General features: G+C 40.6%; 21 protein-coding genes across 46 annotated transcripts; 9 read left to right on the top strand and 12 right to left on the bottom strand.

Moving 5' to 3' along the window:
• Positions 1 to 2664: 2664 nt before the first annotated feature.
• On the bottom strand, positions 2665 to 17096 carry LOC139631586 (neuroplastin-like). Of its 3 annotated transcripts, none has more exons than XM_071495888.1 (8): positions 16746 to 17096; positions 8697 to 8865; positions 8490 to 8584; positions 7759 to 7892; positions 6705 to 6978; positions 5056 to 5065; positions 3782 to 3858; positions 2665 to 3618 (listed from the first exon to the last, which is right to left on the bottom strand). In XM_071495888.1, exons 1-7 carry the CDS (start codon positions 16834 to 16836, stop codon positions 3798 to 3800), a joined length of 834 nt encoding a protein of 277 aa, XP_071351989.1. In that variant the 5' UTR covers positions 16837 to 17096; the 3' UTR covers positions 2665 to 3618; positions 3782 to 3797. The 3 variants fall into 3 exon arrangements, with proteins under 3 accessions (XP_071351989.1, XP_071351981.1, XP_071351998.1); XM_071495880.1 differs by having other exon boundaries at positions 5056 to 5077; positions 16746 to 17095; XM_071495897.1 differs by lacking the exon at positions 16746 to 17096 and adding an exon at positions 10646 to 11150 and having other exon boundaries at positions 5056 to 5077.
• A 5775-nt stretch (positions 17097 to 22871) lies between these two features.
• Positions 22872 to 26582, bottom strand: LOC139631603 (UDP-glucuronosyltransferase 2C1-like). The gene is made up of 2 exons (XM_071495907.1): positions 26288 to 26582; positions 22872 to 25438 (listed from the first exon to the last, which is right to left on the bottom strand). Exons 1-2 carry the CDS (start codon positions 26295 to 26297, stop codon positions 23820 to 23822), a joined length of 1629 nt encoding a protein of 542 aa, XP_071352008.1. The 5' UTR covers positions 26298 to 26582; the 3' UTR covers positions 22872 to 23819.
• A 4275-nt stretch (positions 26583 to 30857) lies between these two features.
• LOC139631610 (ubiquitin-conjugating enzyme E2 Q2-like) lies at positions 30858 to 40939 on the top strand. Of its 2 annotated transcripts, none has more exons than XM_071495921.1 (13): positions 30858 to 31119; positions 33412 to 33516; positions 34566 to 34688; positions 34784 to 34840; positions 34948 to 35100; positions 36401 to 36485; positions 36584 to 36644; positions 36736 to 36826; positions 36912 to 36970; positions 37633 to 37681; positions 37788 to 37883; positions 38332 to 38398; positions 38483 to 40939. In XM_071495921.1, the coding sequence occupies exons 1-13, from the start codon at positions 30961 to 30963 to the stop codon at positions 38512 to 38514; spliced, it is 1137 nt and encodes a 378-aa protein (XP_071352022.1). In that variant the 5' UTR covers positions 30858 to 30960; the 3' UTR covers positions 38515 to 40939. The 2 variants fall into 2 exon arrangements, with proteins under 2 accessions (XP_071352022.1, XP_071352031.1); XM_071495930.1 differs by having other exon boundaries at positions 30862 to 31119; positions 34951 to 35100.
• A 1246-nt stretch (positions 40940 to 42185) lies between these two features.
• Positions 42186 to 53467, bottom strand: scamp5a (secretory carrier membrane protein 5a). Of its 3 annotated transcripts, none has more exons than XM_071495988.1 (7): positions 53409 to 53467; positions 49043 to 49127; positions 48730 to 48849; positions 47596 to 47752; positions 47409 to 47510; positions 45982 to 46099; positions 42186 to 45541 (listed from the first exon to the last, which is right to left on the bottom strand). In XM_071495988.1, exons 2-7 carry the CDS (start codon positions 49047 to 49049, stop codon positions 45353 to 45355), a joined length of 693 nt encoding a protein of 230 aa, XP_071352089.1. In that variant the 5' UTR covers positions 49050 to 49127; positions 53409 to 53467; the 3' UTR covers positions 42186 to 45352. The 3 variants fall into 3 exon arrangements, with proteins under 3 accessions (XP_071352089.1, XP_071352080.1, XP_071352070.1); XM_071495979.1 differs by lacking the exon at positions 53409 to 53467 and adding an exon at positions 49922 to 50172 and having other exon boundaries at positions 49043 to 49128; XM_071495969.1 differs by lacking the exon at positions 53409 to 53467 and adding an exon at positions 49911 to 50172.
• Positions 52577 to 58585, top strand: parp16 (poly (ADP-ribose) polymerase family, member 16). Its single transcript, XM_071495942.1, has 7 exons — positions 52577 to 52716; positions 53846 to 54042; positions 55359 to 55496; positions 55586 to 55792; positions 55903 to 56074; positions 56172 to 56316; positions 57693 to 58585. Exons 2-7 carry the CDS (start codon positions 53854 to 53856, stop codon positions 57826 to 57828), a joined length of 987 nt encoding a protein of 328 aa, XP_071352043.1. The 5' UTR covers positions 52577 to 52716; positions 53846 to 53853; the 3' UTR covers positions 57829 to 58585.
• A 2137-nt stretch (positions 58586 to 60722) lies between these two features.
• LOC139631627 (cysteine-rich motor neuron 1 protein) lies at positions 60723 to 62779 on the bottom strand. The gene is made up of 4 exons (XM_071495955.1): positions 62154 to 62779; positions 61357 to 61444; positions 61063 to 61258; positions 60723 to 60962 (listed from the first exon to the last, which is right to left on the bottom strand). The coding sequence occupies exons 1-4, from the start codon at positions 62560 to 62562 to the stop codon at positions 60903 to 60905; spliced, it is 753 nt and encodes a 250-aa protein (XP_071352056.1). The 5' UTR covers positions 62563 to 62779; the 3' UTR covers positions 60723 to 60902.
• Positions 62780 to 66806: 4027 nt separating this feature from the next.
• ctdspl2a (CTD (carboxy-terminal domain, RNA polymerase II, polypeptide A) small phosphatase like 2a) lies at positions 66807 to 78563 on the bottom strand. 2 transcript variants are annotated; one of them, XM_071496050.1, is made up of 13 exons: positions 78284 to 78563; positions 74868 to 75083; positions 73338 to 73473; positions 73075 to 73221; positions 72721 to 72948; positions 71849 to 71942; positions 71129 to 71240; positions 70931 to 71017; positions 70770 to 70832; positions 70592 to 70671; positions 69071 to 69197; positions 68892 to 68987; positions 66807 to 68039 (listed from the first exon to the last, which is right to left on the bottom strand). In XM_071496050.1, the coding sequence occupies exons 2-13, from the start codon at positions 75054 to 75056 to the stop codon at positions 67974 to 67976; spliced, it is 1425 nt and encodes a 474-aa protein (XP_071352151.1). In that variant the 5' UTR covers positions 75057 to 75083; positions 78284 to 78563; the 3' UTR covers positions 66807 to 67973. The 2 variants fall into 2 exon arrangements, with proteins under 2 accessions (XP_071352151.1, XP_071352141.1); XM_071496040.1 differs by having other exon boundaries at positions 74868 to 75079; positions 78284 to 78560.
• Positions 78564 to 79448: 885 nt separating this feature from the next.
• Positions 79449 to 87471, bottom strand: LOC139631681 (sulfide:quinone oxidoreductase, mitochondrial-like). Its single transcript, XM_071496099.1, has 10 exons — positions 86536 to 87471; positions 83832 to 84036; positions 83537 to 83707; positions 83371 to 83424; positions 83063 to 83257; positions 82759 to 82968; positions 82318 to 82501; positions 81146 to 81213; positions 80845 to 81023; positions 79449 to 80749 (listed from the first exon to the last, which is right to left on the bottom strand). Exons 2-10 carry the CDS (start codon positions 84027 to 84029, stop codon positions 80692 to 80694), a joined length of 1317 nt encoding a protein of 438 aa, XP_071352200.1. The 5' UTR covers positions 84030 to 84036; positions 86536 to 87471; the 3' UTR covers positions 79449 to 80691.
• A 175-nt stretch (positions 87472 to 87646) lies between these two features.
• On the bottom strand, positions 87647 to 94524 carry LOC139631688 (sulfide:quinone oxidoreductase, mitochondrial-like). Its single transcript, XM_071496112.1, has 10 exons — positions 93710 to 94524; positions 91007 to 91211; positions 90712 to 90882; positions 90546 to 90599; positions 90238 to 90432; positions 89934 to 90143; positions 89491 to 89674; positions 88371 to 88438; positions 88070 to 88248; positions 87647 to 87974 (listed from the first exon to the last, which is right to left on the bottom strand). The coding sequence occupies exons 2-10, from the start codon at positions 91202 to 91204 to the stop codon at positions 87917 to 87919; spliced, it is 1317 nt and encodes a 438-aa protein (XP_071352213.1). The 5' UTR covers positions 91205 to 91211; positions 93710 to 94524; the 3' UTR covers positions 87647 to 87916.
• A 296-nt stretch (positions 94525 to 94820) lies between these two features.
• On the bottom strand, positions 94821 to 99452 carry LOC139631675 (sulfide:quinone oxidoreductase, mitochondrial-like). Its single transcript, XM_071496086.1, has 10 exons — positions 99032 to 99452; positions 98188 to 98392; positions 97893 to 98063; positions 97727 to 97780; positions 97419 to 97613; positions 97108 to 97317; positions 96665 to 96848; positions 95545 to 95612; positions 95244 to 95422; positions 94821 to 95148 (listed from the first exon to the last, which is right to left on the bottom strand). Exons 2-10 carry the CDS (start codon positions 98383 to 98385, stop codon positions 95091 to 95093), a joined length of 1317 nt encoding a protein of 438 aa, XP_071352187.1. The 5' UTR covers positions 98386 to 98392; positions 99032 to 99452; the 3' UTR covers positions 94821 to 95090.
• Positions 99453 to 102065: 2613 nt separating this feature from the next.
• atp8b4 (ATPase phospholipid transporting 8B4) lies at positions 102066 to 118185 on the top strand. Of its 5 annotated transcripts, XM_071496009.1 has the most exons (28): positions 102066 to 102388; positions 102795 to 102853; positions 105612 to 105670; positions 105758 to 105871; positions 105963 to 106061; positions 106166 to 106227; positions 106349 to 106421; positions 106670 to 106740; positions 106929 to 107008; positions 107170 to 107328; positions 107420 to 107508; positions 107865 to 108061; positions 108282 to 108490; positions 109052 to 109095; positions 109194 to 109359; positions 109478 to 109666; positions 110427 to 110542; positions 110941 to 111105; positions 111190 to 111301; positions 111391 to 111496; positions 111747 to 111888; positions 112311 to 112494; positions 113748 to 113971; positions 114076 to 114159; positions 114666 to 114911; positions 115013 to 115151; positions 115241 to 115371; positions 116302 to 118185. In XM_071496009.1, the coding sequence occupies exons 2-28, from the start codon at positions 102823 to 102825 to the stop codon at positions 116620 to 116622; spliced, it is 3612 nt and encodes a 1203-aa protein (XP_071352110.1). In that variant the 5' UTR covers positions 102066 to 102388; positions 102795 to 102822; the 3' UTR covers positions 116623 to 118185. The 5 variants fall into 5 exon arrangements, 3 of the variants coding, with proteins under 3 accessions (XP_071352110.1, XP_071352102.1, XP_071352118.1); XM_071496001.1 differs by lacking the exon at positions 102066 to 102388 and having other exon boundaries at positions 102412 to 102853; XR_011693426.1 differs by lacking the exons at positions 102066 to 102388; positions 115013 to 115151; positions 115241 to 115371; positions 116302 to 118185 and adding an exon at positions 114287 to 114363 and having other exon boundaries at positions 102412 to 102853; positions 114666 to 114794.
• galk2 (galactokinase 2) lies at positions 118017 to 122921 on the bottom strand. Of its 2 annotated transcripts, XM_071496063.1 has the most exons (10): positions 122656 to 122921; positions 122461 to 122549; positions 122009 to 122132; positions 121799 to 121892; positions 121502 to 121648; positions 120649 to 120747; positions 120287 to 120439; positions 119937 to 120147; positions 119177 to 119378; positions 118017 to 118715 (listed from the first exon to the last, which is right to left on the bottom strand). In XM_071496063.1, the coding sequence occupies exons 1-10, from the start codon at positions 122703 to 122705 to the stop codon at positions 118508 to 118510; spliced, it is 1377 nt and encodes a 458-aa protein (XP_071352164.1). In that variant the 5' UTR covers positions 122706 to 122921; the 3' UTR covers positions 118017 to 118507. The 2 variants fall into 2 exon arrangements, with proteins under 2 accessions (XP_071352164.1, XP_071352175.1); XM_071496074.1 differs by lacking the exon at positions 122461 to 122549 and having other exon boundaries at positions 122656 to 122920.
• A 258-nt stretch (positions 122922 to 123179) lies between these two features.
• On the top strand, positions 123180 to 138399 carry cep152 (centrosomal protein 152). Of its 3 annotated transcripts, XM_071496225.1 has the most exons (28): positions 123180 to 123826; positions 124066 to 124182; positions 125903 to 126012; positions 126136 to 126196; positions 126279 to 126593; positions 127076 to 127226; positions 127917 to 128057; positions 128602 to 128741; positions 129034 to 129234; positions 129394 to 129541; positions 129651 to 129742; positions 129840 to 130003; positions 130167 to 130368; positions 130687 to 130791; positions 130873 to 131003; positions 131098 to 131226; positions 131313 to 131448; positions 131705 to 131890; positions 131980 to 132240; positions 132843 to 132974; positions 133053 to 133706; positions 133912 to 133987; positions 134162 to 134329; positions 134441 to 134525; positions 135430 to 135512; positions 135678 to 135834; positions 135922 to 136022; positions 136112 to 138399. In XM_071496225.1, the coding sequence occupies exons 2-28, from the start codon at positions 124096 to 124098 to the stop codon at positions 136954 to 136956; spliced, it is 5061 nt and encodes a 1686-aa protein (XP_071352326.1). In that variant the 5' UTR covers positions 123180 to 123826; positions 124066 to 124095; the 3' UTR covers positions 136957 to 138399. The 3 variants fall into 3 exon arrangements, with proteins under 3 accessions (XP_071352326.1, XP_071352341.1, XP_071352332.1); XM_071496240.1 differs by lacking the exon at positions 131705 to 131890; XM_071496231.1 differs by lacking the exons at positions 123180 to 123826; positions 124066 to 124182 and adding an exon at positions 124198 to 125274.
• A 246-nt stretch (positions 138400 to 138645) lies between these two features.
• Positions 138646 to 146413, top strand: LOC139631754 (long-chain fatty acid transport protein 2-like). The gene is made up of 10 exons (XM_071496267.1): positions 138646 to 139299; positions 140494 to 140703; positions 140796 to 140951; positions 141738 to 141862; positions 141989 to 142183; positions 142273 to 142363; positions 142953 to 143151; positions 143239 to 143336; positions 144954 to 145084; positions 145171 to 146413. Exons 1-10 carry the CDS (start codon positions 138840 to 138842, stop codon positions 145345 to 145347), a joined length of 1842 nt encoding a protein of 613 aa, XP_071352368.1. The 5' UTR covers positions 138646 to 138839; the 3' UTR covers positions 145348 to 146413.
• A 901-nt stretch (positions 146414 to 147314) lies between these two features.
• On the top strand, positions 147315 to 158548 carry LOC139631748 (long-chain fatty acid transport protein 2-like). Its single transcript, XM_071496253.1, has 10 exons — positions 147315 to 148196; positions 150190 to 150399; positions 151540 to 151698; positions 151835 to 151959; positions 152063 to 152257; positions 152775 to 152865; positions 153189 to 153387; positions 157103 to 157200; positions 157311 to 157441; positions 158029 to 158548. Exons 1-10 carry the CDS (start codon positions 147719 to 147721, stop codon positions 158203 to 158205), a joined length of 1863 nt encoding a protein of 620 aa, XP_071352354.1. The 5' UTR covers positions 147315 to 147718; the 3' UTR covers positions 158206 to 158548.
• Positions 158549 to 161206: 2658 nt separating this feature from the next.
• On the bottom strand, positions 161207 to 215779 carry tjp1b (tight junction protein 1b). 11 transcript variants are annotated; one of them, XM_071496133.1, is made up of 29 exons: positions 215073 to 215779; positions 206937 to 207078; positions 180526 to 180582; positions 179775 to 179899; positions 179555 to 179657; positions 179020 to 179335; positions 178545 to 178648; positions 178001 to 178169; positions 177741 to 177885; positions 175221 to 175354; positions 174261 to 174366; positions 173516 to 173666; positions 171136 to 171244; positions 170824 to 171043; positions 170393 to 170577; positions 170206 to 170301; positions 170015 to 170097; positions 169696 to 169906; positions 169502 to 169602; positions 169037 to 169387; positions 168468 to 168698; positions 166535 to 167395; positions 165859 to 165950; positions 165210 to 165425; positions 164952 to 165088; positions 164095 to 164566; positions 163712 to 163929; positions 163079 to 163222; positions 161207 to 161479 (listed from the first exon to the last, which is right to left on the bottom strand). In XM_071496133.1, the coding sequence occupies exons 1-29, from the start codon at positions 215222 to 215224 to the stop codon at positions 161385 to 161387; spliced, it is 5526 nt and encodes a 1841-aa protein (XP_071352234.1). In that variant the 5' UTR covers positions 215225 to 215779; the 3' UTR covers positions 161207 to 161384. The 11 variants fall into 11 exon arrangements, with proteins under 11 accessions (XP_071352234.1, XP_071352313.1, XP_071352227.1 ...); XM_071496212.1 differs by having other exon boundaries at positions 163139 to 163222; positions 215073 to 215778; XM_071496126.1 differs by having other exon boundaries at positions 178545 to 178651; positions 215073 to 215778.
• A 14793-nt stretch (positions 215780 to 230572) lies between these two features.
• On the bottom strand, positions 230573 to 244106 carry duox (dual oxidase). Of its 2 annotated transcripts, XM_071496290.1 has the most exons (34): positions 243953 to 244105; positions 243539 to 243666; positions 243366 to 243449; positions 243080 to 243244; positions 242412 to 242599; positions 242095 to 242296; positions 240866 to 241032; positions 240405 to 240468; positions 239910 to 240006; positions 239689 to 239779; positions 238977 to 239079; positions 238694 to 238866; positions 238419 to 238594; positions 237709 to 237827; positions 237478 to 237615; positions 237265 to 237378; positions 236621 to 236823; positions 236131 to 236316; positions 235665 to 235890; positions 234921 to 235014; positions 234652 to 234827; positions 234489 to 234558; positions 234290 to 234328; positions 233766 to 233944; positions 233432 to 233662; positions 233209 to 233308; positions 233076 to 233125; positions 232840 to 232967; positions 232571 to 232724; positions 232248 to 232480; positions 231992 to 232150; positions 231710 to 231865; positions 231290 to 231418; positions 230574 to 231172 (listed from the first exon to the last, which is right to left on the bottom strand). In XM_071496290.1, exons 2-34 carry the CDS (start codon positions 243603 to 243605, stop codon positions 231050 to 231052), a joined length of 4584 nt encoding a protein of 1527 aa, XP_071352391.1. In that variant the 5' UTR covers positions 243606 to 243666; positions 243953 to 244105; the 3' UTR covers positions 230574 to 231049. The 2 variants fall into 2 exon arrangements, with proteins under 2 accessions (XP_071352381.1, XP_071352391.1); XM_071496280.1 differs by having other exon boundaries at positions 230573 to 231172; positions 234489 to 234827; positions 243953 to 244106.
• A 549-nt stretch (positions 244107 to 244655) lies between these two features.
• Positions 244656 to 247168, top strand: duox2 (dual oxidase 2). Its single transcript, XM_071496350.1, has 7 exons — positions 244656 to 244802; positions 245005 to 245062; positions 245156 to 245290; positions 245479 to 245686; positions 245797 to 246011; positions 246097 to 246287; positions 246646 to 247168. The coding sequence occupies exons 1-7, from the start codon at positions 244656 to 244658 to the stop codon at positions 246655 to 246657; spliced, it is 966 nt and encodes a 321-aa protein (XP_071352451.1). The 3' UTR covers positions 246658 to 247168.
• apba2a (amyloid beta (A4) precursor protein-binding, family A, member 2a) lies at positions 247126 to 258970 on the bottom strand. Its single transcript, XM_071496315.1, has 14 exons — positions 258850 to 258970; positions 258565 to 258754; positions 256066 to 256177; positions 252369 to 253617; positions 252026 to 252130; positions 251760 to 251799; positions 251523 to 251668; positions 250812 to 250898; positions 250538 to 250726; positions 250179 to 250358; positions 249801 to 250013; positions 249220 to 249339; positions 248979 to 249119; positions 247126 to 247994 (listed from the first exon to the last, which is right to left on the bottom strand). The coding sequence occupies exons 4-14, from the start codon at positions 253584 to 253586 to the stop codon at positions 247923 to 247925; spliced, it is 2511 nt and encodes an 836-aa protein (XP_071352416.1). The 5' UTR covers positions 253587 to 253617; positions 256066 to 256177; positions 258565 to 258754; positions 258850 to 258970; the 3' UTR covers positions 247126 to 247922.
• fan1 (FANCD2 and FANCI associated nuclease 1) lies at positions 256525 to 264175 on the top strand. Its single transcript, XM_071496302.1, has 13 exons — positions 256525 to 258070; positions 258170 to 258310; positions 258590 to 258791; positions 258873 to 259106; positions 259189 to 259320; positions 259409 to 259517; positions 259606 to 259725; positions 259842 to 260006; positions 260089 to 260251; positions 260342 to 260445; positions 260525 to 260719; positions 262876 to 263004; positions 263148 to 264175. The coding sequence occupies exons 1-13, from the start codon at positions 256876 to 256878 to the stop codon at positions 263283 to 263285; spliced, it is 3027 nt and encodes a 1008-aa protein (XP_071352403.1). The 5' UTR covers positions 256525 to 256875; the 3' UTR covers positions 263286 to 264175.
• A 762-nt stretch (positions 264176 to 264937) lies between these two features.
• Positions 264938 to 279763, top strand: LOC139631787 (disintegrin and metalloproteinase domain-containing protein 10-like). 2 transcript variants are annotated; one of them, XM_071496327.1, is made up of 16 exons: positions 264938 to 265119; positions 267283 to 267433; positions 269098 to 269216; positions 269376 to 269534; positions 270065 to 270165; positions 271718 to 271867; positions 272755 to 272847; positions 272939 to 273122; positions 273427 to 273590; positions 273708 to 273891; positions 274658 to 274808; positions 274913 to 275096; positions 275204 to 275312; positions 275435 to 275655; positions 275755 to 275881; positions 276719 to 279763. In XM_071496327.1, the coding sequence occupies exons 1-16, from the start codon at positions 265053 to 265055 to the stop codon at positions 276937 to 276939; spliced, it is 2385 nt and encodes a 794-aa protein (XP_071352428.1). In that variant the 5' UTR covers positions 264938 to 265052; the 3' UTR covers positions 276940 to 279763. The 2 variants fall into 2 exon arrangements, with proteins under 2 accessions (XP_071352428.1, XP_071352438.1); XM_071496337.1 differs by having other exon boundaries at positions 264944 to 265119; positions 271721 to 271867.
• Positions 279764 to 282933: the final 3170 nt, after the last annotated feature.

The following is a 282933-nucleotide window of genomic DNA, read 5'->3' on the forward strand; positions in this document are numbered from 1 at the left end:
ATCTCCACCTGTCTGTAACTGTAACAATGAAAATGTGCACTTCAGCCAAGTAGCCTCTTTTGAAATGATTCTGGTGATATACGCATTTCATGCTACGATATACAAAACATGTGTAGTTAAAATCATTCTTCGGAAACTGTTACATATGCTACAGTCAGTTTATCACATGGGGCAACACATGTGAAATTGTGTTGCTGACTTGATGTTTAGTTAGGATTTTAACACCGTCATGGGATAACTACAGACAGCGATGTGAAACATACTGCAAACTTTCATTCACAAAGTCCAACAATTTGCAAATTTAGCCATGCACCCCACAACATATAACTTGACATAGATCACTGTATTCACAGTATAACATTTATATGTTATTAGTCATAGGCATCACTGATTTTGTTTCACTTCAAATCAAAACCAGATTTTTTATTATCTAATTTAGTTTCATTTGTGACTCAGGAGTATTCAGTTGACCAGATGAACCAGCGGAGGAAGGCTGTGCTGTGCAGATCTTTAAAACCACAAAAAGACTAAACAAAAACACCATAAATATTTTCATGGAAGTTGGAGAAGCCAGTAGACTTGTTATAAAACACAACCCACTGGCCTGTTTAAGAACTAGTCCATCAGACTGATTTAAACTTCACCCGACATCTTACCACCTGAATGAGGGATTAGTCCATACAGACAGAACTACAAATCATTTTCATCAGATGTTGTGTTCCCTCTTATCTGGCAGTTTGCTTTTTTTTTTTTTTTTAGGGTTCACAAAGTCACAGATGTCTCTTCGCTCTGGAACGGACTGCTCTTATTTCTATCTGAATGCCACTGACATATTAATCCAGGACACAGCATTGCATCTTCAGAGACAACTACCAGAGCAGTTTAAAAGGTAAGAAAACACATTATACTTTTCTATTATTCTCCAGCTGGCAGCAGTTATGGAAATATTGTCCATCAGTAAGATGTGACACTGGTAATAAAAATAGCGCACCCCTTTGCTGTCCTGCTGCAATTTCCACTACAATGTGTTGAATTTGCTGCCAACTGCTGTTCAAAAATAACACTGGGGAAGCATCTGAAAATACACTCAGTGGTTAAAATCTAATGTGATGCAATACAACAGCTCAACCACAAATTCATCTTTCAAAGATAATAATGTTCAGTTTTTGATTTGTGACTGACACTGAGGCCTTCATTTAACTATATGTTTACTATTAAGGTTGCAGTTTGCAGCGGCGTTGAATTGGATGTCATTATTCTGAGAGGTGTTTTTAATGTTTTGCCCACCACTTTTATAAATATGACAGGGGAAGAATATTACAAAAATCAAATGCAGTCCAGTGCAACACCACTGATTAAATGTTGTATCTGTGCAAAAAACTGCACACAGTAAGAAGCAATACTGTAAATACAATACTGGTAAACATTTAAAAATATTCTAACTTACAAATGGAGATGGTTCGGTTGCCATGAATAAACTGAGATTCATATGCAGATGATATCCGGACTATAATCAGCCATGGTAGCTACTAATTGTGTTGTTGATTAGTAGGTTTGTTCATCACTCCAGGGCAATAATCCAGTGCAAAGCCATCGCCTCTAGTGAAGCTTTTAACTAGAGCCACAGAAATAAAAATGAAATTTCCTTTGTCTGCAGTTTATATATTATTTTGAAACATTTAATTCAGAATGCATACTCTTTAAATATTATGTCCTTACACAATTGTCCAAATGCTACTTGAAAGCCTCCCCCACAATACCAAGAACATTGTTTTGATGAGGAAATATGAAATGTATTTATTTTAATTCATGAGAGAAATTAGACTCTTAGTTAGACTTAAAAACTCACCATATGTAATTTGTCTGTAAATATAGATTGTACACTCTTCCTCTGGTTGGTTACACCTAAAAAGGACATGACTAAATTGTCCTAAATGGTAACCTTTCCATCTCGGCTTATCAATAACCCTAACTACTTTCTACATTTTTTCTCATCCAATCTGGGGCTTTGAACATCACAAATATTGAATATCACTCATATGACTGTAGTGCCCAATACAAGAAGGTTGCAGGAGGTGTCTGCATGACATACTCTACCTGTCTTCATCATAGTTTGCACAGTCTTACCTTTGCCCAGGAAGAAGAGACACCTGACACCTCAGAGACATAGTCACAGAAAGACGTACGGCAGCCTCCATTGTGGGATTTTTTTCACATTAGAAAAATTGGAGGATTTGGGGGGAATTTTAACCACAATGCAATGCATGTTGTGGCATATATGTGAATAAACTAACAATTTTTCAAAATAACTTCAACCAATTAGTTAGAAATTTAACCATTTGAACTTGAATCCAACGAAGCAGAACTTTCTCTATTGGAAATGAATAACAGATTAAAATTCTGAGTTTTCAGAACTCACTCACTTTTGTTAAAATAAGAGACCATAGCTTCATTTGTTGGCACAATTTCAACATCTAAACAAATTTAAATATGTTTCAAGTTTCTAGCTTCACCATGTTCAACGTGTCTGCTGTGAGTCGCTCAAAATCCCACTAGATGGTGCTGTGCCCTGCATGCTTTTATTTTTCTGCAGCCCGTGTGAGTCATTAATGGTGCAACTGAATGACTGGTGTGTTTTAGACAGAAACCAACTCATCAGACACGTTTTCTTTTTCCAGATATTTATTCTTAAAAATGACTCGGGATCTTGGAATTGCTTCACATGACGTGGGCCTTCTTTCACCACCTCCCACGTCAGCCGTTGAGAATTCATGCAGCTGTGTAGTATGCCATCAACGCTCTATGGTGATCCTACTAGTTTAAAGCTTTGTCACAGAGAAATCAAAAGCTGCAATGATTTTCAATATATTGATATGGATAATAATTGCATAGGATAATAGCCATGCTGTACAATACACATAATTATAAAACAATATGTTAGAATGATTAGTACAGACTTCCTAAAGTAGGTTTATACAGTTTTTCATTATTCTCAACATTTAAGTGCATCATATAGTATGAATACTCTTTATATTAACTGTGATCTGATACATAGTTATAGTGATTTAATACATACAGTACATACAGTAAAGTAAACCTTAACCAAATTTAGAGGGACATTGCAAAGCCCTTAAAATGTAATAGAAATTGTCTGATAAAATGATCAAACTTAGAAAATGGTATGCAGTGGAATGATTAAACTGTACAGAACTGTCATACCAGATTATGGTGGTAGTTTCTTTTACATCATTTTTCCTCTAGAACACACAGAACCGATTATCTACATGAAGCCACTCTCAGAGAAAAGAACAAAAAAAGCCATTTCTGTATCAAACAGAAGGTCAGCATCTTGCATGCATTACTTTAGAAGTAGTAAAAACGTAAAATTAGTGGATAAGAAGGAAAAATCATAAACGTCAACAACTGCATGCAGCAACAATGGTTATAATGTTAGCTTTGAGTACCTCCTGACGTCGCACCCTCACACAACAAAATCATAAGGCATGCCTCATTGAACTCCTCCACAACCATACTTTCTATGGCAGATACATCCTATTACAACTGGTATGGATTCCCTTCCTGTTTACCTTCAAATGGTCAATACTTGTGTAATGAAACCTGCAAATAAAAAGAAAATTCAACTCATTAGCCAGTCTAACATTAGTCTTATTTTGATTAACAAGAGCTTGCTGTGGTAATTGCATATGGTGGATCATCTTGAGATTTTTGGCCATGGGCTGGTAATACATATTTATCTTCCTCTTAATAATTGAATACTTACTCAGCAGACAGGCTGCTCAGTTTGTATTCCTCTGGCGGAGGTTCTTGTCTTTGTGGTTGTTGGTTGAATTAGTTTTCCTTTAGCCGAAAGGAAATGACACAGTCAGTTCACATCTCAAATCAGGATGCGTACACCAGAGCTGAAACAGTGACTGTAAAACCAGTTTGAATCCAGATGTAATAACTGTTCAGTCTTACAGCACAAAGAGTTTGCTTTTCTCTGTTTCACCTCAATATAAATTAGATACTCTTGGTTGTGGATCAAATTTTTGGGCTCTGCCAGTTTGTGATGGGAATTTTGCATAATGCATAAAATTGTATAGACCAAAGACTTAATTCAGTTTAGATTAAAGGTGCACTCCACTGATTTTACACACAGTCCCACTCAGCCTGTGAAAACACTTGTAGAGTGTCTTTTGTGGCAGACTTTAAAGGAAAATAACCCTGATCACATTATTAGAGTTATCAGTGGAATAACGCTGTTGATAACCCTCAGTGATGAAAATAATACTTAACCACACCTATAGTTTAATGTTTTCATGTAATGGCTGATTACATGAAAACAAATTCTACTTTTTACAGTGGTGCAGGATACCAGAGCTGGGTCGAGTTATATATTTAATTTCTTATCAATATTTCTGCCCTGCAAGGGAAACACTTTTGCTTTAAAGCAGTACACAAACACATTACAATGTAGTTATATTCAGATAAATTTTTTAGTGTTTTCATCTATCAACAATTTTATCTTCTCCGTGAAGATGTGTTTTAGCCAATATTAATACAATGTTTTTTTTATTACACTGTTATTCATTATCTGTTTATATTCAAACCTCCTTACAGGTGCCCACAGGAGGAGTTCAAATTGTTGACACATAAATGAGCACTTATGTCCTTACAACTTCATTTGTAGTACCATACCATTTAATAAATGTGTATATACTGCTTATAAATGCTAAATAGGGGGACTTGCCTTTTTAAGTGTTAGAGCATCATGCTTTTCCTATAAGCAGGACAATTCAAATGATAACTTGTCAGTGACAGTGAAAGTGTCTTTGACTGACTTCAAAAATATTCCCCCATGTTTTATTTGAATGCAGCAAAGCTGCATCACATGATGCTCCAAGTTATCTGTGACCCAGATTTGGGCTGTACTGTGCTGTACTGAGATCTGCAGACAGTCAAGAGGAGATACATGATGGTAAACTACACCGAAACACACATTGCTGTACCAGGCTAAAGAGATAAATGTAGTAAAGGTAAAAGGTTTATACTTACACTGGTCCAGCTGGGTCATCATCTGAGGGAACAAGGGGAAATATGGAGAAATTAAGACCAAAATATAATAAGGAAGTGTTTTTTTGTTTTTGTTTTTTTTTAACAGATGCAACACACTAATGCATATTGCATTTGGTCCTGAGCCTTTTAAGGATTTCTATGTTTCAGCTGTACTGTATGTGCAGACTGTATTATGGAATGAAAAAACAGCCGAGATGAAGTATCAATATAGTAAACAATACACTGTCATGCTGCAGGAAAATGAGGTCATTCACAAACACACAGAATGCTGTTTAAATCCAGCACAACAATACACTCAAAATGCATGTGCAAGTGAGAACAATTGCATACAGGCAAATTCAAATATATTTTTAAAAAAAACAAAAAAAAACTGTTGTCATGCACAGACAAGCAGCGCCCACAGAGAACATCTGTTCACTCAGAGAGATTAGTGAAAAGCAGCGCCGTCAATATCAGTTGTCTACTGCAGCTGATAAGTCACTGACTTGCATGCCATTTCACTTCTGTAGTAATTATGAGTTTGATGCAAAAATATGGAGTTGCTGTCAAATATCTAAAACCGAAAATTTCAAACTGCACTTAACACTAGTGGTGAAGGTAGAAGAAGCTAAACAGGACTGTGTGCTGTGCTGCGAACTGGAAATGATGGACGTGATGCTGAATGCTTATTGACATTCACGAGGCATGCAAAGTCTCACACTTACCACAAACACAGTTTAGGTTATGCAATTTGAGAAAAGTGGAGGATGGGAGATATTACAACATTTTGTTAAAGTATTCAGCAGCCAATGCAAACCCCAATTTTTTAAAAACGCAAAAAAAATGAATTATTAATATTTCAAGAAGAATTCAGATGCATGATTCATGTAACCTACATCCATTTTGTGAGGCTACGATTCTCAAAGCGACTTTAACACTAGGAATTCTGCAGCAGTCCATTTCGATGAGCCATAACCATATATATTCCTGTACAGTGACTGTACGAGAGTCATCGAGAGCTTTCAGTTATTCACTGCACGTTGCGTCTAATCAGCAAGTGACAACATCAAAATTCTGTTTGAGAGGAAAAGGTCACCCAAATACCATTAATGCATAATTTATGATATAGCCTGGCTCTTGAAAATGAAGTACTCAGTAGTATTAGAAAATTCCAGGATGGCACACGCAGGCTGTGTAGTTAAAGGACGTCTTGCTTGCAGCAGCTTGGGGACAGCACAAGGTCCCTAGAAAGCTGTTAATAATTGAAACTGTCCACCTCTGCAACACTGCAGTATCATATTTCTCATGAATATTAAATGGATGAAATTGTCCTGACAAGGTGCGACCTCCTACAACAGTGTCTCCCTATCGGGTCAACCTTGCCAGACTGAATTATTGAATGCAGGCACAGCGCGCAGAGTCCGGTGACTGCCGGTGTCTCTGGCGAAGGAAAGACTTAAGCAGGCCCCAAAAGGAAAGTGTGCCTCATTGCACCACATTCACTCTGTGATGGATGCAGTTTTTGGATGCAGGAAGAATTCACAGGAGAGATCTATGTCAAAACTGCACAATAAAATCTGCTTCTGCTCAGATATATTAAAAACAGTGGACTAATAAGACAATCCGAAGCACCATCGCTGGTGACTCACCGTCTTGTAAATCCTCTGGCTTCTTACGCTTCTCATAAACAACGATGATGACGACCAGGATGATGATCTCGGCCAAAACCCCCAGGAGAGGCCATAAGGGGGCCAAATGGCTGCGAACCCTCAGCACAGACTTCTCGTCGCGGCTGCTGATCATGTTGGTGGCGTTGCAGTGGTACTCGCCTGGATCTAAAGTAATGTCCAGGTTGATAATGTGGAGCTCAGTGTAGTTGTCTTTGCTGCTGATGAAGAAGCGTCCAGTTGAGTTGTCAATTTCCTAGGAAGGAAGAGGGACACAGTTGCTTTTACTGTTTTAGTTTAGCGCATGAAGTTTTAAATCATAATCAACATTTCATGCTGCTCCTCTACAAGCATCAGATCATTAAGTTTTATTTTTCCAGTTATGTCCAATACGTTTTATGTTCTGTTTTAATCTTTCATTTTATTGAGTGTATTCTATTTTTATTCTCTCTGCCTCTATGTTAATATATTGATTTGTTTTGAGTCTTATTTTTCTCCATGTAAATCACTCTGTAACTGTCGTCATCATTACTGTTATGAAATGATGTTACAATATAACTTACTGTACTCACAACGGGCAGCCATAAAAAAGAATTTGTTTTGTGGGCATATTAATATTTACAGTAACTCAGAATAAGTATGGTATTGCACAGAGTGTGTTAGAACATGTTACAATGTTATGCACTTGAAGAAAAAGTAGGATTTTAACCTTTCAACCTGCAGAGCACTCAATGTTTCCTTTCGTTAACAGATGAGTACTGGACTTCTTCTAATTCAGGTTTGTGCAGATACAAGAAAAGTAGACTTGGCTGAAGTTTACATGCCATAATAACCAGTCACATACCAACTTTTGTCACCTTTTTATATTGTTTCTTATAAGTAAAGTATCATCTCAACACAATTATGTTTATATTTGTCAACACAAAGCAGAATGATGGTAAATGTGCACCCAATAGAACAAACTATAGCACTTGTGGATTTCACAAATCAACATTTATAGAAATCTATTAATATAATGTATATTCATGTCACGTACCCTGAAAACACCGTTCTCATACTTCCGCCAGGTCCAGACAGGATGAGGATAGCCCACAGACTTACAGTAGAGTATAGCACGCTGGCCCTCGTTCTTATTCTCACTACGCTTGTGGCCTGTAATCTCAGGAGCAGCTAAAACAAAGAAAACATCACAGATTCTTTGTTTTAATGATCCAGGAAATTCACAGAAGTGAAGTGTTCCAGGTCTGTGAGTGCAGTTATTAAGAAATGTAGGTATAGTCATGAGAGCTGCATGAAACAATAAATGAGTTGATAATCTGTGCTTTTTATTTACTGCATCTTTTTTTTATCACATACATCTGCATATTCTGTATTTTATAAATCTGCCTGGCTGCAATTCTTTTTTCTGCCTGGATGAGGAGAAATTCTCCACAAAATAAAAGCAAACCGTCCTAAAATCCAATTTGCCTCTATAGCGATGCATGTGTGACAGCGGAAAAGGCTGACCAGATTTTACTGTTGAGACATAATCCCTCGCCATCAGACAAACAAGGGACCATCTGCTGCCACTGAGCCGGGCATTGCTTAGATGGAGGTGTCAAGGGCACCGGCTGCCCCTGAGCAGCCAGTAGAGCCGCTTGAAATCACAGGTCCTCACATGACAGGGCTGCTAGGGCTCAAGGCCACTCTGGCCATTTTTACTGGTGACATCTCTAACGTGGCCTTGAAACTAACAAAGACGCTTGTAGCTCACAAATCAACACCTACATTTAACTTCGATGGTGGCGTTGGCTGGAGGAGCCACCTCAAAGGTGTAGACACACATGTACACTCCAGCGTCTTCTCCCCTTGGTCTGTTCAGCCTGCGGAGCAGAAACACACCTCACATGAACCCACACCAGGCTGCTAAACTCTGTGGTTAGCGCACACAGACACACACACACACACACAAACACAAACACACAAGCTGCGAACCTGTACTCAGTGTTCCTATCTATGCTGCGTGTTTCTGGGATCTCCTCCCCATTCTTCATCCAGTAGCTCTCCTGGTGGAGGCTGTGGGCTGTGGTCAGGTTGCACTGCAGTGTGAGAGCATCGCCTTCCACAGGAAGTGTGGTGTGTTCAGAGGCAGCGATTGATGGCTCTGTAAAAAAGACTCACATCAGCTACGACAGAGGCGATTGCTTGCTAGGACTCGTGGGTGAGGCTGTGTTGGAAGATGTAAACAACTATGCACAAAGGGTTCAGACAGACACCAAAGCCAACCACGCTTTAAACTACATAGAACAGGAATAGTGTGGCGAAGTGGGAGGAATCAGGGGTTCCTGAAATAGAAATCCATTCATTTTCTGCACCGTTTTCAGAGCCTCAGATGGTCGTGACACTCTCTCAGCTGAATTATCAGCACAACAGATAGCCGACTGCATCAGCAAATATCTCATTCTTTGATAAAACTTAACAAGGTCCCAAGGTGCATTTCAGTAAGAGGTATCCAATCACTGTGCTTACATTTATTTTATGAGCAGAGGCTAAAGATTACGCTTTTCACAAAAATGTTTCAATTAATTTTATCCCTCAGTTTTGGATGAATTTTTTAACTATGTGGTCTCAGCTACAAGAAGAAAGCTGAAGTTATAAGGAACTGAGGGAATTTCATTGTGGAGCTAACTCTACCAGAAGTGACTCAGCTTTAATGAAAGAGGTGCTCATGTGAGGAGACACTAAAGCTGAATCTAGGTCAAGGTCCATCCAACGGTTCTCTTGTTATCTGGAGCTAAGTTTAAGCAGCTCTGCAGGAATCCCTTAAAGAGAAGAGAAATCACATGTATTTGTATCTGGCTGAAATAAAACCTGAGAAAAATCCTTGCTCGGATTTGCTTTCAACAAGATGATCTTAATTGGAAACTTTGTATTCTGCTTATTCCTGATTATGTACATCTTGTTTGGACATGTAGACACTGGTGATCCTCTCAGTCTGACCCTTCACAACCTGAAACACTAATTGCGGCTGGCCCTTTAAAGTCCCTTTAAAGATGTCAAACCTCACAGCTGGTAAATGTTGTCTAAAGCTAAACACCTTTAGCTGTACAGCTACTCTGACTACATAAAATCATCATCTAAAATTGAGTACAAATCTGGTACTTTGTGATCTGATATTTTCTCCAGAGCTAGAAGGAAAAAGGATATTTATACAGGTAAACACGATTGCCAAGCATTTGATGGTAGCTTCTGGTACTTTTTGATACCAGCTGATACATAACCACTTTGATCAGGAACAAAAAGATTTGTGGTGGAGGATAATTTGTGGGGAAAGATGCGCCCGGATTATAAAAAGTGTACTTTGGAGAAAAGAATAACACACTCATTATTTGCTCCAAGTGAGCCAGCAGCAAACAAATGTTCTTACTCATAACAGTCAGAAATAAGATGGGCTGTTTAAATGACACTTGTGATTATGATCAAGGTCTAGGCAAATATTTGACAGCTTTGTGTGTGTAAGTGTTGTCAAGTCTGCACAATTCAACATATTAAAAACACATGGATCAAACAACACAACACTCACAACAAAAATAATAATCATGACAAAAATTGAAATTGTGAAGTGGAAATTAAATGATGAGGGCTGAAGGGAGAGAAAAGTGAAGTAGAGGGGAAATGAAGGGAACTGGGACCTAGAGGCTGAAGTGGAACTGAACTGAGGGATGAGCAAAATGCAAAATACTACTCAACTCTGCTTGTAAAAGATAACATGAGGACGAGTTGATGGTGTTTTTCTTCATTTTCCAGGTCTGTAGGGGAGGATGGCACCTACGGAGGAAGCTAGCAGTCCTCTGGGGAGGTTTGAGGGAGGCTGAATCACACAGGAACTGTTACATTTGGCTGCTAACTAGGGAGGGGATGTTTCCTCTACACTGACCACTCACTCTGCAGCACCGTTATAGTGGCCTGAGCACGGATCCAGGTGGTGGCTGGATTTTGGTGCAGGTCATTACGTCGGGGGTCATTGCTGGCTCTGCACTCGTAGGTCCCAGCATCGTCCAGCGTGAGATGAGAGACGCCCAACACGCTCACGGCGTTGGTGCCGTAGGCCGTGCTGATGGACACTCGCCGCTTACGGGCGCCGTCCCACAGTTGCCTGAAGGAATCTGCTCGGTTGATCTCAGAATACCACCACTGGATCTCTGGGGTGGGGTTTCCCACCACATCACAGTACAGCTCAAAGGTGTCACCTGTGAGTTTAGTCTCAGAAAGAGGTGATTTCACAAAGCCCGCTGGTAGAGGTGGTGGAGGTTTACGGAGGCAACATGTCAAGAGATACGCCAACAAAAAAGGAAAACGGGTGTAGGATGGACAGGCAAGAAAACCACAGGGTAAAGAAAAAGAGGAACCAGAAAAGGAAAGAAAAAAAATCATGTGAAATAATCAAAAACACACAGACAGACAAAACAAATTCAATTCAAAAACAGAAAAATGAAAACAAATATTTAACAAAGAAGTTTATTTATTTATCTATTAAAGGCTGCAACTAACAATCATTTTCAATCAGTCAATCAGTGAGTTAGCCTGCCAATCATTTCTCTGTCAGTCCATGACATGAGCCCATGGTGATGTCATCCGTTTGCTTGTTTTGTCCTTAAGATTTTTAATTCAGTGTCACATTTGACAAAAAGCAGCAAATCCTCATATTTAAGAAAAATAAATGATCAAATTATAGTTGCTGATTAATTTTCTGTCGATCAACTAATCGATACATTGACTAATCGATACAGCTCTAATTCAAACTGACCAGGAGACCTATCAGAGAGGACTAAAAAAAGATGGTGGGAGCAAAAACATTTAGGTAGGTATTTTGGCTTAAAAAAATAATCACATAAACCATGAATCAATCATCAATTGGTGTTGCAGATTAATTAAACAATTGATCTACTGATGGTTTCAGTTGGAATTCACTAAATCAGACATCAAACTGTCAACAGGGGTTACATCAATATTTTGGGTCACAAAGAGAGGGAGGGAGAGACGACCTCAGATCTGCCTGAGCCATTATCACTGCTATTCCTGGGAAACTTTAATTCAGTTCTGCTGGGACGTCCCTGCAAGGCTGCTCTCACTTGGTTTTTTCCAATTAATGACATCATATAGTTTTGTGCCTGGCCTGCACAGCGTTCACATCCAAAAGTCCTCCAAGTGACCTTGTCATTCATTTCAGTACATCTTGTCCGTATAATGATCATTAACACTCAGGAAAGCTTCTTTACATCATTATTCAATAACAGGGACAGAGACACCAGGCAAACTGCACTCTTCATTTTACTTATGATATGTCTCCCCCTCAGAGGCAAACACAATAACAGTGAAAAAATTGATCATGGCTGGTCAAAGAGGAGGAGGAGGATGGGGGCTGTAGTCATAATCATGTGCTATAGGCGCCGTGGAAAGAACACATGAGATTAAGAGGAGATTTATAGAAGCTGCGGTTCTGGGTCTCTGGGGAGCGTGTGGGCGCATTGTGATAGACCTCCTCCGTTTCCATAGAAGCACTCTACGGCAACAAAGTAGGAAGAGGGAGAGACAGCCAACCAGACCAGGCAGATCATCACAAGACAGAAGATCACTTTTTTTTTCCCAGCTGAAATCATAACCTCGCTGTACAGCCCTCGACTGGTTCATCAAGCCCTGTATAGATTCCTGCCTATGTCGCAGTAAATAACAAGACTGGGGCTGAAAACCAGCACCTCCACTCTTAACGAGGAACTGCTGAGACACAAATCCTGCCACCTCGGATAGTCTAGATGTGTCAAGAGCACTGAACCAGTAACACTGTCCCTGCTCGCCACTGCATTGTGGCTACGTGCCTGAATGATGTCACTCATGTCAGGGTGAAGTAAGTGTAGTTCTGGCCTGTGGTTATATGTGTCTCATGAGTGCGTGACTTTAAAACTAGGGCAGCAACTAACGGTTATTTTCACTGGTGATTAATCTGCCTATTATTTTCTTGATTAATTTTTTGGTTTCTAAAATATGAAAATTCCCGTCACAGTGTCCTGGAGCACAAGTTGACTTCATTAGAGGCTTTAAAATATTCAATTTATTATAATGTAAGACTAAGAAAAACAGCAAAGTCTCACATTTGAGAGGCTGGCACCATCAAAATAGTTAGAGAAGAATTTTCTAATCAATAATGAACAAATCATCACTGCTCTACTTAGAACTATAAGGCTGCATTTCACTTTTTCATTTTCATTTCATGATCACTTGAGATTATCCTGATCCATTTTAAATTTTCTACACATTCTTACTCATTGAAAGTGACTGGAGCTGCAAATAACAACTATTTTCTTGATCAAGTCATCTAATCTTTTTTTTTTATATAATTATTAGTACAATGTCAGAATAATGAGTAACGTTCATCAAATCTGTTATTTTCATTATCAATCAATTCCTCAATTTGTTGTTCCATGAATGCCCCAAAGCTGACCACCTTTAAAAGCAGTCATAAAACCTGCTTTTTTTTTTACCACCTTCTAATGTTATTTATCATTTTTTTTCTCTGTCCCTTTCATTTATTCAGTCTTTTTGTTTCCAGTTTATTTCCAATTGCTTTCAAAGCTTAAATTTCTATAGACATTATTTGATTTGTCTATATCCACATTTTAATTTAGATTGAATTTCTGAGCATTTGTTTGTTTGTTTGTTTGTTTGTTGGTGGATATGTGTAACAGTGTGTTATATGTATGCTGTCTCAATAAGAATTGAACTGCCCTTTTGTTTGTAATCTATCAATTGTTTGATGTATAAAATATGAGAAAATAATAAAAAATGCCCATCACAATTTCTCAGAGCCCACAGATGACATCTTCAAATGTCTTGGTTTGCCCGACCAACAGTCAATAACCATAAAAATATTCTGTTTACACTGATATGGGAACAGACAAAAGCATCAAATCCTCAGACTGGAGAAGCTGACACCAGGGAATGGCTGGAGATTGAGCTTGATAAAAAACTTTGATGATTAACAATTATCAAAATAGCTGATGATTTATTTTCAGCCGATCAACTAATTGACTAATCGACTAATCATTTCAGCTCTAGGGCCTTTGAGAGTCACACAGTATTTAGCAAAGTAGAAAGCGCTAGAGAAAATGGCTGCATCAGTGTATCATTATGTATGGAGATGTACTACTTCTCTCCAATCAGACACTTGGATGTTTCAGAGAGAACCAATTAAAACCTGCCTTTCAGCCATTCCTGTCAGTGCCTAGCGACTGAAAACTGAGAATGAGGTTAATGTGGTGCTTAAATCAGAAAATAAAACTCTATGTTATTAACCTTACCACTCCACTTTTTAATAGAAGAACTTGAAGTCTTGGGGTTTAGATGGATGCTCATTTCTGGGTCATTAGTCAAACATAACCTGCACAACCTGACAAAAGATGGCTTTGAACAGTCAGGAGTCTTTCCTTGCAGATGTTTCCTCTGTATCTTAAAGAATCCATTTAGCCAGTGTAAGATGAAGTAATTCTTGCCACGGTCCCAGTTAATGTGCCAAGACTGCAACTCATAATGAGTAGCTAATGGATGTTTAGTGAATATTCTATTCGAAAAAAGTGAGTCCTGATGGATAACTGGAGATCAGAGCAGAAAGGGGACAGAAACAATACACCTGTATATGTACATACTTCGATGCAGTTTAGTCTTTATGTGCTTTAAAAGGTTGTTTCTAATTGACCTGAGCTGAGACATTAAGAGAGTCACTACTTTTATTACAGCAGGAATGTAATTGGTTTTAATGTGGCAGAGCTGTAAATTACAGCAGAAACAATTAGTCAATTAATCTACTAGTCAGTCGTCTATTTTGAGAATCAATTCAATATTTTATTTTTGAGGCAGAGCAGCAGCATTCAGTAGTTCCAGCCTCACACTAGTAAAGATTTCATGCTTTTCTTGGTCCTGTGTGTGGCTGAACTGAATATCTTTGGGTTTTTATCATTCAATTAAAAAAACATAAGCAATATGAAGATGTCACCTTGGGTTAGGGGATTGTAATCGGCTTTTTTTAAAAGCTATTTTTTGAAACACTTAATTGGCAAACTAATTAACTAATCATCAGATTAATCAATAATCATTATAATTGATATTTGCAGCCCTAATGCAAATTGCACAGATAGAGCCAAACCTTCACTGCACTCTCTTCATTATTAAAGCAACAAAATTCAGTGTTTGAGTTCATTATTTGAGACTTCAGTTATTTGCAGTTTTTGTGGCTTGTGTGTGAGAAATTACAGATAAATGTTTATACTTTAGATGAAACTAGGGCTGAATCAAATCGAAATATTATCAAAATCATAATATGCCCAAATTGCAAAGGTAAAATGTGTCACAACATATCATTATAAATGAGGCATTGTGGCAGTACAGAGATTCCTCGCCTTATAAATCCTGTTCTCCAGACGTAAAGGAACATGGCACAGATCTAATCATCATAATTTTTATATTTTTTCAATGAAAATTAAATGCAAAAATGTTTCATCCCCACTAAAATCGTGACTCATCACCATATCTGACAAATTGCAAATTGCAAGAATACAGCCACATCCTTTGAGGAAACCTTAGCTGGAATAGCCTCAAATATGCCATCAGCAGATACAAGTGGTTTCTATGATGTGGTTGGCAACTGCAAACAATAATAATTGCCACTGAATTACGTACAAAAAGATATACAGTAATGGTATGGTATATACTAATAATATCTATAGTATACCATGACATTCTCTGAACCATTGAGCATCTCTGGACTTAAGAGATGATCACACTTTCCAGGTTTCTGTCGGGTAAAAAGCCTTTAGATTGAAAAGGGCTTTCTGAGCTTTATCCGCTGACTGATGAAGAGACGTTAGGAGTGGGTGTGCAGTAGAGGAGAAGAGGTGTGATGCATTCCTACACATGGTCAGCTCCAGAGCTGAATACATTTTCACTCATTCTCAACACAGCGTTTGCACAGAGACACAAGCTACACTGCACACGTACAGTACACACCTACAGACACTCAGCCTGAGAAGGGGTTGCACTGCCCTGATCTGTTTGGTGGGGATGAGATTTATGAGCAATGGGTCATTTGGACAAGTAGGAGCGCGCTGAGAAATCAATGCTACTCTGCAGTGCAGTACATCTCCGCGAAGAGTTAACAGATTCACTGTTGCAAGAGGACATTAAAGCCATGGTTCCCAGTGCAGCATCTTGGCTCTAAAAATAGAAGCATGCAGCAAAATGGACTGATGCTATTTACAGAGCTGCACTTCCAAGGTCTTCCTTCTAATTTCATTTGTGTTTTTTCTCTTTTAGGAGGACCTGGACTGATGCAGAGAAATTATCTCATCCTGCAGGAGAGGAGTTACTGATCCACTCAGCTGTATCCTCGCATATCTGAAAACCCAAGCGTGACAGCATGTTGATTGTGTGTGCGGGCATGTGTGTGTGTGTGTGTGTGTGTGTGCTCATCTCTAAGGGAAGCATAACAGATTTTGAACTTCAGAGTGACAGTATTTCCCCATCCTCTTTTTCTTATCCCCCCTATCTCATGAGAGGAACTTGTCCTTGCTGACTGATCGGCTCAGGTCTCGACTCTGTATTCAGCCCCACACTTCAAAGGACATTTTAGGGACATCGCACAGGCCTCCGTGTGGCCCACTTCATCCTGACGAGCACAGATTGTGGCCCATTAATGATTTATTGACTCTTCATTTCAAAGGCTCGGAAAGCAGAGCGGAAAATAGAGCGCTTCACTCGACTGGTATCTGTGTCTTTTAGTGTAGCGTTAAGAGATTATCTGGTGAGACTTGGCTGCAGGACAGACATCCGTGCTGGACAGCCGTCTTAATGGTAAAGACGTCCTGGAATCAATTTTTTTTTTTTTTTAAATACCCCAATGTCAGAAATGCAGGCGACATCCCTCCTGAAAACCGCATTTCGCCATAATGTAGGATCACCGTGGTGTGTTTTCTCTAAGGAGAGCTCGTTTCCTACCGTTCTGGGAAGAGACGGACTGCAGCATCAGCGCTCCAAGTATCGCCACCGACAGAGACATGACTGCAGCTCTTCGTTTGCCAGGGATCATCCTCGGAGACGGGAGATGGGAAAATGCAGGTGACCGGAGCGGGATCTGATGGTGATGCCCGGTGGGTTCGTCCGAGGCTCGCACCTCCACACAGTCCGGCCGTGTCGAGCACAGAGAGAGAGAGAGAGAGAGAGAGGGAGAGAGAGAGGGGGGGGGGGTGAGGGAGGGACCTGTCGCTAGGTAGACTAGCGGGATCTTACAGTACTGCCGGTGGCTACCTGAGCAGCGCCGTGCCGTGAGCCCGGTGCGCCGGGGGAACCACCTTCGTGTTAACCACCCGTTTAATCCCAAATCCCGCGAGATCTTGGAGGACCGCGGAGACAGACAGACAGACAGACAGACAGACGCTTCACAAGACGTCCAATCATAAAGTAGAGCAGAAATCAATTATGGCCTATTAAAATAATGGACAAATGGATAGTATCATTGAAATTCATGAAAATCGCCTGTAGCACATTAAACCATGGTTAAATTAGTTTATCTGAAGTTATAGAGTTAATGTAAATACTGTTGCTTTGGTTACCTGCTGATTGAATAGCACATTGATTTCTTTAACTGTAAACCTGCCAACCAATCAGAGACGGGTGTTTCTCAGGAGCTGCTAAAGTGTGCAGTGCATTCAGTGGCGAAACAAACCCTACCAGGCCTTCAACTGTGCCATGGGTCAAAGCAGTTTCACAGGCCGACTAAGCCCTGATCTAAGCAGCACCTGCGTGGACTTTAAGCAGACTTTTAATCCTATTTCTCTCTGAACTAACATAGGGTAAGGGCTCACACACAGGCTCGCACACACCTCCAACACAGTGGCCCATTTCATTTGCTTATCTGCCACATGTCCATGTTCTGTTTAACAGCCATATACTTTGGCATGACTGCCAGGCCTTAATGTGTCCAGTCTTTATGTCTTTGTTGTGCATTTTCAGTGTAACATCTGCTGAGTCAAAGCCGGAGGAAAAGGAAATTTGAGCAAGTTATGGTCACAAGAAGTTCTCTCAATAAAGGGGGGACGTAGATTTTCTATCGCACAGAACTGAGCAGCTGAGAATGAGCGTCACTGAGGACGTCAAGTCTTTGAGTTGGAACAGATTTTATGAGAGAGAATAAAAAGCAGGTTGGTGTAACTTAGAAGCAGCAGTATCCTACTGAGAGACAGTTATGGCTGATTGATTCTACATGAAAACAAATGTCATGAAATAACCGTGAAAACCAAATCATAAAGTTCTTCCTCAAAACAAAGTGTCTGCTGAGTCCACTTTGTGGTCAGTTCACACTGTCACAGTGGTAGGCAGTGTGGACCCAAATGCAGCCACACAAAGTGAAGAAGCTTTTGATAAATAGAAACAGGCTTACTGGCAGACAGGTGGATGACAGGTGAGTTGAACAAGATAGGGAACAGGGACATCCTATGGGCAGAAAGAGAATGGCAGGTCTGATGGGGTGCATTGGCCAAAATGAACAGGACTGGGGAAGAAGTCATGACAGACCTGTAATAATGTTAAAGGATGAAACTGATGCAAAAATGCAAACAAACATTAAACATTAATCAAACATTTAAAATACCACTGTTTCAAATATTACTGAGTTACCTTCGGCCACTATCTCCAACTGGCTCTTGTCCCTGCCATTATCTCCAGCTTGTTATCAGTTCATCTGTTCATGTTCCTGTGTTTTTACCTATGTTCCCTTTAACATGAGTTTAGTGGCCTGTTGCCTGTATCTGCCTGCTTGTCCACCTGTCTGCAAGAAAGCCTGTTCTCTTCCATTAAAGGCAATTTCACTGCATCAGCCTGTCTTGTGTGTCTGTGTTTGGGTCCTTCCTGCCTGTGCTGTTGTCAGCAGCTGATAACAGCACAGGCAGGAAGGACCCAGTCATCAGCAACTGTTTTCATCTTTTTTTTTCACTTTATGCAGAATTAAATATGTCAGCAAAAAAGACATATAAATCTATGCTGAGGAGTGACATCGAAAAGAGCCCTCTTGCATCAAATACAGTTTTTGGTTTCATCCTCATTTGGTTGGAGAAGGTACTGAAGATGGAGTTTGCGTGTCCTTGGGAGTGCACATCGAATGTTCGACTTGTGTGTCTATTTTTCATTTGTCCTGCCCTCCTGGCCTTTGTGCTGAAGATAAACATTCAGAGATGCAAAAGCAAGAAGAAGAGCAGGAAGACGTCTTCTGAAGAAAAAGAAGAAAACACCGTTATTTCCAGCTTAGTTCCCTCTTTAATGTGGGTCACCCTGCTGCTTTTGGATGGCCAGTACATTGCCTGTGCAATGTCATACCAATCAGGCAGGTTTGCACTGATTGACAATGATTCTGAACAGAAATGGTGCAGACCAGACAACCACAACTCACCACAAGAGTTAATCTACACCCAGAAATTGTACTCCTATTCTCAGGTAAGCACCAACCTGATGCCTCTAAAACAGTTTGTTTTGCATTTGTCACTCATCTGTGAAAAATAACACCTTTCTTCAAAATTTTGTCAGTTAACGTTTCCTGATAGAAACTTAATTTCCCTTGTCTTTTTCTTTGTTAATTCTTTGTCCTGTGGTTTAGGAAGCTGGAATGTGGCTTATTTTAGTGATTGCCTTTATAGGATTATACACTAAAGGCAGACCCGGGAGATCACTTATCCACTCAAGTCAAGGAACATCAGAGTCCAGAGCCTTTGATGTCATCAAATAAGAAGGACAAGGACGTTTCTACGGTTGAGGACCCATTCTGATCATATATATGTATGTATATATATAAAAAGAAATGTCTCACTGAGCATGTCCAATTCCAACTTATTCATATGTCGAGCTACACAAATAACTTAGAAGTGGAGAGTGGTAGTTTAAATTATTGTGTAAATAAACAAGTTCTGAAATAAGAGAGTTACATAACGTGGCTGTTCATTAAGAAGAAAAGTTTTATTTTGAGCGTTTCAGGATTCAGAATCAAGTTCAACTCTTTAAATCCACTTAAAAGCACAGCACACTAGAAATCCTAATTACGGCAAAAAACTATAAACATAGAATTTGTAAAGGTAATGCTTATTGTAACTGTCTCATTTTGTAAATTACTTAACTCTGTCAATATAAAGTTATCCTGTCAACAGCCTCAGTAAATGTTTTGTGTGACATTGTTTTATCAGCCAGTTGCATGTTGACATTTTTTGTCATATTTCTATGTCTTTCTCTTATATGTTATTTTAAGCTCTGCAATAAAGATTAATCATTTTCCTAAACAGGACAGTTTTAAGCCTGATCTTAAAGGTAGAGAGGGGGTCTGCCTCCCGAACCCACACTGGGAGCTGGTTCCACAGGAGAGGAGCCTGATAGCTGAAGGCTCTGCCCCCCATTCTGCTCTTACAAACTCTGGGAACCACAAGTTGACCTGCATTTAGAGAGCGAAGTGTCCTATTGGGAAAATAGGGAACTATAAGCTCTCCAAGGTACGATGGTGCCTGACCATGAATGGCTTTGTAGGTGAGGAGGAGGATTTTAAATTCTATCCTGGATTTTACAGGGAGCCAATGCAGAGAAGCTAACACAGGAGAGATGTGATCTCGTTTCCTAGTTCCTGTCAGTACTCGTGCTGCCGCATTTTGGATCAATTGGAGGCTTTTTACTGAATTTTTGGGACATCCTGACAATAAAGAGTTACAGTAGTCCAGTCTTGAGGTAACAAATGCATGAACTAGTTTTTCAGCATCCTTTAGACATAGAATGGGTCTGATTTTTGCAATATTGCGCAGGTGGAAGAAGGCTGTCCTAGAGACGTGCTTTATATATGAAGTAAAGGACAAGTCCTGGTCCAAAATGACACCAAGGTTTCTGACTGTAGCACTGGAGGCCAAGGTAATGTCATTCAGAGTCAGTATATTATCACATAGTGTATCTCTGAGGTGTTTTGGGCCAATTACAATAACTTCAGTTTTGTCTGAATTTAAGAGTAAGAAATTACTGGTCATCCAGGTTTTTATGTCTTTAAGACACGCCTGAAGCTTGGCTACCTGGTTAGTCTCACCTGGCTTCATGGATAAGTACAGCTGGGTGTCATCTGCTATGTGATGGTTATGTGACAAATGACAGGAAAAAGGACAGAAGAATGTTGCAGATACTGTAGCAAAATACTGTTGTGAATGTCCATGACTGACTGACAGTATGAATAATCTTTTTTCCACCACTGGTCAGCCCAATACAATGTGACTGAGTTGGAGTTTCCCCACTGGCCTTAGCTCTTTCAAAATGAATTCTCTGGGTAATTCTTGCTAGATTTAGAGGTGAAATCACAGGTCAGTCTTTGTCCTTAATTCATGGTGATTTTGCCAGAAAATTTCATGGTTATAAAATCAGGATTTTAGCAGCAGAGAGCAGCAGCAGCTTGGAAATAGCTGAGAAGTTACCATGTAGTCCTAATGGGCTGCATTTCAGTCACTATTTCAAACTTGTTCGGTTGTCTGTCAACAGAAACTTAAAAACATGTCAATGGAAACAGCTTTATTAGGAATTCATCTCCAAAAAAACCTCTGACACTAGGCAGAGTGCAAATACAACTCTGTGATGTCAGTTGTTTACAATGGTTTCACAACACTTTTCAACGGCATTCACACACAAACAAGACACCTAGTCTTGTTTCAGTATTAAAGTGTATCAAAAGCATCTACACATGAAACTCTAAGCAGAGCACTTATTACTGCAGTCATAAAGAAGCTGCAAGAACACTGCTGCAATAATTTCTTTAACTTTGATCTATAACTGAACTCACTAGCATCTTTTCTGGAGTAGGTAAGGTGCCTGTACGGACTCAGTTTCCCACAGTCCTAGGCCTTAAATTGCGTTGTGGTTCAAGCAGTTTCTCAGGCTGATTGAGCCCTGACCTCAACAGCTGAGGCTTTAAGCAGACTAAATCCTATTTCTCTTTGAACTGACACAGGGTAAGTGCAACCTCACACCTACAACACAGTGTGACCTTGTCCCTAAACTGCTGCTCTCCAATGGCCTACACTGGCCAGACAGGTTTGGCACCTGACTGTTTTAGGTGAAGAACAATCTCTAAAACTTACTTATTTGGCAGGAATTGATATTTGGGGAAAAAACCACGAGCTTCCCACAAAGTTTAGCTTTTTTTATGACAGTGCTGTGAGTAGCTTGGTTGCACATCTTTGCTGCAATCAGAGGAACAATTATAGAATTAGACGAAACCAATGTGTCGCTCTTGAAAGTACTATATCTCATTCAGCTTTACAGGGGTACTGCAGTGATTTAGTGCCACACTGCCATTTTGCTAGGGACTCACAAGGGACAGAATAAAGAAAGAATGATGAATAATCCAACTCAATAGAATCTTCTTCCACAATTTGGAAAGAGCTGCAGAAGATTTTACAAAAATGCTTTGATGTGTTCCAAGTTTTAGAAAATGATCAGGGTTTATGTTACATTCTGCACTTTTTCTCTCTTGAGTTGAGTGTTTCATTGCTTTCAGATTGTATCTGTAGAAATTTAAAATCTTAAAATTACATTAAATTTTTAACCTGAATTTATTCTTAAATCATATAGTTAAAGTTTATATTCTTCTAAATCTTTGTCTTTTTTCTTTTGGTGAATTAAATGGTGAAAATTAATCATATTTTTAACAGCAATGAAAAATTTTTTATTTTTAATTAGTTTGATCTATGTTTTGCTGTGTGCAAAATAATCCTATCCTATTTTTGGTATCAGTAATATCAAGGTGTTTTTGCATTGTTTGTTTTCATAATATTTCTGTAATTTCCTCAATCACCTGACAGAGCATTATGCTGCCACCTACTGTACAAACCATAATCTGTAAAAAAAAAAAAAAAAAAAAATATATATATATATATATATATATATATATATATATATATAATAGTAATAATTTACATTTACATTTACAATTACATTTATATTTACACATTTGCATTTGCAGTTTCAACATCTGACCATTGTGAACATCTGATGTTTGGTCCTTTTGTATGGAAGACTTAAAATGTCCAAATAATAAAATAGAGATAAAGTGAAAAACAATAGAGTAATATGAGATTTATTTTCTTTTTATGCATGTAAATATTGTTTTACAGTTAATTATAATTAAGGTCCTTAAGGAACCCACACAGCAGAATTTTCAGAAAAGATTTTAATCATCATATTCAAATCATGTTTACATTCATATCCACATCCATAAATCATATATTAGCACATACATTCCTAATTTATAATCTGTTAAGAAAATTCAGACCTATTTTCCATTAGTAATACCATATATTGTGGGCAGCTGTGGATCTCTCACTGAAGAATAAACATGTAGAGCCACAGTTAAAAACATTCAGGTATTGCTTTTGAATAGTATTCTGACCTTTATGGTAAATGCACTGAAATTGTGCAAAGCAGACAGTGACTGTTCTTTCCAAACTAGATGTTGCAGTAGTGTAGTGTGAATGTCTTTCACACAAAAAAACTACTGATGGGTGATCTCATTTAGTAGGTCTCAAAAAATATGAAATCAAAAAAGTTAGAAAAAAAGGCAATATTCCAACTGTATTTTGAATCACTGTCACGCAGTATTTTATGTTTGTTTTGGGGGAACACATACACATTAAGGTGTAATTATTTGCACTTGCTGAGATGGGAGCTCCAAATTTTGTTTAGGTTTCCATTATCTGATCTCACAAGACTCATCTTTGAGTCTTTGAATATTGTACTGAATAGAGGTATGATTGATTGTACAGAGCACAGAACACTCATTCTTTAGGGGTTTTTTTAACTGTCCATTATGAGTGTAATGGTATTATAAAGGGCAATGCTTAATAAGTAAAGCGTTCATGTCAGAGGGCATGATGTTTGTTCAAATTTTGTGAATAAAAAATGTCACAGTGTACAGTATTTTCCTGACTTCACACGCAGAGACATATTGCATTAATGTCTGATAGTGTTTGGATTTCACACACAAAACCAACCAACCAGTTATTTTTCATGTCATTCATGTTTAACCCTTTTCCCAACAAAAATCTTTCTCCACAGTAATCTTACAATGGAAATGCAGATGAAAGATACAAGTAAAACAACTGTCAACAAAGCAGCAATGACATCAACAGAGTTGTAAACAAACCAGGACATTTTGATTGACTGTGTCTGCAGATGACGGGCTCCTTTATGCCTTATAACATATTCTATCCAAAAAACTGCCCGGTCCAGTGGTTTCATGGGCTGATCTCTGTGCAGCCTTGAGAGTCTCTGCATGTTTTCCCTGTAAGAGGAATTGTGAAGAACTGTCATCAGTGAATCTGCAAAGATGTGCCTATCAAGCATGGCAATATCCACAATCACTGCTCCTCCCTTTGCTTTGATTCTGGAGAGATTGTCAGGCTGATCAAAAAATAAGGGAAGTCCAACTATAGGAACCCCATGGTAAATTGCTTCCTGAACCCCATTGGTGCCTCCATGGGTCACAAAGACTCTAGTTTTGGGATGTCCTAAGAGGTCGTTCTGTGGCAACCAGTTGACCAGTAACGTGTTGTTGCCCAGGTTGGCTGGCCTTTGTCCCTTGTATCGCCATACAACCTTCTGAGGCAGCTGAGCAAAGGCAGCAGCAATCTCCTCAGCGACATCTTGAGGAAGCTTGCTGACTAAGGTTCCTAAGGTCATCATAATGACCCCATGATCTCCAGAACTCTGAACAAACTCCTCCAGGTCCGCAGGCAGCAGCTTTGGGGGCTTGCACTGAAATCCGCCCATATAGACTATATTTGGCATCGTAGGACGTGGAAATTCAAAGACAAAATCATTCCTCATGAGCCATATATCAGCGTCTAGGAAGAATGTTGAGTAATCCACATCAGGACCAAAGTACTGCTTAACCACAGGTTTGTAGTGAGGTTCTGTGATGGATGATAAAGTGTACATCCCAAGTATATAACGCAAAACATTTTTGATTCTTTGAGGGAAAGTCATCCTATCTGTTAGCTCTGTTGCAGTGAAAGGAATGTATGCTAGAGGTGAAGGAGCAATAAGAAAATGAGCCTCTCCTTGAATGGTCCATCTGACATTGAAAACCAGAGGAACTTGGAGTCGACGTGCCAGTATGGCCCCTCCGCCAATGCCAGGGTCAGTCAAAACTACATCATATTTGGCATCATGTAGGGAACGCATCAGGTTTTCATCTTCAAATATCTGAATGATCATTTCACTCATTTTCTTATGGAAGTGATAGAACTGGTTCACAACCATTCGCTGTATCTGAATATGAGTCCAGATGTAAGACCAAAAAAATGTAGGCTTAGCCTGCAGCCGGATCTCCAGCTGTGGTGACAAAAAAGTTTCAAAGTGTTCCTCAAAGCCACCTGTGCTGGGAATGGTGACAGAGGTGTAGAGGGGAGACTTTTCACTGATGTACCAGCTATCTGATGCCCGGATGACAGTGATCTCATGACCTTTGGCATGCAGTTCTTCTATGAGTACGTTCATGTTTACCCAGTGACTTCCATCCAATGGGAACACCAGGATTTTGCCCCCAGATGCACTGGATAGTTGAACCAACAGTAGAGTAAAGGTGAGCAGAGATGAATGAAGCACCTTCATGCTGATGTCCTTCACACCTTAAAAACAAAAACAAGTCAGTAAGAGAGTAACCTACTGAATGTCTGGTTTGCACATTTTGGTGTTTACAGACATATTACAACATAAGATACAGTGGTGGAAAATAACTAAGTGCATTTTCTCAAGCACTGTACTTAAGTACAATTTTGAGGTACTTGCACTTTACCTGAGTATTTTCATTTGAATCTACTTTACACTTCTACTCCACTTAATTCCTGAGGCAAATACTCCACTACATTATTTGGCAGTAATAGTTACTACTTTACTAAATAATTTTTACATAAAAAATTAAAAGTTATAAAATACATTGCATTGTTGAAGATTAAACCAGTGGTTGGGCCACCTTGTCACATTTAAGATGTCTATGAGTTGTTAGGGGACAGCTAACTGGAGAATTAATACTACTGTACTTTTACTTCAAAGGGAGTTAGGATTTTTATTTGTAAAGGAGTATTTTTACATTGTCTTATTGACACTTTTACATAAGGATCTTAATACTACTGCTTCTGAAATGGCACTGGACCTTAAACCTTAGGCACAATCAGTAATCCTGCCAAACACCAAAATTCAAAAGATAGTTATTTGTTTAGCCATAAAAACCCTGTAACCACACTATAAACTTGGAGTTTAAAAGGTTTTAAAACTGTGCATAATACAGGAAACACGCAACACAACAGCTAATGAACTATTTTAAAGCTTAAGTTGATTGCAGTGACTGCTGACAAGCATTACCAGCTGTTAAACTATAAACTTACACTCAGTGCAAAGTTTTTTGGACCATGTTTTGACATAACCCATCATAACAGAGATTTTCATTTTCTTAAGTCTTGAGTAATATTAACACTTACCCAAATCCATGGGTACAAGAAAGGTAATCCAACTTCAAAGTGCCATTTCAACTACAGTGCGAGTTATGCAATAAGGAAGCAGGTTTTGTGCATAGTTGGAAAGAAAGAGCACTGAATGTACGTCCTGCCCTTCAAAGTCATGTGCACATAACATGCACTTACACGTCATGTAATCTTTCTGGGTTCAATGACACACAGCTATATTGTAAAAGACTGTGTTCAATGCCGCAGATAAGGGTCCTGTTGTAAAGTGTGTGTACTGGTCATGGCACTGCTACAAAAACAGCTCTTATTTAGTTTAACAGATTTATCTGTTGCGCCATCTAGTGTGAAGGAACTGCATACAACTTTTAATAGGTCATGATTGTTTACCTGAACAGAGCAGTGATATTAAGCAGTACAACTGCTGCATGCAGAAATAATTATCCATACACCCATTAAAACCACACGACTCTGGAAAAACATTGTTTTATTTTTTTTTTTACATAAAATGACACTGAAAATAATTATCCAATTTCTTCGCATACATAACCTGCCAAATACTGAAACACAAAAACGAAACAAAAAAATATATATACAGTAAAGGCTGTTGATTAATCAGTGCCTATCATCTTTTTCACAGAAACCCATACAACATATATGATCTTTTCACGTAATACTCTAATCTGGTATCTACATATAACATTACTAATAATATTAAGGTAAACAGAGATCTTGTTGATACTGTTCCATATGGGAGAGGAAGAAGGCTGCTAATGTACATGCTCGCATAGATTTTTTTCCTTTGTTTTTTTTTTGCTTGTTTGATATTGTAAAACAAATGAGACTGGATAACAAACAACTACAAAAGATGCCAAGAATGACACAATTAAGTCCAAGACTTATTTCTATTGTTACCCATGATGTAAAGATATATGAGTTCAAGGTCACTAGGCAGCATTACTACCAACAAGCCAACACAATAAATACCTATATCAGTAATACGTAAGTAATATGAATATAGAAATGGTTTTGATCTTGCATACTTTTTCTACATGGCTGTATAAATTAACCTGCCAACAGGTGAAATATTTTCCACTGGGTCCGTGTTACCTTCAAGGTCCAAACGAGTAAAGACTGCACACCGTAGATGGCAGCTTTAACCTGTTTAGCACAGAGACCTAGAAACCAATCAATACTCCTATTAGTAGTATAGTAGTATTACCTGGAGGGTTTTTTTGTACATCAATTAGTTTGTGGTCATTTGATGATACACTCCTAGTCATAAAACCCCTGTGACCACACGATAAACTTGAAGTTTAAGAGTCTTAAAACTATACTTTTGCACAGGGCAACAAGATTATGTAACTAGAAACTGAAATTTCTGAAGACATTGTGGTGGGATGGCTGCTTCTGCACAAGCTAGAGCTGAACTGCATTGCTGGCTTGACTTTGTATGAAGAAACAGCTGAAGTAGGACTTAGAGTTGGAAAAATGGGATCGGGTGTGTGTGTGCAAGTCTAATCAGCTGATCTGAATTAGCTGTGTGTGCCCAGCTGCAGCTAATGGTTTCCATAGTGATGGTAACTGCTCAGTTACACCTAGTAAAAATAGGGATTATGGTGAGACACACCTCTAAACTCTGGTTTGTCAGTCAAAGAACATTAACCTAGCACCTTAAACTTCATATTTCCCCAAGAGAGGGGACTCTGCTGAATACAGGGATGTAAAATATTTGTGGCGTGAAAAATGTGGCATGTACAGCGACTTGAAAAATGTCCCTCTTCCTGTCTTACTCATGATTTTCTGGTGTCATTTCACATTGGACTGGATGGGGCGGTTGGACGGTGCTCCTGCCACTTTGAAGCTCATAGATCGATTTCTGTGAGTCACTGTGCTTTTGTTGTCACACTGAGTGAATGAGGACAGATTTGCCCACAATTTGGGAGAAAATGATGTGTGTAGAGTGACGTTTGTGGCCGTGAGGATGAACAGTCTGCTTCATACACACTAATGTAATAGTGTGGAAAGGTCCAGAAACATTCATGAAACTTAAACTGTCACTGTGTAAAAACTATAAGTAGGATTTAAAAATGTGATACAACCAAGACTGAACCTGAGAAGAACATATAGTATTGCCAGCCATCCCACCTAAATATCAGCAGTGATGTGGGGGCCAAGCAGCCAAGCAGGCCAGAGTTGCCATGGAAACATGGTGTCGGGGCATGGTTGTAAGCACTCACAGCTAGTTTCACTTCAGTTGATTAAAACTGGCAGAGATATCAATTGTTTTCTTATTTGGCGCTTCGACCGCCAATTTCGATTGGCTCCTGAGGCTGAATGCTTTCGCAAGTCAAGAATCTGATATCCATGTGATACCAAGTTTGGTAAAGACTGAGACAGAGACAGAGGTTGTCCAAGGAATAGCAAAAAAAATGCTTTCTGATAAAAACCAAAATGGCAGATACATCAATTATAATTACATGACAAATTGCCATGTCTTGACCTTTTTTCTGTCATGCAGGAAGGTTTAAAGGATATGCAGACTCAGAGGCTGGACTGGTACAGTTTGAATACGTGAATGAAGTAATATTGCATAGTGCCAGATGAGTTGATAACCAGGTGAGTTAAGGAGAAGGCAGGCAAGCAAACAGGAACAAATAAGGCTTCTTCAAACAAGGTGCACAAGGGTACATTTCCAGGGACGAAAACAAAACAAGAATCACTAAGAAAACACTCAGGAAACTCAACAGATGAACTGACAAAGACAACTAGGATTATAGAAACTAAATACACAAGGGAGGCTGGGATAATTGGACAGGTGAAACACAATGTGGGGCAGACAAAAGAAAACAAAGACAGAAGGTAAAACACCCATGAGACACACAAGGTAAGTGATTTTAAAGTGAAACAGGAAACCATAACCAAGAGTCCAAACAGAGAGTCATCCAAGGGGCAGAACATGACAGTGACAGTATTACCAGAAACAAGACAAACACGTCAATGGTTCTTAGCCAAAATGTGTTTTTACACATTTTGCCCCAAAAGGCAGTTGATGCCAATGATTTTGGGATTCCCCAAAAAAGGTTCCCAAGACCATGTAGCAAGTTAGGTCTGGATATGTACAAGCTGTTGCTGAGATAGGACCCTACAACCTGTTTGGCAGCTTTGCCACCCTTTGTAACGGATGAATGCTTTCGAAAATCAAAAACCCATGTGAAAATTTTTGTGAGGCTTAGCCTCACATTTTAGTAAAGAATGAACAAAGTTTGTGTGAGGAGTTCCAAAAAACACTTTTACACAAAATCCAATATGGCAGAAAATTCAATATACTCAGTTTGATCCAAGAATCCAACTGTACTTCATTTTGGAAAATTGGGCATACAGTTCAAAAGTTACATGCTTGAAGGCATCTTCAAATTTGGATTGTTGGAACTGCTAGAGCATTTGATGCACAGACACAACTTGGTAAAAGGCATCACGGGAGTGTCCCCGAATCACTGTGCCACATTTCAAAACTTTTTACTATGTGGTTCTTGGGGCTGCCATGGACTCCCAAGATAGAGGAAGAAAAAGATGAAGAAGACAATGGGTGCCCACAAGAGTTGTTCCGATTCCAATACTAATATCAGAAAAGCCTCCAGTATTGTATACTGCAAGTCTGGAATCTGCGAGTAGCCTATGCCCTGATCCGGTACAACATAATGTACTGACAAACTCCACAGTTTCACACTCAGATAAAACGGCAGTTGCCCTCAAATTCAATTATTTCTTGCCACAGTAGCCCAGACTGGAAGTTGCGCTGTGCAGCCACTGGCAACTACAGCTATAGAGCAACAAAGTTGGCCAAGTCACTGATTGGTCCAGGTCCAAGCGCTGATGGTGTCCTTTCTGGACCTGGACCTGTAACCTATAAATGATCGAGAATTACGACATTATGCCAAAGTGTTTTAACAGGTGAAGTTTTTCTAGCCTTTCTGGCACTAGTCATGTGATTCTACTCAGCCAATCATTGCGACTGGAGTCAGTAGGCTACTTGGTGGAAACACAGCAGTGAAGAGAGAAGATTGTGTGGGCTGGGTGCTCAATATCAGCTGATAGACATGTTCAGGTATCAGAATCATATCATATCAGTAAGGAGGAATATTATTGGAGCATCTCAAGGCAGTTTCGCTGCTTGGCCAACAACAATGCAGGACCCAGGTGATCCTATACTATTGTGGTGCAAATTCTCCCAGAAAAATCTGCAATCAATCAAATCTCTTTGGGGGCCCCTGGAGGTATGAGGCCCCGGGTCAGCCTTTCTTTTTTACACTTTTTCAAATTTGTGTTTGCCAGTATATTATATAGTGTATATTTATTACACTGCATATATTTATAATGTTTTCATCTTGTTTTTAGGGGTTCCTTTAAGCAAGGCTGTGTGCACTAGTATGAGATCATGAATAAAACACGCCATGTATCAATAACATACAACAAAAATGAAATAAAGTTGAGTTAAATAAAGCTGAAGTTGCGTAGTGTCATGACTGTAAAAATGCGAATGACAGTGTGCACCATTCACCAAACCCTGCAGCCCTTTGTTGTTGTTCTCACGCTAACATGCGAGATCCGTGGACCGACTCAACTGCGCGGTCGCATTCCGCCCCGACTTCCCCTCTGCCAGCGGCCTGGTGGTTTGAGATGAGCAGAAGATGTCGGTGTCGGGGCTGAAGGCCGAATTAAAGTTTTTGGAGTCAATTTTTGACCCAAACCACGAACGATTCCGAATAATAGACTGGAAACCAGATGAACTCAGTTGCCAATTCAACGTAACAGGAGAGAAGCTGCTGATCATTCACTGCAACATCACGGTGAGTCCAGGCCAGCTAACGCAGCCACTGACTATCGACTGAAACCCAATCATTCCGCGGAAGGTTCCGTGTTTACAAACCAGCTACGAATATAGAGTTCGCGTTTATTTTCCACATAGCGACCAGTCATCAGGATTTAAATTAGCCTCTGGATTAAAGAAAACAACACAGCCCCCCGTGTTACATCCACTTTGAAAATAATACAATTAAACATCGATTAGTAGTACGACGATGCGGTAGCTTTTGCTAGCCTCTTGACTGAAAGTAACGCTAGCTTGCCGAGTTAGCCGAAATAACTGCGTTACAGTTTGCGGTAGCACGGCTTCTAACTTTCTAACTACTGAACCATAGCTAGTTTAATCTTGACGTTATTTAGCGTGGACACAGGGGAACTCTCGCAACATTACAGCTTTAACTTGCTGTATTTCAGAGAACACAGACACACCGCTAAATGTCCGGTTCACATCTTTAACCTCAGATTTAGAGGAATGTTGTGCCACTGGGTTTTCTGCCTTTTCAGTAAATAGACGGATCCCTCCGGCGAATTCACTGGCACATATTACAGCTGCGACGCTTGTGTCTCCTTAATCTGGACACCAAAACAAGTAGAAAACGACACAATGTAGACGTGGACGAGACAACACTGTGCTTAAGTTGGTGTTATTTTAACCAACTTAGAGTGTGAGGGTTGGGGTTAGTAGATGTGTATTTTGTCAGCGTTGGTAACCTCAGATGGGCCTGATTTTTCTTTTATGGTCTCAACTTAAAACGGTTTCTGTGCATTATTATTGTCTGAAAACTTCTTTAAACATACATAACACATGTGTAGGTATTGTCACTAACAATTGGGGTTCACTCTTACCATGGCACTTAGATTTCAGGTAGCACAGACCTTCTCAGCACCCTGACCACATCCCGTCTCTCTCTCTATGAAGAAACACCCACATACGCACTTCCACTTGTGCTCATTTTGGGGGGGGACACACGGGCTCCTGAAAATGTTTTGATGGCTATGTCATATCGAGACTCAGGCTGAGTCAGTCTGCACCCCATTTGAGTCAGCCTCAGTCATGTGAGTTTCTTTAAATTTGGCATTGTGTTGATTAGTCTTAGATCCCCAAAAAGTGTGGATTAAAGCTGCAACTAACAAATGTTTTCATTGTTGGTTAATCTGCTGACTACTTTCTCAATTATTTGTTTGGTCTGTGAGGTGTCAGAAAATCATTTATATTATTTGTTTTTTTTTTTTTATTTCATCAAAGATTCCCACTGCCAGAGACGTCTCCAAATGCCTTGTATTGTCCAATCACACGGTCTAGATCCCTGAGATATTCACAAAGGATTCATTGCCTTAATAGTTTCAGCTCAAGTATGTAGAGAAGTAAAATGTTGAGTGGCCGTTCTTTGAGTGCAAATTTCAATAGTTGATGCTATAATTCCATGATGTTGGCCTTAACATAATTACTACTTTCTGACTTGTAAAAAAAGGTCGACATGCAAGTTGCAGTAATGATTAGGGAAGTCCAATTTTTATTAAAGGTTTGATACAGATAAACTGTGAAAAAACTGTATATTTTAACCCTCACATGACTAACACTTACAGCATACAACCATATTGAGCTGCCATTGTCTTTGTTTGTTTACAAGTCTTAAACGTGGGACTCTCTCCCTTCTAACACATTGAACCCATCCCATGTAACATGAACGCAGCATTTTTCTTGTCTCGGACATGGGAACCCTTGCTGTGGAAATGGTTATCAATACATTACACACAGCTGTACCAAACACAACTGATTTTCACCATTTGAGCTTGCATGCTAGACTACACAACATTTCAGATATAGTTTTTAACCCCACTACACTATAATCTGCTGGATGAAGGGCTGGCCCCTTTCTGATTCAGAGTTGTCTCTTGAATCTTCAGTCATGTAAACTGAAGTCCACACATGATTTAACAGCTGTATTAAGGTCTAGTTGAAGGTTTAGAGCATCACCCAGCCACTTGTTTGCCAGTGCTGGGGATACTCTTTCAGCTCTGCAGCTAGCAATAGACAAATCATTTTGTTCAGTAGGTGGCTGTGTGGGCTATAACATTTGGTTTGAAGTCATTTATATCTTTGGAACAAACTTTAACATTTTATGCAGAGGAGATTTCCCTGGGCAACGTTTTGGCTTCATAAAAAAAGTGGTGTTCTCTGTTAAGTACTAATAAACAATCTGTAGACAATAAAGCCACCAACACACAAGCATGACTGGCTAAATTTCCCCATCCTATTGTTGCCTCTGTTGCAGGAATCCTATCCCTCAACACCCCCAATATGGTTTGTTGACTCTGATGATCCTAGTCTGGCTGAAGTGTTGGAGCGCTTAGAGGATGTGAGAAAAGGCAGCACATTGGTAAGTTGGCTGATGTGGCTTCAGTTTCACAGAGGCTTGCACAAAATGGTATTGTCACATACACTAAGCAGCGCCTTTATCGGGTACAATTGTATGAATGCGGTCAAATGCAACAGCCCTGCCGTATTGTCTGCAGTTGCATGCAAAAGTGTGGGCACCCCTGGAAAAATGACAAAAAGAAACAGGCTCCCTACAAAGTCAATGCACAGTAACGACCCCTTTGGCACATATCACAGCTTGCAAATACTTTTGTAGCACCTAAAAGTCTTTCTGTTTTTGATTTATGAATCATCACCCACACACCCTGCAGATCACTTCACGTTCTCTCTCTTTTGACTTTCTGTTCTTTGACTGACTGCAGGAAATTTGCATCTACAATTTGCTGATATTTAGTGGAATTCACTCCACCCTCTATCTGTGCAGTGTTTCCTGTGCCGCTGGCTGCCACATAACCTCAAAGAATAACTTTTGCAGCACCATGCTTAATAGTTGGCAAGTCAGGATTTCTAATTATTGGTGCAGCACATGCCACAATTGCGTTTCGATTTATTTATGTTCATGAAATAAAAAGTAACCTTTGCATACAACTGTATTTTTAAGAAGCTCTTAGTGCTCGGTTCTTGGAGATATTTTCGGAAATGAGTGAATTCAGTTGCATTTTTATTACTGAAGTCATAGTTATTGGTGGTGTTGTACTGAACTACATTATATTGAGAGGTATTTATATTATTTTTTTTGTGTCCTCACTGTTTTCATACATAATGGGGCAGATTATTAGAAACATCTCTGAATGTAAAGCAGACAAGCTCAGCACCATCACTACAGTGACCTCAATGATAAATCATATCATTAAATGAACACCTCTATGATAGTGTCAACAAAAACTGTATTTTATAGCAGAACAGTTGAATTGGATTGCATATGACTGAACAGGTGTACCTACTAAAATGCACAAGTGAGTGTTTGTTTATTGCTAGAACTTGGAAGCATTGTTTAATGGCAGGTTGGTTTTCATTAAAGACTTTTTGTCTTGCTGATCTCACCCACAGCTTCTTCAGCAGCTGAAGCGGCTCATTTGTGATCTCTGTCGACTTTACAACCTGCCACAACATCCAGATGTAGAAATGCTCGACCAGCCTCTACCAGCTGGTCCAATTACCCAAGAGCGAAAGGTACACATTGAAAACATGAATAAAGTTAAAAGCTGCTTTGTAATATTCGAAAACTCTACAGTTTGCTAACTTGAATTGTTTTCTCCTCACTACAGCATGGCCCATCAGATGAGGTGACATCTGAAGAGGAAGAGGAGGAAGAGATGGGAGAGGTGCCTATATATATTCCTGACAGTTCAGAGGACTAATATTATTTGTAGCTTAGTGATTGAACTAGTTTTACATCCTGTTTCTAAACATAATTATTACACTGTGTCAGCAGGACATTGACCTGGACCAAGACCTGGACCATTATGACATGAAAGAAGAGGAGCCAGTAGATGGAAAAAAATCGGAAGATGACGGGATAGAAAAAGAAAATCTGGCCATTTTGGAGAAGATTCGTAAAAACCAGAGACAGGATCACTTGAATGTAAGTGCTCATTCAGTTCATGTTGTTCTTTAGTGACTTTGATGACTGTAACAGAGAGGAGCAGAGGAAGAGCTGCTTTACCCTGTAAGTTGTCACTTGAGTGTTCACTTTTGGCAGCAGCCTCCATGTAACTCATCATTTTATTGAATGTGAATCCAATATTGAATCCTCTTATTGAGTCTAAATCCTTTCAGATACCTTTTCAAACTTAAGTAGATTTAACATTTTCAGGTAACTGAAGTTATAAATAACAAAAACTCAAAAAGTCAGTTTAGCTCTATAATCATCTTTTGTTTGCTGTGACATTACTTTTTAGTGGCAGCCCAAATAATATTTACAACTTGAAATTCAGATAAGCAGCATTAGATATGAAATTTTGATTTAATTTCTGCTTCATGCGTCAGTGAAATATTAAGGTTCACTAAGAGATTTGTTAGTGTTTGAGTTTTTCCGACCAGGAAATTTGTGACTGAGCCCTACACCCACTATAGGATAAATATATAACCACTGGACATAATTTTTTACTTTTAGTCTGTCTGACAAACATTTATGGAGTCAGATTGTCATGTTCAGACCAACAGTAGCACTATGTCAAATCACAGACTCATTGTTCATTTAACACAGTGTGGCTGCTGCTGCTGCTGCAGAGGGTACCCACAGAAAAAAAATGCTAGGCTTCCCAACAAAAAGTTTAGCCGGCTCTCAGCTTTTGCAGCAGCACAGTCCAACATCAACTGGCAGCTCGGTGGTAGTTTGAGTCTGGCTACAGCCTCGCTGGTTATGGAGAAGATGCCAGCTGCAATAATAAAATCTTCTGTTCTGAGCATGTTGTATTTGCAGTCAGTAACACACCACCAGACTGTAGATCAGTAGCTGAAATTATCCAAACTTAATGTTATGCTTAGAAATCACTGGTGTCATCACCATTTGGTCAACAACATTTCAAAAAAGAAGTCTCTCTTATTTTATCATAATAGACTTATCTAATCCACCTTTCTTCGCTCAGTAAGAGTTGGTTGTCCTTTCAAGTGTTGAAAATGTTCAAATATACTTTGTTTATGGACAGAAATGAATAAGACATTCACCTTAGAATCACTGGTTGTCCTGATGTAGGCCCATCCACTTCAATTCAATTCAATTCAATTCAATTTTATTTGTGTAGCGCCAAATCATAATATACATTATCTCGAGGCACTTTACAGGGTAAGGTCAAGACCTTACTTTGTTGCGGTTGTTCTCCACTTTTGCAGAATGCAGTATCGTTCATCTGTGAAATGCACCTTTGTGATTTATGTTGCAGGGTGCAGTCTCTGGCTCAGTGCAAGCCTCAGACCGCTTAATGAAGGAACTCAGGGAGATCTACAGATCACAGAGTTACAAGACAGGTGACTATTGGGACAAATTTCTTTATAGTCTTTAATTGTTTTAACCTCTCATCAGCAGATGGGAGTAAAGTTATGTGTTTTTGTCATTCACTTCACAGGTATTTATTCAGTCGAACTAGTCAATGACAGCCTTTATGAGTGGCATGTCAAGTTAAGGACGTAAGTTTTCACATTCAGCTGCTTTTAACGATTTTCAGCTTGCCAGATATTGTGTGTTCTGTTAGATTTGACCTGTTGCTCTTCGTTACAGGGTAGACCCAGATAGTCCATTACATAGTGACTTGCAGGTCTTAAAAGAAAAGGAAGGAGTGGACTACATTCTGCTCAATTTCTCTTATAAAGTGAGTCCGGTGATAATAATTGTCAAATGTTTTGTGGGGAAAAGAGTTTTCACGAGACTCAATTTTTTTTTCCTTCATATGACAGGATAATTTTCCTTTTGACCCACCTTTTGTACGGGTTGTCTCACCTGTGCTCTCCGGAGGGTGAGTGTGTAGTGATCTCCCTGTGCCCAGTTTGCACATGAAATCCTCTGAAGAAAGTATTCACTCACTGGCACTTGGTCCACATTTGTTGTGCTGAGAATTTTTAAATGGATTTTGGACTTGCTGGGAGAGACTTGCTCATAATATGAATTAGTCCCATTGTGGTTGTGAATTGAAACTCCCTCTAACTCCCTTTGCTTTAGCCAGGAGGATGTTTCTGCTCCACAAGTGTTGATACTGTGCTTTGCTTGCCTACAAAGCTCATTTCAGATCCTTTGATGAATTGCTGTATGCTTTGAGGCGCAGGTTGGACTTAATTATGTAATGTGAAGTTGTGTTACCTACAGCATAGTTGAGGTTTGTGGTTTGCTCATGACTGGCTGCAAATTATCATCTCTGACACTTAAAATAAATAGAAGTGTCACATCAGCACAATTAACATAAAATAAAATTATTAAAAATAAAATTTTTATAAAATATTCAAAGTGCCTCAAAATCAAAAACCTTCTCTCCCACAAGGCAAATCAAGACATTGTGAAATAAATTTGAAGCACAACAAATTTGCAAAAAGTCAAGTGAACACTTTCTTGGTAAAATGTAGATATCTACTTAAAAATGTGTACTGCTCATTCCTAATGCTGTTATGTTTTTTTCAATTTCAGTTACGTTCTAGGAGGAGGGGCCTTGTGCATGGAACTTCTCACAAAACAGGTGTGTAAATGAGTTTCGTACATCTTATGACATAATTTTCTTTAACTCAAAACAACAGAGGAAGTGGATTTATCGGGGGTTTCTTGTGTGGTTTTGTGTTTTTCAGGGCTGGAGCAGTGCCTATTCCATAGAATCTGTCATTATGCAGATAAATGCAACTCTGGTGAAAGGAAAAGCCAGGGTGCAGTTTGGAGCCAATAAGGTAACTGATGTCATTCATTAGGTCTCAAGTGTGCTTCAAACATGTGGTTTGACCACGTCTAAAGACGAAAGTGTTTTTGGCTGTTCTGAATGACCACATATGAAGTCGGATCAACTTTGGCAATGAGAGCTTCTGTGTGTCTTCTTTGTAACTTCAGCTGCGGTTAAGGTTGTTTTCACAGACCACTTACTGACATAGCCGCACTTTGGAAGAGTAAAAATTATATTTGCAGATTGAAGAGACTGGTGCATTTATATTGGTGATTTTATGCCCTTATGGGACAGGCGACAGTAGAAAGAAGACAGAAAGAAGAAATTAGTGGACAGAGACATAGAATGACATGTAGAAAAAGTCCCCATCAAGACATGAACCATCGATAGCAGTAGTAATTGTTTATATAGTTCCTATTGCATAGCAAGCAATTTACAGAGCATTGTTTGTGTTTCAGAACCAGTACAATCTTGCCAGAGCACAACAGTCATACAAATCCCTTGTGCAGATTCATGAAAAGAACGGTAAGTAAATATTTCTGAAGGATTGTGGCTCAATAGATACACCGTGGATCCACTGGCAAACCGTTTCTCTTTCTGTTCTCCCAGGCTGGTACACACCACCTAAAGAGGACGGATAAGGAGCTACTACCACTATGCACAGGGAACATGTCTATGGGTCAAAGTATCTTGTTTTCTTTGGAATATTTTCCCCCCTCTGACTTAATGGGAATATATCATCTTTCTCGCGGAAACCATCTCGTTGGCTCATCTGACAAGTATTCCTTCGCCCCGCTCCGGGAAAAAGACTTTATTCTGGTGTCACTTTGCTTCTCCCCTCAGTGTTTTAGTGAGGAGGATGATGTGAGAGTATCACTAGTCCTGTTTTCTAAATATGCTCATTTGTCTTTAAAAAAAACTTTTCTCCCTTTTAAATGTGGGGAAATGCTTTTTCTTTCGCTGCTTTGACAAACTGGGCTTCACAGTCAGTTACACCTCTTTAAATGGGAATTTTAAAAGAAGATTGATACTGAAGCTCTTGAAGTGGCACCTCACCGCACCTGTTTTTTTTTTTGTTTTGTTTTGTTTTGTTTTTTTTGTTTTTTTTGGAAGTTAAGTGGTACATAAATGCAAATATTGTTTTAGAAATATTATTTGGCAATTGTTTTTATTATTTGAGCATCCTAGACAATAAATGAGCCGATTTTCATATTTTAGGAATGTATCTTTAAATTGAGATGACCTATCATTCGGTATCTTTTAGCTCTTACTTTATAAAATGTATGAAGAATACTGGGCTAAGCAGAACCAAAATGCTGCAGTCTAGTCAGCCGTTGTCATTAAACAAATCCACCAGTGGTTAATATGACGACACGGCCAGTGGATTTGAAATATCTCAGAATCTGCATATTATATATCTTGGAAGGAGGATACATAGATATATTTTCAGCAGATGATGGTAATATCACTTTAGAAGTTCTAACAGACCTAATGTTGAAGCTGAGGAGCTCTCTTTGCCTTATATCTGTTAACACAGCGGCCCCGCAAGTGCTCAGTTTGGCTATTGGCCTTTCTCTCGGTTATTGTTGTAGAGGTTGTTGGGTAGTTTGATGCTGAAAATGACACTCTGTGTGTTGCACAGGGGCCTCATTTCAACCACTGTTGTAGAAGATCCTTGGGTTTGATATGGCTTAAAGGAGGGAAAGAAATGAAGGGTGTTTGGATGTGGGATTTTTCAGCATTCTGCCTAGTTTGCAGCAAATTTGTCGTATTTTCCTGACGTAGATTGATTGTAATAGTTTGCCCCTGCCCAGTTTAGATTTGAAACTGCCACCATGTTGCGTGACATTACTTGCAGCTGGATTCATCCACTCTCTGCTGCCTCAGTTTTCTCAGTCAGCAAGCTAAACTTCCACCAGGGCTTCCTTTGCCACCACAATATACCATGGTTGTGTTTTGGATGTCTCTTTTGGTGTTTAACAAAAAGCATCATTTATAGTGCGACAAGAACTGACCTGAAACTCTGTATGAAACTTTGACCTTGCAATATACTGTAGTACACCATCAGTACTGCTGTTCCCCATACTACAGGACACACACTGTATCTATCAATCTGTTTGCGCTTTTGCAGTTTATTTGTTAACACTGTCTGCAAAAGTATGTTTGAATGGCAACTCAGGTAACAAACTATCCTTAGGAGGGGAATCTGTACATGTTGAGTTTTGGGTTATTTTCTTGGATTAATTAACGCTGTGTTCCGGTGATGTTTAGGCTCACTCACAAACTGATCTGATGTCGAAAACAGAAAATGTAATCAGCTTTACAATAATATGGGTCACTTGTTCTTTTAATTCAAGCGGCGTTAGAGAGGAACGACTGCAGGAGCGTGGTGACCTCCCCAATTAATGGCTCATCAATACCCACCAAAGTTTTCTTTAGCTTTTCTTTCCTCCAATGTACCAAAATAGATTTGACTTCAGTGTGTAATCTAGGACAACAGTGTGGCTGGAGAGGTTAGTTATAACAACAAGGCCGTTCTGAGCTCAATGTGTTAATATCAGGAAAAAGTTTGGGGGTTTTTTCTCAGCACACTATTCCACTTCCTGTTGTTACATGTCTGATTATATCTGAGGGATGAGGATTTATCAGGTATCATCAACGAGAAGTGTCCTCAATACTACAGGGCCCGTGTTGTCTGGAGGCACAGTAAAGTTGTTTTTTAAAGTACAACCTTCCCCAATACAAAGCCTTTATCCACCTGTTTGATTTCCGCCCTAACAAAATGCCAAACCTCTGGTCAGAGGGAATATTGAGAGCTGATTGAAGTTTGACAGTCATGCCGGGATGAATAGACCTGCACGCTTCTCTAACTGGACTGTGTTGTTAAAATTCATTTATCTCAATTGTCGATTACTTTTCTGGCACCAACAAACAGATGACAGAGTCTGGCACCATTGGCTCGCTTTGGTTTTGTTTTATTTCTCATTTTCCATTTGAAGAAATTTTGACCATGTACAGTAATTTGTAAACTTGCATCAAGTTTATGAATAAAGAATTTTAAGATTATTGCTGTTGTATGGGCTTATGTGTCATGATTTTGAATTGCTGTTGCTCAGTGGATCTCGGATATATTGGAGCTGATATTGATACATAATTGAATAACAAATATTAGCCATAGTCACTTTGTTTGCTGCTGATACTGTTTTCATTCAGATTTGATTATGTATAAAAGCATTTTTAGTTGAGTAATGTGTCACAGTTTCACCTACAGCTGAGTAAGTGTTGTTTTCTGTCTTTCAGCCCTGCACATGTACATCGAAGATTTATCAGTCTGGTTTTCAGTGCAGTTCTGGTTAATGTTTTATTTTGTGTAATTTCCCGACAAAAAAGTAATTTTGTACTCATCAAGGAATTTCCTTGACAGAAAAGTTCCATATAGACCTCAGCTGATATCCATTTATCGTTGTAAATCTTATTCTCCATATATGTTGAATCGTACAGTTGCCTGCAGATAGATTTGACATTTTTTTGCATTAACAGTTTTCTATCACACAGCTTTCTGTATAAGTTGTAGCAAATTACATAGTTATTTCCAGGGAACAGCTTCAGCATCATCTGCAAAATTTACTTAATGTGACGAAAGTAAAAGTACTCATTATGATGAATGGCCCCTTTCCTAGCATTTATAGTATTATTAACAACAGTGTGAGCAGTGTCTTTTGTTGTAGTTGTACTTGTCAAAGAGCTCATTCATATAAAGACATTTCTGAACTGAATCCTAAAAATCTTTTTCATCCTGCTTTGTGTGTGTAATTTGTGTCTGTATCTTGAAAGTACATGGCAGCTTATGTGGTATTTATGCGTACACATATGTGGAACAAACTCCCACAAAACTTTACATCTGGTTCAACTCTCAGTTCTTTTAAATCGGGGGCTTAAAACTCCTGTTTGCCACGGCCTTTTGTTGCATTTAGAATTTCTGTTTATTCCTAACTTGCACTTGCACAAAATAATTTAGAGACCATAAAATTTGTTGTTGAAGAAACTCAACATTTTAAAATGCATTCATCAAGAGCAGGAGCCACTCTGTTCAGAGTAGTTTACACTAAATGTGATTTTCAGTCAGTTTTAACCAAGGGCACTTAATTCAAATGTGGTTGGAGGGCAGCTGAAGGTAAGAAAGATTTTTTTCTTTGAGCGTTTAACTGTCAGCTCTGGGCTAAAAATGTCATCTTAAGGTTTGTGGCAGTTGTTTTTTAGTAGTTTACTCAATGTTTTTCATTCCATTAAGGAGATAAATAACAAAACAAGATGCAACAAGAACTGTTTAATATCTATTAGGGTAAGACCAAATAATACAAAAGTAATACACAAAAATGTATTCCTCATTTACTTCACTCATGGAGACACAGCCTCCTCAAACGTTTCATTCACCTAATTAGAGCATGTTCCTATTGAATGTGTTTATCCATGGCAAATATTTACCTCACCTCAATTAATTATATATTTATATCTACTTATGATATAGTACATGATAATACATATCAAACAACTTACAGCACATGTGGGAACATGGGGGAGTTCATGGGAAATGGCTTTCAGAAGCTTAGATACAGCGAAATGAAATATTGTTAGCTGTCCAGTGCATTGAAGTTCCTGCTACACCATAACTATACAGCTGTAAGTTCCATAAACACATTAACTGTGCTGTATGTACATATGGCAGAGAGTTTGGACTGACCTCAAACTCACCATGATGATTTACGACTGCCACAGAGCAGAGCAGCGTCTGTGTTCATCTTTGTGCACAACTCTATCAGATCAGCTGAACCTTGTGCATTTACAACAACAGATGAGCACGTGAATAGATACAGTTTGCAGGGTTATACTTCATAACTACTGTACGTGCATCTGCTGGTGAAAAAATTATGCAGTTGTAAAATTACACTGGTGATGTCCCAATTAAAAACAGGCTAATTTTTCAGTTCATAACACTTTATGTTATGGATGTTAATATTTCTGTCAGTATTCGAAGCCTGCCCAACAGGACCCCACGTGATTCTAATAATTCTACTGTTTATTTGATATATTTATGTTAGTATTGCTCCACTGTGATTCACTGTGAATTATATTTGCACTGAAGTCAACAGGTAAACCAGTGCAAATATTACTTAAGAATGAATTAAAATTAAAAAAAAATTCCCCACAGCCATGGAAAGACACAATGAACATGTGCTTCATACTCACCCACACATCATCCAAAATACACAGGAAAAAAATAAGGTTGGTACAAAAAGAAAACAACTAAAAAGGAAAACAACAAACAGCCTATTGAATACCACATCATCACAATCAGACAAGACAACTCACAGGTTTTGAAATAACGAGCATTCAGGTACATATCTTCACATTTGTTTCAAGTCTAATACTGTATTACTGTAATAACCATCTACTGAATCTGAAGAGTCCAAAAATCTTTTCACTGAAATCAACATGACACTGTCTCTGAGTGAATACATCAGGCCTCATGACGGCCACAGACAAAGTTTCTCTTCTCTTTCAATTTCACTTCATAGAGAAATAATTGCCTTGAATTGTATATTCTATTTTCTTTTATATAAATATCATATTACACCTACTCATGGAATAACACCAACAGCCACAAAATGACACACTAAGGCCTGAAATCCAGAGCTTCAGAAACAAGTAGCCATTTAAGCATTTACATGTAGGGGTTAGTGGAAGAATTTGCCAAAGGGAGAAACATCCATCACTTCATACAATGCTGTGACCACCTACAACAATGATTATTCATATTTATTGTATGTCCTTCCTTCAAGTGTTTTGGTTTTCTGTCACTTTTAACCTGTACAATGTTGATTTGGAATGTTTTATCCAAAGAACTGCAATCCTAAATACTGCATGTGCTTCACTTTAACATGTAATAAGAATTTACTGAACTTATATCAACCAGCTCAACACATAAGCAGGATGGGACGACAAAACCAAACACCGCAAATGGTTAAATAGAGGTGATAAAAGGAGACAAAAGCCCGATATGGTGACACTTAAAGGGCTTTACAGGTACAATTTAAAACAAGGTATTACAACTTTCCTGAGAATGTAAAAGATGTTGACTTAAACTGAATCATCATCAGTAAAGAAAAAATAAAGCAGGTCACCAAAACGTGAACTGTAAAAGGGAGTTAAAAGCTTCAACTTGCAGAAATGCAGTTGGGAAAATACCTGCCTTATCAATTTTGGGCTAAATCCTATGTCCAGGAAATGGTGTCTGATTTGATTTATGTTACAGACAAATCATTTGATATCGTTCGTTTATCTTCCTGTCAAGTTTTTCTTCCTGAATATTTTCAAATTCTGATTATATTGTCGAGGTTTTGTCCAAGTTAAACTTCTCAATTTTCAACAAAAAAAGTACAGTTTACATACAGTGAGAAAAAGATGAGGAATTTCCTTGCCGATGTTAAAAGGATAATATGCTCATAAATAAATGTCTTGAGGTTTAATTGTGCCCTAAATTTAAAGGAATAGTTTGGCTTTCTTCACTTTCTTGCTCAGAGTTAGGTGAGAAGATCAATGCCACTACTGTTGGTAAATTAGGAGCTGCTGCCAGCAGCCTGCAAGCTTAGCTGAGCACAAAGACTGGAGCCAGTGGGAAACAGCTGGCCTGGCTCTGTCCAAGTGCAACAAAATCCATCTATCAGCTCCTCTAAACATCACAGCTTGACATGTTCTATCTTATTAGTTTCAGCCGTACATTTGGTTATCTTTGGACAGAGTGTTTATGCTAATGCAAGCTAGACAGCTGCTGGCGGTAGCTTCATATTCATCACACACAGGAGAGTGATATTAATTATTCTCGTCTAATTTCCCAAAATGTTAATGCATTCCTTTAATGGGAAACAGTTCCTTAAAGTTTTCTTGATATACATCAACTGAGGGGCACATTTTTTTAAGCATTTGGTGACCTTATAACTTCAAGGCTAAAGAAAAGTAAACACGAAACAATACAGCTGTTACAGTACCTTAAAAACACATCAAAGGTCAGTAAAACACGCGTTAACAGAGTGACACGGGCAGAGGCAGAGAAGTCACCCTGTGCTGACCACAGATTAACCAACCTGAATAAACCGATGACGCTCAGGGGATTGGTTTTAGCTATGTTATGTGTCTCCGCTGAAAAGCAACACACGCACTGACCAGCTAAAATCGAGCAGCATAAGAGATTTTTAAAAACTGGCTGTTGATTTAAATGTGAACTCACTACAATGATTAACTCCCATGTGTGTCAAAATTCAATAAAAGTACATTTCCACCCAAAACGTGACTTTTCTCTACATTGTTCTGTTCAAATTCAGCTTGTACAGTATTATAATGAAGGGCACCTAATTTTGAATTGTGTTCTCAATTGATCCCTTTTTTATCTCCCCGCTCGGCAGCCTGGCCCCCGCCTCTGTCCTACATTGGGTCGTCGTAGTTGTAGGTGGGAGCTGCTGAGTACTGGTTCTGCTGCATGGCTCCCTGCGCAGCTCCCATGGCCGCCTGCTGAGCTGCCTGCTGGACGTGAGGGTTCTTCCAGGCCCCGGTGGCCCACTCCTCCTGGGCCTTGCCCAGGCTGCCACCACTACCACGATAGAAGTTATGAACCTATAGAGAACAGAGCCAGAGAGTTGTAAATGACAAATTTAAATTAACTTTGGCTCCGAAATCAGCGTCAGTATATACAGTATATCTCTATCTAATTGTATATTTGTTTTCCTGCAGTAGTAGTGCATACAGGCGGTTAACCAGCCAGCTGACTGATGTCGTTAGCCATTACTTCTGCTGCGTTCATGTCAGGTGGGATAGTTGGTAGAGACTGGGTTGGTTGTATGAGGATGAACATACGTGTGTGTGCATTGACAATATGACACCATATCCATTTGATTTGGGTTTAATAACGTTACAGCTACATAGCTACACACCAGAGCATTTTTACCAAATGAAAACTACAAAATGCTCATTTATGTTTCTGGGAAAGAAGCTTAACCTTTCCAGAATTTGTTTGTTTTTTTTTTTTTTCAGAGAAGCAGGCATGTATAAGTCACCTTTGTGAGGGCGATGAAGGAGAGTACAGCCACTGCGGTAAACATGATGGTGGGAATCAGCATGACCACAGCTGAGCCAATGTTGGTGCTGAAGAAGGTGATGGTTGCCAGCCAGCCACTGGGGGAACAACAAAAGAGGTAGCACCATCACACACTTATGACAAAGCATGAATACAGAATGCATTCGTGGTCATTTTAGCCTGGCTCCATATCTGAAACACTGTGTATGTAATCATTGAACTTGTAACTTGTAACAAAACTTTTTACACACTTGGAGCAGGGGAAGCAAAATGTAAACAAAACACTGACATATCCTCACCTTTCACAATATTACAGCGATATAGTTAGCAAACTTACATCATTAGTATTTGTTTGTTAGTCGCATTAATGTGCGATGAATATTCTGCCTCCTTTTAGCTTTTAGTTTCTTGGTCGACACTTAAGCTTCTAAATGTTCAGCTTTCCTTCGCTGCTTCTTGCTAACTTTGTCATGTGGTGCTGAGGATGTAGCGTACAATAGTTTATTTTCTTTTTTTTTTTTTTTTAGCTTTCTCACTGAAAACAGCTGCCTGTTGTGGCTGAAAGCAGCACTGATGAGAGCAATGACAGTGACCCAAAACAGTAGAGGTGCAGGCCATAAAACCAGAGTAATGTGTTAAAAGATGCTCTGTAGTACTGATGGGGACTACGGATTTGGTGATACTTCTCTGTGTGTCTTTCACTAATCACAGCAGTGATTTAATCTATTGTTAATATGAGAATTCTGATTGTAGCAGCTTTAAATGAATATGGAACAGTTTTTAAGGCTTTTTCTACAACCTGGTCTGGAGACTTCGTCTTTATATCTATGATTTCTCTCCAGTATGTAGACTTTTTTGTTCCATGCAGTTATGTAGAAGACTGACCTGACACATAAAAGCAATGCTTCCGGTTGACCTTTTCACACCTTTTCACACTCCAAATTGTGCTGTGGATAAATTCTAAAATAAAGCCTCCTGTATAGTGCTGGTTGTGGTACAGTTTAAGTACTGGTGACAAATTAAAGGTAAAATCTGTGTAAATTGGAGGATAAACCCAACAAATGGAGATGCTTGCACATGTAAATCATATACTACGGCCTTTACGGTCACCAGGTTGCAACCCAACTGAACATCTATGCAGAACATTGGACCAACGTGTAACACAGCGCTCTTCACCGCCATCAAAACATCAAATGGATGAATGGGGTTCGTCCCTCCAGTGGAGCTACAGAGACTTTGGAAATCTATGCCAAGCAGCACTGAAGCTGGTCTGGAGGGTTGGGTTGACCCAACACCCTTCTAAGACACTTTGTGTTGGTTTTTCTTTTAATTTATCCCCCATCTACATTTGCTCCTCATAAAATTAAGTATCTGTATTAGTTCTAATAATCCACTGAAAGCTCTTACCACACTCCCCAACCTGGAATCCCAACAGTCTGGATTATACTAATCACCACCTGGGCCATGAAGACGAAGAAGAAAGCCATAAAGTTGAAGGAGCTGTCGGTCCTGCACAGAGAGAATAGTTCACGTCATAAATGATGTGATACAGCAGAGCCAGATGTTGTGTGTGCTCAGAAGTGAATCAGCTTACTTGAAGGCTTTGTAGATGGGCCTGAACCAGCACACGTAGGAGCAGGGAGTGAAGAGGATGAGCCACAGGATGGCCATGCCGAAGTTAGTAGCTCCACCACCTCCACACATCCACGCCAGACAGCCAATCAGATTAACAGCCAGTGTGGCGGTGTTCACTGTCAGCATCCAAGAGGAGGAGCAAAGACGACCAAAGCATGAGTGACAAAACCCTCTACTGCAAATAGCCCACGTGCTGCATTACCATAATTCAGCAGGACTGGATCACTGTGAATCCCAACTATTCAACACTAAAACTATCACTCCTATATCAGGCTACAATAATTTAACATTAACTGGAGCTGCAACCTATTTAGCACAAACAGCACACAGCTCCTAGTTGACAAATACCAAACGTTATGTGAAAACTAATCTACTTTTACAACAGACTTACATTCTCGGATTCAAATGGCAGAACCTATGTGATAATGAAAAAGATGCCATCATGCTCAAGTGAATATTACAATTTGACACATTACTATTATCAACGGCTATCACTAGGGCTGCAACTAAAGATTATTTCCACAACTGATTAATTTGCAGATTATTTTCATGATTCATTCATAGATTAGTCATTTTATCTATGTAATGACACAAAATAGTTCTGTAAATATGTAATTTTTTCCTGACCAACGCACCAAAACCCAAAGATATTTGGGTTAATTGGATAATTTTCAGTGATATACACCAAGGAAAAGCAGCAAATCTTCACATGTGAGAGGTTGGAACTAGAGGATATGTGGCATTTTGTTTGAAAAAATGTGAAACAATTAGTCAATTTTAGACTTGTGTGGGTTTTATTACCCAGATCACAGAGCAAATAGCAAACATGTCACAATAGTTGAGACTCCACATATAAATGCATATGAAAATGGAAAAAGAGATTAATCTGACCCTGTGCCGTGCTGTGAGACCAGTCAGTCTGGTCTCACTGCTTTACTGGAGTGTTTTCTGTTTGACTCTCATAATATTTATGGTAAAACAAAGTGAGACAGCATAAGAGAGCAGAAGCAGTGCACAGGTTAAACGTAAAGGATCTTGTACATGTAATACTGCCAGCAGTCAACACACAGACTTTTTCTGCAGATACACTCACAGATCCATAGGTAGTAGAGCCTCTTGCACATGGTGCGACGCTGGTCTGGGATCTCATTGAAGTCTTGGTAAAAACATGGCTTGAGGGGGATGAATCGAGGCAGGGGAGGGAAGTTGTTTTCTAGGATACAAAGACGCAGTTCAGCACAGCTGCCCACACACCAAATTCATAAAGAAATTATGTCAAGACAGCTGCATGCGGGATTAAAAAGTTGCCTCATAAATGGCCCGATTATGCCATTTTGCATCGAAATTTTCAAAAAGGACTCTACATCACATGTAGGCAGCGTAGCCGAATGGAAAGGAAAGCTTACCTGCCATGATCACTGTTCAGGATTTTCCTCCACTTGCAAACAGGCACACGGACTTCAGTATGAGCTTCAGCTGCTGAAAACCAAACTGCAAACGACAGAGCTGTTTTATTAAGTGCAAACTCACTCACATTGCTTTCCTTGTAGGCAACAGGCCACAGTCCTCCATAGGCCTTCGTGTGGATCAGCATGCACACACTCCATTGCAATAAGAGACTCTGAATCCCTACATGATTACATTAGAGGTGGTGCCCGGGCCTTCCAGGGCACCCACCCATCATGGAGCATCATTCATTATGATAAACATGTTTTCCTCAGCACATATTACAGCTGTGTGATGCGCGCTGTGGGAAACAGTGTGGCCTGGTCGCTGTATTCACAACCTATGGGCGCAAAATAGGCGTGTTACAGGCCCACAGAGTTTACAGACTGGACTGTAGTCGAGCTGCTTGTCTAGCCCTAGCAGTGGGCTATAATCAACCACTTTCCACATTATGTGTTTGCAAACCACATTTCAGTGCTTATGACGGTGGATGTGGGGTATAGCTATGAAGGGCATCTTCCTGCCACAGAATAAAGCAACCTCTGCCACAGAAAAAACAGACGGATCTCGGCGGATTTCGTTCATTGTAATCCTAACAACGTCTTAAACGTGTATTTCTGTCGGCGGATGGCAGTGATGCTGCAGTGGGACACAGTGCTTCGTGATCTCAGACGATGGAGAGGCGTCCTTCAGGCTGTGCGACACGGTGGTGCATCGGTGCCTCTTACTCATCCGGACGCCAGACTTCGAGCCAGATAACACATTTTAACGCACCGCTTTCCCGGACGGAGGGTAATGAATGAAAATGCACTGATTAAAACATCTTACCTCCCGCTCAGTCCGACAATGTCGCTAAAATCCCTCCGCTCGTTTCAATAGCATCCTATGTATCGATCTGCGTCGGGCGCACTGGAGGGAACACACGGATCTGGCCTTGGTGAGGCAAATATGTATCGTTATTCCTCAAACGATGGCTCTGGGAGTAAGAGGCGGTCACCTGACGTAAGCGCTTTTCTTTACGCACATACCCCCGCGTTAGTTGTACCCGCCCGGGTAAGACCAGGGCCCAGAGAAAGGGGGGGGGAAATGGGATTTGTTGCTGGTCTGAACCGACAAATCAAAAAGCAAAAGTGTTTCGACAAGCCCCGCCCCTCGGTGATGCTGTCCACAGTGCTGAAAATCAGAGGAGGCATGACACAGTCTGATCTGATTGGCTGCCTGATATGCTACTGTAATACAAAATATCACGGCAGGAATTAAAAAGATGTACGACAATCCTGCTCTGAGGAAAAGGAATATCTCAGTCATACAGGAACCTAATTAACAGGGTGTCTACCTCAGTGAGGTGCATCAGGGTTTCTGCAGTATGTACCACATACAGTGAACTTTGGTTCATGATCATACTGGTATGATGGTATAAAAGATATCAATAAAAACCAGCAAGGACGATAAGGCCTTGAATCATTTGCCAAGTGCATGATTAATATACTGTATAATAACAATAACAAGTAACAACTTTAAGGCAAAGCAAGCTTATTTGTATAGTAGCCTACATGTCATATACAGGGCAAATCCAAAAACCTTTCATGCATTTAAAGAATTTACAGAACCAAAAACAGAAAATCCGGTATTTTAACAGTGAAACAGAAATTTAAAGGATATAAACAATTTTAAATCAAAAAGATAAATCAATTAAATATGCAAAATGTATAAAGATGTAATTGCAAGGTGGATAATGAGTAGTGCTCAGGTTTAGTCAAAGGCAATCAAGAATATAAAAGTGTTTCATACCACTCTTATAATTCACCCTTAAAAAGGGTGTTTATGTTGTGACTGGTGGCTTTTGGTGGCCAACGACAGCTTTCTGGTGGCTAACAATTAATGAATTATTTGCCAAAGCATTATTAATCAGTTCAAGCCACTGTTGAAAACAACCTTTGTGAGAACTTAAAGTGAGAAATCAAAGATATTCATTAATTACTTGACTACTAATGACTTACCAGCAACAGAAATTTCTCACAACCTGGTAACCCATTAGTTGTTTATCAATTGTTTTCATCTGATCTATAAAGTATTATCAAATCATTCATTAACCATATGAGGCCATTAATTACAACTTAAAAACTTTATGGGTGCTTTATGAGAAAGTGGTACTAAGTTTTAAAATGAGGAGTTAGTTTGCAATCTGGGAATAATTAACAGATCACAGATGATCTGAGAAGCAGATTTATTTATAGACAAGCAACAGTAGTTTTTACTCTATATATTTTGCAACACAATGGAAGCAATGTTTTCTTTGTCTATGTTAGGACTGTAGTACAAGAATTATGAAAGAGCTTAGGTTGTCCGAGAGGTTTTTTGGGAGATCCAGACCCAAACAGTCTATGACTCATGAAACGACCATAGTACCATACCATATAGTCTGTCCTGAGAGAAATGAAAGCATGGACAAGTTTTTCTAACTCATGCCTGGACGTGAATCCTCTGATTCTTAAATTACTTTGAACTAATTCAAAACCAAAGTTTGGGCAAACCACTGAGGACAGTTTCAGTTGCTTTGTCTCCGCAGGTATATGACATAATTTTGGTTTATCTAGGCTCTTTCATGACAAAAGTCTTCAGGTAGGTAGGTGTCAATGTTAAGGTAAGCATTGGTTGATGGCTTGTATAGACTTCAAAACATCAGATTTTGCTGCCAAAGACTATGACTTATTGTAACAGAGCAATTTAAAACCAGGTCTAATGTGAAAATAAAAATTTTCAGCAGTTTGCTCGTAGCATGTCAATGACAAATTTCATTTTGACTATGGCAGAAGATATATTGCATGCCCTCTAGGTGCAGCCAGGAGTTGAGCGAGAGGATTGATCTTCACTGCCCTTTTCTGTTTCAGATGCTTGGTATCTTAAAAGGTAAATTAAAAATGTATTTCCCCTCACACACTTCTTGTATCTACAACGTGCAAACAACACCTATGCTACAGATTTTGCCAGAAAAACAGATTATACTTCAGTACGTTGACCAGTACCCTGACTAGCAAGATGGTAGGTTTATGCATATTTGTACCTTCTCTCACAGTTTACCATTCAGGGGTTTTGCTTTTCAGCAGGACATTTCAAAAGGACCACAAACTACATCCTCCATAATTATCATAAAGTTGAATCAACTTCTCTGACACAATTTCAACAAAAATGGAACAATATAATCTTCATGAAGGAAGGATTTGTTGTAGGACTTTTGTATTAGACTACATTAGCTCTAGCTAGGTGTACCTAATAAACTGGAAACTCAGTGTAAATGGCTCTGTGGACTTTGACCTGTATGGTGGATGCTGCTTTCAAGTATCCTCGTTAATTCCAAATTATTGTTTTGTTTTTTTTTAGTGCACAGGGTAGAATGAGGATGACGAAAATGCGTACCAAGCATCTCTTGACGGTTTTGGCACGTTATTTTAGTTTCATTATCTTTCTTTGTATTCATGTATTGACACGGCTTCCACTCTTTTCCATTCGCTAATTTATCTCGACCGCCGGAAAAACCAAATACTTCCGGCATTTTTCCGGTTCTTTGAACGCAGCACTGCCTTAAGCTAACGTTAGCTCTTCCTGCGGTGTCATGAGTTGAGCAAGACTGAAGGTAATGGCAAATAATGATATAAAATAAGTGTCTGCCAGGTGAAACAAGCCTAGGATGTATTTATAATAACTTTAGCATCCCACGGTGGCCCAGCAATGCTGTATTTGTCATCAGTAACGTTACTCGGCGAGAGATATGTCAGCTCTGCATTTAAATAGCTCAGCTAATGTTGGCTAACCCTCCTATGCTAACTAGTTAATAGGGACATTACTAGCGGTGGCCAACGTTGCACCTGTGGTAGAGTCCAACTCAGTACATTTAGCTACTCAAATACTGTACATTTGACGTACTTTTGTGTTCATGCCTCTTAATACCTCAACTGCATTTCAGAAAAAGTACTGTACTTTCTACTTCACTCACAGCTGTGAGCTTAGTTGTTGGAAACTTATTAAGAGATTATGAATTGTGATGTGATCTAACATCATGCAAAGTTACAGCTGAAACAGTTGGTTGATGGCAACTAGTTTGATGATAATTTAATTAATTTTTCATGCAAAAATGCCATACATCTCCTTATTCCAGGTTCTCAGATGCAACAATTTGCTGTCAGTATGACAGCATTTTTCACTATTTTCAGATTTTTACAAACCAAACAATCAATCAATTAATCAAGAAAATAATCAGCAGATTCATCCCTAATAAAAATAATCAGTGATTGCTGTATAATGTAAAATGGATAAAATGAACTCCACCTTGAGTAGATAGATGGTCTGGCCCCAACAGAGCCCTGATCTCAACATCGTAGAGCCAGTCTGGGATCACATGAAGAGACAGAACACACCGACAACAGACTAAATCCACAGAACAACGGTGGCAAGTTTATTGAAAAACAGTGGACAACTGTGCCAAGGAGAAATGTTGCTGTTATAAAGTCAAAGGGTGGTCACATCAAATATTGATTTGATTTAGGTTTTATGTTTACTGCACTTTACATGACGTTAACTGATAAATAAAGACTATTTATGGCATTATTTAAAAAAAAAAAAAAAAAAAAAAGTTTCTCCACTTCATTTATTGCTGAAAAGTTTTGCACAGTATTTTGGCATGAGTGTCTATTTTGCTGTTAACACTTAACTTAATTTTTGGCTGTTCTCACTTTCATGTGTTATCTTATCACATCTGTCTGCAGAGCTGGGAATGCAGCCACCGCTCCCACCTGCGGCAGTCAGAGAGCTGGTGTGCTCCTGTCTGCACAGAGACCCAGTAGCAGCTGACCTCCGCTGCAGCCTGTTTGTTGCTGCTGCTCAGAACTACAAAAGAGACTCTTTGCTCAGACCCTTCCCTCCGAGATACATAAGTGGTGACAACAAGGATTTTGAGGAGCTGGTAAGAGTTACCTAGACAGTTAAAAGCTTTTGAACAACCTATATTCCTGCTTAACTTTTAAGAACATGTATAATTTTAAACACCCAAACTTTAGATATTACAAGAAAGAAATAACTACTACAATTTTACTTTCTTACTAAGGCTGCACATGCATACCATGAGAATGGTAGTTGAATGATACACATACACTTGATGGCAGTAATGTGCTGTTAAAGGTGACATTGAGTCAGTAAATAAAATGAAGGAAAAGACTCCAAGCAAATGTAAAAAGACAGATTCAAAATGTTGAAAAGGCTTTGTAAATGGTTTAAGAGGTAGTTAGAGGTAGGCAGGTACATGTTTCAAAAACATAAACAATGCATATCGGTGAGAAATGTTGAAAATACACTAAACAAAACTGTGTTTATTTACAAAAAAACCCAAAAAACTCTACACACACTTAAATAAAGATTATTATTAAAGATAGAGATTGTTATTATAAAAGACAGATTAGAAGTGATATAAAGACTTGAGATCTTTTCAGTTAGCAGACACTTAAAAACAAAGATTTATGTCTTTTATATGACACTTTTAAGTGACTCATCAGTTGTCATTTGGTGCAAGTGTTTCCTTCTCTCTGCCATGACTCTTCGTTGTTGTTTCCAGCAGCATAGATGCATTCGTTTGGCATTGGCGCAGCTGCAAGTTTTGCAATGTGCAGCTGTCAGAAAAACCTGCCAGCATGGATGGAAGGAATTGATAAGGTCAAAGGTGTGCGATTCCGATGGTTCAGAATTGGTTCTTAACTGAAACTGGTTCTTGATTGCTATCCCTACTCACAATATAATGTAGTCCAGTACAACGCCACCTTTAACTATTAACTTAATAATAAACATGTAATTGAATTTACACATTTGGGAGAATGTCACCCAAAACCGAACTTTATGGGCTTTGTAAGGATGGATGTTGTGGCAGGGCTGTTAAACTGCACTAGATTGTACAGGTGTACCTAATTAAGTGCACACTGAGTGTTTGCAGTGAGCATTACAAATATTTTATCAAAAATACTAAAATTTAAGGTGTTCAAAACATTTAATTTATTAGAGTACACATAATTTATACTAACCACAGACTGGCATATGGTTTCTGTGGGCACAGTCAGGATAATACAGGAATCCGTGATGGTGACGTCAATGCAGAGATGAAATCTGAGTTTCAGACAGATGGTACAAAGACAGCACGGCTGAACATACACTGAGAAGGAAGAGAAACTGCAGACAGGTCTGCTGCCTGCTGTCATGGTGTTGTAATAAAACAGAGTTTATTTTGTTCTCTAGTTGGCAGATGTGAAGTCTTTGCCTGGTGTGAGAGAGTTGGTGAGACTACGACCTGGAGATGGAGACCATCATCTGGCTCTCACACACTGGATTCTCTCTTCAAACAGCTTTGCTGTGAAGACGCTACAGAAAGATGAGGTATATCATTGCATGTATAAATACATAAATAACAGTTACTTAAAGGGTCTACTGTTTTGGCTGCATTGTGCTTCTTTGATCTCCACCAGTATGCAAAACTTTGTAACTTGACGGAAAATGAAGGGATTTCTGCTCCTGTGCCGGACTTCCTCTTTGAGCTGGAGTACTGTGACCAGATGAACGCCAGGTTTGAGAAGACAAGGGCAGGACGAGACGTCTTCTATGCATTCCACGGGAGCCGCCTGGAGAACTTTCACTCAATTATTCATAACGGGCTACACTGTCACCTCAACAAGGTCAGTGCAGCCGTATTCATCTGTACGCTGAGTGGGTCGAGACGTCTGGTTGTTTCTGACTGGCATGGAAACTTACACCTATTAAATCTGGTTTCTTTTTGTTTGTGCAGAACTCAGTGTTTGGAGAGGGGACCTACCTCACCAGTGACCTCAGCATGGCTGTCCTGTACAGTCCCCACAGCAGCGGCTGGAGAGAAAGTCTCCTGGGTCCACTGCTCAGCTGTGTTGCCTTGTGTGAAGTCATTGATCACCCAGATGTTAAATGCCAGGTCAAGAAAAAAGGTGTGTACCACATGTGATATACTGGTTAGACAGAATGTGAAGCCTATATGTTTTAATTTGCTGCATGTTAAAACCACCCTCTCATTTCCCACGTCAGATTCTGAAATCATTGACCGTCAGCGCTCAAGGGCAAAGAACAGTGAAGGAGGGGACGTACCACAGAAGTACTTTGTAGTCACCAACAATCAGCTTTTGCGAGTCAAGTACCTGCTAGTTTACTCTCAGAGGAGGCACCTGTCCAGGTAAGACAGATCAGATGTAGTTCAGTGGGTCAATTGTGGCAAAGGACGTAAACACAAAAAGCATAAGCTACTTAACACAAAAAATCCTAATTTATATTAAAAAAGATTGCACTGTGCACTTTTCATGCCTCTGGGCTGCTAACAGCCAGGGCCACAGAGTTGTCTGTTCCATTCTTGTGAATGTGATATCTCAGTATGTGATGTGTGAATGTGATATCCTCGAGGGAAGTTCACTTAGACTCAAAGATGAACTGATCAGAATTTGGTTTTCAAAGGTCAAGGTCACTATGACCTCACTCACAAATCAATTTATTTAACACAAATGTCTATTATTATAAAATGATGAAGTGATCACAATTTAAGTCCAAATGGTCAAAGGTCAACTTCACAAAAACACTTCTGGCCATTGAATAATATTTCCAGCAACGTGACTGGTTGGTGGAGGCATTCAACTGTGAGGTGGTAATTCTAGTTGCAGATATATGTGACGATGCAAACATGTTTACATGTATGTACAGTATGTAATTTAAAGATTGTGCTGTGTGAATGTTTGGTGTGGTAGGTCTGCATAACAATAGTTGTTGACACTAGAGACTCTACTCAAGGTCCACTTACTTGGTTGTGCTTTAGCTTTCAACCATATCACACGGTCAAAGCTCATTGGTATTTTATGGTTCCTTTTTTGTAAATTGTTTGGGCTGTTTTGATTGCATTTGCACTGCAAATTACTTCATGTTATAAATGCTGTGGTATGTGGCAAATGGTTAATGCTATGTACTTGTCCCTATACAAATAAACAATAAATAAAATAAATATATATATATATAAATATATTCTCAGATCCTAACAGAAGTAGATGGAAAACTAAAAATTATTTTTTATCTATTATAATTAATGATATTTCACACACATTCTGAAATACAGGGCTACAAGTAACAATAACAGTCTGCTGATTATTTTTGTGATTTAAAAAATAGTGAAAATGCCTTTCCAAATTTCCCACATCCCATAGTGACATTTTCAGGTGTTTTTTCTGATCAATAATCCAAAACCACAAAATATTCAGTTTAGTATCAAATATGACAAAGAAAAGTATCAAATTATCACATTTCAGAAGCTGGAACCATCAACTCTTTGGCGTTTTTGCCATTTATGCATGTGCAGATTTAAACAATTATTTGATCACCAAAATAGTTTCCAAATAATTTCCTGTTAATCGACTCAATGAATATATGAATAAACATTGCAGTTGTACAGAAAGATAGGCCTGACGTTTTCTTGTCGACTGTTTCATAAAGTAAGTAAGTGTATTGGTTTGATCATCATTTTGTTCTGCAGTTGTCAAACCAGGCTCTTTTTGTGTTTTCCTTCTTCAGACATTCCCGCAGCACCTCCTGGTTCCTCCGACACCATTTTGCCGTGATGATGAGTCTCTACCTTCTGCTGCTCATATTCATTGGTGCCTTTAACTCCACCACCTTCGTATCCTTTTGGAACAGACTATTCAGGTGATGGGACAACGGGACAGACAGCCTGGATGTTCATTATCCACTGTGCCTTCCTGATCAGAGACTGACTGGAGGCCTGAGCAAAGATGCACCTTTATACTGTTTTCTCTTTACAATCATTCTTTTATTTTTATAATGTAGTTCAAATTACTGTTAGTTCAAGATAACATATCTTTTCTTTGTGTATTAATTCTGTTGAAAGGTGTCTGCTCTGCTTTTTACGAATGTTATGCAATGTTTCATCTGTAATTTATATTGTTTAGTAAAGATTCAGTTTTATAGATAAGCTCTGTGGCTGTGTGGTTTTAGTCATCTGGGGACAGTTTTATTAACCGAAGATGAGAAAAGAAAAAAATGCAGATTCAGAAGTTATTTCAATATTTGGACATCTTTTTTTCTTTTTTCTTTTTTTTTTTCTTTTTTGTGAGGCACTGAAGTACTGAAGATTTCCAGCACGTTGAGTACTGACTCATTAATATCCCTGATGCCTGATAGGCAGTCTGTTGATCAAGCAGTAACAACATTGTTTCACTGTACATGCTTATTTTTAATATGACTCTGTATTACTCAAGTACGGAGCATTTATAGCTCATGAGTAAAGTGTAAACACACTGGTTGCTTTTTAATGAAGGAAAAACAAAAGGTGGCTATTTTGGTTGTGCTGACATTTATAATGATGGCTCACAGTAAGGCCACTGATAACCATATGTGTAAGAATTTCAGATATGCTTTTTTAAAGGAGTAAAGGGTCATTAAAATTTTGGACAGTAATAAAATTATACTTTTTATAGAAAATTTTAAGGGAGGTTAGTCTGTTCTAAAAAGTCTTTAAAGTGTAGCGGTCGACTTGAAATGCTTGTCAAGTTTGTTTTAGATTTCGAATGTCACAAACTGTGCTGTTTGTTTGAGGTATTGAGAATAATCCTGTGGAAGTCTTTGCAGCTGCTTCCTGTACATCAAAATCTACTTGAAGGTCACGCTTTCATAATAATCTCTTGTGCTTTCCAATTGTTCCAGGGTTTTGTGTTGTATTCAGACTTTAACATGGGCTGGCTGTCTCAGACAGGAGCATATTTATTACAGCTGGCACGCAGACAGTCCTTTGTTATCCATCGTTTTTATCAGTAAAAAAAGTTAGACGGGTATATGGGATTGATAACGGAGGCGGCCTGCTTTGGTGACAGATCCTGTCGTTCTAATACATACCTGATATGCTGATGTGTAGCCACAGTTCGAAGCACAAGAAATGCACAAAAGGAAAAATATGCGGGAAATGTTATGAACTGAAATGATGGAGTATTGTTGTTGAATTTCACACACAAGGAAAATTTAGCATCAAAGTTTGAGCATTAAATAGAAATTTCCTGGTGCGTATTACCACAGTGCATATTTTAGACAGATTTGAAAACAATTTGTTAAACATTTCACATTTCACTTATTTTTTTAGTTAACTGTGCTGAAAGCATTGCACAAGCAGTCAGCTTCTTATTTATTCGCTCCCCTCCTGGAGCTGCACAGTCCTCTTTACATACTGACTAAACACCAGATATTATTTTGATATCACAGTAGGTCACTGATGCAACAGACTCACAGGTAAAGAACGGAGATGAAAGAAAACGGCCTTTGTTTTGGTATAAAAACCAATTCCATCTTGCGAAATCCCTCAGATAAACGGCCTCTCTTGTTCAGAAATGTCTGACATTTGAAGGACACAGAACAAACTGCCCATTGTTGGTCCACACTTTATTCCCTTTCTGTACACACTTCATTATTGCTGCCTCATAAACTGTCTGTTATTCAATAACCATCAACCGTCAGGGGGGCAGTGATGGCAGAGGGGACTCAAAGACGTTTTACTCCTCCTGTGACCCAGAAAACCTCTTAAAATGGGAGCAGTTCAGCCGGTAGGGACAGTGGTGACAGTTTCAGTCATTATATTGTTGTTACCCACAGTATTGCACTTCATTTGGCTGCCTCAAGGTTAGTTTTAAAATCTGTCTACATTGTTTCTACTTATTTATTTCAATATCCAGACTAGTTGATTAGTTCACTCAATCATGGTTCTACACTATAGAGTTTTTGTACGTTTGTAAGAACATGTACAAAAACATGCGAGTGGCTCGATGACGCCGTGCTGAGGCACGTCTGATGGGTATGTCATAGGTTTTGCTGCTGCCGTATTTGGTCATAAATGGATTTACCCTAAAGGGGGCATGAATGTCTGAATTTCATGACAATCCATCCAAGGTGTTGAGATATTTCAGTCTATGATGGACAGACAGACCAACATTGCCTCTGTAAAGCTGCACGGCTAGCATGGCTAGCAACTGTATATGACACTATGCATATCATGTGCAAAGCAAAGTCTTAGTCTCTTTATTTACCAATATTTACCATCACCTGTTAACTACTGAGATTAATTCAGTCCCAGTACAGAGTGTAATATTTTACAGTAATGGATTCATACATATCATTCGTTTCAGGTGTAGTCTGACTTTTTTTTATTAATTTATCCTCAAATTAACGAAGGAAGAGAAACATTTACTGTTTTTCAAAAAAGGTGCTTCTTGTTACTGTGTGGATCTCATGGATCTGAACTTTAACTTCACTGTTCCTGAGGTGAAATCTGTCTTGCAGCCAGTTAATACATGGAACACACACACAGGTGCACAAAGATGCACAAAACCTGTAATAATATAAAAAAAAAGAATGGTAAAACCCAACACACAAGCTCACATAAAACAATGTGCAGGATGTGGCATCATAACATTAAACCTGGAATAAATCCATCCTCCCTTCATCCATCCATCCATCCATCCATCCATCCATCCATGTCCCACCCAGCCATCAATGATTTTAACTATATCACCATCGCCCCACCAAACAAATAAAATCAAGTACAATGGGACACAGAATTTTATTTGTCATTATTTAAAATACATTTAATTCCACAGGATTATATTGAGGGTTACATGACATATAAAATGTGATACACAAAGTTTAGAAATAGCTGCCTCTTTCCATTTTGCTACATAAGCTTGAAGACTTCCTCTGGATTTCTTCTCTGTGCACAAGGAATTACTTCTGTGTGTTTTGACAGGCTGGGACCAAACACACAAAATGCCCTCCAGCATTATCCTACAGAGAAAAACGACACCATGCGCAGTGCATTATAATAAAGAAATACAAGTTCTCACTTTGCTGTTGATGTGGCTTCTGGTGCTTTTCTCCCACCTACCTGCAGGTTGTTGTGGCAAACGGGGCTATGAGCTGCTGTCAGGTGGTTGTGCACACACTTCCCAAAGCGGACTAGACAGGAGGAATCAGAGGGGGCGCAGGTCTGAGGACATGATGGGGGTTTTAGCAGCAGACAGCTTGAACAGGAGGTGTGTTGGCAGGAGCCCTGGCATGCCTTTTTCTCCACAGACACAAACCTACAGAGCAGGTGAGTCAGGTTTCTGTTAGAAATGCAACATTGGGATATTAAGAAAAAGAAAGGCAGGGTTTGCTGAGTGAAGTCTCCTTCAGTCACCTGGCAGAGCAGATTTCAGAGGGGTTGGCCTGACAGTATTCCTGGGTGCACTCTGGGTGGCAGGTCTCTGCATCCAGTGGTTCAATCACTGCACAAAAAAAAACATTTTAAACACTGAGTGAGAAACAGGAGAGGTGGGACTTACAATTCATGAAACTGCATTTAAAAAGTAGTATTTACATCTTGCATCCCGAGCTGCAACAAAGTGTGAGAGCCTCTCTTTTCACCATGAGGAGATAAGAGGCGTAATTATGGCTTAACTGTTAGCAGAAACCTTTGATTCAAAGGAAGCCTTGACCACACTATCAGTCTTCACGGCTCATAAACAAGACTTACCACACTGGCACCATTCCCACTGTAACTAAGTACATTTACTCGAGTACTGTAAGTTTGAATATTTCCATTTTCTGCCACTTTATACTTCAACTCAATGGAATATTGTACCTGCTACTCTACTACACTTATTTGCTAAATGTGCTGCACTGCTGTAGGTTAGATTACACAGGAGTAGATAAAAATATAAAATTATTGAAATAAGCGTCCCCTCAATCAGCTACAAAAAAGCAATTATGATACAATATTATAGTAAAAATGAATGTAACCTTGACAAAAGGATCAAGGATGTATTTTGCTTCTGTATTATTGAATTTTTTGTGATGTAACATTCAGACATTGCTCCATCTTTTTTTTTTTTAAATTGATGATTAAATTATCAGAACATTTGCCTCACTGTGGGAGATTATGTTAATGATGTAAAGCTACCTGCTTGTTACTGAGGTTATAATTCACAATCTCACCTGCTTTACAGATCCCTTTGCGCTCTTCGTCTGGTTTGTCAGCTGCTGCGTCCTGGTAAGCACACACCAGTCCCTCGCCACACTTGCCCAGATAGTCCCATGTTCCTCCACAGCTCTCCCCCTCTGTCCTGGCGCAAACAGGGCAGCAGCCGCAGACACCCGTTGTGACACCACCTTTACACTGGAGCTTCAGCGCCCGCCGGGAGGAGCAGTGTATCCTCTCGCAGGGCGGGCAGTGAAGGGCCTGAAGCTGCTGAGCAGCTCCAGAGGGCGTTTCCTCTGACCCCAGTGCCCCCAACAAGGCACTGAAAAAGAAGAGCGTCCACATCCTTGATAGAACTAATGTTATCCTGAGGTGAGCACACTTGTCCACACCTTTTATATAAGTCAGCTCCTGCGATAGCTTCATAGTTTATGAGCCACAACCTCCACCCCCCATCAGCAGCCAATAGAGGAGGGCAGGGGGGTTTTCACTGGGTGCATTTAGTCTAAATACACAATACACAGTTAATTATCCCCATGTCTTATCTTCACACTATCACTAACTGTGATTTTGTTTTGAAATAATTCTTCCTTCCAAACACCACTAGATAAGTCTGATGAAGACTGGCCCCCATTGTATTTAGAGTCACATGACCTGTGGAAGGGGCAATTCAGTGCGCCCTTACAATCAGATAATGACCTATTTCTCGAAAGAACAAAAGGATTAAGTCATCAACAGGTTATCTGATCAGGACATCTCGTAAGTTTCATATCTCTGAATAAAAACTGTCTGGTTGTTTACATAACAATAAAAGATGGCTGCTGTTACTGTATGTCTGTTAAGTTACAGTGGAGGTTTCTATAAAAGTGGAGGCTTTCTTTATCGGGTTTTCTTTTGATAGACATTTTAGACAAAGCATTATTTTATTAATGGAAGTAGTCGTATCCTATCAATTCAATTCAATTCAATTCAATTTTATTTGTATAGCGCCAAATCATAATATACATTATCTCAAGGCACTTTACAGGGTAAGGTCAAGACCTTACTTTGTTACAGAATAAACCCAACAGTTCCCACAAAGAGCAAGCGCTTGGCGACAGGGGGGAGGAAAAACTCCCTTTTAACAGGAAGAAACCTCCAACAGAACCGGGCTCGGGGTGGGCGGCCGTCTGCCTCGACCGGTTGGGTTTAGGAGAAGATAGAAAGAGGGGGAGGGGGAGGAGAGGGGAGAGAAGAGAGAGAGAGAGAGAGACCAGGAACAGCTGTGTCGGTAATGGTGTTATCAATAATAATGACAGGTAACAGTGGTTAATAGTAAAGATGAGTAGTGGTGGATCTGGGTCCTGCTGCTCCCGGGGCAGAGATACCTGCAGAATGAGGACAGAGAGAGGGAGAGAGAGGAGAAGCACAAACTACAGGAGAGAAAAAATACAAAGTTAATGGCATGAAGTTATCGAGAGAGAGAGGGGGAGAGAGACAGAAATAGAGAGAGAGCGCCCAGTGAATCATGGGAATCCCCCAGCAGTCTAGCTCTATAGCAGCATAACTAAGGGATGGGTCAGGACATACCCGAGCCAGCCCTAACTATAAGCTTTACTAAACAAGACAGTTTTAAGCCTGATCTTAAAGGTAGAGAGGGGGTCTGCCTCCCGAACCCACACTGGGAGCTGGTTCCACAGGAGAGGAGCCTGATAGCTGAAGGCTCTGCCCCCCATTCTACTCTTACAAACTCTGGGAACCACAAGTTGACCTGCATTTAGAGAGCGAAGTGTCCTATTGGGAAAATAGGGAACTATAAGCTCTCCAAGGTACGATGGTGCCTGACCATGAATGGCTTTGTAGGTGAGGAGGAGGATTTTAAATTCGATTCTGGATTTTACAGGGAGCCAACGCAGAGAGGCTAGCACAGGAGAGATGTGATCTCGTTTCCTAGTTCCTGTCAGTACTCGTGCTGCCGCATTCTGGATCAGTTGGAGGCTTTTTACTGAATTTTTGGGACATCCTGACAATAAAGAGTTACAGTAGTCCAGTCTTGAGGTAACAAATGCATGAACTAGCTTTTCAGCATCCTTTAGACATAGAATGGGTCTGATTTTTGCAATATTGCGCAGGTGGAAGAAGGCTGTCCTAGAGACTTGCTTTATATGTGAAGTAAAGGACAAGTCCTGGTCAAAAATGACACCAAGGTTTCTGACTGTAGCACTGGAGGCCAAGGTGATGTCATCCAGAGTCAGTATATTATCACACAGTGTATCTCTGAGGTGTTTTGGGCCAATTACAATAACTTCAGTTTTGTCTGAATTTAAGAGTAAGAAATTAGTGGTCATCCAGGTTTTTATGTCTTTAAGACACGCCTGAAGCTTGGCTACCTGGTTAGTCTCACCTGGCTTCATGGATAAGTACAGCTGGGTGTCATCTGCGTAACAATGGAAATTCATCTGGCGCCTCCTAATAATGTTTCCCAGAGGGAGCATATATAGACTGAAGAGCATTGGTCCTAGCACAGAACCTTGTGGAACTCCATGACTAACTTCTGTGATGATAGAGGAGTCATTATTAACATGAACAAACTGGAGTCTATCCGACAGATATGACTTAAACCAGCTTAGTGTGGTTCCTTTGATGCCGACCATATGTTCTAGTCTCTGTAATAAAATCTTATGATCAATGGTGTCAAATGCGGCACTAAGATCTAGTAGGACAAGTACTTAGTATCACTAAGTAACAGCAGGTTAACACAGTTTGAATATTCACTGACAAATGGTGTACTCTGTCAGTGGTTCTCAAACTGAGGTCCAGAGACCCCCAGGGGTCCTTGAGGGGGTCCTTGAGGGGGTTCTTGGGGGTCCCTGGACCTCACTTTCTGTAATAAAACATCTAAAAGCAAAGAGCTTATCAGATGCCAGTCCGTGGTCCAATATATGTCAGCTCAGGGGTCCTTGACATGAAAAAGTTTGAGAACCACTGCTCTATGTGATGGGATTTGTTGCCCCTTTGGTGAAAGTAAATAGTAGTTATTTTCATACGTACGTTATCCTCTTCAAAGTCTATATCTGAGATTGCAGAACTGTGCGATCTGCAATGCGATGAAAGTCAAATTCAAAAACAGTTCAATTGGACTGACCTTTAAATTCATTTGTGGTGGCTCAACAGATGACCGTTACAGACACATTGATTGATTTGATTTGGCATGATTTCCAGTAGAAACCGTCGATGGATTTTTTGAAACAGCTTCTACACGGCTCAGCATGTTATTGTAAAATTGTTCAAACAGCAGCTGTTACCAACACAGGAGAGTGACGCAGTAATACCACAGACACTGTAGAGGAACCACCACATTGCCTAACCTTTTCTTACACCATACTTCATGTTTTAACTGAGGAGACCTGTATAATCTATATTTATTTATTTATTAATAAATTAAATGTTTGCTAAATTGATACTCATCTCCAATTGAATATGTTGACTTAAGAAAGAAAAATATTCAGATACGGGATTCTATGATCTGTTTAGCCCTTTTATTTTACATCATCTTGAAGGTTTTGATGGCGCCTTCATCAAAAGACTCAGTGTAGCTGTAGATGTTCAGTGATACAAAAAGTTAAAATTAAGAATTTTGTTTTTAACCAGCAGCAGATACTATTCACCTCAGCTTTTCAGACCTTTAGAGACAAGTAGAGAAAAGTCAGCTACAGAAACTGATACACTGTGGAAAGCAGGGTGGTGAAACAGTGTCAGAGTGGCAAAGGACTTCTGCTCTCTATGATAATATATTGAAAAATATATATATAACTCCATCTCAGGGCTCTGCAGGGTTCACCAAGTTAAATCTAAGAGATTGTAACACCACAGAGAATCTAATTCAATACTTTTTTCACTGTCATAACAGCAAAAATGTATTAAGTATGACTGAAAAGCAGTACACATGATGCAGCCTCAAGTTATTTATTATTACATCACATTTTTTCAGAACTTCCCAACAGTATATAACAATACTGCCTAATGATGAAATTAATTTAGTGAATGTGTCCAGGACCCAGATAAGCATCATAAAATAGATGGATGGATTAACCAATTAAAAATAAGATGATGAAACCAGCGGTGTTTGCTGAAGTCTGCGCTTACTCAAACTCATTCAGCACATTTGCTGTTGCGACAGTTCCACTTTTATTTTGTTGGTGTGTAATGTTTCCCACCAGTCATGAGAAATTATTCTTGTTAATAATGTCCAAGGCCTTTTACTAAGCCAAACTAATTCAGGGCTTTTTAAGATTTTTCAAGACTAAAAGACACTGAATCATCTGCTTCATTACTTCAGTAGATCTGTTAAATCCTCAAAGATGTTTCACCTGTATGTTGACAAAGCAATTTGACTTAAGGTCCACTTTGTTTTGAAGATATCAACCAAATCACATGGTGCTCACCAGCAATGAACGTTTAAATATCTACAGTTCCATAGCAACTGGGCAAATTCAGTCTGCTGATGAAGCTCAATTCTCTTGTATACATGAGTGTATATAGCTTTGTTATACTAGAGTAACTACTACAAACTACTACTACTAGTAGTCAAAATGACCATGTACTTTAATTACTAAAAATTTTAAAATAACCGGTGTTCATAAATATATACTCAGGGTTATGTATTGTAAGTATTAGCAGGAAGCTCTGAGTCGTATAAAAATGTATTTATTTTCAAGGAAACCATTGAGTAACACTGAATACAACAGGAGTGATCATTCAATAGTCAATAAAACTTGTGACTCCTACATCATAAAGATCCCACATACAAGACATCTTGGAAAACAAGATTTGAAAGCAAACATGTTGGCAATTTGCTGGTGCTACAATTTCATTTTTTTTCCTCCCCACATAACAAATTGAGGTGATACACACCTGTGTAGAAAAGTGACAAGATTTTACATCAACTTACAAAGGGCTGGATGTCAAAGTGCAAGATGCCTGAACCCCCCCTCCCACTCACCCCACCTCCCCATCACCCGTCATCAAAGAGGACGATCAAGGTATCGAAATCAGAAATGGACTTTCAAATACAAATCTCCAAAATTATTGTTCCGCCATTATGGCTTTGTATTCAGTTGAGACCCTATTCTAGCTTACGTTACATAGCTTTAAAATATTATTTCAGAAACATTTTCCTCCCAAAGATACATTTTTAAAACTGCACCTTATTACAGACAACTGCATGTAATGGAGTAAAGCATCACAGGAATAATGCAGGCATACAACAGAAAAGCAGCAGTTATCAACAACTTCAAACAAAACACACTAACATTTTGTTGGTTTATAAAAGAAACCGAATCAAAGAATACATACTAAAATCTGAAGTGAAAATAAAATGACTTAAAAACCTTGAAGAAAAAAAATATGTACATATATTTACAAGTAAATAGAGTGAATATTATACAGGTTTTACTGGCCGTTCAAGGTCAGACTGAAGCCAACAAGGTCCATATAATCCAACACTGCATGACATTCAGTTTTGTCAATCCAAAATGGTTCCTAAGAGACAAAATACCTTCCAGGAGGCCGTTTTCATGGTCGCACTAAAAAGAAGCGAGCAAAAAAGTAAAGAATCTGCTGCAGTGAGCAGGTCCGTTTATTCTGAGGCGGGTTCAAGTGCGTATGTATAAAAACATCCAGGGCTTTTTGACTCAAACATAGCTTTCAATTTTTTGCATGATTTAAAAAAATAATAATGATGATAATAATGGCAATGTTTTGTTTGCAAACAAAAATCCACCAAAAAGATCCTTCTAGGAGTCAGTTTTTTCCCCATCGTTGATACCATCTTGAACTGAGAGACGAACGAGAGGTCCTCAGTCTGGAGGAAGGAGGTCGTGCAAACGAAACCGTTCTCGGATGTGTGGTCTGACATCTTCATTCTGTGATAGAGAGGTAAGTAGGTCATTTTATTTCAAAGCATCATACACGAAACGGCGCCCAGTCTGCGTGGGCTTACAAGACACTATGAACATAACAAGCAAGAGCAATAACATGAAGAAAGTGAAAGAACAAATATAATACATCTCCCTGTATGTCACTCGATGTAAAGACAAATATGAACACAACCCTGCTCTTTCCAGCTCTAAAAACGTAACATAGGCATATCTGAGGCACGAACTGTGGTTTTATAAAAACATCCTCAAACGCTGCTGGAAAGCATCAACACAAATTGAGCTATGTCAGCGCTGCAGTGTGAACGTCTTATTTTCACTCCTGTATAACATTTTTGTGAATGAAACTTTCCCACAAGTGAAGCAGAACAGGCAGCCTTATAGTCTTGATTATGCTAATGATCAAATCATGATCATTTACAGTCATCAATTTACAACAGGTTTGTTCAGTTAAGAGAATCTGGTGAATCCACAGAAAAATCTGAGATTTGTTTAAGAATATGAAAACAGTCTTATGCGTGGCTCAATGTCTTATAGCAGCATTCATCAGCAGGGCTACATATGAAAATTAAAGCACGCAGTTAGGAAATAGTGAACCTTAAAAAGTTAAAAATAAAACAATCTGAAGCATTAGTTGACTTACTTCATGATTTCACTGTGTGACTTTATCCATATTAATATTTTTATAACCGAGTACAGCTGCTTAACACTGATAATGTTTTTGTCTTGTATCAGCTGGACTATCTGTGTAATATTATAGTAGGTGCAATATTCATAACACACCACAGGCTGTCGCTGCTAATCTAACTAGACAAAACCCAAAATGTTTAAGATACATACCAGCTCCACGAGCTTCTCGAGGAAAGGAACAAGCTTTAGAAGCTCATTGTCATTTCTATCCACGAACCAGCTCTCTATAGGGATTCCATTGGAAAGCTGAAAAAGACAATATCACTGTGACAAAGAAACATTGGTTTATAAAAAACACTTTCGAACCTGGTTTCCTTGGCGGTGTTTACCTGATAAGCAAAGGCTTGGGGTGAGTTGTCGATTATTATTGTCTTGGAAAGATCCCGTCCGAGAATGTTTAGGTCTTTAATGTAATTTCCTTGAACACACACACAGTGCTCACGAAATAGCCTATGTCTGAAAAATACAAGACAAGAGAATATTCCTCAGTTAAAACATGCAATAATAATAATAATAATAATACATTTTTAAGTTACTAAGATATACCTCTAACTAACAATAACAAAGGAACCAAAAATACAACCTCTTTGGTTCCTTTGGTACCCCTAGTGGGCTGTGGGATTTCAATGTGACATATTCAATAAACAAACAATACTTAGTGAAAACAGTCAAGCACAAGACAGCATTCATAAGTCAAGTGAACAGTAAACTTGAGTAAATGCAGAATAGGTTTGTCCCTTCATTTGTTCTTTTCACAGCAGGAGGAGGAAGCTAACTCTGCATCCACCCAAACTATTTTACATTATATATTTGTAGCTAAAAGTCGCAACAACATACATGTCAGAAGTGCAGAGGACCAGATCAGAAAGCAGAGGTGTGTATGAAGGATTAACAGAAACATCGATACATACTGCATGTTGATGCTTGTTTAACCGCTGCTTTAACTGTTTTTAACCAGCTTGGATCCATTACAGAGCACACCCACGAGGGAGTAGTTTTTGGTGTCAGGTATTTTTGGTGCGGAGACACTCACCATTTATCTGTGATGCTTTTTAAGGGTTGGAAAAGAAAACAGGAAAGCTACATCCTTCTCATCTGTCGATCTGACAAGCTTCATATATTTATCCTCTACCTGCCAAGGCTGAGTGCAGAATCTATCTAGTCGACTTTCATGGTTGAATCATAGATCAAAAACAATTTCCTCTGCTTTAACGTAGCTGCACATCCTGTTAAATCTATACTGACCTTTAAATTTCATCCTTATCACCACAGCTAACTCGGAACACACAGAGAGCAATTTGATACCCGTTTCACGGCCATACAGACCCACGTATGAAAGATAATGAAACCAGTGTGGACAACAGACTTATTTAACAAGTGGATTAATCTGTGGATATTTATATTTATACATTTTTGTAATACCTCCCAGCAGTATATAACTATAATTTAAAATATTATCATTAATTAATCATTTAATTCAGTCTATACCTGGAAAAGCAGCAGATAATGATGGGATGATGGAGAGAAGGATAAATCAATCACAAAAAAGCATATTTAATGAATACTGAATGACAATACTGCAGATTTTCCAGACAGTTTTTGCTAAAATCACATAAAAACTTTATAAGTAACATTTCTATCTATGGCACGATAGAAATGTAATAAATATCTTATGACCCCTTAAATAATCTTAACAGTCTTGCCTTTTTTTTTTTTTTTTTTTTTTTAAGGAAACTGAAATAAATAAGACATTTCTTTTTAAGCCCTGCACACATATTACAAAGCAGGCAGAGTGTACATCAAAATCATTTGTTAACCAAGCTGCTCCAGAGTCTTGTGTGTTCACTGACCTGACCAACTGTTTTTTCGGATCCAGGATGTTGAGCAACTTGTCGGCGTAAACTTTCTTTGAAGCCGTGAACAGAATAATCTGAAATTTTAAAGGATAGCAATAGTAAATGAGTAATAGATAAAGTCAAATTAAACAAATACTGTCTGGAATGTCTTGTTAATGAAGAGACATCTCACCTCATACATTTGAGACATACGCTCAAGAAATTCGCGGAAAAAGGGCCTCAACCGTACATACACCTTCAGATTAAAAAAAAAAGAACACACAAAGAAATTTAATCAGAGCAACAAGAAAATGGAAACCCTTCAACTCGAGAGTGACCTTCAGCTGTTAGTACCTGGTATATTACATCTTGAAAGAGCACAGGGAATGTCAGGGCTGCGTCTTCTAGCTCATTCAAACTACAGTGAACCAGAGTTTCATCCTGACAGCAGAAAAAGAGAAGAACATCAGTATGATAAACACACTGAGGTCAAATTACTTTTAATATGAGAACAACAACAACAACAACAACAACAAACCCTCCACTGCTTACCAGATCTAAGACAAGAGAAAACTCTGGTGTGCTGCGCGTTTTCAAAGGTAACGCTGGTTTGCGTGTTAACTGCTCTTCTGTCAGCGGAGGCACATGCTTGATGAAGAAGTACCTTGAGGAAGAGAAAACAGAAACAGACTCCTCATTTAACTACACTTTCAAGGACTGTCCCAACAAAGAGGAACACTTTCAGAACAGGGGTGGTGTTGGTTGTCTGGCTCAAGTGTCAACAAGAACAACTGATTTATGTGTCTTTTCGTCACTTAATGAGACATTAAATTTCAGCGCTACAGGGGCTGAAAAGATCTAAAGAATTAATATTAACTTCTCACATAAGTCAATAAACTGAGCAGTGAACAAAAATCTTGAGTCCAATGAAGTACAGCAGTGGTATAAACATGGTGGCACAGAGTGATCAAAGGCTGAAAGTAAAGTTGTTGCTGCCATCTAGTGGTTGAAAGTTTCACATGACACCAGATTCTGTACGCGGACACTCAATGTCACCTTGGATGTGATTTCAAGTGGAATCAGACAACACTCCTGATCACAGCGTTTGTTGTCAGAGTCACAGAGTTAAAACTTTAAACCTAAGATCAAGGACATCAACTAAGTCTTTATTCAGAGCTTGTTATTTCTACTGAATGGCTCATTTTTATTTTTATTTTTTTCATCAATATATGGCTATGATTGTTATCAGCAAATTAATGATGCTCTACTTACGGATCAAAAACTTCCCAGTCCTCATCGTATGAGGTTTCTGCAGGAGCTGAGGGTAACGCATGTGGGTATACGCCGTCTGGCATACAACCAGGAGCTGATGAGGACAGAAAGATGGGAAATTTGTTAAAATGTTGCATTCTTGAACAAAAAAGAGCCAAAGTCACAAGGACACGCCCGGGCTAGCCTCTGGCACACTAGCTTCTGTATCTCAATGCAATCTCTCATTCAGCTTTTGTTTCTGCTCTTTCTGAAAACATGAAGGGTTTCCCTCAGTCTTAATTTCTATATTGTCAGACAAATCATCTACCACAGCAGGTGCTACTAAAAGTTGGAACCTTCATTTTCACCTTCATTTACCAGCACAGCAATGCAGGTATTTGGATCATCCATATTCATTAGGGCTGCACAATTAATTGAAATATAATCGAAATCCCAATAGGGCAATATGGCATGTGCAATATCCAAATCACAGGACCTACAATTTTTTTGATAAAGGTAAAACAGGAAAGGAACCCTGAAGTTCCACTTTTACCTCAGCTCTCTATCATTTGTTATAAAGTAGATATTGATTGTCATAGAGACTTGACTGTTCCTAATAAACTGGCAGCTGAGTGTAAGTTATGACAACTGTCTGCGGTCAGTGTTTGACCCTGCTGACACTGAAAATAAAATGGTCAGTTAACTTACTAACTAACTAAAAGCATATCGTGATGATGGTGCCCAAATGATGCTGTTTAAATTTATTTATTTTTTGTTGGTGTCCACAGCAGTGACACATAAATTACCTGTCGCATAACCTTCCCTGGTTTATGCTCATGTCAAGACAGTTTCCCAATTTACAAGAACGAGGCTTAATGCGAGAGCAGCCGTACCTGTTAATGGGGGCATGTCGGTTTCAGTGACAATCTCTCCTTCTTCTATGCTTGTATCAGAGGTAATCTGAAGCCTCGGTGGCAACATTGGGTCAGTGTGACATGGAGTGATGCCCTCTGTGGATGTGAGAGTGCTGCTTGGCATTTCCTCTGCTTGCTCAATGTCCAGCTGTTTCATGATTTCCTCTGCCTCCACCGCTTGGCCAGGAGAGTCTGAGCCAGGAGTGGCTTCAAAGAGGGAATAGAAAAGACAAGACTGGTCAGTACAGTTTGGTCTCTGGCGAACTTTCTAAAGGTCATTGCCAAAGGTTAGATGTTTTCAGACAAAAATATCTAAGGATTCTTTTGTTTTACCTGTTTTAGTTGCTGGTGAGAAAAAGTTGAAGACTGGAGAGAAGATGGTTCCAAGCAGGGTGGTGCGTGGTGGGCTGCTTGCTGCCTCGACAGGGGCATCTAGTTTACCATTTGGTTTCATGGGTTTACTGTTGCAGGTCATTGTGTCTAAAGAAAGACAACAACTCATTACAAACAGCCCCTAAAACAAAATGTCTGTATAATTTTCTGTATATGGTGTCTTTTTTATAAATGTGCATCTTGTAATACTTGGACTGAAGTACCTTTATTTGGACTTTTCCGGCAAACTCTGGAGACTGATTTGTTGGAAAGGCCTCTAGTCTGTGGTGTTGAAGTAATTAGATCGCTTTCAGAATTACAATCAATACGACTCCTCTTGGCGGGGATGTCCTGCTCCACCTAAGGAGGGAAAAAAAGGATAGAGGAACAAGTCAAGGCTACAACTCTTCCACACAACGTCAACTTTTAAGTGGATTTTTACTCTTACACTACTCATAATTACAAATAGTTTTATTAGCATTTAGAGGTGAAACATTGAGTCGATAATTAGATTAGTTGATCACCAGAAAAATAATCAATAACTATTTTGATAATCAGTAAGTCATTTAAGATTAAAAATGGTGAACATTTGCTGGTTCCAGCTTCTCAAATGTGTGGATTTAATCCTTTTCAATCATTGTAAACTGAACATTTTGGACTGTTGGTTGGATAAAACAACATCTACAGATGACATTGTGAGCTCTGGGGACCCATGAAAGGCAAATTTCATTATCTAATTTCATTACTACATTTCTTTTGGACTACATCAATCAATAACTACTGCAGATTAATCAATCAATCAACAGTATTCAATCATCAGTAATTGGTAGTTGCAGCCCTAATGGCATTGTAAAGTGAGTCGAATTATTATGGTGGCATAATTTCATAACAGGAATTATATCATGGTGCCGCTATGTCTCAATCCACATCTAAAAATTTGTTTTGGTCATTTTGTGAAGATACATTTATGGTTGTAATGTGAGCACTTGTTTCAGAGTATTCCAAAGTAGACAAACTAGGACTGTATAAAAGCCACATCATTTTTGATAAGTAAATAATGTTTCAGACTTTGCTGCAACTGTTGGATATTTACATTTAGTCTAATCTAATGTATGTTCACAAATGAAGTTGTGCAGCACTGTTTGCTATGTTTGATACTTTGGATTTTGTCTGGCCAATTGTTGAACAGTGATGGGAGTGGAAGCTCAAAATGTTTAAATGAAGGGATTATTTTGTATTTTGATTTGAAAGCATCATGAAAATGTTACTAGGTGCAACCTGGTAAGACTGTTTATGTAAAAGTGACCTGTTCAGACATGGGGCACTTAAATTGCCGATAAGTAATGACGTGCATGTCTGAAATGGGCTATAGACAAAGGAGAGCAATTCCTTTAGTGGGGAAAAGTTCGGCTTGCTGTTGATAAAATAAGCATACAGTCTGTGGTTTCACAGTTCGCTGGCCATCTATCATTACCATGTGCAACAGCTGCCAGACTGAATATAGAGGAAGTTAATACAGAGGTAAAAAAGGCTAGAGGGGAACAATGTTGGTTGTGTTGAGACGTTCTGTTAAGGGTCTATAAGCACGACTCACTATTATGTGAGTCATGGGTTCACCTCAGCACAAAATGCAGCTGAGGCATTGCTCTTTTTGTACAAAACATATGTGTGTGCGTTCCTACAGTGTTCTATCGAGTTACAGCAACACAAACAAACTTGTACAAGAGCGACTGTGAATGCTGATCTACACCCACCTTGACAGCATTTCCACGGATGAATTTCTTTATCGTGGAAAACAGGCCTGTTTCATTCTTCTGCATCTTGCCTCGACCTCTCACCGAGGATGGCTCCACTTCACAATATTTCCGTTTGGCCTGGGACGGGTGGGTTCGACGGCCTAAGTTTGGCTGCTGAGGAGCTTTACGCACTCTCAGCCTCATCATGCGCCACCGTCACATAGAAGAATCTGACTAGGAAAAAAAAAAAACAAGAGAAATTTGGTTTCAATAATGAAAACAATACTTTGTATAAAAAAAAAAAATAAAAAAAATAAAAAAATATATATATATATATATATATTATATACATATACATATACATATACATACATACACACACACAATATATATACACATTCAATGATTTGTGACAGTTTTGATGCTCTGCGCTATGGACACATTTTGATAACAAAAAGCAGTGACAGTCAATACACAGCCAGAACCAGTTCTGTACCTTGCATTATTACAAGCTACTTGTATACAATAAAATTTAATGGAGAAAATGAAGTCGGTGGCCACTTTATTAGGTACAACTGTACAATCTAATGTAATTCATTCCATTACATAACATTTACTCATTTGGCAGACGCTTTTATCCAAAACGACTTACAAATCAAGGACAAAAGTAAAGCTACAGTGCAGTGGGAAACCTTGGTCTAAGTATTAGGTACAACATCTATTTAATAAGTGCTGGGAGATTGCATTAGGAAGTGCATCAAAAAGTGCATAGTAAGTGCTAGTTAGACAAGTTAAGGTTTTAGGAAAGGAGGTGCTCTCAGAGGAGATGAATTTTGAAGTGATTCTTTGAAGTAGAGAGGGACGTCCCTGCTCTGATAGAACTTGGTAGCTCATTCCACCATCAGGGAACCACAGATGAGAATAGTCTGGACTGAAACTACCTTGTGTGCAGGGATGGCAATGCCAGATGACATTCCCTGGAGGAAAGCAGTGGCCGAGAAGGAGCATAAGGCTGGGTAACCAGTGTAGGTCGATTAGTAGCTGAGTGACATGTGCCCTTTTGGGCTGATTGAAGATCCGGCAGGCTGCTGTGTTCTGGATCATCTGTAAGGGTTTCACTGAGCACAGAGGAAGACCTGCCAGAAGAGCACTGCAGTAGTCGAGGCAAGAGATAACCATAGCCTGGACTAAGAGCTGGGCGGCGAAATCGGGTAAATCCTGATTTTCTTTAAGGCCTGATTTTCTTAATGTTGTATAGAGCAAAGCAGCATGATCAAGAGACATGAATTCAATACAAGAATTCTGAACATTATGACTAGAATGATAAATATATAATTGAATTTACATATTTCCAACAATGTCAACAAAACTGAACATTATAAACTTTGTGAGGTAGAATTTACAGCAGAGTTGTTGTTGTTTTGAACTGCAAGATTGTACATGTGTACCTAATAAAATGGCCACTGAGTGTATGTTTTTTGTACAGTATTACCAGCGACTTACAAATATGTTTTTGTTAGATATCAAGGGAAATTTGACAAAGGACAGGTAAGTTGTCAGCAAGTTCAAGTCCAATTCACTAGAAAACTATGAAAAAAAGTGAAGCTAATAAATATGACTATTTTCCCACATTTTACTAGTTACAGACAGGTACAAGGAGTTCAAAACTGAAAGCTACTGCACAGCTGGATAGAAACTGTCATTTTACTTGTTTGACACCAAGCATTGCTCAACCAAGTGCTCAGTGCTTATGCTGAAATGTGAGCCTCTTTGTTGGACTCGCTGGGTAAACTCTTATAAAGGCTATTATTTGAATCTTTAATTTCTTTCGCAATCTTTGGTGCAAAACAATTTTGTTCAAGGGCTCACACAAACACTCAGAAAATACAGATATAGATGCATTTATGACACTTTGATAACAACACATTGGCCGATAACAATATATTTTTTTTTTACCATAAACATTTTTATAGTGATCCCTTTCATTTGGTAACTAAAATTTGTGACCAAGATATGTACTGAGGGTATTTTAGAATTTAAAAATGGACTTGATCTCTGGTAGGCAAACATTGTAAGGGGAATTTGTTTCTAATTACCTCAAACATTGCAGTTTCTTGTTACTTGTGAGACAGCATATACAGTGCAAGTGAAAAGCATGTCAGTGAGTGTGTATTGTGGGCTCTACTCTTGAGCTAGAATACACAAAGATAGTTTAATAGATAGAATGTCATGTTAAAACTAAACTATCGTGTTTGTCTACTGATGTCTGCAAATTTTCAGTTTCTGTTTGTGCCACTCTTGACAAAAACTTTAGATGTCAGCCACTTTAAAGGCCATGAACAGTGGTTTACAAAGTACATTTGTGGACTTAATTCTTTTGTGTACTGGCACCATTTAGGATTTTTTAAAATTGGTGTAATGCACCAAATATTAATGAAATTGATTACAACAATCGCTCCATACATGTGATTACAGTGATAGCTACAAATGTGCTTCAATAAATTCAGTCACCTTAGTGAAGTGAGACAGTTTGAACACGATGGTCAACAAAATCAGGTAACATCAACTCATGTTAACCCTCTGGTTGTCACAGTCATTTAACAGCATGATAACAAACTTTGCAGCACAAGTTATCATCGAAATTAAATGACTGTCAGACAGTCAGTGGAGTGGGCGGTGTAACCTACGTGATAAACATTAATGGCAATCGGGGATGGGATTGCGAAGCTTTCAATGTGTACAAATTAAGCTGCTATTCAGTACAAATGCTTCCTGTATCCATGTTTGGTCAACAATGCTGCAAATTTATTTTCCAACTGTGGTTAATTTGGATGTGATAGCCTCACTGACTCACTCGCTGACTATCGTTATATAACATCGGACAGGCTGCATTAACGCTAACGACGTCAGCTAGCGCTAGCATTAGCCAGCTGCTTCAATTTAGCATCAAAAACCCAGCGTACACCTGCAGCTGGTCTGACGCTGCCGTCCCACATTTATATGGACAAAACTACGAGTTTGTCTGGCTACAACTGACGCTTATATCTGCTGTCAATTTGAATTACTCGTATCGCAAACCAGATACTGCCAGTGGTTCCGGGGCTAAAGTTAGCACAAGTGGCTACAGTTTGCTTACATGCTAACAAAAACGCCAATGGCAGCAAAAGCAAAGCTGTGACATTATTCACTTCAACTCCCATAGCATGGCTTATGTGTGTCCCCGTTAAATTACACGTGTCTAACACCCAAACTATCCAAAAATTGCTCGGTAAAATAAAGCAACACAGCTAGCAGCGCTCTGGCTATTTTGTTCGCTCCCATAACTATTTTCAGCCATTAGACTACGCCCCCTTCGCTGGCTAACGTTAGCCGCTAGCTATCTGGAAGGGGACAAACCTTTTTTTTTTTGTTTACATGTTGTCGTTGTTTCTTACCGATGATCTGGGGAGCTCTTCAAAACCTGCCGCAGCGTTGTCAGCCCTCGGCCGCGACCGTGGCGGCCACCGATGAAGGTCGGGCCGTGGTTGTTGCTGCCAGCGGTGTCTGTTGCTCGGTGGCTAATCACAGAACAACCATGTCTGCGGACGCCATTTCCCGCCTCAGCACAAACATCACGTTGGTGGTGCGCAGGAGAATGCGACACACACGTAAGGGAACCAACGTGGCGGAGAGCGGAGTCAACAGGAAAATGGCTATGGTGTGTGTGTGTGTGTGTGTGTGTGTGTGTATGCATGCTGCTGGACTAAGGCACACTGTACATAAAAACTATGGGAGATGCAGACTGGTGCACCTGTAATCACAGAAATAGTTTTTAATTGTGTGCATGGTTTGTTATATCTTGTTACATTTCATTTAATCTTTCTGCCAACCTTTATGTGAGTACTTTTTATTTTTCATTTATTTTTAAAATTTAAATACGTCATTTCAACCTTTTAAATTACATTGCATCACAATAAACTTTAGGTCAGCTCAGTTTCCAGTCAGAGGCACCGGAAAGAGATTTGAGTCAGCTGAGCAACACTGATTATAAACTATATGGTTGGAAAATCGAGAAGCAAAAACACAGTGTGACATGAACAAGCTGAACTTTGTCACTTCATGCTGTAAAAAGTTTGAGTTCATTTCTCTGCTGTCATAGCTTCGCAGCAGCATGGGCACAGCTATCAGCTGCACTGTCTTGCAACAAAACATGACTAACAATTATTAAATAAAACAAAATATCAAATAGGTTTTAAGCTCTGCAAGGTGACTTTCATAAACAATGAAATGAACTGGCTGCCTAGATGGTACTATTATTATAATGAATCACCTCTCATGTATGCACCATGCTGAATCCTCTAAATCAAAAATCAAAGTCATCAGTAGTGCAACACTCCACTTTTTTTTCCGCACGCAACATGCAAAAACTGCTGCCAGTTTGCATGAACTGATCAGTTAATTTGAACCTTGTTTTACTGATGACTTTTGATACCTCCAAGACAGAACAAACGCTGAAAAAAGAACCGTATTGTTAATGGCCTAAAACCCTTAAGTGACAATATTAACTTGGGACCTCAAGTCAGTAAATAATATCACACACAAATCACAGCAAAACAAAGCCATATGTCAACAGTCAGTACTGTTGTTGTAATATTGGATGTAAATATCATAAAGTCCAACAAGGTTGAAACTATACTGAGTATATATTCATGATTTTTCAAGTTTCAGTTTTTACTTCAGTACCATCATCATAGTAGTTTACACAGCCATTTTCATGATTAAAGTATAATGAATCTTTTTTTCATTAGCTCTATGAAGTAAGCACTAACTGTGTAAGCACCGAGATGTTTATAATTCTGTTCAGCACTGATAGAAAAATAATATTCAAAAAAACACTTTTGACATTGATGTTTACAAGCAAGAAAAAGCACATGTGCTTGTTTTCATGTTAAATGTCGAGCTTTCCCAAACACATCTCTTCAAAATGTTTGGTAGCACAAACAATCATTTTAAAAACAATTACAGATTTGATTATTTATTTTTTAAGATAGAAAGAGACTTGAAGACTATTAAAACCCTAAAATGATTATCTGTATACATTAAGACTTCTGTCTACACAGCATTCTTAGCGACTGGACGACAATGATTACAGCTGTGGAGTTGGTCTTCCCTCCAATATTCTGCTAATATCAACGTCAACAGTTTGCCTTATTACAATATGCACATAAAATGCAAAGAGACTATGAATGTAATGAAGGCATTTCAGGTCAGTTCATTGGACGAACCTGGGCCATGTGGAGTACGTACTAGAGAGAGGTTAAGTAAAGCACGACTCCATCTAACTTCAGTTTGGCTGTGGGGGTCTGGTGAAACCTACTGGCTTCTAAAGTGCACTGGTACGTACACCTAAGGTTGTGTATCAATGTGGAATACAAATATTCTTGAAACCTTTGTTTGGCTCCTATAAAATTATAATTTCTGGTTTGATAAGGGGTTGATCAAAGCAGTAAGAGCTTACATTCAGTATGCCACCAAAATAACCAATAAATGACCTAAGGTAGCTAAAAGCATTAACTCTCAGCGCTCACTGCACTACAAGCAACTCCCTACAAGGAGTCATTTTATTCCAATGTAATATCAAAAGCAACACTTCATGCAGCTTTAAATTGATCTTGATATTCAAATATAAACTATAAATTGATCCAAATTGCTGCAATTTAATTATGATGTCCAAGCCACAAATATTACTGCACTACCCACGTGTGATCACCCTTTTAGGAATTATGACTGATGAATTACACGTGCTTTTTCCCTCAAAAGTTCAGGAAATGCAACTGTTTACATTCAAACTGATCGTGGACTTTCATTTCATCCCAAGATGAAGGAGTTTCCTGTATGGTCCTGGTCCACCCCACAGGCCCCTGATGTAAGAGAAATAAAGAGAAATGTAGTCAATGCCATAGAATAATTCATTACTACAAACGATTAACATGTTGTTAATGAACTATGTACATACCTTAGAAGCCCATGCCAGTAGAGGTGAGGCATTACATCAGCTTTCATGTGGTACATTAATCGTCTTTCTTTGGCTTGGTTGATGGGGAATGTTTCCAGTGGCTGTCCATTGTAGTCAAACTCTGCCAGCACGACTGTGTTGTAGCTTGTAACCAACGGACATGAAGTGTAGCCATCATACTGTAAACAAGCATTTCACTGATTATGTATTTGTACATTTTTGCGACAGAGATACTGCCAACAGTGAAATGATAACATTGTAATAAGTCAAAAGATGAATCAATGTTTATGTGACACTTAACCTTCTTATCTGGCTTCTCATTTTTCAGTACTTTGCTGATGGTTCTGTTCAAGATAGCAGTCTGTGCAGCTACAAAACAAGAAAACAAATGCTAAGTTTTTATTTCTATAAATGTTTGCAGTCACTTTTAAGGAATGGACACATAGTAAAGGCAGCAGACATGGTAGCATCGAGCTGTAATGTTAATCCACAATAGAATCAAAAACAAAAATTATTCATATCGTATCACTAGTGGGGCAAATGCTGTAAAGTGTGATGTTCCCTGGTGGAGCCTGAAAAAAGTAAGGGTAGGGTAAGGGCATCTGTCCAATTTACTGATGCACATAAGAAATCACAGCTCTAGGAGGCTCACCTTAGAAGTACAGCAGGGGAAGATAAAACCAAATTCACCGCTGGATAAACACGATCTGTCTGATGCTGTACCTCTGCTCATTGCTAACAAGACAATGTTTGTCTTAATGAGCATCTTAACTAGCTTACACCAACATGTTAACGTGTATACAGTTATTATGTAAACACACTAACATGATAAACCACTGTGTTAGCTTTAGGCTCAAAGTATAGTTGAGACCGACAGGAATTCAGTTATCACTGTACACTCACTAATGTGGTTAAAAGCATCAACAGAAAACAGCAATCACTATTAGTCAGCATCATGTTCACACACACACACACTGAAGGTAAATGTGATGAGCACGATAAGGCTAAATGCTTTACTGCAGTCAGATTGCAGTTGGGCAGGGAGTGATAAGCACTGCTTTACAACCCCTAGTCATCATCACTGGTGCCAAGTTGGCAGGAACTTCCGAATCGTTTACTCCAAAGTAAATGATGGGAAAATTAGCCAAAGAGTTAAACTTTTTTGGGGTTAAACTTTTTTGAAAAACATTTAAAATGTTCAATCAAACTCAAAAAACAAAGATACACTAAGGTGAAGGTGGAACCTGTCAAATACTACTGGGATGTGTCTCTACATTACTAGATTTATAGGGTGTGGCGTATCATTTTATATTCTTGTGTAAGTAGGTTATTGTGCAACACACCTACTAAAGAAAGTGCATTTTACAAGAAGAACAAGCAGTTAACAGTAGATAAAACTGCATGAATAGTATGTTGCAACAGCATGCTTTCCACTATTGCGTTGATGCAATGAGCGACACAATGATCACTTACCGACCGCAGCTCCAGTTTTGGCTGTGGGCAGGTTGGTGCAGTCTCCAATCCCAAACACATTTGGATACCTCTTATGCTGGAGATTGTCTTTGTCGACGTCCAACCAGCCAGCCTCGTCGGCCAGTGGACTGCCTTTGATCACCAAATTAGGTCCCATCGGTGGTGTGACATGAAGCATTTCATACTGAGGGAGAAAAACAGGGAAGTTGACGTTATTCACTCGGATCTCACTTTTCCTAATTTGTAATATATTTAGATGCAAAGGGAAACAAAAATGTGTAGATATATGAGGTTGTTCAAATCATACAGCCACTACAGACAAAAAACCCCCAACATTATTTCAGGATTTGAATAGGAAGGAAATTACAAAGCACAGGTTGGCAAGCAGTCAATGCTATACTATATGTAAAAGATACTGCTGAGGTACAGTAATACACTTACCTCAAACACTTTGGTTTCGCCTGGTTTGTCAAGGTTCTCAAACACAGCTTCTTGCTTGTCAGCCCGCACTTCAATCAGGTTCTGCCTCAGGTTCACTTGTAGGTCACGGGAGTTCACAATGTCCCACAGTGTGTCAGCATATTTCTTGACCCAAAACAGCACAGGCAGCGATGTGTTGTATATTAAATTGGCCTTTTCCCTTTTTCCTGTCTTGGATGTAAACACAAAATATATATTCATTAAATATGGAAAACTACTTTTGATAGTTTCAGAATGTACAACATTATCATTACACCCCAAGTACCTTTCTGAGAAAAGCATCGGATAGGTACATGATCTTCTGTGGAGCTCCAGGACATTTTACAGGAGTGTTTGGGAAGGTGAACACAGCGTTGCCCTCTTTGAAGTCCTGTAGCGCTTTCCATGTCTTCTCCACAGTTTCGACTGAGTAGTTTGACCCAATCTTTGGATGTTCAAACCCCTCAGGCAGTCCTTTGATCTACGTTTCAGAAGACTGTAAGTTTCCTGAGATGGAACTGCAGGTCAAATTATATACAACTGCAGAAGTGTAGTAGATAGAGGCAGAGCCAAGAGAACAAAGCATTAATTCACCTTCTCATAATGGAGTTGTAGTCCAAGAGCCACAATCAAATACTCATAGGAGATCTGTGATGTGAAAGAAAGGAAAAGGTGAACTGCAAACTACCTAAAACAGTAGATTATCATTATAACTTCAATATACACACTGTCAGATAACAGTTTCCTAAAGCAAACATACTTCCTTCCCATCAACTGTGTGAACAGTATTTGTGTCTGGGTTTATTTCCTGAACTTTAGATTTCACCCACTTGACTCCTGAGGGCATAACACTTGCAGTGGGGCGACCTGATGAGGCTACAGTTTTTGCACCAGCACCAACCAGTGTCCATATTGGCTGATAGTAGTGCATCTGAAAAAAACGAAAAGACACTTCTAAAAAGAAGTCTTGTATGACTTGTATTTTGGTCTCAGTCACCACTGGGAACATAAAAGGAGGTACTGCAAACAATGGTCAAAACCTAGTGGATCCTTGCCTCACTGGGCTCCACAACAGCAACGTTCTCAGCTCCTAGCATCCTCTTCATTCGTGAACTCATTGAGATGCCCCCACTTCCTCCTCCAAGTACCAGCATTTTGTAATGCTGTTTGGCAGAGGCACAGCCGCTTGTGTGAAGATTAAAGATAGCAATGCCCCTGGGGTGGAACTGCCTCAGACGACGCAGTGCAGCCATTCTGTGTCTGAATAAGGTCAAGTTAACATTTTGGTTAACAACAAATCACCTATATTGTCTAAGATTTAAACTGTCAACTAACCAGTACTTCCCATTTTGCTGCTCCACATACACACTTTGGCCTTCAGACGTAGAGTAACTAGTTTTACTTTTAGTGAGAATTAGACATTGAATTTTGCTTTCCCCTAAATATTTACTTATTTTTCATTCGCTACTGAGAACAATGAGATCATGAGTTTCACTGTGGCTTTGCCAGCCACAGCTATTGTAACAAGGGACCACCCCAGATAATATGACCTGACAAAAACACCACAGAATATTAGCAGGGGAACAACAATAAGTCAACAGTTCTGTAGGTTAATTGTTGTTTAACCCTGCTTGCCTTAATTAGTGTAATCAACATATAATATGAAAATGGTTCATCTCACATATTTGCAACCACCCCCTGCATGTTTATATCACATAGATACTGTTCAGGTCAATTTGACCCGGCAGTCAAACTGGAGGTAAAAGGGTGTCAGAAATGTCAGACTATTTTTTTCTTTGCAACTATGAGACATATTTCATCCCAATCACTCTCTCTCTCTCTCACACACACACACACACACACACACACACACACACACACACAGAGCACACGCACACACGCACACACACACACACACACACACACACACAGAGCACACAGAGCACACGCACACACACGCACACGCACACACAGAGCACACAGAGCACACAGAGCACACACACACACAGAGCACACAGAGCACACGCACACAGAGCACACGCACACACACGGGTGCAGGTGTTATGATATTTGCCGAGAACCATTTATGTTCTCGCGGGAAAACTCCACCCACATTCAGTGGACACTCAACAGGGGAGGGGCAAAACATATAAAAGATTCTCTGCATGGGAGTCCTACCAACATTACACTCTGTCAGGCAAACCTTTACAAAATGAGCAGCAGAAGCAAAAGGATGACAGTCCAGGAGGCTCTGGAAGTCATCATTGATCATGACAGTGAAATGGAGGAGGATGTGTCTGAAGATGAAGACCATCTTGAGCTAAATTCTGATTCTAATGATTCTGATTTTGAACCAGATGAGGGAATTGCTATTCCTATTCCTCCAAGCAGGACATTCATGTCACAAAATGGTAAAATACAGTGGTCTTCATGCCCAAATATGCGTCAGTCAAAACTGTCTGCAGAAAACATAATCAAGACAGTGCCAGGGCCCACTAGGATGGCAGTGACTCGTGTGACTGACATCAAGTCAACTTTTGAGCTGGTCATGCCAGATTCAATACAGAAAATCATTCTGGAAATGACTAATCTGGAAGGGAGGCATGTTTTTGGGGAGGTCTGCAGGCCATCTGACGATGTCAAGACAAGCATGACCTGTGTGAAATGTGCAAAATTCATTTGCACAAAGCACAGTGTGGTGACATGTCACTCGTGTGCTGTGTAGATGCACACACACACACACACACACACACACACCTAGACACACACCTCAACATTTCTCTTTTCATGTGCTTATAGCTGAGCTCTTTTTAAGAACTTAAAACTCTATCTATTTTCTTCTATTTTACTTTTTTGCCCCTGCTTTTAACTCTGTGTTTTCTTTTGTTTTTATGCTGTTTTATACTGTTCTTTTTTGTCTTTATGTAAAGCACATTGAGTTGCCTTGGTATGAAATGCGCGATATAAATAAAGATGCCTTGCCTTGCCTAGACAAACACACACACACACACATGTTCATATTACGATTGCTTGTTTGTTGTATTGTATTGCGATTTTGTTCATTTCTGGTTCACAAACAGTGCATGTATGTAAAACAACATTTAAATGTTATGTTTCAATGTTATGTAAAACGATTGTGTTTCATATGTTGGTCTTTCAAAAGCAATAAAGTGGTGAAACATTTAAAAAAAAGTTTGAACATGCATTTTTTTTATGAAAAATGAGTGAATTATCCTAATTGAACCATTACCTGTTAGAGGTAAGGAACACCATTGCACTAAATATTGATAGAATAGTTAGTAATGGAGTTAGTAATGAAATATTCACAGTGCTTGTTAGGATTTTTTTGGTTTCAGACATCTTTTGGATAATTAAACATGCACTGGGTCAAATTGACCCGGGAACACCATTGCTGTTCCTGACAAATGAACATAACAGGAGGGTTAATAAAGCTTTATCACAAATGCTTTGAACTGCTGTAACTTGACGGAGAGACAGTGACTTTATATTTTTTCAGTCGATATGCAGGTTTAACAGAAGCGTCATAGCCGCAGTACAAATAAACAAAATGTAATGACACTAGTTACTTTGATGTGGGTTGTTTACATCTCCTCTTGTGAAGCCTGTTGGAGCTGCTGCATGCTGCGTAACGCACTGACTGCGGCTACATTTCTCCTCAGGCGCAGACCTGGCAACATGATATCCAGGAGCAGTTTTGCACCGTAACGTCGGAAAGAGACAGACTTGCATAATACTTACCTCGACAAGCACCACTCTCGACCGTCTGATTTAATCTGAATTTAGACAGAATCCACAGATGACCCGGGATAATAAGTCCACCCTGCTTTTTCTCTGCAGTGAAGGCAGGACTGACACAGCCTGCGAGAAATGTTCACCCTGCGTGAACTTCCGGTCATCGCCCACCGGAGGACGAACGTGTGTCGGTCCAGCTTCGGCTTGAAGTCTGAAAATTTAGCCCCGCCCCCTCCGTCGTTCGACCAATCACAAGCCTTCATCATTCAATAACAGTTTAAACATTTTTGGGGTGTCGGAAAGTTGACAGTTCACTCTTCAGGAGTAAGTTTTGATATGCCCCGTCGCACTTTAGCGGGTGTGTTTGGATGTAAGTCCGTCCCTTCTGCTGTGCACATAGTCGTCCTGAAATGACCTCACTGTCAAAGCCGGTAGTGAAACCAATCTAGACTGTAGTGACAATCATGATTTTCTGATTGCCCAGTGTACATGAATGCCGCACTTTCATTAAACAATGTAAATGTGACGTCTAACAGGAAAAGGTTGCTCCTTGGATTATTTATTTTTTAAGATAGAAAGAGACTTGAAGACTATTAAAACCCTAAAATGATTATCTGTATACATACAGACTTCTGTCTACACAACATTTTTAGCGACTGGACGACAATGATTACAGCTGTGGAGTTGGTCTTCCCTCCAATATTCTGCTAATATCAACGTCAACAGTTTGCCTTATTACAATATGCACATAAAATGCAAAGAGACTATGAATGTAATGAAGGCATTTCAGGTCAGTTCATTGGACGAACCTGGGCCATGTGGAGTACGTACTAGAGAGAGGTTAAGTAAAGCACGACTCCATCTAACTTCAGTTTGGCTGTGGGGGTCTGGTGAAACCTACTGGCTTCTAAAGTGCACTGGTACGTACACCTAAGGTTGTGTATCAATGTGGAATACAAATATTCTTGAAGCTTTTGTTTGACTCCTATAAAATTATAATTTCTGGTTTAATAAGGGGTTGATCAAAGCAGTAAGAGCTTACATTCAGTATGCCACCAAAATAACCAATAAATGACCTAAGGTAGCTAAAAGCATTAACTCTCAGCGCTCACTGCACTACAAGCAACTCCCTACAAGGAGTCATTTTATTCCAATGTAATATCAAAAGCAACACTTCATGCAGCTTTAAATTGATCTTGATATTCAAATATAAACTATAAATTGATCCAAATTGCTGCAATTTAATTATGATGTCCAAGCCACAAATATTACTGCACTACCCACGTGTGATCACCCTTTTAGGAATTATGACTGATGAATTACACGTGCTTTTCCCCTCAAAAGTTCAGGAAATGCAACTGTTTACATTCAAACTGATTGTGGACTTTCATTTCATCCCAAGATGAAGGAGTTTCCTGTATGGTCCTGGTCCACCCCACAGGCCCCTGATGTAAGAGAAATAAAGAGAAATGTAGTCAATGCCATTGAATAATTCATTACTACAAACGATTAACATGTTGTTAATGAACTATGTACATACCTTAGAAGCCCATGCCAGTAGAGGTGAGGCATTACATCAGCTTTCATGTGGTACATTAATCGTCTTTCTTTGGCTTGGTTGATGGGGAATGTTTCCAGTGGCTGTCCATTGTAGTCAAACTCTGCCAGCACGACTGTGTTGTAGCTTGTAACCAACGGACATGAAGTGTAGCCATCATACTGTAAACAAGCATTTCACTGATTATGTATTTGTACATTTTTGCGACAGAGATACTGCCAACAGTGAAATGATAACATTGTAATAAGTCAAAAGATGAATCAATGTTTATGTGACACTTAACCTTCTTATCTGGCTTCTCATTTTTCAGTACTTTGCTGATGGTTCTGTTCAAGATAGCAGTCTGTGCAGCTACAAAACAAGAAAACAAATGCTAAGTTTTTATTTCTATAAATGTTTGCAGTCACTTTTAAGGAATGGACACATAGTAAAGGCAGCAGACATGGTAGTGGGGCAAATACTGTAAAGTGTGATGTTCCCTGGTGGAGCCTGAAAAAAGTAAGGGTAGGGTAAGGGCATCTGTCCTAGTTAACTTCACAATTTACTGATGCACATAAGAAATCACAGCTCTAGGAGGCTCACCTTAGAAGTACAGCAGGGGAAGATAAAACCAAATTCACCGCTGGATAAACATGATCTGTCTGATGCTGTACCTCTGCTCATTGCTAACAAGACAATGTTTGTCTTAATGAGCATCTTAACTAGCTTACACCAACATGTTAACGTGTATACAGTTATTATGTAAACACACTAACATGATAAACCACTGTGTTAGCTTTAGGCTCAAAGTATAGTTGAGACCGACAGGAATTCAGTTATCACTGTACACTCACTAATGTGGTTAAAAGCATCAACAGAAAACAGCAATCACTATTAGTCAGCATCATGTTCACACACACACACACTGAAGGTAAATGTGATGAGCACGATAAGGCTAAATGCTTTACTGCAGTCAGATTGCAGTTGGGCAGGGAGTGATAAGCACTGCTTTACAACCCCTAGTCATCATCACTGGTGCCAAGTTGGCAGGAACTTCCGAATCGTTTACTCCAAAGTAAATGATGGGAAAATTAGCCAAAGAGTTAAACTTTTTTGGAGTTAAACTTTTTTGAAAAACATTTAAAATGTTCAATCAAACTCAAAAAACAAAGATACACTAAGGTGAAGGTGGAACCTGTCAAATACTACTGGGATGTGTCTCTACATTACTAGATTTATAGGGTGTGGCGTATCATTTTATATTCTTGTGTAAGTAGGTTATTGTGCAACACACCTACTAAAGAAAGTGCATTTTACAAGAAGAACAAGCAGTTAACAGTAGATAAAACTGCATGAATAGTATGTTGCAACAGCATGCTTTCCACTATTGCGTTGATGCAATGAGCGACACAATGATCACTTACCGACCGCAGCTCCAGTTTTGGCTGTGGGCAGGTTGGTGCAGTCTCCAATCCCAAACACATTTGGATACCTCTTATGCTGGAGATTGTCTTTGTCGACGTCCAACCAGCCAGCCTCGTCGGCCAGTGGACTGCCTTTGATCACCAAATTAGGTCCCATCGGTGGTGTGACATGAAGCATTTCATACTGAGGGAGAAAAACAGGGAAGTTGAAGAGTTATTCACTTGGATCTCACTTTTCCTAATTTGTAATATATTTAGATGCAAAGGGAAACAAAAATGTGTAGATATATGAGGTTGTTCAAATTATACAGCCACTACAGACAAAAAACCCCCAACATTATTTCAGGATTTGAATAGGAAGGAAATTACAAAGCACAGGTTGGCAAGCAGTCAATGCTATACTATATGTAAAAGATACTGCTGAGGTACAGTAATACACTTACCTCAAACACTTTGGTTTCGCCTGGTTTGTCAAGGTTCTCAAACACAGCTTCTTGCTTGTCAGCCCGCACTTCAATCAGGTTCTGCCTCAGGTTCACTTGTAGGTCACGGGAGTTCACAATGTCCCACAGTGTGTCAGCATATTTCTTGATCCCAAACAGCACAGGCAGCGATGTGTTGTATATTAAATTGGCCTTTTCCCTTTTTCCTGTCTTGGATGTAAACACAAAATATATATTCATTAAATATGGAAAACTACTTTTGATAGTTTCAGAATGTACAACATTATCATTACACCCCAAGTACCTTTCTGAGAAAAGCATCGGATAGGTACATGATCTTCTGTGGAGCTCCAGGACATTTTACAGGAGTGTTTGGGAAGGTGAACACAGCGTTGCCCTCTTTGAAGTCCTGTAGCGCTTTCCATGTCTTCTCCACAGTTTCGACTGAGTAGTTTGACCCAATCTTTGGATGTTCAAACCCCTCAGGCAGTCCTTTGATCTACGTTTCAGAAGACTGTAAGTTTCCTGAGATGGAACTGCAGGTCAAATTATATACAACTGCAGAAGTGTAGTAGATAGAGGCAGAGCCAAGAGAACAAAGCATTAATTCACCTTCTCATAATGGAGTTGTAGTCCAAGAGCCACAATCAAATACTCATAGGAGATCTGTGATGTGAAAGAAAGGAAAAGGTGAACTGCAAACTACCTAAAACAGTAGATTATCATTATAACTTCAATATACACACTGTCAGATAACAGTTTCCTAAAGCAAACATACTTCCTTCCCATCAACTGTGTGAACAGTATTTGTGTCTGGGTTTATTTCCTGAACTTTAGATTTCACCCACTTGACTCCTGAGGGCATAACACTTGCAGTGGGGCGACCTGATGAGGCTACAGTTTTTGCACCAGCACCAACCAGTGTCCATATTGGCTGATAGTAGTGCATCTGAAAAAAACGAAAAGACACTTCTAAAAAGAAGTCTTGTATGACTTGTATTTTGGTCTCAGTCACCACTGGGAACATAAAAGGAGGTACTGCAAACAATGGTCAAAACCTAGTGGATCCTTGCCTCACTGGGCTCCACAACAGCAACGTTCTCAGCTCCTAGCATCCTCTTCATTCGTGAACTCATTGAGATGCCCCCACTTCCTCCTCCAAGTACCAGCATTTTGTAATGCTGTTTGGCAGAGGCACAGCCGCTTGTGTGAAGATTAAAGATAGCAATGCCCCTGGGGTGGAACTGCCTCAGACGACGCAGTGCAGCCATTCTGTGTCTGAATAAGGTCAAGTTAACATTTTGGTTAACAACAAATCACCTATATTGTCTAAGATTTAAACTGTCAACTAACCAGTACTTCCCATTTTGCTGCTCCACATACACACTTTGGCCTTCAGACGTAGAGTAACTAGTTTTACTTTTAGTGAGAATTAGACATTGAATTTTGCTTTCCCCTAAATATTTACTTATTTTTCATTCGCTACTGAGAACAATGAGATCATGAGTTTCACTGTGGCTTTGCCAGCCACAGCTATTGTAACAAGGGACCACCCCAGATAATATGACCTGACAAAAACACCACAGAATATTAGCAGGGGAACAACAATAAGTCAACAGTTCTGTAGGTTAATTGTTGTTTAACCCTGCTTGCCTTAATTAGTGTAATCAACATATAATATGAAAATGGTTCATCTCACATATTTGCAACCACCCCCTGCATGTTTATATCACATAGATACTGTTCAGGTCAATTTGACCCGGCAGTCAAACTGGAGGTAAAAGGGTGTCAGAAATGTCAGACTATTTTTTTCTTTGCAACTATGAGACATATTTCATCCCAATCACTCTCTCTCTCTCTCACACACACACACACACACACACACACACACACACACACACACACAGAGCACACGCACACACGCACACACACACACACACACACACAGAGCACACAGAGCACACGCACACACACGCACACGCACACACAGAGCACACAGAGCACACGCACACACACACACACACAGAGCACACAGAGCACACGCACACAGAGCACACGCACACACACGGGTGCAGGTGTTATGATATTTGCCGAGAACCATTTATGTTCTCGCGGGAAAACTCCACCCACATTCAGTGGACACTCAACAGGGGAGGGGCAAAACATATAAAAGATTCTCTGCATGGGAGTCCTACCAACATTACACTCTGTCAGGCAAACCTTTACAAAATGAGCAGCAGAAGCAAAAGGATGACAGTCCAGGAGGCTCTGGAAGTCATCATTGATCATGACAGTGAAATGGAGGAGGATGTGTCTGAAGATGAAGACCATCTTGAGCTAAATTCTGATTCTAATGATTCTGATTTTGAACCAGATGAGGGAATTGCTATTCCTATTCCTCCAAGCAGGACATTCATGTCACAAAATGGTAAAATACAGTGGTCTTCATGCCCAAATATGCGTCAGTCAAAACTGTCTGCAGAAAACATAATCAAGACAGTGCCAGGGCCCACTAGGATGGCAGTGACTCGTGTGACTGACATCAAGTCAACTTTTGAGCTGGTCATGCCAGATTCAATACAGAAAATCATTCTGGAAATGACTAATCTGGAAGGGAGGCATGTTTTTGGGGAGGTCTGCAGGCCATCTGACGATGTCAAGACAAGCATGACCTGTGTGAAATGTGCAAAATTCATTTGCACAAAGCACAGTGTGGTGACATGTCACTCGTGTGCTGTGTAGATGCACACACACACACACACACACACACACACCTAGACACACACCTCAACATTTCTCTTTTCATGTGCTTATAGCTGAGCTCTTTTTAAGAACTTAAAACTCTATCTATTTTCTTCTATTTTACTTTTTTGCCCCTGCTTTTAACTCTGTGTTTTCTTTTGTTTTTATGCTGTTTTATACTGTTCTTTTTTGTCTTTATGTAAAGCACATTGAGTTGCCTTGGTATGAAATGCGCGATATAAATAAAGATGCCTTGCCTTGCCTAGACAAACACACACACACACACATGTTCATATTACGATTGCTTGTTTGTTGTATTGTATTGCGATTTTGTTCATTTCTGGTTCACAAACAGTGCATGTATGTAAAACAACATTTAAATGTTATGTTTCAATGTTATGTAAAACGATTGTGTTTCATATGTTGGTCTTTCAAAAGCAATAAAGTGGTGAAACATTTAAAAAAAAGTTTGAACATGCATTTTTTTTATGAAAAATGAGTGAATTATCCTAATTGAACCATTACCTGTTAGAGGTAAGGAACACCATTGCACTAAATATTGATAGAATAGTTAGTAATGGAGTTAGTAATGAAATATTCACAGTGCTTGTTAGGATTTTTTTGGTTTCAGACATCTTTTGGATAATTAAACATGCACTGGGTCAAATTGACCCGGGAACACCATTGCTGTTCCTGACAAATGAACATAACAGGAGGGTTAATAAAGCTTTATCACAAATGCTTTGAACTGCTGTAACTTGACGGAGAGACAGTGACTTTATATTTTTTCAGTCGATATGCAGGTTTAACAGAAGCGTCATAGCCGCAGTACAAATAAACAAAATGTAATGACACTAGTTACTTTGATGTGGGTTGTTTACATCTCCTCTTGTGAAGCCTGTTGGAGCTGCTGCATGCTGCGTAACGCACTGACTGCGGCTACATTTCTCCTCAGGCGCAGACCTGGCAACATGATATCCAGGAGCAGTTTTGCACCGTAACGTCGGAAAGAGACAGACTTGCATAATACTTACCTCGACAAGCACCACTCTCGACCGTCTGATTTAATCTGAATTTAGACAGAATCCACAGATGACCCGGGATAATAAGTCCACCCTGCTTTTTCTCTGCAGTGAAGGCAGGACTGACACAGCCTGCGAGAAATGTTCACCCTGCGTGAACTTCCGGTCATCGCCCACCGGAGGACGAACGTGTGTCGGTCCAGCTTCGGCTTGAAGTCTGAAAATTTAGCCCCGCCCCCTCCGTCGTTCGACCAATCACAAGCCTTCATCATTCAATAACAGTTTAAACATTTTTGGGGTGTCGGAAAGTTGACAGTTCACTCTTCAGGAGTAAGTTTTGATATGCCCCGTCGCACTTTAGCGGGTGTGTTTGGATGTAAGTCCGTCCCTTCTGCTGTGCACATAGTCGTCCTGAAATGACCTCACTGTCAAAGCCGGTAGTGAAACCAATCTAGACTGTAGTGACAATCATGATTTTCTGATTGCCCAGTGTACATGAATGCCGCACTTTCATTAAACAATGTAAATGTGACGTCTAACAGGAAAAGGTTGCTCCTTGGATTATTTATTTTTTAAGATAGAAAGAGACTTGAAGACTATTAAAACCCTAAAATGATTATCTGTATACATTAAGACTTCTGTCTACACAGCATTTTTAGCGACTGGACGACAATGATTACAGCTGTGGAGTTGGTCTTCCCTCCAATATTCTGCTAATATCAACGTCAACAGTTTGCCTTATTACAATATGCACATAAAATGCAAAGAGACTATGAATGTAATGAAGGCATTTCAGGTCAGTTCATTGGACGAACCTGGGCCATGTGGAGTACGTACTAGAGAGAGGTTAAGTAAAGCACGACTCCATCTAACTTCAGTTTGGCTGTGGGGGTCTGGTGAAACCTACTGGCATCTAAAGTGCACTGGTACGTACACCTAAGGTTGTGTATCAATGTGGAATACAAATATTCTTGAAGCTTTTGTTTGGCTCCTATAAAATTATAATTTCTGGTTTAATAAGGGGTTGATCAAAGCAGTAAGAGCTTACATTCAGTATGCCACCAAAATAACCAATAAATGACCTAAGGTAGCTAAAAGCATTAACTCTCAGCGCTCACTGCACTACAAGCAACTCCCTACAAGGAGTCATTTTATTCCAATGTAATATCAAAAGCAACACTTCATGCAGCTTTAAATTGATCTTGATATTCAAATATAAACTATAAATTGATCCAAATTGCTGCAATTTAATTATGATGTCCAAGCCACAAATATTACTGCACTACCCACGTGTGATCACCCTTTTAGGAATTATGACTGATGAATTACACGTGCTTTTCCCCTCAAAAGTTCAGGAAATGCAACTGTTTACATTCAAACTGATTGTAGACTTTCATTTCATCCCAAGATGAAGGAGTTTCCTGTATGGTCCTGGTCCACCCCACAGGCCCCTGATGTAAGAGAAATAAAGAGAAATGTAGTCAATGCCATTGAATAATTCATTACTACAAACGATTAACATGTTGTTAATGAACTATGTACATACCTGAGAAGCCCATGCCAGTAGAGGTGAGGCATTACATCAGCTTTCATGTGGTACATTAATCGTCTTTCTTTGGCTTGGTTGATGGGGAATGTTTCCAGTGGCTGTCCATTGTAGTCAAACTCTGCCAGCACGACTGTGTTGTAGCTTGTAACCAACGGACATGAAGTGTAGCCATCATACTGTAAACAAGCATTTCACTGATTATGTATTTGTACATTTTTGCGACAGAGATACTGCCAACAGTGAAATGATAACATTGTAATAAGTCAAAAGATGAATCAATGTTTATGTGACACTTAACCTTCTTATCTGGCTTCTCATTTTTCAGTACTTTGCTGATGGTTCTGTTCAAGATAGCAGTCTGTGCAGCTACAAAACAAGAAAACAAATGCTAAGTTTTTATTTCTATAAATGTTTGCAGTCACTTTTAAGGAATGGACACATAGTAAAGGCAGCAGACATGGTAGTGGGGCAAATACTGTAAAGTGTGATGTTCCCTGGTGGAGCCTGAAAAAAGTAAGGGTAGGGTAAGGGCATCTGTCCTAGTTAACTTCACAATTTACTGATGCACATAAGAAATCACAGCTCTAGGAGGCTCACCTTAGAAGTACAGCAGGGGAAGATAAAACCAAATTCACCGCTGGATAAACACGATCTGTCTGATGCTGTACCTCTGCTCATTGCTAACAAGACAATGTTTGTCTTAATGAGCATCTTAACTAGCTTACACCAACATGTTAACGTGTATACAGTTATTATGTAAACACACTAACATGATAAACCACTGTGTTAGCTTTAGGCTCAAAGTATAGTTGAGACCGACAGGAATTCAGTTATCACTGTACACTCACTAATGTGGTTAAAAGCATCAACAGAAAACAGCAATCACTATTAGTCAGCATCATGTTCACACACACACACACTGAAGGTAAATGTGATGAGCACGATAAGGCTAAATGCTTTACTGCAGTCAGATTGCAGTTGGGCAGGGAGTGATAAGCACTGCTTTACAACCCCTAGTCATCATCACTGGTGCCAAGTTGGCAGGAACTTCCGAATCGTTTACTCCAAAGTAAATGATGGGAAAATTAGCCAAAGAGTTAAACTTTTTTGGAGTTAAACTTTTTTGAAAAACATTTAAAATGTTCAATCAAACTCAAAAAACAAAGATACACTAAGGTGAAGGTGGAACCTGTCAAATACTACTGGGATGTGTCTCTACATTACTAGATTTATAGGGTGTGGCGTATCATTTTATATTCTTGTGTAAGTAGGTTATTGTGCAACACACCTACTAAAGAAAGTGCATTTTACAAGAAGAACAAGCAGTTAACAGTAGATAAAACTGCATGAATAGTATGTTGCAACAGCATGCTTTCCACTATTGCGTTGATGCAATGAGCGACACAATGATCACTTACCGACCGCAGCTCCAGTTTTGGCTGTGGGCAGGTTGGTGCAGTCTCCAATCCCAAACACATTTGGATACCTCTTATGCTGGAGATTGTCTTTGTCGACGTCCAACCAGCCAGCCTCGTCGGCCAGTGGACTGCCTTTGATCACCAAATTAGGTCCCATCGGTGGTGTGACATGAAGCATTTCATACTGAGGGAGAAAAACAGGGAAGTTGAAGAGTTATTCACTTGGATCTCACTTTTCCTAATTTGTAATATATTTAGATGCAAAGGGAAACAAAAATGTGTAGATATATGAGGTTGTTCAAATCATACAGCCACTACAGACAAAAAACCCCCAACATTATTTCAGGATTTGAATAGGAAGGAAATTACAAAGCACAGGTTGGCAAGCAGTCAATGCTATACTATATGTAAAAGATACTGCTGAGGTACAGTAATACACTTACCTCAAACACTTTGGTTTCGCCTGGTTTGTCAAGGTTCTCAAACACAGCTTCTTGCTTGTCAGCCCGCACTTCAATCAGGTTCTGCCTCAGGTTCACTTGTAGGTCACGGGAGTTCACAATGTCCCACAGTGTGTCAGCATATTTCTTGATCCCAAACAGCACAGGCAGCGATGTGTTGTATATTACATTGGCCTTTTCCCTTTTTCCTGTCTTGGATGTAAACACAAAATATATATTCATTAAATATGGAAAACTGCTTTTGATAGTTTAAGAATGTACAACATTATCATTACACCCCAAAGTTTCAGTACCTTTCTGAGAAAAGCATCGGATAGGTACATGATCTTCTGTGGAGCTCCAGCACATTTTACAGGAGTGTTTGGGAAGGTGAACACAGCGTTGCCCTCTTTGAAGTCCTGTAGCGCTTTCCATGTCTTCTCCACAGTTTCGACTGAGTAGTTTGACCCAATCTTTGGATGTTCAAACCCCTCAGGCAGTCCTTTGATCTACGTTTCAGAAGACTGTAAGTTTCCTGAGATGGAACTGCAGGTCAAATTATATACAACTGCAGAAGTGTAGTAGATAGAGGCAGAGCCAAGAGAACAAAGCATTAATTCACCTTCTCATAATGGAGTTGTAGTCCAAGAGCCACAATCAAATACTCATAGGAGATCTGTGATGTGAAAGAAAGGAAAAGGTGAACTGCAAACTACCTAAAACAGTAGATTATCATTATAACTTCAATATACACACTGTCAGATAACAGTTTCCTAAAGCAAACATACTTCCTTCCCATCAACTGTGTGAACAGTATTTGTGTCTGGGTTTATTTCCTGAACTTTAGATTTCACCCACTTGACTCCTGAGGGCATAACACTTGCAGTGGGGCGACCTGATGAGGCTACAGTTTTTGCACCAGCACCAACCAGTGTCCATATTGGCTGATAGTAGTGCATCTGAAAAAAACGAAAAGACACTTCTAAAAAGAAGTCTTGTATGACTTGTATTTTGGTCTCAGTCACCACTGGGAACATAAAAGGAGGTACTGCAAACAATGGTCAAAACCTAGTGGATCCTTGCCTCACTGGGCTCCACAACAGCGACGTTCTCAGCTCCTAGCATCCTCTTCATTCGTGAACTCATTGAGATGCCCCCACTTCCTCCTCCAAGTACCAGCATTTTGTAATGCTGTTTGGCAGAGGCACAGCCGCTTGTGTGAAGATTAAAGATAGCAATGCCCCTGGGGTGGAACTGCCTCAGACGACGCAGTGCAGCCATTCTGTGTCTGAATAAGGTCAAGTTAACATTTTGGTTAACAACAAATCACCTATATTGTCTAAGATTTAAACTGTCAACTAACAGTACTTCCCATTTTGCTGCTCCACATACACACTTTGGCCTTCAGACGTAGAGTAACTAGTTTTACTTTTAGTGAGAATTAGACATTGAATTTTGCTTTCCCCTAAATATTTACTTATTTTTCATGGCTTTGCCAGCCACAGCTATTGTAACAAGGGACCACCCCAGATAATATGACCTGACAAAAACACCACAGAATATTAGCAGGGGAACAACAATAAGTCAACAGTTCTGTAGGTGAATTGTTGTTTAATAAAGCTTTATCACAAATGCTTTGAACTGCTGTAACTTGACAGAGAGACAGTGACTTTATATTTCCATAGTCGATATGCAGGTATAACAGAAGCGTCATAGCCGCAGTACAAATAAACAAAATGTAATGACACTAGTTACTTTGATGTGGGTTGTTTACATCTCCTCTTGTGAAGCCTGTTGGAGCTGCTGCATGCTGCGTAACGCACTGACTGCGGCTACATTTCTCCTCAGGCGCAGACCTGGCAACATGATATCCAGGAGCAGTTTTGCACCGTAACGTCGGAAAGAGACAGACTTGCATAATACTTACCTCGACAAGCACCACTCTCGACCGTCTGATTTAATCTGAATTTAGACAGAATCCACAGATGACCCGGGATAATAAGTCCACCCTGCTTTTTCTCTGCAGTGAAGGCAGGACTGACACAGCCTGCGAGAAATGTTCACCCTGCGTGAACCTCCAGTCGTCGCCCACCGGGTGTGTCGGTATGGTCGGTCCAGCTTCGGCTTGAAGTCTGGGGCGTTAGCCCCGCCCCCTTCGTCGTTCGACCAATCACAAGCCTTCATCATTCAATAACAGTTTAAACATTTTTGGGGTGTCGGAAAGTTGACAGTTCACTCTTCAGGAGTAAGTTTTGATATGCCCCGTCGCACTTTAGCGGGTGTGTTTGGATGTAAGTCCGTCCCTTCTGCTGTGCACATAGTCGTCCTGAAATGACCTCACTGTCAAAGCCGGTAGTGAAACCAATCTAGACTGTAGTGACAATTGTGATTTTCTGATTGCCCAGTGTACATGAATGCCGCACTTTCATTAAACAGTGTAAATGTGACGTCTAACAGGAACTACAGTTTCAGTGTGTGCCTGTGACATCCCTGTTTCCTGTACAGGCTCAGACAGACTTAGATCACAGAGGGGGTGGCTTCATAAACTGGAAATGCCCATCAACCCATCCCACATAGAAAACGTTACATAAACTACAAAATAAATATGTTTTCATCATCATGACTTTGCAGGACAGTTGAAACTCATCAAACTGGTTTAACTGGTTCAGACATGTTTTTTGTATATAGCCTTGTTACATATATTCTTTCTTAACTTTAATGTAAAACAGAAGTATTCATTTGTGTACAGTTTTCCAACACATAATACAATGTTGTTAGAGAATGAGCCATTGTGCCATAAAGAGAATAAACACTCATGGTCTTTGGAACCACTTTAATCTCTTTGTAATGAGAACATCGGGTGGGTCTCTGTTTCCTATAGGCTCAGTTTCATGGCTTACACACTGAAGAAACACTGGTCTATGTTTTGAGCAGGTCTGAGCAAGTTTAAAGTGGCACTTCAGCCAAGGCATGGCATTTTTTTCCCTTTGAAGATGGGACTCTGGATAAACAAGCCAGGATGTAATTTATGTTGTTTTTTTTTTTTGTTTTTGTTTGTTTTTGTTTTTTGTGTGTTTTTTTCTTACAAATAATGTTTGGATCACATTGGCCTTCACTGTTTTGGTGAAGTCTAACAGTGGAAACTGAGCAACTGTAAAAAATGAAAAAACTATTGGGCAAAGAGCCCAATGCCAATATGGCAGTGCAGTTTACAGCTTTTGAAAGTATAATCTGGCTCTTCATCCTTGTTTTATTGAGGAATCAAAACAATAGCGCTGATAATGGTGTGGCGAGAGAAACCATAAACCGCCCAGTCCTGTCTCCTATTTATATTATTTAAGGCTCGATGAAGGAAATTAACAGAGGCTGCTAGTTATGACTGTGTTTTATAGAATACATTCATCTAATATATTAAATTGTACCTGTGTGAATTTCTGCGTAAATTATATATTCAGCACATTTTCTTCTGATGCAGGAGCAGAACATTTACCATGCTGTCCCCTTTTTGAATATGTTGGTACATTATTTTCTCATTACAGAGCTGTTCATCATTATGCAATACTGATAAGATAACCCAAAGAGAGTATATATGAAGATATGAAGATATGTCTATTGTTTTATTACTCAACAGTATCTTCAGTATTTTTTTCCTCTCTAAAGTGTCTAATAAACTAGCAATTGTTGTTTGCCCCTTTGTGTTCTGTGTTTAGTCCCATTGCAGCGATGAATATGTTATTGTTGTTAGTTCCATTATAACAACTGAGACACTGCTTTAAAGTGGCTTCCAAGTTGATACCTATTATTACTCAAAAATATTGATAATTAATTTACCTAATCATTGACAAGTGCATTATGTGAATTTATTTGATCTCAAAAGCTGCGTGTCTTCTGTAACATTCGTATTTGCTTCTGTAAGAAGACGTTTATATTTTCAGCACTAGGCTAATCTGTGAAGCTTTGCGCTTTCCTTCATTTTACCCTCATATAACAGCTATGGTGACAATGCAAATCTAGTCTACATTATCAGATAAGTAAGCATGACCTTACCCCTTCAAGAAACGATGACAGAGCCATTATTATGCCAGTTGTATCGCTGACTACCTGATCCACAAGATGTTTATGATCTGAATAGTAATACAGGTATAAATAGGAATACTTCAGTCAACTGTTTATTTATCATGGGTTGGTTAGATTAGGGTCAGCTTGAAGGCACTGCAGCCCGTCCCGGCTTTTAAAAGGATTTAAAAAGCCATTTGAGGGCGCTACAGTTACAGATTCGACTCAAAGGTAAAATAATGAGAGAAACTGTAATTTGTAAATAAAATATGTAAAATTAAAAAAATAATAAATTATATAATATTATTATAATAAATAATAATCCGTTTTAGGCTTTAGGCAGGTCATTTTTTCCACGGGCTCTTGTGGCTGGAATGAGAAGGCTATAACAAAACAAACACTGAATCCTGAAAAAAATCACTTGCCTCTCGGGTCTTTGGCAGGTGAAAAGAAAATCTCTTCCTCCTCCTCTTGTGGCCGAAATGAGTATTTTCACTTCTCTCAGGGAATCCACACCTCTTCAGACAGTAGCTCTTGAAATGCACTTACAATATCTATAAATGTCCTAAAAAAAAATGTGTATCTTTTTGTTTTGTTTTGTTTTTTCCCAAAATGACTACAAATAACTGAATGCCTAACCCTAACCCTGGACTAAACTTAATTCCAGCCCTAACCCTAAAACCAAGTCTTGACCCTGAAACAGCCTTTTAAAGGCATGCCAATGTCCTGACTTTCCCAAAATGTCCTCACTCTGTTGGGAAAATACTTTTTTTGGTCCTCACTATATAGTATTTACAAGTACACCCACTCACCCTCCCACACACACACACACACACACACCCACTCACCCTCCCACACACACACACACACACACACACACACAGAGACATCTCCCAGATGAAGGCTCCAGCTTCATGTCACCGGTTAGTTCATTCCTGTCCAGTCTCGCTGTCTCTCCTCAGAACAGCGGGGCTGGGGGCCGGTGGCTGTTGCCTTCCTGCACCATTTTCGTAGCAGCCCACACCGTCTGCAGCCACTTCTTCACATCCACACTCACCGCAGCTGATACGGGCTTTGCCGATCACATACATGACTCCATCCACGCCTTGGGATTTTCATCCAGGGGGGCAGACGGTGTTTTCTGCGGTGCTTGATATAAATGGTCGACACTGAATGACAGGATACATGGAGGCAACACACGCCTGCGCCTGTGACAAACGCGTGCAAGGTAGGGGGAAAGGTTACCCTCAGAAATGTGTGCACCTTTCCCTATGCATAAACATGAAGGGAGCTGCATCAACTGTATTCCTTTTGGAAATGGAGGAACTATGCATCTTATTTAGGGGTTACACTCCCATCTTTGAATTGCTCACCTGAGACCTTTTGCTAAGGAGACAGTTCACCGGGGATTTACCTGCTGCTCTTGAGTTTAATGAAAGCTGGTCTGAACAGAAAAGAAACAAGACACCGCTTTGCTTTGTGTGTTGCCTCAGATGTAGCTCCAAGGTGCATTTATTGCAGACTCTGACTCATTCCTCCACCACATCCACTCCACTAGTGTCCCTCTGGAAAATGCTCAGCTCCACACTTTTCAGTGGAGTTGGTTGAATGTGGGCTCTCCATGTGTCTTTTAGGGAAACACTGGGGAGGTCCCAGGAGAAGATGGCATTCTGGAGGAGAAATACTTACGTCGGTGAGACAAATTTTCCTTTTTTCTGTATCCATTTTCATGTCTTTTATTTAACCAGGTGAAAATCTTTTTTTTCCAAGAAGGACTTGGCCAAGAGGGCACCTCTATGATTTTTCAAAAATATCTAAAATAAATTAAGAACAATAAATCTTAAATCATGTAACCGGTTGCAGGCTTGAGGTGTGTTAATTGTATAACACTGTCAAAATTGACTTTAAGAGACAGACCTTGTTTCTTCCTCTCTGAAGCAGATATACTCCCCAGCCTGTCCTGGTGCATTGCACTGCTTCAGAGAGATAAAATAAAACTGTATACAGCAACCTCTCTCTGTCTCCCTCTATATGTGGGTGTATGTCTATGTAGTCTGTCTTTTTCTTTGTCTTTGTGCTTTACAGGGGCAAACTAAAATATTTATGTATTTTTTTTAATGTAATTCAGCTAAATTTCAATTCCGCAACTATTTGTGTTGTCATCCTTTTGGGAAGAAAGATGTCTCGCAGCTACTGAAAGTGCTCCTCTAAAAGCTGTATCGGTGTTAGGCTCAGGAGGAATATGGTCTGAATTATTTCCCGAAGCATGTTAATGTGAATAATACACTGCATGAGCTCACTGTTAGATGTTCAGACTTGCAGGCTTACAAAAGAGTCTGCTGAGGTTTCCAGTAAAAAAAGCTTCTTGAGAAATCAGAAAACTCAGCGAACTTTGTGCTGTATTAGAAAAACAATATTGCATTTTTAGATCTTCTAATTAAATGTTTAAGCAAACCGAAGCCTTTGGACAACAAAAGCCTTTGTTAATAATTAATTGTCATAGTAATTGATAGCAGGATGAGAACAGTCTGTTGTGCGAGAAGGTATATCCCGTTGCAGCTCTCTGCATGTGTATTGTGCATAATTCAACAGTGATTTAACCTCGTTTGGAAACAACAGATCCAGCTCTGTGCTCCCTCAAGCTTTGCTCTGAGTGGGAAGTTAGTGCGCTTTTATAAACAGTTTCAGGTGACTGATATTTATTGTACTGTATTGTTCGTGAGTTTATACGTTTCCTGTTTAAAAAGCATGGCCAAGGATGACAATGATGCTTAAAGCATCACTTTGACGTTTGAGCCATTAGATGAATCCCAGAGTTGTAACTGCAGATGAAGTCTTCTGTTCTTGGGTAGAAAGGACAGGCTCAGACAGCTCCCACATGCCACAGCCATTCATTACAGCTGTGTTTTATCAAAGCCACGAAGACGTGTTATTTGAAGCTTAACTTGCCTTTAGAGGGTCGATCAACCATATTCAGATGCCACGGTGAATTCATACCCATGGATTTTTATGCCCATCATAACAATGTTGTATGATACGTTATGATATGATGAGTGATACTGTGTGAAAGAACCATAACAGTAGGCCTGTACCAAATGCCATAATAGTAAACAAGAGAAATAACTTCCACATCCACAGAGAAGTGGAGCCAAAATGTGACAACAGAATGTTGTAGGAAGTGTGTAATTATGACGTGTTACTGAATTCCAATAAGTGATGAGTTATTGATGAGTTTTCAGATTAAGAGGGTTTACACTTCTTTTTTTGTCCATATTAAACAAAGACGACATATTATAACATGTTAATTATTGAGCTTTGATAGTGCCAGGCGAGCTGTTTCCCTCTGTGTCCACTCTTTATGGTAAGCTAAGCTAACTGGCTGCTGGCTGTAGCTTAATTTTTACTGTTCAAACATGAGAGTGAGAATGAAAGCAAGAAAGCACAATATTATTCCAAAATTGCGAGCTATTGCTTTAAAGGGGCACTGCAACATTTTTACATATGAAGCTCAGTGGCATTTCACAGAAGGATTATTCATTTAGGAGGCAGAGAGGGTCTAATGAGAGACACTATCAAGTAGCGTTATGGGAAATGTAAACTCCAGTGTTTCTGGAGTGTGACTAAAGCCTGAAAATTTGGATATCTTGGCCTATGCTGCTCCAGTTTTGATGATCCCTTTGCTTTAGGAAAGTGCAGTGAAAGATTGACCCTCCAATAAAAATGTAGTGAGTGAATCTCTGTCTGACACATTAAAATATCTTTTGTGAAAAAGGCTGATGGCAGGTGTAATGACAAGTGCAGACCTAATTTCATTGTATGGTCCTGCCCATTTATTAAAAGATACTAGAAGAATATACAAAATGCATTCCCTATGGAAATTAAAATCTGCATTGTTTCAAAGCCTCTACAGCTGCTGGGACGTTGCATTCTGCTTCAGTGGATTAAAGAAAAGCTCCTGACTACATTAATGTGGTACAGAGACACTTATAAGGTTCCCCTGTGGAAAGTCTCACTGCTAGGAAGATGAAAATTCATTTTATAAGACCTTACTAGTAGTATTACATGTACAAGTATTTTAGTGGGATCTCACCTCGCAAAACTAAACAAAATGAAATGTTTAACTGAGACCTGGAATGGGGTTGTGTAAATCTCTTTCAGACTGTCGGATGTTTTGTTATGTGTCTGTAAGTGAAGAAGTCATAAATAATGTGATTTATAATGTGTGACTGTGTATCAGTCATGTTTTTTAAACTCATGAGTTGTAGTCAAAGGGTGAAGATAATAGCAAGTCAAAAGAGCAGGTGACGAGAACACACGAGGAATTTAGCTTTCTCTTCCAGTCTATATATGAAAATCAATAAATAAACAGAAAAGAAACTAAGTCTGAAGTGTTATGTTTATTTTGTTCATGTGTAATTTTATCAACTTGAGAGTGTGTTCTCTGTGTCTAGAGAAGGAACGCCATGTGAAAGCCAACGCGCCGGACTACAATGACAAGTTCTCTTATGCTGTAAGTAGACCTTTAAATTGCTTTAGGTTTGGCATCAGCCACAAGTTTGGGCTCATCAGTGTCATTTCTACATGTGTCATTATTCAGGACAATCACATCAAAACGTCAAAGTACAACATCTTCACCTTCCTGCCCATCAACTTGTTTGAACAGCTCCAGAGAGTGGCCAATGCTTACTTCATAGTGCTGTTGATACTGCAGGTAAGAGGAACTGTGTTTGTGAGGAAAATCAGCCGTCACACATAGTTTTCATGAATGAGTGAGACTAACCTGGACTTTTTTTTTCACATAGTTAATTCCGGAAATATCTTCTCTGTCCTGGTTCACAACCATTGTGCCTTTGGTGTTGGTGCTGTTAATCACGGCTGTCAAGGATGCCACAGACGACTATGTTAGTTCATCTGTTTTGTTAGTGCAGTTCTTCTGAATTCTTCTCTTTTATCTCCCACGGTAAAATTGTTACCCCACCTTTTTTTTTTTTTTTTTTAATCTCAGTTCCGGCATAAGAGCGACCAGCAAGTCAACAACCGTCAGTCTCAGGTTCTCATCCGGGGAAGGTATTTAAATTCTTTGTGTAGTTGTTGCTGAAATCAATTCACGTGTACAAATGATTATACATATATGTTCCAGGAAATTTATCCAGTTTGATCATCAGCTTTTGTGTCTCTTGTTTCCAAGTTTGCAGAATGAGAAATGGATGAATGTGCGAGTGGGGGATATCATCAAACTAGAGAATAATCAGTTTGTTGCTGTGAGTAAACCGCACTATTATGTTGTGCGCCATGCTGATTCATTTAGAGAGGAATGTCTTTTTCATTTTGTTGCCTCATGTATTAGAGAGATGTTTATAATAGAGGAACTAGGTAGAGAAGGTTGACAATTAAAGGTTCCTTTTGGGAGATTCAGAGGCCGCTGAGTGATCTGGTGGGTTCAGTGGTGCAGAGGTTGATTTATTGCCTTTTCTCACAACTGAGTGTTTCATACTGGTTTTACACACAGGCAGACATCCTCCTTCTCTGTAGTAGTGAGCCCTATGGACTGTGCTATATTGAGACTGCAGAGCTTGATGGGTAAGTGCTGCACTAGTAAAAAGTGGAAATGTCCAAACCACAACCAAACAAGGCACAGTATCAATTGTGTTATGAGGCACTGAGAAATTTAATAATGTGACCTTTCTTTACAAAAACTGGTTTATTGTTAAATGTCTACATTTCTATATCACCACATAAGAATTTTCTATTTCCGTTTGTCCTTTCAGAGAGACAAATCTGAAAGTTCGTCAGGCCTTGACCATCACCTCAGATTTGGGAGATCTTTCTAAACTGATGGACTTTGATGGTGAGATGATGCTTGAAATATTCATTTTGACATTTGTTCCACCAATAATGTGTGGACCCCTCAGTCGTGGACATGTGATTTTTGTTGTATGAATGTCTATAATTTTTCCTTTGCAGTCATGACTGTTGTTGTGTGTCTCCCTTGTTACTGTATTTTTTCAGGAGAAGTAATTTGTGAGCCGCCAAACAACAAGCTGGATAAATTTACAGGAACATTAAACTGGAGAGACAATAAATACCCTCTAGATAATGATAAAATGCTGCTGCGAGGTTGTGTACTCAGAAACACTGAGTGGTGCTTTGGAATGGTCATATTTGCTGGTATGATATTTTTATTTTGATGCTTTCCATCACCACATCCATTAGCGCCCCCCCCCCCCAATTGTTCATGTTCTTCCTGTTTGTCCAACAGGGCTGCAAACTAAACTGATGCAGAACTGTGGAAGAACAACATTTAAAAGGACAAGTATTGACAAACTGATGAACACTTTGGTTTTATGGGTAAGCCCTACACTGTCTCTTCTTGGTAACTTACACAGTGCAGCAATGAAAGGTGCTGCCAACCTGCACATGTTTTCACTTCACTTATTCTGGTCAGTTAGACCTCTGCTCAGGAGTTATGTCAGGTCATTTGTACCAACATAAATGCAAAGAAAGTTGTCTCTCCCTAATGGGTCTAACAGAACTAACAGAGCATGAGGGACATGTCAATCAAACATAGTCTGAAACAGGACTGAGAGGAAGAGGTCTAATCAGACACGGTAAGTGAAAACAACTGTGTACTGTTGTACTACCAGCTAATTGATATGATAGTGTCCTCTTTTAGACACATCTTTCAAAATGATTCTGTATTTCAGATCTTTGCCTTCCTCATATGTATGGGTGTTATTTTGGCCATTGGAAACACTATTTGGGAGAGTCGGATTGGCCAAAAATTCCAGGTGTTTTTGCCGTGGAACCAGTTTCAGAGCAGTGCGGGTTTCTCTGGCTTCCTCACCTTCTGGTCCTACATCATCATCCTCAACACTGTTGTGCCCATCTCACTGTATGTCAGGTGAGGTCAAAGAACATACAGTTGTCTGCCAAGGTCTAAAATTTCCTTAAGTCATTTTATAAACAAAACAAAAACAAAAAAATATTTATTTATTATTTATAAACATACTTTGTTCAAGCAGTGGTCATTTTATTTTGAAAGTGGTTCATTCAGTTTTGCAAATGATTTCCTGTTGTCCCGTTGTTATATTGTACACTAAAATGTATGAACCTTCCTTCAGTGTGGAGGTTCTGCGGCTCGGACACAGTTACTTCATTAACTGGGACCGGAGGATGTACTACAGTCAGACGGACATTGCAGCTGTAGCTCGCACCACCACCCTGAACGAGGAGCTCGGCCAGGTGGAGTTCATCTTCTCTGACAAGACCGGCACCCTCACCCAGAACATCATGGTGTTCAGCAAGTGCTCCATTAATGGACAGACATATGGTATGCGGCTTTTTCAAACTCTTTAATGCTCAAATATTACTTTTCTGAAATCAGAGGAATTTCCCATTTTATCCACAGCTTTCAAGTGGCTGTAATAAGGGAGACACCTGCATCACGCCACTGAAAGACCACACTGACTGGCCGATATCCAAAAATTTATCCTACGACCTACCAAAGAATAACTGTTGTGAGACACCTCATTCTAAGTCCTGCCAAACCCTAACTAAAACAGTTACATCCTATTAGTTTTAGTGGACAGTTTAGAAGATAGTTGGCTATTTTTCTCATGGCTAAAATGTTTTTAGAAGTCTGCCAATCCTAGCATGGCACCCCCTAATTAACACTTGATTGCTATAATTATATTTGCCATAAAAATGGCCATAATGTGTTTGAATTCGGGGCAAAACATTTAACATCACTATAAAAAAATCTAATTAGTTTAAATTTCAAAATGCCCATATTGACTCCCAGGATAGAGCAAATAACCAAGCACAGTGGCACAGCTGTATTTCTGTAATTTTAGATATTCAATTCATGTCATCATGAATTGTTTTCTCTTAGGTGACGTCTATGATGAATTTAACGAGAAGGTGGAAATTACAGAAGTGAGTAAAACTAAACAACACTAAATCTATGATGCTATTAAATATAATTCTTTCATATAATTTTCTTATGACTGTGTTGATGGTCAATGTCCCTTCAGAAAACAGACTGTGTGGACTTCTCCTTCAACCCTCTCTGTGACAGAAGGTTTAAGTTTTATGACGGCAGCCTGGTTGAAGCCATCAAGCTGGAGGATCCTGCAGTGCAGGAGTTCTTCAGACTGCTGGCTTTGTGCCACACTGTGATGCCAGAGGAGAAGAGCGAAGGTAGAGCACTCACACACACACACACAAACACACACATAGTCCAGTAATTGTAGCAGCAATAACAGCAATTACAGAGTTTGTTAAGTGTTGTCTGCCCGATGTTTCTGTCAACATGAAGGACATTTGGTGTACCAGGCCCAGTCACCTGACGAGGGAGCACTGGTCACCGCAGCACGAAACTTTGGGTTTGTCTTCCGGGCTCGAACCCCTGAGACCATCACGCTGTGTGAGATGGGACAATCTGTCACCTACCAGCTGCTGGCCATACTGGACTTCAACAACGTGCGCAAGAGAATGAGTGTCATTGGTTAGGTCTTCACTTATAATGGCAATGCTCAAATTCACTCTTGAGTTCTATCTTACGAATTGTCAACACGACTTTTCATGCACATTAATAATCTAATAATCCATCTAGCATGACACTTTTGTCCCTTTTAACTATTTAATCCATTAGGGAGACTTCTCCAGTGGACTGTCTGACCAATGAACTTCTAGAAAAGAGCTGCAGGACATCTGGACCAAAACCATTATTAACATTTACAACTGCAGACTTGATACATGTTGATTTATTAACATTTATAGGTGATTGACAAATTCTTCACCAATAGATTACAATCTGAGAAAGCCATTACTTTTTATTCAGGACTTACTAACATTTATAAGTGAAGACTTGATGACTTGTAGGGGTTTCCTTCATGAATTTATGTGCCAACAAAGTGTCATGCTGAAGGAGGAGTTTTCACAACCTGGCAACCCAAAAGCTGTTGTTATTGATGCCTTACAACTGATCTATAAACATTAGTATGGGATTAATTTAGCATTAATAAAGAAATTAATTACAGTTTATGAAGCCTCTATAATGTTTCATTTTATTTTATTTAATGTTTCATTTTAATTGAATAATGTTTGTGGCTACGACTAAGGAATCTTTATTTTCAAATGGGATGAAATATCAGTCTCTATTTACATGCATCTTTTTGCAGTCTGTAACCCTTCTATGTTGTTTGTTTGCTAATATTATTTGATCATAAAAGTTATATTGTTTGTTCTGTTTCTGTGTTTTACAGTAAGAAATCCACAAGGACAGATTAAACTTTACTCCAAAGGAGCTGACACTATTATCTTTGACCATCTGGATCCATCCAGTGAAGACCTCATGTACACTACCTCTGAGCATCTCAATGTAAGTGTTACTTGATTAGATAACATGACTCAGTGACTGCATTTTGAAATAAGTGTAAAATGCACTCATCATCCTTATTTATAGTCTCATAAAAATCCAAGAATCAATACATCAGACAAGGTCAAACATCGATGTTAAGATTAAAATAGCCTTTATTAGTCCCAGAGTGGGGAAATTTGCTATGTGCTGAGTATGTTGATAGTTTTGTCAACATTTCAGAAATGGCTGGATTCAGATTGTATTAGTGTCTCTACTGAAAACGTACTGTTTGAATATTGAATTTCATCTTTCAATGTCATCTGTCACAGCTGTCACTGTAGATGCTATTATTATTACACAATTTATACAGCTTTATATTGCTGCACACCAGAAATTGAGATTTTTTTATCTCCCTGCAGGAATTTGCTGGAGAAGGGCTTCGAACATTAGCTCTGGCTTACAAAGATATTGATGAAAATTATTTTGAAGTTTGGATGAAGAAGTTTCTATTTGCCAGCACTGTAACTGAGAACCGCGAGGACCAGCTGGCTCTTCTCTACGAGGAGATTGAGCAGGGCTTGATGGTACAATTGACATTCTTTTGTTTGCATCCTTGAAGCTGTCAAACTCATTTGGCCCCTGCAGACTGACTGCTGTTCTGATTGAAGCTTCTAGGAGCCACAGCAATAGAGGACAAACTACAGGAAGGAGTCCCAGAGACAATCGCCTGTCTAAATCTGGCTGACATCAAGATCTGGGTCCTCACGGGAGACAAACTAGGTAACATAATTCACCTAAATTATCTTATTTACCAGAAAAATTGGTGCTGTGAAACCCTACGGAGCTGTGAACTCTGTGTGACATTTCAGAGACCGCCATGAACATCGGCTACTCCTGCAACATGCTGCGAGACGACATGAATGAGGTGTTTGTTATCTCTGGCCACACACTGCTGGAGGTGCAGCAACAACTCAGGTGACACATTATACATTTATCCTTTCACCTCTCCTCACACAACAGGCCGATCATTTTACGACTGCAGGCAAGTCACAGAAGAAATCTGCTGTGCCACTGTGTTTATGGCACCTTTAGTGGAAAATATGGGTGCCTGAAATATTAGAAATTCTGTACTTTGGGTTATATTTTATCGACTGAGAGCTTTCTGTGCAATGAATTTTAGAAACAGATTAAAGATGTATGTTTACTTGTTTTTCTCTCCTGTCAGGAGTGCTAAAGAGCACATCCTCAGCCTGAGTCGAGTTAGCAGTGCAGCAGATGTCGAGAAGACAGATGTGTTTGCAGATGACTCCATGTTTGAAGAAACCATCATTGCAGAGTATGCATTAGTCATCAATGGACACAGTTTGGTAAGATACTTTAATATGTTACAATGTATGAAATGATAACTCCATCTTCTGTTATGTTTGGCTTTTTTTCCATGCTTGTTTTTATTTTGGTACAAATGCCTGGAGGTTTGACTAAATGGTGGTCGTGTTGCTGTCTGCCGAGTCTTGCATCTCTGTGGCTGCGGCTGACTGTGCAGAGTCTGTAAAGAGCAGGGGGCTGCTGTGCTGCTGAGGGCCCTCAGCTCTATTACAGGTTTATTAACATCCATTTCCTCACAGGGGAGTTACTCCCTCACTGTGCCTTGAGCAGTGTGCATGATGCACAAACAGCTCAATGGAAATGTGACATTGAGCTGCTGCTTGGTTTTGCCTCAGCAGGGGGTTGATGTTATAGGATGGTGATGATAGGCTGAACAGGTGTGATCTCTGTGTTCTCCCTGCAGGCTCATGCTCTGGAGCCACAGCTGGAGCACGTCTTGCTGGACTTGGCCTGTTTGTGTAAAACAGTCATCTGCTGCCGGGTCACTCCAATGCAGAAAGCTCAGGTGGTGGAGCTGGTGAAGAAGCACAAGAGGGTGGTCACCCTGGCTGTAGGAGATGGAGCCAATGATGTCAGCATGATCAAGAGTAAGTCTCTCAGGATTGTCCTAAAACCAAGAGGTTGATGAGTGTCAAGAGTTTGACACACTGAAACGGACTTGTCAGGAGCAGCCTCAGTTTGTGCCTCTCATATATTTGCCACGGAGCTTCTTCCTTGAAATGATTCCATGATGATGTTCATTTAACAACCAGAACAATCCCCAAAGACTGCTTTATCTGCGTGGAAAAACATTCTGTCTACTGTGCCGTAAAAAAAACTTTGTCAAAACTTTTCTCAAGTTGTGACCCTAAACCAAACAAAGGTGGTAGCTAAAAATCTTGTTTTTAAATTTGCACAACCCAAACTGAACTTAAAAATGTTGTTACACCAGACTTTTTCTTTCCAGTATCTTATATTTTCATTTTCATTTCAATTCACTTGCGTTTACAAAAAGAGCAAGGATATTTTTGTGCATTTCCCTTTAACTGGAACAGAGTCTCATCTTGAGAAGCAGGTCAAAAATATATATATATATTTTTTTTATTGTGCAGGAGACAGAGTATTTTTTATTCAGATGGTTCGAAGGAGTCTTAGATGATTGTCTATATACCTTCAGAACAGCAGTAAGTGGTTCTAAATTACTTACTTATCTTTAGATACATGTTTAGGAAAATTTAGATCTCTAACTCAAGTGTGCACTGGTGCAAACTGAAAGTACATGAAACATTACAGCAGTGAAATGAGCTGAAGCTGCCCTGTGTCATCAGACTGTTGTGTCCTTTAGCAAGACACTAAAACCGTGATGAAAATCTTCCACAGGTCAATAACTGGAGGTCAGTAAGTGTCACACAGTAGACAGAAGTGTTTATTTTTCTTCGGAAACTAATTCTGTTGTAGTCAGCAGCTTTCTGTCTTTTTCATAGAGGCTATGTCAGCTTCAGGTAGCTCTGTTGTCACTGAACCTGGCCTTCCAGGACAGTAAATAAGACAATTTTTCAAGTTTTTTTTGACCACATAAATCTAATATATATTCATGTACATATCTGAAGTTTCAGTTACATATGGAAAATCTTTTTGTGTGTTTTATGTGTGTCCCTCAACTCATTAGAAAATGAAATAAAGATCTGTTTAATTTATAAAAAGTTATCCCTTGTATTACAAGATCTATCGGCCAATTATTAAGTGACATTAGGATCACAGGTCGTGCCTTTTTAATACGGTAAATATTTTAATAATGTTTCAGTGATATTTAATATTTTGGTTCAAGTGCCAGTGATCCATATGTGTATTTCTTCCTCAGCTGCTCACATCGGTGTTGGCATCAGTGGTCAGGAGGGGATGCAGGCTGTTCTGGCATCAGATTACTCCTTCGCTCAGTTTCGGTACCTGCAGCGGCTCTTGCTGGTACACGGGCGCTGGTCCTACTTCCGCATGTGTAATTTCCTGCGTTACTTTTTCTACAAGAACTTTGCCTTCACGCTGGTCCACTTCTGGTACGGCTTCTTCTGTGGTTTCTCAGCTCAGGTAGGAACGCGGTGACATACCATGAGGCATGTGTACTCTTTCAGAGTTCCTCGTTTTTGTGTTGAGTGAATGATGTGTAGGCTGTGACTCTGCTCTTTCCACAGACTGTTTATGACCAGTGGTTCATTACCCTCTTCAATATAGTCTATACATCTTTACCAGTACTAGCAATGGGACTTTTCGATCAGGTAATAATGTGAAATATGTGGTGACAATACAGCACTGAATTATATATAGTCATTGTCAAATTATCCAAATCTTTTTAAAGAAAATCTTTATTTCTAAATTTGGACTAAAGTCCATTTACTTTTTCAGCAGTTTCCAATGGCAAGCTCCTGAGCCAGCTTATGTTTTTCTTGTTTTTCTTTTCAAGATACTGTCAAGTCACACAGGTGAATATTTTATTACTGTACACCTCTTTTACTGTGTTATGATTAATAAACATCCCAGAGGTACCTTATTATCTAACACTACAGTTGGTACTGCGCTAAATTCAACTTATGTGTCACTAGAATCACAAACATAATCAACCCTAACCCATATCAATATACAACATTGTATATTGTTCATACGTCATCTTCAGCTGCTGTTTCCACCAAGAACTAACTAACCTCAATGTGGCACTTTTTCCCTAACTATTACATAAAATATTTCTAAATTAAAATGCGTAACACTCTGTCTCTGTTTTCTAAAGGACGTCAATGACCAGAACAGCCTTCGCTACCCGAGCCTGTACAAACTCGGCCAACAAAACCTTCTCTTCAACAAGCGCCAGTTTTTCCTGTGCACGCTGCAGGGGATGGCCACATCATTCCTGCTCTTCTTCATTCCCTATGGAGCCTTCTCTGTCCTGGTGAAAGAGGACGGCTCCCACTTTTCTGACCAACAAGCATTTGCTGTTACCATAGCAACGTCCTTGGTTATTGTTGTAAGCGTTCAGGTACGAGCGTAGAGAGAAAAACAAAACAGACAAGAAATAGCCCCGTTGATTAGAACAATTAACACTATAATTCTGTTCATGATGCACGTATCTGTTTCTAGATTGGACGTGACACACACTACTGGACAGCTGTCAATCACCTCTTCATATGGGGAAGCCTGACTGTGTACTTCGTCATTTTATTTGCAATGCAAAGCAATGGCATGTTTGGCATCTTTCCAAATAATTTCCCATTTGTAGGTACGTTTGGCTCAGTGTCATATGTGCAAGGAATTACTGTTGATGCATGGAAACTGAGTACAAATTCATTTAGATTTGTGTTTCCTCAGGCATGGCCCGTAACTGTCTACAGGAGAAGAGTGTATGGCTGGTCATTCTGCTCACCACTGTGGTGTGTGTTATGCCCGGCTTAGCAGTCAGCTTCCTGAGGGTAGACCTCTTCCCAACCCTAACAGACAAGGTACAATATCAAACAATGTCATATCAGTTGTGGAAAGTAAAAATAGTCAAGTTAAAGTCAAAATAATGAATACACATCTGTGAGACAAAACTTTTCTTCTTTCCTAAGCCATTGATCAACTCATGACGCTCCAGATTTATCTTGACACCTTGGTAATGGCCTGTACTTACTGAACTGCATAGAGAAAAACTAGCTCCACCCTGACCAGCCATAACAGTAAAATGCTACTTACACATTGATGTGTCAGTATTAACAATCTTACAATGTTGTATGTAATAATACGTCAGTCACGGGAGACATTTTTGTGCAGAATAAGTATGAATTTTACTTTTACTTAAAGGTCCCATATTGTATAAAGTAAAATTTACAAGTCATTTTTGATTATAAAGCAGGTCTACGTTCTATATTAATACTGTGAAAGTATCAAAGTGCTCAGTCCACAGAAAAATACACACAGCCTGTATTCAGAAACTGAGCCTTAAAATCGACCGTCAGGACTTCTGTAACTTTGTGATGTCACAACAAAGCAGTCACTGCCCAACCCACGCCCAGCCTATCCAGACCCACCATCCATCCTTGTGGGATTTGGTTTCTTTGGAGTGTAAACCTGAAATCTGCTTTATTTTTATTCGATCACTGAGAAAACAGTCAGCCAATCAGAAGAAAGGCTCAGAGTCACCAACCCATTGTTGCTAGAGCTCCAGAGAGAAACCTGAGAGAGGAGACTGGAACTTAGAACACAAATATATCTTTTTATGGATATCAAAACTTCAAATAAAACAACACAAAAATGTAAAATATGGGAACTTAATGTCACATTTTAAATGTAAAACTTGCAACTTACTTAATGGAATATTCTTAAATTGTGGTATTTGAACTTTTGCCTAAGTAAAGGATCTTAGTAATTACACCACTGCTGTATTTCAACAGGTTTGTCACCTACAACAGTCCAGAAAGAGGCACGGGCCTCAGGAGCGGAGCCTGAGGCGAGTACGCCGGACGAGCTCCCGTCGCTCTGCCTATGCCTTCTCCCACCAACAGGGCTACGGCGAGCTGATCACCTCTGGCAAAAACATGAGGACGAGCACAGCGTCTTCGGCTCGCTCCCCTGAAAGAGCACTGCACAGCTCCAAGTGGATAGAAAATATGTTAAAGAGAAAGAACGAAGTCTCCTGCATCTCTGAAAGTACTGGAGCACCAGAAAGCAGCAACAGAGCAATACCGACTCCAAAGCAACAGCAGGAAGACTGAGCTCAACCTCGAACAGATACTATAAACACTGTAGGATACTATATGCATGGAACCCAGAGACCAAGCACAAGGTATGAATGTCTTTCATTTGGGTGAATTTATACTCAAATCCAACTACACAATCGTACCTCATTTTTTATTAACGTGATTCATGTGGACACTGTTGAGTGTTTGAAGCCTATTAAAACATGATCATGTAGAGGCGCCATTTCCAAAAAAGCATTAAACAATTTTTAAATCTGTATCATGCAAAACTTCAATTTGCAAACTCTTAATCTGACAGCAGGTACATTTAAGAACATTATTATGCATGTGTTGCCAAAGTTGAAGAAATATTTGTCGTCCTTCATTAACTGATCTAATTTGGTCTTAAAGCAGTTTATGCACATTATTTGAAACATATTAATAGCATGTCCTTAATTCAATTAATAAAAATGGTTTGCAGATTTCGGCACCTTGAGAGAAACCTTGCTATGATACAGAAATGACAAAAGCAAAGGTAAAGGAAACCACAAGCACCAGTAAGAAAGTTTATTAAGACACAAGTCTGTAAAGCCTATGCATTAAAGCTTTCATCTCAACCTACATCCAAAGTGCTAAAATGCAAGTATTTGTGTAAATACCAAAGTGAAGCTACTGAATATGATGATAAGCACAACTTAATTATTGATTTAAATCTCTGATTACATTTTACTCTTCATAGTTTGCCAGTATGCCATTAAACAAACTGGAACCTCAATTATGGGATCTGTAATGCTTAGAGCATTTGTGGACAAGGATGTACAAGAATCACTCCGTGGTCTGTTTTCTCTGTGCTGTGCCTTGCAGGGTTAAAAATAATCCATCTTTTTGTATTTGATGTTTGATGGTTCTTTGAGTTGAGTAAATTCAAAGAAATATGTAAAATTGGAATGCATGACTTAAATCTGACACCCTCTCAAAAATCCTCATTTGTACATTGTACAAACATTGAGCATAAAAAAACCTAAGGTATTTGAACCAACAACAGTTATATCTCTTTTATCAGGTTGTGAGTAGATATGTGACCAGAGAGAGTTAGAGAGGAATCCTGGGTAAGTTGAAGGTCCCTGAACAGATTTAAATGCAGAATGCTGCAGTCACATTCGGTCCAGTACAGTAGCATGTGCCTTAGACCTCCGAGCCTTCACCATCACTGCTGTCTAATGAAGTGAAGACTGATCCTGTGCAGAGGCTCAAGGTGTGTGTGAAAATCTATTTTGATTTCCCAGTGGTACACACACACACACACACACACACACACACACACACACACACACAAACAAACACGCTTAACACAACACAAACCTGACACACTGTAACAGCCAGAAGAAACATGTGATGCTGTTCCAGTGATGCACATGTAAAAATATTCATCATATTTGCTCTCCATGTTTATTATCTTTGTTAATTACATGTTGATCTCAAAAATGTTAATAAAAGATGGATGAATGGATTTTATAAAGCACCAATTAAACGTGATTGTGATGTTATTTGCGATCTTGTTTTGTTTATAAGAAAAACAGTCTGACGTGAACATTGAGACAGTGAGTTAGCGGTACAAAATCATTACAAAACTAACATTTTAACACAGAAAACATATTCCCTTTGGAAGAAATAATGCACCATTGAAAAACTTTTTTGGCCCTTGAATTCCAGAATAATCTATCAAGCAGTAAAATTAAACACCAAATTAAGTTTACATTTTGTATTAGCTTGTCATTTGTAAATGCTTCCTGCCTCAAGTAAAAGAAAATGTAAAAAAACAAAAAACAAAAAAACTAAAACCTATTTATTTCCCCGCAGCAGTGTATTTGAACCTGAATCATATGTTTGTATAAACAGCTTAGCATTTGTGTGATCCATTTCACTCCTCAAGGAAAACCGCAGCTCCCCCACCCGGCTTCGATACAAACAGACTTTGTTTTTCCATCGCTGCTCTGCGTGGATCAGGGAGGTAGTAGGCTTCTCTCACAGCTTGTAGGAAAGTCTCCACTTTCTCACTGGGAACCATGGAGACAGCACAGCCGCCCCAACCTGCTCCCGTCAGCCGGGATCCCACAGCCCCCGACTTCCTGTAACCAAGAGAAACAAAGAACAAGCTCCATGTTTCAGTTCACTATGTGAACCTCAGTGTATCCAGCCATCAATACCTTTAACGATGCAGTCACAAATTTAGGAAAAAGGTGCATGGTACAGAAAGCAAGGTAAAAAAAAAAAATGTGATCTTGCAGTACAGAAATTATTTCTGAATCCACTGTCCACAGTGCGCAGGGCAATATTTAACACTGACCTACCAGCACTAAATATATAGAGGATAAGAGGTCCACACAACATTTACTTCCACTGCTTGTTAGCATGCTAGCATTTGCATATTCACGCTAAACACAAAGTAGAGCTGGGGCTGACGGGAATCTTTTTATTTGTTAAAGCTATAAAACTACATTGGCTGATATCTCATCAATATCTCTCATCATTCTGTCCTTAATGCAAATCTGTAACAGCAGTGAGTGAAGTGAGATTTTTCTGTACTCACCGACAGATGTCCACCAGTTGGTCCAGTTCCGGGCAGCTGCACTCATACAGGTCTCTGCAGCTTGCATGGCTCTGGTTCATCAGGTCTCCCAGCAGCTGTATGGACTCGGCAGGTTCGGAGTCGCACACGCTCTTAAACTGCAGCACCCGTGCAGCCTCGCCATAGACATGCTTGGCTCGCTGGTGCAGCTTAAAATGCATCACTGAAAGAGTTTGTTAATTTTATCTGTTATTCATAGGGAGACAGGTCCAGCCGAACTTTCTGCTTGGTTAATTTCGTGTGAACGTAAGGCTGGAAATGACTTAAGATGCAAAAGTGAGGGTATATTTTGCTAAACCTCAATATCAGTAGAATGTAATGATATCTTAAGGGTTAGTTTGTGCTTTTTAGAGTTTATTTACAAGAAATTTGTGAGAAAGAAAAAAACATTAGGAATGGCTCGCAGGAAAACACATCACAGTACTGATGTATTGATGTCACTCAGTTCTATGGTGACATAATGAAGGTAACAACTACCTATCATTTTAATTATCAGTTATGATCATTATCATTTTCGTTCACTATTACAAGTCACCAGAGGCCAAAAACACAAAGATTAAGACCAGATAAATTTGGGGGATTTTTCTTAGATAACTTAAATAAATAAATATATAAAAATTGTCATTGATTATCCTTCTTTGAATCTACTAATTAACTAACTGTAATAATATAGTTCTGAGACATTAAAAATACACAGATGTCACTGTGTGCTGTTGCTCACCATGCTGAGTGTTAGCGCTCAGCAGCTCTGTAGAAAACTGCTCGGAGGTGATGCCCAGCACCTTGCAGATCTCCTCTCGGCCGTATGGCTCAGGATGCAACACCTCGTTCACCAGAGCCAACATCTCTTCCAGGGAGGCTTTCAGCGCCGTCTGAACCTCAGCCAGCTTCAGCAACCTGCCCGAGTCCAGACCCCTCGCCTGGGCCAACATCTGGGTTCACACAGGCCAGGACATTTTATACCCAGGTTGATGGATTATTTAACACTTTCTAGTGACATACAAGCTTGTGGGACTGTTAACCCCTCTCTCCACTTCAACCGTGTTGATTTTTACACGTATTTCACCGTACCTTTGTGGCGATTCGACACTCCACCACACGGATATTGAAGTGAGAAGAAGCAGCTTTGTTCATCTCTACGCAGCAGTTGGAGATCACAAACACGGCGCCATCTGGGAGCTTGACATCAGTGGCCCGCAGAGGCTGGAACTCTATCAGCTTTGCCTGACAGACAATCCCAAAGGTTTTTAAACAAATTAATCGTATGTAGTCTACATATGAAATTTAAATAAACAACTTCACTACTTACATGGTAGCAACTATGCACCTAAAACATATATTTGCACCACAACACACAATGATTGGATGAAAAAAAAAATTCTCTGATCAACTATTATCACTTGTTTGGCCTCATGTACAGGAAGGCTACATACAGTTCCCCTTTCTGCCAGGAATGAGATGGACTGGTCCATGCCGCCTCCCTCTGTGCCAATGTAGCGCTCACATTTGGCACAAATCTCAGCAAGAGCCACCTTTAATAATGACAGATATCAACGTCAGCATTAGTTGTCTTGACGGTTCTTTGATAAAATGGTTAATGTACATATAATGTTTTTTTCTGTTATGTTCGTTTCTGCAAATAGATAGTGTGGTTCAAAAGAGGCACAATTGTGAGAAAGGAAGGAGAAAGGAAGAGCCTGAAAAATGCCGCGTTCAGGAGTGATACAGTGAGAGAGTGTAGTCAAAACAATAAAATTCAGTTAACTTAATTACATTCAATTAGATTAAATTATATAAATTAAATATGTATACTCAATTTAAATTACATTGAAATAAACTAATTAAATTACACTAACTGAATTAAAATATTACTAGATATACTGCCTCGTGGTTGTATGCCTCTGTCCACCAATCAAGTTTCAGTTTGCATCCATGTCTGTCCAGACCCTAGACTGTATATAAAAGGGTCCAGACTCATATATCTAGTGAAGTATGAATTCTTGAGTTCTGGCCAAAAACGTCTTTTGTGATGTCACAATGACCTTGATTTTGACCACCAAAGTCTAATCAGTTCATCCTTGAGTCCAAATGAAAGTTTGTGTTAAATTTGAAGAAAAAGTTGTTCCTGAGATATCGCATTCAAAAGACCAGGACAGATGGATGGACAACTCAAAAACATGACGCATTATTGGTTAGTTTTGTAGTTGTGAATCACATTTGTTCAGAATTTTAGATATAATTTTTTTCCAATACAAATATATAGTATTTTAAAAAGCTATGCTTTACCTTGGATAGGGACTTCTGATTTGCCTCCGTTGTTACGAGGCCGGCACAACAAACTAAGGCACTAGAACTGGACAGACCAGAGCTCGGAGGAATGGTTCCATCAACAACACACAACATCCCTGATAAACGAGCAATCCCAAACTCCTCCTGGTAATACAAAACACAACAGGAAGGCTGTTATATAAACAGAAATAATATTATTTTGATAAATTATCATTTTTTAATACTATTACATACTAAAGTCCGCATTCTGCCCTTGTCATGAATAAAGAATAAGAAGAACACAATATTTCTTACCTGAATACCTTTAACTCCACAGAGAAAATAATAATGCCACCTTGGATTGTCTCTGTCTATGGCAATGTCCTCCGAACAGGACACTGTGAAATCCCTGCAAAATGAGAAAAAACAGGTGTTCAGAGAACAGATAATGATACTCTACGAGCATTTTAAGCCCCAAATTAATTACAAAAGGTTCAGCCAGGAACACGAGTGTTTAAGTCTTACTTGTAATGAGGATTTGTGTTGGCCAACTGGATCGTCCCTGAATTGTTGACTGACACAGCTGCGACAATATTCTGTTCAATAGCCATTGGAAGCACAGAGTAGCCACAGTAATCAATATGCTCTCCTGTTAAATATGAGAAGTGTGAAAAAGAGATACATGAAACGGAGCCTTTAGATGAGTCTAAATGTTTTTAGCACTGGTTCAAATATTTGAGTAAATGCCAGCCAAAGTTTGCATTTATTAGGGTCTTAAAACTGATCGTTGACTCATTACAGCCCTTACTAAACAAATCTTTAACTATTAATTAAGCCATTTGTTTTAACGTATAAACCATTGATAAATAATGTCTTATTAGAAGGTTCCCATGAGTCCTATGTGCTAAATTTCACAAATAGTCTATAGCAGTCTTCTGTCCAAACCTATTCAAACCTACTATACAAAATGCAGTTACCTATTAGATTTACCCTTCCCGGTGCACATGCATAGAAGAGAGGAGATTCTCCATACTTTGTTTCAAAAGTATTTTTCAAGTTTTGCAGCCTGGGAAGACAAAATAAGCAATGAAATGCCTATCAGACAGATAATACATGTAGTTTCTCCCTCTGTCTCCCCAGCAATCGGAACATATTAGGCCACTAATACTCACCTTTCATTTGCAGTAATCGCAGTCTTTAACTTGGGTGGATTTGTGGCCATTTCTGTCGTTTAAAACAGCTATGAATGGATTTCTCGTTGTCAGACAGGAGGGCTCAGAGTTTGCTGCATATCCTGACCGCGATCAGCTGACTATCACAAGAGGATCCCGGATGCTAACTCACTGAACTGCGGTCAGTTCTGAAACAGGGACCCGGTTCAGTATAGTGTCGGTAAGTTCCTGTTTGTGACTGACTCTGAAGCAGCTGAGGCTGCAGCAGCAAAACACGGAAGAGACAGGAGGGCTGGGGGGCGTGTTCAACACGGTTCAGTCAAAGACAGTCTGTTGTAGAAGTCAACCTCCATGTGTTTTTTTTTTTTTTTTTTTTTTTTACTTTTTGGATATCACTTGACTATGTTGTAAAGATCTTACAGTAAGTATTATATATATATATATATATATATATATGTAGTGTGAGTGTGATATCACCCTTGTATGATGACGACGACTACACTACCCACAATTCCATAGATTCTGTTACCATGGATACGTGGTTAGCTTCGCAGATGCGGGGATAGTAAAACAATAAAGCTTGTGAAATGGCCATTGCATAGTGGGTTTTGTTGACAGTGAATGGATATTAAAGTGGTATATGCGTGGTAAAACAATCTGTGTGTGTGTGTGTGTGTGTGTGTGTGTGTGTGTGTGTGTGTGTGTGTGTGTGTGTGTGTGTGTGTGTGTGTGTGTGTGTTTAAGACCTGCCGTGGTTTGGCGCTGCTAATGCCCGCGAGTTTTCAAAGTGGGCGACTCCGCTGTTCTTAAAGAGGACGTTAGCCGGCTAACCGCTGCTAGCTTTGTTCCTATAAAGTTTACTGCTACATCAGATGCATGCAAACCTGATGCAAACTGCTGTTAAACTTTTTGCTGGCTAACGACTCGTTGATCAAACGTATTTGGCGTGGGTTTTTCAAAGCATTGCCAAGTAGTTTTTCAATGTTTGTACGGCTTGTTGTTACGTCGTTGCTAAGACAAGCTAACATGGCCAGTTTAACGCTAGTTAGCTAGCATCAGTGCTCTCTAATGTAAACAGTAATGTGGCTGGCGATTAATACACCTTAACGCTACGCAAGTAAAGGAATAAGCAGCTCAACAAAGGAAACGCCTGTTCCATTTTTACCAACAGGTAAGCGATGTATGTGTTTTGACTGATTAAGTTTACGATAACTACCACACACTAGTTGGCATTAGATCCGGGGGCTAGGGAGTTAGTAGTGTTCTGTCGAGGTGTGTTTCCCCTTACCTTACCTTGAACTATACTTATGCTTAATATCTACCAACTATTTTTTTGAGTTAAGTTGGACATAGTTCCTGTTTGTTTGTGATTTCCCTCCATTAAGTTCGTTTTTATGTCTCTTTTCCCAGCACACCTTACACACCAGCAGGCTGTGCATCATGTCTATTGATTTTGACAGCGCTGCTCTTCAAACCCAACATGAGGAGGAAGAATACGACCAGGAGGACTATGCAAGAGAGCAAGAGGTGCAGCTCAAGTAGCTAGAGCAGTGTAAAGTTGTTGGGATAACATTTGTGTTACAATCATATTTGTGTCTTGTACTTGTGTGGGTATTTGTGCTGTTGTGTTTAAAGCTTTCCAGATTGCATGATGAGCCTTAAGCTTATTTATTTTACATATTGTCAAACATCAGTCCATTATCCAACATGTCAGATGACAGGATATATCCAGGGCAGGATGAAATAGTGGAAAGAAAACCTGCTGTGTGTGCTGTTCTTAAGGCATCATTTGCCTTTTCTTAAGTGATATCACAATTAATATCACCTTTACTCACTGATAATGTACATTTTCATCTTTGTATATTTACCAAATGGTCATGATGTTCTCTTTCAAGAACCTTGAATTAGTCAGGTTCCTATTTGTTTTTCGGCGGTAGTATTGTTGTTGTTTAGGGAAGCATTTGAGGTGTGCACTGTTTGAATTTCACAAGCCCTGCCGGCTTCACAGCTACACAGGCATGCTGTGTTATTACTCACGCCTACAATCTATTGCGCCATGAAGCTGAGCTATTATTGGCTCAAGGAAAAGGCCGCCTTCCAGGTGTGTCACACTGAAACTACCACTGCCCTGTGGTTTCCCTACTTTCTCTTTATTTAGGTTACCTTGTATCTGTGTCTGACCCCAGTTGGTGAATATCTTAGCAGTGGACCGCAACACTCAGAAGAATGGGATTTTGAATACTAAGTCTTAAATGGATTTCTGTCTTTGGTATAGCCTATTTATTATGCACAAGTTGGCCAAGTGGAACATGTTTTCCACCAGTAATTGGAATGTTTCTGCTCCAGTTATTCTTGCTATATGTTTTGTCTAAACAATGGAGTTCTTTGGGAGTGAAACACAGCAAGGCCACTGGAAGCCGACGGCATGCCAGGCACGTTTTGGATGTTTCACACAGAAGGTCTTCAGTGCAGAAAGATTAGCCTAGAAGGTTATCATGTGGCTTTACAGCTGAAGCAGAAGTGCCTCTTCAATCTTGGTTAAATAAGTGGGATAATATGGGTCCTTTGGTTGTGGACACAGTGGAGGATTTGAGGAATATTCAACGGTCCTTGTTGGAAGTAAGTCCAGCTGGCTCTGCTTGTTACATCTCACAGGGCTGGTTGTAAAGCAAGCTTGGTCAGTATGTTTCTGACACAGAGGAGAACTCTCCTTTTTGTTTTTGTCAGAAAGAGCTAAGATGTTTTGCTCTGGGTGAATTGTTTTCAATGGCAAATAGAGCTTTATTTCACTTAGGGCTGCATCTAACGATTGCCATCATTAATGATTAATCTGAAATTAGAAAAGTGACATATCCGCAGAATGAAGATGCTTGAATCGCAAATGTTTGGAATTTTTGCTTGATAAATGACTTGAATGATTTGATTATCTGAATTGTTAGCATTAAGTTTAGCCAGTAAACTAATCACATAATCAGTTAATTGTTTTTAGCGCCATTTTCTAGAATGAACTATACATACATGCTAAACAATAACGCATGCAATAAAATGATTGTGCACATGAAAATCTGTGCAGTGTTTTGATCAGCTACATCAAAATTTTAATTTAAGATATAAGATTTAGATCACTTGTGTTTCTCAGTCTGTCGGATGCTACTCTGAGATTTTTTTTCCCCAAGATCTGTGTTACTTTATAACTCGGTTGCGGAGCAACCTTGGTGACTCATTTCCATGTGCTGTTTTTCCACAGCTGCACAAACTGCTCACAGACCTGCCTGATGACATGCTGGATGACAGCAGAGACTCCTCCTCTCCAGAGCTGGAGTACTCTACCTGTAGCAATAAAAACACTGGCAACAGGTAACAAATACGTTGCTGCTGACACATTAATAATCTCAGATTTTAAGGACTCGGGTGTGTTTCAAGACAAGCAGCTATACCATGTATTTTGATATTTATGCTTTTCTTGCCCTCTCTACTCAGCCCACAGTCCACATGGACTCAGCAATGGCCAAATCATCCAAGGCCAATCTCTCATGAACAGGTAGGGTGTTTGTTTGTAGATTGTTGTTTCCTGAACTTCTGAAGGGTAAAATCTCACTCTTACTGTCAATGTTTCTCTGAAGAACTATGAAGCTGACTATGACCAAGGCCCTCAGTACACATATGAGGATGGTGCTGTTCAGATTAATGGACATCAGAGGAATCCTCAAAATCAACCTTTGCCTCACACCTGGAATCAGCAGTCAGACAATCACCAGTTCTCCCAGGGAGATTATACATACACTAGCATGGGCGCAGACAAATCTGCAGAGAACAATGATTTCTCCACGGATGAGTATGAGTCTAAACCATGCCCTCAAGGCACTAATAACCATGTGGAATATAACGGAGAAGAAGGATACATGGACCAGCAAAGCCATGCCAGAAACCATTTTCAGGTGAGTGGACTATGTCATCTTTGCAAACCATCAAAATACCTGCAGGGTCCTAGATGTGTTAAGAAAACACATTTTAAAAATATTTGCTGGTTTATTGAAGTGATGGCTGCTCTTGAGAGAGATTTGAGGACAAGCTTTTTATCAGTTCTCTGAGTAAACACAATTCCCAGCAAAGCTGCTATTTGTTACTATGCTCCATAATAATTTGAGTGAATATTAATTTAATAGAAATATTATGTTTTTAACTTTTGAAAACTCAAGTCATTTTTTTCATTCATATGAAACAAATCAAGTCTTCTTGTGTTTGTAATTGATACAGTACTTACTGATACAGTACTGTTTTATTGTGTGTTTGAGAATGATACAGTAGTTAAACTGTGTGACATTGAGTTGGTCTATTCTTGTGTTATTGAACACAATTATATTTATATTTAAAAGATTTTCTGTCTTTGTCTTTTATTTTTGTTCCTGTGAATTTAAAGCCTGGAGCTGGGGACAAAGTTGTAAATCTGTACAAGGCCAGCTACAATCCTCACCATCCTGCCCATCAGCCAAAGATGTTTAAGTCTCAGGCCGCTCACCAAGGTGGTCAGTTTGACCATCTGCAAAGAGAGTTCCTCGATTCGACACAACGTGAGTCTTACTGTCTTGATTTAGTTGCTGTGTTAATAGCACAGAACTGTAATAGCTGAACAGTGATCTTTAGGTAATCTTTTAAACTGACTGAGAAAATATGTCCAAATGAAAAATATGAATCTAAACTATTCTGTTGTCTGGAACAGCTGTTGTCAAAGTGCCACTGACCATTACACTTAACTCTCAAGTGCTCCACATCAACTAACATGGACCACAGTGTTAAAGTGTTATTTCAGATCAGCAAAGTTTCAGTCAACCATTGAGATTCATCAGCCTCCAGATGAAACAAATTTACCTGAGATACTGCACAGTAATCTGAGGGAGAACTGTGTTTAGAGTCTTTGATCACTTCTTCTGTAGAAATATTCAAGACGTTGTTCCTGTTATATGTCTGTGTCATGAAGAGATGTATTCAGCCAGACAGCAGTGGCAATTAATATTACACTTTTCATGCAAAGTAGCTTCTATAGCCTTATTACCCAACATTTCTGGATGTTATTATCCAACAAGATGTAAAGACAGCAAGCTCTTGGTTGGTTGTGTCAGTTTACCACTGGAGACCTAATGTGTTATTGTATAAAATGAACCCTCTCAAACAACACTACTGAAAATTAAAATGTCTTCACACTGTTTAAATAAGGGCTAAATGGCTGATGTAGTGAATATAAATGTTGTGATGTGTTTCAGAAACTGCTGATAAAGAGCAGCTTGCCCAGCTTCAGATTTTAAACAAAGCTCATCAGAGGCAAATTGAAGATGTGGAGCGAAGACTGGAAGATTCAAGGCGTAACATGAGATACCTCGAGCATCAGTTTGCAATTGTCAAAGGTATTTTTCAAAATGAGGGTTGGGAATGACCTTTCACTTTATTATAGAACATAGTCTATGTAAAATAATTATACAGATTTTTTGACACTTTAATTATATAATAATTAAAGTGTCAAATAACAAGTCAATAACTTTAATAATAAATAATAAATTTTAATTTAATGTTGTTATATGTTATGAGTCATTACACTTAGTTTTCTAACATGCATTTTAAGCTGTTGTGTAGTCTTGGAGTCCTCATTAGTGTTTCACTATGTCTAACCTTTTGTTTTAACAACTTATTCTTTACAAATATGTTAAAGGCTGGTTGTCTATCAACATATACTGTCTATGTATAGCAATTTATTGAGATTGACAAAAGGAAACAATGTAGGGTATGTCCTCACAGCTATATATCTGCCCCCTTGTGGCTGCTGAGAGGGCTTGCTCTCTCTACAGAGACAGTGAGTGCTGCACTAGCCTGATGTGCCCTTGTTTCTGTTGTTGGATGTGCTGCCTGATGTGCTGTGGTAACAATATCATTGTCATCTTTTGTCATCAACAGATGAAAAGGATGGCCTAGCAGTAAGTCTAAAGGAATCAAGTCGATTGGTTGCGGAGGCCAAGGAGAGAGAGGTTCAAATGCAAAACAAAGTGAAGGCTATGGAGCAGCAAATACAGGTCCTTACTGAGAGAGACCACGAGGTAAGTTTTGTTTTTCTCATATCTTAATTGTTTAAAGCAAAATACAAGACAGTATGCAATACATCAAGTTATCTGCAATTTCATTAGGTTCAGTGCAGGAGATGAATTAGATGCAAATCAAACTACAACAAAACCAGTTTGTTACAGAATTTAAAATTCTGATGAAATAATGTAAATGTCTCACTATACAATGCCCTCTGAAACAGACCTAAAGCGCTTACTGAAACATGCAGATAGCATTAATATCTCTATTGAAACTCTTGTTTATGCAGTAGTTTTGCTTTGTTTGCAGAACATGAAGAAGCAGAGGGTGGCAGAGGCTGCAGTAGACAGCATGAAGCAGCAAATGTTGGAGCTTTGTCGTTCTGACACCCTATCCAGAGCACGGGAGCAGCATGACAGGGACCTTACCGTCATACGGGAGCAGCATGAGGCTGCGCTGTTGGCCCTACAGCAGAAGCTTGACTCTACCTCTCAGGCTCTGAGTGAACAGGTCTGTAGTTTTTCAGCTGTGGAAAATGAGATTAATGTGTCAACAGGCTATCCATCAGACATGATAATAAGACATAAAAATTCAGATAAATATCAAGATATTTGTAAGTCACCTGCAGATAGAGTGTACTTGACAGTATTGTTGCTTTGTTGCTTCCAGACTGATGCGTGTCAGAGGTTACGAGAGCAGGTGAAGCAGCTGGAGCGCCAGAGAGAAGAAGAGCAACTGGAGAGAGCCAGAGTCATCAATGCCCTCACTCAGCGCCTGGAGGAGAGTCAACAACAATGTGCCAAGTTACTGCAGACAAGTGAGTGAAGGCATCTGCATGTGGACATTAATGAACTTAATTAATGAAATTTACCTTGCTGCAGTACAAATGATATTTTTCTTATCTGTTGTGGTTCCGCTTTCTTTAGGTTCAGTGCAGGAGATGAGTCAGTTGCAAATTAAACTACAACAGGCTCAATCAGCCAAAGCACTGAGTGAAAACATGAACAAAGTCTTACAGGTTTGCCTTCTGATTTGTGCCCCAAAATGGGACCACTCTAAAAACATTATTAGCAAAAAAAAGATGTACTTACACATTTTCACATTTTACCCTGTAGGAGGATTTGGCTGATTTGAAGGAGCAGATCACTCTGTATGAATCTGCTGTGAAGCACGGTGTCATTGCATTAGACCTGAGCAGTGACTTGGAGAACCAGCTGTCTGAATCTTGTATGGATTTAGGATTGAAGAGAACAAACAGGAAAAATGGCACGCTTCACAGGTACACCATGATGGTAGAGTGGAGTCACTGTCATCAATACAGTGCAATTCTTTTCCATTGAGTGCTAGCATATACTGTGAAATTTTGTCCTCACGCTTCCCCTGTAGGATCACCATTCACATCAATAACCATTAAAACCTGACTTTCCCTGCTGTTTTGTCAGCACTGCCTTGGCTCACCTTACAGACTCCAAGCTGCCCAAGGACGAGGCTTTACGGCTGCTGCGAGTAGAGATGCAGCGCTGTCTGGGCAGTCTGAAGGGGAAGCGGCAGAAGATCAGTCAGCTGCAGGAGGAGCTTCAGCACAGTCAGAGCCAAGTCAACGAACTGCAGACCCAGTTAGATGAAGCCAAGCTCAGCTCTTCGGTGAGGCCCCCCCACCCAAGACACTAGATTTAATGTTGAACTGCTGACTAAGGCATTTAACACTGTACTGTTCAGATAGATGAGGAAATCATTGTGGATTATTGAATTAAATTGCATTTTTTTCCCCCTCAATGCTATCCAGTCAGATTTGCATGAAAATAAACAAATGGCGTCTGGGTTTTACAAAAAAGAAAAGGGAACTAAAACTTGGTATAGATGATATGGTACAAGCATAATTTATAAATAAATTGGAGGAAGTTAAATGGCTCTAATGTGGACAGTGATCATGGAAAAACTGTATCTACTGTATGTCTGCAGGTCAGAGAGAAAAGCCAGATGAAACATCTAGACTTGACTGGAGAGGCACAGAAAGAGTTAATGAGACTACAGGAAGACAAACGAAACTTGCAGGAACAAGTGGAGGTTGGTTGTAGGTCATAGTCAAATGAATTTTTTGTTTTTTGGACTAAATCGTGAAAGATTATTGTTCTATCTCAATTTTAGGTGCTAGAGAAAAAGAATAAGGAGCTGAAACAGGGTGAGGAGAAAGTGAGGTCTGCCAACGCAGAGCTGTGCACCAAGATGAGGGAGATGATCCAGGACCTGGACCAAGAAAAGCAGGAAGCAGCTGAGAGGTAAGGCTCGGAGGATGGTAGTGAGATTAAAACTGATGCTTTCTTCAAGGTGTATGTGTTGATTCATGAATACAATCTTTGTTTCTTCATGAAGATCTGAACGGATTCATCAGCAGCATAGGGACGACGTGGTGAACCGGGTCAAAACGGAGCTCATGGTGGAACATGATGCTCTGGTTGAACAGCTGACTGCGCAGCACCAGCAGCAGGTCCAGCAGTTAGAGTAAGTCCACAGCACCTGCCGCTGGGAATCTTAATCGACTGCAAGCCTTTTCTACTTGCTGACATTGTTTGCTGCTTCCTATACAGGACCCAGCTGTCTGAGGTCAATGATAAGATGTTGGCCGTACAAGAGTGTTATATATCGGTCTGCAAAGAGAAGGACATGCTTGAAGAAAGAATACAGAACAAGGAGAAGGAGTACGCTTTGATCAGAGAGAATGAGGTATGTGAATAAAAGATCCTAAAATGTGTATTAAAAAATGTCAAAAGTAATTTGCGAAATTGCAAATGGTTCTTACATTTATCAATCCAACATTGAAACAACATTCAAAAGGGTAGATGAAATTGTAGGGTAAATGATTATATAGGATTGATTAATATTAGTAAGGTAGTATTTCTCAGTGATGAAGATGCCTGTATCCAGCAAAGATTACCTGTGGACTGAGAATGATTTATAACTGATTGGTTGTTATTCCCAGCAAAAAATGGGAGAGGAGAATAGTACAGCTGTGGAGAAGCTGAGGGCAGAGCTCGAGGCTCAGCATCAGGCCTCAATAAGCCAGCTAAAAGCTCTCTGGTCCAAACAGAAGGAGGATGAGATCCAGCAGCAGGTGAACTCTCATGTAGCTTCGGCAAAGGCTACATGGAAGGAGGAACTGCAAAAGGTGTGATTTCCATAATCACTGTCCAGCTCCCTCAACTCCCAAATGGAAATTTTACTTCAGACCTGAATGTTTTTCCTTGTTCTGTGCAGATGGAGACGACCTGGACCCAGAGGGTGGAAGAGGCTAGGAGGGAGAAAGACAGAGAGACTGCTGCTGTAACCTGTCAGACAGATGAGACTGAGGGCTGCACTGTGATGGTTACTGCTGAGGAGCTGGACTCCAGGCTCAGTGCCCAGAAACAGCAGCTGCAACTGGAAGCTGACAAAGTCAAACGTAAAGCTGTGGAGGAAGCCAGGAAACAAGCCCAGAGAGTGCTTCAAGAGAAACATCTAGAGGACATGGCCAAGCAGGTCACTGGATTGTCTTTATAATACATATACCAATTATTCAGTGTGCTTTGCTGTACATTTTTATATGGGTGCCATCAATTCTAAACTACATTAGACTTGGTAAAGTTATTTTCTACCCATATTCAGATTCCATTACCATGGTTTCTTTTTATGCCTCTGTGCTGGCGACAGCCAGGGCTGGCCACATTATGTTTTCAGGTTGTCCCTCTGTCCGCCCGTCTCATTCTCGTGAAGACGATAGCTCAGTAACGCCTTACTTTAATTTTGGCACAAACATTTGCTTAGACTCAAGGATGGACTGATTAGATTTTGGTGGTCAAAGGTCAATGTCACTGAGACCACACAAAACACGTTTTTAGCCATACCTCAAGAATACACAGCAATTAGGACAACAGTTCACACAGATGGCTAATATTTTATGTAATTCTGGATAAACAGATGTAACCTGAGTGCCGGAGGCATACAACCACGAAGCAGTAATTCTTTTTTTTTTTCTTTCTTTTCTCTCCTCTCATGTTAACTTTCACATGATCATTCCTCTGACTCAGGCCTCCATTATTTGAGAAGGTCAAATTTAGTGGACATTTGTGTTGGTGTTACAGATTGAAGGTGCTGTGACCAGGGCCTACAATCGCTGGATTGAGGATTTGACTTCATTACCAGAATACCAAGCATCTCTCCAAACAGAGAAGGAGAAATGGGAAGAACTACAAGAAAAATGCACAGAACAACAGGTATGACAGTTTTTTTATCTTTGAATTAAAAAGTGTCACTGCTGTCATCTGTCACGTATCTTTATTTAAATGTTCCAGGTGTCCCAGGCTCTGAGGGAGGCAGAGGAACAGTGGCATAAGAAACACAAGAACCAGCAGGAGGAGCAGAGCTCTGGAACGCAGAGGGTGGAGGAGCTCCAAGAGGAGGTAGCAACTCTCCAGAGCCAGCTGGAGCAAGTCGGGAGAGAACAAGCTGCTCTGCTGAAGGCTGAGCTGGCCGGAGCTAGAGCAGTGTGGAACCGAGACAAGCAGCAGGAGATTTCAGTCATTCAGGTTCGCAGTGAGCGGGTGTACCAAACCAAGCTGCAAGAGCAGCACAAAAAGCTGGAGCAGGCTCTGCAGCAGGCTAGAGAGGATGCCGACCTCCAGAAGAAGGAGTTGCTCCTGCAGATGGAGGCCAGGCTTCAGGAGACATTGAGGGCCAGAGAGGAGGAGTGGAGATGTCAGCATGCGGAGAAAGAGTTGACCCAAAGACAGCAGATGAGGGATGAGCTATTGGCAGAGCTTCAGACTGGACTGGCAGAGGTCCAGGCACAACTTCTCAGAGATCCCAAAAGAGATCAGCAGGGCGCTGAAAACACCAAGCGGACCAGCGGAGCCACATCAGAGACAACAATAACACACATCATCCAAACATCCTGCAAAGACATTGTGAGCAGGGCAATATCCCAGGCCAAGACGGAGTGGAAGCAAGTGAGTGGTTACTGGATTATCTGTTAAGTGGTGTTATCTGTTAATGATATAAGAGGACTGGTTCTGCTCAATAATTTACTGAGTCTGCAGAGAACAAAGGTCAGAGTGTGGCAATACACAGAGTTCAGTGCTGCCGCATTTAATTATGTCTCGTCTCTGATGTGGTGCAGTGTTTCCCGTCATGGTTTCATCTCTGTCCCTTTAGATAAGTGAGGAGAGACTGAGCCGTGTGTTAAAGGAAACACAGGAGCAACATGAAAGAGAAATCGATAAAATGCAAAGTATGTTTATTACAGCTCTTTCACTCACATCTCATATTGTCTCTTCACTGATCATGGCATTGTGCAAACTTTCTACATAAATACACTTGACATGCAGGACACAATGGATTTGATCAGACCATAGTAGAGTGTTCAGCAGCAAGTTTACTCAATAATATTATCCACTGTCTCCAGGCTCTTTGTCCCAGAGGAAGCAGCAGGCTCACTGCAGGAAGGAGTGCACTGAGACTTTAAGTAAGCTGCAGAAGAAGAATCAGGAGCTCCGGAGACACTTGGAGAAAGCCTGCCGTCAACTCCAGAACAGTGTTCGAGAGCACAAAACTGCCATGCAGCACCTTAAAGGTATATTTCTTTAATGCATTGAAAAATGTTTCTCTAAATTACATTTTAAATAGATTTACTCAACTACATCTGTACATCTGTGTTGATGGGATACAAAACTGTTTCTTGTAGATGAGCATGAAAGCAGCTTACAAAAGGTAAAGGAGGAACATCTGCAGCAGATAGATGAAGCAAAGAGAGCCAAGGAATCCTCAGGGTTTGTGCTGCTTTTGTCATTTCTTAGCTTTAATTTAAATAAATCCAAGTAAATGAAATATTGTTTCATTGTGTAGTTACTCTCATCTGCTATTACTGTTTGTTGTTGCAAGCCAAATATGTAAAAAATGAGTTATTGTGTAGTTCCCTCTTCAAAGTTTCTTCTTAAGTATTGTGTATTTGGGGCCATATTTACATAATAGATTTTTTGCAACAACCATCTTTATCATTAAGATGACTACCGAGATCAGGACTATAGAACTTTTTAGAACTCTTTAGAAGTTTTTGCAGACATTATATCCAGCACTAACATCATGATCTATTTGAAAACGTCTTCAGTGCCATGTAAGAGACCATTAAAGAGAGTAGATGCAGTGCCATGAAAATAATATACCATAGGCCAGGTTTAGGGCTGTGACGTTTAGTGTGCCGGTTATTTTCTCAATTAATCACTTTGTCTATAAAATGTCAGAAAACAGTGAAAAATAGGAATCAGTATTGTCTGTATTGCACATGGTGATACTCGGTTTATTACAAGTTGAGACAAGGTTAAGCACCATATGAAAATATATCTGCAGATTATTTTTATGTTGATCAACTAATCGATAAATCAACTAATAATCTCAGCTCTACTGGGATTATAGTTTCACAGACATTTTGTATTCACAAAACTTGATCTCAGTAGAAATTTATATGTAACTTCTGCCACATGTTCAATAACACAAAAAATAATACATATGAACAAGAGGCTTTTATTTGATATACAGATTTCCTTTGTTTCTTTTAAGCTCCAAGATGAGCACGGTGGCAGTAGCATTCATAGCTAATATTCGAAGATAACGTTAGTTGATTTCATGAATTTCAGTCAAATGAATTCCAACAGATTTAATGTTCTTGTTTTACAGGAGTTCTGATCACCAGCAAAATCTTCAGCAAGGCCTTGAAGAGATGAAGCAGCAATACTTGATGACTGTAGAAAAGATCAGAGGTTGGTGATAAAGCTTTCATTGAATAGTTTATTATTTTTTGTAGGGGGTAGGGGGTGGGGGGTGGTGGTTATCTGTGTGGATTTACAGTATTCAGTGTCACGGGCACCAGAATTCAGGGGAATTCACAACAGACTGTGACTGTGTTTGTGGTTTTCCTCTGACAGAAGACATGCTGCGTTACCTCCAGGAGAGTCGGGAGCGAGCAGCAGAAATGATCCGCATAGAGGTGCAGAGGGAGAGGCAGGACACTGCCAGGAAGATGCGGCGTTATTATCTGACCTGTCTGCAGGAGCTGCTTGAGGATGGAGGAAAGACTACAGGGCAAGAGGCTGTAACTGTCTTAAACTTGTTTGTTTGCTTTATCATGGCTCCTCAGGCTAATTGTATTGATCCTCTCATCTTCTGCAGAGCTGAAAAGAAAATAATGAATGCTGCAAGCAAGCTGGCGGCCATGGCTAAAGTGCTAGAGACGCCTATCAGAAGTAAATCTGGAAAGAACAGTTTACCAAGTGAGTCCTATTGTACAGAACTGCATTACTATGGAGTTTATCTTCCCCTCAAAATATCAATGTGTTGGTGACCTGTGTTTTGTTGACAGATTGTTCGACGGCTGTATCTACCACTGGCTGCCCTGGAGAGAGAAACACAGGTTTCAATAAGAACCTGTCCACACTACCTGAGCTTCCTGACATTAGGGCAGAGGAGAGATCCCACAGGGAAAAGACTTCTGCTGACTCAGAGCAGAAACCAACCGCTGCAGCCAGGACTAAACCTTTGAGTCACCAGGACATTTCTGCACCTGCGAAGGAGGAGGTCTCAGTGGATGCAGGCATGAAACTCCAAACTGCTGCTCACAAACACCCTCGCTCTTACAAACCTTCTCAACAGATGGCACATTCTCATCAGGTGGCCTCCCCCTCCCAGGTGGATTTTGTCAGTGCATCTGTGATGAGTAAGAGCAGGGAGCTGTATCTGCAGGCAGGTGACTCACGCGCAGCAAACAACGGCCTGGACTCAGAGCGACACAGCAAACCTTTTCCCATCCAGGAGGCTCCTGTCAGAGATGAGAAACAGACCGACTGGAGCATGACCAGTAGTGACTCAGACATAAGCTTCCAAGTCCCAAGACTCTCCTACTCTGGGAGGAAAGTTGAGCCAGTGAAGCCGTTTTCTGTCTCTGGTGCATCGGCCAGTGACGTAAGAGAGTTTGGTGGCCTCACCCCAGATGCATCTGACCTGACAGTTTATAATGAGATTGCCAAGAAGACACCTCACACCCAGACCTTAAACTTTCCCAGTATGAAGATGACTTCACACAGGGAGCCCACGCCTGGCTCCGAGGCTGAGAAGCAGCACGGTGTCTGTTCCAGACCTCTGTTCTCTGAGTTGAGACAGCGCCAGCAGGACAGCGGCTTTGACAGTCCGTTCTACCAACAACAATGATAAACTGAAGCGCGGCTATGAGGCGAAGTAGGAAGAGGAGCTTGGAACTGCCTTGACGATTTCAGTTACGTTACCAAATAGTACCTTTAATACTGTGTGTATTTAAGTTTACACGATGTCAGACTTTTGCCTTGATAGTTGCTTGCAGTGTGTTTTTGTCTATGTGTTGTTTTTAGATTGTTAAATGAAAAGTTTGACATATGGGGAAATACATTTATTCAACTTCCTGCTGAGAGTTAGATAAAAAAAAGTTGATACCACTCTTTCAGTATGTTTGTATGATAAATATGAAGCTCCACTGAGCAGCTGGTTAACTTAACTTAGACTGGAAACAGCAAACCTGGTGATGTTCAAAGGTAACAAAATCTACCTGTTACTGCTCCCAGCCAAAAAAAGTAAACAAATGAGATATAAAGTTTATTTACTATTTCTTGGTTTAAACAAGATCAAATGAAAAGATTAATTCTTTAGATAAAACTTGGCCAGATTCAGAGGAGCTGGTAGATGGATTTTGCTCCCTTTGTGGAGAGCCATGCGAGCAGTGTCCCCCTGATTTCATTGTTTATGCTTTGTTAAACCCCTGCTGGCTACAGCTTCACAATGGTTCTGATTTCACTGTTGACAAGAAATCAACTGGACACATTTCCCAAAAATGTCAAACTTTTGCTGTAATGCATTGTTTGTTCCAGTGTAAAACAAACACATGTTGCACTTCTCACTCCAAACAGCAAAAACATTTAGAGCTCTGTGATTCTTTGCCTTTTTCTTCTGGCCCCTCATAGTCCTGGTCACATTTCAGTCCAGCTTTAAAGCTGCAGCTGCAGGTCTTTGCTCTGGATCTCACTGTGACACACTGCAGCATGATGTGGGTTGAAATGAGTGAACAGGAATATACTTATTTAAAAAAAGGGTGCTTCTGTCTGAACACCTCGCTGTCACTCACATTCAAGCACGAGCACCGAGCCAAAACAAATTCTTCCTGTCACAATATTGAGTTCTCAGTCTGCTGGGGGCTTTGCTGTTTCACAGCTCACTGTTACCTCCAGAGGTTTGATAAATACAGTCTTGATACATAGAAACGTGTGTAAGGGACAGTCTTATTAATGATGAGTTCCTGACTTTATGCATGAATATCAGTGTTAGCTTATGGAAGCTATAGTCTAAGACTGTTTCTTGTGCATCAGAGACATGTGCACCTCAAAGAAAACGTTTTCAAGGCTAAAGTCGCAGCTCTGGCCGCAGTAATTTTTAACTTTGACAGCCTGCATAAGAGATACTGGCAGACTGAGTACTAGATAAGGTGCAGGTTCATTCAAAGCTTATGTCACTTTGCTCTGTTGTCTCTCTGAGATTTAGATTTGTGTGTGTTTTTTGTTTTTATATTTTAAAATGTTTTATATCACATTAAGGAGATATGCTGTGCATAGATTATAAATGTTTTTTTTATATATTGCTTTAAATGGTTTGAATAAATTTTATAATTTTATTGCAAATTAAGAGGGAATAATTCATTTGTCATAAGAGCCGAGCCTTGCCTTCAAATCCTGTTGTTGTGAAGCATGATCTGACAATGTAGTCTTAGTACTGTCTAATGGTCTAAGTACAATCCTGTTTACTCTAGTTTAATATTAAACCATAATATAAAGTACAGCAGAAGTTATTACAAATCTGAAACTTTGGGTACAAATCATAGAAGGAACCAAACCAATGGTCTCAATCCTACAGTCATTCAGTTTATAACTAGTCTGTAAACACCAGCCCTGTTGTGTCTGCGCTCCTCCTCCGCAGCTTCTCTCTGACCTCTTCCGCTTCAGCGGTATAAAACTTGGGACTTGATCCATGTCAAGTGACACGACACGCTGGAGGCTCCTCACAGATTAACCATGCTTGTCTGGGTGGCGTTTGCACTTGTGATTTTACTCGGCCTTTTATTCCGCTTTTCTTACTTTTTCCACGATGTCCAGCACGTCCTCGCTAAATTCAAAATAAGACGCTGCATGTTAAAGTACATGCAAACTAACTACACCATCCTGGAGCGGTTCGTCGAGGCGGTGAGGACGCAGCCGGACAGGCCGTTCATGCTCTTCAAAGATGCAGCGTTCACCTACCAGGACGCCGATGCGCTCAGCAACAAAGCCGCAAGAGTCTTCCTGCGGAGCGGACGCGTTAAAGAGGGCGACACGGTGGCGATGTTGGTCGGGAACGAGCCGATGTTCGTGTGGCTCTGGCTGGGCTTGGTGAAGATCGGGTGCTCCGCTGCTTTTCTCAACTACAACATCAGATCCAAGTCCCTGCTGCACTGCTTCAACTGCAGCGGAGCCAACACTCTGGTCGCCGCTGCAGGTGAGAGCTGCGCTTCTGTCCGCTCTCTCCAGCGGCGGAGGGACTATGCACATCACACTGTACGGTAGAAGGACCGGTCCTGCACTGCGGTATTTACTGTAGAGGAGTAAACGTGTTATAGCAAAATTATGCAGAAGTATCAAAGCACTGACTGCGCATTAAGCACAGATACATATATTTTTTACCTCATTACTTTCATTCATCATAGTTGCAGGTTGCTTTTCAGATTAATATCCTACATGTGCAATGTTAAAATGTTGCTTTCCAGTTAATGCTACAGTAATAATACTGTTGGTACCGTATTTCAACACTGAACTGTCTAATGAGTGCTTTTACTTTTGATTGTTCAAGTATCAGAAGCTTCCTGAACATTTAATTACTAACCCTACTTCTGGTAGTTTAATCTTTAAGAATACATTATCAACTCAACCTGTTTCTTAATGAAAAATCTTAATTCTTAAATATGAAGAGGTGCAGTAGGAGCTGATGCAGCTGTACACAGTAACAAAAAATAGAAACACTCATTTGAAGTACCAGTACATCATACTACTGAGTACAGTACATAATGTCCTCTGTTACCTTCCACCACTGGGTGTCTCTCTATGCTCAAAGCAACATGATGAGTTTAACATAAAAGTCTGGAACTTTTTGTTTTGTTGCTGCACGTTTGCTGCAGGATTTTTGTTATCATTTGCAATGTGCAGAATACATTTATGTGCCACATAAGAAACAACTGCATGAAAGTTGTGATTGAGTGAAGTCCTGGCGACTGACAGCAGACAGATACAGAGAGGACAGGCCAGAGCATTAGAGAGGAAGCAGTGTACCTGCTACATTTTGACTACACAGAGCAGCGGTGGTAGAAAGTACCTGCAGGTATTTACTCAATCACTGTATTTGTAGTATTTCCATTTTATGCTACATTATACTTCTACTCCACTACACCCATCCAAGAGCTTTAGTTGTCTGTTACTTTGCACAATAAGATTTTACATTACATAAGATTTTTATTTTTTGACGAGTCTGCTTGTGGCTCCTTGTCTCATTTCAGGTACAGTATCTAAATCATTAGCAGAAAAACTGCCTCAGCTGCAGCGAGCAAAAAACATCAGTTTCTGCTGAAGATAGATGGAGATATAAGATATCTTTCTTAATCCTCTAAAGTATTTCAGTTGCAGTGGGTTGTATTTGCAGAGTTACAGGGTGCCGTGGAGGAGGTCCTGTCCAGTCTGTTGGAGCAGCAGGTCAGTGTTTACATCCTGGCTGACGGATGCAAAACTGCAGGTGTGGAGAGCTTCAGAGACAAAATGAGCCAGGCCTCCTCTGAGCCTCTATCCAAGGATTTAAGGTCACATTTAACCTTGCAGAGTCCAGCGGCCTACATATACACATCTGGGACAACAGGTGAGCTACTTCAGGTGCTAATGTGCGGGATCCCACTGTAAAAGGAAGCTGTATCTACACTACACACACATCCTCTGGCTTCTCCTCACCAGGTCTCCCTAAAGCAGCAGTGATCACTCATTCCAAACTGTGGGCCATCTCTTCGCTTCAGTTTTTAACAGGAGTGAACTCTAAAGATGTGATTTACATCAGCCTCCCTCTGTATCACACCGTCGGCTTCTTTGGTGTCACTGGAGCCATTGAGAGAGGTACGCACACTTTTGGCTAATATCTGAACAACAGCAGCGATTTTGTATTTAAAGAGATGAGGCTGGTGTTATTCTATATTTTCCTTATTGTCAACAAATGCACTGACTAATCCAAAACCAAGATGCACCAGTCTGTCAATACTTTCCAACTTTCCAAAGTATTACGAGGCATTTACCTCAAGTCCATTAATACCCACAGAAATGGTTAATTTAAAATAAGGGTAAGTAAATTCAGTAAATAGCTGGGTGCTGTTGTTTTTTTTTTTTTGTTTTTTTTTTTAAGAGTAGTAAATGATACAATTAGTAGGGACTATTTTCTGTTGCGGATTAGACCAAATCCTCATTGTTATGATATATAGCGTTAAATAACATCTAGTTTCAATTGAATTGAATCTCTTCAATTGAACAGATCTGGAACATGATGAAGGGTGTTAATGAAGCTAATGAGTGGGAAATGAAGGAGCTCATTTCTTAGGGCTGTGGGTGTGCATTTTGTGTGCAAGACAAAAATGGACTGGCCCTGATGATGAAGGAACGTGTCGCCCAGTGCAGCTATGTGGCTCATTTATGTGTGTTTTTTTTTTTTTTAATGATTTTCAGAAAACAATGGATCTCTATAGACACCTGAGAACAATCCACATCAGGCTACACAGAACATATTTTGCCAGTAGAGTCAATTCATCATTGCTTTTGGTGTTTTCATGGTATTTGTTGACAAAGATAAAAACACTGAATATCGCCAACCTTGTTCTTTATGGGCTTTTGTCCTCTTGTTGCTGTGTGTAGGTATCACAGTGGTTTTGAGGAGTAAATTTTCCGTCTCTCAGTTCTGGGATGACTGCAGAAAATATAATGTCACTGTCATACAGTACATAGGTGAAACTATGCGTTACCTCTGCAACACACCAAAGGTATGTACTGTTTGTCCCAGCACTGATGTTAATGGGTCACCACAAAGGTCACCACAAATAATGATCATTTAAAAAATAAAACCAGACAAAACTGTTGCTATTTTCATATATTGTCTTTCCCAACAGAAACTCAGTGATCGAAGCCACAAAGTAAGACTTGCGATAGGCAACGGGATTAGAGCAGATGTTTGGAGGGACTTCATAAGCAGGTTTGGAAACGTTGAGATCAGAGAGTTTTACGGAGCAACTGAAGGGAATTTTGCTCTGCTGAATTACATCGGCAAGATCGGAGCCATTGGGCGAGACACCTTCCTCCTCAGGGTAAAAATCCATGTTTTGTTCTGCATTATGAAGGGAAAAGTGTTAATCAATAAGTAATAATCATCGTTTTTTTTTTTACTGTCTTGCAGAAGTTTTCTCCGTATGCTGTGATCAAATACAACGTAGAAAAAGGAGAGCCTGTGAGGGATTCATCGGGTTTATGCATTGAGGCTGACAAAGGTGTGTCAGTACCAGTGCTGTAGACAAAGAGGTCTATTTTATTTGTTTTTCAGGGAACATGGTGAAGGTTTATATTTTATTATTTCAAGTTAAACATAGTTGGCTTGGAAGGTTTATACCGGTAGTTTTTAAAATGAAGAATCATACAAAAAAAAGGAAAAATATCCGAATAAATTTAACTGAATGTCCAGATCTTGAATAATGTAGATTTGGAAGAGCTGCTGTGACTTGTGACATTAGTGTTTCTAAAATTCTAGCTACGATACTAGTTAGTACCTTTCAGCACGGTGGATTCTGTACGTCATTAAAAACACTTGTTATAGCTTCCTCGATGTGGATGGATCCCTGTTCTCTCCACTGTCACTTTACAAATGGGATTCAAACAGTGAATGTTTACAAGACTGTTCAACACTTTTCGTGCCACTGCTTCAAGTTTCTGTTGTACATGACTCCATAAAAGAGCTGGTTTCTTTTATGCTAGAAAACAGTGTAACCTCACACACACACACACACACACACACACACACACAGGATCACCTTACATTTAATGACACTAAAAGATGACTTCTGCTGTATTAACTTCCCCCAGGTGAGCCTGGACTTCTGGTGTCTGAAATATCAGTGAGGACTCCGTTCTCTGGTTATGCCAGAGACCTGCAGCAGACAGAGAAGAAGAAGCTGCATAACGTCTTCAGGAGAGGAGACGTGTACTTCAACACTGGTGACCTGCTGCGCATCGACAAAGATAATTTCATCTACTTTCAGGATCGAGTTGGAGACACGTTCAGGTGAGTTCATCTTTTGTTTCAGTCGAACGCATGTTAAACACCTGAGTGCACGCAGCCATTAAAACTTTTTTTTTAAATCGTCAACAGATGGAAAGGAGAAAACGTGGCTACAACTGAGGTGGCTGACATCATCACACTGGCTGGCTGCGTCAAAGAAGCCACCGTGTACGGAGTTAAAGTACCAGGTAATTTTCAAATTATAATATACTAATCTCCAAATAGATTTTTTTTGTCCAAGAACTTTGAAGACACCCAAAGAGTAGGGAACAATTGGCATTTTTTTTTGTGAAAATAAAGCACTGATTGAATAACAAAATTATTAATTCCCTGTGGATCAGTGTATCGATTAATTGTTTTGCCTCTAACATTTACTTCCCTTCAGAAATATGAAAAGCCTCAGCCAGCTGTCAATATTTTAATAAAAGCTCATCTTTGTTAGAAACTCCCCTCACATTATATTTACCTGAATGGATTTTCAGCAGAGGCTTGATTATATATATAGTTACCCCTCTTATCCCCTGAGCAGGTAAACAAGCCCAAGCTGAACGCCATGTTGATAGTGTAGTTCACACTGATGTTGAGTCACTTGTTAACGTTGCGTAATTATTTGAAAACCAAAATGAATAAGTAGTTTGTTTATTTGAGGGTTCCGCCTCTCATTTTTTTGAATCATTTTTTTTGGCTTTTTTAGGCCTTTATTTATAGGTACAGTGAAAGAGACAGGAAAGTTGGGGAGAGAGAGAGGGGGAAGGACATGCAACGAAGGGCTGCGGGTCAGATTTGAACCCTAGGCCGCTGCGGTTAGGACTAAGCCTTAATGGTACACACTCTACCAGGTGAGCCACCAAGGCGCCCCCTCCCCCCCACCTTTCATTTTAATAACAGACCAACAAGACCTGTCCCCTTTCACAATTTTCAGCCTTCTAGTGCCTGAATTTACCTAAACAGTAGAAGCTTTGCAGCCTCAGTATCTTGTGGTCCATTGTGCATTAGTCATTTGTTCAATGGAGTAAACAGATGTTCTCTGTCAACTTGCAATTTCAGTAAATATCTTATGACTACATCAGGTTCCCCATATACACGTGCCCTGGTAGCTGGCCTGGTAGCTGGCCTGGTAGCTGGCCTGGTAGCTGGCCTGGTAGCTCGCCTGGTAGCGCATGTACCATTAAGGCTGAGTCCTTACCACAGTGACCTGAGGTGAAGTCTGGCCTTGGCCCTTTGCTGCATGTTGTGCCCCCCCCCCCCTTTAAAATCTGTTTAAGAGAGGCTGAGATAGCCCGACTCTGAAGGTGTCAATAAGATTCAAACAGTGTTTCCAACACTGTTCAGACATCAGAATCGAAGGAGGCTGTGTCTGACCAGTTTAATAACTATTTGACCCTTTGTTTTCATTCTTCACACAACCACAAATACCTTTGAGGAGAGACTCTGTGCTGTTATCCCCACAATTATCAATTCTCATCTTCCTCTTCAGCAGACAGCTTTTCCAAAAACACTGGATCCTACATTTCCCATAATATATCTCACCTTTCATTAGACTGTCCCTCTTCTGTCTTTCAACCTCCACGTCCCTAGTTTGACATCATCAGGGTCGTTTTGTCCTCCAGAGCCTTAGAAGATTGTTTACATATCACTATTGATCTTAATGTGCAAAATTGGTAGACTTCCCCTTTATGAGCAATAATAACGGGGGTACTGGTCATCATTATGTCACTAAATACACCATTTTTTATGTACTGTGTAAATCATTAATGCTTTGCATGAGTAAAACTAGTGCTTCTTGCTTTAACTGTTTTGTCCAGGTCAGGAGGGGAGGGCTGGGATGGCTGCCGTTACTTTAAGAGACGGACTGAAATTTGACTCTGAGGATGTTTTTAAACATGTTGAAAATTTCCTGCCAGTCTACGCACGACCCCGTTTTATGAGGATTCAGGTACGTTTACTGCAGTCATCTCTTTTACAAACAATTTCATCTATTTCATTTTTTCCCCTCTCTAATAATTGTCACTGCACTTACAGAGCTCCTTGGACGTAACGGGCACGTTCAAGCATATGAAGGTGAAGCTGGTGGAGGAGGGCTTCAACCCAAATCTAATAACAGACCCACTCTACTTTCTGGATGAAAAAGAAAAGAATTACATCCCACTTACGCTGGACATATTCAATGGAGTCAATTCAGGGGAAATTAAAATTTAAAGTGATTTTCACGGCCTCTCTTTTAAAGGAAAAACCACCCCCCACCCTGTGATGTTCAGTGTATCTGAGGGGTTGTTTAACGATGAAGTGCTGCGGTTTATCTTTATCACTTTACATTTGTATTTCCACTTCTGCAGTGATTGCAGACAAGTGACTTTAATCCTCCTCCGGGGGACGTGTTTTATGCTGTTGCACTGAGCTGCGAGAGACACATTTACACCACACGAGTGCAGTGGAACTGCAGCTTCAATCAGAACAAGAAAGCGTGTTTGTCCAGTTGAGAAAACCGAGAGCTGTGAGTGTCTTGTTCAAACAGAGGTTTCTGGTTACATCGCGCCGTGGTCAGTTGAGGCTTCTCTGCCTTGTGTACCATGCTGCTCTCTTCGTATGGTTGTTGAGTGTGTGTTGTCACGTCCCTCCCTCTCTTTAAGGCTGAATGACCTGAGTGAAATAACTGCTTCCTTTAGGTGTTTGATGTTCTCTGCCGTCTTTAACGCACGGACACTCAGTTCTCACTCATCCGTTCACCTCATACACCTCTGATGTAGCAAGCCGTCACACATCATGCTTATTTTTTTGTAAATATTAGTCTGTTCATTCAAAACAAAAGATCCTTTGGCACATTAAACCTCGGCTCTGACTTTGGTTTGTGACATCAGCAAATGACACTAAAGTAGATCCTACAGTTTTCATACATCACACTGGCTTTGTAACGCAAAAAAAGTATTTCACTTCAAATAACCAAATGTAACTGGGGTGCAGTGACACATTAAACAGTGTATTCTTCAGGTGCCTTTCATAAATCCTCGTCCTTGTCCTCTTAAACCACGGCAACGTGTTTCTGATCAATATGAGCCGACAGCTGCTGGGATACAAAGTGTCCCTTCACCCTCTGGTTGGGAACAGGGTCACCCGTGTTGTGATCACCAACACTGAGGTGAACACACACTTGGGGGCTGAAGCCAAAGACTGTAAATTTAGCTTCAGTGAAAATGTGCAACCTGATGACATGTGAACCTTCCTCCCAGTTCATACGTGTTTTAAATGTACAACCTTTGGTCCTTTTTCTTCTCCTCTCTGTTTGTGTTTTTTGTTCAGACAAAATTACTTCATTTAAATCACTGAGGCCACGGTCTGTGATGTTCGAGTCCGTGTTGTTGAGCGTCTGCATCATGACTTTTAGCCTGGTTGGCAGTGGGGATTTAGGGATTTAATAGTCAACTCATCCCTTTGGCCCAGAGTGAAACATTTCAACAACTCCTGAATGGATTACCAAAACCTTTTGTACAGACATTCATGTGTCAGCTTTTGAAAGTCCCCACTTTAACACGGTGTAATGTGGCAAGAGGGAAAAAAACAAAACCAAACTCTACATTAATTGAACGCTTCATCATTTTATCACTACCAAACCACAGTTTTGATCATCAATTAGTCATCAATCAACTCAAAAATGCCAACATTTTTTTTTCTTTTAGCTCCAGCCAGTTTAGTCTCAATTCATTTTAAATGTCATGCTATTGGAGTTCAGACTGTTGGCTGCATGACCGGCAGGCACGACCCTGGGTTCTGGGAAATGATGAATATCACAATATTCTGATTTTTTGTAGACTTAACATTGAATTGATTTATTGGGAAAAAAGTGGTTTATTAATAATGAAAACGAATGACCCCCCCTCCCCCCTTCCCAAAACATGAGACCCTCACCACTGAACAGGAAACTTTATTACTCCATTAAAAAAGTGACCAGATTAATTGGCAGTCTCACAAAAACTGAACCTTATGAGCTTCACCAAAGCGTCCGCAGGGAAACACCACCCTGAGATGTTTGTGTTATTTCGGACCTGTGTGTGTGTGTGTGTGAGTGTGTGTGTGTGTGTGTACGCTCCTCCCCATAAATCAGCAGACAAATACAGTTCAGCTAAAGGAGCACACGCCCACCACATGCAGATTGCGGATTTATAATGAGAGTTGCCATTGACAGAGTTTCTGTCATGCTTTATGTCTCTTGTTATGAATGTAACACATTTCAGTCTTCTTGCTCCTGCGGCCGCTTAGATCCTTTTTAAGATCCTGGAGATCCCGCACAAAGGAGGCTTTTGAAGACAGTAACAGGGGGACAGTAGGGCCGGAGAGTGACATACACATGGAGATGAATGGGAGTAAAGTCAGCCCGGAGTGGACGTGAAAACGCCCGATCTGGCAACCAGAAAACATTCCGGAATGAGGGAGGGGGGGTCAGGCGCAGGCCGGGGCCGAGCCCCGCCCCTGCAGAGAGAGGGTGAACTTTGTCACAAATTTCCCCGAGCTGCCACTTCCCCGCAGCTCCTGCGTCTCTCCCGGCAGATGCGTCCCGCGTAGTGCGCACCGCAAAATGTACATCTGGTTCACCGCCGTAGCCGGACTGGCTGTTCTGGCCTTTTCATTCCTCAAGACATTTTTCCCGTACTTAGGCGAGGACTGCGCCTACATCCAGAAGAGCATTCGCCTCGGCTTCAGGCTCCTCAGATACAAGAAAATCAAACCTTTCTACAGCATCTTGGACTGCTTCTTGGACGCAGCGGAGAGGCACCCCACTAAGGTGTTTCTGCACTTTGAAGGTCGCGAATATTCTTATGGCGAAGTGGATCAACAGAGCAACAAAGTGGCCAGAGCTCTGCAGGCTGAAGCCCGGCTCAAGGAGGGGGACACGGTCGCCTTGTTTCTGGCCAACGAGCCCAGTTTCGTGTGGACCTGGCTCGGTTTGGCCAAACTGGGCTGTCCGGCCGCTCTGCTGAACTTCAACATTAGGTCCAAGTCTTTGCTGCACTGTTTCTCCTGCTGCGGGGCCAAAGTGATCATAGTGTCCCCAGGTAAGACGGTGAGATGTTTGTCAGTCTGTCAGGGGCGCAGAGGAGGAGGGGAGCTCTCTGACCCTTTGGCCTCCCCGACCATTTTTCCACAATCACGCGTGTTCCTCAAACCAGGGCAGAGCTCAAAGTACAACCACGAACTGCTGGCGCTTTCAGTGTGTCCAGTTTGTGCAACTTCCAGTGGTGGAAAGCACATTGGTCAAACAGTTACTGTCCTGTACTACAGGCCTATTTTCTACTTCAGTGCATTTCACACAGAACTTTTTACATAAACATATAATAATCTTGTGAAATCTAACACTAGCAAACCAGTGGTTCCCAGACTTTTTCAGCTTGTAACCACTAACAGAAACCAGTGTCTTCTTGGGGCCCCTTTTCATGTTTCACATGTCTGAAACATCTTTGGCATGAGCAGTTCCTCCCACTCAGATGGCTTCTTCTAAATAACTGTTCAAGACAAAACTCTAATATTTCACACAAAAAAAAAAAATTATGTTCTGAAATTTGTGCAGCAGAAGTTTGTTTTTTCTTCTTAATCATCTCGTGACACCTCAGATTTATCTCGTGACCCTTTGGAGGACCCCGACCCCAAGGTTGGAGACCACAGGACTAAGCTACCAAACCGTATATGAAGTGGTTGAAACTAGCTCCATCTGCAGAAGCTATATCAGTAAAATGCTGATGCATCAGTAACAAAATAACAATGCCATGTAGTTGTTACAAGCGGCACGTCTCAAGAATGAGTAGTTTTAATGTGTCTGAACTTTTATATAAGAACGGTTTTAAATAAAGAACTTATACTGGGGTGTTTTTACATTGTTTTAATGATACTGTTCCTGAAGAAAATCCTCGTCTTCCACAACTTAATACTTACACAAAACACTGTTCCCTGTGAGTTTTTGTCACTTCAAAACAACCATCTGCCTCATCCATGTTTTTATCTGTGTCAGAGCTGTATAAACCTTGCAGGTAATGATTGTCTAGGCATGTAGTTTACAATCAAAATATTTGATAAGCTCGAAACATGATGCATGACCTTCTTCTGCATCTTTTATGGACCCGGTCACCATAAAGTGTCCATCTGGTACAGAGCACACAGCAGACTGCACATGGTGGTTTCATTATATTTTGTCTTAAGTGTCAGAAACCAACCTGTCCAACTATTCTGTGGTGCCAGTCTGCCCTGTATTCATTGTTACGTACATTTATACACCGGGTTAGACCAGCACAAACTGAGGTAATGAAAGGTTTAAGACTAGGATTTGTATTCTGGTTTTCACACTGACATTAGCTCAGGTGGTAATCCAGGCGTGGTTGCTGCAGATTAAAATATTCACGCATAATTAAAATGATTGGTTTTAGTCTGCCCTAGAGCCGAGGAGTGAGGCCAAATGCACGGGATAAAAACTGAAATGCATGCTCACTGCTGTGATTTCAAATGGTTATTTTGTGTTTTAGGGAGCATTCAAAACATGTCTGACAACTCATGGTTTTTTTGGGTAAAAATAACACAAGTATTGCATCGGATTTGTGTCCAAACTCTGTTTTAAAACCACAGCGGTGGGATTTTAAAGTAGTGAAATTCATAAGAATAAAGACCAGAAAAGAGTTTTTTTTTTTTTTTTCTTGTCAGGTTAATGTAGGAGTTGAGTTGATGAGTTTCCTCAGCAAATGTTGTCAGGAACAAACGTTTGAATCACTTTTTGTCTCCCATAGTTTCAGTCGGTGTGCTCTATATTCACTCCTGAAGATTGAGTTTATTTTAAGGAAACATTGCACTCAGGAAACAATTTTCTCTGCATTTCCACCATAGCTCTGGAGTCTCACCACTGAGAAATGCATACATCTGAGCTGAAGTGCCTGCACCATGTGCTCTCGTCCCAGTGGGACCTGGAGTAGCATGATGCAGGTCTGCACGTGCTACATGTGCAGCATTGTGCAACAGGGCGCTCTGACTCACTGAATGGAGCTGAATGTTTTTCTGTATTTGCAGAGCTGCAGGACACTGTGGAGGAGGTTTTACCGACGCTGAGAGAGCAGGGTATCAGTGTGTACCTCCTTTCAGACAGCTGCAGCACCGAGGGCATCAAGTCTTTGTCTGACAAGATCTCCCAGGCCTCAGATCAGCCTCTGTCCCGGGACCTCAGGGCCAACGTCGGTATCAGGAGCACTGCTCTGTATATCTACACGTCAGGCACCACAGGTACACGAGGAAACTTCTCTGAACAGACAAAACAAAAAAATGTGAAAATCTACACCAATAACCATGGAAATTAGTCTCTAAAAGCTGGTTTTTAATGTGTTTTTTGGAAGCCGTATAATTTACATCTGTGTTTACTGGCCAGTAGTCTTCTTCCCTGCCTTGGGCAATGGGGACTCACTCAAAAAAACACTACTAGAGGTCAGAAACCCTTTATGGGACTTTCAGTTCTGTGAAGAGTGCATGTATGTGAGTTTCAGATGTTTTAATTAAGCCCTTTATTATTTGATGTTTCTATTGTGGAAAGTCTGGAAAAGGATTTGCACATTCTATATTTCTTATGCAGCCATGTTAGAGAGGAGCTCGATATCTCTACACACACTCTTGCATTTAAGTCATTTATTGTCTTTAAAGATTTGTTTGTTTCTTTGCATTTGCTTCTGTTTGAGGGGCAAACATGCAACAAATGTCCCTGAGACAAAGCTGAACCAAAGTAACAGCTACATGGTGTGTGTGTTTTCCACTTGGCTATCGGTTGCCTCCACATGAGTATCTGCATAAAGAGCTCCCACTCTGTAAGTTGCAGTAGGTCTGTAGGTTACTTCCATGTGCTGATTCTGATACTGTGATGACAGACACTTCAACAGTCAGCACAACACAAACCGATCTTACTGTTAATCCCGGGTTAACGGATTGATGTGGCCTTGGCTTGGGTAGCACAACAAGCTGTAATATATTGTTATAATGAATATGGTGAATGTGTTAGCTAACGGATGGTTACTTATTTAGACATCCAGCAAGAAGCAATATGAATGTTTCTGGTCACCTGAGCCAACTCCTGATGGAAATATCTTGCTCTTAAGCTGCTAAATGTTGACTGTTTGATGGTGAGCATGTAGTACACAATGGGTTCAATGAGCTTTCATCCATTGTTGATAAAGAAATATTGGTTCGTGCAGCTTATATGAAAACATGCCTATTACGCAGTCTATGAATGAACAGCAGAGAAGTGGAGTGGGTTGATGAGTATCTGTGGGTGTTTTTTTTTTTTTTTTTTTTTTTTTTTGTAAAAACCCCTGATACGAGCTTTATCTGTTGTACTGAAGAACCTGAGATGACTTTATTATTCTTTGACCTTGGAAGGTTTGCCAAAAGCAGCTGTTGTCACCCATGAGAGGGTGTGGGCCGCCTCCTTCATCCAGGCGCTATGTGGAGTCACAGCAGACGATGTCTTCTACATCAATCTACCCCTGTATCACAGCGCAGGCTTCCTCATCGGGATGTCTGGAGCCATCGAGAGAGGTAATGATCCTCTTTATCACGAGGATAAGAATAAAATCATTTGCACACCTGGTGTGGAAATCACTTAAGAATCACTTAGGAAGGTGATTACGTTTGCAGAAAGATAAAGGCTGTGTTAATACCATGCCAATTGCAGGTATAACCATTATTCTGAGGAGGAAGTTCTCTGCCTCTCAGTTCTGGGACGACTGCAGGAAGTATAATGTGACAGTGATGCAGTACATTGGTGAAACAATGCGCTACCTCTGCAACACGCCCAAGGTAAAAGGAATCCAGACCAAAGCTGTGGTTAAAGTACTCATGTTCATGGCGGATATTTTTGCATGTCTCCGTTACTAATAACAACTGATCTCACTGTTTGCAGAAAGACAACGAGAAGAACCACAAAGTAAGGATCGCCATTGGCAACGGAGTCCGGACAGACATTTGGTCAGAGTTTCTGAATCGCTTCGGTAACATTAAAGTCGCAGAGTTGTACGCTGCCACAGAGGGAAACATTGGCTTCATAAACTACACGTCCAAGATCGGTGCAGTTGGCCGTGCCAATTTCGTCCACAGGGTATGTAGAGGAACATCTGGTGTGATGGCTTGACACTAAATTTTGTACATTCAAGGTCCTAAGAGGTTGAATCCCAGAATCCTCTGACTTTTCCTCTAGCACCCCCAGCAGGTTCATATTTGTGGTTTTGAGTGAAATGTCTTGACAGTTACAGCAGAAACACCCTACTCAAGACATTTGATACAAACATTCATGCCACACCTGATTTATGACCAAATACCTGCAAAACTAATAATGAATCAACAACAGCTGTACTTTGTGTTTAGTGCTGTCTTAATTAGCAAATGTTAGCATGCAAACACAGTATTTTAAGACAGTGAACATGGTAAACATTGGACCTACTAAACATCAGCATGTTAGCATTTTTTTTGTTCATCAGCATTAGCATTTAGCTCAAAGCACAGCTGTGTCTCAGTACAGCCTCACAGAGGCGCCAGCATGTCTGCAGACTCTTGTTAAACCAGCAAAGCTGAACTTAATCGACTGTTGAATGTAAACTTTTGTTTCTTCTTTGTAGTTTTTCTTCCCCTACACTTTCATCAAGTATGACATTGCGAAGGACGAGCCTGTCAGAAACTCTGAGGGTCTGTGCATCAAAGCAGCCAAAGGTGAATCAATATCACAGACTGACAAACCCGTTCAACGCCTGTCTTCTTTTTTCTCTGTCTTTTCTTTGACTAATGAGCAGCACTACTTGAGTTTCCGTCTTTAGTACTGAAACTATTAATCAATTAGTCAACTGAAATCAAACTGACAACATGTTGATTGGTCTTATTAAGCATAAATGCCAATCAGTGTGCTGCTTGCCCCTGTTTTATTTGGTTAATTACATATCGTTGGGCTTTAGTTGGTTGTGCAAAACAAGGATTTGACGACGTCACCACAGGCCCATGGGAAACTTAAGTACATTTTTCATGTATCTTTCTGTCAGGTGAGACGGGACTTCTGGTGGGAAGGATAACTCAGAGGTCTCCCTTTGTTGGGTATGCTGGTAACAAGCAACAGACCGAGAAGAAGAGGCTTCGCAATGTATTGAAAAAAGGCGACCTGTACTTCAACACGGGCGATTTGCTTCTGTTGGACCACGAGAACTTTGTGTACTTCCAGGATCGAGTTGGTGACACTTTCAGGCAAGTTATGACTTTGATGTTGGTCTGTTAGGTTTGTTTTTTTGCGTTCTCTCAAAGGATGACGCCATTGATCTAGTTTTGATTAAATCTATGTTTGCATTCACATGCTCCTTGGATGGTCCCATTTCACGAGTCGGGAAGTCACGACTTTGCACCATTAAGCAAATGTTTCTCACCATCAACCAAACATTTACTTTCATCCATGTTCATGTGAATTTTTCCAGTCGTAAACTAATTATTCTGACAACACAGGATGTAGGGTGTTTTAAGTTTTACAAAACAGAAAAAAATGTAAACGAGAATGACTAGCTACAACAATGAGTTCAGCTTTATTAAAATGGGTTTAAACTGTTGAGACTTCATGCACAATTTTATTTTTTGCTGAAAATTAAAAAAATTAAAATTTAAAGTGACAATCCATCTAAATATTGTTTTCACAGTATAAGACTGATAGAGTTGGGTCATTGTAGGTAAAGTCACAATCTCTTTATAATTATAGTCTTCTGTTGCCATGGCGCCGCGGATGGCTGCCTCGGTGTTTTGGTGCGCATTTTTTTGCCTTATTTTCTTTATAAATCCAGTTTTCTGCTTTGGTTTCACCAGAGAAGAGCTCATTAATATCAGAGAAACAACTCCAGTGGATTTTTTTCCTACTTTTCTCGACTCATCTGTGGGATTATTGGACATTTTGGTCAGAGGTCACTGACCGTTGCTCTCGCAGTGAAACGCCGGAGGAGAGGAAAACGTGCCGGTGCGCTTGCGCGTCTCCGCCGGCGCGCACTCCGCACACCTCTCCCAGGTATCTTTCTCTCCAAGGTGCGTTCACTGCCCAACAAACTGGATGAACTTCAGCTACTGGTGCAGAAGAACAGAGACTTTTCCTCATCTTCCGTCCTGTGCTTCACGGAGACGTGGCTGTGTGGATCGATCCGGACTCTGCGCTGGAGCTGGCCGGCTTCCAGCTCTTCAGAGCGGATCGCGACACAGAGCTGTCCGGCAAAACCAAAGGTGGAGGAATCTGCTTTTATGCAAACAGTGGCTGGTGCAGAGACGTGACAGTGATCCTGCAGCACTGTTCTCCTGACCTGGAGACTTTCATCATAAACTGCAGGCCCTTCTACTCCCCCCGTGAGTTCACCTCAATCATCCTGGTCGGTGTTTACATCCCACCACAGGCCAACGTGCAGGAGGCACAGCGGGCGCTCGCAGACCAGATACTGTGTGTGGAGCAGACCAACCCGGACTCCGTAGTTATTGTCCTTGGTGACTTTAACAAAGGGAACCTCAGTCATGAACTGCCCAAATATAGACAGTTTGTTAATTGCCCGACCAGAGAGGGGAACACTCTGGACCACTGTTACACCACAATCAGTGGAGCTTATCACGCCGTCCCCCGGGCTGCACTGGGCCACTCTGACCATGTCATGGTCCACCTGATTCCCACATACAGGCAGAAACTAAAACTGTGTAAACCTGTTGCGAGGACATCGAAGCAGTGGAGCAGTGAAGCCATAGAGGATCTGCGGGCATGTTTGGACCGCACTGACTGGGAGGTGTTCAGGACTGCTTCCAACAGTCTGGATGAGTTCACAGAGGCTGTGACGTCATACATCAGCTTCTGTGAGGACTGCTGTATCCCATCATGCACCAGGGTGAGTTATAACAATGACAAACCCTGGTTCACAGCTAAGCTCAGTCAGCTCAGGAGGCAAAAGGAGGAAGCTTTCAGGAGTGGGGACAGGGACAAGTTTAAAGAGTCCAAGTACAGGTTTAGCAAGGCGGTGAGAGAAGCTAAACGACTGTACTCTGAGAAACTTCAGCTCCAGTTCTCAGCCAATGACTCTGCTTCTGTCTGGAAAGGGCTCAGAAAGATCACAAACTACAAACCTAAACCCCCCCACTCCATTAATGACTTCCGTCTGGCCAACGATCTGAATGAGTTCTACTGCCGCTTTGAAAGACAATGAGACAGGCCTGACACTAACCTCCACATCAGAGCCACATCAGAACCCCCCTCCTCCCCTACCAAAGGAACGTCTCTCTCTATCCTGGAGAGAGATGTCAACAGGCTTTTTAAGAAGCAGAACCCCCGCAAAGCAGCTGGTCCTGACTCTGTCTCTCCATCATCCCTGAAGCACTGTTCTGATCAGCTGTCTCCGGTGTTCACAGACATCTTCAACACCTCACTGGAGACCTGCCACGTGCCAGCCTGCTTCAAATCCTCCACCATCATCCCTGTCCCCAAAAAACCAAGGCCCACAGGACTAAATGACTATAGACCCATTGCCCTGACCTCTGTGGTCATGAAATCATTTGAGCGCCTTGTCCTGTCCCATCTCAAATCCATCACTGACCCACTCCTGGACCCCCTGCAGTTCGCCTACAGAGCCAACAGGTCTGTAGACGACGCCGTCAACATGGCTCTCCACTTCATCCTCCAGCACCTGGACTCCTCAGGGACCTATGCCAGGCTCCTGTTTGTGGACTTCAGCTCTGCCTTCAACACCATCATCCCGGCTCTGCTGCAGGACAAGCTCTCCCAGCTGAGCGTGCCTGACTCCACCTGCAGGTGGATCACCGACTTCCTGTCTGACAGGAGGCAGCACGTGAAGCTAGGAAAGCACGTGTCTGACTCCCAGACCATCAGCACTGGATCCCCACAAGGCTGCGTTCTTTCTCCTCTGCTCTTCTCCCTGTACACCAACACCTGCACCTCCAGCCATCAGTCTGTCAAGCTCCTGAAGTTTGCAGACGACACCACTCTCATTGGACTCATCTCTGATGGCGATGAGTCTGCCTACAGGTGGGAGACTGAGCGTCTGGTGACCTGGTGCAGGCAGAACAACCTAGAGCTAAACGCTCTGAAGACAGTGGAAATGATAGTGGACTTCAGGAAGAGCCCAGCCCCACCCACCCCCATCTCCCTGTGCGACTCCCCCGTGGCTACCGTGGAGCATTTTCGCTTCTTGGGAACCACCATCACACAGGATCTCAAATGGGAGCTAAACATCAGCTCCCTCATCAAAAAAGCTCAGCAGAGGATGTATTTCCTGAGGCAATTGAAGAAGTTCAACCTGCCAAGGACTATGATGGTGAACTTCTACACCTCCATCATTGAGTCCATCCTCACCTCCTCCATCACCATCTGGTACGCTGCTGCCACGGAGAGGGACAATAACAGACTGCAGCGTATCATCCACTCTGCTGAGAAGGTGATTGGCTGCAATCTTCCGTCCCTCCAGGACCTGTACGCCTCAAGGGCTCTGAGTCGTGCAGGGAAGATTGTAGCTGACTCCTCCCACCCTGGACACAAACTCTTTGATACACTCCCCTCTGGCAGGAGGCTGCGGTCCTTCAGGACCAAAACCTCTCGCCACAAAAATAGCTTCTTCCCATCTGCTATTAGCCTCATCAACAAGGCTAGAGAGCCCCACTGTTGCTGATCAATTGCACCAATCACCAGAAAAAATTCCTTGTATGTGAAAACATACTTGGCAATAAAACTGATTCTGATTCTGATTCTGATTCTAACCTTGGACAGCTCTAAATCATACATTGTAAGCCAATTTTTTTTACCAGATACATTCATGTTAGTTTATAGTTTGTCTCAATTTAGTACCAATAGGCAAGTCATAGGGGATTGCATGTTGCAATGGCTTATTTCTGTTTTTGTGTGTTTATTTGACAAAAAACTGTCTCTCTGCCTTTGTTTCAGATGGAAAGGAGAGAACGTTGCCACATCGGAGGTTGCAGACATTCTCACAACGGCTCATTGCATTTTAGAGGCAAATGTCTATGGTGTTAAAGTTGAAGGTAAAGACATGTTTCACTGAAGTTTTAGAAAGAGGTAATGAACACAAATAAGTCGTAGGCTCTCTGTGCATTTTAATATTTTCTGTATGTCAATCAAACCCTCTGACAAGGTCATGAGGGCCGGATCGGCATGGCAGCTCTCACTTTGAAAGATGGAGAAGATTTTGACTGTTCCGACACCTATAAGCAGGTCGTCAACTACCTCCCAGCTTACGCAAGACCTCGATTCATCAGGATTCAGGTAACAACAAATGCATTCGCTGTGCACTTAAGTTTTATTATTTGTTATTTATTTCATGCACCTGCAAACTTTCATGTTGCCAAAAGCTTGATCTACTGTGGCTTGGACTGTATGTAATGAAACCTCTGTGCTCAGTTGAGTTCGTTTAGACCTGATCATCAATCAGAGATAACAGTAAAAGACAATGTTTTTTGTAGTAAATAATGTAGGAATATAACATATAACAATATAGGAAATTGTAGGTGATTAGTATGTGGCTTTCTTTTTGGCACACCAACATTAAGGACAGCCTGCCAATCAATTTAATTTCAGTTTATTTGCTAGATTATATAAATTAAGAAAATAACACGTGAAATCAAACCTATGTCCATGTTGATAATTTTTACTTAAGTTAAGTCGGCTGCCTGCAAATGAATGAATGCAAACACTGAATTTATATGGACAAAGAAACTATTTGATGTAGATCAGTGACGTCTGGCTGATATCTGATCTGCTTAACAGTGTCAGTACTGGTGGTGCATCCCTAATGTGTTGATCTTTTTTAAAACTTCAGTTGGACTAAAAAGTTTCCAAACTGTGTTTTGTAGCCCTGCCTGGAGATGACAGGGACATTCAAGATGAAGAAAGTCAAGTTGGTGGAGGAGGGATTCAACCCAGCTCACATCAAAGACCCTTTATACTTCCTGGATGCTGAGAAAAAGACTTATGTTCCCCTGACTGACGAGATCTACAGAGCAATAGCTTCTAGGGAAATCAAACTCTAACACAGAAGCTTTGTTGAGCCAGACGACCTGTTTGTTTACAGTCTTAACAGCTCACTCGTGGACACTGACAACTAATCTCAGGGGCAGACTGACTTTGAAATGCCACTTTTTAAATTAACACAGCTACTGTTCAAGTCTACAGTTTTGTGAGTGTTATTCCATAATGTGAGAGACAGGTGTGTCTCACTGCAATTGTTGTACTTTTAATAATTTAACTCTGATGGTCATTTCCTCTGACTCAATTTATGATCAACCAATATTTTTTTTTTTCAGCCAAAATTCACTATTATCTAGAGCTTTTCTGTATTAGACTGAATGTACAATAAAAAAAAATCAACTTTTACACAGATTTACATCATTATTAAAGCCAGTTATGTCACATATTGTACAAGCTGTCATAGGTTTATCAGTGAACCTTTGCACTGATTTTATGCGCAGCCAGTCTTTGCTTTATCAGACTGTGTGTGTGCGCTAATGGCCCATACTGTTAACCTACAGCTTGATCATGTAACATAAGAGAGGAGTCATCCGGGTCTTTAGATTACTCTGCTCTGTTGTTTATCTACAAGATGACTATGTGCTCTTGTAATCACTCTTATGGACAGAGCAGCTTTGTGACTCTGGTGGGGTGATTGACCTTAGAGATGAAACAATACTCAGACTTTGTCACAAGCTTGGTCACACGACAAACATGTTGCAATCAAGAAATTGTTCTGCTTTCAGAAAACAAAACATTTTTAATGTGAAATTAATGTGAACTTTAACCTTTTTCTTAAAGTCCCCCTCCACTTAAAATGTCTTTTGCTTATTGTTGCTTCACTTGGATGTTTGAGCTCTACTGAGGAAGTTTCTGTGTGTTTACCTTAAACACGTGTTTAAGAAGTTCACATGTAAACATGATTTTGTGATGTTACAACTGGTCTGGGAGCCAGTCGTGGGCCAGTATACACATACACAGAGTGGATTCATGTTCAGTAGTTAAACTTTTGATTTGAAAAAGACTTGTATATTGTAGGATTTTGATTTTTCTCCCCCAATGAGGGAGAAATAGATTTAACTTTTAATAAGATAACTGAATATTTTTTTGTTGAAAACCCATGACACACTTAAAACATGTGAAGGAGATCTTTAAAAAAAAAAAAATTAATTTCTGGTTCAAGTGTCAGTGAGCCAGAAAAGATTAAGGACAATAACAGAAGGAAATTAATTTTTACACAAAACAGGAACATCTTTAACTGAAGACTGTCATTTTGTGTCTGCAGAATAATCCACCTGACTGCTCAGTTCACTAAATTTCAGGAAGCAGCAGAAAATAGTAGAAAACTTAAACCAAGCACTGCACACTGTAAATAAAACCTCCAACTTCTGATCCCACACGGGAATCCTCCAAGCTGTTTGGCAGAAGAAGATTGTGGGTGTGTTAATACGTAAAACATCTGGACGTTTGGAGCAACACACAACACTTGAATCCAAGGGGCAGTTACTTTAAAAATGAATTTATTTATTAATACAGTGGTATACTTAGAAATGTGTCGCAAAGGAAAAAAAAAAAAGAAAAAGTTGAACCGAAGACAAATCAAAATAAATAAAAGAATGTCAGCCACACAGGAGAATAAACTAGTGTTGGGTTGAAGCAGTGTTATCATATCAAAAGAAAATAGTACTGATGTGCCATAATAAATTGTCTATTAGTACAAAAATACATTTCAGGGCACACAATACAGCATCCAGTATCACAAATAAAGGAAGGGACCACTCTTCACAGCAGAGCCCCTCAAGTACATCTTTTAAAATCATTTAAACCAAGCACTTCTCTATTTTGTAAATAAGAATAAAAAGTTTTCTGACTGTTAAAAATGCCTTAAGTAGTGTGTGTATATGTTGGTAGAAAAGTCGGACTTATTACTGCTTATGTCAGTTCCAAGGCTCAGGGGTATAACCAGAATACAAACATAACCAATGTAACCGCTTTGTCTTTTTTAACAAATGTTTTCTCTTTTATACAAAATAACAAAGATGTACAAAAGTTCATTTACAGAGAACCAAGGCCATATGCTAGCAGTATGTACAGCCACAATTTAAACATCTTCTAGCTTTTTGTATTTCCTCAGACTTCATATGCATAGCAGTAAAAGAAAGCATACCTTTTCATCAGCCTCAATTATTCTCGTGTGCTAAATCCAAGTTCACTGGTTATGAGAAAATGCAGAGACAACTTTTTCTTCCGTAGTGATCGCTATAACTGAAGGATCCGATGTTTTAAAGTTTCACTGAAAAGTTAATATGCAGATAAGGCATCACTGCTTGCAGTGTACGATGGGATTTTCATGTGTTGAACTTAGTAGTAGCAGGCTTCGGGACCTGAGTCATAGCACATGCATAGATCTCTAGACAGCAGGAGTTTGTAAAATCAAGTCAGTATATTTATCTACGGTAAAACATTGCTACAAAACATCAGTTTTAAACAGAGAGAGCCCCGTCAGGACAAACGGGTGTCTGACACTAATACTTATCCTTCATTCTTCATATTATTTTTTTAATCTTTATGATGCCTACGTTTTCCTTCATGAGTCGGGCTCAGCATTTCTCAAGTCCTCAGAGATCCTTCATGAGTGAAACGCATGACCACGGAACTCACAAACAAAAGTTTTGCATATACCAACTTTGCTGTTTGTGAGTGTTTTCTTTTTTTTTTTTTTTTCTTACAGTACGCAAAAATCCCATTGCAATATTAAACAAGTTTCCAAAATTCTCCTTTGTCTCGCACTGCTCTGACCCTTTTTTACAAAATTAGCTAAAAATGTCAAAATGAGATTATTCAGTCTGTGCACTGGTCATGCATTCCAACTTCAGTTCCTTTGTTTAAATAATTTCTTTTAATCTTTATTTTTTGCAAGCCTTGAAAGCACCAAAAAAAAAAAAAAAAAAAAAAAAAAAAGAAAAAAGAACAAGAGTACAGCCTTGGAGATGCTGGACTCCTCCGACTCTCCTTGTGTGTGTGTTTGTTTCTTTTTTTTTGTTTTGTTTTTTTTCAAATTTTGGGCACAGTAAACAACGTGAGAGTATCAAGTTCATACTTCATCAAGCATTGTGCACCCCGCCACGGTGCAGGGAGCACGGCAGGGGCAACTGAGGTCCCCTGTTTATCACATTCAGTAACAGACCAGCTGTTGCCCTCTTCAGAAGTGGTCAATGAGCACAGATACACAGTTTGCGCCCACCAGGTAGTTTGGGTCTCCAGGGAGAGATTTGTTCTGCCAGGTTTTGGGATCACCTGCAGGAAACAGAGACATGATGTCAGCTGCTGGAGAAACTCCCTTCATCTTAAAATACAGAAGAAAAACAAAGAAGAAGCTCAGAACAAAACTTTTAGATTTTTCTGTTCCTCAATAAGAACAAGTAGCACTGATGATTTTGATGGTTTCATGTATAAATGAAAGCAGGATATATCATGAATTCCTGTTGCTCACCACGAGTTTATGAGCTCAGTTTATGCTTAATGAATAATTAATTTACTGAATGTTTGTTAACAAGCTGTTATTTCATACTTTTACTGATATGCCACCGAACAAGCCTGAATCCAGTTATTGTTGCAGGATATCAGATGTAAACATCAACATGTTGCTGTATGATCCGACGGTCTCATGTTTTTTGTTGTTGAGTGTAGCTGAAGAGACAAGTTAAAACCAAACACACTGAGGAGACACTTGGTGACAAATCAGAGAAGAATGGATCAATATGCTAAAGTAAAGCAAAGGAAGGTATGACTGCATGTGTGAAATTGAAATCTGATGCATTGATTTTGATACTTTTTTTTTTTTTTGGTCCACTGTCCACTCTGAGTCTGACAATGCTGTAGGAGTGCAAAGCTAAGTTACCAGGTTGTCTTGTGTCACCAAAGTAAATAAAAGTAGGTACTGGATAGGTGACTAGGTATTGCTGTGCTTTCAGAGAGGTTGATCAAACGTATGTGTCTAAAAGAACCCTCTCTATGTGAGTGGATTCCAGCTCATGTGGTGGCATATAAAAAATGTATGAAGTCAACATTCATTAACCACTGATTCATGAAGTGGTAACTAATCACACTCATAGTGGCTCAATCATCAACAGGAATTCACGATACACTCAGCATTACTTCGTGTATTGACTCATCAGATGTCATGCATCAGTTAAGAAGGTGTTTTGTATAAATGTTACATGATGTTATATCTTGACTTAATAAATTAAAATCAGTCACAGAAACAGAAGACACACAAACAGGTGATGGCCAAGCTTTGCTAATCCATTAATATAGAAAATCATTTTCTAAAAACTGAACTCAAAACCAACTGAAAATAAACTCTGTCTTCTATAACACTGTTTACTGGTGAAAAACTGGACTGGCAGGTTAAACAGTTGGGACAATAAATTATTACAAGTAAATGATAAGTGACAATTGATCTGCAGATTTTTCTCAATTAACTGAGAATTAATTATTGTACTGTCTGTAAAATGTCAGAAAATTATGAAAAATGGATGATTAAGGATATTCAGTTTATCCTTGTATAATAAAAACTTTTCATTCTTGTCAAATGACTCAAAACAATGAAATCAATCAAAATCATGTCAATTTTCTGTTGATGGAGTCAAATCAAACCAGCCAAGCATTCGACTTTAGTCTGAGCGACAGCTGAGTTAGATGAGTCACACTGTTTCCTGATGGTAAGTGTTAGGTAGCTCAATACAAAGCAACGTGAATGTCCAAACAGCACATGCAGGATAAAGAAGTGAGTGGGAATATGAAAAACAGGTGAGTTGAACACCAAGAAACGCTCCTCTCTAAGCACCAAAGCCAGCCCACAGACCCCAAAAGGACAGAGAGAGGACAGCGTACCCGACGAGGAGTCGGAGGATTTTAGAGCAAAAGACCAACCATCAGGGGTCATGGACGCACAGTGAGGTAAGCGCAGCTCCACCGGCTTCAGGAACTTGAGTCCATGCGGGCCACACATCACCAGCGGACTTAGCAGCGTTTCTCCTGCACAGACACACAACAAGAGTTGAATTCCACTGATTAAACATGCGGGTAATAATCAGCACTACTCACTGACTTGCCAGGTTGATTAAGTTTGTACACTCCTCTGGTACTAAATGTTCATTCAGAATATGCTGACATGGATGTTGTTCTGTGTCAAAGCACATAGCTGTGTGTAGGGTGTGAATCAACTGATTTACCTGCTCATGGCATTTATATGTTGTTGTGTTTGTGTAAACTGTAGTTTGTCACCAGTGACCTTTGCAATGCTGCTAAAACTTTATCCTGGTGTAACCATTCAGTTATAAAATAAATAAATGCAGTTAAATCTCACATTATCTCGAAAACAAAAAAGTCACCAACTCCCTTGCTCACTATAGTTTCTTTGAATCCAAAGAACATCAGCACCTTTGGTTTTACAGATGTAGTGGCGTCTTGTTCCTTGACATATTGAGGATATGAAGACACTCTGTATAGCAGTGCAGTACTGACCTTTCTCTTTGTCGAGGGGGGGCAGGATGCTGTTGTCCCGGCACACCTTGAAGTAAATCTCTTGCTCCACGCTCTCGGGGATGGCCCCCTGCGGGATGATGATGCTGACTCCTGTCTCGATGGAGCTCAGGACCCCTCCGTTACAGTTGAAGATCCCCCGGGCGGTGGCCACCACTGTGTGCCCTTCATCCTCGTCGTCATCCTCCAGTGCGCTGGGGCTGAGGGACAGAAGTTAGCATCATCAGTCAAAACAGTGTTGGCAGAGAATAATGTGCAGCAGAAGAGGTGAGAGAACAAACAAGTGTATTTCTGTCTGTCAGCAGCTCAGTACTTCCACAGAACGTACTGCTGCTGCTGGATGTGAACATTTTGGAGCGTCTTACCTTACAGGGATGGCCTTGGGGATGGTGTTGATGTTATTGTGCTGGTATTTGGGCCTGTTGTCCATAGTGCGTGTGAAGGTGTCCAGGCCGCTGTCTTGATCCAGGGGCTGTGGTGAGAGCTGAGGCTTCCCACTGCTGCTGCTCACCACACTGGGTTTACTGAGGAGGTCTGTCTTCACCTGTGTGTCATTGGGCAGCAGGTTGTGGTTGAACTTGGGGCTCTCAAACTTGCGCTCAAATGGCCGGGCTGAGCTGGTGTAAGGCTTGGGGACGTAGCGGTTGTAGCTAGTTGGAGCAGGAGCGCCAAGTGTCTTTGGGGGTGCTGCATCAGTGCCGTTGACCGGGGATTTGTCCGGGAGGCCCCTCGGGGGCAGGTAGCCACCTGGGGCAGGTTCGTCTCTGCTGGCCGGCCTGAGAGCTGCCAGCTCAGGTTTAGGATTGGGTGAGCTCAACGGTTCAGGTATGGAGTTAGCTGGAAATGTGAGGCGAATACAAGCACTTTAATAAAGCCTCTGTCAAACTATTATTAAAAGAGTGACAAGTTATTTTTCAAGAAAAAACAGCAAACATTACTCAGTTGCAGCTTCTTCAATGTATAAATATTCTGCAAGTATTGACATTTTGTGATAGTGAACTGAAGATCTGCAGGCTTTGTTCCGATATTCGGACTTAAGCACTTTTAAGACTCTCTCTGGGCTGTGACGAACATCCTTTCCCCATTTTCTGACATCTTATAAAAGTTTATAAGTTTATATAAAAGTTTAGCCCATTATTGGAAAAGCTCTTGAATGTTAATTTACGCTAGATAGGTACATGATGAAGTTCAAGAGGCAGCCAGGAAAAGTTAGAAAGCTTACCGTCACTGGGGCTGAGCTTGGGCAGTGTGTTGGGTGGGATGGCAGAGGCAGGGGGCCCATACTGAGAGGAGGGGCTGATTTGGGGCAGGGGTTCATATCTTTTCTCCACTGGACTCACCTTCTCGACAGACTCGACTCTGCATTGGGAAAACAGAAACAATACAGTTAATAACAACAGTCGTGATTCCGCAGCTGCCGAGTAAAGAGCTCAGGAATGTTGTAGCTCAGCCTACACTAGCATGAGGTGTGTTTTTATACCTGCTGTATGGGTAAGACAGCTGAGCTGGTTTGGGCAGGTCATGGAAGCGGTTGATGCCAGGGGCAGGCTGGCCCATGGCTTTGCTGTCAAAACTACGGCGATCAAAGTAGGACAACTGCTTCCTGTAGTACTCCTCGTCCTCATCTGGGTCATAGTGGTTGGAACGCACTACATCATCCAGAGGTTTAGTATGGGGCTTCTGTGGCTCAGGGGCCCTGCAGAGAAAGCCAAAAGAAACAAGTACAACAGCTGCAGAGATTTTAAGTGGGGAGGGACAGACAGTCCTAAAGTTCGCTGTTATCCAATCCTGAGATGATCAAGCATGTTTGAAAACAATCTGGATATCCCAGACAGGTACAGCAGTGAGTCTGGTGCTGATGCTCTCACCACAGAGGTTCTGAGGTTTTGCTCATCCTGCTAATATGCAGGACGAGCAGTCTGGGTCAAGTCTTATCTGTTAGTGCAAACTTGGCGTTTGCATGTCTTTGCTGTCTCACCTCCATCTGGCCTGCCACACAGTGACTACACTCCACTAGATGGTGCTCAGGCAGCAATAAATGAATTCTACAATGCCTTTGCAGGGATCTTAAGACTTGTCCTTCACCCACCTTCTCTGCAGCCCGGGGTGCTGTAATGAGGACTACATACCTATAGGTGGACTTCTCCTGCTCCAGGTTGCTGAGGGAATTGGCTTTGAGGACTGGGCCAGGTGCACTCACAGGTTTAGGAACATCTGCAGACTGAAAAGCAAAGAGAGAGAGTCTCTTTAGCGCTTCTTGCATCTGGTCCAGATTTTCGTTCACATGGACGGATTGCAAGCACAAAGACGTCCAGCACTGTGGCTGACAAATATAAAACAATTATTTCACAAAAACAAGCTTGCATTTTGCAGCCCTGCAGTTCTGCAGTTTTTGACTGATGTATCCTTGGTACAGGAAAAGATCATTTAGACTCCTCGGAGGTTTGTTAATTATCTTGTGTCGGTATGACCTTGCGTAAATAGTTATTGTCAAATGTCTTGAATAACCAACAAACATCTACTTGACGTTTAGCCTAATGTGACACACCTTGTACCAGGCATCATATCTATCGAGTTAGAGCGTGTTCATCTGTAGTTTTCGCTAGATTTTAGTTGTTTGTGTTTTTACCATTTTATTTTCTTATCTACATCTTTGAGTGTCCTTAATTAATTAATTAATGTGTCACTATAACTACGGTATTTCTGTTAGCAGTGTTTATAACTGTGTTGCAATTACTTATTATGAGTAGTCACACCTTGTGGCAGTAACAGGGTTACAGCTCTACACCTATGTGAGGAACATACCCTGAGTGCCGACGACTCTCCTCCCTCTTTAGCCCTGTCCATAGAAACAGACCGTTTATTCTCAAACATCTTGACTCTGTTGAGCACTGACTGGGGTTTCATGGCTGGGTCCTCATCCAGGTCTTCTCGGGGTGGAGGAGGGAGGGGTTTGGAGCCTGGAGTGATCACTGGCTCCCCTGGGGAGGGCAGAGTCTCTGGTTTTGGAGGGGGAATGGTGGGTTCAGAGTTTATCATAGGCTCATGTATCCCTGGCTTATAGCCCCGGTTTGGAGGCCCAGGAATATAGGTGGGCCTCAGACCAGAGTCACCGTAATACTGCTTTGGAGGGTCAGGTGATCGAGGTGAATTAATGGGGAAGCCGTGAGGTTCTGCCTCATAAGGAGAGCGGGCATCGTAGCCTGCTGGTGGCAGGGGTGGGGGTTCATCGTAACGAATGGGCCCAGGTTTACTGTGGCGTAGTCTGCCATCGTAGCCCACTGGTGAGGCCTCATCATAGCGCGGCTGAGGGGGGCTGTAGTCCCTCCCTGGTCCATCCTCATAGGGGGACCGGGGGTTGTAGCCCATGGGTTGCTGGTGGCCCGTCTGGTACCCTGCGGGCTGTGAGGACGAGGTCTGCTGGTCATAGGGGGGCCACTGTTCGTTGTAATGAGGCACACGGTTGTCGTAGTGCAGGTGAGAGTCAGTGTTGTGAGGCTTTGGTTCTGCGTAGCCGCCTCCATCATATCCGTAAGGCGGGTGGTCATATTCACGGTATGGCTGTTTGTCCTGGTACGGCGGCTGGTGACTGTAGCTCATAGACGGCTTCAGGCCATGGTTGATACGCACAGGGTCCTCCATATTGTACAGATCTTTCTTGTACATCTGTGAAGAAACAGCACTAAATGAATACATCCATCACATCATCATTTTGAGCTTTTAACAAATCACCATGTTGAGGGACAGAAAGCTGTCAGGGAAAAATGATTCCCCAACAACAGATTAAGAATAATTTCAGGATCAAATTCAATACTGAGAAATAAACCAAAATCGTAAGGAACTGAATATCATTAACCAGATTATTAGAAAAATCCCACTACCAATTAATTAAACAAACATCAAAGTCTGAGTGCAATTACACAAGCAAACCTTAATCCATTATTCAAAAACAGACCTGAATGCCTGTTTGACAGGATGCCTTTCAAGAATGATAATATTCCATATGAACACAACTGGATTTAACACGTTAACATGTTTCATAAATAATGAACTAACAAGCAATTTATCCATTTCTGAAAGGCCTCATTTCAAACATATGATGTGTAGCCTGTAGACAGCAAATCCAGTTACAGTACTTCCTATGGAAGAAGGTTGATTTGTTGGCATCTGCTCAGGACAAACTACTTAACAGAAGACATAATGCAGTGTGTTGATCTAAGTTTATTTTTCCATAGGGAGACTTGCTTGATGGAAATCATTACCAAGGGTACTGTCTGCAGGTTAGCTTTCATCATGCAACCAACATTCAGTTTGCATCTAATGCAACGTCAAACTACTGGCACTACAACAGACGACACATCTACTACTATGATGCCACTGTAAGTGCTACTATCGTTCATCTACGGAAGAGAGTCAAAGCTGAAAGGAACCCAAAAAACATTAGGAGCCATGCAAAGGAAGTAAGAGGCAACAGTTAGGGCTGGTTGTGGATTTCTTCACCCTGGTCAAAGACTCAGATGTACCAGTCCTTCTGGTCTCCCAGCCCACTGTGGTGCATGTGGACTAGTCTGTCGCACATTTTCTCTGGGAGCCAGAGGCACACAGTGGGCTCAGTGAGTCACACAGTGTGGGCATTTCATGCAGAGAGCGAGTGGAAAGCATGTGCGAGAAGACAGGCAGTTAAAACAGCAGGCTGGGGCCCAGGCCCGGTCCGAGTGGCTGGTGAAACAGCAGGTACCTTTGGTTCTGGACCAGACGGTCCAGACGGGTGGGGTTCGTGTGGTGGTGGTGGGGGCTGAATAAGCTCAGGGGCAGGGCTGGGGCTGCTAAGTGAGTCAGCCTGAGGAGCTGCGGCTGCAGCAGGCGGCTCCTCTAGGTGCATACCCTCTAGCTGTACAGGCTGCTCAACAGCAGGGGGCGCTACCACCGTCGGAGGCAACGAGGGCATGGGCAGAGCAGCCTCATCTTGCTGTGAAGTATTGTTAAAAGACATTTATAACACAGCCTGCCAAGGGCACACAAAGCACAGCTCACCCCAACACCATGATCTTCCACCTTACACTGAATCAGTTTTACACCAGCGAGAGACTGCACTTACAAAAATGTGGTTAGAATAGATAACATACCAGTAGCTTCTAAAACATGGTTATTACTCAACAAAGGTCATTAAATCTTAACAAAGGTCAGGACACGACACTGAACACAAAGGAGCTATTCCTCCGCTGTGCAGTCAAATACTTTTAGCCAAACATTAATTCCTGACAGGTGCAGCCTGCAGTGGCCTGCAAAGCTAGATATGAACTTTACCTGTTGCGGGGCGGCCATTTTGAACCCAGCTGGGTCTATACGACTCGCTGGGTCGGGTTGCACAGGGTGCTGGTAGCCAGGGTAACCAGGGGTGTCCTGAATTACAGGTGGGTCTTCTCGCACAGGCTCTGAAGAGCGGGTGATGGCAGGCTCCGTGGGCAGACCCACCTCGTCATTCAAAGTCTCATCCAGCTCCTGGTCTGTGTACGCTCCACCCTCTGTGTCTGTGTCCTCATAGTCAGAAGTGTGGCGGCTGTCTGTGCTATACATGGAGTACTCGCTACCTGGCGCCGACAGGTAGGACAGACGGTCATCATGGATATCCAAGTCATCCTCTGTAGTACCGTCCGCCTGAGCAGAGCAGAGAAACTGTCAGCTCGTGGCTCACTATGTCAGACTAACAGGACACATATAATCCTGTGCAGTGCAGTGGAATACAACAACCTGTTTGCCGGTTTCTCTTACCTTGCCCTCTGACACCCACACCAACTGGTTCTGCTGTTGCTGGATTGTTTCTTTCAGAGCTCCGTACCAGCCGTCGTTCATATTGTTCAAGTTGATGGTGGCTAAGGGAGAATATTTATAGTTACAATCACTTCATTGAGAATAAAACATGTAAAAGAGTCAATATACATTTTAAATTGACTGGGCCCACTCACTGGTGAACAGGTGGTGATTATTCTTCCTCAGTTTGATGGCTCGCTCATAGAGCTTCCTGGCGCTCTTCCTGGACTCTGGACACAGTCTGGTCCTCATGTTCTTCACACCCTGCTTATTATCGGGATTTAGGAAGACTACAATTGGGTACCACTGAGCATAGTTCAGCCTGTCCACAGCGTTCGGGGTGATGTCCAGCACAGCATGTTTGTCCTTCATATGATTAAGACAGGAAAGAAGAAGGAGGATGAGTACATATCTGTAGTGAAAAGATTTAAACATCCGATACATATTATATGATAAAAAGTCGATAATACTCACTCTGTCAATGATCTGCTTGATGGTGTGAAGACGAATAATTCCTGAACTACGCTGGTCTGTTCCAGCATCTCTGGGTTCACTCTCTGGAAAAGTCGGTTCAAGAGATTTATGAGGAAATATTTCTGAGTACAGGCTTATTGTTGGTTATTGTTATCTTCAATAAACTTGCAATATAATGCATAAAAACATACTTGCAAGCTCAAAAAGATCTGGCTCCTCTCTGGAGAGTTTTTCTCGAGCGACATCAGCAATGGGCCCAAAAATTACAACCGGTCTCAGGAAACCAGCTGCGCAGAAAAAAGAATAAATAAAAATAAAATACAAATAGTCTCACACTGACATTCTGTATAGCCTGGCGGACATGGTAAGACTCCTCACCCTCTCTCAGTACAACTCTTTCATAAGCTGGGAACTTTGTCTGGACTGGCTGGGAGGAGAGGTCCTCTCTGCTCTTCCTCAGGTTCCTCTTCGAGCTGCGAAGACCCCGGAACCTCCAGAAGTCGGCCCTGTCGCCACCTGCTGTTTTGGGGAGAGTGTATTGCACGCTGGAGAGCTGCTCCGCTCTGTTGACAAATGTCAGAAACACAAGTTCTTAGTGTAACACAAGTTAATAGATGCATCATAAACTTGGCATGGCTAACCTCAACACTGCCAATACCTAAGGATATTACATGGCAATGATAATCATAGCAAATATAGTACAAATAGGGGGACTGGCTGTCTACTGTTGTGACAAACATTTATCCAGCATGTCACTCTGACCTGCAATTCAAGCCAAAGCAGACACATGTTTGATAGGTTGTGGTCACCTGTTTTTGTTGGGGATGATGCCCCTCTCCACCTCTTGGTGATTCTTGCCGATGCGAATGGCCAGCCAGGAGCCCAGCTTGCCGTTGTAGAGGGTGTCCACCACACGGAACACCTCGCCCTTGTTAAAGCTTAAGCCATATGGAGATTCCTTTTCATACTCAAAGTGCGTCCGGATGTAGAAGGAGTCACCGACGTCTGACTCCACGATCCGCCGATACACTGAGCAGGAAAGAGCAGTGAGTCAAAAACACCGACCAATGCAACCAAAAGAACTGTACTAGTTGTCCTCTCTCCTTACTCACTTCACTTACCATCTTTCTTCTTCTGGGCCAGAATAGTGACCTCTTCACCCTTAGGAAGGTCCAGGAGGAACAGCACCGCCTCCTCTCGGATTATGTTTGCAAAATCTACATTATTTACCTGGAGTTTAGGAAAACAGAAGTTTGTGTTTAATGTTTTTCACTGAATAAATTCACTGTTATTTTGGGCTTTTATGTTTAGGTTAAGGAGTGTGCTTTATTGTACACAGAGTGCATGACAGAAAGTGTATATCTCTATTTAGATAAAGGTTTACATAGCCCTTCCTGTTCTCAGCATTGCCTGGGTGACTGCAGGTTTTACTGCACTGCAAGAACTAAAGCCATTCGTCATTATAGTTGGAGAAAAAGAGGAGGAGGTACAAACAGCGAGATATATGACTGTGAGGAAATGGGACAAACACAGCAAGAGGAAACTGTTTTTTGTGTGTGCTCCCTCGGGGCCATTGCTAAGAGACCAGCCAGGAGGCACAGGAATTTTGGAGCAGCTAGTGTGTAAAACCATGAAAAAGAGAAAAGCTCGAGGATGCATACCCCATAAAACATGCCTGTTTACAGATGCTATAATGTGGCCATTCGGTAAAACAAAGACAATAAAATACAGTGGGTACGGAAAGTATTCAGACCCCTTTAAATTTTTCACTCTTTGTTTCATTGCAGCCATTTGCTAAAATCAAAAAAGTTCATTTTATTTCTCATTAATGTACACTCAGCACCCCATCTTGACAGAAAAAAACAGAAATGTAGAAATTTTTGCAAATTTATTAAAAAAGAAAAACTGAAATATCACATGGCCATAGGTATTCAGACCCTTTGCTGTGACACTCATATTTAACTCACATGCTGTCCATTTCTTCTGATCCTCCTTGAGATGGTTCTACTCCTTCATTGGAGTCCAGCTGTGTTTAATTAAACTGATTGGACTTGATTAGGAAAGGCACACACCTGTCTATAAGACCTTACAGCTCACAGTGCATGTCAGAGCAAATGAGAAACATGAGGTCGAAGGAACTGCCCAAGGAGCTCAGAGACAGAATTGTGGCAAGGCACAGATCTGGCCAAGGTTACAAAAGAATTTCTGCAGCACTCAAGGTTCCTAAGAGCACAGTGGCCTCCATAATCCTTAAATGGAAGAAGTTTGGGACGACCAGAACTCTTCCTAGACCTGGCCGTCCAGCCAAACTGAGCAATCGTGGGAGAAGAGCCTTGGTGAGAGAGGTAAAGAAGAACCCAAAGATCACTGTGGCTGAGCTCCAGAGATGCAGTGGGCAGATGGGAGAAAGTTCCACAAAGTCAACTATCACTGCAGCCCTCCACCAGTCAGGGCTTTATGGCAGAGTGGCCCGACGGAAGCCTCTCCTCAGTGCAAGACATATGAAAGCCCGCATAGAGTTTGCCAAAAAACGCATGAAGGACTCCCAGACTATGAGAAATAGGATTCTCTGGTCTGATGAGACGAAGATTGAACTTTTTGGCATTAATTCTAAGCGGTATGTGTGGAGAAAACCAGGCACTGCACATCACCTGCCCAATACAATCCCAACAGTGAAACATGGTGGTGGCAGCATCATGCTATGGGGGTGTTTTTCAGCTGCAGGGACAGGACGACTGGTTGCAATTGAAGGAAAGATGAATGCGGCCAAGTACAGAGATATCCTGGAAGAAAACCTCTTCCAGAGTGCTCAGGACCTCAGACTGGGCCGAAGGTTCACCTTCCAACAAGACAATGACCCTAAGCACACAGCTAAAATAACAAAGGAGTGGCTTCGGAACAACTCTGTGACCATTCTTGACTGGCCCAGCCAGAGCCCTGACCTAAACCCAATTGAGCATCTCTGGAGAGACCTGAAAATGGCTGTCCACCAACATTCACCATCCAACCTGACGGAACTGGAGCGGATCTGCAAGGAAGAATGGCAGAGGATCCCCAAATCCAGGTGTGAAAAACTTGTTGCATCATTCCCAAGAAGAGTCATGGCTGTACTAGCTCAAAAGGGTGCTTCTACTCAATACTGAGCAAAGGGTCTGAATACCTATGACCATGTGATTTTTCAGTTTTTCTTTTTTAATAAATTTGCAAAAATTTCTACATTTCTGTTTTTTTTCTGTCAAGATGGGGTGCTGAGTGTACATTAATGAGAAATAAAATGAACTTTTTTGATTTTAGCAAATGGCTGCAATGAAACAAAGAGTGAAAAATTTAAAGGGGTCTGAATACCTTCCGTACCCACTGTATGAGCCTCTGTAGCACAGAATAACAAAAAGTTTTCAATATGCAATCTCTTGTTTTACACCAACTTTAAAATTAAAATACAAGGGCTTGATTTCAGCTCTCAGCTCATCCACTTGCTGTGTTAAAAATAAAGTAACTCACCCTGAGAATTTGGTCGCCCTCCTCCAGGCCCTCCTTAGCAGCTGGGCTATCCTCCAGCACTCCGGCTACAAAGATGCCCACGTCATTCCCTCCAGCCAGACGCAGTCCCACGCTCTCCCCCTTCTTGAACTTCACCAGCTTCATGCTCGGCCTGAGAATGAAGACAGAAGTCGGGCTGATTTCTTTGACGCAACATCATTTGATGGAATTTCCTTTTTTCAAATACAAACTACACCTTATGAAGGGATTCTCGTTTGCTACCCACGTTGCTCTTTTTTGATACAGTTTACTCTTTTGGGAGCTTACAAAATCAAATGCAAATTGTACTGTAGAAAAAGAAAGATAAAATCCTAGAGAACATTTGAATATGTTTAGATTTTTTTTCCTTTAATATCCATTGGTAAATTGTAGGGTGCACTAACAGTTGTTGATAGCTGTGCAACCCTTAATATTCAAAGCTGCTTATTATCCATGTAATACACACCTCTAAACAGCACTTTGTATAGATAGCTGAGGGGAAGATGTGTATGGGAGCACTACAGAAAATGTCAACTGCATTTCAGAGATGCTCTGTTGCTACACCAACTTGCAGGTTAAAGTGTTTCCCTCACACTTGCTATCCCTTTCTAATTAAGTGAGCTGAGGGCTTATGAAGTGAGGCACTCACAAAGGTCACACAGTAGTTTTTAACTGTAGATTTTCATAGGCCTTCTATATTTTATACATATGATACCATCAATATTACCGTAGGATGCTATCATCATGGGCAGCACTTGGCACAGGGGCATCAGAGGGACTGACTGGCAGGTCTACATCTGGCTGTCCAGGTTGAGCATACACCGGCTTGGGCTCTAAACAAAAACGCACAGAAACTCATGTTATTAATGCAGACAGATGATGAACAGCACTGTGCCTGTTTAAAACAAAGGAATACTCCCCCAGACACTATCACAACTTAACAGTACTGCAGATACATATGTTTAACTGAGAACAAGCACACTAATAGAAATACAGTTGTTAAAAAACACACACACACACACACACACACACACACACACACACACACACACACACACACACACACACACACACACACACACACACACAGCGTCCTGAGCAGGGAGGTCAAACAGAAAGGCAGCAGAGTGCTGCAGGCTGGGGAGGAACGTCAGACTCGATCAACTCATACGGTTTATTTTCACTTGGCTCCAGGCAAACTCAGCCAGGCTCAGCAGGCGTCTGGATCTAACTGTTTTTGGTCGTTGTGCTTTTAAAAAGGGCAAAAATGACTGGTTCAAACAGGATTTCATTTTACTGTCACGAAGCCATTTAATGTTCTGCTGCAAATGACAGGCAGAAAAATACATGCTGTTTCACTTGCTCACAAATCTCACAAGCGTGGATGTGAGACAAATTAAAACTCAGATTTTTTTTTTTTTCTTTTTTAAAGATACTTTTGGGGCATTTATGCCTTTATTGGATAGATCAGTAGAGACTGACAGGAAAGGGGCAGAGAGAGGGAATGACATGCAGGAAAGAGTCGGGCCAGTCAAGAGTCGAACTGGCAACTCAGCCTGTGCTCATGGGGTATGTGCCGTAACCACTCGGCTATTGGGTCACCCCAACTCTGATTGATCTACACATGATTTCTCTTACACGTACACACAACGATCTGGTTTTAAGGGCTGATGCTTGTATCTCTGACCTGGGAGTGGTGGGAGCTGTTTCTCCTCTCTCCCAATGGCTGACTCCTTCGGTTTGGGTAGAGGAACCTCCTCTGCCAGCTTCGCTGGCGTTGAAGCTGGCTTCGAGATCCTTTCGTCATCACGACTTCTGTGACTGCAGACAAAAATAGATGTTTTTGTACAGTTTATCTTTAGAAAAGAGTGAGATAAGATTGTAAATAGTGTATTCGGGAGATGCAGATCTTGGGGGCAACAGGAAAGCTGAAAGTCTACGACATCTTGACTACACGCAACAATACCAAAGCAAAATCTAGACTATATGAAATTTTTCTATTGACTGCAGTGGACACTGGCTAAGAAAAGAAAAACTGGTGAAAAGAACAGCTCGAGTCTGAAGCTGCACCTTAGTCTTGAAGGTCACCACTTTGTCTTTCCAGTCTTTTGTGGTCTATTTTTAGAGCAGCTTATCTAAGGCGTCAGAGTGGATTCTGTCCTCCAGGTGAATTTCACTGTGTGGGTCTGGCTTTAGCCCAGCAAAGGTTTGACTTTGATGTCAGTTTTTATAACAATAAGGCCTTGTTAACTGATACACACTGATCCTGGCCAATTATGACTGAGGTAATTGTAAACGATGACAGAATCTCCCTGTGTTTTGATAAATGCTGACATTCCCAATGTGTTTCAAATGAGAAATCAGAAGGGAGCAGAAGTAAGCCAAGCAGGCAGACCAGTGGTACGGCTCTGTGGCTCTCACTCAGACCTCCTGGTCACATGTTTGCTCATTGGCACAGCTTTACTGGCAAAATCCTGCTTTGTTCAGAGGCTGGGCAACAAAGAAACCATGAGGGACCCTGTTTGAAGTGGCTACAGAGGAACAAACTTCTTATTCAATCCAACCTGGAGGAGGCCATACTTTAAACTGCCAACTTCCTGAACTGAAAGAAAAGGTCACAGGTCCCAGATCAGGTTCAGATAAATACTAACATCCTGTTCCCACATCTCCTTTCTGTTTTTTTTGTTTTTTTTTTTAAATACTTGATCTAAGTGTGTCATCAAGAAATTATCATTAACCATTTTAGCTTTTGGCATCTTAACTTACACACAGACAAACCGAGTTGTGACTATCCCCTAAAAAACAATCTATTTAACAGAAAAAAGTGCTCTCTCTCTTCACATGATGTGAACAGAGAAAGCACAAATGCTGAGCCACATGTACATGAGGAGGCAGTTGACACTGATTGTTTGTGACGACTTTTTGTTCCTTCATTGTTGGAGCCGTATTAAACAAGAGGTGTCACTGAATAAGTGATGCTGTCATTTCAGTGAGATTTCATTAGATAATCATTTGCTGTGACACAAATTCATAATTTCTCTTCAGGAATGCTGGCTGTGAGTTTATGATAGTTTGTTAAAGTTTTAACACCTAAAACTAGATCTAACTCTCTATTATTATTCTATTTTCAATCTATTCAGGAGTCACTACCACTACCTAAAACTATTAGTTACTATTCACTCAGGGTAATGAGTGATGACTTACGGTATTCTCCAGCTGTTGACGTAAAGGAATACAAAAAGGCAGACAAATTAAGTGTCAGTGATGACGAAACTATACTCATCAAGCCTTTTCCCCATTGCCACATAATATAATTTTGCAGTGATTGAAACTGATGTATCAAAAATGCTTTTTGAAAATGGAAAATGACACAGAGCAGTACAGGTTGAGCACTAAACTTTTACACTGAGCAGTGCAGAGTTACGACCTGGCGCTCAGTCCCAACTTTGACCAAGACTGACTCATTTGCAGTTTAACAGTTGACTTTTATTTTTCTTGGGTCAATAAGCAGTGTGACAGGGGAGCGACTGTGGTGCCCTGTTGAGTTCAAATGAAGAATTAATGAGGTACTTTCAAACAAGGTTACAGTTAAAGAAGTGCTGAATGGGCTGATGGCTGCTATTAACCCAAATAAAATAAAAATCGAAAGTCCTTCACAACCAAAACAGAAACAAGCCTGTCTTAACAAACTTTGACAGAAAAAAAAAAAAACTATAAATAATCACTTTACTATTGAACAATACAAAGAAAAGCACCAAATCCTAACAACAGTGAAACTGGAACAAGGGAATGTTTGGCATCTATCTAAAATAATTACTGAAATCATTAGTCCATTATCAAAACAGATGTCAATCACTTTTCTGTTGTTTAAATAATCAATTATTTTTTTCTGCTGTAAATTAGTAGTATGAAAAATGATTACCTTTCAATCAAAACCATGGCTGTTTAAGTGTTGCTAACCTGGAATAATCTAGTTTTGTTATACTGGTAAGTTTTTGGTGGGAAGTGGTCACTGCTGTGGTGTTTGTGATGTGTTTGCAGTCATAATGTGGCCTCTACTGAGATGTCTATATTCTTTAAATCAGCTGGAGAGACAAAGTAGCAAAATTGAGTTAACCTATATGAAAAAGGCACATATTCTAGTTTTACGCTTATTCCCCTGCTGCATTTCTTTCACAACATAAATCTACGGACAGATGGTCTTTACCTGCCGTTGCTGATTTGTGGGGGCGAGTGTCTGGAGTGGTCTGAGGGTTCAGATCGTCTGTCTGGAGAGCGGGAACGGCTGCTACGATGTCTGTCATGCGATCGATTGGAATGGTCGGATGCCAGAGAATGGATATCTGAAATGTCTGATCAAACAAGAGCCACTGTTCAACGACTGCAGTCTGAAATACACACTGACAAAGTCAGGCTGTCAAGCTGGGCACCATTTCTGCTGAATCCAACACTTAACACCACTCTCACCATCTCTGTCAGAGGCGTTGGCTGAAGGAATGCTGTCATCGAGGTCAGGGATGTTCAGCAGGGTCGCCCTCTCGTCCCTCTGAACCACCATTTTTAGCTTGCCCTTTGACCTTTCTATCAGCTTCTTGGCGTCTATCAAGGAGAGGTTCTCTGTCACTGTGCCGTTGATCTGAGAGTATGACCCAAAAACAAAAAAAAAAAAAAACAATTAGCCATGACATGTCAAAGAACGTTGTTACAAAGCCACAGAACTTGAATCAAAAGTAATTAAAAAATTAAAACAACAATGTCTTTGTTTCACATATTAACACAATAAAATATGAAAAGGTTTAGGGTAAATATAGAGTAGTAGAAGACAGCACACAGGGGGCTGGTACAGCAGTACACATGATCAATTCTTCTCCAGCTCCATCAAAACCAAAAGGGAAAAGAGAAAATACTGTCACATTTCCAATAGTTTCACTCATCTTTAACATTTTATGATGTTCACATATCAAATTTTCACCAGGCTTCTCGTCTCCTTCCCCCACTCACTCTCGCTCACCTTCAGTACAACATCCCCTTCCTGGATGTTGCCGTCCCTGGCTGCCAGGCTCTCGGGGGAAATGTCCTTGACAAAGATGTGGCTGGCCAGGCGCAGGCCATATTCTGCTTACAAAGTGAACGACAGCAACAAAGACAATGTTAGCACAGAGTTCACATGACCACACCACAGTGACCACGCTTTGGCGACAGCTGCTGCTCCCACTGGGATTAACAGTACCGATTAAAGAAGATTAATTGCTCTTCTACTTTGATTTACTTGAGTTAACTTGGATTTTGCTGTGGCTGGCAAGTTTTGTTTACTCTGGCAGTTAACCAATGCTGATTTGGAGGTCTTATTCTCTTCTAAAAGTCTGGCAGTCTGGTAATGGTCGGGTATATAAAAATGGCAGGTGATTTCCTGGATTATCAGCAACTGTAATTGGTTCAAAGAGCATAAAGCTTGCCCTTTTTAACCCCGACTTTGTGAGCCTCACCTTCATTTTTGCGGGATTTGACAAGTGTGACCTTGGCAGGACGTGGGGGCAGGTTGTGTGAGTGGCGGTCTGAGCGTGGGGAGAGACTCCTCTCCCGCGAGCCACTGCGCTCACGTTCCCTGTCCCTCCGTCCGCTGCTCCGGCCGCTGCGCCTGCCCATGGCCCCACCCACACCACTGTATGCGCCACTACGTCCACTCCGCGTCTCGTATATCTCCTCATCGTAGCTGTCCTCCTCCTCATCGTGCTCTGACATAGTTTCCCTCTCCCCTAGGCGGCCCATGGGGACATGCACCTTCCTCTTACGTCTGATTGTCTGGCCAAGGGAAACAAGATATGAGATCAGCTTGACAACCAATCAGTTGCACTAAGTTGAGTCATTCACTCTCCAATGATCATGTACATTTTTCAGATAAGTCAACTGTAAAATGAGAGAGGTCTAAATGTTAATATAAAGAACGTATGACAGCACAAAGTAGTTTTACTTTCTACAACTCTTTTCTTAAGGAGTTCATAATGGGATGTCGACACTCACAATTTTGGCAACTTTCCCACTTTTACGAAGCTGCTGGACTGCGTACGCGTGCTCCACATTGTCCATGGAGACGGCATTGACCATAACGACTCTGTCATTTTCCCTAGAGAGAGGAGACATGGAGAACAGACAAGCTGGAGTCTTTCTGGAACAGGCAGGGTAATTTAATACTTATAACTCGCAATCTGACCGGGCTTCCAATAACATAACAAAAACTTACTGCAGCAGGCCTTCTGCTGGGCCTCCTTTCAGCACATCTGAGATGACAATGGAGGTCTCGCCACTCTGAAAATGAGGGTTATCCCGACCTCCTGATATGGCTATCCCAAAGCCAAACCCTGGTGCCTGCACACAGAGAAACAAATACATTCGGACACTTAGCTGTCTGTGTGCACCACATGAATCCATCTTTTTTGCTCATCTGATGCAGATTATAAGTTCGTAGTTAAGACAGTGGGAAACAACATCACCTGCTTGTACATTTTCCATTAAACTTTTTTTTGGTTGCTGATGAATCAAGTCTTTTTTTTTTAAAAATAAATACAGTGTTCTCACCCTGTAGTGGCTCAACAGACTATAAAGTGAGAAAAAGTAACTTTTCATCACCAGTACACATATAGACTACTAATAAGAATAGAGTAGTATCTTATTCTGTGTGGTTTGTATCTTTAAAAACAAAAAAAAGTGTGCATCTGCATTTTGTGTATGTTTTTGGGAGAGTATTTAGGCTCTATGGACAAGAATGTAGGAGAGAATCATGTGTAATAATTCCTGTGTTATGTCTTTTCTCTCAGAAACTGTGGCGACAACATGTGATCCAGTGGAGATGGGAGGGAAAGGGAGAATGGAGGGATGGGGGAAGGGGGTGAAGACAGGAAGACAGGGCAGACAGATACTGGGACAAGAACCAGGTTTCAACATACTGTAGATAGATGTGGAGTGCATCTGAGGGAGGATAACAAGATACCTACCCTGTGTAGTGTAACTGTGTGCTGTTCCCAAATGACAGTTTCCTCCATTGCTGCGCTCTGGAGGACAGAGACAGAGTGTGATTAACATTAAGAGGACCAACAGAGTTCAGCTCCAAAGAGACAAATTAAACGATGGACTGATCCTCCTATGACCAAAGTGACACACACAGATTCAGCCAACAAAAAGTGTCATGTGTCCTGCCAAAGTTTCCTTGAGCAAAACACCAAACGCCCTTGTTCTAAGTAATCTTTGCTACAGATGGCAAATACATAAACATATTTAACACTTATCCTTTGGTGTAAAAACTGCTGCTGTCAAGAAAATACAAAAATAACTTTAAAAAAAAAAAAAAAAAAAACTTTCAGTGTTCAAGGCAGTTTGCTCCTGAAATAGATGCAAACAGTATCTCTAACAACAGTGAATTTAACCTTTAGGTCTGCAGGATGGTTCTTAACCATCTTTTTAAAAATAACCAGTGTAGGTGTTATCTGTATAATCTAACTAGCTCTATAATGTGTAAATGTGTTTCCAGACACATATGTTGTGCAGTTAACGTCTTTAAAGAACACTTTATATCCATCGAAGTTGAGATTATCGAGTATTGTAATGCTTTAGATTATGTCTGATTTTTTTTAATAAACAATACCTTCCTGAAGGATTTTGGTGTAATTTCATTATTTAAATCACTCCTGCATCCTGTCAAATACAACAAACAAGAACAAAATCAAATGGTCACAACCAATACACACATCAAGGGCTACGCTCAGCAGGTTATTCAGTTTGTTTCAAGTGTTACACTGTTGCTTATTTACAGTGACACAGATAGCACTGTGCTGTGCTCAAATTTATTTGCAGCACTCATTGCCAAACAGACCACATACTATCAACATACAGCTTTCAGACTGGAAACGCTCTCCTTTATAGAAGGTCCCATGTTTAGAGTGCACTGAATACAATAGGCACAATGATAAACAACATGATAGATACAATGAGGCCCCGCTGACACCGAGACGGAAATTAAAGCACACACTCTGTCACATTAACAACCAGAGAGGATAAGATGAAGGTCGGCTCATTCAGCTGTTAGGTCAGCGCAGTCCTGTGTGCCGCACCGCTCCCTTCTTATCTCTTCTTCTATATCATTTCACCTCCACCACAATCTCACGACACATTAGACATTCAATGACTGCGTATAAAATACTATTAGGTTCATCCCTTTGGGGCAAATTACAACCCACATCACAGCACCTAATGCAATAACCCCCATCTGTCATGTAAATTGATCCCCGGACTGCGACCTTAATAGGTGAGACTATCACACATTTCCATCCTGCTTTGCTGGTAATTTCTTTGACACCTCCAACACCTACAATAAAGCTGCCTCGGCAGAAAGCTCATGGGGAAGAATGATCTCATGTTGCGGCACATTAAAAGCGTGATGACAGATAAGCAGGGGGAGATGAGTCTAATATTAAAAGCAGTATTAATCCCAGTGTTTGGACACTCAGCTAACATTGCCAGTGTGTTGGCAGCTTAAAACCTAAAACAAAACTAGCAAGTGTCCAGCTTCACGTTGACAAATAATACAGTGTGCATCCAAATCGGTATGACAACCTGCTAATGGTTGATAATAGTGATAATTATGGCTAAATTTTGGAAGAGCCCCAGGCAAAAAAGACAGAAAAACTACTATAGTTTAAACATCTATTCAATTTTAAAGAAAGTAATGTCCTACTTTGATTTTGTATGTTACAAAAGCAAAGTGTGAGGTAGTAACTAAGCCGACTGTCTCTGTTACCACCTTGTTACCCCCCAGGCTTCCATCAACACATCGTCGTGACGTCTGTCTCAACCTGTCGGCAGTGTGCCAAATGTTGGCTAGCGTCTGGGAAAACAGGCAGCTGAATAAATCGCCACAAGTGGCCCCAGACGTTCTCAGAAGTCACAGACCCCTCGAGCAGCTTATGGTGGACTCACACAAAGGGGGTGAACAAAAGTTTGAACAAGGGAACTCCTCCTAGCCTTTTACACAGAATACACTGCACTGAGAAAGTGAAAAAAAAATTTCTATCTCTCAATATTAAAAAGACTGCTGAAAACAGGTATGAATTCTCACTGGAAATTTTGCTCTTTGGGGAGGAGGATTTATGCCTGTGCCTTCTTGATCAGCACTGTGGAAACGCTGATGTAAAGAACTCTTAACATTTCCTCTAAATTTATAAATGGTTTATAAATTTATAGGAGGTACTTGTTTCCAGTTGACATTCCCACTTTCAGAAATTCTTTATAGGCACTAATGCAGCATTACATAAACATGCACTCACACAAACGTATAATGTGTAGGCCCCGTGTTGCAGCAGGATTGGGAGGAATATGATTTTGTTGTCTAGAAAATATGATTAGAGAATGCTTACAATGCCCAATCCAATAGAAATAAATCACCATAAAATTAATGGAATGTAAAATCCCAAATGGAGCAAAACAGGAGGAAACTAAAATGGAGTGAAAACTAAACAGAATTTAGGAGGGAGAAAAAAACAAAAAACAAAAAACAAAAACAGATTTAGCAGGGCCCTGCAGTGTGTGCATCTCCTCCCCCCCCACCCTCCCCTCTTTCCCTCTCTCTCTCTCTCTCTCTCTCTCTCTCTCTCTCACACACACACACACACACACACACACACACCTTTCACTTTGAAGGGATGTAATTTTGCTTGCTCCTCCTGCAGAGCTTGTTGCTCTGGTAACAGAGGGGGAACAGTGTGGTGTTGTTCATGTGGCCTGACATTTTCAGGCCGTGTCTGAAGGTACCTCTCAACTGTAGAAGGTCTTTAAAAAAAAAAGAAAAAAAAGACAGGGCTGAATTAATTTAAAAACAAAAACCTGTTTTACATTTTAGATGAGCACCATTTATTTGTTGTGACATGTACATCTACAAAAAGTCTACACCAACGGCCTGACATTTATCAAACACCAACATGTTACCGTTTTAGAACACCTCAGAAGTGTCGTTATTTGTGGGAATTATGACTAATAAACAACAAAAAAAAAATACTGTTTTCACACAGCATTTTACCAAACCAAACCAACATCATTGTGCCCAGTTCAGAGGCAAAGCCACTAATCTCCACAGACGAGTAAACACAAGAGAAAGAAAGAAGAGGGAACAGTTTCCCATAGTTTGATTTGAGCTGTGAAGACTCCAGCTGCACTTCTCCTGTGTACAGTTTGAAGTGAAGTCTCATCAGCACCCAGTGACTGATGAGTTTTTGTGGCTCTGTTGTGTATGCCCTTTATGGCCACAAACAACTGGTGCCAACAGAAGCTTCATGCCACAAGCCGGAGCCAGGGCTGGCAGCCGCTCCACAGTGGAGACACACCATGTTGGTTGGGTCATGCATGGGGGATTACAACCAGGCAACTTGGGAGCCAGCACAACAACACAGATGGACTACAACACAGATGGACCACACAGATGAGAGTGGAGAACGCACAGGAAAGCTGTGGTCAAAATGGACTCTATCAGGTCAATACACAAACGGTAAAAAACACAATTGTTCAATAAGCCCACTGTGGTTTATTCTTCTGAAACAGCACGAACTACTCTGACACGTCTGTCAAATAAAATGCACTACCAACAGCATTTTAAGCTTTTCATTCCAAATCAATTTAGGGCTGCACTAGTGATTAGTTCCATTGTTGTAGTGTAGAAACAATTAATAAGTACGTTGATCAAAGGAGATTCAGTCGGGAACGATCTTGATTATATATTAGTTATTTACTGAAAGTGATGTTTTAAGCACAAATGACAAAACCAGCTTCAAGTCTTCTGTGAGACATCTCCATGGGCTCTGAGAGGTTGTGACTGGTATCTTCTGCCATTTGCTTAAGTACTATAGACCAAAATATTGAATAATGAATAATTAGTCAAAGTTGTACATTACTTATTAATCTGGAGATTATCTTGTTGATTAATCAATTAATCATTTAGTCTGTACATTTTAATGTATTGTCCAACCAACAGTCCAAAATGCTGTACTTGTTCTCACAGATGACAACGAAAACTGAAAAATGTTCATATTTGAGAAGTTGTAACAAGAGAAGTAATTTGCTTTAAAATGGCTTAGGTTAATTCATCAATTCATTAATCAATTAAATGAGTAATTGTTTTAACTCTCAATCAATTATTTCAGTTCACTGACAAATGGCTGATGTTACTAAAATTCAAGGCAGGCATTTGTAGCTGATAACAGTCATCTATAAGCAGTGAAAAAACTGAAGCATTGACAAGCAATTTTAGCTATTAACAAGTCTGCCAGCCACTTTGGGCAGGATATCCATCTTTTGACAGTTCTTTTCAATTCCAAAAATCAATCAGGCTGGTAAAATACTGAAAGACGACAATGATGTGTGGGTTTGGACATCTCTGCCTTCTTCTGTAGCTACCACAAAAACAGAAAATAGTCAACTTCCTAACAGATGTAGTCAACTGCTTTGCCACTTTACAAACAGTGGTGTATTCATTCATTCACTGTGTAAAATAAAATCAGAACCAAAAACCAACCCATGAAAAGGGAAGCTGAAATGGTTTCATTTTGTAGTCACTTTGGAGTATCATTAAAATTAAAGAGTGCTGGCTCCCCAACGCTCTATTCAGCAGAAAAACTAAATCATTTCTTTTGCAGAGGCAATATAGTGGGGTGTTCAATTGTCTGACTAAGAGAATAGATTTTGTGCTGTAGTACGGTTTAGGGGTGAGGCAGAACCTTATTCAATTTTGACCGCTCTGGGACCAGAGCAGCTAAAAATAGCTCTCATTAATTCTGCCGTTGTGATGCTGCAACAGAGTGATTTAAGGGAAACTTGCAGCATGAACACTGAAGAACATTTAATAACCTTTGGTTGAATTAAATGCCACAGACCAACTGAAACAAATGATGCAATACAGCAAAGAAAATACATTCACTTCTCCCTAGTGCCCATTTGTTGGATTTGTCTGTAGGGTCTGAAGAAAACACAAAGGGTAGATTATTTTCAGAAATCATTTACAGCACCAGGGCAGAGAAAATGTGGCCATTCAAACAAGTATTACCAGAGAAGATGTTTAGTGTGGATGTTCAGATTCTCACATTCCACAGGATGGTACTAAATGACATTTTGCTACTAAATCTTGCTCATAATTTTTGCAGATTAGCTCAAACAAAACAGATTAACATTTCTTTTGAGAAATTTAATGAAATGGTGTTATAATTTTTTTCCCCATTACAGCTTGCAGAAAACCACAAGCTCTTTTTTAAAAATTTTTTTTTTAATAAATTGCATTTCTAGTATGAGTAAGAGATAAAACAACACTATTTCCGGAGTATATTTGGGACCCAAATAAATTTCCACGGTCCAACTACAGATGGGTCCCCACATGATAATAAGCAGCAGAATTGCTCAATGGCAATGAGATTACTGTAGGAAAAGAAACATTTTCTCAAAAGTTCTAAGTAATCAGAATCGTATAACCATTAAATCAAACCAGGAATGACACTGACACAAAGACTAGCACACCAGCGATAAACAAATTGCTGTCTAAACAAGCATAGTTTCAGAACACTGTGCAAGTTGCACTGCAGCCAAAGACAGAAAACAACAACAGGATCACACTCCACTGTGGCTGCTGGCAGTGAAGCAGCAAACAAGTAGAATAAGATGATTGATCACTTCAGAAATTGAAAACGATGTGCTGGAGACTGCTGACAACGGTGAAAACCCCTCCTGCTATGGAGAACATACTCAAATGCTAACGAAGGCCCATGCCTTAACACCAGTCAGGAGGTCCCCTGAGAGCTAAGTGACACTCTGCACATACAACACGGTAAGACACTGTACTGCAGATCTCTAATGGAAGGGAGAGAGTGACAGAGATGCAGCACTATACGAGTGATGAGAAGGTCAAGAGATTAAACCTATTAACTGTGACATAAAAACATAACCATTACATCCACAAAAGACACACACGTGGAGTACTTAAAGGCGACAGTAAAACAGACTTAGACCTCACCCCTTCATCTCTTCGGTTCATTGCTTAAGTATTCAGATAGAACAGGATGCACAGAAGATCAGGGGTACTTACATCAGTTCATCCTGGTCACTACAGAGGACACAGACAAAAGCGTCTCAAACCTCCAGCTACTCCTCAGTAAATCCAGCAGGAGATTCCTGCAGACGCACATCAGCAGCCTCAGTGCATGACCGCACCAGTCACTGCTGGGAGGCACTTGCCCCCACCTTCCTTTGCTTTCTGTTTTCTTAGCTCTGAAACAACTGAAATTACGACCACAGGTGAGGGGTTATGAAACACACCCCGCAGCTATTCCCTAACGCTTCCTGTGCCCCGCACGGGTCTGTGTCCTCTCCCAACATCTTCCTTCAGAATTTATCCCTCCCTTCAGCTCTCTCCTTACGCGCTCATGGGATCGAAGCAAATCCCCTCTGGCTTGGCAGCGATCTGTGTGGGATCTGCAGTTCCGCTACAGCATGGGACTCCTCTGTACTAGCGAACATCCATCCGCAGTGTAAACTGCTGTATCGGACTTAACCCTCGAGCTGCCGTGTTGAACCTGAACAGAATCCATCAATTCTCTCTGCATGTGGGGCATTATGTATGCCCCTCCTCCCCAGGTGTGCTGCATTGCATGCATAAATTATGCTCATCGTGTCAGAGGCATGCCATAGAAGACAAGCTGTCAGTTTGATGGTCAGGAGGACATTATACTTTGTATTTTTATTCTCCAGCTGAAGACAGCGTGAACACACATTACTATACTATACATTACTATAACATAAAATTTAGTCGAAGTTAACAGGTTGCTAATGAAGCAGATGAAATGAGACCAAGCTTCACAACACCACAAAGGGAGGCTGAGGGAAAAGCAAAAAGGCACATGTGACTTGTGTAACATCCCACGCACATCAAGAGAAATTTTGTCATCTGAGCAAAAATGTACAAGCAGTATGGCAACAGTTTGTTTAACAGCCATTTAATATGGATTTCTTAATATAAATGTCACTTTGGGAGGCAGCTGAATCATCACCAGCCCATTCTTTTGCTTCTGCGGGTTTTTCAGTAGTTAAATAAAAGGAATTATTTTATAGAAATGAAGAAAATTAACTCAACAGCCTCTGCTTTCAGGAAAGTAAAGGAAATGTGTTTTATTACATACTTAATAACAAGTGACAACTACTAACATGGTATTATTCTGAAAATACTATACTATAAAAATGCAAATTAGACTAACAACATTGTTCAATACAATAGAAAACCACTTTGTAGTTCATATTTAATCAAACAGCATTTAGAGGACACAGTAAGACAACTAATCAAGACTGCTCATATTTGTTTTTGTTGTTGAGCCATTTCCCCCACCATTGTTAAAGCTTGTGTGTTTTCCATAGAGGAGCATAATGCATGACTGCACAAACATGTGAATTCATCCTAAGGCAACTTCAAGCATCTGCAGAATGTGCCAACCACATACACTGTTGTCTATGAAGAGCTGCACTCTCCCTCCCCACAAACAAGAAATACATGGTACACAGAACTGCATTAAAGGAGACTTCTCTTCAATGCAACTTTTGGTCCAGGTCATGTTGAGAAGACAGGTAGGACCACAGTGACAGAAACTACGGTACTCCTATACAGTATCAGAGACTAATGTGGCAACATATCATTACGCACTTCACCCAACTGCATGACATGATCGGAAGGTTACCCACATAAAGCTCAGGGTGCCTTAGTTTAATAGTAAACTATAAACCATCTACTCAACCTCATGCACTTGAACATCCCTTACTGCCTGCAACACACTGCTTGTCCTTATCACATTCCTGACATTTATGAGACTGTTATTACTGACACAGCTCTATGCGAGGGCATCATTTGCATAGCCTGTCTCTGTCCTGCTCTCTTTGAGTAGGTTAACCAGCAGTGACGGCTGACATGGACACACTGTGCATCCACATGAACTAAATGTGTGACTCAGCTTAGAACGGATTTACATACTGCTATTACAGATTTGTTTGTGTCTGTGAGAGAGGGAATACTGAATGAAAATATACATCAAATACAAAAAACCCAATGACAGGAAGGGAGATAGAGAGCTGAAAAACAAAAACTCCCTCAAAATAATAACAAACCAGCCAGGTTTGCCAACCTGTGATACCGTGAGATCACAATCTGATAAAGAGAGACATTGAAGGTTGAACAGAATTCAACACACAAAAAGAGTTACACAATCTTATAAATATTTAGCCCAGATGGATTCAGTACACGGACTATTCAGAAAACCAAGGCCATGTGGGTCATGACATCCCTCGAATCAGTCAGGATAATGATGGAGTTGGACAAGCCTGACAGACACCCAGACACCGCTGGCGAAGGGGACGAGTTAAATTTACATCCCTCAGAGCAGAGTGTGAGAGTGGTGACAGATTCCACACATAGCTTTCTCTCTCCACTACCTTCTGCCTACCAGCCTTTAATTACTTCCACATCAACCACAACAGGCATGTAGAGAACATGAGCTGCTAATCGCTACAAGTCAGCATCCCTGCCAGTCACTATGTCTTCTCTTTTAATACCGAATTCATGAGCACAAAATGCAGAGGTGTAATTTCATTCTACAAAATGGATACAGTTCTTCCTTAGCGCAAACTTTTCTTTAAGAATATCACAGCAATCCAGGTTTAGACAAATTTACTTATTATTCAAGCTTAAAGCTCAATCTACTGTAGCACTCATTTTTATGTTTGTCATGAAAATGTTAAATGTTTGGGAGCACCTAAGAGAAAAGGTAATGCAAAAACACACATTTTCTAATACAAATAAATCACAGTTCTACTGACAACTAATCCTAAGGGGGAAAAAACTTGTGTTTACGGCTTGACAACTTTTGCAGCAGTCAGTTTTTGTTGCAGCATTCAGCATTTCTGTGTGAGGCAGTTCATGTGACCACTGGATATAAAACATTTAATAAAGCACCTCTGTGATGGCTTAAACACAATGAAACCTGCCAAAGATGCTTTGGGCAGACATGAAAGCTAAAATTGCCACTCCTGCAGTACTTTTAATCACCAAAGATGTGTTTCAGTTTACAAAATGAAGGAAGCCAGCAGGAAAACTGTATCTCATGTGATAAACTTTAAGGCTGATTGTTCACACTGTAATTCACAAGTGCTCAGATTAGATTTGTGTTTAAGTAGTTTGACAAATAGCTGTCATTACATTATTAATTCAGCACTAGCTGTCATAATATTGGTGCTTGTGTACTTTCTGTCCAACAGTATAGATCTGGTCCCCATTGCTCACACATGTTGCATTTCTAGTTCTCTGTAGTTGTTGTTCTTTGCACCTTTTGCCATAACACAAACCAACATCTGGTGTCATGTATAAAATTGAAAAAAGTACTTGAAATTGTATTCAGGCAGCGTTACATCATTACACGTAATTTTAATCATATTTTACTGCTCTAACCAATTAATTTTGAATAACTAAACTGTTCTGTGCAGTAAATGATTTTTTTTGGCCATTTGGGGGGGACGGAAGTTGTGAACACAACATTAACATTTTATCACCTTGTAAGCCGATATGGATAACTTATTTACACAATCAGCAGTTATGGAGCAACAATATCATTTATTTGGGGTCATGTTTCTCGCCACCTGGCAAATGCAAGTCCAATATTCATTCTCTTTTAGCTCTGTTTTTGGTCTCCACTAACTCTAGGGGAAATAACTGGCTCTCTAGTTGCTGGATGCTTTTTCACTGAAAACAGAAGCCCGCTGCAGCCAAAAACAATGCTATGTGAGCAATGAAAATCACTATAAAGAGACATCTTTCACATTATTTTCAGTATTTTCAGTCATTTGATAAATTGTTACTATAAAAATAACAATTATAGCCACTTTAAGTAGGTAAGATACAGACAATTATACACAAAACAACATGATTAGAAAATAATAAAATTCAAGCCTATGATACTTCTGGCTCAGTGTGAACTCCATGGCTGGAGTCAGTGATCATAACCAGAGGCTCAGTGTGTCCTGAACACATGGACCAGGAAATCAGCTACTGAACTCAATCAGCCCAGTGGAAGTTATCAGTGCCCCACACAGAGCACACAAGTGGGCAGGAATGTGCTGATAAGCTGAGCCACTGACCTGCACCCCGCCTCCTCTCAGTCACAGTGATTGAAATGAGGACAACGGAGCCAATGAAACACAGTAATGATAAGGGATGTTTCTGCAGAAACAGGAGGCCCATGCTAAAATGTGATTGATGAGTGATTTTGTAAGCCTCTTCATCCTGATTATACCACACCCCTTTCAAAGAAGAAGGACTTGATTTATGTACGCAAGCCTCTGTATAAGTGGAGCTGTAACCATAATGTAAACAGGCCACTTGTTAATGCAGACACTTGGTGGCCTATAGGATCTTGGTCTTATGTCACATTTTGTTTGCTAAAATGTTTTAGCTTTAGCTGTGTATCAGAACAATGACCTTTCAATGTCCAGATACCAACAACAACTCTCTAAAAAAGTAGCAGAAGATCCAGGGAGTATAACATGTGTACAGAAGGAAACCATTTATAACCTGACTCAAAAAAATGCCATTGGTGAGAACCACCAGTGCTTATGGCGGTTTACTTTTTAATTATACAGTATTTTGTTCATGGATGCAGACTGTTATATTACAGTGTTACAGTATATTGTCATACATGCTGGGATGTGTAAATATTATGTTATCACTGAAAAAACATGGCTCATCTATAGCACTCTTTGATATCTAATTCATCGTTTGCCAATCGAGCTTCATTAAACTGGCAGAGTAATATTTGGGAATTAAACTATGCTGCATTGTAGAACCGAAACCCCTCCTGAATTGAAAAACTTTGATGAATGTATGAGCACAGGAAACATGAAACAAATGTCAAAAATCCATCTGACTCTTAAATCACACTTCTCAATGGATGAAAATCTCACAATGATACAACTAATACAAAATAAACCATGATGTAAGCAGAGATATGGTTCTTCAGGATAGTGGAGGCTAGCTCATTAAACCATCTTCCTTTTTATTCTAGTGGCATCTCAAGGTTATCACTAACACATGCTGGTTTACAGTCTCCCACCATTTTTTGGCTTTTTTTTCAGCCCCCTCTCTCTACAAAGTTAGATCATTAATGACTTCAAAGAGGTACCAGAGGCTATCTACTTTCATATCAATACAGTGATCCATTTTTGTTGGACATTAACTTGCATGCAAACCTACATGCAAACCTAAAAATATACAAAGTTTTGTTTCTCCAAGGTGCAACACGTCTGTCTCAATACATCATGTAAATACAGTAATAGTGTCATTAGTATGTCTGACTAGTATGTCTGATTTCATGTAGGCATGTTATGGGTGAGCCCCTTATTCTAGACAGTTTCTGCAAATACACAGGACTACAACACTGCAGTCAAATTTAACTTAAGTAGGCAAAATATCAGATACATTTGTCCTTCTAAAACCAAGATGACTCAGATGACTGCTGTTTCCCATGACAGCTTAGGACAACATGATTTACAGGCCAACATATATTGCTGCCCTTGAGCAGCTTGATATTCTCTTTCTCTCAGGCATCATGTTTGCTAGACTCATCCCATGTACAACACTGTTATCTAAAAACAGTTAATTCAATAGTGCAATGAAACATTTAATGCCACACATGCCACAAACATCTGTATAGTGCCTGCCCCAGTTCATTTGACAAATCTGTTGCCCTGCCCAGCTGCCATCTCACAAAACATTACCATCATGAGGCAGGCAATGACACATTTAAGTCACAGACCCAAGCTCAGGGAGCCTTACGCTTATATATGGAATAATCCTCAAAGACATACTAAGCACATATGTTACAGGCACTGCACACTTACAGTAGTATTTTGGGAGTTTCCTTTAAATTCAAAGCTTGTTATCCATTGTAGAGCCAAATCAGAGACAACTTAAGTTTATGACAGAACCAAATGATCAATCTTCGACCATTCCCAAAAAGAGTAAAGATACCCTGAATGTAGAGCTTGGTGACAGTGACATTTAACACATATTTAATGCCTAATCTTTTGGCTATCATTAGTGATGCTTTCATACAACATGCAAGCTAAACCAAGGTGGGAAGAGATGTTGACCAACCAGGCAGATACCTTCATTGTTTATTTTCCACAGCAGTAACACAAGTTCATTAAAGTGTATTACTTATCCCTTTCAGAAGGATAAGGTAAAAAAAAAAGAAAAAAAAGCGGCATTACAATTTTATGACCCCCGAGAATATTTACTTTTATAGCATGATACTGAATCTGATATTTTAACTTTAGAGTACCATGTGCCAACAAGATGTACCAGCTGTAGTTGTGACTAGTTCAAAGCAAATGTAAACTGACAAAACAATAACAATATACAAAACGATACTGTCCCGCGTTATCAATATTCAACAGGTGGCGACTTGTGCTTTTGGTTCACATCAGCAGCTGTCCATCACTTGTAATAGAAATGAATATAGTGAGAGAGTTAGCTCAGATGAGTTAAGCCATACACCGACTGCAGCCCACAGCAAAGCCTCCCCTAACACACACACCCCTAAGAATGACACTGCATTATTATGACAGCTGGCTGACAACTGAACAGACATCGGGACAGGCAAGCAGGTATTTCTGTGTCACCAAACTACAGTCAGCTAACAAGCTAACGTTAGCCAACTGCTACCTAGCTTCACCAAAGACCCACTTCGGCTTTTACAAACGGACCACTATCAAAACAAGGTGAGCCACCGCATGACCTTCCCTTTAAATTAGGAAAGCCGATGTCATATTTCTAGCAGCTGCCCTCCCGTTACCACTCCCATCCTTGCCTCTTGCAGTTTGACACTTAATAAATCTTGTGCCCCCGTTATACCCTCTTGGTCAAATAAACCCCTAGCTGGCCGACATTTTGTTCCAGCGGCTAGGCTAGCTCATCCTAGCTAACGTTACCTGGATGCTCCGCGCACTTGACGTGGGAACAACCCGTCCGCCCGATGACAGCTCGACCGCAAGGTATTTTGTGACTTAATGTTACCGCTTATACAAGCTCCACAAAGCGTGGTGGCGATGGACATCGTTATTCATAATTACAAATAGAAGATAACGTTAGCGTGTTGGGCAGCTAGCTAACCACTTAGCATAGCGCGTAGATGCAGTTTGCTAGCAGTGTGGTAGCTAGGTTACCTCGGCTTGCACCGTTATCGCTCGCTTGTACCCGCTGGGGGACACACATCCAGTCAGCTCCTGCGGCTACAGCGGAAAAAACACTCTCCCAAATAACGTACTCACGGACAAATCAAGAAGCCCATTCACCTTCGCCAAAGCAATGCTCCTTCACGGCGTGCTTGTGAAAATCTTACAGGAAAGTAATGGAAAGGTCCTCCTGGTGTGGCTCCAGAGCAGCAGCCGCCGCACTGCAATGGCAGGCAGTGGATGAAGCCTTCCGTGTCCCCCCCCCCTCTGCTCTCACACTTCGGCTGCCTTCACCGCCGCGGTGACAGTGACAGGTTCGCCTGGAAGAAACCATTCCGGTTTGTCCGCGGGGGGAGGATAGGGGAGGGGAGGGGGGTGTGTGCGGAGGGAGAGCCGGGATGCAGAGAGGCTGTCCACAGCAGCAGCAGCGGCAGAGATCCAGCAGCATCAAGCGCCATTCCAGCGTGAGGACAAGCGGTCGGTGAAAACGCACAGATGGCGCTTTTTCTGCTCCCGGTGAACATAGCGGCGTCCACTATACATGAGGGATGGATGCGACTGTCATGATTTTCAAATCCATCGTTTAACCTACTCAGGAAAAAAAAAAAAAAAAAAAAAAAGGCCTACAAATCCCCAAAATGTTGCAGATGTCTGCTGCACTGTTATCACATAACAGTCATTATAACTCACGGAATATCACGACTACGTTCAATATTAGACCATAATAACGTTATTCACAATTCTACTAAGCCTATTTACTGGATATTATTTGTTTTGACAAAATAATAAGATCAAGCTTTTTTTAATTTATGGATTGATGGCATCTTTAAAATTTGACAATACTGCAAATAAGAGTTGGGTATTCACAAAAAAGGGCTGTTTTACATTGGCCTAACTATTTTTGGCCTATTAAAAAAAAACACTTATATGCTACTGCTTTTTTGTTAGGGTTTAATAGGTAGATCAGAAAAGAATTGAAAATAAATAAATAAATTAGATCTCAAAATGGATTACAAATTTGAAAAAAAAAAAAGTTGTTAGATCTAAATTTGAGGATGTGTTTAAGGGAATAAAACAATTTGAGATAGCTGCTTCAGTGAGACTATGTGGTAAAAGTCATACGCAACACCAGCCAAAGCACAGTTAATAACTGCATGAACTTGTATGAACTGTGTTCCTAAAAATAACTTCCTTTTCCAAGTAACATGATTTTGCTATTGCACCAGCAGTACAGTAGACTTCTACAGGTAAACTGCTGTGGGCTAACAAACTATTGTGCACACAGAGCATTGTAAGCTTTGCTTTTGCTGCATGTGACGTAAGCAGAAACATTTTATCTTTGAAGAGCTTTTAACAAGCATCCTGATCAAACAGAGAGCTAATGAATCGGTGTACGGGTGAGGCAGCTGTTGAGGGCTGTTTGCAGTCAGAGTGCAGCGACATTGTCCTCATGCACCTAAAGAGTGGGGTGTTTAATATTGTTGTTTATAATATAATTTTAGCTTTATTTGATGATGTACTGTAAATAAACTGTTTTCACAACATATTCCAACCAAGTGCCCAGCAGTTCTTGCTTTATGGTGTTCAAACCAGGAATTTCCAATATATTTTTTAATGACTTTTACAAAGCATACAACAATATGTATTTTTTACACCTGTTTTGTAAACATTCAACAGCAGGATACAATATAAATCCAGTTGTTGTTTCCTGTAGATCCAGAAGTTCACATCCAGATGTGCACTATCTATTGTGTCAAGAAAATATATGAGACAAAAACCGTCTCATGTTAAGTAGGCCTTAATATTGATTTGACAAATTGAATTTAAAAAAAAGGGTAGGTTTGATTGATTAGGCATCTCTTGAAACAAAGGACTTGACAAGGACAAGGACAAGATGGTTTATCTGTCATGCCTTCCTGTGTCTGTATGCAACCTATGTGATGTGAGCATAATGAGGAAAAACTAATATCTATTCCAAAATGCTGAAGATTTGAAGCTCTTAATGTGGAAGATATTTTACATTGAAGTTATACTGTCTTGAATGCAAAAGGCTGTATGAAAAAATCCATTTGGATATTGCTTTTAACTACAGCAAACATAAACTCTTTATAGGGAAAGCTGAGGTAGGCTACTTAAGTAGTAGCAACATGCTGCATAAAGCCATTTAAAATGCAGAGGATAGAACTAAAATCCACCCTACAGTCACGATGCTCAATACTCCTTCCCATGGGGTATACAGATTTAATCAATATACAGTAGAATGTAAATTGTGCACTGCACCAAACCCCACTCTTAAGACTCTATAACATGCACTTTATTTTTTGTGCTGGCTTTTCCAGAGGAGCCTAATTCTCTGCAGCACCTTCTGTTGTGCATTTTATCACTTTGAGATTGCGTGACCGTTCTTGTCACCTCTACCTCAGGCACTAATGAGCGGAGGAGAAGATAGTGGCTGAATGTAATGCCGGAGGAGCACAGAGGTCCTGCAATGTTGCTGACGTAAGGAGACTTGCCGCAGATTCCATTGGAGGATCGGAGGGAGAAAGGGGTGGTGGGAGGGGTGGGGGTTGGGGGGGGGGGGGGGGGGGGGGGGGGGGCGTCTTGAATAGAAGAATGCGAGTTGGCCAAGGTCATAAGAATTAGATAAACAAGGGCAGTCACAGATATCCTGTGGGAAGACAAAATATGATGAAGAGCAGGACATGTCGTAAAAATACGAAGGAAACTCCACAAAAAATGTTCTGTGACCTGCACCTCTACAGTTTTGCTGACAACAGACAAACCTTTGGCGATATGTCAGCATAGTATGTCACTGAGCATGAATGATGCTTAGATGATGCCACTTGTCATCATTAGTTATCCTCATGCATTGCAATATTAAAACTTGCCAAAGTACTAAGGCAGAAAAATATAGTCAAGCCATCAAAACCACTCTAGAAATGCATGAATGTAAACTTTGATGTGGTGATTATGCTGCTTAATGTATCTCTGCTGAAGCCCTTGAAATACCCTCTGTTAATGCTACGACGGTGTTTGCATCACTCGCTCCAACGGCACAGAGGGAGTTTCACATGCCGTGCAACAGAATTACGCAGCCCCTCTCTCCCATCAGCACATTTAGACACACAGACAGCATCCAAACCAGAGTATGACTGCAGGAACAAATCACACGAGTGGAAAAGCAAATTAGAAATTCACAGCAGGTTGGCTTTTAGAGTGCACTGCCCCTGACGGCGAGTGAGTCACCTCTCAGCTGCACAGGTCAGGAAAACAGCCTACTAAGCAAAGGTTGGCGTGGCTATCTATGAGCTTTAATGACTGCAGCTATCCAATGACATGACAGACGTTAAACATAGCACTGCAGCAGAAGAAAATAAATGTATTTGTCCAACAGCAGAGGGAGAGCAGAAGATGATATTATGTGACACCATGCTGTCAAAGCTGCAAGATGATACTCAAAACTTTGTGCTTCTTATCTTGTTATCCAGTCTTTGGTTTAACAAATTGGAGTACATCAATGTAATCCCATAATGGAGTGAGCTGGCCACTGTACAGAGGCTTTTATTTCTGTGATTTCTGTGTTGTCCTCTGTCAGTATCACTGACCTCTAGCATGAGAAAAGCAGCACACTGACTTGACAGCCAACCCATTAGTTGAGGACAGAAATTCCTCGGACAAGGTTTCATAATGCCACACGATGTACACGGTGCAGCACATTCACAGCTGAAGAGAGAGACAGGGGTCTGTGATGTAGCAAGCATGAGATGTCTTGTAAAGTCAGCAGTAAAAAAAAAAACATGCACCAAAAGGTGCTTTATAGAAGAATGAAGTGTGACCTCGGTGAAGCAGAGCTGTGCAGCAGTAAAATGCAGCTGAAAGATGCAGGAGACAGAGCTTGGCTGCAGCCTCCTGAGCTCTGTCCAGCTTATTAGCGGCTGATTTTACAGTTTATGGCTGTACCACCTGTCTCACAAAAGGAGAAACATCTCATCATTCATCTAGAGTATAACATTTAGATTCTGCATTAGAATATGCATATTCATTTAATGATAATCATGCGGCCGGCTTTGCTCTTTGAGCTTTTGTGTGCTCTGCTTTTATGTAAGGGCCAACACATTTTGCAGATGATTAATTTTTCCTCTTTGTGGTTTTGCTTGTGGTTCAAAAGGAATTAATAATATATATATATATAATAATTGTATCATCATCTGACTGCCAGGATGTGGATGTGAGGCAATTTCTGTGTAGCGCTGGCTGCAGTGGAAATGCTGCAATGAAGTAACTGAAGTATAACAGTACAGAACAGTATAAATTATAAAATTCAAAAATACCAGTCTACAGAAAGGTACCCACATTATTTCAGTCTTGTAACCTTTGTATGTGTGCAACAATATATGTTTGGTGTTTTTAAAACACTCACACTTTAAAAGCAGTTATTTCATAAAATGGTGATAAATGAATTTAATAAATAATGGTTTTCAGCTACAGGCAGTAAAAAGGAGACAATCTGACACCGTGAACATAAAGGATGTGATTGACAAAAAACAAATCCGGTTTTACCTATTCATAAATATCAGAGCTAAGATCAGAACCCATGTCCAGAGAGGAAATGCATATTTTTCAAGATTCCTCAAATGAACCTATAATCTCCACCTCATTTTTCCCACCAACAGCTGAGAGCTCAGACATATCAGGTGACATGAAATGACCTCACATCCCCGGCCTACAGATCATGTGACAACAGGCCACCAACATCCAAATCCTCTCTGGATCAAACTACAGAATCATGCACAATAGCAAAAAAGCAATCACCTAAGTATGTTTATCCCGGGTGGTGGGGGGTGGGGTGGTGAGGTTGGGGGGGGGGGGGGGGGGGGCAGTGTTGCTGGTGGTGGAGGGGTACAAATGCTAATAAAGATGAACAATTCCAATCAGTTAATGTGGATGCATGTATGGCAGAGAGGTTTTTTAGCAGCAAAATGGGGAGTTGAATTATTTTTGCCTTTGAAAACGTGCCCAGATCATGGACTGCAGAGCTAACCATGAATACCTTGGAGGGAATAAAAGCTTTTGAAGCAGAAGGATCATGATCAATCCAATTGTGATTTCACGGTCAGCTGGAAATGGCAACGGTTATTGATAATTAATTATCTATTTTGATTAAGCAGAAATACTCTGAGGCTCTTGTCTTATAAACCCAGGGGGACTCACATGTTTAAAACCAACAGTGTTGTTGAAAAACATCTGATATAAAATGCCATAACTGTCAGTGCGACCTGTGATGTGAAATACCAGTTAAATTATTAATGAAGTGGCTGTAATGTTTTATTTCCTCCTCAAACAGACCTTTAAATTATTTTGGATTCATAAGTGGTCGTTTATTCAAGGCTTTTTCCCAAGAGAGAAAACCTCGCTCAGGATGGGAGTAAAGCAATTAGAGGCCTTGGTGGTCCGGGATCAGGGGCTCCCTTCGGACCAGACCGAGGGCTATTGTGGAGGGCTAGTGATGGGGGTAAAAGGGACAGGGAGAAAAATCACCCAGGGGTAATTTACCGCACTGCGGAAAGAAGCCAAACAATACTACACTGCTTCTCAATTGAACTGGAGATTAATTTTGTCACGACTACAGTTAAATCCAGTGAGGAAAAAAACATCAAAATTATTTTTAACAGAGCAAACAGTGCAAGGTTGGCCCCAGCACAATACAACTCGATGTTTGCCAGCTTGGCTTCACCAACCACATGAGCATCAACAGATCTTGAACTAACACTTCTTCCCATTCTAGCAGCTGCAGTGCTCACTGTTTTTAAGAATAAAATGTGTATTGGCACAAGCTACAGTAATTCTGTCACCATATATGAAAACTAAACATTCATCCAAACCCAATATCCCAACTGCACATCCAACCCCTCTCCTCTCTATTGCGTCAGCTATGCAAACATGGATGTTGCACAGTGTTGCTGCACATTTAGGTAGTAAAACTCTGCCCTCTGCAGGACTTGAGCTGAACACTATCTATCTGGTCGACTGTGTCTGAGTCAAGCTCTGCAAGAGGACATCTATATGAGGAATTATTTATGGTGGCATGAAAACAAGCACGAGGAGAGTGAATATGCGTGATTTCATCCCCTGCTGGCTGATGATGCCCGCGTGAACTGATGGAGGGAGACACAAGAAGGAGCTGGGGTTGTTCACCCGTGGGCCCGCCGTGATGGGATGCTCCTGAGTCTAAACAGCATATGGTGCCTCCCTGGGCATCAACACACATCCTACATGTCCAGCAACACAGCAGGCTGCGAAATACACACACACACACACACACACACACACACACACACACACACCACTAACACAGCAGACACACGCACTTCTAAATACACAAAATGGAACCCACACTTGTTTCTTTCATTCATGCTCAAACAGAGAAGGCATTTTGGAATGACCCAGGAGATGAGATGTCTTTGTAATAAAACGAAATATCCTTATGTTTTTTTTGTCTTTTTCTTTGACCATAAATAAGGGCGAAACAATATGCAAAAAAAGACTTATTTTGGGGCTGGGGCATCTCTATAGCATCACACTGGTTTATTGTTTCATTTATAATGGTACGTTGTGACACATTTTACCTTTTTGACAAAAATTGCAGCTCCTTTTGGATATTGCAATTTCGAAAATATTTTTGATTAATTGTTCATCCCTACCATAAATGCTGCACTAATCATGTTAAATCTCAGAAGATCTCAACTCAGTATTGTATGATTTGACATTAATAACAGGCTTTTATAGTTCACTGTGCATGTTGCGAGGATTGATCGAGGATTGGTCTCTAAATTATGGCATTAAAACTGTTAACAATAGAGCTGAAAAACTGATCGATTAATTGAGCAGTCAGTTTTTCAAGCAAAAAAAAAACAAAAACATTTGCTGTTACTAGCTTCTTAAATATGAATAAATTGAATATCTGCAGGTTGGTCAATTAACACACGTGGCTTTGAGCTCTTCTTCTTGTTTCATAAAGTAAAGGATTAATTAGTTGATCCTTAATTGATAATGAAAACAGCTGTTACAGCCCAAAAAGTAATTGATAACACATTTCCTCAGCAACTGTCAAAACATTAATGGAGATGTGTTCATTACAGGATATTATGTCACATTATCATTTAGGTTTGAGCAGATAAACACAAATAAATTCAGAGTGTATTTGGTGTCTGTGAAATCTTATTTTAGTTACAGTGGACAAACACAGAGTATGGCCTCCAGAAAACGGAATGTGTCATGATAATTAATCAGCAGACAATATAATCTACAGAGCATCAAACACTGTGATTGATTACGTTGTCTTAGGACAACCTTCACCGTGTTTCATTCTTCATGCTTGACTTCCCCACCATGGCCACCATCTTGATTCCGACAAACATTACATCATCCTGCTGGTTGTCCTTCACTTGACCCTACGCTCAACTGCTCAAATGGGTGGGATAACATGAACATCAAGCCTTCCTTGAAAAGAAGCCAAAATCATAATAGAAAGCTGTTATTGTGGTATTAATAGGATCCAGACTGTATTTTTGGAACGGAAAATATTGTACATGATGTTGGTTTAGTGCTACATTTCCACTAATCCTCAGCCGCTGATGGTGCTTACTGTCCAGGTCTCTGCTCCTGTCATAAATCATGTGGGGAAGTCAATAGAGTTGTTGGGATTTATGTGGGTTTGAGTGTTCTCTCTTGAAATGATTTGTTGCAGATGAGGGACACGAGCCTGACCATAAAAACAATTCAGAGGCACGAGTCATTTTCTTCAGATCTTCCACTGACATCCGAGGACTCTGCTAATCTTTACCCTGCATCCTTAAAGTAATGAACAAGATGCTATTTTGATCCAATTCTGTTCCTGAGAACTACAAGAAATCAAATTTTGGGACCTTGGTTTATCAGTTAATAGTGATGCATGTTTAATTAACATCGTAAAAATTTGAGTTTTATATTATCTTCTATTTGTGAAATGCTATCATTTCAGAAACAAGCGGTAAAAATGTTACAAAGCGCTGCTACAGAAGCTGTAAAGTCAACATATTGCTACAAGATGTGCGACATGATGGTGTTAGATACACACAGTGCAGAGTGCCTACAGTGACCTGCCATATGTCTCATCAGAGGACACATAGGCAGGCCTTGCTCCTGAGTCACAGCCTCCAGAAAAGGACCCAACATCTGCCATCCCCTCAACACTTGCAACCTTCACACGCATCACGCATGGCCAGCTCCACCTCACTGTCACACAGAAACCCCATCCATCACCTCCAACCATCCCCCAGTGCTTATCACCTATAGGACAAAAAAAAAAATCATCCCTTTGACTCTGCTCTTACATAACAGACCTGTCTCACCTAAAGAAAATCAGCTGCTGTTCCAATCACCATGCCCCCCCCCCCACTCCTCCTCCTCCTTCCAATACGGCCTCCTACAGTGTGTAGTCGTGATAAATCTCCTGCACCCACCCCCCTGCGCTCCTCTGCTCCCTGCTATCTCTCTTACTCTTGCACAGCCTTTGTGGTGTGTCTCACTCAGGTCCAGCCCTCCACTCCCACCGTTGTGCACCTCCATGCCTTCATCACACGGGAACAATCTCCCTCTAACAGGCCCTGAATATGCAGATTGGTTAATTCAGCTGCAGTTGCTCTCTCTGTAAATGCATCTGCAGCACTTTCCGAAGACCGAGCAGCGAATAAATGCTTACGCTGGGGCTTTTTTTTTGGTGGTGGTTGGGGGGCGGGGGGTGCCTCTGTCCACGGCAGACTGCAGCCAAGGATGGGAATTTAGAAGTGGGATGGGGGCAAGCAGAACTAATAAGAGATTAAGACTTTGACCGAGGCAAAGCTCAAGGCCCTGTTGGTGACTGATCCTGATCTGTTAAGGAGTAATTAATTTAATTGTACTTTTCATCTTGGCTCAGTTGCATCTGCTGCTGCTGATACATGCTTAGTTTCTCTGCAACTCACCTGGTTACAGCCTCTGCAGCAAACATTCCTTTAACATTTTTCCAAAACAGCTGAGAGGGCAGGAAAAAATACTGCATTAAAAACAGATCTTTCCCAAAATCAAAGCACATGAAACAGAAACGGGAACCTCAGTTTAGCATCCACACTGCAGCAGGGCTCCACGCTAGGTTTGTGTGTGTAAAAGATGTTTTTTTGCCCCATTGCCGTGATGAAATATAACACAAATAAGGATGAGCTGCATATTCAGAAACATCTCAACATTGATTCATATAAAAACACACAAAGCAATGAAGGCAAATCCCCTGGACAAATCCCTGATTTGTTTTTTTAGAACAACAAAGAAAAGTCATACAGACTAGTCTGATACCAGAGATTAGTGTTGTAAATAATACAGAGAATAACATTTTATTTGATAATAGAACAGATGGACTGATGAGCACAAAGAAATACTGGAAACACTGCTGCTTCGAAAAGGGACGAGGTGTTGTTGATGAACACTGAAAAATAACTTCAGCTATACACAAAGGCACTGGGTGCATAAAAGACTGTAGTTTCCCCCCTGTCTCCATCTCTGTTGTGCTTTCTGCAGCCTTAGCACTAAAATCTGATTCAAGCTTTCTGTGAACAAGTGCACTGCTTGCCAACACAAATGACAGCGGGAGTGGGCCAGGCGCCAAAGTCCTCCCCTGACTATCAAGAGAGAAAAGCAATCAAAAGAAGCAATCGATATAAACAAAGTCTTAACTACTATTGATTATTTACACTGATGGGCAATGATGGTTATGAACCTAAATTCATACACTCATTTGATTAATAACGTTACTTTTCCGATGAAACAGCCAATCAGGCGAGATTTTTTAGTTTGAAAGCGACTGCAGATCATCCAGCGGCTCAGAGGCAGTGTTGTGTCTGTTGTGACATTTTAGAAGGATGCAATGGAAACTGCTCCTCAGCTCAGCATCCTGCAGTCTCATCACTCACTGTAAGGCGGACCGTTACTTCCATCAGCTGCATTTGAGTTTGGGCAAGTCAGCAACTTTTCCTCAAGTGCACACACAGCCTGTACAAAAGAAATATACCGTGGAAAAGGCCAGGAGCCCTTTAGCTGAGCTCTCAGTCTCTGGTGAGATAGTGGCCTCTTGAGCCACTTGAAGCGTCCTCCAAGTGACAGGCCATGAAGACAAATGGCTGCGATGTGGTAAGTCATTCTCTATGACTTACAGAACAGGAGAGAGAATAACAGTGACATTACACTGCGTTTTACCTCTCAGATGAAGGCTTACGTCGTCTGTGTATGGCTCAAAATCAAGGCCATCACTAATCTGTCAATTACAGCCTAAAAGCATTCACCTACAGCAATCACTGTCAGGTTAACTAGATGGGAGCTGAATACTGATTTTGTAATTACTTTTGAAATGTGGGTCTTTTGTTCAATCAATCATGACAATTCATTTTTCTGGCCGAGACAAAATTTTCTGTGCTGTAATATTTCCATTGTTTTTTTGCTTAGTGATCTGTTGATCTGTCAGTTCACCACTTTGGATCAGATTGAAATATTTGAACAACAATTGGATGGATTGTCGTGACAGCTCGTACAGAGGATGAATCCTACTGTACTGACTTTGGTGATCCTGTGAGTTTATATCTGTCACCACCAGCAGATTGATGCATCTCAACAACTAGCCAATGGGTTGCCTTGAAATTTAATACAGATATCCATGTTGCTCAGCTGATAAATCTGAATGACTTTTCTTCTAGCCCCACCAGCAGGTCCAGGTTTTCACTTATATAGTGAAATATCTCTGCATCTGCTGGATGGATTGACACGAAATGCGGTACAGGTATGGATGGTGCCTGGATTATGTATTCTCATTTTTTGTTGATCTCTCGACTATTTCTCCAGAAGCAACACAAAGTTGACGTCTATGGTTCTGAGTGAGATGTCTCGACACCCTGCCACCCTCAGGATGAATTTGATGAGTTTAGTTTCATTAATACCTCAGCATGTCAGAGAGTGGCTTAAAGCTCTGTGAGTGAGCTGCGATTCTTTACTTACACTAGAGTTAAAGGTAAACTCTCAAGACACAGAAAACCGTATTTCAAAAACTTTTTTTTTTTTTTTTTGGTTCAAGTTTTTATGCAGCTACAAATCAGCAAATCTATGTTACTGTTGCTGACCAATACTTATCAATAATTCCACCCGCTCAGTGGTTTTGTGGTATCCTTTAATGAGATGGAGCGTTTGAGCTGAATTCACAGTCAGGTCATCGCTGAGCTGTCAACACAATATAATTCCCCTGAGACTGAGGCCCTCCAGCAGCCTACTGCTCCGTCTGGAAACGACAAGGTACGTGTTACAACTGTGCCTGCTTTGATTTATGCACATCAGAGCTCTGAAACTAAAACACTGCTTTGTGGATTATTACATCTTATGCATCTACAAAAACACTCAGCAGCAGATATTTGATGATAATTGAATGTGACTAAAAAGACCAGACATGTAAGAGCTTCACTTTGAGGCCTTCAAGGGTTGAGACACCTGGGACACCCTTTTTACTGAATGTGGTTATGGGTGTAAATCGTGTGTGCATCTTTCAACAACCTCGATGCTCAAACCAAGTTTCTTCATAGAGACCAATAGAGAATTTTGAATCTGAACATCATTTTCATCATTTTATACATTTGGCATAACATTAGCTATATCAAGTGGTGGCCCATGGAAGCAAAACTTCACCAGTCACTTTACCCTTTTCATTTTAGAACAGATTAACCGAACAATGGTCAAAATGAAACGAGGTTAGACATCAAACTTTGACTGTAGTGAAACTCAGGATTTACTTCTTCAGCCGAGAGTGGAGGTGAACGCATTTGTGTCCGCATGAAAAGAGGAAAACAGATTCTTGCAGTGAGATTGAAACCATGCTCTCTTTATAAGGTGAGTGTGAAGCTATAGCAAGCAGCCAGTTAGCTTAGCATTCAGACTGGACACAGTGGGAAACAGCTAGCATGGCTCTGTCCAGCAAACTAAATCCACCTTCTAGCACCTCTGAAGCTCACTGTTTTCGTGTTGTATCTCTTTGTTTGATCCATACAATTTAAATGAAACCATAACATTTAACTTGTGCAGATAAAACAGGTCCCGGGTAGTTATTTAACCCAGCGTTTTGGCTAAGCTAACTAGCTGCCTGTGGTAACCTCACATGTAAGCTCTCCTACAGTGATATCAATCTTCTCATCTAAGTCTTCACTAAAAAGCGAATTAGTACATATGTTTCCCAAATATTAAACTATTAATTAAGGAAACATTAAGGCATGACAAAGGAGCACCTGGCAATATTTGTATCAAGCTTCTACAATCCAGCATGTAGATCAAATCTTTGGATACTGGTGAAAAGAACTAAAACCATTTCAGGACGTAGACGACATCAGCAAGATGACTCCTTTGCCATCATTATCTCTAATCTATAAATGTGAATAGGGCACCTCTTTAACCTAATAAGCACCGTGGATTTTTACTCCTTTAATTAGTTTCACTAATCAAAACAAACAGCATACTTGTGGGACATGCATGATAATGAAAGGGCCCCTCAAGCCTCTTGAGTTTTCTATATTATCTGCAAATGTGGGATAAATGGTCACTTGTGAAATGTGACTTTACCACCACTTGAGAACTGTGTGTAAGCGATGCTTGAAAATTGCTTTTGTGCAACAGGCTCCTGGTGCCAGTCCCAAATATGCTGCATGCTTCTTTGGTTTTTAATAATGACATTTCCTCAGTATCGTGTTTCATACGTATCACACATCTCACTGCTTTTATGAAGAAACAGGTCCTTTGTGCAACCTTCTTTGGCATTAGATTACATTAGAGGGACTTTGTTGGGACATTTTGTATTTGGTGTATGGTTGTACAAAATGTGTTGTCTGTTTCTCACAGTGATTTTATCAATCAAAAACAGAGACTGTGAGTATTATTTCAGCCATAATCAAATCTTTCCTCCTATCAGATTGCTGCCTTTTTCATTTTGTATATTTTGGTCATACATCACTTTATCTGCTATTAGGTGATTCAGCTCATTAATACACTGTGCTTGCGGTACAGCCAGTTTACTTACATTAGAGTCAAGGAGATCAATGCTGTCCAGGCTCTTGCTCCTGTGAATGCGGCCCTTGATGCGGCGGAGTGATGGCTTGCCCTGAATGGTGCTCACTGAGGAGGCTGCTGTGATGGAGCCAGCGGTTGGGCTGGGGTGTATCCTATGGTCAGTGGGGAGGGAGTGAGAGGAGGAGGAGGACAAAGAAAAACAACAGCACTACATCAGGGCAAGTAAGTACACATCCAGTATTGTTGTATCACAGCAGGATAAAGTGCCACAGGCAAGACTGAAGCTGAAGAGGAAGAACAACTGTGGTCATGTTTCTGCTTTTCAAAATGCCACAGTCCCCTGCTGGATAAAATGGCATTTAAAAAAAATCTATAATTGGATTTAATGTCACATAGGCCCTGTAGGGGAGCTGGTCCAAGCTCAGGAAGCACTGCAGCTTCAACCAAGAGAGCTGTACAGCTCTGTGGGCTACACCAGCCACACTGTAGTTGGGTCATGGTGAGATATGGGGAGGAGACACACTTGGCTGACCCATCATCGATACTCTCAGGAAATGTTCTCCCCTTCACAAATGACATACTTAAGCACCACTGTTGGAGCCCTGCTGACCGCATTAAAACCCTCAGCTTCTGATTCCCTTTGTTTTCCCCATGTTTGTAGCTTAATTGCTGTGTAATGTGCTGTTCCCCACAGAATCAATCAACCCTGTGGGGATGGATTGATCTGAACTGAATTGAAAATTCACTGAAAATATTAATCAATCCATCTAGAGCAGGGATAAGTTTGCAAACCAGCCACATCTATATGTTTATATATCAGTTAGACTTTTTAACAAGGCACCCTTTATAAAGTGTCTGTAAGTTGTAACTTATGTAACTTTAGCAATGATTAATACATTAATTAATAATAATGCAGCTGTAAATGTTGGTAATCTATTAATAAATTCTTACAAAAGCCACACCATCTAATATCAATAAATTATTAATAAACAGATTATGTTCTAGCTACTTTGCAGGAAGTGGTGCAGTAGAATGTCAAAGAAAAAAGACAACAGATTTTCTACCGAGGATGATGAACTAGCTAAAAACAACCCAAACCTATTAGTGGCTTATAATTGATACATAAAACGTAAGTATTATTAATTACCATTACTGAAACCATTAGGAACAACTTCTAAAATATTTATAATGGATGCCTCTTTATAAACTGCTACCATTATAACATTTACATTAACAAAATTAAAAAAACAAAATTAATAAATCAATTAATCGATGGACAGAAACGTCATCATCGCCTTTTCTGATTACCAATTTATTTCTTAAGTCATTTTTTCAAGTAACAAATTAATTGGTTCCAGATTTTCTACTGTTCTGTGTTTTATATGATTGTAAACTGAGTTTCTTTGGGGTTTTTTGTGTTTTTTTTTTTAACTCTGTTGGCTTCATAAAACAAACCCTTTGAATAGTCAGCTTGGCTTTTAGGTAACTGTGACAAGTATTATCACTATTTTCCAACATTTTTAAGATGAAACAAGGATTGATCACTCAAGAAAATGAACTAAAGATTAATCAATAGACAGACCAGGAAAATTAGTGCCACTGATGTTTAGTACAGCCACAGATAATTTAGTATAGGAGCTGTTTCCCATTATTTCACTGCATTCATACAGCATGGTGTAACTTGTACTGTTGTTACAGCCTCTTCTCCTCATCTCTTCCTCTATGTCACACCAGTCCTCTCTCTCAGTGTCATGGAGGACAGTCAGTCCTAATGAGGATTTACCGAACGCAATATTCAATGAGGAAAAATCCTGTCTACACAGTGCTCAGAGACAGTAGATATCCATTAGCGTGCTCAGCAGCAGGCCCCGAGGAGCTCCTGAGGTTTGGAGACTCAGCAAGGGAAATTATGAGAGAAAGGAACGAACAAAGATGGGAGGAAAGAGAGCATCACCTTCCACTTTCTCTCTGCATTAATTCAATAGTTGCCTGGAGGGGAGTTAGGTGCTTACTGTTTGGAAATGAAAGGTAAAAGCATTCGGCAATACTTGCAGTCAATTACAGGCGACCTCAGATTGTTCTCATAAACACTACAGCAAACATGACTAATGAGAAAAGCTGCTTGGACTGAATCACAGGCCCGGTGCAGTCCTGCACATTCACAGGCTCATTTCTTGGATGTTGATTCTGAAATGGATTCCAGCCAAAACACTTGAGGCCACAAAGGCAGAATATAACACGGTGCCAGCAACTGTGCCGACTCAGATATAATGTGCAGTGAATGATTTCACATTGCTGTTGTGATGAATTCTTCTTTGCTATGAAATATGCAGGTATAATGTGTTTCACTTGAGGTTTGAGACAATATATAAAGCTGTGACATTGAATGTTAATGTCTGCTTTTCACTTTATCATGGGTTATAAGTACATTTTGTATTTTTTATGACACATACTCATGGAATAGAAAATCATTTTAAGGGTGCACTAAGACATTTTGGGAAATAGGCTTATCAGCTTTCTTGCCCTCAGTTATATGAGAGGTTTGACATCACTTTAATGCTCGTACACTAATTATGAAGCGACAGCCAGCAGTTGTTTAGCTGGTTAGCTTAGCTTAGCATTAAGACTGGAAACGGGGAAACAGCTGGGTAGCCTGGCCTCTTTGCAAAGGTAAATTGCGGTTTTATAAGGGGTTACTTGTGAGATTATTTCTTGTAATAACTTTCTTAGTGTCACCATCATTGCTACTTCTGGCCAAGAAGTAGTCTGGCATATAACCCCACATAAAACTGCAACTAGTAGTTTTTACATTAAATTGTTAAAGAAATGAGACATAAATTGTTAATGCATAAGCTTTAGAAGTGATGGTAAGCAGATACGTTTGGACAGAGCCACGTTTGCTGTTCTTCCCCTGTTGCTGGTCTACATGCAAACCTCAGCTCGCTGGCTGCTGCTGCAGGCTACAGCTTCATAGTTAGCATACAGACATGAGTGCGGTTTCTTCTCACTTAACTGTGAGCAAGAAAGAGATACATGTATTTCCTAAAATGTCAAACTTTCCCTTCAATTAGTCTCCTCTCTAACTGGGCTACTTCTAATACTGTACACATAATATCATTGAAAGGACAGTGTATATGTTATATTTGCTGATTTCAGGTGGCAGAAAGTGAATACATTATCTTCATCCGTAAGAGGCCTCAAATTGTTTTTGCTGTTTTATTTTAGCCTACAGGTCAGGTGCTAGCTGTGTGGATGGTTCATGATACAATAGTAATAGTGTCTCCTTGGCCCTGATATGATGATTGTATTGGAGTCTTGGACATTTTGTAGTCTCAGTGAGCACAAAAAAAAATTCACCTCAAAAGAAAATGGAATAAGATCAATGCCATGACCCCCACTGGCCCTCACCGTCCACTACAGAGTGTGATTATGTAGTTCACAGATAAGGTCCAGCAGATGCCTGATGCTATTACAAAGAAAGAACAGACACACACACATTAATCAGTTGTGGGACTTTATGCTGTCCCTCTGTTCCCTCTCTCTTTGCCTGGAGGAGCCATCAGGTACGATTAGTTTGAGCAATAATGGCTACTGCTTAATCAGCAGGTCAATAGGCAATGTTACGCTTCATTCCTCCCATCTTGGCCTGTGCTAATATAACACTTAACAAAGAGAGCAATCCTGACCAGTGTCTGATACACACACACACACAGACACAATAAAGCACATACATGGTAAATGAAACACAGTCATACTCAGCTAATAAACAGCGCGAGCCTAAATGTCTATCTGCTTTTGTTTGGGAGAAGAGGTGCAAGTTAAAAATAATGGGAAACATTACATAAACACAATAGACTTGTTGTATTATCCTTGCAGGCTTGCAACAGAGTGTAAAGTTCATTAAGTCAGGTTAATGCCATGCTTTGGCTGTGTGCAGGCGGGGGGAATGGGTTTTTAAGACTGCAGGCGAGTGGAACATCTGTTTGTAAAGACTAATCCCAATTTAGAGAGCTGCTGCTGCTGCTATTCAATCTTTCTCAAAGGCAAGCGGAGCTGTGTTTCCTCTAATTTTGGGAGAATGTGATGCACATGGCTCACACAGTCCCTGCTCAGTGGATGGTGATAGTGTTCGGGCAGAGCGGTGTGTAATCTCACCGCCACACGCTGTGAGATCAGCAGAACAGGAAGCGACTCTGACCATTTGACCAGAAATGGGACAGAATTAATGCTGCAATTATGTAAAAAGCAACCTTAAACACAGGATGCATGAGTGATACAATGAGCTGTTTCTTTACACAAATGCAATGGAGCCATTATTTCTGTTGACACCGGTGATGTCACATCCTGCTATATAGCCTAAATTTTATGAATGACAAAAATATGATCTATAAAGCCTGTTCAAATCCCTAATGGAGTGGAATATAGAGCTGACAACAACACAATCATTTTACTTGGGAGCTAATGAATTATTATTTTAATTATAACTTATATATATATACATATATTATACTACTATATTTTAATGAACTGTTAACTCTTGAAAATCAAACATAATGACAAATGGCAATCATGTTACCAGAGCTCCAAGAGATGACTCACATTTAACACAATTTACAATCAGCTCATATGAAAGAGAAAACCAGCCAATCTTTTAGAAACTGTAACAAGAAAATATAATTGCCATAGATTCATTTTTAAAGCAATAAACAGATCAGTTATTTTAATACTAGCTGTATCTGGAGTATTTTCTTAAATCTCTGACTAAAGGCACAGTGTTAATGAGTATAGAGCAGTATTGATCTAAAGGTCACTTTAATCAACTTATCAATATCATTTGTGGGAAAAGGTTAAACCAATAAACCTGGCAGAGAGAAGATGAAGGACAAGTCCTCTCATAATAACACAGGTGTTAGGTAAGAATTTGAATTACAAATAAAATGTTAAAGAATTATACAACCCAAGGCTTATGGTTACACCACACATTTATCATTACAAAGAAGCTTTAATTGTGGTTTTTGGATTTGAAAAAAGAGATTAGATTTATGATTTAGGTGTTAAAAAGTGTTACTATACTTTTTTCATTTCAGTCAGTTTTACAAGGTCTTTATAAGCCTCTCAAATAAGGACACTGAGCACTACATACAAAAGTACATTATATTATATTCATTAGGCTCTATACTGATCTATACTGCACACACTCTTTATGTGTTTATGCGTTTTCTTGTATGATACATAGTCAAGGAGTTGCATAACTGCTGAGGGCAGGTAAGGCAGTTTAATGACACGACCACTGGTACTATTACGATCACTACGACTATTACTATACAATATGCACTATTTCTGAAACTACACCTCTCTACTACTGCTGCTACTTATTTTACTGGTGATATATGAGGATGACCATTACCACAAATATCAGTCCCAAATACTGCATGTTCATGCATGTGTAACTATCACCATGTTATGTAAATTATAACAGGTTATAAAGCAAAGTGCAGGTGTTGGTGTCTCATTGTGCCCAACAGCAGATTCAAGCCTTCGTGTCATCTTTCAGTATTAGGTCTTTGGCCAGCTTTAAAAGCTTTTCCTATTCTATCAACATTTATAGAAGGGATGCTGTGATTATTAAGCTTAGAAACCACACCAGTGTTTTTCCAAGTTTTCTTTTTTAGCCAAGTCTTTCTACTACCACTGAAGAAAATTAAATGCAGGCTGCAGAGTTTCAATTTTCGTGAGGTATTTTCCACCTTTGATTTTCAATCATTATGATTTCTGTATAATAATGGAATGGTGAATTGCTGAATTAGTGACTTAGCACAAATACAAATTGGAGGACTCTTGAAACTTGCTACAGGCAGGTCATTTATCACAGTGACTATCAACTCTGCAATAGATCAATTATTGTTAAGCGCTAGTGAAACTTTACATGCAGATTGATTTGAAAAGTCTGTCATTTAACAATAATGTGGCTAAAAATTAAATGTGGACATGATGTACAGGTGATGATTTACACCACTATGGCAAATGTCAAGTGTGATTACAGTTATGGGCATTAATGGAAAATGGCGCCTGAAAGCTGGGAAAATCACACATTGAAAAATCTAAACCACACCGACATGATAAATAAAATGGTAACAGGCGCATGTGTAGTAAATGGAGTGCAACATGCAAAATCCCTGGTGTGATGCTCTCAATGTCGTATCATAATAAAAAGTTTCTAGAACAGAAACACTAATTATAAATTGATCAGTGTTTGTAATTGCTTATCAAAGGGTACATGAGACACAAGAGCATATCACAATACAATATTCACCGCATCTCACAATAGTTGGGTCAACTGCGCTTCACTCAAGCTGTAAAAAAAAAAAAAAAAAAGATTTGGTTTAACAAGGTCAGAGCTTGCTCTCAGAGTTACATAACTACTTTAGCCTTTTGTATCAGTGCACTGCTGTAGATGAGACAAGAAGCTCTTTCCAAAATCCACTTAAATATGGAAATGTAAATATCAAAACTACAATAACAGAAGAAACATGAAAGGGGTCTTGTGTCTCAGTGAAAGCCCTTATCTTCTCCCAGGAGGGCAATTAGGCTAATAAGAAGATGACTAAGGAATATGATTAGCCAAAGAGACCAAGAGATAAAAAGCTGCATGTGATAAGCCTCTGACCCCCTGCAGAGATTACAGCTGCACTTTGACTTCACTGTTTATAAAAGGTTGGTGGTCATGCTTTTGGGAACATTAACATTTGGGAACATTAACAGCTACAAACATCCTGCTGTGCACGTACTCTTTGCATAAATGTATCGGCTTGGGCTGTAATTTCACATGTCCTAACGCTCAGGCTGTGGTTGTGTTAGTGTCTCTGAAGCTCCTTTGATCATGATAATCTCTCTCAAGACAATGTGACGCTCAGGGATTTTCAGCGTCAGTGTTTTGTCCTCGCTTGAGTGACAGAAACGGTTAAGGAAATGATTCAGATTGGTTTCAGAGGGGTGACGAGAACAGTTAAGCCTCACACACTAGAGCCATGCCAGTGTCGTGGCATTATGTGGCTAAATGATCCACACTGTGCGACACATTTTGACTTTGTGTGCAACACTCACTATCAGAGTGCCATTGAGCCTATTGACTCCTAATTAACCATCTTTGCTTTCAAGCAAGATGGTAATCCGGCTGTAATGAGGGAAACTATGTCACACACGTCGGCAGCAATCTGCTTACAGCGAGGAAAAGGAATGAAAGGAAGTCTTTCTTAAAGTAAACAAATGAGGAAGGCCGCAGGAGGAGAAACAGGGAGAGCGAGGGGTGCTCACTGCGATATGCTGTAGCGTACAGGCACACAGAGTAATGGGGACACTGAACAGGTGGATAGACAAGACACAAACACACATGCTCAGAGCAGAGAATGGGTGGATAATGTTTAATAGACATGACCATGAGAGGTGCACAGCGGCTCGGCTGCAGCACAGGAAATAAAAACAGGAGAGGACCACGTTTCATGCTTTACATTTTATTCATTAGTTACAACACAGCAGTGGGGGTAAGAGTGGCTGAGGAGGGAGAGCGATGGTGGACCACATGGTTTGGCTTGATGGTGACATCTCCAGTGACAACAGCAGTGCAGAGGAGGCCATATGGTACATTCAAGCACATGAAGTTGGAGAGCAAAGAAACAACGATGGGGCCATGACATCATCCTACGCATTCAACTTTACAAACTGATGGAGAGGAAGGACACACCGTGCAGTTATGGAGCCACTGGACTTCACACACGCGCACGCAAAACTCCCAGCATGCGGAGTGTTAGTCGCCTTACCCACTGTGTGGCGGCCACAGTGGGTTTGTGATGATTGCAACATGGTGCAGACCGGCTGCAGTGGCTGAAAGGAATATTATGTCATTTTGGAGAGTGAGCGGGCGCACCGTGGCTCCGTGACCCGCTCATCATTTGACGAGATGTGGGAGGGTAATGTGGGGAGGTTGGGGGGGGGGGGGGGGGGGGGGCGACAGCTCGGCTCATCGCAGCCCCCCTCTTTTTTTTCTCCAAACCTGCATCACATTATCATCATCCTCATCCTCATCATCCTCATCCTCATCCTCATCCTCATCCTCATCATCACCATCCGCACCAAGATTCATACTCACCACATACGCTTCCTGGGTGGAAGACAATGTTCTTTGTTGGAGGCGGTCACCCCCAGAGCCAGCTGCATAACAGTAATGTATTTCTGGTAATTCACCATGGTACTGTCCACCGCTACTAAAAATCCAACCCAAAGAAAAGCACAGGTGATCATATATTTCTTTATTCCCTGGCATCCGCCTCCGCTGCGTCTTCCATGCTCAGCATCACAACGCCATTTCCAGCGCTGAAGGACTGACAGTGAAAACACTCCCCAAGGAGCTGAGCGAAAGGTGCCGTACCGCTGCGACCCATGTCTGCAATGACACTCTGACCGTGTTTTAGCGCCGATCCATCCGATTTCTTTTTCTTTTTTCTTTTTTTTTTTTTACTGTTTTTTTTTTTTCTTTTCTTTTTAATACGGTCAGGATTTGGACATTATCTCCTTCCTCCTGCCTCCTCCCTCCTATCCAGGGCTGGAAACACTCTCTTGAAAACGCTGCAGCGTCCAGGCGTCCGTGTGTGTGAGGTAGGGGAGAGAGTGTGTGTGTGTGTAGCCTACAGTGTAGTCAGAGGGGAGCGACTGGGAGGAAGGGGAGGAGGGAGGAGAGGCGAGGGGGGAGACGGAGTAGGAGGGGGTGGGGGTGCTCAGTAGCGTCCGTTTAGGAAGTCTAAAGTTTGTCATTGATTACTCGCTTATTCAGAAAGTCGAGTGTCTTTGTGTTGCGCAATACTCTGGAGAAGCAGCAATGACTTACAGGGGCGTAACTAGAAATTCTGAGCTCCCCCTGAAAGCCTCAGAGCACACACACACACACACACACACACACACACACACACACCCCCCCCACTCCTTTTTAGGAGGTGGGTGTAGGTGATTTTTTTTTTTTCCAGAAGACATTTTGACATTTCACAGTCGGAAAATTATAAATAAATGGTGGTCTTGTTCCATTCAGTTGCTTCAGTTTCAGGGTCCTGGTGTTGTGCAGTGCTGGCTGCATTTTCATCCACCGGTTTTTAAGCACATTTTCAATGTGTGCATAAAAAAAATGAAAAATAGAACAAAAACACTGAAGTATTGCAAAAAAGTTTTTACAAGAAGCATGTGACCTAAACGTTTACTGAGGCTTCTGCTCCACTAAAGAGATGAAAAAGAGGAAACTGTTCTTCATATTACTACAGACCGGAGAAATGAGCCCCACCTACAGCTGATCTGATAAACCATACTCCTAGTCATGGATGGAAATGCACATACATTTTTTATTTTTTATTTTTTTTTTTGTGATTTTTCTAAAAATTCGGTTCGGATGCAAACCCACCTCATGCCTGGGACACTTGAATAGAACAGAGCCATTGCTAATGTTAAGCAACACCTGTGCTTTTTCAACCAAACTGAGCTACTGTTTGACAGAAAATCTTATTGCAAGGTTACTTACTTGAAATCTTCAGAGACTTTCAGCTGCGTCTGTTGGCTTTCATCAGTGAATGGAGTAAACTCTTAATATGTTTTGTGTGTAGTTGGAGTAAACCGCTCCTGCTGAGGAAGGCAATAAGATACAACTCAACACTTGACTTACTGGAAATTTACAGGAGCTTTCAGACGCATCTCATGGCCTTTACCAGAGAATTTCTATCAAGCAGACTGACTGCTACGTTTTCTGTCCAGGTGTGATTTCCAAGCTCAATGAACCTTAAAGCTTATACTGTACAGAGACTACTACTCAGTAGTACTACTACTCTACTCAGTGTAAAGTGAAAGTACTGTGAACGTCCCTGCTAACTGAGGAGACTTTATTAGCCTCTGTGATTACTTTTAACCTTAAATGTCTAATTGAGTTAGCTCCATTTTAAATGAGCAGGGCAACCCTAATGCCATGGATTTGTGCTGCTCGTGTTACAGCCTTTCTGACTGATACAAAATCTAAGTAGTCAGACTGCCCACGCTCAGAGACGGTAAACCTTTCAGGCATTTCTGTTGATTTTGTCCTGATTACTGTTTTTATGCCACACAAAATGGCAGGTGGTAACAGGAAACAGATGGTGGTTAATTTAACTTAAATGTCATGCACAATACATTTTGGGAGAGCAGTTTAGATTCTGGTCAGGGACCCTCCATCAGTTGATCCAGCGGTCCATGCAACATACTGTATACTGTAAATACTGCATACTTAAAAAAAGAGGAATAATATGGTCGAGAGAGGGGTTTAATTCTATCACACAAACAATACATTCATTGTTACCGACTGGATGGATGAAACTGGTTGATGTATGATGTCGATTCATTTCATCCATTTCGTTCATCACCAATGCCGGTTTATCCTGTGCAAGGTCACAGGGGACTGACCTATCTTAGGTCACATTGGGCGAGAAGCAGGGGTGCACCCTGGGTAGGTTTGCAGTCTGTCACAACCATTCACACACACAATCACACCTAACTTTGAGTCATCAGAACAAGCTTATTTTTGGGGCGATGGGACGAAACAGGGCACCAGGAGGAAACCAAAGCAACTTGACATAATGTTGCATCTCATTGTAACATTGCAACGCATGAATGTGGTGCTCTCAGCATATACAGCACATTTTTCACAATCCTTGGAAGTGCAAGTTGCATAGCTGTATATGCATGCAAACAAAATGACAAATAATAAATGTTCCCTAATGAACCTTACTAGTAATTTAACATTCAAGTGACATTTCGATGCTTGCCGCACAAATATAAAATATAGGCCTATGTGTTTCGGTTTGGCTGCACATTATACCGTGATTTAGCGTTTGCTGAACTCATGGAGGTGCAGTGCACAGCAGCTCTGCCTCAGCACTGTGCCCACACCACCTGTCATTAGCAGCAAATAGAGACTGGCGTGGGTTGTTTTTCAGTCAATAGACTGACACACTCGTGCCGTTCTAAGCTTTGTAGTAAGTCGATTAGTCTAGACTTTGAAGTCTAAGCGGACAGAGCCGCCTTCTCACCTGAGTAGAGAAGTGCACTTCTCACTCTCACTAGACCAGACAGACTTAAAGAGTGAACAGAGAACAACACAGGCGGTCTGATGAGGCCAGGTGAATGAAAACTGAGGATGTTATCTGTTGTGAACAACGCAAAAACATAATAGCAAAAATAGCTGATGGATAGTTTTTGTAAAAAGGAAAAATCAGACTGAAGGACACGCTGGAAACGTGTCCTCCAGAAGATTTCCACCATCCAACTACAGAGGCAGAGCATGGCACTGACACTGCCAGTGTCAGGGGAGCAAATCCCTCTGTGGCCAATGTTGCTAAAAATGTATGCACCCATGGCTCTGAAGTGCTCTATGGATGAATGTATCCTCCACATGGTGTGTGTGTTATGTTAACCTGCAGTGCTGACGGTGTAAACTTCTCTTTGGCAAGTGCCAGATAAACATAAACTGCATGTTTAAGCACACTGTGACGTATGGTTATGTAAAATGAACCATCTGATTAAATTGGGGAATGATGAAAAAAATTATAAATGTTCCTATTTCTAAAATAAACACCTCAGCTTGAGGTTCAGGTATTTTAGATATTATAGCATTGACACTAAGGCCAAGTATAAAACACAGAGAGTGAACAGCAGGCGTACTCTGAAATGTAAAACAGCCCTTTTTGTGGTTGCTAGTTAGTTAGTTCTGGGTGACTGGAGGCAGAAAACCCTTCGGGGCTTTAAAAGAACCTAAATTCATCTAGTGCTCATATGTCTCATAAAATTTCATCCATGCAGTACCTGCTGATGAGAAGGCGTCTAACATTATCTGTGTACAACAAGGAAAAACTGTTCATTTTTGAAATAAACAAAAACACCACTTCAGATTATAGACATTAAATACTTTTGTATACACTTGAAACGAGCTTGGATTCTACACAGGTTTGTGGGTTTCAAAGAGAATATCTAAGGTATCAGTTCAAAGGTTCAAGTTTTGCATATTTATAGGCTCATTCCAGTATTTTTAGGCTCAGTGTTTCAACTTCAGTTAACTCAGCAAAGTAAATGAATAAAGAATTCAGTTTTGTTACACCAGAATTTTATTCTGGATTTCTGGGAAAGCAAATAGTAACACTTCATTTTGCAGCTCCACAATTTCTTAATAATATTTAAAATGAAATTAGGTATTAAACAGAAAATAGATGTTATTCATTTAGTTTGCAATATGTAAGATCTGAAAAAACACATCAATAAAACAATATATTAGAAACTTCCTTTTTGGTGCTGTAGCTCTTCAACTCGTGACCTCAGTATTTTTAAAATCCTGGCTCTGGTCCTGGCAATAAGTGGTGATAACAACAGTTACATTTTGAGCCAAAATCAATGTCAGATTTGGAGCTCACAGTGCTTACATTTATTTTGAAAGGATTTCTACTAAAATGCATATTAAGAAAATATCTGGCACAAGCATAAAACAGTTTCTTTACTTTAAGTTGAGATGTTTCCGTTTTCTCATACAGAAAGCGTCTACACTGAGTCCTGATTGCACGCTGGCAGTGATGTCACTGCTTCCTGTGAGTAGCCTCTTAAATCCAGTCAACAATCATCTACTACACCACTGAAGCGGGGATCATCAGAGCAGAGCTGCGCTCCAGCAAACCTTCCAGCAACGCACTCTGTCACCTCCCATTGACTAGGACGCCATTCAGATAACTCTCCTGATTAATCAGACACTACAGCTCATCATTATCAGGCATGTAAGACACAGTGGTCATTAGTGGTTGGAGAAACTGCCACAGATATACATGCACATTACCCAGGATTCCCTCTGTCTCTCTCTCTCTCTCTCTCTCTTTCACACACACACACACACATTATGGGGAGCTTGTATGGGAACCAGTAGCAGTGTGTCAGTGGGCAAGTGTTGAGACAGCAGTGGGTCAGTGGTTGTGCTGCAGTCTGAAGCCCACTGCATATCCATGCACACTCCACTGCAGCACTTTGATTTCACATTGGCATCCCCCCCTCTGCATCTCCACGGTAATGGCTCAGAGCAGCCTGCCCCATCATCACCCTTCTCACATGAGAACCCACTGCTGGCATCTTTTATTGTACGCTGCACACTCACTCACGCCGACACCAGCACGCTCACACAGACACACACAGGCACACGTGTGCACCAATAACACACTAAAGTACTTTTTTTTAGCAAGTAAATAGGACAGACAGGCCTGCCCTTCTTTCTTGTGTCCTTAGACTCTCTTGTCCACTTTATTCTGTATTGCAAAATCAAAGCTGGTTTGTAGGACTCAGAGGCTGCTCCCAGAGGAGACAAACCTGGACAAAAGCCCTAAGAACCACTACTGCTGTAACGCCGTGATTTATTACTTTTGCACCAAACAAAGAGAAGTTCACAGAGAAAGTCCTCTTCACATGAATGCACTGCAGCAAGAAGAACAAGAGTAATGAAACACACGCACGCACGCACACACACAGTCACACCTCAGTGCTGTCGCAGTGCTTTCTCTCTATGTGCTGTGAGGTGAGTCATCAGCACAGAGAAGCATAACCTCACAGCTCCAGCTAATCTCTCCTCTCCTCCTCCTCCTCCACCTCCTCCTCAACCTGCCAGCATCTCATTTTCTCCACTTATGGATGAAGGCACGGTGACTTACATCATCACTGCAGCCTCACATATACATATAAGGCCTCAGATCCAAACACATGGCCAACCCATCCTTGTGAATCTCACACACACACACACACATCCTCTGCAGGAGAAAGTGGTATACCCTGCAGTTAAAGCAAGACAGTTATCCAATCGATATTTCTGCATAATCATGCATTTAATGCACTTAAATCAGCGCTTGAATTTGCTAGTTCAGACTGAGAATACTGTTCTAGAGGTTTTCCAACAGTCCCATGAAAACAGTTTGGCAGTCAGTGGTCCTTAAACTGGATTCAAACTGGATCAGAGGAAGTGTCCAAAGCAAAGGGGTGAAAAGAAAAACAAAAAAAACCCCACACAACTTCTCTGTGAGAAGATGCAGTTCACCATGGGAACATATTCCCAGGTTGATTCCACGTTTATAACAAGCACGGCTGCAGACTCTGTCACACAGGGACACATGCTGGCATGCAAACTCTGAACCCAAGCATCCATGACTTGAGGCACTTTCTGTCCTACTTCTCTTAAGAGTGAATAAACAAAAGATTATCTTGTTTTTATCTAGATATACATGCAGTGAACCTTGCCCGGCACTTGACTCGCTCATCGTGTGTGAAGCAGCCTGTATCAACAGTCAATATCGATGCAGGGATTTAAGAATGGATCAAAAAAACATTCTCCTTAAGCTCTGCCTTTCCCTAACAGCAGCAAGGATGTATGTCAGAATACAATGATGGTGATGGTGGTCATCATCACCATCATCATCATCACATACAAATGCACTCAAGAGTCTTTGGCGTATGCACAAATGAAATATCTGACTCAGAAACACAATTTCAAGAGGACTTACGTTGCCTTGTCAGCGTACTGCATCTCCTGTGGAGGCTCTGTGACCATTCTGACTGTGTGTGCTGCTATGGGATTTTGTTGTGTGTGTTGGTCTGTTGCTGTCACAGCCTGTCTGTGTGTGTGTATGTGTGTTTGCGTGTGTCAGTGCCGAGGGCCAGACTACTGGGATAGCTGTCTCCATGCTGACTTTGCTGTCATACATTAAAGAGGCCTCCTTAACGGTCTAGGGAGTATATCAGCTTGTCTGTCCTGTCACGTCAGGCATCACATCCAGGCAAACCCTCACCCACTCCACCTCACACACACACACACACACACACACACATACACACACACGCATGTATACACAAACTGTCAAACGTTGCCTGCTTCTCCCCTTGCCCCAGCCCCGCTGTGTTAGCTGGGCCAAGGGTATTCTCCAGGGCTCCACCCACACCCAGAAAGACACCATCACTCAGTCATGATGCATTCACAGGGCCTGACACACAGTGACAAAAGCAGCCTCCCACGACTGTGCAGCGGTGTACTGCACTGCTCCACTCTGACACACAAAAGAGCAGCTCAGCCAAAGACACTTTATGCTCCTCTTTTCTGTCAGTTCATTTATGCACGCAGTTAAGCCTCACCTTTTAAGACGTGAACATGGCGCAACAACGGTCTGCACTTGTGTATAATCATTTCAGAAAAACTGCTAAATTAGACATAAGTGGCAAATGAAAGGACAAACCAGCAGAACGTTCTCAACAAGGCCACCTTCTCAGAGCTCCTCAGCAAAGAATTGACAAGTGTCTACCTGGTGATGTTGCCTCTTTTCATGTTTTAGCACTGCCACCTGAGAGCACCATCTGACAGGCTGGTCCAACATACGTGTTCAACTGGCTTAAGATCTGGTGGCTGAAAACCCAGAAGCATATGATTTACATTGTTCTCATACTCGTCAAACCGACAAAAACACCAACAAGGAGTTTTGAAATTTAAATAGAAGCATATTTGTGCTTTCTGGCGCAACATATCAACTTTGAACCTTGGATTTAACCTGGCCACCAAGTTTGACTTTATCTAATGTGGCTTGGAAACACGTTTATGACACAAGGATGACTCAGTTGACGCCTTGAACATTATGTAATCCAGCAGAAACAAAAACACTCTCGGTATGAGGCTTTCACGTGGCATCTGTGATGTGTAAAGTGGCTCTCACCTGGAGTCAAACACAGGGTCGGTGTACATGGGAGGGAAGCACAGAGGTTGCTCCCCTGGACTGTTTGGGGGCACGGGGAGGCCCCCTTTCCTCCCCCGTCCTGAAATACCATCTGTAGGAACAGATTAATATATTAGCCACTTTTTATAGCCCTGTTCATTTACACTTCTTGTCCTGTGACTGGGTGGGAAAGCAGAAGGTTTCATAGGGTCTTAATTGTGGGATATTAGCCACAGATACATGTGTGAGCACTCAGTTTTATATAAATATAAGTAAAACATAAAGCACAGACAAGGCCCTGCAGACTGGAGCCACGTTGAGGCCATATGTTGTCAGAGGCTGGTTAGGAGCGCTGGCGGCTCAGTAATCCCCTCAGCCATCCAGATTTAAGTAGCTATTTTTGCTGGCTCTTAGTCTGTGGCGCTGGCTTACTGCAAAGTAGTTTCCCTCTCTTTATATTGTTCTTTTGTTTCCGACTTCTCGCATAAAATTAAACACAACACAAGATGAGCGAAAATACTGAACAAATAAGTGGAACACTGCTACAGGCTGATGAGCTATAACTGTGTAACACTGAAGTGAACATTAGCACAGGATCACACAGCCTTCTAGTTTGTGTTCAGTCATTGATGTAATCGGTGGCTAACTGATGCCTGTACCTTCTCCATCCAACAGAAAGGAGGTTAGCAGGTGGGGGCACACTTCCTCCAAAACAGAGCAGAATGAGTAGAATGCAGCGGGCCCTTTTGAGGACAGATGGTCCAGGAATATCTCCGTTCTTTTCTTGTTGGAGTCTTGTCCCAGTATTTCCTTGTATTCCCCTAGTGAGAAAACCTTATCATACACCAGGTAAGGAAGTACAGTGTTGATATCCAGCTCACTCAGGATCTTCTGTCGGTGCTGCTTGAGGATCTTGGCCGCCCATCTCTTCTTCTTCCTGGTGCATGGCCTCCTGCCAGACCTCTGCTGCTGCTGCCTCTTCTGCTTCTTCACAAACCACTTCTTGGTGCCGCTGCCAAACATCTTCAAGTTGAGGAAACCCACCAAAACTTCTTCCACGGCTCTGTCAACACAGTTCCCAAAGGAGGGGAGGTGCATATTTCATGCCAATGAAGCAACCATGCCACATATTTCCTTGAGTCTCGCTTTGTTGTTGTCTGAGTCGTTTATCTGGGGCAGGAAGAGACAATCTGGACAGTAGCTGATTTCTAGCTGGGTACTTACCGACACTAAGAAGATTACCAGACTCTTAAGCACACCAATGCAAACTGTTCACCACTGCACAGACATGCTCAACATATTTTTGCCTGTCCTGTTGGAAGATCAAACCTCTGAGCTACTTAAGTGGTCATTTATTCACCATATGCTCCCTTTAATTAAAAATTTGTTGCACTAGTTTGTGTTTTCTGTTAGTTCCTTGAGGATAATTTGGGGGCTCCACAGTTATTTTGAATAATGCTGACTAGCCTAAAAATCACCAGGGAGTTACGAAAGAAGGCTTGTGAGGTTCAGATCCTCCACCCATCTTTGAAAATCTGCATGATGTAAATGAAACATACTTTTATGTTGCCCCTGAGCAAGGCACCTCCGGCTACTGCACCAGAGGCACTCAGCAGCCCTGATCAGACCTTTCTGGTGATTTCTGCAAACGTGATACCTGATTAAAACAAGATTAAAACATTTTGCAATGGCCATTGACCCGTTATATTGAGATGTCAGGCCGGCATTGAGGAGAGGCATTAACATATATTGAAATGGAACAAGGGCATTTAAGGGAGAGCTTAATGCATTATACTGAAAATCTATAAAAAGTAATGCAGCACAAACCAGCATGACCTTGAATCATATTGTATCCAGCTGCTGTGAAAGGATGCGGGATGGCCGGCTCTGCACCAGAAGAGGGTGCTATTTGATCATTGAGCGTCACATTTACAGTAAATTATGTGGTGATAGTTTTGTGAACGAATCAAGAGGACAGCAAGGCCGCCTCCGAGCCACAGAACAGTGTTAGCTGTGAAAGCATTTGAAATCCACCTAAAAGAAGAAGGCCAGTGCCAACAGTCCTTTAACAGAGAAATTCAGCTAAATACAAAGTGATCAGAACCAGCACAGAGACACATCTATTACCAGTGTCACCAGGAAACTGACACACTGATACATTTCCTCTGTATGTGTCCAAAATATAAAAACACAATATAATAAAATGAAAACTATATATATGGAAGAGCTTTTCCAAGCTTTGCAACTTGACAATGAAAAACTTTATTTTCTGTTGGGGGATGAGAGGAAAACCTCAAGAACATCAGATCAGTTTTGCAACCTGCTGCCACAAATAACCTGCCAAGACTGTCACATGTGTTTTAATGTCTAAATACAATGAGTATGTGTACCATAGGAAATATGTACATCTTATGAACATAACACATAAAGATAGGGTATTCACAATATATTATATATGATGAGCCTTTTCTTCTACAACCAGTGTGTTTCATAATCACTATTGCTTTCTTTTTCTTTATCCACTAAACAAATGTTTCTACAGCTCATGACACTAGCAAATTTAAACTGTTAATTGATGATCACTGAAAATGGTTGTGCACACATTGTCAATCACTAAAATTTATTCCGTCAAAGGGTTCATTTAAGTATCCTATATGACCATAGAGCCACATTTTAATCATATACAGTCATTAAGGCTGAATAATTCATATTTGTGTGCAGCATTTTCCTGAACGTCCTACAATCTGCTGCACAGGCACTGAATGAGTGAACTAAACTACATCAAAGGACAGGTTAAACAGTCTTCTTAGAGCTAAATTCCCTCTTCATCTTCCCCCACACATTGTTTCCTTGCTGAGCTGCAGTGGAGGATGTAACACAAAGAGGAATTATTGTGTTAAAACACTGTAACTTTGGGAAATACCCACCTGATTTGACTAAATTACCACTACTACTAAACTCAAACTTGACTGTATTAGTTTTTCATTTTACAAAGCATTTCAGTATAAGACAAGGGCTGTGGACCCCGTCTGTTACACCATGGTTACATTATAAAGGAACCACTTCAGGGTCAAATGGACATGAGGATGATTGTTAATGAACAATGAGTACTGTTGTCAATTTTTAATTTTGTTAAACTTGGTTATAGAATATGTATTATTATTATTATTCTCTATTATTTTATATCACATCATAGTATGAATACTAAATAATCTGCACAATCATGATGGTGGAAGTTTTCAGCGTGAGTAATTCACATTGCATCAGACCAGTTTCCTAACTGCTGAATCATAGAAGTTGAACTTGGCTCTTGAACACATTCATGCAGTGAACTAAAATTCATTGTTCTCTCGTTTGTGGTTACGTCTTGTCTATCAGTGTGATACTATTAGCTCATAGACAAATAAATCACATACATGAAGAAAGAGAATTTTGTGTCAATTTTAGCTCTTTATCTTATTGCCCAATCATCCATAATATCACAAAGTGTATTATGAAAGTGTGATTGCACGTTGCATGAGGTTGTAGGATTACAAAAGAGCTGTCTGATATGAAAGGAGAGAGATATCAAGCGTTTTGTGTCCACCTGTCTGTTCACACGCATCAAAGAGATGGCGTGACATAAGCCTGAAAGCTGTTCGACAGGTTTGACAAGTGCTTGTTTTATTCAACCAATCCCTGCTTATTTTCTAATGCATTAATTATCAAAAAAGATCTGGGACCAGTGTGTTCCTTCTGATATAGAACAGTACTCGTACAAGTACTAGACTCTCTACTGTGTGAGAATACAACATCCAGAGAGCGTTAACCTTTACATTATATTTTTTACAAGATGCCTCTTTTCTCATCTCTGTCAGCTGAGCGACCTGGCTGTGTCAGTCTAATTGTGCAGACCTGTGCAGCAGTGTAGAACTGCACATGCACAATTGTTGTCAACAAAGAAACAGCCACAAAATCGGATCTAAGTGACACTCTTTGCATCCCAGAGAAGCACAATTCCAGCTTTATTTTCCATCTTGCTGAATACATAGTACGCTGCTTGGCACTGGATGTTGGCACTATTCCTGGGGAGACAAGGCCGGATGGTATGGAACTGGAAAGCAGACAAGCCTGAAATCACAATGCATTTCATGCTGGAGAATTTGACTATTCTTGGTTGCTCCCTGGCCCCACAATATTGGACATCTCTCAGACTTGAACACCACAACTGACACAGACAGAAGCAGCTGACTTGTCCAGAGACCAAAACCTGTAGCCTAATGTTCTACTCCTGGCGCATAAACCAGGAAGTTGCTGTCTGGGTTAGAAGTACAGGAAAACAGGCCCAAGGTCAGAGGTCAAGACACGAATGGCATTGTCCGCCCTTCCTCCTTCTATTCCTGCCCAGCAACAACAAACTGCTGCCTTCTTCCTCTTCCACCTGACACACTTCCCAGGCCTAAGTGAGAGTATGGTAAAGCATGGCCATTAAACTAACGACCCTAAGAAACTATGACAGAAGACAGTCGTTGTCTGACTCTCTGTGAAAAACCAAGGCCAAAGATGTTATCTCAGTAACACTTTATAATACAGCCTACAATATAATACTTAGTGCTAAACCAAGTACTTACAAGTTTACACTGGCGCGTAATTAAATGTACCTGCAGTGGAAGAAAACAAGTCAAGGAGCAATGGAGTAACAATTTTAGGAGAGAGGAGTTCATCTTCTGGACAGGAGGAACATACTGGCCTCAGATCAATAACGATCACAGTTAAGGATCAATAAGGATCAAAGTTTAGTTGAGAATGACAGCTGCAACATGCAGCACAGTTTGGATCAGTTTATGTGCCTCTGAATAGTAACAAGTCACAGCAAACATTTTCTCATTCTGTAGAATTGAAGGCTTGGGTCTTGTCATATGTCCTAAGAATAAACTGGCTCTTTTATAGCGTGTACAGTTACTGGTATTCAGTGTGAATTGTGTCACACCTTTGTTGTCTAGGTAAAGATTTCCAAATGAAAGTTTTAATAAAAATATCCCCTTTGTGATTAAATGAACAAAAGCCTTATCACAATGATCACAAATCATTTCTAATATTACTGATCCTGTATTTGAGGTCTGGCTTGATACTTGCTGTTTAGATAAGGCTTTCTAACCTGCTGCTCTATTGTGCAGCTGACAGTAAAAGTCTTGATCTGTTTCTCTTCCTGGGTTGTTCTTTTATCAGTTCTCCAAATACTGGCATAGGTAGTTTTAGCTTGGTTTTATTTCTTGTAAGTTGATTTGAGTCATGAGGGTCAGCAACTTACTGGCTTTATGAGTCCGCTTCTGTTTGACTTGTAATCACTTAAAAGGGTGTAGCTTGGATTCGCACATTGGTGGGGGCATAAAAGTTGGATCCCCTTTGAAAAGCTGGGGCTTTTTGCATTCATGACAGACTTCTGACCGCAATTTTCATGTCATTAAACCTAATTAAAACAATGCATGATTCAGTGATTAACAGACCTCTTAGCATACTAGCGCCACCTCAGTGTAGTACAAAACAGATATCTACATCTCACCTGCAACCCTGCCTCTCCTCCTGTCTGAACTATCACACGTGCCTATAACACGTGCACAGTAAAGAGAGAGGAAGAAAGGAAGAGAAAAATATATGTATGCGGGAAAGGTTGTGGTCCAGATTTGAACAATGAAGGAACACAGGTACTTGGTACCTCAGTGAACCATCTGACCCACCAACTAAGTCTTAACCGTATTTATTTGTTCTTGCATTTGTTCTTCAGAGAACAAAAAGGAATATTAGATTAGATTAGATTGGATTAAATGAGATTAAATTTATGACAGTTGGAAAATTAAGTCATTGCACAAAACAACTGCTTACAGATAAGAATGGAAAAATACTGAACATACTGAAAATGATTCAAGACATAATTGCCAAACGTAAAATAAAGATGTGGTGATTTCTGTTATTTGTTCGGCAGAATAATTCTGATTGCTTGCCAGATTCTTCATAATGCTAAACAATGAATTGTCAGATATCTGCATTTACTGTAAGTATGTAGCTATTAAAAGGAAGTAATTCTGTCTGGCTTCCCGTATTATTGTACACAGGTTTTCCAGGGAAGATTATTATCAAACCATAGATAACATTTTTAGGAATTTATTTAATCAAAAATATCCGGCCAAAGAAAAACATTTCCTTGATCTTGAACTGCTGCACAATAAACTCTCTTGTCTCACAGGTCTGCATTCAGCCCAAGTTTTTGAGAAGAGCCAACTTTATGGGAATGTAGTGACAGGATTTCATACATGCAAGGAGAAAACAGAGTGTGGAGTTAATTCTCTTGGCCTCACATAATGCAGCCTTTCTGGTGTGAAACCCACTGATGCCCAGCACATGCTGAAAAAGTTTTAACCTACAGGAGATTTCTTCTGATGGACAATACACACATTTACACAGAAGTCCATAAATAGGTCAGCAGTTTTCATCTTGATGATTTCAGATGGTCAACAAATGCACCACTGTTATATCAAAATAAAATCCATTGTTAACAATAATTTAGTTAATTCAGCTAATTTTACTGATACAAGGTTGCTATCTGAGTACAAATACATAACACAACAAAAGTAGCTAATTTAGGCCGTTTAACTGGTGTGACTACAACGTTAGCACTGGGACTACCCACCTTGAAATAACGTATGAACACAACCAAGTCAGAATAGGTGTTGTTTTATTCCGTTTTTTCCACTTAGCAAACATTGTCTGACAACAATATAACGCACCAGCATTTCTAATGTCTTCAGTTGTCTTATCGTGTTTTATCTGTCTGTCCTAAAAATAAAATCATCCTCTGGGACAGTACAGATCTGAACTGAACTGATCTGAAACCAAACCTGGTGATCAAGTTGCATTGTGGGTAAAGTTTGGGCCAGGTTGGTTTTGACAAGGAAGAAGAATGCATGGACTAAAAAAGATGAGATCATTGGTTCTGCTGCATCTAATTTTTTTCAACTGTCTAAATACACCCTTTATAGCTACACCTGCTGAGGTGATCAAAGCTTAGTGGGTTAGAGGCCAGTGATCAGTGGAGCCAGAGCTCAGTGGGCAACAGGTCAAACTGGTCAAATGCAGCAGCTGCCAGGTGTGAATATGTGTAACTGTGTGAGTAGGGCGTTCCCCTGTGTGAAACTTCCCTGAGTACACAGGTAAAGCAAAAACTGCATTGTTTACATCAGCTTACAGGCTGGTTGCTGTGATTGGTGTGACTGGAATTGTTGTCATATCAATTTCATTATGGATGTTTTCATTTTTCTTTTTTTTTTTTTTTTGTATACAGAAAACTTCATGGCATCTTCGGAGCCACTAGTGCTTCAGTACCTTGCTCAAAGAGACAACATCAGCACTTTTGTCTCCTGGGAAAGTTTCACTGACCGGCCTGATATTGACTCAGTTCATCAGATCTCTCTGTGCATACACCTTTCTTTTGTTATCTCAAGTGCATCTAATAAGCAAACAAATGTGAGCAGCTCATTGTTCTGGGACTATGCAGTAACACAGCATTTGTGCTGACAGCCCTCACTGTTTGTACTTGTTATTCTTCCTCTGGATGGAGGAGCTACCTGATTTATCACTCAACCAACAAATCAAATTTAGTTTGGGTTAATTCAAGTGTAACTGTAGTCCAAAAGCTTCAAGGCATCAGAAGGAGCCAACAGCAGAATTTAGTGAACTTCCAGTGCACAAAACCCCACAGGTCCTTACATAATCTAATGTCCTACAACAAAGACATGACATTGAAAGCCAGTGTTATATCTATGAGCAGAGTGTGACACAATGTTTCTGCTCTGGGACAGAAACACTGACTGAATGCAATATTTGTCATAAAAAAGGTTTATTTATTTGTACCAGATATTTAACACAAAAGCACAAGAAATCCTTAACATTGAATCATAAATCATGATCTAAAAAATATAGAATCATATTTTGCAAATTCCACAAAAAAACTAAACAAAATACAAAAAAACACGTGACACATGAAGCACAATGATTACAATGATTTGAAATAAATTATGTTTTCTTGATATTACATGAAATAAGATTTCCCATTCCTGACTGATTAAAATTAATGTAATAATAATATTCATGATTAGAGAATAAAGGTGTAAAAGAAGACATATTTGACAAGGCAACACGTATCTTTCGCTTCAATATTCAATGTTACATAAACTCTAAACTTTCTACATTGGCTCTGTGATTGTGTATGGAAGAGCATTTGTCATTAACTGCTGCAGTAGCTTGTATCCTCCGTTGTAAAATGGCTCCTTGTTCCCTCTGTACCCTGTACAGCAGTCCAGTGCTGAGGTTAGAAGTTCTCATAGTGATGCATGAAATGGGCCTGATCCCTCTTGTTCATCTGCTGGCAGGCTTTCTCCACGTTCTTGGTCAGTCCAGGTGGTCCACAGCTGAACACACCGATTTTACCCACCTACAGAAAATAACACAAATTTAAAACTTATAATAATCCCTTCATTTTATTCAGGTTGGTGTACCGAGCAAAGTTCCAGATAAACTCGAGGTAGATGAGGGTGGATGAAGGGCTGACCTCGGGGTGAACTTCCTGCAGGGAGCTGAAAAAGGACACGAAGGGTGGACGGCCGAAGTGGGTGACGGATCGCAGGCCAGTGAAGAGACTGCGGTTCCACACCTTCTGAAAGTGGCGCTCACACACATACTGAAAATGCATCACAAAGACAACAGTGAGGAATTCATTACTGGTTTCTCTTATTATATGTGTTAAAGGAACAATTCAACATTTTCGGAATCATTTTGGGAAACATTTTACAGAGAGTTACATGTAGATGAGAAGATAGCCTGGCTCCATTAGCACCTCTTAAACAATTAATACTTTATAGCATGTTTATTTAATACATACAAAGCCCCACAGCATTAATAAAATGACTGTTAAATATTCAGCAGCATGCGAGTCGACTTTCTGTTTTTTCAGATACTTTGAACTTCTCACCAGCATGGTGGTGCGGAGGTCGAACTTCTCAGCCACCTGAGTGATGTAAGTGTGGACAGAGACCAGCTCCTGGGTGTCCATCTCCTCCACCTCCCTGATGATGTCTGACACCCACTCAAACTGACGCTGTGTCCGTGTTACCCAGATGAAGTAGACCTTCAAACAATCAGTGACTATTAGCAAGAGTCTGTTTATAGACTGAGCTTCTTGTACAATTAAATAATGCTTCAGGGAGGAATTAAGTATTAAATGGCCTGTGGGATGTTTGAATTTGTGCTGTACCTTTTTGCACTGAATCTTGGACTTGATGGAGGACTTGAACACCAGGTCTTTGAGGATGGAAGCGAATGGGGTGACTCCGATTCCTCCTCCCACCAGAACAGACACCTCAAACTCAATCCACTCCTGATGGCCCTCGCCAAACGGGCCATCCAAGTAAAGCTTGGGGGAGAATAAAATGTGAATAGAAATGTCATGAAAAGACAAATAATGGGGAAACCGATGGATACTGCTCACACACAATAACACAATGACCTGCCTTTGGATAGGCTCCAAGCTCGAGCAGACTTTCTTCAGTGTAGAGCTCCCGGAGCTGGCTGGTCCATGGCCCCACAGCACGGATGTGCAGGCTCAGGGTCTCTTCGTGAGGGGCTGACGTCAGCGTGAATGGGTGGTACTCATCTGTGCCCAACATCAGGCATGCTATGCGAACCCACTGGCCTGAACGGTACATGAAGCCCTGTGGTCGCTTGAACTCCAGATGTGTCACACCTACAGGTAGGACAGCCGAGGGAAGCGTGAACTTGAATGCACAATGCACACACACATTACCTGATTTTCCAGAAGATGCTAAAGTGTAACCTGAAGGCAGCAGCTCAGCTCTGACCACGGGGATCTCCACCTTTTTCCTGCTCAAGCTGATTAGTTTGTCCAGCAGGAAAAGGAGTGCAGGAGGAATCAGATAGATGTAGAAACGGGGCTCTTGGAGCAGGCCAAAGCTGCCATGAATAACAGTCTGTTGGATGAAAACAGAGCCAGCATCACACCACTAATAAAACTGCCTTTTCACCATGAAAGCCAACTGACTGCAGAGTGAGTGTGGAGTGTTTTCAAGTCAGAAAACTACTTACTAGAGTGTACACAACAACGTAGAGGTAATGTGTGATCCAGAATCCACGAAAACTGATGCGACGGAAATAGTGTGAGGCAAAAACGTACATAAATGAAAAAGTAAAAAGAAGCAAGACGCCAGTCATTCCTATGAAGAGGACAAAGTAGAGCATAAACACAGGATTGTAGAGTAGCATTACAAACAGCCTATGTACTGTATAACTGCTGAAGGTCTAACATGAGACTCCTATAATACCTGGAACAGTTTGAAAGAACCACCAAGACCACTTGAGAGGAAGTTCAGACCTAAAATAAAAACCCAGTGTTATTTAGCTAAAAGCCACATACCACAGCTGTGCTGCAAAGTGTACAGATATTTCAAACATTACCCATTGTTGGATAAGACGTTGGGGAACAAACAAGACAGGATGCTGAGGTCACTGATGGAGAAGATGTAGATGTTGACCACATGGCCCAAACTATGAACGACTATGGTGAGAACAGAAATAGGAGTGAACACTCAAAATAAAATGAACAGGTGAAGACATCAAAACCTAACCTCCCATCATTACTCTCGACTGTTGTCTGTAGTCTCTCCTTCTCTCTGCCAACCTGAGAGGACGATGGCAGTCATGGCCATGAGGCGATGGAAGTCTATGGCGGCATCAAAGGGGACATATCGGTTGAGGAAGGTCTCTCTGCACAGGGTGATGAGGTTACGACACACGGTGAGGAGCATGTAGGGAAACAGAAAGGAGATGGCGGCTGCTGAGCCCCGGGAGACGATGATGCCAACCACTGAAGTCTCAGGGAGACCTGTAGATAAAGCCTGCAAGCCGTAGTCTGAACACAGCATTTTAAATCAGGTTAGACCAATAAGTATACAAGGGGGCAGAGAAGGACTGTAATACACCAACAAGACATAGTGAGGAAGTAAAACACTTACAGTAACATCTTTCAAGTGTCACACCAGCTGAGATGCCATATATGATCATGAAGCAGACAATATGGCGGCGATAATTCTCAATGAAGCGTTTGAATTGCTGGATCTTCTGCTGGACTGGGTTCCTTATGTACTGCTCACGCTTCGGCTTCACGTAGACATTTGGAGTGTTGACACTTGACCTGAAAATATTCAAATCCATTTAACTTTATTCAGTCAATATTTTGTGTTCTGTCTATCTGTCATTTAGCTGTGAAGTATTTGACTCAAACCAGAGGAGGAAGCAAGGTAAATTTACACAGCAGGGCCTTCAAGAAGGTAAATGTTTGAACTATGTGATAGTGAATATATCACAACAGTCAGATCTACTGATGTGAAAATGCCATGTAAAAAACACACACTACTGCAATATTAAGATGATATAAGTCATAAATATTTGTTAATTTTAAGTTGTCCAATATCTTATTTTTCTCAGTATGGCTCAGAAAATCATTTACAGGGGCAGAAAAATAAAATCAGGAACCTACTTTTTCCGTCTACGTATCTCCTGTCCATCTGTCTTGTTGCTGCAAACAGAAAGTGAACAGAAATTGCATTGTGAGCCTGGAAACAATAATCACAAGAATGAAAAGCTACAGTACGTCATTATTCTTTACTGATAAGCAACAGTTGTTGCATCAGTGATCTGGATAAAATGACTGTGTGTCCTGTTCTCTTGTTCTCTACCTGTTTGCAGGACAGATGAAGGAAACTCTCTGGTCTCGACTCAGCCGCTTCTTCCCCTGTTTCTCCATCCCTGTGCACACAGCAGATGCACTATTCCAACAGACAAGGTCAGAGAAATGAAGGTATATTAAAAAAGACCTTCTTAGACAAATCTTTGTCCAACCTTTGACATTTAGTTGAGCAAACTGCAGCTCCTTCTCGTGGTCCTGCAGGAGGAAATGGAAGTCCTCCCATGAGATTTTCTCCTTGTCATCAAAGCCTGCAGCCTTCATCATGGCCTTGATGCCATCCTCTGCTTGGCTCTTTGACAGGGCACCATTGGAGATTTCAATGAAAGATCTGCAGCACATTGAAAGGGTGAAGATATCCCATCAAAAAAAAAATAAAAAATCAGGAGATCGTTCGGGCATTAAAAACAACAGTTGATCAAACCTGAGCATCCTGGCAAATTCTTCTTTTGACAAGAGACCAGTTCCACCGATGTCGTACATGGAGAACATCAGTTTGGATTTTTCCTCAGGAGACCCTGGTAAATACACATGTCAGCGATATGTTTACTGGTCTGCCACTATGGCATCAAATGTTTTATCAAACATCAGATATCTCATCCTCCATTTATTTTGTCAATTGCTCATTCCTAGCTGTCTGAATCTAAGCAACATATGAAATGGAATTTTCTTTACTTGATGCATTTATTGATTTGATTAATTGTTCATTCATGTTTCTAGTAAATTAGTTTTAATTTGCAGCTATTTACAGTAGGTCGTTCTTAGAGAGCTGCTAACCCATCAAAATGAAAATGATTATTATTAGTTTCAGTACGAAGTTTCACATGATGGTCTTAATTCGTTTTCAGACACTTTTCCACTCATGCATAAATTCACAAAACCCTCTATTGATTTTTTTTAAATACAAAATGGAGAGAAATTTAACATGTCAAACAAACCAACAAACTTCTCCACCAGAGAAACTATTCATTACTAATGTAATAGCACCACTTTTGTTTCTTTGTTCTTTCTTCCTTTTAATTCACTGCATCTCCCTGGAACTGAAATCATCCAATGTACTATACCTACATCTTTAGATTGTCCTGTGACATGTAAAGTACGTAGTCCCTATGTGATAGCACACCTGGAGACCCAAACAGGTGGAATATTTTGAAGTCAAGGGTTTTACCTTTCATAAAGATAACCATCACATCAAGAAACTCTTGGTAGGAGAGGTAACCATTTCCATCTTTATCAGCTAGTGTGAACATGGAGTCCACAAATAAAGAGTCGGGCTTGAGACCCAGTGCATCGGCAAACTCTGATGCTGTCAGCTCACACTGGAGGACCTCTCTGGCTTTCTCATGAGAGATGCTGCTCATGTCGCCAGCATCACGCTTCTCTATTTCCAAGACCTGTATGGCAGAGGGACAGTGTCATTACATGTCACCTTGGAGCCATTAGTAATATCACTGACGTCTGCTGAGGTTATCATCACAGATAACGTCACCAAGACCAACAATTAGCTCTTTTGGCTTGAGGTCGGACCTAAATTGACCTCAAACAAGGTTTGACGACATTTTGTGGCTGAGCTTAAAGCTGCTGTCGCTGTAACAGAGCAGTGGATGAGGTAAACATCCAGAGGCTGACGGTACCTTAGAGAAAGCATTTCGAATGAAAGTTTCCACAATCTGAGCCCTCTGCTCTTTGGTTAAAGCCTCCTTCAGCAGTTCCTTCTCTCTCATCTCCTTCACTCTAATCTCTTGCCCGATATCTGTCATCGCCAGCTGCAGATGCTTGATGAATGCTGTACGTTTGCTCTCATCATCAAAAAACAGCACCTGATGAGCAAACAGATGACATCACAGGATAAAAGATAATGTAGATCTGGCACATCTGCAGAATTTTTGCTTGCAACAACAATTGGTGAGGTGAAAAATAAAAGTAGAGTGTGTAAGTGAGAACACTGGAGGTGTATCAACTGCAATCTCAAAGGTCAATACAGAATTTGGCTGTACATGCTTGCACAAGACCAATAACACTTTTTGAAACAGTTTTCTCTTGCATTTCGAATCAGACTACAGCTGTGTTTTCAGATCAGACACTGAAGGTGTAAACCATCCCCTCCCATGTCCAGCTACTCACCAGGTCATACTCTTTGGGTACTTTAAGCAGCAGAGCTTTACGGTGGCGGTCTTTGGAGAGGCGGACATCTAAGTAGTCCTGGTCGCCCAGAAACAGGTAGCGCAGAGAAGGCCCAGATCTGTCAAAGACCTGCAGCCCCCTCTTCTCATCAACCTCCATGCTGACAGGATGCTGAGGTTTTTTATGGCCCTGCCACTCATAGGCTGCAGAGCAAAGGAAGAATTAAAATAGGTGGAGGATGGGTGTAAAATAACAGTAGAAACTGGCAGTGGAGACAATAGCCAAGGCCAATTATATGTGGAGTTCATCTTGTCAAGTGTTTACAATGAACTCATTTGAGTCTTGTAGCTGATGTAATGTAAAGACTGAACCTTACATGTACCTACCTGTGTCTTGTTAAAACTTAAATTCATATAATCATTTCAGTTATACACTCATATTGATACTCATGTGACATACTGTACATTGAGGCTGCTGAAGACCTGAATAGTAGTAAATCATAGCTGCTGATAGTTGATGTATAATAATAATAATCAACACTGAGTTAGATGTAAAATCTGACTGATAGATATTATGTTTTAATTAAAACTGGACATAGCAAATAAAGTATTAGCAGTATTTTTTAATCCCACAATGATCCATACCAGTGATTCCCACAGCTGCCTCCTCTGTTTTGGGACCAGCTTTTCTTCTTCTCTGGAACTTCCTGTACCTGTACTTGCGAAGATATGCTACCATACAGGCCACTAGAAAACTCACTGTGAAGGTAAAACAATCAAAACTGATCAAACTGTGATTTCTGTGGCATCAGTATTATAACAGTGCAAAGGAGATGGATTTGTTAGCATGATACTGACCAACAGGAAAGAGGAACAGAACAACGATAAATATCCCAAAGCCAGCTTTACTCCCATCAAAGTAATTAAGTTTGGTAGCATTAGTGCAGGGATAGAGCATTGATGCATTCAGCTGTGTGGGTTGAGGACAAGGGTCACCTAAGGCAACGGAGAGATTGTTTTTTTTTTTTTAAGTAATTAATTAAATTCAATAGTGATCTATTTGTGTGATGCACATGTTGTATATTGTACCATCCTTCCAGAAGAACACATTATTTTGTATATCTGTGGCCTCTGCGCTGGTGACTGCAATAAGGACGTCAAAAAACGTCATGTTGCGGATGGTCTGGATCTCCTCATCTGTGAACAGACTGGAAAACAAGCAAACTGAGTGAAAACCTGCAGTGAGCTGACCCACATGATTTAGATGGATGGAACTGTCACAAACAGTAAAGTGAGATGAATCAAAGAAGACTGTAGGATTAAGACTATATCACAGTCATTTCTACTATATGTTAGAAGCCATTTTAATGTTCACAGACAAAGCTCACTCTGCAGGACCCAAAATTTCTCACAGTCAGGAAGATCTGTTTGCTGTTAGTGTGCCCCACATACTTGGAATATGCTTTAAAAAAACTTAAAGGTGACCTCATTAATACCACTGAGGCAATTCCAGGGTTTACTTGTACTGATTGTAACCGTCATTGCTTTTAATTTTTCAAATGCCATTATTTTATTGATCTTATTGTTTTTTTTTTTGTCTCATTGTCAAATCAAGCATTTAAACATTGCTACTTTACCTTGTTTTAACTTATATAGCAATGTATTCTTCTTTTACTGCCATTTGATGTTAGCTGTGCATTTATTCTTTGTCTGTACCTCAGCACCATTCCCCCTCAATGCACCTCTTGAGGTTTTAAATGAATAATATTAATTTCCAAATTATTCAGAGGGGAACTTACCCATTCAGTTTGTTCTCGAACCAAAAGCGGTCTCCATTTCTGATACGTTCAAACTGGTCCAAGATTATGGCGGAGAAAACTGGACCTGGACCGCCGAGAGACTCCAGCAGTCCTCCAGGGAAGAGCTCCAGTTTTGAGATGTCTCCGTTATACAATTCTGCAACATTGTGGAGCAACTGTACACAAGATAGTTACTGTTCAACTTTTTTATGCAGTTCATGTTTGATCACTCTTTGTTTTAAGATGCTTTCTGCTTGAGAGACTGCAGTTTTTACCTGTGGCTTGGTGCTGTTAAGTGCAGGATTAATGTCCTCAAATGTTTTTACAGAAGGCAGATCCAGAGCTTTTCTGACCTCAGTGTAACTTCGCAGGCCAAAGTCTCTTCCTCTCTGGATGGTCATGGCCATCAGATCAGTCCGGGTGAACCTTAGGGGTCCGTACATGTAGTCTATCAAGGTATAAATCAGATCAGAGCAGCGAATATTCAATTATAACTTCAATAAGTATCAATGTATGATATGTAGAGTGATCCAGACAGTGAATAAGACAGATCAAAACCTCTCAGGTCCTCCACAACAATGTGGTCTTCTCTCTCTGCAATCTGAGAGGCCATGCCCATGAGGAGGTCATCTACATCCTGGCTTGTTTTCATATTGGGACTCTGGAAACAAAAAGCCACAGTATTAGTTTGTAACACACCAAAATCTCCTCTCTCTAACAGATGATATCAGAAAAGGAGAAGCTGACTACCCCAGTTCTTCAGTTCTTTTAAAAAAACCATCATCAGCAGAATTTGCTGATTCTATCCTTAGAAAATCTTTCAGTGATCCACATTCGAAAGAACATCCTTAATATTCATTATGCATGCACTAACTATAACATGACTTTATCAAAGAGAAATGAATTATTCATGTTAAGGCTATTTATATATTCAAACTGTTCTTTTCTCTACAGGAATAAACTTAAAATGACTGCAATTAAAACAAAGGCAGAATATTTCTATAAATTTCCCCATTTGTCTTCAGAGACACAGACTGGTTTATTTCCTGCCTCTCAGGTAACAAAGATCCTGGGTCAAGTCCTGCCAGAAATCCCTCCTGTTGGCCTCTGTATTTTTCTGATGTCTCAGTCTCAGTTAAAGAAAACCTCATACTAGAATGTGGTGGTGATAAACACAAATAAGTACACCTGTTAATTTGTTGTCAAAGTCTTCTTTGCACTGTTATGAAAAATCAGCAACATATGTAAGTAAAGTATGAGTGTCATGTACCTGACGCTTCCAAAAGCTGTTACAAAGACGCATTGCTGGTGATAAGCTGCCATCTATGTTGATAATCTCCCGAAAATGGCAGGTTCTGTTTCTGTGGGGAAAAGGAGAGTTAATGCAATAGAACGTATATCTCAAAGATTGTGTTTGGCACTGTCCACAGCAGCACACTGACTATAGTGAGATTTTTCGCAATATACCATGAGGAAAAGAAGAATCACTACCTCATGTAAACACCAGGTGGGGCCATAGTGATACCAAATCGTATGGCAGCAGCCTGAAACTCTGGAGAGATCCCTGGATCCACAAATTTCTGGTAACCTGTATACACATAAATCAGCTCATAATACAAAACAACAGAAGGAGAGTGACAAGAAATGTGACATGATGAACTACAAGCTGAGTTATAAAGAAGCCTTGTGCGTCCAAACCTCCTCCAGTATATCATCATCCAAACGGGTGAGACAGCAAAAGCAGCATAGATTCAAAGATGAAGAGCGATTAAGATGATGGGGTCATCTGACCATTGTTCCTTTAACTTTCTTTCAGCTGTGGGTGCTTATTCAGCACAAGAAGGAGACGCAGGGTGATGCTTTGCTGACGGAGCACATATTTGTCAAACACCACCAACGATAGCTCACCTCACCACAGCTTGTGGTCACTGGTGCATTACCCATTCCCCTCCACTTGTACGCACACGCACTCTGACTGATTCTTACCTGGGTAAGGAGGAAGCTTTCTGCCTCCGAGATATCCAGGCAGCCATTCGTAGAGAGCAATATTCTGTTTGGAGAAACAGCAGGGATAAAACTTAATGCAACTTTTTTGAATCCACATAACTTAAACTATTTCATAAAGGGATAAAATGAACATGACAGTATAGACTTTGATGATTATATATCATATGTCACCTTATTGTTTTGCATTAATTTCTTCATATATAAATTGTGATGTTATTGTTAACTGTTGTTTGCAGTAGAAGTAGAACAAACGTGTGTGATGTTGTTCACAGCAGTTCTCATACAAGTCAGAGATGATGCATTCACCCTTAAACTAAAACCATCAATTTCATCCATAAAATCACGACCACCTGGCGTTGATGCAACCTCCTTCTTTCCAGAGTGCAAATTAAATCAGCACCTGCACAGCGAGAGGATTACATGGGGACTTTTCCTTCTACCTGGAATGTGGCCACAACGTTCTTCCTGGCGTTTTGAAACAGCTTTTCGTCTGACCACTCTGGGTGTTCCTCATGCAGTTTGGAGGCTACATAATTGTGGTAGCGAAACCAGATAATCCCCTCTGCTGCCGTGAACATGTTCTCATTGGCCCAGGCATTTCCCAACTCTGGACAAAGAAGATGGCACAAATTATAGGGAATTCTTCTATTCCATCATGTGAAATAACATCACTATGTGACACAATAAACAGACTAGGCTGTATGTATAATGTTTTATGCATCTGAAACTTCACAGATATTCTGCACCTCATAGTGTCACACTCCTGTTGCATTGATTGATGAGCATCTCCGACCACTAATGGAAAAATTTGGCTGTTTGTTTTTTCAAGGATGTGACAACAGAGCTGTGACAACAGGAGAAGATCCACTGCCTCCACCCGGGATAATAACTACACACCTTTAACAACACAAGCAACAAAACACTGGTTTCATGACACCTGTGCGGCATCTTCTTTGCTATAGAGAGAGGGATTTACTGTGGTGAGTGTGAGAAGCCATTTACACAATAATTAAAGAGTCATAACACACGTCAGGCTGGGCCTCTCTTGACTCAGCCTTGCAGGCTGCAACCCTGATTGAAGCAAATAATATTTGCAAGAAATTCTTGTTGTTTGTTTTCAGCGGCTTGCAGTATCGATTGGGTGGGCATTACCACATACAGTATGACAATACAAAGCACAACAAAGCCAAACAAACACATTTAATTTTACCTTGGGTGAAATATGCATTTCATCTGATTTGCTGAGATTTGGAGATATAATGACCTCCTTTCACTACAAATTACAGTCAGATCCTCACAGCCAGAACTGTGGATTATTGTGAGCATCTCTACTTGCAAAGAGACATTGCTGTTGTTGGGTTTTTGGACTTTAATGAACATAATTAAATGTCACTGAGGGCCCGTGCTTTAGCTCTAATATATTAATAGTTTGTCAATAAATAAGACTTAACTGTTTGGTTGGCTATACAGCACTCAAACTAAAGAGGAGCATCATGTTTAATGGTGTTTTTGAATGAACTGTTCCTTTAATCAATGACATACTGTAGGAGTAAGTCAAGTGGATACAACCAGCTGCCCTGACATGTCAGGTACTCAGTGGACAATTAAATGAATTCTTTGCAAACAGTGTTTGGTGCAGGCCAGAAGTTTAAAATGTAATATGTCTCACCATAAAGGCCTTGGGGTCCATGTTCTCCTGTAGAGGGGTCAGCAGCGCTCCACATGAGATTGTGTCCTCCTCCCTGTCTTGGCATGTTCCACTCAGAGCCTGAAGTCAAGAGCCCTCCTGAGAAGCTTCTCAGAGAGTCAGACCAGGACGTGGAGGGGCCATAGATGGAGCTGCCATCTATCCATGCTGTCACCAAGTTGACCTGCATGTGTTGTATTAGTTTTTCTCAGATTATTTGCACTTCAGCAAAGGGAAATGTAAGCTAACGCAATGTGTCATGACTTAGGAGATACTATTAACAAACACATTATCAGCACCTGTGTGCGAGGGTTACTGGGACTCTGTCCAGACTCTTTGTCCCATGGTCCTCTCTGGAAGGGCAGCAGGACTTCTCCGGTGGCAGCCGGGTCAAAGACTGGGTCACCTTTTGGGACTGGGATGTTCATGAACTCAGGTGGACACCCAGGAGTTCTTGAGTCCAAAATTTCAAAAGTAACATGATAACCTGAAAAGTTCAGGAAAAGTTAATTACTTGAAAGAGTCATTACCAATTATACTATTAAATTAGTCAGTGCATCACTGGAGAACATTAAGTCATAGACATAAAAAGAACACCAAAGAGCTGATATCATACCATATTAATGATATCTGCCTATATCTGCTTGAAAAATGCCTAAATAAAATCATTATTATCTTTTATTAGTGATATTTGTCTGTTTTTGTAATGTTGTTGTCTTGTGCAACTCTTAGATAAACACCAGAAATGGTATAACGTGTATTTTTAACCATTTAATTACCTTAAATGGTTGCACCTGTGTTGCACCTGCATTTCGGTAGCATGAGTCAGAGAACATCAGAGTATAGTCTCACCTACTGGAACAGTGTCTGTGGCCTACGTCCCAATTTCACACCCACGGAGGCTGATCATTTTATACGTTAGTGCACACCAATTTAAAAAAAAAAAAAAAAAAAGCAAAGTATTTACCAAAGAAGAGAGAGAGCACGGTCTGGTTGCGTGTTGAGGGCAGACCTGAGGGCCCGGGGGCCAGCAGCCTACTCAGCCTGCGGGGGTTCGGCAGCAGCGGCTCCTGAACAGGCTGATAGACCCCGTCCCAGTAATGCGCGGGCACGATACGGACAAGGTGAGAACCTGCGCGGGCACGCAGACACACACACACACACACACACACACACACACACACACGGTGCAGTGAGCTGCTGCGCCGCTGGCGGGGCGTACTGCTGCACGCTCTGCTAACTCCGGGACTTACCGGCGGCTCCGCGCCTGGGATATCCCAGACTGTTGTACCAGCCGTCGAAGCGAGGAGCCTCCCAGGTTATTTCACAGCCGGAATCTGTTCAACACATGCCAGGTTTTAAACGGCGTTAATTCTTACCTTCAGCCGGGTGAAGTGAATGTGAAGTACAGCGGCCGTCTACTCACGCTGACTGACAATGAGCACCAAGCCAGCCACTGCGCACATACTCCAAACCCGTTTACGCAAATCCATTGATGCGAGAGATGCTGCTCGGCTCAGTCCTCAGCCAAGAGGAGTGAAGGGCTCCTGGGAGCTGAAGACAAGGTGAAGGTGAGTAACATTTACTGTTACATATGTCCATGTAACGTATATAAAGCCTGAAGTTGGTTTGGCAGAAATTAAAAAGACAAGCCAGGAGGTCTAATTGACGAGCTGCAACACTTCGTCTGCTTAAATGAACAGCATAAACTTTACAAAACTTTGGCACTGTTCCTTTTTGTCTGCAAACTCGAGACATGCTCTCTCTCTTCTTCCGTAAATATCTTGCCTTTTTGGCGAATTGGCATCCACAAGGAGAAGATGAAATAGCTGAGTCTTACCTCTTGTAGAGGTCGGAAAGTAGTGCAGAGGTCGTGCAGGAGCACAGGCGCAGGTGAGGAATGGTGCAGTGCTAAAGCCAACATGTGTTGCACAGCTTATCACAAACTTCATGTGACCTGTGTAGCCCAAATGGGAATGGTCATCATCTCAGGGTCACACCTCTTTTCCACAGCATTTCAGTTAATGCATCCTCCCCCTGAGTGACACAAAGGGGACCTGCTGGTATAAAAGAAGTGTATGTTCCCTCAACATTCACACTTCACCCTTCTTCAGTCCTCAACTTTCAACTTTCAGGTAAGAAACCTATTTTGGGGTTTACCTTTACTCTGTTCCATTGATTGGTTTTATTAGACTCTTTGAAACTTTCCTATTCATTTAGGTTAGCACCTATTTACATCCCACTGACAGGTCAAAGGGATGTATAGAATTGCATACCTTTGTACATCATACACATGCACTGCTTTCCTTGCAGTAAAGATACCCAGTCCCAAGGAAGGTTAAATACTATGGAATCAGTTAGAAATGATTGCACTTAATTATGTACAATGTTAGACAGTGGTAATAATGCCCCATCTCTTATCTACTGTAAGAAATGAGAGCTGCTATCTCTGCATCTGGAGGAAACTGAGAACCTGGCCACTAACACTGTCTTCTCTGTTACACTGTCTAGTCTCAGCTGTGTCCCTAAGATCAGGAGCTAAGATGACTTTCTACGATGACATTCACCCATTCTACCCTCTACAAAGGACTTCCTTCATCTTCAGTGGCCGCTTGCTCACTATTATTCTGGTCTTCCTTGTGCTAGCAGTCAGTCTTCTTCTCATTCTGCCAGGGATACGAGGGAAGTCGGTGAGTGCAACTCATCAGATAAACTATTACTCATCGCAAACACAAAACCTCAGAATTGTTGTCTCCCTTTGTGCTTCTTATGATGGTTTTTGAATGTGCAAAATACTTACAATATTACAAGTAAATGCTTTAATTTAACCTTTACCTTTTTTATCCCAAGCATAAAAAAAAATCTTTCTTCTGTTATTTTCCTCTCAATCAGAGGCTGTTCTGGATGTTCAGGATAATTATCAGCTTGTTCATAGGTGCGGTTATAGTGGGTGAGTTTTGTATTCTTAACTTCATTGTTGAATAAATCATAGATTTGTCTGTGTTCTGGCATCACGATAAACATTTATGTTCTTTTTCCACAGCGCTCAACTTCACTAACGATTGGGCTGAGGCCAGAATGACCACTAATGCCACCTACAAGTCTTTTAGCAACGCAGTGGTTAACGCAGAGATCGGCCTGCATGTTGGACTGTACGGCATTAACGTAACACTGAAGGGTGAGTCACTATGTGCAGATGTAATGTACAATATATTCATATACTGGCAGCTTACGTGTTTGATTAACATGTTCACTAAATGTTTGATAAACTATTTCCCCCATGTCCTTTTATCTGTCTTGCATATGAATTTCAGGTACGTCTGTCATAGTGCATGTACATGAGGTCTCATTTCTGTTCTCTCTCAGGGAACCCTGTTGTACAGTTCAATGAGACCATTGACTACAACGAGATGTTCAGCTGGCATGACACTATTGAAGAAGAGTATGAGGAAGCTCTGGAGAAAGGTTTACCCAATCCCATCCTGTATGTTGCTGAGAAATTCACCCTCGGCAGCCCATGTGGACTCATCTTTCAGTACAGATACTCTGGAAGATACGCCTCTGCAACTCTCTGGTAACTACATGTAACTCACAGTTTGAAGTTGTATTACTATACAGTTGATTTCAACAGATAATTGTAAAAAAAAAAATGGTAGGAAATAAAATGGCAGCACACTCTCACAGGACTGCATTTTGCTGCTGGATCCTTGCCAACATCCTGTTCTCCATGCCAGTCATCCTGTACGCTGGGTACATGATGATGGCCACTGCTGCGTTCATCTTCTTCTCCATGGCCTCCTTCTCCACCATCATGAATGCGCCACAATGTGTTTTCGCCATAGGGACTGATTCCTTTGAAACAGAATACAGCCATTCATTCTGGCTGGCTCTGGCTACAGGTAACGATAATGATTTCAGATGTTTTGAATGGCATACAAAGCCTCCTGGAGGGTAGTGATCGCTACTAACTGAGGTGATTTCCAGGTGTTCTGTGCTCCATCATTGGGATTCTGGTGGTGATGTTTGACTTTCTGATACCAGAGAAGATGAAAGAAGCTTTCAGCGTTGGTGTCGACAGTTATGAAGATGAGGATGTTTCTTATGGAGAAGGCTACCTGAATTCAGTTTTCCTAGATGGAGTGACAATTTCACCATTGACATCAAAAGTCACCACAGTAAGTTGGTTGAATTAATAGGGTAATACTTTGCTTCCTCTTGACACATAAGAATCATCCTGATAATGTTTGGCTGCTTGTAAATGCATTAGTCATTTATTTGCAAGCAGCAAAAGTGTATTATTCATGGTCCTTTTAGAAAATTAGAAAACTTTGATATTTGTAGTTTTGAGGTTTATTGTCGCAAATTAATTCCTACTTTGGGGATATTTGAAAAATGTGACCAATGCAGTTTTATTTAGGATTGCAAGATTAAAATGAATCACTGTCATCATGACTTTATGTCTATAATCAATTTAAAACACTGATGCTGCTTATTGACTATGATACTATGATCATTTTTATCTGTGTGTTGCAGGAACATATATGAAGCCATCCAGGTTTTTCACAGGAAGCCTTTCCAGCCTATACTTGAAGATATTTTTGCTGAATGTGTTACAGATGAAGTGTCTGTTTTAATTGTCTATTGTATGTGAGCCTGTGGGCGTTATGTGTTAAGTGATTTAAGTGTAAATAGTTGGATTTGTAAAGTTCATTGTCATGTTGCAGTAGTTGCAAATACAATATATAAAGCTGTATGGGATCCATGCAATGTGTGTATAGACTGATCAATATGGATTATAGGTCTGTCACTGTTTAACTTGTTTGTTTGATTCTGATTACTTTGATGTTTGATAGCAGGATTTCTTGCAGTGCATGCATGTTGCCAATAGCCGTTTTAATTTGTGAGCAATGCCATTATAAGTTTACTTATTTCTCTGCTTCTGGGGTCCAAATAAATGTGAAAACACAAAAGGAAACAACCTGTGAAAGTTCAACTGAATCATCTCTAAACCAAGCCATTGTACTGTATTTTATTGTCTTATCTGTTTGTAGGTAACATGTTTTCTGCAGTAACACCTTAATAAAATGAAAACAAACAAGTGTTAAGCAGTAAGATTGTATTTTTAGTGTCTTTTAACATTACATTCATTCAGAAATGTATATTTTGATACATTCTTGTACGCTCTGGTAAAGGTAATGATCACCCATACTGTATGTCTTTGAAAAGTCAGTGTGTCTTTGGCCTTCAGCGTCACCATAATACACATAGTTTAGTGCCTTTGTACAGCATATTGTTGTCTTCTTTTAATACTTACTGTAATAGATTATCATGTCAGATTGAGAATTAATCCCTGGTCAGTAATTCTTCATAATAACATGCATATACTGTAGGAGTAATATGGCCTTTCCAATCAAGTCCTTGAGTAATCCAAAGTATTTACAGTAGAAGTACATTTTTTAAACTCCATACACATTATAAAAATGACTAAATAAAAAATAAATGTACTAATTTATCTCTTCATAAGAAAATAATCATGACCTTAAAGCTACTTCTCTTCAACACCAGAAACTCACATACAGTACTACAGACAGAGCATTCACATTGTAAGGCCATTATGATGATGCAATTCGAGATAAAACCTGAAAATGAGAACTGGATGTTCTTTACAGCATTGCAACAAGAGGCCGAAAAAATAAAATGATAGAAAAATAAATTCTCCTCGTCCCACCGAGCCTCCTGTCCATCATCTGTCCGTCGTCTTCACGCAGCCAGACATGCAGCACTACAGTGGGCTGATCCATGCAGGGTCTCTATATGTAGATAGGCGTCTCCTGTCCCGTCAGCAGTCTGAACATCACAGCAGGCATCGTCTTCATGTTGATCTGGCAGACAGAGATGAGAGGAGTGGGGACGATTACGCTCTCAACATAAGAGCCCATTTACAGAAGCACAGTCGTAATTCACATCACTTGAATCCAGGCCTAATTTACTCTCTTCTGGGTCGTCGGAGACTCAGAAGAGACCTTGGATCCATTATTGACAAGTAATGAGCTTTTATGGCTTTAATGGAAACACAGTATATACTGGGAGAAGTCAGGGGAAATTCACACACAAAAACAGATTTACTGTATGTGAACAGCAGGTGAACAGTGGGAGCAGTGGAGCAGGTCAAGAATGGTTGATAGAGAAAACCTATCTGGCAATGAATTAAACAATTTGAAATGTAATTCATGAACATCTGCCAACCACAAGAAACTGATCTCTGTCCTTGGTGCTTGACTCTACAAATTAAAAGAACAGTTTGACATTTTAGGAAGTACATCTATTTGCTTTGTTGCTTACATGAGAAGATCGATACCACTCCCATACCTGTAAAATATGGAAAATATGTATAAGTGACAGCCAGCAGCCAGATAGATTATCTTAGCATAAAGACTGGAAACAGATGGAGACAGTTGGTCTACCTCTGTCATGAGGTGACAGAACTTTATTGAACTTATAAGTGGATTTTGTCACCATTTGAGAGAATCAGGCTAGCTATTTCTAGTCTTTATGCTAAGCTACGCTAACAGCTGCTGGCTGTAGCGTCATGTTTACTTTTACAGCGTGAGAGCAGTTTCGTGCTCGTCATCTAACTCAAGAAAGAAGGAAACAAATAAGTGTAATTTCCAAAATGTCACACTTTTATTTTTGCGTAGATAAGGATATGCACTTTGATCAGCTGAAGCTGAAGGAAATAAATTAGTTTCCCTCAAGTTGATCAGTCAAATTTGTAGGTATATCTTTAAGAGGCCTGTATGGCTCAGTGATTTGTGCAGTGCAGTAATCTTTGAAAATTGCCATCTTGTGGCATGAAGAGTTCTTACCTCACCCACTGACACAGACAGGGTTTGAACAATCTTCTCATGTGCCATGGCAACAACACTCTGACCGTTTATTTCAATGATTCTGTGTCCAACACGGACACCGCCTCGCTCTGCAATGCCACCCCGCATCAGACTGCAGATCTGAGGGGGTGAGAAAGACTTATAAGTAACTGCATACATTGTATAGCACTACCATCACGCTTTAAAAACAGTGGTGCTCTTCAGTGGTACTCTTACTCACAATGCCATTCTGAACACTGAACCCGAGCTGGAACTTGAGATCAGGTCTCTTGATGAGGACAGTGGTAACGGGAGGGCAGCTTACAATACTCAGCTTTACCTTCACCTGATTCTTTAGACCCTGGAACATATCAAAACTAGAATTACCACCTTACGCTTGTACGCCTCTGCCAACCAAACAGGTTGCAGGAAATATGGTCACAATCTCCCCTCTCTGAGTTACAGCACTGAATAGTGGCCGGAAGTGTTTTTGCAGAACATTGTGATGTAACAGTAAAGTTGACCTTTGACTATTTGGATATAAAATTATTTCAATATTCAATCCTGCATAAACCATCCTGCTAAATACCAGTGCAACAAATCCACAGCTAGATATAGTCTGCAATAAATGCACTATTTACACCTTTTTGTGTAGAGTTTGCTAAGTAAATCAAAATTATTTAGGCTTTTTTTTTCACCTTTTTAAAAAAAATCATTATACATAGGGAACAGTGGATGTGTGCCATTTCCACATATCATCAAGACTAGTTTAACACTAAATATCTGCAAAGACTAACTACAGTTCCCTGATATGCTCTGTACCTTGATGATGCCCTGGCAGGTGGCCAGCGGCAGCCCCACCAGACTGGTGTCATTAATGGACATAATCTGGTCCCCAACACTAAGTTTTCCAGAGCGAGCGGCAGGACCACTGTTCAGCATACTGGCCAGGATGACGGTGGGCAGAATGGAGCCCCAACCAGACTCCACAATCACCACACCAAGGCTTTCCCCTTTCTGCTTCTCCACATACAGCTGTAAAACAGGAAAAAAAAAAAAAAATTTCTGTATCTTTTCAAGCAAATTTCAAATTTCACATGCTAATATTTATAACATTAGTGAGATTCTAGTAAAGCCATATTTATGTTAAAGGAAATCCATGATCCTCATTTCACCTGCAGCCAAAAAAAAAAAAAGCACCTCTTTACAGTTGTCTGAGTTTGAGAAATGGACGAGGTCATCGTGGTACATTTCCTGGGAGTTGATGATGTCACTGTATTGTTTCTGGCTCAAGTCGGTGGGGTTGATGCCGTTGGCTCGCAGGAATTCTCTGTAGGCCACGCTAAAGGCCTGACCAATGGACTGTGCGATGAGCTGTGCCTATGGGAAGGGGAGTGTTTGGGGAAAACTACTCAGCAGAAAGGCTATCCCAGTTGACAACAGCAAGGAGGTGAGAAAGATCACAGTGGTTTAAGAGACCACAGAATAAATATCTAAAACAAAACTTGAGTACAAACCCATAACTGAATAGTGTGCATAGTGAAGCAGCAAACACTCACATCCTCTGACTCAAAGACATAACAGATCATCCTGTACTGAGCCTTCCCTTCACCGGTAGAATCGGGAGATTCGGGAGAAAAATCTTCTGATGAGGCCTGAGACATGCGCCTCCGAGCCATCAGAACCACAATACTGCCGATGTCGGCGATATAGGAGATGGTACGCAAGGCACTGTCCATCATTGTCTCCTGTGTTGAGCAAAAAGAATAACGACCATTGCTCAGTATGTCTTGAAACAGATTCAACACACGCAAAGATCCAAGAGTTACTAACCTGTGTGTCAGCATTTAGCACTTTGACAGCTTTAGTGGAGATAAACAGGTCCACCTCTGTCATCATTTGAGAGTCTTCATCTTGGCTCTTTTAAATAAATGACATTGTTTGATCAGACATTTCATGTTTCTGTCATTTAAGATTACCGTAAATTGCAAACTTCCAGCTCATTGTCAAAACACTGACATGGGGAGGTAAGCAAAAAAAAAAAAAAAGGCATACAGCAGCTCCACCATGTGGTGAAAAAATCTACCTACTGCACAGTTAACCTGTCATAAATAGTTCACCTGGCAATACAGATACTGCTATAAACATGAAAATCCTGTACATTGATTGAGACCCACAGTAAAATACACTTTGTGAGGCAAACCTCTGCCAGTGCTGAACAAGTATCTGGCAGATATATCAATTTCGATTTCTTAAACCTGCAAACACGCCTTCAGGATTTGGAAATAAGTCGGTATCCCTGTTCCTTTGATAGCTAAAGCTTAAAAAGCATTAAAAAGGCTTAAGAGGATCCCAGATCCAGAACACCAATGAAATCTAATCAATTTCCCCTGAACCCAAAGCTGCTCCCCAAATTTATTTCAGGTCTGTTCCAACATTTTTGAGACAGGTTGATAGGAAGAAATCAGATTTAAATATTTCGTAAAAAAAAAAAAAAAAAAATCAATGGATGTTAACAACTGTCTCCCTAAAGAGGCAGATTACCTTGATACGACTGACAGCTTCATGGGCCTGGGACATGCGAACAGACTTGGATGGATTCTTATCAGACAACACCTGAGTGCAGCCAAGGTAGTTAGCAGCAAAGATGATCCCATCAATAAGATCTTCTGGCTCACAGGGACCTGGGACTATGCAGCAAAACAGAAGGCTCTTGTTGTAATACACTGCAATTGGCTGCATAGAAAACTATAAGATGTAAGAATATTCTGACATATTTACCATCTTCAAAGCTGGGGAAAGAAGTAGCCTCCTGTGTTTTCTTTAAAATAAGTTAATATGTCATTAGTTAGACTTCAAGTGCAAACATCTTAAAGTTAGTAAGAAATATTTGTGGGAATTGTTTCCCATGTATAGTAGTTACAAAAAGTGTGATAATGAAAATGAAATTCTAAAGATACAAAAACACAGACTAAGTCATATGTTCGTACATCTTTGACAAATCAGATAACTTGGCTGAAACCTGCTGTTGTATAATACATCTTCACCTTAGGTGTGTTGGTCTCCTCTGCAGGGAGAAGCTCTGGACACTGAGGCCTCCTCGCCTGCTCTGGCACGTCCTCAGGCATCATGGCTGTGCTTGGCTTCTCACCCTGTTGTACAAAACCATCTGCTTTAACTTGAACAGGTCTTGTTTGAAATGTTATCCTATGTAGATGATAATCCCACAGGGGAAAGGGGACAAAGACTATTTGTGGCAAAGCATTTAATTAAAATCTCACTTAACTCACTCTGGGATGCAGTGATGGTAGACTGGGCACAAACATAAAAAAAAACACAAGCCACAGGGGATGAGATCTGACAAAGATCTGCCCCATTTGCAGTACTTACCTGCTGGGGTTTCTCTGGCCGTCTCTGCCTCTCCTCAAGAGTCTCCCTCTGTTGTTCTGGTGTGTGTTGAGGAGCCAGCGATGGTTTGATAACCCTGTGTTCGCTCTCCTGGCTGTTAGCAGAGGAGGGACTGGGTCTGGGAACAGGGGGAGTCTCTCTGCGAGGCTGGGCCTTCTGGGTCTCAGCAGGTGGCTGAGCATGGGAATGAGGAGGTGGTGGAGGAGGATGATGCTTACTGGAACCAGGTCTAGCTTTGGTCCGCACAGCAGCCTTTTTGCAGTCCTTTGACGAAGTCTTTAGACGCTGCTCAGAGCTGTTGGTCATGCATCCTTTGATCCCAGAAACAATATGCTCAACGTCCTCGCCTGTTCCCCTCCTCCCTCGTCCTTTACCCTGCCTCTCCTTATCCTTTGAACCCATGTGAGATGACTCACACTTCTTACTGGCCCCTTGAAGAGTATGGTTTCTTGTAATTCGAGTGTCATCTTCTCTTTCCCTTTCATCACCTCCCTTTCTAATTCTTTCATTATCATTGCCCTGATAAAGGCTGGTCGGTCTTTGAACACTGTTCTCTGTCTCCTCTAAATCCTCTATAAATTTGGCCCCATCCAGCACCTCTTCTATCTCATCACCGTCACTGAAGAAGAACCTGTTCTCCTGGCCCTTTTCCGCCTCCCTCTCTGCTTCATCTCCAGCAACCGTGACACAATGTGACCTAAAGCGATGGCTCGTCTTGTGAGGCTTAGTGTCAGATTGTGATCCCTCACATATTTCTGTACTGTGACGAGCCCTGGGAGCAAACTGGTCTACCGCACTGCTGTCATTAATATCATCACTTACCGCATGCTTTACATAGCCACCATCCTCAGGACAGTACTGTTTGTAGTACCTCATGTCCACCACGCCCTCTCTGTTCAAATGCAGCACCTCATCATAATCCTGCTCCACATCAGAGCCCACGTTGTCGTACTCGGAGCAGGTGTCCTCCATGTCCTCAGGACTAGGGTCACAACTCATGTAATAGTGGGTCGCAGAAGCAGGAGGAGTCAGCTGGTCACTGTTATCATCCTTCAAGGTGCAAGGTGGTTGCTCAGTGGCCTCCCTCACCAAATGTTGCGGCTCCTCTTGACTCTGCTTTGTGAGTCCTGGACCTGGGCAGGGTGGAGGGCTGGTAGCCAATAATTTGGAAATGGTTCCTGGCCTCTTACCATGAGCCATAACTGGCCCTGTAAGCCCAGTACCCTCAACCCTGTGAATATTAATAGATAGCCAGAGTGTTGTTTTTCAGATACTTGCATTATAATATCTGTAAATTTTCACTTGACATTTTCAATTACACATCTTCATTCATACTCTTCACAACCTCCCGCTGCCTTTCTCCTCATACTAACAGAGAAATCACTGAACAAATCATACATTTTATAACCAAGCTCAAATGAATTTCTGCAATGGAACAAACATAGTGTAGAAATGTACTATCACAGGGTGTGCCTCTGTCGCTTCTGTAAATACACAAATTATTAAGCCATTAAGATTTAATTTCAGCTACAAAACAACCTCTTCGCTTGTTACCCAACAACACACCAGAGCTTCTGTTAAGCACCTCACACCAAATTTAAAGAACTTATGGTCAAAGATTCTTTTCCACACCTACACAAATTTGGAATTACATCCCCCATTAAATCTGAATAATAGCCTCTTACTATACAAATTTACATTAATCCATTATTTCTACACCATCAACACCCACACCTCAGTCCTTTTGTCTACGGTGACTGCTGATGCTGTTTGTTATCTGTCATCTTGCTTTATTGTGTCTGCCCTGATTTGTCTTGATGTCCTGCAGAACAGGAAACCTGCTGTAAAACAGCTTTAAGTGAGTCAGGCCAGCAGCCTGTGGTGTTTATTTGCTGTTAAATGATTGGTACTTTTTCTACCTAAAAGAACTTACAAATAAGCGTCCTTGAAATATTCATATAATGTGGTTAGTGTGGGCGCCAGATCTATGATTCATGACTTATGTCTCCCGAGGTTACTGTTTGTGCAATCGTACGTCATTCTTTTGACATCTGAATGGCATCTCTAAATGAATGTGTGCCTTGAACTGAGGCACAACAAAACGTCCTTATATGTTGGAAAATGAACAAATAATGTGTAGTTCAATAAGAATACAAACACTGGTGGTAAAGAAAAATCTTTGCACCCTTGTTTTGTCTGTTTTATGATTTTGTTTGACCCAAACAATAACAACAAAAAGAAACGATGCCAATCACATCACAGTGGCACTAAACCAAACAAAGACATACAGCACTATGGACCTGAAACTATTCACAAGTCAATTAACTGATAAATCAATTAGTTGATTAAAAGAAAATTTATCTATTTTGATAATCATTTAATTGCATTTTTTCATGCAGAAATGCCAAAATTAACTGGTTCTATCTGAAATCTAAATATTTGCCCGTTTTCTTAGTCTTCTGTTATGGTCATTGGAATATATTTGAAAAAAAAAAGCAATTAAAGTCAATCACCATGGAGTCTGACGTTCTTTCTGACATTCTATGGAGCAAACCATTAAGCTATTAATTAAGAAAATAATTGGCTGATTAACTGATAATGAAAATATTAGTTGCAGTTGCAGTACAGTACTACAAACATACAAAACTAACAGTATAAAACACCAGAAGAGGGTGTTATAAAGAATATTAAAAAGAGAATGTATCAATTCAACAGAATAAACAAAAACCTATTAATTTTACATATACTGTTATAAATGTATGGCCTTATAAATTCCCAGGATCCACCAAATCTATTTCCATCTTTGTTGTGATTTTAAACAATAGAAAAGCCTGAAATATGATTATGGAATAAGATAATGGTGTTAATAAAAGCTTTTTCCCTTGATAAACGCTGAATGTATCGAAGCTATCACACCGAGCACAGCGGTCTGCTACACGCCCAGTCTGAACATGTCATCAGCAACACCCTCATCTAAACATGAAGCATCGAGGCTTGTGGCTGAACTGGAAATAACAGTTCGACTGTGCTGTTTTCCGGATAAGATACGGAACAGTAAATCCCATCAGATGATAATGTATCTGAAGTTGTGGTGTTATGAAAACGAACCAGGCGGACCCGATCATGACCTCTCCATGGTACTGATCTGGTAACTAAAAACAATAAGGGTCATTGTAGTCTTTCAGTGCGATTCAGTGTCTGAGCATCTTGCCCTGCCCTTTAAAGCCATTACGCCGAACTTTTGCCGCAGCTGCAGGGGCGGTTGTTGTGGTTTCTCCGGTTTCCCCTCAAGTGGACGCCGCACTCCCATCTGCCCAAACATCGATATGATAATTGGATGTATGTGTTTTGTTTTTGGTTTTTTTTTCCCCCCCTGCGCATATAGCACGCATTAATGCAGCTGACTTCCTCCACACACACACTCCGCTGGTTTCACCATCTGAAAGCATCATATTATCCTGCTGCTGCTGCTGCTGCTGCTGCTGCTGCAATTCACATCGACCTTGATTTGAAGCATCGAGACTGCACCATGCTGACATCCAGCTTACGGGCTGCTGTTGTACCACAGAAGCACATCAAGCATTGTCCTCAGCCCTGTTATCACAAGCCGGATGGGCCATATGTGCATCACTATTACATTTTCCCATCTATGCAGACATAAATCCAGTGTGGTACTTACCAACATCAGTCCTGTGGGCGGCCCACCTTGTAAAATGCCTGCTTGCTGATCAGATCAGATTGCTCTCCGGAATGGTGATTTTTGAATAAAAGCCGCACAGCTGCCCAGGAACCTGTGTAGAAAATACATCCCCCATCATGTGCTTTCTGCTCTGTTCCCCAACATAACACACTGTGAGAGGCATAATGAGTCAAACATACGCCCAAATAACTGAGCCACACGATTTCAGTTTAAAGCACTTATTTCTTATAAATAAATGTGAAGCAAAGTGTCATTTAAAATGTGAAAATAATGTTGTGTTTATATTTTGCATTATAATTGCAATTAACTTTAATTTAAAAAAAATACAGCTAAATATTTTACATCTGGAACAAGTGTATTTATTTTTTTACGTTTTGCATTTAGGTTGTTGATAAAATAATCGATGCAGTTGGGATCGATTATTTCCGCCTAGAAGGCGTTCTGAGCTCGGCTGGTTAAGCCTGAGAAGCGGGATTGTCATGTTATTATCGGGCAGCTCCTGTGTTACCAAATACCACCGGTATGTAGCTATTGTATTGGACCACTGACAGTTTTTATATTTATGTTTTTTGCAGTTTTTATAATGATTGTGTGAAACTCCAAAAATTGCAAACGACGATTTAAAATGTGTAAACTCGTTTATATCTGAGCCAAGTTAGCTCTTAAGTTAGCCAAACAGAGCCACAGCATTGTCAGCCTCGTCCCCTCTGATAATTCATCTCGGAGTATGCAACAAAGAAAAGCGTCTAAAAAACGTTTTCATCGAGCAACATCACAACCACCTGCACTATGACCGAGAGGGCCAACAAAGACAAACCCAAGCGAAGTCTGTCATTGTCCAGGAGCAAGAAGAAAGGCAATGTCACAGCTGGGGTTTGTGCCAGTGCTGCCACCACGACTCCAATCACGTCGTTCTTCGGCAGCCAGCCTCCATCTAAGCTGGCCTGCCCCCTGTGTGGCCAGTTGGTACCGAGATTCAAGATCAATGAGCACATTGATTTGCAATGTCAGAACTTTGAGAGAGGAGACAGCAGTGCCGCCTCAGCAAGTAACAGTGTTGTGCCAAGCATGCAGCTGTCACCCACAAAGAATCCCACAGAGTCCCCCAAGCGGGATCGAAAAAAAGAAGAAGATGTCAAAGAGACCAAGACCAGTCCTTATTTCAAAAAGAATAACTTTCAGCAGGCACCACGGGAGATAAACAGTAAAACTGTGGTCAGGACAATTGACCTGGGAAGTCTCTCCTCCAAGCTATCTAGAAAGCGTCTTAAGCTACCTGAGGGGACACAGACAGATGGTAAACATGCACCAACGCACCCTGAAAAGGACAAGGGTTCTCCTGAGACACTCAGCAACTCACAGAAAGAAAATGTTCTTATTCAAAGTTCAGAGGACGAAAAAGACTGCGTGACAGACACTGACCTGACAACGACCAATGCTGAGGCTCCAACAGCAGTAGGAGATCTATTGAGTTCAGAAAAGGGACATAATCTTAAACAGAAAACACTTAAACAAGAGACTTTCCAAAAAATGGTTACTCCAAAGTTCCACTCGTCCTCCAAACTGGCAAAGAGGAAAAAGGAAACAACTTCTTCCAGCAAGGTGTCCGGCTTCGGAAAGAAAGCAAAATTTGAGGGGAGCAGGGAGCCAGAGGAGGAGCTGTTTAGTGAGAATAAAACAGAGACAGCTGATACGGACCAGCATAACACTGAAGTGCCTTCTACCACTTCTTGTGACCCCCGTCTGAGTTCAGAGGAAATTTTTGAGAAAAGTGCTGCAGTCAGCAATAGTGATTCGCTGCCGGAGTTTGGTGCTCAGCAAACCACCAGTGAGCAGACTGTCGAGAACTTTCACCCACCACGGCTTCCCTACTACCTCCGTAACTTCAGGACTGTCCTACAGGCCGTGCTGGAGAATGAGGACGACAGGGCATTGTTCAACCAGGATGATATGTCACTTGTACATGCATTTGAGAAGCTGTCAGGTATGTTGCAATATCACTCTGTTATTGTCATTAAAAGAAAAAATTTAAATTATAATGAAATCAGGCTTAATTGTTCTCATGTGTCTTCTCTATCAAAAGTCATGGGGCAGAAGCTGTATGTGAGGCTCTTTCAGAGGAAGCTGAAGTGGCTCCAAGTAAATAAACTAGATTATGAAGAGATATGCAGTGATCTGGACCCTGTTGCTCAGGAGCTGGCTCAAAGCGGTTTTCTACAGACAGGTACATAATGCATAAAACTTTAAAATCTTTAAGAACATCTCTGGCTGAGTTCGCTGAAACCTCCTTAATTACTGGCACGGCTGTATATTCATATTCCTCTTGCATTTATTTGAAATGACTGCTTAGACAATGAACGATTGATAGAATTAGTGTATTACTAGTAAAGCTGGGAGTACAGTATGTGTGTTACCCCTCTTAAACACCACATCACCCCAAACATGTGCATTATTTATTTTTCTCCTGCCAATGCCCACCTATGTTGATTTTGGCATCTCACAGAGAATGATCTTGAGGACCTAGAAGAGGCTCTGGATCTCCTGCCTGCTCCTGAACTCAAGGTTCTGGCGAAGACCTTCCACCTGGGCAGTTCTGGGACTCAGAAACAGCAGCTGGTGGATGGGCTTCTTCGTCTGAGCAGGCAAAAGTCTTTCTTCTCCCTGAAAGCTGCTCAAAACAACATTAGGGCTGTCATCCTCAAAAGGTGAAATGATCAGTTACGTTGGGTTTATTCACAGCACTAGTGTGAGTGATGATCTCACCCCGGTCCTCTCTAACGTTACAGGGCGAAGCAGCTTGCAGGTTCCTGTGTGCGTCTGTGTCGTGGTCCTCGGGCTGTCTTCTCTCGCATCCTTCTGCTCTTTTCTCTGACGGACACCATGGATGAGGAGGAGATGGCGGCAGGTGGGCAGAGCCAGCTGTTCACCATCCTGTTGGTCAACTCAGGACGTCTGACCTTCCCGGACTACACCGTGCAGCGTACAGCCAAGGTGTTCCAGGACAGAGAGGATCTGATCAGGTGAGAAAAAAATGAGTTTATTGTATTTTATCTAAGCAGGATAGGCAGGAATATATACACATGACTCCATCCCTGCCACCAGATATGAAGCAGCCATGCGATCCCTGCAAGAGGTGGTCTCAGCTATGCAGGCAGGTCAGTGGGAAGAGGCCCATGACCTTTACACTGCTGCCAAAAGTGCCTGGGAGGAGCTGAGGAAAAACCATGACCTCAGGTGATGAACACACCAGTCTAGCTATTCCTGTCTAAAGCACAGATACAGAGTCCCTTGTGATTGTTAACATTATGATTGTGTTGGGTAGTCACCAGGAAGAGCTGCCTGTGTTCCTGCGCAGCTTCACTACAGGATGGGCTTACACTCGTATTTTATCCAGAGGGGTGGAGATCTTGCAGAGGCTACGTCAGTATGAGGTTTGATGATCTTATCCACTCACACACATTTAACTATTTGTGAAGTACATCAGAACGTAACATAAAGAGGTTTTCTTTTGTATGACAGGTGGCAGTAGAGGAGCTGCGGTCATTGCTGTTGCAGTCCGTTTACTGTCCTGACAGCCGAGGGCGATGGTGGGACAGACTGGCACTAAACCTTCACCAGCACCTCAAAAAACCAGAGCAAGTGAGCACCTCTCACCTCCTCGGAGACATTCTCATCATTTATCTCTTTGTGTGAGCTCAGTAATAGATGTTGTGTTGTCATTTGTTTGACTGTTGGTCTTTTCCCATTGCCCCCAGGCTATTTGTGCTATTAGAGATGGGCTGTCAGATAGTCTGGTACGAACAGGACATCAACTCTCCCTGCACCAGAGAGCTGTTAGGATGAAAGAGTCTGCCAGCTTCAAGAAGTACCGCTTGCGACTCAAAGACTTACCCTCTATTCATGTCCAAGACGTCAAACACGTAAGTTTGACACAATCTGTCAGGACTGGGCTTTCTTGGAAAATTGTTTGGTGTATGAAAGTAAACACACTTTTGTCTGCAGGTCACAATCCGAGGACAGCTGTTTCCTCATGAAGGAGGAATGGGGAAATCTAGGTTTCTTTTACCGGCTAATGGAGCGGGGGAAGGCAGTGCTGATGCCACTGTAATATGTTCTGTGGAAGAACTGTCCTTAGCACATTACCGCCAACAAGGTTTCGACCAAGGTAAACAACTTTTCTTCCCATCAAAGAATGAAAGGATCCGGATATCCTCTAATCACAAGAGAAATGTCCTGTCATGTTTTAATGTAACAGGGATCCATGGTGAGGGTTCAACATTCTCTACAATGTTTGCTCTTTTCCTGTGGGATATAATTTTTATGGAAGGAATTCCAGATGTTTTCCGAAACCCATACCAGGTAAAGTAAGCTCCATATAAGTGTAGCTGAATAACTTTCCATCTATACAGATTTAAATCATGTTAATTTCCCCTCACAGACATGTCCGCTGGATCTTTACACTGACTGTTTCTATGAGAACAGAAAGGAGGCGATTGATTCTCGTGTTCAGTTACTCAATGAGGCATCTGTGGAGACACTACATAGCATGTTGGAGGATGTCTGGAGCTCACAGGAGGCTAAAGTGTGCTCATTGGTCAACTGGGAGCGTTTCTCATCCCTTCAACAGGCACAGGTATTTACTGTTGCTCTTGTAAATATAGTGTGACTTTAAAAAGCATTCAGACCCTTTCACTTTTTGCACACTTCATTGGGTTGTAGGCGTAATTTTAAATGGATAAAATGGCCATTTTTGTCCACAAAGTGAAATGTTTCTAATAAAATAATAATACTGAAATCTTATATTTTCTAGTTATATTACTATCAAGACCCTTTTGTTGTGACACCTGTTGTCAGGTGCATTCTCTTTGCTATAATTTTCCTTAATGTGTCTAGAACTTGATTGGAGTACACCTGTGGCAAATTGAATAGACATACTTTAGAAAAGTACACACCTGTGTATATAAGGTCCCAGAATTCACACTACACATACATAAAAGCCAGGTCATGAGATCCAGGGAACTCTCTGAAGACCTTTGTGATAAATTGTAGTGAAACATATATGAGGGCAAAGGTATAAAACCATTTCTAAAGCTTTGAGTGTTTCCATGAGCACAGTGGCCTCAGCACTTGTGAAAATTCAGTTTGGAACCACCAGGACCCTTCCTAGAATTGGTTGTCCGGCCAAACTGAGTAACTAGGCAATAGAAGCTTTAGCCTGGGAGGTGACCAAGAACTTAATGGTCACTTAAACAAAGTCCTCTGCAGAGGTGGGAGAATCTGCCAAAACAATGACCATCTCAGCTGCCCTCCCAACAACCAGGCCTTTATGGTGCAGTAGTAAGACAGAAGTCACTGTGAGTAAAAGGCATATGATGGTTTGCTTGGAGTTTGCCAAATAACATTAAGAGGACCGTGAGCAAGAGGAAAAAGATTCTCTGGTCTCATGAGTCAAAAATTGAACTCTTTGGGCAGAACTCAAAGTGATATATCTGGCAAACACCAAGGCACTGCTCATCACCTGGCTAATGCCGCACCTACAGTGAAGCATGGTGGTGGCAACATCATGCTGGGGGGGTGCTTCTCAGTGGCAGAGAGAGGGAGACTCAGAATTGAAGAATGCAGCCAAACACAGAGATATCCTTGTAGAAAACCTGCTCCAGAGTGCACATGACCTGAGACTGGGGCGATGGTTCACCTCTCAGCACAACACTGACCTGAAGCATGTGTAACAAGACAGCGCTAGACAAGTCTGTGACTGTCCTTGAGCGGCACAGCGAAAGTCCAGACTTAAACCTCACAGAGCATCTGTGGAGGAACCTGACGATGGCAGTTCACAGTTAATTCCATTACAATCTAACAGAGAAGATCAGTCAGGAAGAATGAGATTAACTGCCCGAATCCAGGTGTGCAGAGTTTATAGAGACTTACCCAAGATGTCTCAAAGCTGTAACTGCTGCCAAACTGGCTTCTACAGAGTACTCAATTAAGAGTCTGAATGCTTTAATAAATTATTTCGGTTTTTACATTTTACATTACATTTACTCATTTACACTTTTATCCAAAGTGACTTACAAGTGAAGGACAATAGTAAAGCTCCAGTGCAGTGGGAAACCTTGGTGTAAGTGTTAAGGACTGCATCTATTTAATAAGTGCTGGGAGATTGCATTAGGAAGTGCATCAAAAAGTGCATAGTAAGTGCTAGTTAGACAATTTAAGGTTTTAGGAAAGGAGGTGCTCTCGGAAGAGATGAATTTTCAAGAGACTCTTGAAAATAGAGAGGGACGTCCCTGCTCTGATAGAACTTGATAGCTCATTCCACCATCGGGGAACCACAGATGAAAGCAGTCTGGACTGAGACTACCTTGTGTGCAGGGATGGCAATGCCAGATGACATTCCCTGGAAGAGGGGGGAGTTTTTGATTTTTAATAAATTTACAATAAATGCAAAAACAAAGCATGTTTTCACTTTATTATGATATGTAAATTGATGAGCAGAAATTGATTTTATCAATTTTAAATAAAAATCTTCAACGCAGAGTGCAAAAAGTGAAGGGGTCTGAATACTTTTCTGAAGCCACTGTGCTGTATATCACATTGTAAATTATATAATGGATAGTAATCTATATAAGCAGATATATAGTGATTTTTGTGTGTAGTTACAGTGGGACAAATAATGCAAATTATCCCTTGATATGCTTAAAAAAAGAAACTAAGATATTTGTCTCCATGTGTTATTGTAGGTAATAACATGGTTCTAACATAACCACTTTTATACACTGATCTTTGCAGTCTCTCGTGTCTTGCCTTGGTGGAGCCTTCTTAGGAGGAGTAATAGCAAGAATGTCGAAAGACTACAGACACTGCCGTGGAGGTTTGCCTGATTTAGTGGTGTGGAACACCTCAAACAACACCTACAAGGTGAGATCACGTCACATCCTAGTTGGATGGATTGGATATCTTGTGTAGGATTCAGACCCACTGTGGTTCCTGGTTATATAATGTCTGATTACATGGATTATACTGCGTACTGTCCTGTGACATGGGTTGTCTTGTTGTTGTAGCTGGTGGAGGTGAAGGGGCCCAATGACCGGCTGTCCCAGAAGCAACAGATCTGGCTGGATGAGCTGCAGAAACTGGGGGCTGATGTGGAGGTGTGTCACGTGGTGGCCACTGGAGCCAGGGGAGCTTGTCTGGAATGAACAGACACAGAAGGACTGATAAAGATTAAGATTTTGCTGCTAATTGATGTGTGTGGTCAAAATGGAAACCTCAGCAGAGAGACTCACAGGATCTGGGTGTTTTTCTGACCCTGGTCATTTAAACCAGATCTCGATGTTTATCTCGGAAAATTCCATTTGTCTTCCGTAAATCACAGATTGAATCCTATTTGAGTAAAAGGAAGGCTCGTGCCTTTTGCCATGTAGTGTTATCAATGAGGAAACCTCTGCCTCAACAGGAAAAGGTGCATCATGAGATGATCGTCACTGAGAACTGCCAAGATTAGAAATAGCCTACCAATAAACAGAGCTGATGCATGACAGGAAATGAATCCAACAACCACACAAACCTGACGGTGTTTCCTTCTCTTCAGCAACACTATATTCTCAGGATCTTGGGTTGCCAAGCAACGTAAACGTTTAGTTGGCTGCTTATGAATTGCATGACAGCTCTACAGGTTTGTTATGCAAGTAATTACTGTGATAATATGGCTATAAATATTTAGTTTTGCCACTACTCTACCAGAAACAACATCAGTTGGGTATCAAGACAGCAATAATAGGGATGCAATTCATGAGTGTTTTGATTATCGTTAAACTGCTGTTTGTTTTCTCTATTAACTGATTAATCAGTTGATCTATAAAATGTCAGAAAATTGTGGAAAATTGTCATCACAGTATAATTACAATAATTGTATTGCTCGTTTGGTCTGACTAATGGTCAGTTTACTACAAGATAGAGAAGATGGACCTTGGGAATGTTTTAGCATTTTTGTTTAAGAATCACTTGAAGTATGTCTGTATGTATGTATGTATGTATGTATGTATCTAAAAGATCTACCGAACTAAATTAAAATCCACTGGTGAAAGAACTCAGATCTTTACTCAAGTAAAAGTGACAATACCACAATTTATAAATACTGTGTTTCAAGTAAAAGCCCTGCTATTAAAATTCTAGTAAAGGTCCACAAGTGAAATGTATTTAAGTGCTCATTATGCAGATTTACTCCTCACAGAATGTTAAGTTATGGGGTCCTTGAGATCACAAAAGATGATATTTCTTTAATCTTTTGTGGCTAAGATGATAATTTGAGCACACAAGATGAAAACTAATGATTCTGGGGAGACTTTGGAGGCATTCTTGTTTTGTTTTGAGAGTTACTTTATCATTATCATCATTCTTATTAGTTCATGGTAATCTCATGTAAATCCGTAATCAGGGTTTTGCACAAGTCCAGATATGATACATTAATCCATAATGCGTCATATTTTTAAAAAATAAATTAATCATATGTTTTGCATGTAAAATTAATGCGAATACTAACTATAGCTTTCAAATAAATGTGAAGTAAAAGTACAATATTTCCCTCTTAATTGTAATGAAGTGGAAGTAAAGTAGCATAAATCCTCAAGTAAAATGACCTCTAAATTGAACTATGTACAGTATTTGGGTACTTGGTTTTATTTTCCTCGTTTTGAACGGATCCGGTCTAATTATACATCCGCGGTAACGATGGAAAAGGACGCATACATTACATGAGACCCGGCGCTGTCATCCTCGCAGATCATGGACGCCTTTGGGGGAAGGGATGCCAAGCTGCCCTGCGTCTGACGTCAGAGCGCAGAGAGAGAGAGAGAGAGAGAGAGAGAGAGAGAGGAGGCGATGAGAGGGAGCTGCAATAAACACACAGGGCGTCTGCGCCTATCTAAGTAGGACAATAAAGTGAAAACGGCTTCAATGCTCTAACAATGGATTTATCAGATATGCTTCTTCTCAAAGTTTTCCTCTTCGTGTACCTGCTGAACTACACCCAGGGTGAGTGATGCATTAGCGGAGAAAACCTCGCAGGCTGTGCTGAATCCGTGGAGCCTCGGCTGAGAGGAGCAGAAAGGCTGGTAGCCCGTTAGCTAGCGGGAGGGATCAGCGGGGCCTGCTTGTTGTGAGGAGGACTGCACCCTTTTTGCCGTCTTACTTCCAGCCAACAAATGATACATAGCGCAAAAGCGGACTCGGATTTGTGCAGTCGATTGCAACAAAGCGACACTGCTGAGTTGTTTCTGCGTGTTGTCACAGTTTTTATTGTCGGGTTTGGGCAGGTTTTGTTGTTATCGCCTGAATAGCGCCGAAAGCCATTGTTATGAGAAGATGGAGATGCCGACTGGTTAAACGGACCGTTAGCTTCGTGCTAGCTAACACTTTAGCCGCTAACATCAACAATTTGGTCAAAATACTAAGTTTACTCTCTCACAGTCTGTTATCTGAACCGGGCTAGTGATAATAATTTACATGACATGAGTTTTCAGGGTTGCTGGGATAATTTTACTTTCTGTGTTGCCCCCGGTCGATGCGGTGTGTTCAGTCTTTCTCACTATCTTTCGCTCCGCTTTAACGTTTAGCCGCAATAACTTTGGATTAGAAATTTTGGAAATAACTCTCATGTATTATTTTTGTGGAAGCAAAACGACCTCCCCGCAAAACGACCGCTGTACCTTTGGCATCATATCATTTCTATAGACTGCTATTGTGATTTTAAATCCAGCACGGTGAAATAAAATCGGCTGTGTATTAGTTTTATTTGCTCTAAATGTCTCACTTACACTGTCCTTATTCATCATTATTCGCAGTCCATATATTTTTCACCTCAGATCTGATCCCCAGTCAAACTGTCAAAAGTAGCACTTACAGTTGTTTCATATATTTGGCCAATTTCGTGTGGTAAAATCAACATCAAAATATCTTTATTATTGTGCTTAACTGCGTTGATTTATAAATATTTTGTTCGTTTGTGTAGATCTGGTGGTTTTATGTGATCACAGAAATGTAGGAATCAGAAATCCTTTTGTTTACTCAGTGTTTATTGTCTTATTTGTTGCAGGCCTTGAGGAATTAAGGTATTTCAGAACAGTCATGGCCTTCACTTCTCATAGTCACCTCAATGAAAAATTTAATGTTAGCACCTAAATATTTCATAATGCACATGACTGGAGAAGTAGCTGAAGCCTGGTCTACTTAACCATCTTTGTTACATAGTTACTCTGAATCCTGTAATTTATGGCTCACTAGACAGGCATAATTACCTGTCAGAGACTACTAATTACATATACTCTATTTACTGAAAATACTTTCTTTTGGTTTATATGTTGTGGGGTAAAGATGCGAGTAGAAGTAACTTTCAGAACGGCTTAAATGGCCTTAACAAAAATACTATGTTTTCTTGGGATGGAGTTTGTCCAAATGCTTTTGAGTGTGAAGCAGTTGGTGAAATGGGTGGAGGCGCTCGAGAATGTTTTTCCTTCAAGCCCACCACCCACTCTTTGGTTGGCGAAATAATTATGCTGTGATGCTGGGGGCTGTTGTTTAGCACAGCTCCAAAACTGGCAACCATTTGATTTAAATAGATTTAGCTGGGGTTTAAAACACAGGCCATGCTGGTTGGCTGTCATTTTCCATCATTTTAATCCTGCCTGTCAAATATCTGCCTGATCATTCATTTTTTTGGGCACAAAATTATCTTAACATGTACCATGCTTTAGTTATTTACTCTCATACATAGCTGTTATACTCTAATATCACTGTAAAGATTCAAATGAATGTATCTGATGCTTATCTAACATACAAAACAAGTGTGCAGTTTAACTGCCATCTACCAAGAAACCGATGTTATTGACACTCTAGTACCAAGGCTGTTACAAACGTATGCACTTGGATGTTATTATTGTACCCCCAACATTTGATCTTGCACTGTCTTTTATATGTATGTTTTATGCTACCTTTTTATAATATTCAATTTGATTTCATTTCTGTGTAATGATCTCTGAGGCATATGTATATCCACACATTATTTTTTGATTATATACAGTGCATGCATAAAAAAATCTAGAATAAATGACAGAAAAAATGTATCCATACATCTGGGATGACTTTCTTTAGGCTTTTTTTTTTTTTGATAACAGGATTTCCTATGTTTTTTTCAAACAGGACACTACAGAAATCCCCTGAATAAGTACATCCGTCACTATGAAGGCCTGTCCTACGATACAGAGCTTGTGCACAGCAACCATCAAAGGGCCAAAAGGGCACTCTCTCATGAAGACAAGTTCCTTCATTTAGATTTTCATGCCCATGGAAGGTTTGTCAGTTTTTCCATATATTAACCTATGGGGAAATTCTGTCTACCTCTCTGTCTGTTTTTATGTCTCTGTCTGTTTATTTATTTGCAAAGCTCATCCGCTATGCCTACATTGTTTATGATTAAAGGTGGAGGTCAGCTGTAGCAGAGATTTGCAGAGAGATTGAAAGTTGTTTACATTTAATCCTGTGTTATGAAATCATAGACCTGGTCAGGGGCATCACTTTGACTCTGTGGTGAGGATGGATTTTAAATCTGAGCTTTTTTTTTCAGTTTTTTTTCTTCTGTCGTATTTTCTTTGTGAGAGCTAAAACAATTAATCGATCGGTCGATCAACAGAAATTGAACTGGCAGCTGTTTTGGTAATCAATCAATCATTTCAAGCCATGTTTTAAGCAATAATGCCATATAATTCCTGGATCCAGCATCTCAGTTGTGAGCATTTTCTGCTTTTCATTGTCTTATGTGATAATAAACTGATCATTTTGGGGTTTTGCAATGTTGATTAGACAAAACAAGACAGCTGAAGACATTAACTTTTGCTTAAGATAATTGTGACTAATATATATATATTATATTTATATACAAACCAAACAATTAAATGATTAGATTGACCAGGAGATTAATCAATTATGAAAATAATTGCAGCCCTAGTTTGAGTTTGTTGTGATTTTCTGCCACAATCTAAATACATGGAGGTCAGATGAAATAGAAACTGTGAATGTGTTTGTGTGTGTGGCAGAGCTTTGATTGATCAGGTGTTTCCATGGTGTTTCTATAATACCTGGTTGGGAGCCCCTTAGAAGCATGGATGGTTGGATGGATGGATGGATGGATACATACATACATCTATATATAGTCCTTGTTGTGGTTTCTTATCCAGCTTTTTGAAGTGGTGGTGTTGTTTGATAGAAAGTGTCCACACACTCCATGACAAAGTCAAGACCATCTGGCTGGGAGCTTGGCAGAGGCTGTTTCTCATCCTGCCTGTAGCAGGGCCTGCTGTTCCTAAACTCTGATGGTGCTTAATAGGGAAGAGAATGATAAGAGCTGTGCAAACAAGCACATGGAAGGAAGATGTCTGTTCCTTTGAAAAGCAAGAATGTGTCAGCTTCTGTTCCCTTTGACTTCATGACAAAGCTAGAGACACAACTCAAATTCTTACATTTAATTTGCAGCACCACCCACCTTCCCTTAGCCAGGTTGAAACAAAATCTGTAGATATGTCTGAAATAGCTGATATTTTGCTGCATTCTGGCCTTTGTGCATCTTACATTCCCCCCCTAGAGACCAAGTCAGAACAAAACAGCAGTTATTCAATGGATACTGTCCAGATACAGGGCGAGGTTTGTGCGCCATCATGTCAAGTTTGACCATATTTTTCAGAGCTAAATTTTTGCAAAGCCATCAGTTACTTTAGCTGTTCTGCACTGACCCACAGAACAGCAACTTACGCACAATGCAAGCATACAATAAGAGCACTGTGTAGGTGTGACATGACACCCAAGGTTGATGTAACATCTGTCTCCCTCTGTTTTTCTGTTCCCTTTTTTGATAAAGAGTTATCCCTTTTGCAACAGAACCCAGACAGTTTTGCGATATCAAGGAAACAAACGTCTTGCAATATAGATAAAACAGTTGTCCCGTTATGTCTTTGATTTCAGGCATTTTAATTTGCGAATGAAGAGGGATACCACCTTGTTTTCTCAAGATTTAAAGGTTGATGTTTCAGGAGAAGAGATTCCATTTGATACCTCTCATATCTACACTGGAGAAATCTTTGGTGAGACTGTACTTTTAATTTAAATCCACCTGTTTTAATATATTTCTAAATCAAAGCCATAATGCAGCTCAAGGCATTTGTTGTTTATCGTGTATCCTGAATTAAGAATACCTTGTGTGAATCCTCTGACACCTGTTCCTCTGTAATTTGGATTCCCAGGTGAGAAAGGTACTTTGACTCATGGCTCAGTTGTGGATGGTAAGTTTGAGGGCTTCATTCAGAGCTACCATGGTACCTACTACGTGGAGCCTGCTGAGAGATACTTGGAGGGCAAAGATGTGCCCTTCCACTCTGTCATCTACCACGAAGACGACATACGTAAGTTCCCAGCAACCCCAGCTGCAGAAATACTTTGATAGCCAGTTGTTGTAACTACCAGGTTTTTGTAATTGGATGCAGGTATATGAAAATGCAAGTTTAGGGCAGTTTAGCTGATGGAGGCAGACTGGTGTGGTCGCCCCCCAGGGAGCAAAGATACCTGAGGTGCTCATTAGCTGAGTAACACGATCTTTCTCTTGGGCTACTGACTCATTTAAGCAGTCTTTACAGTGTTGGTACTGATAGTGAGCACCAAGCACACTTCACTATACTGGCACCCCATAATTTCAAATCATCTGTGTACATATAGTATGTGGCTGAGGGGCAAATTAAGCAGAAATATGAGAAGAATTGCTAATGAGAGGGATGGGAAAGTAACAGCTCACACAGCAAAGCTAGGCTCAAGTGGCGTGTAAGTACATCCACTAGCTGATCATGAATAGCGCCAGAAATAGAGTGACTCAGGGGGTTAAGTAGCTAACATTGTCTCCCATAATCCTAACAGTGTTGTGTCTGTCTCTCTCACTCAGACTACCCTCACAAGTACGGCCCAGAGGGAGGCTGTGCTGATAGCTCAGTGTTTGAAAGGATGAAGAAGTACCAGGTCTCTGCCGTAGAGGAGCCACCCAAGGTGAACTTCACCACACACCACAATAAATCCTCACAGTGTTAAGGAAAGAGGTAGTTTGTTTTTTGAGGACATTTTTACAATTTTTCTACTTAGAGTCAGAGATACCCATATAGGCTTTTTTAAAAGTCTCTGTGTGCAGTTTAAGTTTATATTGAGTGATGGGAGTCACTTGTCTTGGCTTAATTAATGGATGTCCAAATGATAAATTACTCTCTTAGGAAAACAAGTTGTTTTGTGCTGAAAGTTTCATACTTCATTCTAAAGAAGGGCTGTGCACAGTAATACCTGGTTTCCTGTTTGAAATGTTTCAACTCAGAGCCTGGAATTACACAACAAATAGCAAATGTCCATCAAAGTATTATTCCCACTGAAATATTGTTTGTTCAAACTCTATGAAAAAAGTGACATTACTACTCCTCAGCACAGAATATTAAACAAGTAAATCTCTCTAATTAAACTTAGATGTAGTGCTGTTAACCCACTCACTGTGTACGACAGTGAAACCAGCACAGTTACAGTAAACACAGAGGAAGTGAATCAGAGGTTTGACCCAATGTAACTTTTTGGGAAACTGTGAAATTACGTATTATACATATATAAAGTACAACATAGGTCAATCAGCCAGTCATCTTAAGAGAAGTTTCACATTGTATTTCTTTTCATGTGAGAGGAGCTGTTACTAATGGCATAGTCCTCCATGAATTGGGGAAAGCTAGGTTAATCACACTGCCCAGGAGCCAGTAAATCTAGCCCTGATCTGTGCACCCTATCTATTATCATTACATTCAAGTCACAGAGCTAAGCACTCAATTTTCTGGAAAATAACTACGCAGCAATCTTTGAAAAACCCGAAAGGCCATTTAACAACACTTATCGTTGTTCTGAAGGTATTTCCAGAACCTCAAAGACTCTTCCAACCAAACGTGATTTTAAACGCTTTCTCAGGTTGTGCCTCTTTTTCTAAACCAAACAAAGATGCAATTTGTACCACATGAACCAAAAATAAACACTACTGATTCTTTCCAATATGTTTTCATACAAAATATTTGCTAGTGTCTTACAGAATGAGCAATGGCATAGCCACCTGCAATAAGAAATATAAACAAAATGAAACTCTTCTTTTTTAGGTATGTACATTTTTTTGTCAGATGGAAAACCCTCAGTGATCAGTGAAACTATTTTTATAAGATCACTGGGTATTTACCATAAGATGCTTGCTCCATGACATAACATAACTGCACAGAACATAAGAAAGGCACTCACCAGTTGTTGGTCTGAGTTTATAAAAAAGAAATTTCCCCAAAACCAAATCATTCATTTAACTGGATGTTTAATGTTCTTTTGTTCTTATTGTTCCTTTCTTTCTTATGTGACATAAGAAGCACATGTTCCTCAGTACAGTTACAGTCCATGAACATACTGCAGCTGAAAAACCACAACCTAAAAATACCGGACATTATTTATTTAGCTACTGTTTGGTTGAAAATGCTATGTATATGTTTTATTTAACTGTCTATATCCTACTCACCATTTCCTGTGCTGTTCACACCAGGAGCTCCACACTGAGACGGACTCTAATGACTCCACGCTGCTGAGGAAGAGGAGGGTGGCCCAGGCTGAGAAAAACACCTGCCAGCTTTTCATTCAGACTGACCACCTCTTCTTCAAGTACTACAAGACCAGAGAGGCTGTCATTGCTCAGGTACTACACAGTCGGTGTCATTCACTCGTGCTACTGCGGCGCTATTAAAATGAGATTTTACACAGTGGATGTGGAGGATTTTAGTCTGGTGATGTTGGTGCAGAGGCACTTTTTTAACCATCAGAAACGACTCATTAGTGTAGAGTTTAAAGGATAATTAGTATCAGACTAATAACACCTCTTACTCAGTGTAAGGGGTGAGTCATAGCGCTTACAATAGAGCAACAAAAAAAACAACTCTAGGGTTCACTCTAGGGTTGTGTGCAGTAATGTTCGGTTCCCCCTTGAATTTAAATTCGGAGCCTGGAAGTACAAAAAATAGCAACAAGTAGCTAATGTGTAAAAAGTGTAATCTGAGTGGAAATACTATCTCTCTGTCAGACAAGATATAGATAATGTGTTAATTACCTCTTAATTCCTCCTTGCTCCAGTCTTCATGCTAAGCTAAGCTATCTGCCTGCTGGTAGTAGCTGTACATTTACTGTACAATTATGAGAGTAGTATCAACCTCCACAGCCAACTCATGACAAGAAAGCCAATGAGCATTTTTCCAAAATGTTAAACTGTTCCTTTAAAATTCTTAAGAAAACGTCACATTATTACTACTCAGATACAAAATAAACAGTTCAACTTGTCTAATTTTGGTTGCTGTAAGGTTTGTTAGTCTAACATTAGCTAAGCCACTGACACTGAACTAACAATTTATTTATTTACCTCTTAACATTACGGCGTGCATTTGGTGTTCTGTTATAGTATATTTGCACACATCACACACTGAATCTGGCAGTGTGATGTTGTGGGTTTAGTCAACAGGCTGTTGAAACTGTGTTTAGTTCCTCAAAGCTAAAGCTTTTTCATCCGGTGCTATGTGTTACCTTCTATTTCAGATCTCCAGCCATGTCAAGGCCATTGATGCAATCTATCAGGGCACAGACTTCATGGGCATACGCAACATCAGCTTCATGGTGAAAAGGATCAGGGTAGGTCTTGTACTTCTAAATTGATCTTCAGTTCTCATTTTATATTTGGTCACTGGCTTTCCTCTGAACTCATCCTCATCCTCCTTCACAGATAAACACCACCAGTGATGAGAGGGACAGGTCCAACCCGTTCCGCTTTGCCAACATTGGCGTGGAGAAGTTCCTGGAGCTCAACTCGGAGCAGAACCATGACGACTACTGCTTGGCTTATGTTTTCACCGACAGAGACTTTGATGACGGAGTGTTGGGTTTGGCCTGGGTGGGAGCCCCCTCAGGTACTGAAAGACAAGTCTGTGTATCATCAGTGATGAGCAATAGCAAACAGTCTGTCCTATTTTTAAAGCAAGATGTGAATAAATTCCTAACAAACAGATGCAGGTTTTAAACCATTATATAATGCTTCATATTCTTTGTACTGGGTTATAGGCACATTATCACCCAATCTCTGTTGTGTGAGATTAATCTAAGAAAGAATAATCAATAATTGTCACTAAAATAATCAGGTTTTCCCTCCTTAATTAGCAAAATCCTTTTGGAAGGTTTGGAAGGTTTGTTTCAACCTGTGCTTTTCCTTCTCAGGGAGCTCTGGAGGCATCTGTGAAAAAAGCAAGCTGTACTCAGATGGAAAAAAGAAGTCTCTCAACACTGGTATAATCACTGTACAGAACTATGCCTCCCACGTACCTCCAAAAGTCTCCCATATCACTTTTGCTCATGAAGTAGGACACAACTTTGGCTCCCCGGTGAGTTGCTTAGATGTTCCACATTTATTCATAGTGAGAAGGAATTTATCAGGGGCTTGTACACTTTGTCCCTTCTTCTTTTAACCTGTGATTTTTCTCCTCCTCTCTCACTCTTAGCACGACTCTGGATCTGAGTGTACCCCTGGAGAATCTAAGAGCCAAGACAAGAAGGAGAAAGGCAATTATATCATGTATGCAAGAGCTACGTCAGGAGACAAGCTCAACAACAATAAGTTCTCCATCTGTAGCATTCGCAACATCAGCCAAGTGCTGGAAAAGAAGAGAAGCAACTGCTTTGTCGGTATGTTTTACCGTTCGTGTTTGGCCTTAGTACTACACCTTGTTCCAGACATGTAAACAGAAACCACAGTTTTATTGTGATACTTACATGTCATGATAAATGTGTGAGATTTTAAAGCCCAGTGATGGCTGGAAAGTTAATACATGTAACTAAAAATGCATCAGGACTCTAGCTGCTATTGGCTTTGAAAAGCAATATTGGCATTAGTCCTGTATTATTTTTACTGACAGTATTTGGCTGATAATGCTATTTGTGATTTTTTTTTTTTTTTTTTTTTTTTTTAAATCACTTAATACACCTTTCAAGAGCAACATAAATACTTTTCAGTCATTCAGTTACTTAACCATGAGATTGGCATGTCTACAAAGTCTTATTAGTTCTGCACATGCAGTCTCAAGCCTTTCAGTCTTGGCTGATATTAGTGGTAAATTATTAAATATTCACGTTAGCTTCCAAAAAGTGCCTCAGTGCACCTGCACTGCCGGATATTTCTGCTTTTCCACTAACAGACTAATGAGAGTGTTTGTTTGGGTTTAATGTTGCATTGGGCTTTCCCAAGGGTCTGTTTGCATTTGAGCAAACACTCTGCACTGATTTTGTATCCCTATTATTGCAGCAACTTATTCTCTCACAACAATATTTGCTTGGTTTGGTTTTTTAATGAGACAGTTTTAGTTTAATCCCATGTGCAAGAAGTCAAAGTATGAAACACAGTTTCTAGCTTTGGGGGACCAGGGTCAATGTTTATTCTTCCTCTCCCAAACAGAGTCTGGCCAGCCCATCTGTGGTAACGGCCTGGTGGAGCCAGGAGAGGACTGTGACTGTGGCTACAGCGATCAGTGCAGGGACCAGTGTTGCTATGATGCCAACCAGCCTGACAACAAGAAGTGTAAATTAAAGCCCAACAAAGTCTGCAGGTAAACGAGGATGTTTTATTCTTGTAGTGTCTGTTTGATGTTTCATGAAGACCTGCCAGCTCATTTGCAATGACTCTTGACTCAACACTTCTTTTCCCCACCAGTCCCAGCCAGGGTCCTTGCTGTACTGCCGAGTGCACACACAAGGGTCGTAATGACAAGTGCAGAGAGGAGTCAGAGTGCGCTCACCAGGGCATGTGTAACGGAGTCAGTGCCCAGTGCCCCACATCTGAGCCCAAGGCCAACTTCACCGCCTGCCACGGGGAGACTCAAGTCTGCCTCAATGGGGTGAGTGGCTGAAGACTTAACACCTGGAGGAAGTGGTTGTTATAGCAACTTCATATTCATACCAGTCAGTGTCTAATCTCGCCTGTCCTCGTGCTCCTCCCCCGCAGGGCTGCTCCGGCTCCATCTGTGAGAAGTATGGGCTCGAGGCGTGCACCTGTGCCAGCCAAGATGGCAAGGACGAGACTGAGCTTTGCCACGTGTGCTGCATGGAGAAGAGTGAGTCATTTACCTTTTTCCTACCTTGATCACTGATTTTTTTTTTTTTTCAAATAAAACACACTTGAGATTTAATCTTTGTCATTTAAAATGTTTTGCCTGTCTGTAATCCATCTCCTCAGTGAATCCAAACACATGCAGCAGCACCGGATCAGAGCGCCTGGCTCGTTTCTTCAATAAGAAAGTGACCACGCTGCCAGCCGGCTCGCCCTGCAACGACTTCAAGGGTTACTGTGACGTGTTCATGAAATGCCGTCTGGTGGACGCAGACGGACCACTTGCCAGGCTAAAGAAGGCCATCTTCAACCCAGAGCTCTACGAGAACATTGCAGAGTGGATTGTGGTATGTGTTGGCTTCCTGATTCTGATTGCGTGATTAGTTGTGATCATGAGGTGTCTTTGTATTGATTGTGTTTGATTTGTTCTTTATTTCCTTCTCTAGGCTCATTGGTGGGCAGTGTTGTTGATGGGTATTGCCCTCATCATGCTCATGGCTGGCTTCATTAAGATCTGTAGTGTGCATACACCGAGCAGTAACCCCAAACTTCCTCCTCCCAAACCACTTCCAGGTGAGTCCCCAGGTTGACAAAGAAAGTTTCCTCACAACTAACAGAGGAAGAGAGGCCTGATATATTCAGCTGACAAGTACAATTACACTAATACACCACCTACTGAGAGTAATGAGCTCGATGATTCATGATTTTTCTAGTTAAGAAACTGAATGTATAGTGCACCACTTGCCACAACACTGCACTGAACAAAGTTTTGTTTTTGTTTGTTATTTGTGTGGTTGCTGTTTTGTTAATGTGCTTAAATAAATAGAAAGGTTGGGTAGACATTTGCTTATTTTAACCAGGTCTTACTTTTGTACCAAATACTGAGATAACCGATAGTAGTTATTGTACTGTCTTCATTTGACAAAGTGTTACAGACATGGTGAATGTTGCAGTGGAATAAGCTTTTTATTTATACTTTTATAAATCTAAACAGTGAGTGATGAAGTAATATCAAGTTCACAACTTTTTCACAAAAACATTCAGTATTATACTTGATATTTTAATTTAGGCCCAATAAAACTGGGCACATTTGCACAAGTAAAAAAGCAGTTTTGCAATCAACATGAAGTGTCTTTTATCAACTGTTAACCACATACCCATATTTCTATAGTTTTTCCTATAGTTAGGTTGTTTTCCTCGCACCCAATTTGCAGTACTCTCTTTACTGTCACAAAGTCCTTTGTTGTGGATACAATGAATGAATAGATCTTGAGTTTAGACGTTAGTGTCATTTCTTTCAGCTCTATTCTAAAAGTAGAATGACACCACATGAAACAGGTTTTGTTTGTACACTGTCGATCTTATAGTTTGCCCTTTAACAAGCTCATCGAAAACCCTTTGTCCTGACAGGCACTTTGAAGAGGCGGCGAGCGCAGCAGCATGCTAGCTCCCAGGTGCAGCACCAGTCTCAGCACCCGCACTCCCACCAGCACGGCCACGGTGGGCACGGCGGCCACGGGGGCCACGGGGGCCAGCGGCAACCCCAGAGGCAGCCTCAGCGGCAGGCGCAGCCCCAGAGGCACCACCGCCAGCCCAGAGAGAACTATCAGATGGGCCAGATGAGACGCTGAGACCCTGCACCCCGCCCCCTTCCTCCCCCCCAATGCCTTGGCTCCTTCTTGTGCCTACAGTGGGAAACAAAAGCGTCACTCCATCCAAAGAAAAGCCTGACATGGTTGTTAGTCACCATCATATCCTCCATCTACTGACAAAACAGACACGTGGAAAAGAGAAAACACTATCTAGCAACTCAATTGGCTCTTTGTGGAGTGGACTCGACCATCAGCCATTTCCAATGCAGTGTGATCTAGCATCTTTTTCCACCTTTTTTTTTTCTTTTTTCTTTTTTTTTAAGGAGTGCCAAGGAGTTAAGGAATCATGTGTAGCTTTAGTACATTCTGTGATGTGTTTTATTTTTTTGTTTTTTTTGTTCAATTGCAACATCTTCTTGAGTGACACACCCGTGGCTGCTGGTGAATTGTTCTGTGCTTTTCTTTCGCCATTCAAGCCAGAAATGAGAGACACTCAGAGGGGATTTGCGGCACTTTTGTGATTTACACATGTCAAACGGCAAAAGACACAGGCTCCGGTCTCTCATGCAGACAGTCTTCTGCATGTGACTGTACATATTTAGTGTATCATAAGTGAAAACAAACTATTTCTTCTACTGTAAATGTGTAATTCTTCACTTTTTTTTCTTTTATTTTTCGGTTAGTGCTCTCAGGACTCTTAACACATAAAAGAAGGAATGACGGTTGTGGGGAGTTCCTTGGATGTTGCTGTTGAGGATTTGAAGCCATCGAGTTCTCTTCGCAGTCGTCCAATCAGGTGGATCTCTTTCACATTTAGATTGCTAGGTTTCAAAGTTGAACAACAAGGTCACCATATCCCACATTTTAGGCCTTCTTTGTTCAAGGTCCCTTTTTCTTCATCAATTTTTTTTTATTGTCTTGCTAACATCATGTTTTGCTCACATTGCGTAACAAACTAGATGAAGTATAGAGTCATGGGAACAGAAAGGGAAGATCACCTAGTTCGGTACACCTTTTTATTGTCTATACCGATTTGTTTTTGATAAATGAAGAATGAATAACCACTAAATGAAGTTTATGATGATTCTACCTGTTAAGATATGAAATCAATGGAAGGTGAAGGCTGCTGTGGATTAGTTTAGAAACGAGAGTGTATCATGTTACAGAATTAGTTTACATGAGTGTGGAAATAATAAATTTAAAAATGACTCCAGTGTGGATGTACAAAAAAAAAAAGTAAGATTAAATCATTCTATTATTCTTCAAGATAGCGAATCTAAGAACTTTTCAATGTGGGCATGCAGACACATTTATTAAATGTGACTATTAATTGACCAAGGTCTGTAATATTTGTATGTCACTCAACACTCTTTGCTTTGACAACTATTAATGTTCGTCTTTAAACAAGTGGAAGGAGCAGTGTAACGCGGCAGTATTGTCACACTATTCACAAACACATTCCTCAGTGTGTTCACTAGTTTCACTGGAGACAAGCAGCTGTTTGTGTTCTTTAAAACTCACCTGCGGTTTTCTCCTGGTCAGATCTCATCATGGACTGAATCCCCTTAAGAGCTCATGAGTGCAGGCCTCAGTGTGAGTTTACATCAGCGTGCCATAAAACTTTCTAAAGCTGATCTTTTGTGCACAGGTTTAATGAAACACGGGACGCAACTGTAAAAGGTTCTCGAGCCACTTTAAAAGGAAGAAATGAAGCAGATGTGATTGTTTTTGTCAGATTGTTTCACCTCACCTGTTTTTTTTCCCCCCTCCTCTTGCTGCAGCAAAGCATGAGGCACTAAATGAGAGGATTTGATAAATCTGGTATATTTTGCAAAATCCCATGATTTATTGATCGTGCAAAAAGAGGCTGGCAAGTGAGCGAAAAGTTGTGCACAAACAATAAAGCTCAGGATTTTGCATTATATGGTCAGCAAGGGATGTTTTTTTTCTGCTCTGACTTTATTTTGTCCTGGTGTTATTATTTTTCAATGCATGCAATACTTATCACAACTAATATCTTCCAACACTGTCCTGATGGTCGTAATAATCACACGTGTGCTCTGGAGGGGAAATAGAAATAACGTGTCTCACAGTCAACACTTTATTTCACATGGCAGATGAATTGGGCAGGTCGGCAGTTGCTACAACTTCTCATGTCTGTACAAAATGGAGCTCTTTTTAAATTTCATCTTCTAGGCTGGATCACGCCTGTTAAGCCTGGAGAACTTAAATGTAAACTTGTACAGTACTTCGAAAATTTGCATTTCATTTGAAAATGAAAATTACATTTTGATACATCTGTTTCATTTTTTGTATTCTAATTCCAGAGTAAGTTGTTCAAAGATGTTCATATGTGACAAACTTTCCTCTCCTCTAAGTTATTTATGTTCTTATATGTGCTAGTTGAACTGGAGTTTGCTTATGATACTTTTCCCCACCGTCATCAATGGTAAAAACAATTCAGTGTGATGGAGTTAATGTTACATTTTCATTTTTGTCTGCGTTATCCTGTGGCATGGTTTGGGTAGAAGAGCAGAAGAATAATGCCTGTAAATTTACTTTCTTTTTAATTTCGTAGTCTTGGTACAGTTTTTAGATAAACGTGCACTGAAAATGTCCAAATTGAGTTGAAATGTTGTAGGTGATGTAGGCCGAAAGAACACAAGATTAAAAAGTAATACTACTGTCTGATTTTAATGTTCACTGTGTTTTATACAGTATTGGAAATTTTTGTTCACTTTGAACATTTTTACTAAAAAAAAAATTTCAAATTGTATTGTGCAAAGAGATGTAATTTTTGGAGTACTTGAAATGCATTAATTAAAAGACTCATTCAAAATAAAATAGACCCCTGTTTACTGTCTGTAAAGTGTGCACTCTTTGGTTTTTATTGTTTGTTTTTGTGCGGTTTTCGTTATGTATACTGAGGTGTGACACAGAGAATGAAATCGGAGGCTACTGATTTAAACACATGAAGAAGAGTTCAGGGCTTGAGACCTGAAACTTACAGCAGCTTGTGTTAGAAACTGATGTGGAGGTTGAAAGATGTTGGCAAGTTGTGGCAAAAGTTGGATTTCAGTGTTTGGAACTACATGGGACTAAAAGTTAGAATATCTCCGCCTCTTCTGCAATGATTTTGTCCGTTGTTTTTGTCATCTATTTCTCTAATAAACTAAGATCACTGACAAATACAAGCCTGTTTCAGGTGCTGGAACTGAGACTGTGGTGAAATATGAAGGAAAAGCATCTGCACAATTCAGTCTTTTCAAATATTCAATAATTGAGACAAGCTTTCAATCCTTTGACCAAAAGCTTGTCTTTATAAATCCATATTGCAGAGGTCATATTGTGCTGATCCTCTGTTTTTATTTTATTATTTTATTTATTTTATACACATAGTACAATCTGTTTATTTCAAGTCCCCCAGGAGTTGTTTTGGTAGATTAGTGTATGTACATATAGGCCTAAATTTATTTTATTTTTTTTGGCAAAACAACTAAAAAAGGCATCAAATGTTAATACCACAGTTGTTCTTTTATCCTCTAAATGCTGCATGATAAAGAAGTGTGATGTTTTAGGATGAATGAACTGACTGCAGGAGGATTAGAGATCGAGGAAAAATCTGATTTTTGCTCATTGATTCTTTCCCTGCGGTGTTGGGCTCCTGAAGCTCGGTCCTGAATAGATCATTTACTGCAGTGAATTGCTCAGTGTTGAGTTCCTGTGAAGCTGACCTTGTGCTAAATGCAGTGGAGAGGTGTCCACACCAGAGGGAGCAGCTGCTGTGGCTGAAGTGTTGAGACCAGAGGTTTTAGAGCAGCCTGTGAGTCGCCAACATCAGCACCACGGCCCCACTTCTCATCTCATCTGTCCCCATCAGGGGATATTTTTGCAGTCACTGACAACTTTAACCTGAGAGCTTGAATCCAAATGTTATGTGGGCTCAGTACTATTGATATTTATGTGATTAAAGTTGGTGGAAGGAAATACAGCTGCCGTAATGTCCTGCACAAGCACAACGTATTCGCAGAGTGATCCCTGCGATTGTCAGACACTTTATTATTCATTGCCTATATTTATTGGCAGCTTTTTCCTCATGAGTGTATAATGATGTAACAACCACAGGAACGTGTACGTGAGATCCTGGAAGCGCACATTTGCACATGCAATGGAATGACGCCTGCTATTGATTTTCAATGTGGATCCTCAGATGCAGTCGCTGGTTGTGACTGAACGAGCACAGTCACCCACAACAAGAGTTAAAATTCAATATTTTCTGGATAATGCAGGCGGTGAGTTGTTTTGCTGTAAGTTTATATTGTTGTCATTGCTGATGCTGTAGTCCATTTTCCCACAGCTCTCTTAAAACAGGCGCCACTATGTGCCTGAAACTGTGTCCCAGCAGAGAGGCCAGTGTTACCAACCCCGGTCAATATTCTCCATTTAGAGCTGCAGCTCTGTGCAAGGAGCTGACGTCACGGCTGATAAGTGAGGGTACCTTTTGTCTCTCCTCACAGTGACAGAGCATGATTGTAAAAGTGGCACCGGGACTGAACCAAGTGGCAACCAGCACCCTGCTCCAAAGAGCAGCTGACCCAGAAGGCTGCAAAACAAAGCCCGGAAATACACTAGAGGCAAAGAAATAACTGCCAGGTCATAGTCCAGTGTCAGAAACTTCCACTCAGTCAGTCTGAGGAGATCCAGTCTGACGTAGGTTTGAATATCTCATGGTTAGAGAACGCTGCCTCTTGTTTTGTCTTTTCCCTTAATTTAAGACATTATACAGATGCACAGTTTCACACAAGTTTCAAAAATGAATGTGTCAGCGAAGTTGAAGGCATTCCTCATGTTGAACCTGTTTGCAGTGTCCATGTGATTTGACAGAGAGAAAGACAAGAGAAAGACCCGGCTCTCAGAAGACTGCTCCTCGTCTGTGCTGGGCGTCCTGTCAAAGCCCGGCTGAATCAGCACAGTAATGTGTTCCTTACATCGCCCTGTGTTGTGGCCTAGGTGAGAGACGAGAAGAGCCAATCACATGCACCTGCACATGCGTCGTTATTGAGCCAGTCAGTCTATACAAACTGATTTTCCTCTCTGCTCCATGTATGCAATCCTGCACTGCATACATGACAAACTGACGTCAACAATGATGTGATCTGCTCTCTCACCCTCAGGCCGGTGTCTGATAAACTCACCCTGCAGCTCTACACTTCACCCGTCAGATACCTCACCCCTCAGTGGTGAGTGTTTCTTGTTCTTGTGCTGGTGCTCTGGTGTTGTTTCCTCCTCCAGGTTGACCCAGTGGGAGAGCTTGACCTGTCGCCATGCTGCGGTCAGTGACCCTCACCCCGTCTCTCTGAAAAAACTTGGTGAGCATGAAAGTTGAAGTAGCGATTTGTGTTGCCCACCCACTTCTTCTCCTGGAGTTTCACGTGTCACTGAAGGCATCTCAGACCCTTTTATAAAAGTTTTCCTGCAACACTGAGCCAAAGCCAGCCATAGAAAGTAACAAAGTACGTTTACTCAAATACATTTATGAGGTTCTCGTCTACTCCACCACATTTCAGAGGTAAATATTGTACATCTCACATCTTTAGTTACTTTGTAGATTAAGATTTTTTTGTGTATTACACATTAACGCATGTTCATAAATTCTGAATTTTTCAATGGGTAATTGAACATTTTTGTGGAGCCTAGAGGAAACCTAGGCTTTGGAGTTTGGATTCAAGACTTTTACTTGTAGCAGATTAAAGTTGCTCTCAGGTACTGGTACTTTCTTTTGCTCAGGTAAAGGTTATAAATACTTCTTCCAGCATTCTTCTTTCCAAGTATAAACATATTCCTTCTACATCTCCAGCCCTCCAGCAGTAGAGTCACCACCTGAGAGTTAAAATCAGACACCCAGCCGTGACTCAGATCAACTTTGATATGCACAAGGACATTAACTAGAGTGATCAGCCCATACAGGGAATATTTGTTTAAGCACGGTGCTCTGCGCTGACACCGTGAGGTGTAATCATCCTCTGCAATCAT

Source organism: Trachinotus anak, unplaced genomic scaffold, assembly GCF_046630095.1.
Source record: "Trachinotus anak isolate AG129_WGS33_773 ecotype Australia unplaced genomic scaffold, CSIRO_AGI_Tana_v1 ptg000002l, whole genome shotgun sequence".
Taxonomy (NCBI): Eukaryota; Metazoa; Chordata; class Actinopteri; order Carangiformes; family Carangidae; genus Trachinotus; species Trachinotus anak.

Excerpts from the sequence above, each read along its gene's own strand:
- tjp1b (XM_071496126.1), bottom strand. The coding sequence starts at position 215,224 with ATGATCACCTGTGCTTTTCTTTGGGTTGGATTTTTAGTAGCGGTGGAC. Across the intron at positions 167,396-168,467 it reads CGTCTGGTCCAGAACCAAAG|ATGTACAAGAAAGATCTGTA; the intron begins GTACCTGCTGTT and ends GTTTCTTCACAG. Across the intron at positions 161,480-163,078 it reads ATCCTCCGACTCCTCGTCGG|GTGATCCCAAAACCTGGCAG; the intron begins GTACGCTGTCCT and ends TGTTTCCTGCAG.
- LOC139631675 (XM_071496086.1), bottom strand. The coding sequence starts at position 98,385 with ATGGCTGCACTGCGTCGTCTGAGGCAGTTCCACCCCAGGGGCATTGCT. Across the intron at positions 97,614-97,726 it reads TACAACTCCATTATGAGAAG|ATCAAAGGACTGCCTGAGGG; the intron begins GTGAATTAATGC and ends TCTGAAACGTAG. Across the intron at positions 97,318-97,418 it reads CCGATGCTTTTCTCAGAAAG|ACAGGAAAAAGGGAAAAGGC; the intron begins GTACTGAAACTT and ends TTTACATCCAAG.
- ctdspl2a (XM_071496050.1), bottom strand. The coding sequence starts at position 75,056 with ATGATGAGGCTGAGAGTGCGTAAAGCTCCTCAGCAGCCAAACTTAGGC. Across the intron at positions 69,198-70,591 it reads CCGAAAAAACAGTTGGTCAG|ACATAGGCTATTTCGTGAGC; the intron begins GTCAGTGAACAC and ends TGTATTTTTCAG. Across the intron at positions 68,040-68,891 it reads TCGAGAAGCTCGTGGAGCTG|AATGAAGATGTCAGACCACA; the intron begins GTATGTATCTTA and ends TCTCTATCACAG.
- duox (XM_071496280.1), bottom strand. The coding sequence starts at position 243,605 with ATGGATTTGCGTAAACGGGTTTGGAGTATGTGCGCAGTGGCTGGCTTG. Across the intron at positions 233,126-233,208 it reads AACGTCTTATCCAACAATGG|GTCTGAACTTCCTCTCAAGT; the intron begins GTAATGTTTGAA and ends TTTTTATTTTAG. Across the intron at positions 232,481-232,570 it reads AGCTGAGCTGCTGCCTTCAG|GTGTGACACATCTGGAGTTC; the intron begins GTTACACTTTAG and ends TCCTACCTGTAG.
- atp8b4 (XM_071496001.1), top strand. The coding sequence starts at position 102,769 with ATGTGGGCTCTCCATGTGTCTTTTAGGGAAACACTGGGGAGGTCCCAG. Across the intron at positions 106,062-106,165 it reads AGGATGCCACAGACGACTAT|TTCCGGCATAAGAGCGACCA; the intron begins GTTAGTTCATCT and ends TTTTAATCTCAG. Across the intron at positions 110,543-110,940 it reads CTACCTCTGAGCATCTCAAT|GAATTTGCTGGAGAAGGGCT; the intron begins GTAAGTGTTACT and ends ATCTCCCTGCAG.
- LOC139631688 (XM_071496112.1), bottom strand. The coding sequence starts at position 91,204 with ATGGCTGCACTGCGTCGTCTGAGGCAGTTCCACCCCAGGGGCATTGCT. Across the intron at positions 90,600-90,711 it reads ACACAGTTGATGGGAAGGAA|ATCTCCTATGAGTATTTGAT; the intron begins GTATGTTTGCTT and ends TTCACATCACAG. Across the intron at positions 90,144-90,237 it reads CCGATGCTTTTCTCAGAAAG|ACAGGAAAAAGGGAAAAGGC; the intron begins GTACTTGGGGTG and ends TTTACATCCAAG.
- fan1 (XM_071496302.1), top strand. The coding sequence starts at position 256,876 with ATGACCGAGAGGGCCAACAAAGACAAACCCAAGCGAAGTCTGTCATTG. Across the intron at positions 259,107-259,188 it reads GACAGAGAGGATCTGATCAG|ATATGAAGCAGCCATGCGAT; the intron begins GTGAGAAAAAAA and ends CCCTGCCACCAG. Across the intron at positions 263,005-263,147 it reads CCTCAAACAACACCTACAAG|CTGGTGGAGGTGAAGGGGCC; the intron begins GTGAGATCACGT and ends TTGTTGTTGTAG.
- LOC139631610 (XM_071495921.1), top strand. The coding sequence starts at position 30,961 with ATGTCGGTGTCGGGGCTGAAGGCCGAATTAAAGTTTTTGGAGTCAATT. Across the intron at positions 34,689-34,783 it reads CAATTACCCAAGAGCGAAAG|CATGGCCCATCAGATGAGGT; the intron begins GTACACATTGAA and ends TCCTCACTACAG. Across the intron at positions 36,645-36,735 it reads TGGCATGTCAAGTTAAGGAC|GGTAGACCCAGATAGTCCAT; the intron begins GTAAGTTTTCAC and ends TCTTCGTTACAG.
- parp16 (XM_071495942.1), top strand. The coding sequence starts at position 53,854 with ATGCAGCCACCGCTCCCACCTGCGGCAGTCAGAGAGCTGGTGTGCTCC. Across the intron at positions 55,793-55,902 it reads TACACTGTCACCTCAACAAG|AACTCAGTGTTTGGAGAGGG; the intron begins GTCAGTGCAGCC and ends TTGTTTGTGCAG. Across the intron at positions 56,317-57,692 it reads CAGAGGAGGCACCTGTCCAG|ACATTCCCGCAGCACCTCCT; the intron begins GTAAGACAGATC and ends TTCCTTCTTCAG.
- LOC139631787 (XM_071496327.1), top strand. The coding sequence starts at position 265,053 with ATGGATTTATCAGATATGCTTCTTCTCAAAGTTTTCCTCTTCGTGTAC. Across the intron at positions 269,217-269,375 it reads CTACACTGGAGAAATCTTTG|GTGAGAAAGGTACTTTGACT; the intron begins GTGAGACTGTAC and ends TTGGATTCCCAG. Across the intron at positions 273,123-273,426 it reads CTGGGTGGGAGCCCCCTCAG|GGAGCTCTGGAGGCATCTGT; the intron begins GTACTGAAAGAC and ends TTTCCTTCTCAG.
- LOC139631586 (XM_071495897.1), bottom strand. The coding sequence starts at position 11,135 with ATGATTTTTTTTCTTTCCTTTTCTGGTTCCTCTTTTTCTTTACCCTGT. Across the intron at positions 8,585-8,696 it reads GATAGGAACACTGAGTACAG|GCTGAACAGACCAAGGGGAG; the intron begins GTTCGCAGCTTG and ends TCTGCTCCGCAG. Across the intron at positions 3,859-5,055 it reads GATGACCCAGCTGGACCAGT|GAAAACTAATTCAACCAACA; the intron begins GTAAGTATAAAC and ends TTTCGGCTAAAG.
- scamp5a (XM_071495988.1), bottom strand. Across the intron at positions 47,753-48,729 it reads GCTCTACTACCTATGGATCT|TGAACACCGCCACACTGGCT; the intron begins GTGAGTGTATCT and ends GGATGCTGACAG. Across the intron at positions 47,511-47,595 it reads CCCATCTACAAAGCCTTCAA|GACCGACAGCTCCTTCAACT; the intron begins GTAAGCTGATTC and ends CTCTCTGTGCAG.
- LOC139631748 (XM_071496253.1), top strand. The coding sequence starts at position 147,719 with ATGTACATCTGGTTCACCGCCGTAGCCGGACTGGCTGTTCTGGCCTTT. Across the intron at positions 150,400-151,539 it reads CTACACGTCAGGCACCACAG|GTTTGCCAAAAGCAGCTGTT; the intron begins GTACACGAGGAA and ends TGACCTTGGAAG. Across the intron at positions 157,442-158,028 it reads CTCGATTCATCAGGATTCAG|CCCTGCCTGGAGATGACAGG; the intron begins GTAACAACAAAT and ends TGTGTTTTGTAG.
- galk2 (XM_071496063.1), bottom strand. The coding sequence starts at position 122,705 with ATGGCCACAAATCCACCCAAGTTAAAGACTGCGATTACTGCAAATGAA. Across the intron at positions 121,893-122,008 it reads AACACAAATCCTCATTACAA|GGATTTCACAGTGTCCTGTT; the intron begins GTAAGACTTAAA and ends CTCATTTTGCAG. Across the intron at positions 120,148-120,286 it reads AGTGTCGAATCGCCACAAAG|ATGTTGGCCCAGGCGAGGGG; the intron begins GTACGGTGAAAT and ends GTGTGAACCCAG.
- LOC139631627 (XM_071495955.1), bottom strand. The coding sequence starts at position 62,562 with ATGAAGCTATCGCAGGAGCTGACTTATATAAAAGGTGTGGACAAGTGT. Across the intron at positions 61,259-61,356 it reads TCTGAAATCTGCTCTGCCAG|GTTTGTGTCTGTGGAGAAAA; the intron begins GTGACTGAAGGA and ends CCTGCTCTGTAG. Across the intron at positions 60,963-61,062 it reads TTTGCCACAACAACCTGCAG|GATAATGCTGGAGGGCATTT; the intron begins GTAGGTGGGAGA and ends TTTTCTCTGTAG.
- cep152 (XM_071496225.1), top strand. The coding sequence starts at position 124,096 with ATGTCTATTGATTTTGACAGCGCTGCTCTTCAAACCCAACATGAGGAG. Across the intron at positions 131,004-131,097 it reads AAGCAGGAAGCAGCTGAGAG|ATCTGAACGGATTCATCAGC; the intron begins GTAAGGCTCGGA and ends TTCTTCATGAAG. Across the intron at positions 132,241-132,842 it reads TAGAGGACATGGCCAAGCAG|ATTGAAGGTGCTGTGACCAG; the intron begins GTCACTGGATTG and ends TTGGTGTTACAG.
- LOC139631754 (XM_071496267.1), top strand. The coding sequence starts at position 138,840 with ATGCTTGTCTGGGTGGCGTTTGCACTTGTGATTTTACTCGGCCTTTTA. Across the intron at positions 142,364-142,952 it reads ATGCATTGAGGCTGACAAAG|GTGAGCCTGGACTTCTGGTG; the intron begins GTGTGTCAGTAC and ends AACTTCCCCCAG. Across the intron at positions 145,085-145,170 it reads CCCGTTTTATGAGGATTCAG|AGCTCCTTGGACGTAACGGG; the intron begins GTACGTTTACTG and ends CTGCACTTACAG.
- duox2 (XM_071496350.1), top strand. The coding sequence starts at position 244,656 with ATGACTTTCTACGATGACATTCACCCATTCTACCCTCTACAAAGGACT. Across the intron at positions 244,803-245,004 it reads CAGGGATACGAGGGAAGTCG|AGGCTGTTCTGGATGTTCAG; the intron begins GTGAGTGCAACT and ends CCTCTCAATCAG. Across the intron at positions 245,063-245,155 it reads CATAGGTGCGGTTATAGTGG|CGCTCAACTTCACTAACGAT; the intron begins GTGAGTTTTGTA and ends CTTTTTCCACAG.
- LOC139631681 (XM_071496099.1), bottom strand. The coding sequence starts at position 84,029 with ATGGCTGCACTGCGTCGTCTGAGGCAGTTCCACCCCAGGGGCATTGCT. Across the intron at positions 83,708-83,831 it reads CTGTTGTGGAGCCCAGTGAG|ATGCACTACTATCAGCCAAT; the intron begins GCAAGGATCCAC and ends CGTTTTTTTCAG. Across the intron at positions 81,214-82,317 it reads CAAAACTGGAGCTGCGGTCG|CTGCACAGACTGCTATCTTG; the intron begins GTAAGTGATCAT and ends CTTGTTTTGTAG.
- apba2a (XM_071496315.1), bottom strand. The coding sequence starts at position 253,586 with ATGGCTCATGGTAAGAGGCCAGGAACCATTTCCAAATTATTGGCTACC. Across the intron at positions 250,899-251,522 it reads AAGCTGTCAGTCGTATCAAG|AGCCAAGATGAAGACTCTCA; the intron begins GTAATCTGCCTC and ends TTTATTTAAAAG. Across the intron at positions 250,727-250,811 it reads TGCTAAATGCTGACACACAG|GAGACAATGATGGACAGTGC; the intron begins GTTAGTAACTCT and ends TGCTCAACACAG.